General features: G+C 39.1%; 2 protein-coding genes across 6 annotated transcripts; one reads left to right on the top strand and one right to left on the bottom strand.

The window, feature by feature from the left end:
* Window positions 1-36,927: 36,927 nt before the first annotated feature.
* On the bottom strand, window positions 36,928-121,402 carry OPA1 (OPA1 mitochondrial dynamin like GTPase). 4 transcript variants are annotated; one of them, XM_010994377.3, is made up of 31 exons: window positions 121,192-121,402; window positions 112,683-113,001; window positions 111,939-112,035; window positions 110,115-110,222; window positions 109,559-109,612; window positions 108,810-108,877; window positions 100,502-100,612; window positions 95,706-95,759; window positions 92,835-92,939; window positions 91,112-91,198; window positions 90,368-90,481; window positions 87,875-87,955; window positions 87,643-87,717; window positions 87,246-87,317; window positions 87,062-87,161; window positions 86,591-86,721; window positions 83,899-83,971; window positions 83,735-83,807; window positions 82,710-82,825; window positions 81,781-81,845; window positions 80,929-81,005; window positions 74,970-75,135; window positions 72,739-72,891; window positions 71,285-71,393; window positions 70,727-70,806; window positions 67,518-67,658; window positions 65,591-65,707; window positions 63,965-64,058; window positions 63,352-63,462; window positions 43,131-43,205; window positions 36,928-40,986 (listed from the first exon to the last, which is right to left on the bottom strand). In XM_010994377.3, exons 1-30 carry the CDS (start codon window positions 121,221-121,223, stop codon window positions 43,141-43,143), a joined length of 3,048 nt encoding a protein of 1,015 aa, XP_010992679.1. In that variant the 5' UTR covers window positions 121,224-121,402; the 3' UTR covers window positions 36,928-40,986; window positions 43,131-43,140. The 4 variants fall into 4 exon arrangements, with proteins under 4 accessions (XP_010992679.1, XP_010992681.1, XP_010992680.1 ...); XM_010994379.3 differs by lacking the exon at window positions 100,502-100,612; XM_010994378.3 differs by lacking the exon at window positions 109,559-109,612.
* A 23,655-nt stretch (window positions 121,403-145,057) lies between these two features.
* Window positions 145,058-263,347, top strand: ATP13A4 (ATPase 13A4). Of its 2 annotated transcripts, XM_031453421.2 has the most exons (31): window positions 145,058-145,085; window positions 145,302-145,458; window positions 181,003-181,176; window positions 198,058-198,204; window positions 200,646-200,716; window positions 200,808-200,888; window positions 201,746-201,815; window positions 203,391-203,525; window positions 207,767-207,836; window positions 211,979-212,113; window positions 214,488-214,658; window positions 215,514-215,671; window positions 216,290-216,478; window positions 219,157-219,218; window positions 222,516-222,666; window positions 224,619-224,705; window positions 224,934-225,087; window positions 226,224-226,335; window positions 231,063-231,187; window positions 235,619-235,782; window positions 236,597-236,722; window positions 237,968-238,047; window positions 239,456-239,498; window positions 239,901-240,010; window positions 241,900-241,996; window positions 243,738-243,810; window positions 250,020-250,191; window positions 250,931-251,124; window positions 252,214-252,302; window positions 255,182-255,262; window positions 259,910-263,347. In XM_031453421.2, the coding sequence occupies exons 2-31, from the start codon at window positions 145,396-145,398 to the stop codon at window positions 260,120-260,122; spliced, it is 3,597 nt and encodes a 1,198-aa protein (XP_031309281.2). In that variant the 5' UTR covers window positions 145,058-145,085; window positions 145,302-145,395; the 3' UTR covers window positions 260,123-263,347. The 2 variants fall into 2 exon arrangements, with proteins under 2 accessions (XP_031309281.2, XP_031309285.2); XM_031453425.2 differs by lacking the exon at window positions 145,058-145,085 and having other exon boundaries at window positions 145,140-145,458; window positions 236,600-236,722.
* The last annotated feature ends 25,011 nt before the right edge of the window (window positions 263,348-288,358 follow it).

The raw sequence follows: 288,358 nt of genomic DNA, 5'->3' as shown, positions 1-288,358 counted from the left end.
GGAAGCAAATGAGGTGGCCCTACAATGGCCACAGCTTACTGACTGGAGAAAGTTTCCAAGCCAAGACACAAGGAAAGAGAACCCAGGTAGAGCCCAGTGGTCTACCTGAGTTGAGGAGATGGAGGTGGGCATCCAATGCAGCTAGAGATCTTGAGATAGAATACCAGAGAAGTAAGAGTTACATAAAAAGAGAGCTCTAGAGATTCTCAGAAGGTCCTCGTGAATCTTTAACTGAGTACTGGTCAGTTAATATGTGGAAAAACTACCTAAGGGGGAAGAATCTCCCAAAATAATGAGCGGGAACAGAACCCAGAGCACACACAAGGTTGGATCGTGTGTGTTCCCAAAAGCTAGAATGGAAAACCTCACGATTGTGAGCTTACCAGTTAGAATACAAAGAGAAGTCTGTGGTAAGGGTAAATCCGTAACTCATCCTGACCGGAAGTGAAAGACTACAGATACAAAAATGCCCAATACCCAACAAGATAAAATTCACAAGGTCTAACATTGTGAATTTCCTGCAGAGATGCAGGAAAGTACAAGCCATGATGAGCAAAAAATCCATGAATCAAAACTGGCCCAGAAATGACAGAGTATTAGTAAACAGAAACATCTCACATATATAATTAGTTGATGTTTGACAAAGGCATCAAGGCAAACCAATGGTGAAAGGGAAGTCTTTTTAACAAATAATGCTGGAATAACTGGACATCTTTATGGAAAAAATGAGCCCTGATCCCTATCTCACACTGTTCATAAAAATTACAGTTGTCCCTCAGTGTCTGCAGGGGATTGGTTCCAGGACCCCCACCCACACCCCCACGGACACTGAAATCTGAGTACCTTATATAAAATGATGCAGTGTTCGCATATAACCTACACACTTCCTCCCATATACTTTGTCATCTCTAGATTACTTATAATACCTAATACAATGTAAATGATATGTAAATAGTTGCCAGCACATGGCAAATTTGAGTTTTGCTCTTTGGAATTTTCTGTAACATTTTCTTTTCTAATATTTTTGATCCTGGTTGACTGAATCCATGGATTTGGAACCTGCATATACGGAGAGCTGAATGTAATTCAAGATGGATCCTAGTTCTAAGTCTAAAAGCTAAAACTATAAAACTTCTAGGAACTAAAGTGGGGGAATATTTTTGAGGTTTGGGGTATGCAAAGATTTCTTTAAGATGACATTAAAGCCATGAAATTTAAAAATCAATAAACTGGACTTCATCAAAATTAAATATTTCTACTCATTAAAAGAATTAAAAAAGGAAAAAGAAAAGCAAGCCATAATCTGAAACAAAATATGTATAATAAAATGCCCCACCAGGGGAGAATAGGGAACCCTGCGCACTGTTGGTGAGAATGTAAATTAGTGCAGCTTCTATGGAAAACAGTACGGAGGCTCCTCCAAAGATTAAAAATAGAACTAGCATATGATCCAGCAATCCCACTTCTATGTGTTAATCCAAAGGAAACATAAACACTAACTCGAAATGTGCACTCCTATGTTTATTGCAGCATTATTTACAATAGCCAAGATATGGGAAAAACCTAAGTGTCTCTTGATAGATGAATAGATAAAGAAAAAATGCACACATATATATGAAGATGTAAAATGGAATGTTGTTCAATCATAAAAAAGAAGGAAATCCTGCCATTTGTGACAACATGCACGGACCCTGAGAGCATTATAGTAAGTGAAATAAGTCAGGAATAGAAAGACAAATAACACGTAATCTCACTTCTGTGTGGAATCTAAAAAATAAACAAACAATAAAAACAAACTCATGTAGGCAGAGAACTGATTGGTGGTTGCAATGGGTGAAGGGGATCAGAAGATACAAATTTTACAAAAATTTTTATAAAATAAATAAGTCCTGGGGTTGTAATACACAGCATGGTGATGATAGTTAATAATAATGCATATTTCAAAGTTGCTGAAAGAGTAAATCTTACACGTCCTTATCACAAGGAAAAAATTATAACTATGTGTGGTGGTGGATGTTAACCAGACTTATTGTGGTGATTATTTCACAATATACATATATACCAAATCATTATGTTGCACACCTGAAACATAATGATTTATGTCAATTGTATCTCAATTAAAAAAAAAAGTCCCACTAAGAACTTGTATCCAGAACACATAAATAACGTCTACAAGTCAGTATTTTAAAAACCCCGAACAGTCCAATTGTTTTTTAAGATGGGCAAAAGACTTGAAAAGACGTTTCACAAAAGAAGACATCAATGGCCAACAAGCACATGAAAGGAGGCTCAACATCTTTAGTCATCAGAGAGATGCCCTCATAGTGCTTGAGGTCCTACAAGGGAGACAGACATTGAACAAGCAATTAAATGACATTTGATGGACAAAATGACATACCAAAACGACATACCAAAACAGCAGTGGCCTACCAAGGGGGTAGTTGCGGTGAGGACAGTCAATGCAGAGTACCATAAAGAGGTGGGCTGTCTGTAAAACTTTTAAAACAATAATGAAACCTACTAAAAGTTGCCTGACTTTCATTATGTGACAGCAATTCTAGACAATTATCAGTGCAAAAATATTCTTACCCCACCCACTTACCACTGATGGTACTTAAGCCGTTGTTAGATATATAATTTAGATCCCATGTCCCCTGAACATTAATCTTGACATATTTCCTCTTTAAATGTTTCCTGAATAAACAACAGGGTCCTACTGTATAGCACAGGGAACTATATTCAATGTCTTGTAATAAACTATAATGGAAAAGCATATGAAAAAGAATATATATGTATAACTAAGTCACTTTGCTGTACACCGGAAACTAACACAATGTTGTAAATTAACTATACTTTGATAAAAAGTAAATAAATAAAAAATAAAAGCTTCCTGGGGGCATAGCTAGAGTAGAGTGTGTGCTTCAAATGCATGAGGTCCTGCATTCATTCCCTGGTCCCTCCATTAAGTAAATAAATAAATAAAAATAGAAGCTTCCTGAAGTAGGAATTTTAAATGGTTGCGTGATACTCCTTTATAGTTTGTTAACCAATCCCCTCTTATTGAACACTGAAAGCGTTCCCAATTTTTCAGTCATACAAATGACATTGAGATACTACCTCTAGGCATAAATCTTTGACATTTTTTCAAGTTATTTCCTTAGGAGAGAAGCATCTCTTCTTGATGTTTGATGTGTATGAAATTCTTGGACAGTGAATTAATTAGCTGGAAATGTAGAAATGGGAGTGTATGTGCAAGGACCAGGCGGATGCCCCCTGCAGGGCTGAGAGAGGCAAAGACGGCAGGGCAGCAAGATGGGGAGCAACCCGGGAGAATGCCTGGAGGAAGAGGAACACAAGCAGGACTCTAAATGGCAGGCAGAGGCAGAAGGAGGCCACGCCTGCACCCAGCGCAGAGATGAGAAGTCCCTGGAGGCTGCCGTGCTCCTTGTGGCTGGCAGACTTTACCTGGTGTCTCAGATTCTTCATCTTTAAAAAGAACTTAGAAATAGTACCTAACTCTGTAACACTCTTCTGTGGCTTAAATTGGTTAATGCTTATAAAGCGCCTAGAACGTGATCTGGCACACTCGGAGTGCTATATACATGTTTGGTAAATAAAATAGAAGTAAGTGTGACTTCTGCGGGGAGCCTAAGACAGTGCCCAGGCAGGAAATCTGCACTGAAGAGCGCACAAAACAAAAGCCTTGCATCCCTGGTGCCTTGTGACTGGCAACCTTGCCCTGGAGTCAGCTCCCAACAGAGCAAATGCCGAGGCCCGTGGGGAGCCAGATGCGTTTTCTCTCTGACTCTGGCCTGCTCGCAAAGATAAGCTGGGAGAAAGGAAACACTGAAAGCGCAGCCTTCCCCCTCCATCAGCTCCTTGGGGGCACCAGTCACTGCTTATTAAGCAGTTTATGTCATTAAGCATCTCCCTGGGGACCTGGGGAACCACAGGACAGCGTAGATAATGAAGATCTATTGCATAAGCAGATAAAGTGCAATGGATGGAGACCTCCTCCCGCACTCCCTGGCCGCCCCCACCCCAGCAGTCCTGGCTGCTTTTCCTTAGTGGGGGTTCAACGTGGATTTAATTTTCTCACTCCTTGTGGGAAAAGGCATTGCTCCCAGCTTAAGGAGCCTCTCTGCATCTGTTCCCTGAGGCTGAGCATCTAGTTCCTCCAGGCAAAAGCTGGATTGCTCCCCTTGCCCTGGGGCGCTTCCGACCCACCTCACTTCCCTTTTTGTGCCTTGAGATCAAGTCTAGGGCCTGCTCTTAGGCCTTTCCAACTATGGGGAGCTCCCCTCAAAAATAAAAGCCTGATGCAAATTTAAAAAAATGTTTTTTTAATTTTTAAAAATTATAAGAAGTCTGTGGAGGCCGCCATGTTAAATTAAAAAAATAATTTAAAATTTTTAAATTAATTAATTAATTTAAAAAAATCTGGACGTTCTGTGAAGTGGAAGGCCGCTGAGAGGCCAGGCAGCACCTGGAGGCGGGGTGGGCTGGGTGAGGTCACGAGGGGAGGAACAGGCAGGAACATTCTGCCTGGGCCCCGGGGCCAGTGGAGCCCTGGGCACGCCTCACCAGGTGGTTTATTTTACTCCATCCATGGACCTCTCACTCTGATTGCGCTGGGTTTGTGTCATCAGGGAAGAGAAACAGGTGAAAAGACCCCTCTAATGTCTAGCACACGTTTCCCTGAGCCTTCTTGAATCAGTGTTTTGGAGTCTGTGTCCCGCTGTTCCACGTCCTTGGCCTCCTGTCTTGTCTGTCTGCTCCAGACCCTGCTTATCAGCTCATCCAAGCTAAATGAGTTTCACGTATGCCACCTGAACCTCACATGCCCTCCAGTCCAAATATGGGACTTTAAAAATCTTCCCCAACACACAGGTCCCGCCATGTCTGTGTTTATTCCATTCTTGTACCCCTCACCCCATCTCACCGCATCCCACCTCTGTGTTTACTCTTAGAACTCTTAGAACCTGACGACTACACAAGATATTGCATCATAGTCACCCTGAGTTTACTTTCACAGAAAAAGTGCCCACAAGTCTCCATGGTTTAGAATAATAGCGTTAACCTGACTATTTGCCTGAAGCAGAGCATTAGGAAAAGCATCTTTCTCTTAACCTGGTGAACCATCTAGTTCCGAGGCAGAGATGAAATCAGAAATACTACAGCTGGAAAAGAGTTCACACACCAAAACCAGCATGGTGCTAAAAATGGGATGGGGGGAAATGAACAGCACATGGATTATCTGGTTGAGAGAAGCACCCAGCGTATGGGAATCAGAGGACTTTGAAGGGTAGCGGTACAGAATTAAATTAAAACACTGGAACTGCTATTCTGAGGAATTTGTCTTTAATTCAGTATTTCTCTACCTGAGCATTTTTTGCATTTTTGAAAAATAATTCTTTGTTTTAGGGGGCTATACTGTGCCTTGTAGGATACTTAGCAGAATTCCTGGTCTGTACCCACTAGATGCTGGAAATACCTTCCCCAGTGTGACAAAAAAATTTTCAGTGTGGAAACTGGTACTTATACCCCACAAGAAAGATAAGATTAGCCACTGGGATGAGGGAAATAAAATATTAGAACTTCTATATATTTTTAGTTGATTATAAAAAATCAAAATATTATAAAAATTTAATTATAAAAAAATATAAATATAAAATATTTAACTTTTATTAACATTAATGATGTCTTCATCCAAGATATGTCAGTGAGATGCACATAACTTGGACAGGTAGACAGGAACCTCCTCATTTGTTCTGTCCCTCTGGGCTTATCACAAAGTGTTCCAGTTCATATATGTACAAATAGGTGAATTTAGTAATTATTTTAAATGGCAGATGGTAACAATAAAGGCCAAACAGGGTATCCCATGGCAAGGCACTTAAAATTGAGGCACAATTTTTCTCTTACAAAAAGAGAAATTATTCCAAATTTGCTGCCCTTCCCTGTGATAGGTGGTATGCGGGTAGTAGATATTTTCCATACATGCATAATCCATCCGTTCAAAGAAAAGGTGATGTTTTACAATGAATGGAAATGTAACTACTTTTAGAAAGAAACTTGTGCTAAGGCACTTGTGGCAAAGAGCTAGAGAACTTGAAAATCCCTCCTGAAATAGAACATATTCTGTATAAAATACAAACAGGCACACTTTTAGATTCAGGACTGACTGAGCTGAAAGTAAGGAAAACCACCAGATTTTCACGGTGGGATGCAGAGCCTAAACATACTGAGGGCGGGCCAGGGGACTTAAGCGTCTGTGGATCTGGGGAATCTGTGGTCAGTGCTGGAACCAAATACTCCTGCAAATACTGAGGGATGATTGTACTGTCAAAAAGGCCCAGGCGTTTGTGGAAAAAGACCAAATAGAATTCTAAATATGAGGAAATACAATTATTGTAATTAAAAACTAAATGGATAAGAAAAAAAAAACCAGGTGGACATTAAACATGAAATAAGGCACACTGCAGAAATAATTAGTGAGCTGGAAGATAGATCAAAAGGAATATGCAGAATATGTATTTTTTGGAGTCAACCGAAAAACAAAGTGCTAAAAGAAAATAATTGTCAACCAAGAATTGTAAACCTAACTAAAATATTATTCAACAAAAAGAACTGAAAACATTTTCAAATGAAAACTGAGAAATTTTGCGATAAACAGAACAGTTACTAATGGAACCTCTAAAAAAGAAGTGCTTCAGAGGACGAAGACAATCCTGCCGGGAAGCTCTGAGCTTCAAGAAGGAATGATTTTCCGTTTAGAACAAGGATTTCCTTATTATTAGTTGGTTGCTAATAACTACTATTAGTTCCTAATTATTAAAGGTTTATATACAAATTTGTGTTACTTTGACCATTTAACCGCAGTGCAAGAATTTAAAAATAACTGTCATATGTTAAAGACTTTTCTGCCACTTATTCATAATAAAATTTTAGACCTTTTAAAAAAAAGGAGGAAAAGAAAGAAAAAAGGCCAAAAAAACCCAAACAAGCAAACACAAGCAAATACCATTTAGAAGAAAATGTTTATTTGGAAATACAAACATACAGATTGGGAAGGAAGAAATAAAATTGTCTTTGTTCACAGATAGCGTAATTGTCTGCATAGAAAATCCAAAAGAATAGACCAGGAAAACAAAACAAAACAAAACCTCAAAGCAAAAACGACTGATTAGTAATAACAGCAAGATTAACAGATACAATACTCAAAAGGCAATAGCTTTCCTATACACCAGCAGTGAACAGTAAGGTAAAAATTTATGTTTACACAGAAACCTGCACACTAATGTTTACAGCAGCCTTATTTATAATTGCCAGAACTTGGAAGCAACCAAGGTGTCCTTCAATAGGTGAATGGATAAACAAACTGTCGTACACCCAAGCTGTTGTATACAATGGAATGTTATTCAGTGATCAAAAGAAGTGAGCTAGCAAGCTGTGAAAAGACATGATGGAACCTTGAGTGGGTATTGCTAAGTGAAAAAAAACCAGTCTGAAAATGCTACATATTGTGTGATTCTAATTATCTGACACTCTGGAAAAGGCAAAACTTTGAAGACAGTGAAAAAAAAAAGTGGTTTCCAGGGGTTTGGAGGAGGCAGGAAGGTATGAATAAATGGAGCACAGGGAATTTTTAGGGCAGTGAAACTGTTCTGTATGATACTATAATGATGGATATGTGATGTTATGCACTTTTCAAAACCTATAGCACTGAGAACACAAAGAGTGAACCCTAAACTAAGGATATTGGCTAATAGTGTATCAATATTGGTTCATTAATTGTAACAAACAGACCCCATCTCAAGTTAGACGTTAATAGGGGAGACTGTGCAAGGTGGGAGGGGTTCACCAGGGGGTGAATGGGAACGCTTTGTGCTTCCTGCCCGATTTTTCTGTAAACTTAAAACTGCTCTTTAAAAACCCTCTATTAATTCAAATAACTATTAGAACTAACGTGTTCAGCAAGATTCCAGGATACAGGATCAACATATAAAAATCAACATACAGTGTCTCAACATACAAAGTATTTCTTTAGCAGCAATGAACAATCTGAAAATTCGTCACTATAGCCGTAATTCAATCCCTCAAGAGTCACACGCGACTAGCAGCCATTCTGTGGGCCAGCACCGCATAGAACTTTGCCATCAGTGTAGAAAATTCTACTGCCCAGCACCGCCCTAGCACAAAACAAGGGCTCTGTCTCCTCACCTCACAAATGGGGATAGTTTCCATCTCTCAGGTTGCTGTGACTGTTAAATAAAATGGTGTTTGAAACAGAATAAGTGTTCGAGAAGTGGTGGTCTCGTTGTGCTTAATAAACAGGAGGTCAGCCGTGTTGGTTGTTTGAAAGCCCCGGTGATGCTCAGTGTTACCACTAACTCTGTTACCTTGGACAGATCATTTCACCTCCTTTCAACTCAGCGCCCTTGTCTGAAAAACACAAGAGTTGGACCAGATGCTGTGATCAATTCTGACATTCAAAAAGCCTATTAATCAAAGAATCTTTCAATGATAAGTGATTAAAAAATGTTTTCACTCTATCTCCTTCACAAATCATGTAAAATGTAGAGAAAAGGAACCAGGGGAAATTTTTTTTTTTCTCATTTTCACAAAAGGTCCTAGAATTCTTGGCAAAATTTAACAATTAAAAATGATTCACTTTTTCGATACATTGAGGAAGGAAGAAAGAAAGGGCAGGAGGTGGGGTTGGAGGGGTGGAGAAAGCATATAAATTTACAGGTTGACTCAACCTGTTCCAGCTGGCAGCTGGCGTGGTGGGGCTGGGGACACTTGACCTCGATTTATCTTCTGCACAAAGCGGGAGGGAAGGGCTTCCTGCCATCCTTTGTCATCAAGCAGGCCAAGCCTGGCTAATGGGAACTGTCACCTGGGCCTTTCCAGGTCGGAAACGAAGAACAGCAATTAACTTCTCTCAGAGGCCAGCAGCCCTGAGCTGGCCCTGCTAGGCCAGGTAGCTAAATCATTAAAGACACAGTTCTTTTCAGTGATAAATTGTGCAGGCGCGTGAAACCCGCTGCTGGCCATTAATCTGGGCTAATCAGGTTGAAAGCTGGGTTGTTTTATTTGGTAATTAACGGGTTATGTGAAAAACATGATCCATGGCCTGGGGTGTGTCTATAGAGCGCTGCCCGGGCAGAGAGAATGGAGGACCATGGGGATTCTCTGGAGAGCCACTCAGCCTTATGCAATTACAGCCATTGGCAAATGCTGAAAAATGACCCTGGGTTCGTATTGACACCCAGGAAAGAAACATTCCTGCCAACAGCGCAGGCGGAGTCTTGAAGGCTGATAATTGCTCTCTCCCCTCTGCCCCTACCTGCTGCCGACTAAACCAGCCCCAAGGTTTCAGAGATGCCCGGTGATGCTGCAGGCACACACCGCTCCCTGTGGCTGTGGACAGCCTGTGTTCCAAAGGGGGCAGGATGGAGGGTGGCGCCCTTTGTAGAAATGCAGGTCCCAAAAGGAAGAGGAGGAAGGTGAGGGTGGGAGAAGTGAATAGTTCTGGCTTGACACCTTGGCATCTGGTGCTCCGAGAAGGCCAAGAAGGAACGACCACTTGGCAACTGGATGGATGGATCTGGAGCTCAGGACCTGTGCTAGAGGTCTGGGCTGGAGCTGTGAGCCTAGAGGAGCACGGTCATCCAGGAGAGGGTGCATCGGGAGCAAAGAGCAGGAGGCCCAGGGCCCCGGGCATGGTCCAGCGGGAAGTCAGTGCCCACCTATAGCCCAGTCCCCCTTGCTTGATTCTGCTGCTGCTCTTCTTACTTGATTCCCTCCTCTACTCCTGCTGCTCATCGAGTCACCAGAGGCCAAGTCCTGCCTATTCCACCTGCTCAGTTGCCCTCCACTCTGTTCTCCTTCCCCACGGCCTGCCTCCTTGACAGCATCCTGGCATCTCTGTTGCAGAATCTGAAGCAGTAGCTGCTTTCAGGTCTGCCCACTTCCATTCTTCCAAACCAGATGGAGTCAGAGACTCCTCTGACTGAGTCTCCCTGTGGAGCCAGGGTGATCTTTCTAAACTGCAAGTTGGCCTAAAACCCTTGAGATGCTCGAGTCATGTCAAGATCAAATCAAATCCTTTACCTGGTGGCCAAGGTCTGGCGTGGTATCAGGGTTCCGGTATCACAGTATCGTGGTACTGTTGCCCGTCCAGCCCTGTCTCCAGCCACTTCCCCTCCCTTCACCCTCTGTGACCCAGCCACCCAGCACACACTTCTTCAGATGTGCCAGGCGCACGAATCTGCAAATCTGTGTCCTCCTCTCAGAAACCTTTTCCCCGCCCACCTCCACCTTAGCTCCTACTCAACCTCTGGGTGTCAACTGGAACATCCCGTCTTCTAGGATAACTCACCTGGCCCCTCAAGCTGGATTTGGAGACTTGTGGGTGCCATGCCCCGGGGCTTTCAGGGCACCCACCACTTCATGGTCAATGTCTGCTTCTCTGTCCCTCCAGGCCCTGGGAAAGCAAGGACACACCCATAGTGCTGTTTATTCTGTTGCACTTCCAGCTCCTAAAATGGTTCCTGACATAGTAGGCACTCGATAAAGTCTGTTGCGTGAATGGTTAAAAACATTCTTTGAATCATAAGGCCTTTTGAAGGGCATTGAGATACAACCCTCACTGTACAAATAAGGAAACTGACCCCGGAGAAGGCCAATAATGTACTGAGTCATGTGGCAAACTCATGGCAGATCAAAAAGGGATCGTGGGTGTCCTGGCCCAGCCCAGGGGGCTCTCCAGCAAACTCCACCACCTTTCAGTTCACATCTGCCACTGCTTTCTCTTTGGAAGATTTACTATTTAAATTCCTTGTGGAAGGCCCTCGACCTTTTGATCAATTTAAGCAATTTCTCCAGATGAGCAGCCTGTAAGTGGGGATAGCTGACATGGCCACATAACATTGACGACTAAGAATAATCCAAGGAGGATTCTTGAAAGTCTATGATAACCTTCTAGGATTCTCTAGGGGCAGGTCTGTTGACAAGTAAGAGAGAGTGTTTTGGAACCAGAAATTTTACACCTGGGTTTAAATTCTGGTTCTGCCATTCATTAGCTATGTAATTTAGGGCAATTTACTGGACCTCTCTGTGCCCTATTTTTTAATGAGGATAATAATAACACTGACCTAATCAATTATTGCTAATAACAAGTGAGGAGCTAATAACGGAAGATGATGTTTATTAAGGGCCAGATACTATGCTAAATGCTTAGTATGTCTTATTGCAATCTCTAGTGCATCTGTATCTTATATGTCTTACCTTACATCGTATCTCAGTATCCACCTAGAACAACATACTATGATTACCCCCATTCCATAGATGAAAAAAGCACCACACAGAGAGGTTCAGTAAACTGCCCAAGGTCACACAGTCAGTAAGTGGAGAAGCCAGGACCAGCTCACTTCTACCCACTGCCCTCAGTTTCCTGTGCAGCCCAGTGCCTGACCCACGGCTCCGCTTACGCTTCCTGCTGTGAGTAGAGGCAGCACCGGAAGCAACCATTGAAATTGCATTTTGTCCGGGGCTTGGTTCAGAGTTGCTTCTCAATAAATGGTAGCTTGTAGGTCAATAAATTGACCACGAAGAGGTTGGTTCCCCCAGAGCCCAGTGCTGTGGCATGCACAGGAAGGCTCTGAGACCACCTTGAGGGGCCAGGCAAGTTGTCCTAGGAGAGAGGACATTCCGGTTGACATTCCAAAGCTATCAACCTGAAGAGTCTGTGCCCGGGAATCTGTTTTCTATTTTTTCTACCCTTTCTTTAAAAGGGGTCGAGGAGCCCTTGGGAGGAAATCCAACCAGCAGGAATGGGTCCTCACAGAGCTGTGGAAAGATGTGCAGGCCATTAGAGCTGTGGCCCTGGCTGGTTTCCAGTCCGTTAGCTGTCAAGGCAAGATGTGCCAGGCCCCCAGGCTCATCTCCTTCCAGGCCTGAGGCTAAGTCATGTGCACACAAACCCGGTGGAGTACCAGGCCAAAATGCCACAGGGGCAGCTGACCTAGCCCCTACAGGACTGTGAAAGCCTGGGGGCTTCTGTTACACCAAGACTGGGCCCTGGATGTCAGCTGAAAGACACGCAACCTGATGGGCCCCGCCCCTCCTAGGCCAGCCGTGCAACACAGGGGACATTCCTGCTGTCTCCTTCCTCCAGGGGAAGCCTCTCATCCCTCAAAGACATGCGTCTTTTTTGGACTGATTGCCTGGCTGAGCAAGGGCAAGAATCAGCCAGTTAGGTCCAACTTCACAGGAGCACCAAGGGTGCCATTCCTTGGAAACATGGGGAGTTACTGAACCCCAGAGATGGAAGGGTGCTTGCTTGGAGATCTCCTATAAAGGTAGGTGCTATGGTATCAAGACTGAGACCCTGGGCTCTGGAGGCACACTGCCGAGGTTTGAGCCCCAGCTCTGCTACATATCAGCTCTGCAACCTTGGGCATCATTTCTTAATTTCCCAGTGCCTCATTTTCCCATCTGTACTAACAGGAATAATAAGGGTACCTACTCCATAGGGTTCTGTGAATGTTACATGAGAGAACCCACGTAGAGTCCCACTGACCCTTGAACAACTGCAGGTTTGAACTGCACGGGTCCACTTATACATGGATATTTTTCAATAGTCGACACTGCAGTACAACACAGTCCCCGGTTGGCTGACGATGCAGAGGAAGTGCATATGTGGAGGGCAGACGATAAATTATACAGATTAACACCCAAGGTTGTTCAAGGGTCATCTGTATTTAGAATGGTGCTTGGGGTATAGCAATTGTTCTTGTTCCTGCTCCCAGGGCAGAAATCCTGACTATGACTAATGTAAGGCCAGTGTCCACTTGATCACTTCTAGTGACAGGAAGCTCATTACTTTCCAAGGCTCTTCTATTGTTGCCAGACCACTCTGAGTACTGGGTGGTCCTTCCTTCCCTATGCGACAACTAAAAAGCGCACATAGGAAGCCTATAGATACTGGAATGAAAGATATCCAAGATATATTCAGTGATAAAGACCAAGCTGCAGAGTAATACATGTATAAATAGGACTTGCCTGCTTAGCCCTGAAACAGCTCAGTGACTGATGGTCGATATTGGCCCCTCTCTCTGGGTGATTAGCCTCCCATGGTTTTAGGCAGCAGGGCAGGCTGGTGGGTAATAGAGGAGGGTTCAGATGGGGAGGTGCTGCTGATTAAATCACCTAGCCACCTGCTAATCCAGTCTCAGATAGAGTCATCCCAGACCTTGACAAAAGGAAACTCACTGGCCACAGAGGTGGTTTAGGTCATTTTTAAATGAAGCTCAATATCCAGGATTAATGGGAATTCTTGGATCTGTCACTTAAAAAATTTCTTAAACTCCCAAGAGTTGGCCAAACATCTCTTACGCAAAACATAATGCATGTCCATCAGGGCAATCCCAAAGCATCTTCTCTTTCAGAGCCCTCCAAGGGTCTCACTGTTCACCTCAGGTGATGACGCAGACCCAGCCACTGCGCCTGTTCCCTACCCAGCTATGGGGGGAGTCAGATTTCCTCTCTGCAACTACTAAACCTGCCAGAGGCTTGGAATAGTATTAAGTAACCACTTCATTAGCATAAAGAGAAAGCTCACCTTGTCTGCTAGCATCACTTTGCCAGAGAAGATTCTGTGGGTAAATGGAAGTTTGCAGACCTGGGCCACATGACTATGCAAACCTTCACTGTATTCATTATTTTATTCCATCTTACAATAAACCCACATGGGAGGTCTATTTGATCCCCATTTTACAGATGAGGACACTGAGGTGAGGGCAGGGGAGAGGCACCTATGTGCAGAGGTGGGCTTACACCCAAGTCTCCCAGCTCCTCACTGCGTGTTCTTTCTGGTCCCACTGGCCTCTTAGGAACTTCCTCCTTTCCTCCTATCTTTGTTCCTAAACCAGTTCCACTGCCTTCTTCAGTCTACCATCCTTCGTTACCTTGGGGAAGAGAAGTCTTCTTTTAGGAGAAGGGAGAGAAAAGGAAAGTGTGAATGAACAGAAAACTGCTGGAAGCCCAGGGAGCAGCAGCGAATACAAACATGAGCTTGTTCGTCCTGTGAAAGCCCTAGATTATCCAGGCTGCGTCCAAGGGTGTAACTGAGAGTAAAGCCAAGGTCCTCCTGCTGGCTGTGAACTGGCCACTCTGCTCCAGGCTTAACAGAAACCTGCTAATGCGGCTCGGGGGTGTGATTGAAGAGGAGGATATAGAGACCGTCAGGCTTGCCATGGCCTGAAGTGCTCACCCGGAGGCCACACGGGAGCTTTAGAGCCCTTGAGCCATACTTTGAAGCCGGGCAGGGAAGCAGCCAGATCAAGGATGCAAAGTCACCACCATCGTGGCTGCCTCACTCAGCAGCATCAGTTATAATGAGAGGGAGAGGGTCACCCCCAGACAGACCCCGCCTACACTTGGCCGGCCTGGCCCGGGCCCTCAGCATCTAGGAAGGTGAGGCAAGGCTGATCTGGGCACCCGCTCTGTGCCGGTTGGGACTGTACTGCAGTCCCCACCCTGGGCTTGCGCTGGAGGGGGCCTGCTGCCCAAGGTGGACCTGCAGCCACGCGGGGATGTGGCCTCCGCCAGCACCAAGGGACCCTGGACAGGGAGATGCCCAGACGGTGCCATCTTACACTGTGGCTGATGCGGACCCCCAAAGGGGACCTGTGTCTCCTCTGGGGCATTCCTCAAGTGGCCGACAGCCCTGGGCCAACCTGAGAACGGGGGAAGTACCTGCCCAGCAGGCTAAACTTCCAAACTTACAATATCGGCACAATGGGCAACCCAGGGGTCTGAGCGGGGCGCTGGAGCCTCTCCAAGGTCAGCTCTTCCTGCAAGGAGAAGGTGAAGGGGGAGAGGGTTCCAATTCATCTTCCTTCTGAGTAGGGTTTCTTTCAGGGCCTTTGTTTCCACATCTGTAGAATAAGGGACTGCAGGAACTTTCCAGTCTCTCTGGCTCTGCTCTCCTGTGACTCTGTAAACCCTACGCCTTGACTTCTGAAAGCCTGTGTCTCCAGACACAGTGGCTCCAGGTGGAACCACATGAGATTTTATCCCAGAGAGAGGCCGCTGCTTACCAAGGACTCCCCACATCAAAAATAAAGAAAATATTCTGTTTTCCTGTGACAGCCTAGGGTGTGTCTTTATGGCCCCAAGTTCAGCTGCACTCAGTTACCAGGTTAACATAAGAAGTTAGGTGAGAGTTCCTACTTCCTGCCTGTAATTCAGCCAAAGAGTGGCCTGGAGGATCCCCAGAGATTCCTTTAGGTCTGAAAGCGCCCATTTTTGGTCTCAGGGCCAGATATCTTTCTGTTTCCCAGATTCCAGCAGCTGAGAAATGTCTTTTTTTTTTTTTTAAGGATCTTCATAAGCTTTTAAAAATACATGAGAAGATGCATATGTAAGGGTGCACACACATCTGTACACATCTGCTCAGCAAAATGTGTCTGGTGCCCTCGGCATAAGCCCAGTGCTGGAGGCCAGGTCCCCTCCTGGGGTACACAGATGAGACATGTCAGCAGAAAGTGACATCAGGATGTGCTCCGAGCCTCGATCCTCTGGGCATTTGGAATCACATTTGAACACGGGAGACATAGGCTGAAAGTGGAAAACTCATGTGCCCTATTCACAGGGCTTCAGGGCAGGTCACAGAGACCCCGCTGGCAGCCGGGAGAGTCTCCCCTCCCACTGACCCGCCTGGCCCCTCACTCACTGCTCTGATCACGTGCAGCTCCCTGGGGACCCCATTGTTTGCACGGATGAGCCAGGGTTCACTGGGGAAACCCATCCCTGGGAATGGAAAGGGACACTTCAACCGTGGAGTTGGACTTTTGTGTTAATACAACTGTGTTCTGTCTGGGAGTTTTGTCTTTTTCCAAGTAACACCACACAGAGAACCCTAAGAATGCCCCAGGCTGCGGCAGACAGACACATCGCTTCTTTTTATTCCCTCAGTCAGGGGGAAAGAGTGAGAAAGGGAAAAGAAAGGGAAGAGAGGAGAAAGAAGCCCCCGGGAGCCCCTTCTGGGTCCTTCCCATCAGCCACGTGGGTTTGCACAATTAAATCTCAATAGCTCCTTCCAGGGCTTTGTGGGGCCCCTGACTACTGGCACTTGGAGTGAGTCTCCACCCACCCTCCACCCGCCCGCCTGCAGCCCGCCTGCAGGTCTCTCCCCAGCGGCTCCCTCCGGTGGCACCTAGCCCAACCGGCTCCTCTGGAGGAGTGGGTGGTGTTCCCAGTGACAGGGGTGTCCACGCCAGGCACGAAGCAGCCTGGGCTCCAGCTGGGAAAAACTTCCCGTCCCTGGAGAGTGCAAAAAGCTGGCCACTGGCGTCGCTGGCCTTTTATGTGGCTGCAAAGAGAGTTCATCCTGAGTGTAGGCTGGTTTACAGCAGGAGCAGGGAAATGGTTTGTTCTGGAGTTTTTCCTATTAAGATTCCATCAGGAATTGTGTGCATTCAAAATCACCCCGTATTTTCTGTTTTTAAAAAGTACCCTACACTTTCCAGGTACCAGATAATAAAACTAAGGGTGTAGAATGCAATACAAGGTGTCTATTTTGAATCTGAAGCTATGGTATCCAACAAGCCTTACTTAGCCTTAGTTTGGGAAGAAAGAGAATTCAATTAGAAGAAGGAATGCAGATAATCAGGATGAAGAGGAGAACAAGGGGCTTCTCTGGAATGGGTTCCCCCACTTCTCCCCTCTGCTTCCATCCATCCTCTCCCCGTCCTTTCCTTTGCAACTTCTCCCCCTTCTCTGAATCTGTCGTTCCCTCCCTCAAGCTCTCTCAAGTCCCGCTGCCTTCACAGAGCATTTTGGGGTTCTGTCCCTGCCCCTCTGATGGCACCTCTGCATCACCACAGCCAATGCCATGTTTAAATCCCTTTTCTTCCAACAAAGTGGAGGTGCCAGTGTGGCTTACCCACCAAGTACCAGGACTGCTTGCTCCTTGAGGGCAGGGGTGGTGTCTCAGATACCCTTAAAATCCCTCTGGGGGTACGATGTACATCTCATTTAATGCCACTTCATCTTTACGGCAATCCTTTAAAAGGGTTACAATCCTATTTATTAAAGGTGGGAACTGGGACTCAAAAAGTTTAGTAACTTGCCCAAGGTTCTACAATGAGACACGATGGACCCAAATTACTATGCTGTGGACTCCTTCAGAGTGGGTTGCATAGTGTTTACTGTCATCACCCCCTGCCCTGCCTACGCTTTGCAGTTTTGAGTATTTGCTGAATGAATGACTGAAACAAGATTCTTCCAACTCCCAAGCTTAAATGCACCCTGAGCCTCTGTTGCCTTGTCTGGAAATAACATGAAACAGACGGGTTTGGCGGGAGGTTAAAATGGATCCCAGCAATATTTGGTAAACACAGGGGTACGTGAGCCATCTGCCTCCCAGAATCCCCCAAATCCTGGACTGCAGACAGTGCTTCAGTTTTCCTCTTATAGAGGTCTGGTCTTCAGAGCTCAGCTCACTTCCCATGAGGGCGCATTTGTGGGTCCGATCTGATTCTTAAAGCTAGCACCGTCACCTGCCACCAGGCAAATGGGCAAACCTTCCAGGAGAAGCAGAACAAATCCCCTTTATTTCTACTGCATCTGAAACCTGCTGGCTTCTCCGGGCCACCACCCCAGCCCGACCACACCTCCCAGCTCCCCCGCTGTCCTTTGTCAGGGAACTCAGAGGAAAGGAAAGGTTAACCGAAAGGGGACGTTTTTGTTGCCAGAATAAGCTAGTGGCAGGGCGGCCAGCTCAGCCTTCCTGGCTGAAGTCTCAGCTGCTGTGGCCACACAGAGCAAGCCTTGTTCTTTCATGAAAGTTCTAGTCCCAGTTTTGTTCCAGGGTTGTGGAGTCTTCAGCAGGGCCTTTGTGGCCCAAAAATCCTTCCAGATAATAGGGCCACCCTCCCCCTCCAAGAGCTTTCTCCACCCCGCAGAGGGAGAGCCCAGGCTCACAGGCCACGTGGCGGCGAAGCACCTGGCGACGTGGAAAGTCCCAGGAGGCCTGGGAGAAAAGAAGGGCTTGGGACTGCGTTTTGCCAGGCTCCTTTCAGGCTAAGTCACAGCCTGGATGGAAGGCTGGCTCCAGCTCTGCCAGGTGGGGCCCACATCAGCCACATCCTCTTGGGAACAAGCCGGGAGACCTAGACCTGGCTGAGCTGTCTCACCCGGAAGCTGGCTTTTCCTGCTAGGTGCATCTAGTGACCCCTCTTGATCCAGAGTGCCAAGACTGTTCATGACCAAACACAGAGAGTTCAATGGGGAAGGTAAGAGTGGAGAAAGGGTGAAACTTTCCTGAGCATTTACCAAATACCAGGCACTGCAAGAAGCACTTTAATAATAATTTATATTTACTAAGCACCTACGACGTCTCAGGCATTCTGCTAAGCATTTTATCTGTATTATTTCATTCCATGTTCATAATCATCTTATAAGGAAGGTAGGAATATTATCATTCTCACTTTATAGATGAGAATGTGAGGTTCAGAGATGTTAAGGGACTTGCTTAAGCTCCCGAAGTTTGTAAGTGCTGAGCTAGGATTTAAGTGTGGGATTTGAATCCACGTCTGTGCAACAGAGAAGCCTCTATTCTTTGTTTCTTTACTGAGGTTTAACTGATGTACAACATACTGCACATATTTAGTGTGTCCCAGGGATAGGTTTCAGCATATGGGAAACCATCACCACAGTCAAGATAGTGAACGTACTCATCAGCCTAAAATTTCCCTCATGCCCTTTATAGCACCTTCATCCTGTCGCCAATCAACCACAGATCTACCACTTTATAGTAGCTGGCACTTTCTAGAATGTATGGTTCTAGGAACCATACAGTATGTCCTCTTTTTTTTAAATCTGTCTTCTTTCACATAGCATAATCATTTTGAGAGTCACCCATGTAGCATTCATGTCCATTCCTTTTCACTGCAGAGTAGTATTTCATTTGTATGGATCTACCATAGTGTATTTATCTATTTCTCTTTTGATGGACATTTGGGTGATATCCAGTTTCTGGATGTTAGAAATAAAATATCTAGGAACATCTATGTACAAATTTCTGTATAGATACAGGCTTTCATTTCTTTTGGATAGACACCCATATTTTTAATCAGGTTATTTGAGTTCTTATGATTGAGTTTTGAGAGTTCTTTATATATTCTGAATACAAGTCCTTTATCAGATACATGATTTGCAAATATTTTCTCCTAGTCTGTGGCTTGTTTTTTTCATTCTCTTAACAGTGTCTTTTAAAGAGCTGAACTTTTTAATTTTAATGATGTATAATTGATCAACTTCTTTTATGGATGATTCTTTAGTTGTGGTATCTAAGAAGTGTTTGCCTAACTCAGGGTTGCAATGTTTCTTTCCTTTGTTTTCTTTTAGAAGTTTTATAGTTACAGTCTTTACACTTAGGTCTATAATTCATTTCATGATAATTTATGTATATCATGAATTGAAAGTTTTTTTTTTTGCACTTTCATTTGTTTTAGCACCATTTATTGAAAAAAATATTTATGAATTACATTGAAAACTTTGTCAAAAATCAGGTGTCCATATGTTCATGAGTTTATTTCTGTAGTTTCTATTCTGTTCCATTAATCTATTTATCTGTCTTTATGCCACTATCACACTGTCCTAATTGCTCCAACTTTACAATAAATTTTGAAATCAAGTATTGTTAATCTTGTTTGGGATTATTTTTCTTTGCAAAGCTCTTTTGGCTTTCTAGGTCCTTTGTACCACTGCCACATGAATTTTAGGATCAGTCTGTTAATTTCTACTAAGAAATCTGCTGGGATATTGATGAAATGCATATCCTTAATTACATGCTAATAATATTTAAATTTTACCAAAAAGTCTTTGAGTGTGGCATTATTTTTTACTACTTTGTAGATGAAGAAACCAAGATTCATTCTGGTTACAAAGTCTCCTCAGTGATAGAGTACAAATTTGAACCCAAGCCTGCTATAATTCTTGCTACCACTACACCACTGTGCTTGAATCAGCTGGCTGGGTCATATATGGTGTCCCAGTCTTCAGCAGGCACTCCCCATTGGAACAGTTTTGGGTTGTATTTAATACGTAAGCCATCATTTGATGTTTATTTGATTGCAAAATAGACCTTCAGAAACATACTCTTCATGTTCTCTTTGGCCCTCACTTTATCCTCATTTCTTCTGTGAATGGGAAAAATGCACACTCTCATCTATGTGCATAACACCTCCCCTCTAAGTTTCCTAGTCGGTATTATAATGAGAACTTGCCAGATTGGTTTATGAATGTTCAAATATTAATCTCCTTAAAAAGCTTGTCACTCTCGAGTTCAAAAACAATGACTCCCCGATGGTTACTAAAATCAAGTTGACTCGTGGAGGCATGGATGTTTAGAGCAGAAAGAGACCTTAGAGGTCATGTATACCAAACAGTGGAGAAGCAATGTTCAACTCTGTTGTTTCAGATGTGAGAGCTGATTATCAAGGAAAGGAAGTGACCTTGTGACGCAAGAACTCTGTAACCCCACCACTGTTAGGATTTCTGGCTTTGATTTTGTTTGGTTTTGTGCTTTATGTTAGGATTTCAACTGCAATCTGGTTTAATGTTTTGGCTGCTAAAAATGTAAAAGACTCATGCTGATATTCAGAGCTCTCCTCACTGCATTCCAGCTCACTCTCTGTCACCATATGCCAGGCAACTTGTGCCCACACCAACAGGGCCCTTCCTGATCTCTGCTGCCCTCTGCCAGTGATGGACTCTTTTTTTTCTATCTGCATCTATTTCTTCCTGATATACCTTCACTCCTCATCATCTGAGGCTGATCTCAAATGTCACCTCTTCCATGAAGCCTTCTCTGATTCCCCCAACTGCATGCTCCAGTTCTCTACCACACCCCCAAATTCCCATCACCCTGGGTCTGAGATGAAAAATACACTGGATGGGATAAACAGCAAGTAGGTGACTACAGAAGAGAAGATTTTAAAAAATAATAATAAAAAATTTTAAAATGTGTTTTAAAAAAGAAGAGACAATTGGCAAATTTGATGTCATAGCAACAGAAACAGAAAGTGAAGTCCAAAGAGATAAGAAGAGGAAAAAATGAACAGATCACCAGTGAGCTGTGGGACAGCTCCAGGGGACCTAATACACATGTAGCAGGTGTCACAGAAAAGGAGGGGGTGCCCAGCAAAATACTGAATAAATAATGGCTGCAGTTTTTCTAAACGTAATTAAAACAAACAAACAACTCACAGATCCAAGAAGACCAACAATGTCCCAGCACAAGAAACATGAAGGAAAGTACAATGTGTATCCTAATCGAATTGCTTAAAATCAGTGGTAAAAAGAAAATTTTAAAAGTAATTAGAGGAAAAAGGCACAGCATGTACAAAGGAACAAAGAGTAGAATTGTGACAGACTTTGCACTGAAAACAGCGCCACTCAGAAGACAGGGCAGCAACATCGTTAAAGTTCTGAAAGGGAAAACCAAATTAGGAATTCATTATCCAACGAAAAAAACTTTGAAAAAATGAAAATGAGATAAAGACTTCCTCAGACATAAAAGCTGAACGGGCTCAGCAGCAGCAGACCTACACGATCAGAAATATTAAGGGAAATCCATTAAAAATGACGCCAGACGGAAATCTGGATCTGGAAAGGAATGGAGAGCACCGGAAATGGCAACAACATGAGTCCATGCGTATGATCTTTCTCATTATTACCAGGCCCTTTCAAAGATCACTTTTAAAAGGACAATTGCCTGTTTAAAGCAAATATAATAACAATGTATTGGGGACTTTATAACATAGGTTGAAGCAAAATGTAAGATGGCAATCCACTATAAACTTTCTTAACCAGGATCACGGTTAAGGGCTTATCACACCGAAGGTGAAATACAGCATTTCACTTTTTGAAGGCTGTCCGTCAATGCAGCTCAAATGCCACCACCTCCACAAAGGCCACCTAGGTTGACGGGCCATCTTTGGCCGGTCTTCCTACAGCACTGTATATCCCCGTTCAGAGTGCTGGTTCTCTAAAGTTACTTCTTGCTTGTGATCTGGGACTATCACTCCCTTCCTCATGTTCAGTCCCTAACAAACTGTGTGAGACTCTTGAGCTGAGGGCACACATCTTGTTCACCTCTGTCTCCCCAAACAGGGCCTGGCCCAGGGCCAGGCCAGGAGTCAGAACCGAATGGAAGAGAATCCTGCAACTGGAGCCAGCTCCTCCCACAGAGCTGCCCAAAGATGCAAACCCATGGTTGGTTCTTCACCTCTGTGAGTGAAGAAGTTGAACCCCCAGCTCTGGCACACTTTCTGTAAGCCATTTCCCACTCCCTTCTCCCCAACTCCCCGCTCCCCACCTCCCCCACCACACACACACACAGACACACACACACACAGACACACACACACACACACACACACGAGGCTTTAGGAATATAAAAAGGAATGGGACATCTGTCACCCAGCAGAGCATATTTAGAGGGAAGTTTTTACCCTTCCTCTCTCCATGTGCCTGGGCAGTTATCAGATAGGAGAATGGACCAGATTCAGGGCTGGAGCCAACCAGGTTCATCCCGGTGGTGAGAAGAGAACCCCGAACTAACCTGTCTTCTGATGTGTCTGGAGGGCAGCACTGAAGGAGGAGGTACAGTGAGGCATCATGGGCATGCAGCCTTCTCCTTCTTAGAACATACCCCTGAGCCTGTGGACAGGGGTGGACAGGGGTCATAGATCGTCCTCCTGTGGGCAGCCCATCTGCCCCCTTAGTGGAGCCAGGGGGTCGCGTGTTGGCATTGGAAGGGCCCCAAGAGACTCAGACCAACTCGGTCCTTTAACGGCGTCAGCCCTGATGCCAGCACACTGAGAGGGGCGTGCTCAAACTGGGCAGGGCTGAGATCCCTGCACAGGCTGCACTGTAACCATGCCCTGCTGGACAAACACACGGTACTTTGGCTTCAAATGCCAAGGGAAAGTTTCAAAAGCACGAGGCTTAAAACAGGTGAAAGTACTTTATGTGAGAAGTCCGGAGAGGACAGTGGTCACCCTTGCCGGAGGGGGTCCCGGGAGGGGGCACAGATGGCATGGAATGCCGGGAGTGCTCTGGTTCCTGACTTGCTGGACACAAGGATGTGGTCGTTTTCATCAAACGGGACAGATGACATGTGTACATTTCACTTCAATAAAAACGTATTTTTAGCCAATGAACTGAAAAGAGAGCGAAGAGGAGGCATGTGCCCCGGATGCTGTGCTGGGCAGTGGGGCCCCAGCACACGGGAGAGGGTGGGTGTGTCCCACACCCCCAGCTGTGCCCCAGGAAGGGGGCTGGAGGGCCAGTCGCCTGCGCCTGTTGGCAGAGCAAACAGCCGGGCCTCTGAGCACACTGTCTCCTCTGTGTACACAGGGTGTTAGGCCGGGCTCCACAGAGCCGCACTTCATGGTGACAAAGACAACAATGCCACCATCTCGTAACTGTCAACAGCGCCGCCGCGCTCAAGTCTTTGTTCCAATATTTGCGGAGCCGGAAGGGCCAGGTCGCCTTTGCAATATTGACTTAGATTCATCACTCACCAGAAAAAGCGGAGGGCCCGGGCCTGCCGGCTCTTGGCCCCGGCCTTTAGGAAGTGTGTGGCCTTAGGCAGAACGTGTGCGGGTCTTGGAAAACCACCTCTGTGTGGCAGTTTTCACTATTCTCTTCCCCATGGACCTGGGACTCAGGAGACACGAGTTTCCAGACTGCTGATAGAGGTTGCCTGAAGTCCTCTAAATCCAACCGGCAAGACTTGCAGAGGTACCTGGATAAAATGAAGCATGAAGTCCACATCTTGAACCGAAGTTTTCAGAAAACATTGGAAAGTTTTCATGAGGACGTTTTCTTTGTTTATAGGAGAAGGAATTGTTTTTCTCCCGAACTGGGTTAAACCCTATAAATGCCAAACGTGTCAGCCTCCAATTCAGGGTTTTACTGCTCCGACTTATTTCTGAGTGAGATGCTGGGCCACTGACAAATATGAGAGACAGCTTTCCAGAAACTCCTGTTGCCAGGGGAAGCCCCTGCGCCCCTCTGTGGCCCCCAGGCCTGAGTGCCTGGCAGTGCCCTCTGACCTCGGGGCTCCCGGCCTTGCTGTCAGCCTGCGTCAGCTGGACAAATGAGAGCCTGGAAACACTGCCCTGGGGGCTCTGCTCTCCACGAGGGGCCGACCCCTCCCTGCAGGTGCCCGGTCCCCAGGGCGGCCTGCTGTCCGGTCAGGTGGCAAGAAGCTCAGACGTCTCTGCTGTCTGAGAGCATTTCTCTTTCCCCCATTTTGTCAGAAGAGCTCTGAGGAGGCTCCATGCCCTGCCCTCTCTCCGCCTGCAGGGCCCACACATCCAATGAGGCCTCCAGTAACCATTAATTTAGCCAATTTCCGGGGCCACACTGTCCCCCCGGGGGCCCCACTTTGGTGGGCAGCAGCGGAACAAGGCCCCCTGCTGTTTCCCTTCCCTTTTAATTACACAAGGACAAGCTTCCTTGGGCGGACTTTGGGAGGCCAGCCCCGGGCCAGCCTGGCTGCCCTCCACAAAACAATGCACACATGTTCCAGAGAATTCCCTCCTTGCCTAATCCGGGCTGGGAAGAAAAGGGCTTTTCTTCTTCTTGTCAAAGGGGGTCTTCGATGCTAAGATACCATTTTGTGTCTCAAGTCATGTCACGGGACTTCTGCCTCGGCCTTGCTGCCTGCTCTTTAGAAATGAAAGACACAGTCCGTGCTCCACCTCAAGACAAGTGCCCCCCTCCTGGCCCCCCTGAAAATACTGGGGGTCGGGGGCCAAGAGAAGCGCGGAAATCTCCCGACTCCCACTGTTCCTTTCTCATCCCAGCAACCTCGGCTTTCTGGACTATTTGCCCAAAGGATGAGTAGGGAGGGCTGGGCCTCACCTGCTGATCTCACGGGTCATGAATATTCTTATAATCCCCTGGAAAGAAGGGTCCTTTCATTACAGAAGCAGATTCCTCCTGGCGACCTGGGGGCTGGCCACCGCTCCCACGCACCGGCCTGCCTCCTCTCTGGGTGCTGGCTGGCTTCTCCAGATGTTCACAAGGCATGGCTGTGCTGCTCTCCTTCTCCAAGCCACATCCCTATTCTACACACGCATTAAAGGAGAAAACGACAAAGAAGTTACAGATGTGCAATCTGGTCCTCGGTACACAGAGGAGAACAAACTTCCTGCCACTGGCAGCTGCATAAGTTATATAAGTTACATAAGTTTACGTTGTACTTCATCTGGTGAAAGGATTGGAGGTAGCTTTTGGGAAAACTCTGAAAATTCAGATGAAGAAATCAAAGACAAGTTTTGGGGGGAAGGGAAATAGCAAAATGAAACCACGGCGGGCTAACACAGACATGTATGTTTCCATTTGTGAGAATTTAGCTTTGGGCTTCCTAGCAGCCAAAGGAAAGGGAGAAAAGTGGCTGCCAGAAGGTCAGGGCATACCGGGCGCTCCGGGGAAGCATGTTCTCCCTGACACAGAGACCCGAGACTCTCCGCATGAATGCTGAGTCCTCCAATAAACAAAAACACCGTGTACTGCGTTAAAAATGTCATCCCTGATGTTACAGTTTCCTTAAGTCATGTATTAAAACGGCTTAACTTGCAACTCACACACCAACAATCACTGACATTCGCTAGACCCTCTTCTAACACTTGCCATTGTATTTAAAATATACCCTGAATTCAAGCAAGGAAACTAAGCAATAATTCTCACGGGGACTGCATTGCTTCAGATATTTTGAACAAAGGCGCTGATCCTGTAGCTAAGCCTCCCAGTGCAAAGCTTTAATCTCTTAGAAATTACTGTGTACCCCAAAGTTTTTGTTTACATGGGTTTATGCCTATTGATCTTTAATGTTTGATATAATACTTGATATTATTTTAATATTGATAAATTAGAAATGGATATTTCTAATAAATTAGAAATTGAAACTGAGAAATATTCAAAATATTTACTCAATTAATTTTTTAAAATAAAATGGTTTCATGTTAACATAAGTTACATCTCTAATGAAAAACAAAAGAATCTAGCAACAAGAGTAACTTTTTAGAATGGCCATCATTAAAAAGTTCACAAACAATAAATGCTGGAGAGGGTGTGGATAAAAGGGAACCCTCCTACCCCGTGGGTGGGAATGTAATTCGGTGCAGCCACTATGGAGGATGCTATGGCGATTCCTTAAAAAACTGAAAATAGAACTATGATATAACCTAGCAATCCAACTCTTCGGCATATATCTGGAGAAAACTCTTAATTTGAAAAGATACGTGTGCACCCCAGTGTTCATAGCAGCACTATTTACAATAGCCAAGATGTGGAAGCAACCCAAGTGCTCAGCAACAGATAAAGAGGTGGTAAATACATATATACACACACAATGGAATACTACTCAGCCATTAAAAAGAATGAAATATTGCCATTTGCAGCAACATGGATGGACCTAGAGATTATCATACTAAGTGAAGTAAGTCAGACAAAGACAAATATCATCTGATATCACTTATTTGTGGAATCTTAAAAAATGATACAAATGAACTTATTTACAAAACAGAGACTCAGATATAGAAAACAAACTTATGGTTACCAAAGAGGAAAAGAGGGGGCGGGATAAATTAGGAATTTGGGATTAATAGATAAAAGCTACCATATATAAAATAGATAAATAAGATCCTACTGTATAGCATAAGGAGCTACATCCACTATCTTATAATTACCTATAATGAAAAAGAATATGAAAAATAATATATATATAACTGAATCACTATGCTGTACACCAGAAACTAACACAACGTTGTAGATTAACTATATGTCATTTTTAAAAAAGTAGCTTTTAAAAAAATTTTTTGCAATTCTCTTTAATGTCTGGCTAGACAGAAGATAAACAGATTCTTATACCTTTTTCTATATTCAATTTGTTGCAATATGTTGTTTTGGTTGAAGGAGATGAAGACAAGCTGGCCTCATGCAGTGATGGGATGAGAAAAGAAGAAAGGATGAGGCTTTCCAGGGGATAGCACATCTCCTCTGACACTAAACCAACGCCTGATGTGCCAATGAGCACATACTCTCTGACATGAAATTCCTCAATCTACCTCCTGCTTAGAGAGGACCTTTCCCCAGGCCTGATTTGTTCCCGTCATGCACTTAGCCATCCAGAAAATATTGGTTTCCTTGGGTATGCAGATCTTCCAACTGACATCTTTTTACAATATCAAAAAAATCTCATTCATAAATACCGTCCTCCACCTCATCAGAAGAATACGGAGATGTTGTCAAGCTCGTTATGTTTTTCCAAATGCTCATTCTTGCTTAAAGGTGTAAGTTTCACCATGGGCAACCAGCACTACAGAGGCGTCTTCCTGGAAGTGGCAGGGTCACTCCTACTTTGCAGAAAACGTCTGCCTCGTGAGTCAGTTTGAATGACTGTAGTTTATTAGTCATTCTGTTAAGCAAAATGGTGTTCCTTGAAAAAAAAAATTAGAGTTTAGGACAGAAATCAAATAATGGCACAAGTGCTTTCCCTCAAGATGACCATCATATTTTGGGTGATAAAGGAATTTCTGTGATCCTCCTAATTTGTCACACAGACTATTTAAAGACATGTACTTAAGGGTTGAGATTTAATAAAAATTCAAAATCAGTAAATTACATTAATAATATAGCAATACAAATTAATAAAATAAGTGAATCATTTTTATTGTTTCATCCAGCCATTCTTTGAGTAAAACTAGCTTTGTGGTTTGTTTGTCTGTCTGTTTGAAGCAGTGGTGCATGGTGGTGGAAACGGCCCAGTGCCCATTAGGACAGGTGCTGTCGCTGCCTTGATGCACACTCAGCGGTGTTACCTACTGCTGCCTTTGCAGAGCTGGTGAATGTCAACATAGTGAGACGGGGAAATAAAATATCGGTGCTGTTATAAAATCGTGTTTTATGATCGCCCTGTGACCACTGAAAGGGTCTGGGGTACACGGACCACCCTTATCAATTGCTGGTGTGAGGAAGACTTGGCATCTAAGACAGAAGTTACTCAGGAGAGACCCTCCAGGGTCCAAAAATGAAAAGCTGAGGATTTCCCCCTGAAAGTGTTTTCTGTTTTGAGTACAGCTCTGAGAGCTACAGGACTTAGAAATGCATCCTGTGCTGCAGAGATAAGTGTTTCAGAAATTTAGTGCTAGAATCAAATTATTCGATTAAGGATGGCTAGATGCTTAAGATGAACAAGTAACTGGGGGGAGGGTATAGCTCAGTGGTAGAATGTGTGCTTACCATGCACGAGGCCCTGGTGTCAATCCTCAGTACCTCCATTTAAACCAATAAATAAATAAACCTAATTACCTTCCCCCCAAAATAAAACAAAACAAATAAACCAATAACAATACTACTCATTTCATCACATTGGCTATCTTATCTACCATACTTATTATTTTAAAGTCTCAATGAGATGATAGCTCTGAAAGCAATATGCCAGTTCAGGGCAGTGTTATTTAGACAAGGCAGTTTTATGTAAAAATGGAACCAAAGCTTTTACAAGTGGCAGCATTAGAAGGACCTCTAGTGAACATCCAATCAAACCCTCTTATTTTATCAATGAGGAAACTAAAGACGCAATGGGTTTTCCAAATTATAGTAAACCCTGGTTATGGGTCCAGTTTTTTGCCAATTGGAGTGAAAAGTTAAGTACTTATATTATATAGCAAATGAAAAAAGAGATCACACTCATATACTCACGAAATCACAAACTTGAGTAAACAGAGAGTAGTAAACATTAATACTTAACTCAGTGTCTATATACTTTATGTTTTATAGACATGAACAACTCACTCATTTAAACAGTTTTTCAGTATTTGTTATGTGCCAGATGCTGTGTGAAGTGCTGGGCATAAGAACATCTAGAACACTTAGTGCCTGGCCCCTAAAGACCTCTCCGTCTCGGGAAGGCACATGTGAGTAAGTCAGCAGTCCCAGGGCTCCGTGCTGTGTCAGGACAGGCATATGCGTGGGGCACTAATGAAAACACAGCTAGCTCAGGGGGGAGTCGGGGGAGGAAGGATGGAAGGGGTCCCGGAAGTTTCCCAGAGGAGGTGATGCAGGATCAGGGTCCCCTCAGGTGGGTGAGGGTTATCAGGACAAGGAGGACATTGCAGATGGAAGGGTGTGTGTGTGGGAAGGCGGAGTGACTGAGCAGGTCTGTGGCTCTAGATACGGATGTGGGATGGGGGGATGGGGGAGTTGCTGTTGGAGAACTGGGCAGACCCCATACCCTGAGGGGCTATGGGCTAAAGGTTCTGAACTTTACCTGAAACTTATCTGGAGACAGTTTTAATCAAATGATCACATTCTTTCTGGCAAGAGGATGGAGGATGCATAAGAGAGAACTGAAAGTGAAGGCGTGTGGTGGTAACGGAGGTGAGCTGTGTGACCATCTGAGGTGTGCAGAGACAGGAGGAGGGGAAGAGATAGAAAAATAAAAATTGTAGAAAGTGGGGGCAGGAAGAAGGTAGGTCAGTAGTAGAGCACATGCTTAGCATGCACGAGGTCCTGGGTTCAATCCCCAATACCTCTATTAAAAAGTAAATAAATAAATAAACCCAATTACCTCCTCCCACAAAAAACAAAACAAAACAAAAAGAAACTTAAAAAAGGAACTGTAGAAATTGGTGATTGGTTTGTTGTTGGTGTCCGGGACTGGGAGAGTCCCAGGCGTCCGTCCGGTGTAGCTGCCGCTGTGCCTGCCACCAAGATAGTGAAATCTGGGGACGGGATGGTTTAATGGAGAAAGGGCTGCATTTTGGACAGTTTGAGTGTCAGATGTCTGGACATCTGGGGGCCATGTAAGTAGGCAGCTGGAGCTGGGGTCGGGGGCATGGGGAGAGGAACAGGATGGGGCTGGAGCGTTGAGAGTCACAAGCAGATGTGGCTGGAGGTCGACCAGCCAGGAGGAATGTAAGACTGAGAAAAGTGATGCCAAGTGACTTTTCCAGGAAAGGCCCACCCTCGGGAAGGTCAGCAGATAGTACTGAAAATCAGCAGCCACTTTGTTATTAGAAGGAAAACCAGGAGAAAGTACAGAAGTCAAAGAAGTAAGAGCTTACAGAGAGAGAGAGAGAAGCAATGTCACAAAGTATTAAACGGCCTTAATGGATCAAGCAAATTAAGTATAGAAGCATTCGGGGCCACTGGCGGCCTGGGGGTCACGGGGGCCTCAGTGAGCGGCAGTGGTGGAGACAGCGACAATGTGGAGGACGGGGGCCCAGCTGATAAAGAAAGTGCCGGCTTGGAGTGAGCTGGAGAATGGGACCCTCTCTCTTCCAAGGAGCTTGGCTGAGAATAAAGGAAAGACGGTGCGTAGTTCACAGATACATAAAGTTTACTGAAGATACCAATTTATTTTTAGATCCTGAGTTTCAAGGGCATTTTAAAAGTTCATTTGCCTTATTTCCAGATAACTATACCCAGAGTATCCAGAAGACAGTAAGTTAAACTGGTGGTATAAAATGAGAACAAAGGAAAACCCATTTAAATTAGACAACTGTAAAAATAGCTAATGCAAACAACCATACCGAATGGCCTGGTAGCAGGGCTACTGGGACAGAGGGAGCCAGCCCCCTTTGCTGCCTGCCATGGACATGACTGTACTCTGCCCTCTCAGGCAGGCAGTCTATAATCTCTTCAAAAACCGCCTTGGTTTCAGGCCTTGGCCCTCCCCTCTGCTAGTGCATATTAAGCTCTTGAGCCTCCTGCCCCCCCCGCCCCGGCAGCAGGGGCAGCTTCATGAGCCGTCTCCTTGGCAGTCAGGGGCATCCCAAGACGGGGCTGCCTGATTCCCAAGGACTTGAGTGTGGTGAGGTGCTCCAGTGAGCCCTAGAAATAGAAAAATGTTCTATTTGCAAACATTCCCCACCAAGCAGGGACTCTTATCTACAGCTCCCAAATGCCTGCCTTCTGAGCTCACAGCCTCTCCGACTTCTCCGACATCCTTTGCCAACAGCAGCTTCTTCCCCAGGCTTCCCACTGAGCAATGCGGGCGGTTTCTAGTGAAGATTTGCGGCACAGTGCACAGTGGTTAAGTGCACAGTCTAGGAGCCAGCTTGCCAGGGTGGAAATCCCGACTTGGCCACTTATGAGCTAAGCAAACTCTGACAACTAGAGCAACTCAGAAGCTCCATTTTTTCATCTGTAAAAGGGGAAAATAGCATCACCTATCGCTCAGGACTATGGAAACCAGCAGCATTCATACAGGTTACATAAACTTACAATAGTGCCTGAGACATAGTAAGCGCTCAGTAAACGTTAGTATCATTATTTAGAAGGATTTAGGAGAGGAACATCTTTTGTAGCCAGATTGGAGGCAAATATGATGCTTTTCACTTAGAAGAGAATGTAATGTGGAAAACGTCCTGACTTAGTTGAATCAGGACACGTTTTCCCTTGGTTTCAGGAGAACATTTTTAGATGCCAAGTTTAATCAGTGACAGAAGCTTTAGGCTATCTGGGCTGGCAGAGACCTTTGGGACCATCCTGGAGGAGGAAGTGGCTCTAATAAGGTCACTTACCACGTGAGCACAGAGTGTGATTACAAGCACGCTTCTTTGGCTTCACAGCCTGTGCTCTGCCTTTGCTGTTCTGCTTAATAAATGCACAGGTTCACACCCTGAATGTGTGTGCTTGTCACGACCTTCCCCTTCTCAACAGCGGCCTTCTTCCTGGTAGAATTTCTCCAAGTAAAATTCTTTTTCTGGAACCAGAGATGAACTCTTGGTTACAAATCCAGGATGAACAGGCATGCACGCATGCACAAACACGAGCACGCTTGAGTGTGGTAGACAACAGACCCTCTCTTGTGATAAAGCACCCTTTAGTGAGATGATTTTATTCCAGCTGTGCGACTAATATAAATTACCGAAACTCTGGGCTATCTCCTTCTCAGTAAACCTTAAAAATGAATGTGCTCTTAATACTCTGAATTCACTTAAACTGTGAAAAACTTGGCATGCCAAGCGTCATTTTCCTCACCTGAGGTTCACCAGTGTGAGTTTCAGAACTTGAAAAAGTTGGCTGTTTAGAACCAAAGGCTTTTATTTATAAGTATGTGCATCTTATTCAATCAGGGTTTTCCCTTAGCGCTGACTTGCCCATCGATGGTGCTGGAAGCGGTGCATCCAATTCTCCCTTTGTGAACATACACGTTTTGCGAAGCAGCTCACAGCATGAACAGGAGCCACCATCTCAGGAGAGTTGAGGAGGTGAGGGAAGGGGCTGTGAGCGCACCGTCAGCCCATTCCATACCTGCCCCTTTTCCAGGCTCTGTACTCAGACCTACCTGGGATCCTAGAAAGACTTGGCCAACGAGCCAGCCTTGGGCCTTCAGGCAGCCTCTCTGAGCCAGAGTTGACCTGCAGGTGCACAGTGATGATGCCTGCCTTCGGAAGCTATAAGAATAAGTAAGGTAATAGAAAGTGCCTGCAATACAGTTGGCATGTAATAAATGAGCTCTTCCCTTCAGTCCAGCCTCATCATAAATGACGCTCTCTCTATGCATCTAAACCAAGCTAAAAATCGATGCATCTCTAAGAATGACCAGAAATCATATTATTTTCACAAGACCTAGTAGTATTGTCACTCAAATCCACTGAGGCCAGAAGTGAACAGAAAGTTGCAGTTTAAATCAGAGGTTTCAAATGGCCTGGGTGGGCAGCACGTTGTAGATGTTTCTGTCTGACTCACACAGTCTAAGATTCTTAACATTAGCTGCCGACATTTAAAAAGAGGCAGGTTTCACGTGACTCTCCAGATCCCTTACTTCTTTTACAAAAACTCCTGGCTTTGGAGCCCTTCGGTTTATGGCCCCTGATTTAATTCTTCATGGAACAGAAACAGTACCAGCCTAGGAGTCAGGAGGCAAGGGCTCTAGTTCTGTTGAACGAATTGAGCAAATTGCTTCTTCTCTCTGGGCCTCGTTTCTTTTCTTTTTTTCTTTTTTTGCCAAACAAGAGCTCTTGTGGTTCTAAAACTGTAATTCACTTTCCAGATAAGCACAGTAAGTCCGAGGGTAAAAAAATGATGTAACTCCTCCAGGAACCACGCTGTACTCTGTGCAGTTAGCCAGGTGGTAGAAGGTTTTAAAAACATTTCAGAGTGTGTATACATCACTGGTTACACAAAAGATTATCCAAACTCGAGGCATCAGTATAAAAGCCACGGTAGCTCAGAAAGAGGAAGCTGTTTTTTAAAGGAAGGAGTGCCCCGTCTCGTCCGCGTGGGAAGATGGACGCTGCCCAGGACCAGATGCTCAACAGGCAGACAGGCCGCGTATCCATCTGCTCTGGAAGTTTCCCTATTTCCACATTCTCATCTTGTAGTTTTGAGGTTGAGCATGCCACGCCTCAGCCGTGGAGGCTTTCTGCTCGGGTGGCTTCAGACAAAGTTACCATTAACTCCCCAACCTGCAAGAAAATTATTTGACACAAAGGATTCCAAAATGTCCTCCTCTCCCCCTACAAGCCTGCAAACAAATGGTACAGGAATGAGGTCAGAAAGGAATCCGCCGCCTACCGGCCCCTGAATTCATTTACCTACCTCAGAGCCCATTCAGAGGGAGGGGTGGGCCCGGGAACAAGAGCCCCTCGGAGGCCAAGCGGAGTTTGGGGGTCGAGCGCCACATTACAAGACCTGACAGGCCTTTGCCAGCCTTCAGCTTCTTTGTGTCTCTCACATAATAGAGAAACACAAACTGAGCAGCACACGATCTGTGGTTACACCCTCGGACAGAGCACACTCTTTGCAAATGCTAATAGTATTGTAGCATCCTGTCACCCGGGAACACAAAAAAGGATGTTGATTTTCACATGAACCAGAACAGGCCCATTGTACACAAGTTTGTGACCAACTTGTAGTATCTGCACATCAAAAGCCCAGCCAATTGTAGGGTACACAGCTGGCGAACCACACCGACGGGGCGCCTGTCCCAGAGAACCAGATCCCAATACCTCATCCACCGCTGCGGTGACAAAACAGTACTTTTGACATGAATGGGCCCATGGTCTCGCGATCCTGCTTCAGCTATGACCAGAGCAATTAGTGTAATTCGCAAGAATGTAAATGTTGCAGATATTTAGAAAGAGAAATCTGAATGTATGAAAATGGGAGTGGCTAAGTGCTCCCACTGAGAGCCTCCAACACAGTAGACGCAGCAAAGGGCAGGGATGTTCAACCAGGTGCTCATACTAGAGGGGATCTGACACGTGAAAAGAGAAACTCCTGAGAATGTTGGCAGGGAAGTGCTGTCCATTTCCATTCTAACGGTCCTGGGACAGGAAAAACTCTCAGGGCAAGAAAATGGAAGAATATGATATTCCTGAAACTCAACTTCAGTCGAAATTATAAAGGCTTCTGCTAATAGCTTTCCTTTCAAGTGTTAAATTTATTAGAAACAAAAAGGCAGTCAAAATTTGGGAAAATTAAATATTCAGTCAAGGTTTTGAAAACTAGGGTAAAAATAATAATGTATCTTAACAGTTGGGGTAACTCAGAAAGAGTCAGAGAAACTTAATAGGTAAAAAGGGAAAATTAACATGATTAACATGCTGAAAAGTTGCAGAGGACTCATTTTTACTCCTAAGACTTACAGCCCGGATAGACATGAGATTAGAGCCCCCAGTCTCCGTACGGTCTTGCCCCACAGGACCCTGTAGGGAACCACACCTCTACTGGTTCCTCCACCCTGGTGATGCAACAACAGCCTTTATATATAGCGAGGGAAAACCATCCTGGGCCATTTCCGTAAAGTTAGCTCAAACTACACTTTCTAGGTGTATCAGTGCCCTAATATACTCAATCTTATAAATAGGCTCATTTTCTTCAAAGTATTTTTGAGAGAGCGTATTTTGGAAAGTGCATAGGTTTATAACCAGATTTGTTTTCAAATTTAGACGTTGCTGTTCACGCCAATGACCTTGGTTACTTCAAACTTCTCTGAGCCTATTTCCTAATCTATAAAATGGAACTGCTACTGCCTGTGATAATGAATGCATGACACAAGCCATAGTGATTCCTTTGCTCTAAATTTGAGTTCTTTTCTTCAAAATTTTAAGGGAAGTCAAAAAGTTTTCATAGGATCACTCCTTGGCAAGATAGGATACTGACCATTAAAAAGGCTTCAGGGGGGTTTCTAGATAGATTCCCCAAAAGCTCATGGCCAGTGACAGTGCACTTCTTTGCTGTGTTCTCAGTGCCGCTGAGACCTTTATACAAGCCCTCAGTTAGGGTGGTACCACCCCTGCAAGGGCCGCAGACTGCGCGTCTATGCACCTCCTCTCCCAACACACATCGGGCATCTCCTCCTGCTAGTGTCGCTCATGGCGGCGGGGAGGCAGGTGTGTGCTGCGTTCTTAAGGCATAGGTAAGGTGACTTCTGGTTTCACTACCTAGAAATTGAGTGTAGAAAAAAATTATATATATATTTAGCATACAAAGGGATTGGCTGTGTACCACTTGGAGCGTCGTTGACTGCAAGTGTGAGAATTTTTGATTTAAGCCCTCCAGCAAACACATTTCTTTACAGAGAAACAGTAAGTATTGCATTTTGTTAATGATGCATGACTACTTCTGTGTTAAGATGGATGGAAAAGATTGAAAACAAAAATAGAACACAAACTAAGGGAGCAGAGAAATGAATAGGCTCATTCCTTAAGGGATAAATTAATTTCAGCATTAATTTATCCCTGGCAGCTGATGCAAACAAACAGTTGACATCTTGAGCTCTCTGACAGAAGGGAAGCACCGGGAAACTTTGCTGGTGCTGAATTATCCAGTAATCCTTACTTTAATGAACTCAAGTGACTAGAGAGATATGTCATTAGATTTTACCTTTGCAAAAAAGATACTGTGTATTTTCTTCAAATAGGTGCATCACATCGTATTTGTCTGTGAAAGCTAAGGGCATTTTAGATAAATTAAGAAGTGGATAAAAGTAAGTAGTCCCAGCAGTACTGCTTTCTGATGATTTGGCCCAATTCCCAGAAAAACTTCAGCAAAGCAAGAAGATGGAGTTAACTTATTCCCCACATACTTTCTTACAAATGTTAGAGGCCTCACAAACTTTTGGCCAAGTGTTAGATCATGACCATATTATTTGATAAGTAGATACAATTCTAAGTTAAAACCCCATGTTGTTGCTACGATTTAGTTTCTCCAAGAGTAAGGAGCAGAACGGACAATTCTTTGAACTCTAAGCAGCGTCACTAGTCGTCTTCACACAACTGTACGCCATGCCTCGGTGGAGGCTGCTGGCAATGTCACTGCATGTTGACTGGGTGGGCTTCAGGGGGGCCTCCGGCCTACTTTTTTTGTTTTTTTTTTAAATGACTTTTTGCATTCCCTCAAATAATCGGATGGGGACCAGCCTACACCTGGGTTATTTAATTAAAGACAAAACAAAACCAATAATGAAGGGACAACTGATTTAAAACCATTTAAAAGCTGTAGTTACCCCCTCGTCAATGACTTGATCCCAAATGAACCTTAACACTGCTCTTACAGAATGTGAATAAAGCTCACAAGACTTTCAGAGGGTGATCATATACGCTCCCCCATTTTACACTCTCATTTTAAAATACACATTTAATCCAGTGCCTTACAATGCACGTTTTTCTTACCCTTATTTTATAAAATTTTCTTCTTTGGGCTGAAGATCACTCACATTTAAACTTTCCTGGCACTATCCTGCTTTTTCATCTTTGACAATTTTTGTAGAACCTGTCTTAATTTTTCTACATCTATCAACTTAGTCTGAGATGTGCAGAAATTATGACTTAGTTATCACAAATTGGGTATTTTATTGTTTAAATTTTATTTAAACAATAATTATTTTAAAACACGTTTTGTAATATAATTATACATCTGATTATTTACAAGCATATGGTAGCTACCTCACTTTGACAAAGATACTACTTCATCATTTGAAAATATTAGAAGAAAACATAAATTACCCTATTAAATCTTCAGGAAGTAAACTCTTCAAACTTTCTGGCTCCATGAATATTTTGAACTTGAATTGCACAAAGGATGAAAACAATTTAAAATGCACCTACTTTTGGGGCTTCACATGAGGATTGGTTTGTTAGTGCTGATAACAGTGAAATAACTGCTAAAATGACTGAAACATATTCTGTTACAAAACTTCTAAAGGAATTCAAAGACTGCCTCGCCATTTATTCACCAGAAATAAATCACACTCCAGACCCTGTGTACCCCTTATGGAAGCAATCGTGATTTTGAGTCTTTTCCTAGTTTTGACTCTAGCCAACCACATGAATCCTGGAGAAGGCATTCTTATGCTCTGCCGTATTTCACACATCTAATGATCACCAAATCTTTTATGTATCATTTATGAACAAAGTTCTGGGAGGAATTATAAGGAACGGGAGTTCATAATCACAGGGTAGATGGAATTAAGTGATCTTCCAGTTCTAATACTTAATGATGACTTTTTAGTAAGCCTCATATATGACTGAACATGTTACCATCATTAATGACAATGATGGTCCTGGCAGCAAATGCAATTAGAAAATTTTTTTTAATAAATTCTACCAAAGAAAATAGCAAAATGTATTGACGAGTATCAAGACATGGAAAAGAGCATTGTTAGACCACAAATTACAACTGTGAAACATGAGGCATGTGAAATTCAAGCGTTCAGAGAAGAGCCACATTAAGAGGCTTGTTAGACCATGGATTTGGTTATACCGTGGGGTCAAACTATTACCCTAGGTGCACAGGTTTCTTTCTCTCTCCCTCATTAAAATAGAGACCACTTAAAAGATGCTCTCCAATAACAGAATTATAACATGATTTAAGTATCTTTAATTACTCATCTACACAGATGACCTTAGATCAAGCACAGGCAAAATATAAACTGCAGTTACATCTACAAGTAGTGTGAAGGTTTTTAAAAATAATACACAGTTCATTCATAGTGCACAAGTAAAAACAAGAATAAGTTTTAAATATTTAAACACAAAGCCATGATTATTCAAAAGGTAAGCTTATTTGCGAGCACATTTCCATTCTGCTAAAGTACCTGAAACTATAGCAAATATCAGCTTAGAGAACTGAAATTAAAAAAAAAATTTCTCTGATCCCCTTTATCAAAAACTAAAATACCACATTTCTTTTTGCAGATAAATACATTTAAAATAAATAAAAATAAAATCGACTAGTTAAGGAATTTAACTTTTAAACCTACACTCTGTATCTTATCGTATGTAAAATTCTCAGATTATACGATTAGGAAGTACCACTTTCTGCAATATTCCCTACTCATTTTTACACTATTCATTTCCATCCAGAGGCAACTTGTGGGAAGGAGTCTGCTGTTGTAAAGCCTGGAAAGGTGGGATGATACAAATAAAAGAGAACATAAATAAGCCACTTGGGAAGGCTGGTTGCTCCACTTACAACTATAGCTCAGCTGAACTATAGTTTAACCATGAAGCTGTAAGAACTGCTTGTTTCCTATCATGCATTATCATTCATAAACTGATTTTTAAAATTGATGCCCTGATCCAGTAAATTCTAGATATAATCTATTTACAGTTACTCAGTCTTCCATACAGAGCTCTGTTCACTCTATTCTTTGCAGATTCTGACATGAAAAACAAATGATTCCTGGTCTAGTTAGAATTTAACTTCTGTAATATTGAATTTGTTTTCATTTGTTACAGTTGCATACTTCTGTATAGTGATTTGTTTACAACGGAATCATCTGTAATTTCTGAACTACAGACACAAAACACAGGGTTTACTGTTGAGAATCTGAATTTAATTTTTTTTCTTTTAATAACATCTGCATTTAATAAATACTTCACTTTCAGTGGGGCAGGGGTGGAGAGGCTTGGCATGCTTAGTCTGAGACAGCCATAAAGGGAAAAAAATATTAATCTATGAAAGAAGTCATATTACTGAGGGGGATGGGGAATATCTGGACTCTAATATGGGATTTCTAATAGTATTTTTTTATCATCTATTTATATATTTAAATTACAAATACTGATCTCAAAGAAATGGATACCCGACCACCCCTTTCTTAAATTTATACAAAGGGTTGTGATAAGTACTGACTTAACATCAGCCTTTTGCCTGGGGGGAATCTGTAGGAATACAGCTCAGGGCACTTGCCCCTGTCCATAGCTCTCAGAAAGAAATACAGTCCTATTCCTTCTTCTTTAGAAATAGATCTGTAGTTGTAAAGTGGTTGTGTTTCATAATTGCAAAATATTAATTAATAATGCATGATGTCGGCTTCAGTGAGGGTGTTTGCCCACCGGCCAGCACTGGTTAGAGGGAATTAACCAGTGATGTCATCTCCTAACCTTTGTACACAATCCTGGGGCCCTCCACCCTCTTCCTATTTCCCCCTCCCAGGTCTAAAGGACACAGGAAATGTTCTCGACCACTCAGCTACCAAACAAAGTATATTGCTACTAGCTGCTTAAAAGTGGATCTACTTTTCTGATCAAAAAAAGTATGTCCTGAACTCTCAGTTTCTGAAATATTTTGTGATATCCTTCAATGATATGACTGATATAACTTGCATATTAAGTGTCAGATATTAAGAGAGATCACAATAAATATATATTGATGGTAAATTAAAAAAAAAAAAAGGTGTGGCAAGGGAACTGTTACCAAAACATAATTCGAAGAAAACTTGAAATTAAACTGGAAAATAAAAACTGTCACACAATGGGCATTTTTATTAGAATAAAAAAGGCTTAATGAAATGGCAGCAAAGAGCAGAGTTAAATGAAAATGACATTTAAAGTCAAAAATGACTTTGCTTTAAAGTCCTTTAGCCAATAAAAAATATTTATGTAAAAAACATGAAAATGATGTGAGGATATTATTGTAATTGAACTGCAATGAATTAAACTTTATATTTCCTTTAAATCTTCAGCACAGAGGAGGATGGTCAACATTATTCTAACTGCTGAAATAATTTCTATTTAAAAATTCAGTCTTATGAAAGAAAGCTTTTTCCTGAGGGCTAGTTGAAATGTTTGACAACAGTCTAAACAAAATTAGTCAATTGATTATTCTTAATCTTTCCTATCCTGTGTCACAATCCAATAACTCTGTCAACAGGTGAAAAAACACTGTTAACAGAAAGCCTAGCTCAATTGTACAACAGCCAAATGAATGAATTTCAAATGGACAGAGAACAAAAACACCAACTGAATCAAACAGGTAAGCTGCTACTGACTTAGCCTGGGAAGGCAACTTTCTAAGCTGTCAATGAAGAACTGAAATCTCTTTTGCTGAATATACATGGAATTACTGTAGCCCAAATCGACGTATTTGAGGGTTTCTCTGTTAACTTGCTTTGTTTTACGTGATAAATAAATAAACTGAGTTATCACAGTCAAATAGTTTCTGGGCATAGAACATTATAGATACAGACAACAACTCAGCGGGCTACCATCATCTTATATACAATTTTTGATAGCCTTTAGAAAACTGCTGTTAAGTTTTATTTCAATACACCTAGCATTCTTTTTCTGGAAAAGAAAGTGACATCAAGTAACATCAGCTAGTGAGTTAGTTGAACTAGTGTCACCACAAATGAGACAACAAGCAGGAGAGCAAGTTTCTTATCTTCAAGGACTGAGCCTAATGGCCACACCGCTTAAATTATCCCAATTTGTCACTTCGGTACAATAAAACAGAATGTTAATGTCATTTCCACTGTTCTTCCATTCAAAAGGCAGCTGATGTTTCAAGCGCCTCTAACACATATAAATTATTTTTTCCCATGACTTTATTTTATGTTTAGAAAGGTGGAAGAGCAGATGAAAAAAAGGCAGGACAAAAGACTTTGGAGTTTTCTTTCTTCAGATGTATGCAGAGGTAATTATGAGTAGGAGTCTGTGAAAATAAACAGAATTTTTATTGATTAAATTTAGGTCTGGGGAGACAAGTGTAAAGTTTCAAAGTAAATTTTACTATTGCATGATCATAAAAACATTGAAGCTTAACTGTCTAAGTTTGCTAGCTTTATTAAATTCAAAATAGCCACCATAACAATATAACATAACTTTATCAAACATGTGTATGAATCAAAAAATACTAGAATTCATTTCTTATACAAAGTTAAAAACATTAAAATTGGTTGATAGAAAGATTTTACATATGGCTATGTTGGGTATAAGCATCTTCAGCAAGTATCAGAAATATCAGATAGTTACTCAAAACTGTCAGGTTGAGGAACTCCATGCATCTTAAAACTGTCATCGAGAAACTATTCCTTAAAGATATTTGGTAACTTTTTTTAAGTGGTCAGAAGGAAGCAAGGTGACCATTTGGCCAGAATGATTCTTTTCAATGGATTTGCAAGGTACAGCATAGATCACCTGTCCAGTTCATAGATATATGTAGCAGTTCAGAGCTGTAAGTCCTGAGGGCTGGGAAGAGCAGATACAGACAAGAAATCAAGGAAGTGGGGACTGTCTTCCTATACACAACCTGGCTCTGAGGACTGCCCCGCCTGCAGTTGGGACAGACACTCTGGCAGGAAAAGGTATGTTCCTGGCAGCAACGGTAACTCCCAATGTCACACTGACCAGCTTAGGGAAACAACATTATTTTGTAAAGCACTGGTTGGCTTTGGGCTTCCTTATTTCATGAAAAGACAGAAACGTATTTTATATTTTTAATAGAATTTCTGTGAATTTCCCTGCCAAAAAACCACATTTGTAAACAAAAATATCAAGTAAACTCTGGTGCTGAAGAAGAGAATCTCCAAATCAAGAAGACTCTCAAAATGTTTCTAACATTAACTACTGATAATAAATATGATGATGAGGAAGATACCATAACTTCATGGTTTTAAAAGAAAATTTTCATCACTGGAGTTGTATAAAACATTTACAAATGCAGACATTTAAAAACACTGCATTATTTTTGGCCTGTGGTAAAGATGATTGATATTCAGTTTCTAGACATATTTTTGTATATATCTCTACATCTGTCTTAACTTATGAAAGAGACAAAACAAAGTAACAAAGCATCACTCTAAATAAAGCTTTCTGGCTCATTCCTCTCATTCACTGCTGGTGTACGGTTCTGAATGATGCTGGTCTGAGCTGTGCTTCCCTTTCTGGCTTACTTTCTCCAACATACTGCCCCTACAGTAGAGGAAAGGACGTCGTCTGGTTTAAGGACTTCTGAACTGAATGCAGCAAGGGAGAGAATCTGTCACGTTTCTATTCTTTTCAGTTCTGTGTTGCAGGCTGCCTACAGGGTAAGGCTCACAGATAAAGTAATTAATTAAATATTTTAAATAAATGACAAGGTCTTAATTATAGCATTTTCCCTTTCTCAATTTCTTCAATAAAAGCAAAAGACTTACTAATTATAATTCTTCAGGAGTAATTAACAATTAACTATGCTACTAAGGGAAGTCTTTAAATATGCAGTTATTTTACTGGGAACAGCTTATAATGCCAGACTACAGAATTAGACAAGAGCCCATACATTCTGAAGAGTCCTAAAACCTACAGCTATCTAAGTTACTTTAAACAGAAAAATGGTTTATTTGAATGTTTTTAAACATAAGAGAATAAGATTAAGAGCAATTATTAAAAATTTTAGTCAAGCCAAATATAAAGCTTTGCAAGTTAACATACACATTATTATCCACTGAATACAAATAATGAGGACTAAAATAATGAAAGTTACAATTCAATTCTTCACACACAGAAAATCTATGAGCCACCTGCATATTATGAAATATCTTAGCTTTGTTCACCTTTGTTCTGTTCAACACGAGTTCTAGAAGATACTTTTAGTTTAGCCACAAGGCAATCAAGTTATTCAAAGGGACAGTATACATATGAAACTTAGAATCTAGTGTCAGAGATTTCTTCTTTTTAAACTATTTACTTACATTAAAATTATTATTAAGGAGCAAGTAGGATATGGTTAAGTAGGATGATAAACTATTAAAGTAAGTTTAAAATATAAATTTTGTGTTTAGCCAGTACCAATGTAGTAATAGGACTTTTACTCACTTATTACAATTTATTTCTCCTGATGGAGAGCTTCAATAAAAGCATCAAGTTTTTCTTGAATTTCCCTAACTTTCTCTGTGGAGATAAAAAGAGATAATAAATTAGTTAAAAACTAATTTATTTTCAAAGGCATCACTAATCACAGGAGATGAAGGGTCTGGGATACTTTACTTTGGAAAAGGGGGGAAATTACCTCAGCGCCACACACCATCTTATACCCAAATCAAGTTCAAATGGATTGTAGCAGTATCTCTTCACAATTTTTTGGAAAGGGGAGGAGGATGGAGGTTTATGACAGATCCCCTTGAGAATCTAATAAAAGTTATGGATCCTTACACAGAAAAATCAAGTAGATATATATATATATATATAAAATTATGTATAGAATTTTAAAGAGTTCTCAGATTCTCGAGCTAACCAAGGACTCATGGTTAGCAATATCTGGAGCAGAGAAAAATATAAAATAATAAAACCACTTTTTAAAATTAGAAGAGAATACATAAAAAATAATTAAAAATTAAAAAACCCCAAAAGATATAGAAAACAGACTTATGGTTACTGGGTCGGGGGGGAGGGTATGGGAAAGGATAAATTGGGAGCTCGAGATTTGCAGATACTACATACAATATATAAAATAAATAAATAAGTTTCTTCTGTACAGCACAGGGAACTATATTCAATATCTTGTAGTAACTTATAATGAAAAAGAGTATATGTAAGACTGAAATATTATGCTGTACACTAGAAACTGACACAAGATTGTAAACTGACTATACTTCAATTAAAAAAAAAAAGAATACAGGTGAGTACATAACTGGTCTTCAATTGGGAAATGACTTTCTAGGCATAAAGTAATGAGAAAAGTTACCTATGGAAAAAATAAAACCATGAAAAGGGCAAAAACACTTTAAAAAATAAAAATGTGCTTTTCTAGCTGTGAATGAAGAAAGGAAAGTTTAAAAACACCAGAGCCAATGAAGACAAATTTACATTATTTTATTTGATTTTGGGTTTTCATATTTATAGATGTTCAATTTCTCTCTGAAATACAAAAATTTTCTTCAAAATGCAAACTAATCACAAGACTTGTCAATCTCCTAGTGCTAAAAACAGAAAAAGCCACAATTTATTTACTTCATTGCTAACTTAATCATGCAACTCTCATTTTAAAACACAGGTTATATTAAGCACAGTAACTAATATTTTTGTCCTGTTAACATAATTTAACATGTTAGTGAAAATTATCAATTAAAGTGAAGTGACTAGTTCAAACCTGGTGATCTAGAGGCAAAACTGTAAAGCACTCTAGAGAAAAACCATATAAGATGCATTAATATTCAACATTTATATCTTTTACAGTCAAAAATAAATAACCTTCAATTGAAGATATAAGTATCCCTTTTTACGAGTGAGCCAGCATTTGTGGTAAGTAGCCAATAAAAAGGGAAACTGTCCTTTTTATAAATTCTTATTAGCATGCAGGAACTTAACAAAGCCTACGATGGTTGCATATAAAGACCATAATGGCATCATCTTCTTTTCCCAGTAATTTAGCACTTCTAACTCTTGGTATTAGTCTGAGACTAACACACACCGAAAAAAGCAGGGGAGGAGGGGACCCCTATTGTTTTAATCAAACTATTTACTGAGAAAATCTGATAACAGTTATCACAAAGTCAGCATTAACTCCTTCTATATAAAAATTTAAGCTAGAGAAACTAGAAAAAATAATTCCAATCCATGTCTTGGAAATTCAGTCTGCACTTTTTGGTAGTCCGTATTTTCTTTTTTTTTTTTTTTTACCAGCAGTCAAACCAGTAAACATACTTCTTTTCTCAAAGGAAAGCCAAATTATTATATTTAAAATTAATCCATCTAGTTGCTTAGAAATAGCTTCACTTATTTTCTTTACTAAATATTTAGAGAGTTCTAGATATTACAGCTCATCAGTTGAAGAGTTTTTAAAGGGGGCAGGATTAAGAGAAAAAGAATTTTTATAATTGTTTCTCGTAGAATTTTAGAAATGAATGGGGTTTTTAAAAAATCATCTAGCTTAAACAGCACAAGACATGAAAATCAAAAACAAGTGTTTAGAGCCTTAGCAGCTCTCTAAACTCTACACTGAGAACTATTTCTACTTGGGAAAATGGTACTGTATGAAGAAAGGAAATCCCGTTCTATCTGCTCCACGATCTGAGTAAAATCAGGCAGGACCAGATCTATCCAGCTTTTTGCCCTGTCAGTGACCTCCATGCTCAGCTGGACAGACTGTCTGTGAGTGGGTGGGACAGTAGCGTCACTCACAACAGACTGTTCAGAGCAAGATCTACTTGTATTGAAAGAGACCAAGGGCCACTCTGATGCAGGTGTTTGAATCTGAATCAAATTCAAATTCTTCTAAAATTTGAGACAAACAATGGTTTTCATATAGATGAAAGCTTAAAAAATGAATTTTAATATAAAAAACAAAAAATTGCCTTTCCCTTTAAAAAGCTATTTTTACACAGTATTTTATGATCAGAGTAATTGTGATAAATGTATCCTTTTAATACTAAATTTAAAAACTAATTTCTTCACTGGTTCCCTCACTTACACCATGGGCTTAATGGAGTAACATGGGGACACACGTGATACCTCACCTTTGAGAATAATTCCTTGCTTACTGTCTACTTATTGTAAGTCTGTAAGTGGCTACTACGTTTTGGGTGATTACAGATCCCACATTTTATTTGGTTCTCACACAACCCTGCAGGTATCACTGCCAAAGATGAGGGCATTAAGCCTGGAGAGTCAGCCTTGTCCACATTCCTCCAATTTAGAAACACATATTAGACCTGTTACTGTACAGATTCTACATGTAGCCAAAAAAGTGTTTATTATTTCAAGTGTGCTTGTTATATGTTTCACCTTTTATGTGAAATAAGACATTCTGATAAAAATTAGGGAATGAAATTGTTATTGAACACCTCCTAAGTAGTTATGTTTCCAGGAATGTCTAAAAAATGTGTAATATGCTACCATACTCAGAGGAACATTATTACTGTTTGAGGAGACCAGATCTCTCTACATTTGGAGAAAATCTTAAGAGAATCATGTAAGAGCATGCAACTGGACCCAAAAGGCTCAGCGTCTTCAGCGTCTACAACACCTGACTCACTATGCACGCTCAATAAATACCTGATAAATGAAGTTCCCAAAAACATGGCACAGACGAGAAGGGCTATAGGTTATCAAGAAGGAAAACAAACAAACAAACAAACAAACAAACACGTGACAGGCTTTCTGGATGTTACGCCAGGACCCCAAGAGCTAGGGCAGGCTGGGAACAGGAGGCAGGGTACACGCTGACAACAAAGACTAAGGGAAGCCGGCGGGTCACCTGAACCACGTAAGCAACATGGGACAGAGAATACGCAGGTCTCACAACACAGTACGCGGTGAGGGCGGGGGTGAGGGTAGGGGAAACAACTTTGACTTAATTTTTGCACCTTATTTAAGAAGGGTAAAACATGCTGACTACACAAGCACACAGCTTTGGAGAGTAAACTGATTCCATGCTTTACAAGGAAGTTATATTACAAATATTAAGCAGCATAATTTTCCATATTTGATTTCACTCATTTTAAGTTCTGATGTAAGTTTCCAGCACTGTCTTGTGTATTAACTATGCCATCTGGCTGCACATAAAACTGAATTATGCATAAAAATCAAGTTGGAATGTTAGCAACTAAAACTTTCTACTTTCTGATCCTTCCAAATTAATGTCTCAGTATTACAGTGTTTTCAAATCCTCAAATCTAACTGTATTTAATTTGTTCACCATTAGAAATTACTTCCCCACAGAATGTGTACAGATTAGCATGCTAATTATAAAGCAAACTCTTTTTTCTATTAAAATTCTGTATTAAATATTTATAGCTAGAGAACTCATAAATTTGTGAATTACCTGATAAACTAAACCAGCTCAGGAAGGGATTAACAAACTGCTATTTCTGTTACACCGAAATAGCCAGCTCTACATGTAGTGAATACTGAGTCTACTTTCCATTCACCCAATGTTTACTTAAAAGATGAACAATTTCAAACATCAATTCATTGTGTTTCTTGATTGAGTCATGAATATTCCCATAATCCCCGACTCATAAACCGTCAGTCTGAATGGAGTTCCTTCTCTTTTTTCTTTTCTTCAGATGACTTGACACCCATTCATGTTCTGTGTCTCTTTATCTCCACACGAAATGATACTGCTACTCTCATTTTCTTTTTGAGTCTTCTGATACTTGCTCTAAAAGTCTCAAATATAGACTAATCTGTAATTAGGTTCTGAATACACTGTGAGTACCAAAAGGCCAAAGCCGGGAGAAGGTTCACTTCAGTGGTTAATAACAGTTTAGAACAGGAATAAAGAATCACACACAAAACACTACCACATGCACTGAAATCAACCTTTTAAAACTTTTGATGTTTTTCAAGAAAGCATAAAGAAAACGAGCTGCAAACTTGCTAATGGCAGTGTGCTTTAAACAAACCACAAATCCAAAGACCCAAATGCACCTCAACAGAACTGTTTTATAACATGCTGAGCACACATTTTATACAAAGCTTGAGGACACCTTGCAGGTGAGATTTTGCTATACAAAGCTGTTCACTAAAGGACTGAACATTAAAGGAACACTTCTTACATCACACATATTGTTTCTAACAGGCCTGCTTTTCTTTAGACAATTATACTCTGCTCTTTAGAAATTCAGTATTTAAAGGAATCGTCTTAGGGAAAGAAGAAAACAAACAAAAAAGGGTGAACAAGAGACTAGGTTCAGAGTCTCAAAACTATAGTCAAGATCTTAGATTGAGCACAAGAAAAAATGTATACCTTTTACAGTTGAAAGGAAGAACCAAAGAGATTAGAGTCAAAGATACATAGCTAAATCTAACACTTAGCTTCTGAACCTTGTCCTGTAGCTTTTTTCCTACAAATAGGTATGATTACTTCTAACCAGACTTATTAATGAAGACCAACAGTATACTTCTGCTTGTTACAGAAGAAGGAGGCATCATCTCCTATGTCCTGAAAAGCTGTTTGAGACTAAGACAGTAATTTCAAAGCTGTGTGGGGTCCCAGACTTCTATGGGTCTGTGTAAAGGTGGTAATAAGAGTTCTCTGGGTTATTTCCAATTGTTTCAAAATTTCAAATGGAAATTTTTGTTTGGGCTAGAACTATATCTATTCTTGTTAACGTTTATTTAGGCTGATTAGAAGATATAATTGTAATTCCATGTTTCAAATTAAAAATGTAAGTATATTGTAGCCAGATCTTATAAAACATGGGCTTCACAGGAGTATACAATATTAAAGGAGTGCTTGATGAAAAAAATTGTTAGGAATCCCTGGTCTAATGCCCCTAATAATCAATTGGGTATGATTTTTATAAAGATGAGAACATATTAACAGCTATATGGTAACATGATCTGGAGAACTAAGTGTCTAGTCCCAGCTTTGCCTTATGACTGTAGACAAGTCACAGTCCTAGTTTATTTATAAAACGAGGAAATCTGTTCCCCAAAATTCAAAGCCCATATTACTTTAAAACTTAGGACTGAAATGTTCTATTCTAACTGATCATGTTTTAACTGCATCTTTAAAAACTTGTTAACGGTCTTTTGCTTGTTCCTTAGTATCCTTTTATGTGATGTTAAGCTCCTTGTTAAAAATGCAACCACAAATGATAAAATTATTCTCACAGGGTTACATAATTCATTTTAGAAAGATCAGTTTTACAATGTTTCTTCCAGGAATCAATGCGGGACTGCTTGTATGAATTACCTACTTACCAAAAAGTCTGTCATTTAAAGTCACTCAGGCCAGCACAGAACTTGCTATATAATCGATGTCCATGAATATTCATTCTTTGTTCATTCATTTATCGTTGAGTGATCTAACTTAACCAATACCCAACCCAAACATTCAAGATGAGCATTTAAAAATTTGCTATTACAGACCCTAAAACAATGTGATTCAGAAAGAAAGCTTCTACACGAGGGTCTGTGAAGTAAGTTATAATTTATATCTGTTGAATGTGTAAACAGCTCAAAGTGACTTGTGGATACATTTAGCTTTTATTTTTTTTTAACTCCTTTAAATGTAAGCATTTCTATTGGGCTCCCTTTGGCTAATACAGTCAAAACATCTTTAAAAAAATACTTTCTTGGTATTTTGAAGCCTATTCTCTAAAAGACTTCAGTGTGGATGATCAGAGTAGCAGCCTAATACTTAAGCATTTATATCGGTTAGGCCCTTAAACTTTCATAAATGGATGGCAACCCTCATTTCAGCTCAGTTATTAATTTTTATGTGCTTGTCAATAAAGAATAGCACCATTCCAGGTGCTTGTCAATGTTAATCAGTGTGAAACTGTGAACTTTCTGCTGCTTGATACTTCTAAAAGACTCAGCTGCAAGAAGAAATCACACTTATGGACAACAGTATAGGGGCTATGTAATTCATCTATTTCTTTAGGTATCATATAATTTGTCTTTAGATAAGCCAAACCAAACAGCCATGCATTTGGACTGCATCATTTTGACTTTGCCAGAATTGCTTATGTTATTGGCCTACACTGAGGAGCATCACAGTAAGAGCCCCATGAAATTCATGATTATGTGTAGTCATTTGATTTACTATATCATAGACTCAGTGTTTGTGAGGACGCATGACATTTCTCTCAGGTGTGTGTACTGGGAACAACTATATTTCAACTAAGCCACTGCTGTGCTGTTGTCTGACAACATGTAGCCACTATAATCATGCAATCAACTTTGTTTTCCATTCTGCATCAGCTGCTGAATCCAACTCCCTGTGAAACTGAGTCCCCCTAAAACCAAGTTCCCCTGCATAGTTTATGATTAACCTCTATCTAAAACTGTATCCCCTTTCTTGACCCATCCCTGTTCCCCTCAGGATTGAGGAATATCAAAGAAAAGGGGGAAATGAAACTGAGCAGGGCCCTGTGGGGCCCTCCCAGGTACAAGGCCCTTGTGTTCCCCACTTCTTGTTTGACCTTTCCTGAGTCCCAAAGAGTAGGGTCAAGGAGTCAGTGATTAGAACAACAGAGTCACATGACTCCTAGTTCCCCCTGAAGGGATGCAGATAACAATCTGATGCATTTCTTTGGGTTGTTCTGCAGAAATTAAGACCCCCACCTGGTGGAGGATGGTGACCATTGACTCAACACAAGCCCGTAGACCCCAGAAGGGCTGGAACCAGAAGGCTGATGACTGAAATTCCTGAAACATTATCCTGTTACCTCACCACCAACCAATCAGAAGAATGTCCACCAGCTGATCAGGCACCCTGACCCTCAACCCTAATGGCTGCCTTTAAAAACCCTTCCCTGAAAGTCATCTGGGAGTTCAGGTCTTTTGAGCATGAGCTACCTGTTCTCCTTGCTTAGGGTCCTGCAATAAATGCTGTACCTTCCTTCACCACAAACCTCTACCAGTTGATTGACTTTGCTGTACACAGGGCAAGTGGACCAGAGTTCGGTTTGGTAACACTATCAGGAAGTTCAGGGCTAAACCTGCAGCTTACTTAGAGTAAAGTACACGGAACCCTTAAGTACCAATTTTATCCCAAGTTTCATGCTGTTTCACTTGCCTGGACTTTTTCTTTTCCCTTCCATCCAGCTTTTCCACCTAAGTATTTTACCTTTTGAACAGGGTAGATCTTTGTATAAACTGCCTCAAATTGTTTTTGTGATAAGGCAGGGAATTTATAAACAAACAACCTAGTTTGTAGAAGATATACCACTAGGTAGCTGATTAATACAATACACTATAATATTCTAAAATGGTCTTTCTATACTGGTAATGTTTTTTAAATCACTAATTTAAGAACACTTTAGGGGAGACAACATTTATCACATTTAACCTTCTATGAATAATCTCTGCATGGGAGGGAAAAAATTATCTGTATTTGGGCTCAATTCTTGGAAAACTCAGTGATATAAATATCTATACTTAAACTCTATATTTTCAGCAATAGAAAAAATCATATTTTTTATGGAATTCATGATCATCTTCTTTAAAGTTAGATTCCACTGTAAGATTATAATTACCTCTGTGAATTATTTTATTCTACATCCAATACATAAAATGTTCCACATTCATTACATCTATCAACTCAAATTACAATGAAAAAACTACTTAGAAGTTATTTTATATGCTAACTCATTAATGATAGGCTGATTTTTCTAAAAAAAAAAAAAAACACAATTTCAAAATGAATACATTTTTCCCCCACAGAAAAACCTAAATATCAATAAAATTTAAAAGCTATGATATAGGTCATTAATTGGGAAAGCTAAAAAAGTATTAACCTTATCACCAGTAAAATATTCAGTCCCAAACAACTGAGAAGGCTTTAAAATAACACATCATTTTTTCTTTTCTATTTTCCTCTTATTCTTAAAAACATATTTTATTCTGAATTTTGTTAGGAGGGAAGCTGAAACATTTTAAGAAAAGGAAAACCACCCAAGCAGCTCTTAAAGAGACAGGACATCATTTATCACCTGCAAAGACAGATTTATAAGAAGAGGGCCCATTCTGTTCCTTTAAGACTGCAAAACAGATGGGAAGTGAATGGACAGTCAATGGGACAAGAAAACACATGGGAGGTGCTGCTGTATGTATGTTCCCAGCATAAGAAAGAGGTCAAGATTGTAACTGCATGACTGGGTCCTGGAAAGGGTCTTTCTTCAAGCTGTTACAAAGACAAACGCTGTTCCTCATCCTACTGTCAAACTGTTATAAATATTGGTTTGTCAAAAGACCTTCAGTGCTGAAGTTCTCAAAAGGAGGCGTAACAGACGAATGAATCATGAGAATGATTCTTAAACAGTCAGCTCATTAATGTAATTTCAAAAGTAAAAGAAAATAATACAAGAACTGAAGATGTAATTCTGATTTATGAACAAACTAAAAGTTTATGGGAAAATTATGGAATTAAAAATTGTAGGCTTTAATAAAGTTATGAATTAAGTGTGATGAAAAACAAAAATGAAATACAATTACAGCTCAAATATGATGATGTATTAGGACAAAGTATTATTAAACTTATCACCCACAGAACTAATATGCATTTGTGTTTTGTTAAAGCTGATTTCATAGATTTTCAGTTATTTCTCACAACAACCCACAATTTCTCACAATATCAACCCTGTTGATACTGATAAAGAGGTATCAATACTGATATTGGTTCCATAAGTTAGAATAAGGCTCAAAGAAATAAAATAACTTCAGAATTAATTTCATGTATTCACTAATTTAGAAAAACCCCTTTAAATTATAAGTCACAATTTCTTTTTTTATAGAAAAGGAATAATCATAAAATTGAAATAGCAATAAGAATGCATATATTTATAAGCCTATGTTATCTTTTTTGAAGAATGAAACCATTACATGTCTTCAAGAGACAAATTTATTGATGCAGATTCTAAATTAATTAATTCAGCTAAGAGAGTAGGCCCTAAAACTAACAGATTGGAAATAATATAAAAAAGGAAGCCAAATTATATGAATTTTGTTATCTATGGCTGCCCACAAGCACAAACTCAAAGACTAAAGATGAACAGAATCCCACATAAATCTAAAAAGATACTATCTCTAACACAAGTTCTTAGCCCCAGCTTTGCCATAAATATTTATGTAACTGGCTAAATCATTCTCCTCAATGAACATCAATTTCCCCATCTGAACAATGGGGATAATAACTTACAAGCCTCATAAGCCTTTACAAGGCAAACATAACAAACTCTGTAAAGTGCAAAACTCTGTATAAATTTAAGGCACATATACAGAGTTCCAAGCAGGATTTGGATTCCAAAGTACTAAATGACGCAGTTATATGAGAATACTTTCTATTCCCGAATGCTCGCCTGGCTTACTCACTGCCTTATTGATTGTCAGCAATCTCAAAACAAAACAAAACCAATTTCAGGGGAAGTGAGAATGAGAGATTACAAAGTTAAGAAGACAGTGGATGGCTTAAAGTAGAGGCAACAGCCAAACATTCAAAGGTTTTCCTGTGTAAAAGAGAAGCATGATCAAAAGTAGTTAGAGTGCATGGAAGACTCAATCCAGTAGTTTAAAATAGGAGCGACCTGAGCATTTCTGAAGAAAGGAGAGACATAATGAAGGCACAGGCACACACAAAAAGTGCCAGGGTCCTGAATAGAGGTGGGGATTAACTTTAAAAGCAGAGTGATTTTTAGTACATGTTTCGCTACAATATAGCCTGACCTATTTAAAGTAATGGATACCATAGGTTTTATTTTTACTAATGCTGCTTATTCATCTCAGTGAACCTTTTTGAAATAACTTTGTATGAAGAAAAGGAAGAGAAATTTAGCCTTCTCTGATAGATGAGAAACCAGAAATAGGAGCAATGACAACAAATTGAGGAGGAAGCCAATCCAAGATTTCTTCATGAAAAAATATGTCCCAGAAATGTGACAGAAATTACATGCCTAAGATAACATTAAAATTTTTGTTAGAATACAATGTTACACTGGTTATCTCTGGGCAGTGGCAACTGTTTAAGAAATTTTGCCACCTATATTTCCTAAATTTCCACAATGCATATGGACTAGTTCCATGATAAACAAGATTAAAACACAAACGCCTAAAGTTCTGGCAGCGCAATATGTGAAGCCAGGTACACATGACTCAGAATATGAAACAGTGACAATAAAAAGAGAGGCCAAAAAAGACTTAAACTCCTTGGCCAGAAAAAAGATCTACCTGAAGTGAATATATAAATAGCAAACTTCATTCTACAACTCAAAATACTAAAACTAAGGAACAGATGAAGAGCTCTTCTAAGAGAAATTAAAACGGACTATTTCCATACACAGTAGGTAACAATAAAGCAGAGAAAATCTATTATCTTAAACGGGCTGTACAAGCTTAAAAACTTCACTAGTTCAAGAAAGATTTCAGTTCATCCACAGATGACAGATTCATGAAGGACAGTTACTGGAAATGAGAAGAATTCAAAGTGAATTCCTACCATGAAGGATGATGCAATGATGAGCAATCACTATGTGGCCCCATGAAATGTCTCCTGGTGTCACAATCAGCAACAGGTTATTTGGGAAAATACTCAGTCACTTTTAAGAGTGTCATATCAGGAATTAGCTTTATTGTTTCTATGAACACAGTAATTAAGAATATGAAATTTTTAAGGTAATTTTTTTAGGGTTTATTTATTGCTTACTTGATTTATTGACTGAAGTACAGTCAATTATGAGGTAATTATGGATTCTGCTCATTTGGGAAAACAGTTTAGAAATATATAAAATGGCAAATAAATAAATAAATAAATAAATAAATAAATAATTCCTTTTGCCTTTATTAACCCCTCTCTCCAACTATTCTGAGAATATTACTTCACAGAAGTTACCAGTTCAATGTTCATCAATTTGTCCTTCAAGATAGTTCTGTTTTTAAAAAATTTTGTTCATATCTTGCTTAATTTTATTTTTTAATAGTTTCACAGGCCAGTGGATTTGTTCTGTGATTAGATTTAATTTTCAATGACTAGATTCCATGTTTTCCATCTTCGAATAGAGAGAATAGCTAAAACATAATTAAAAAACAAAACAAAGTTCAATCCCAAACATCAAGATATTATTTCATTCTAAACTCTCAGTGAGGGAGTGGTAAGCATTAATAAGAAGAAAAAAAACCCCTTAATTTCTAGCTTTAAATATGTGCATTGGCTTTTTTGTACATAAGAATACACATATCAAAATAACACACAAACAGAATCTACTTTAAAATGATAAAAATTCAATCCATAAATTATTGAAGAGCACTTTTTTATCTTTTTTCTCACTTTTAATCAGTTAAAATGTGAATTTTAAGAAAAAAGAATATACTTGCTAGTAAAGCCCTGAGTATCAGTAGCCTCTGTAAGATTACAGAAAAGTAAATAGCCTTTTAATCTTGAAACAATTTATCAATATCCTTCAATGTTGTCTTTAAAAAACAGTCTTAAGGCATGAAAAATGTGCTGGATTCCAAAAGCCCCATTTTGAGGCTGAATTTTCTCATCAATAACCCAGAAAGCACAGCACTCAGACTTATCATGTGGAATTCTGCGTGTAAATAACTGCTTCTCTAACAGAGGACTCTCCCTGAGGATTACTTTATTCTTTGTGTCAACCCCTACTCTCTCTCTCTCTCCCTTTTTTTTGGCTACAACACAAAGGCAGAGTCTACTTCATCTATGTAGACTCAAGGTAAAAATAATCCTTCACTCTCTTCCTTATCTGCTTTGTCAATTTCACCTTGCTATGAAAAATATTTCACAAAAACACAATTTAAAAATTCAATCACTTTTACTGTGAGATGCTTTTAAAGACCTCAAACACTGATAACATAAAACAGAAAGAAGTTATTTATTCTGTAGTGAAGGAGAGAAACATTCTAATCTTCATTTTTCAAATATATTCATTTCTACTAACCATTCCAAAAGGTACATGAATGTCAAAGAGAATAAAAATATTCCAGTCAACTTCAAAATACCTTATAAACATTAAAAAAAAAAAATAAGAGTTTCGGTGAATTGGGTGGCAGTTAGGATTAACAGTTAGGACACCACTGGTGACCGAAAAAGAAGTGGTTCTGCTAGGGATGAAAGCTAGACCATAAGGGGAGAATGCAGCAATTGCAAACTACTCTGCAGGAGAAATGAGGTGGGAGCTTCCTGGCATGACAGAGCGGAAGAATGATTCCTTAGGATGAGAAAGCCTCCTTCTCCCTTTTTTTTTTTAAGTCATGAGAAGGGGGCTAAAGAAGAGTCTGTATTAAAACGTCATAATCAAACATTCAGTGAACACATATAATACATGACACATGAAGTGTGGTGAATTTATGAAAGAATCAAATCACTCTGGCAGAACAGATCAATCACAATAGACACGAAAAACATTTTTTTTCCTGAATTGGTTATTTTGGCTGATCTGCAGTTGTCTATAGTGGGAAGCCTGCCTTCTACTCAATTAAACAACACTGGCAGTACCTGAGCAAGATTTCTAACCACTGAAGGAAGGTAAATAAGCAGGGAGTAGGAAAAACACTAGTTGAGGACCAAGAGATAATGATGCAGAAGAAGCACAGTGAGAGACATTAAAAAAAGAGACAAAGGGAAAAGACTGCTGAGAAATGTGCTGGAGGCTGGGAGAGATGAGAATGCAGTACTGAGGTTCTATAATTATTGGTCAAAGAAACAATAACAGTATTTCGCTATAAAAGATGCCACAGGGCTTACGGTTTTCACAGTTGCCTAGGTACCTAGAATTCGACAACTCATTGCTCCCCTCTCCTCCTTTTAATCTCTTTAAAATTCGCTTTCTTTGCTTACGTTTACAGAAACAAAATGAACATGCTACTATAAATATAGCTTAAAGAACACATTTTCAACAGTCACATTAGGTATCAGACTACGAAAAGAAGATTCATGTCAATTTTATTTCAACTGATAAAATGACAGGTTGTACCGCTGTAAACAAGGAAGAACTCTCTAGAGTACTGGTTCGGGGACAGGAGAGTCAGGGCACTGGTGCATGGCAAGAGTCAGCCTGGAGGTTGGTCAAAATATGCATGCCCGAGCTCTACCTCTGGAAAAAGAGTTTTCTCCCTTTTCTATAATTTTAAGTTCCAGATGCTGACTATAATAATCTTTTTAGGATAATTTTCAGTCTTGCACTACTTCATGGCCACTATTTTCATCCATAAGGCCCTCAGGGATTCTGCAGGTATGGCAGAAGGCTAGGAATATGGAGTAACCACTGAAAATTAAATTCAGGAGTATCTCGGTATCTTTCTTTTCTAAACGAAGAACAAAATTCTTGCTGAAGTTTCCATCTAGATATTTTCTGACTACTTTTTATCCCCATTTTAATGTGGCATGAAGACATTTCTTAAATATCTTTATTAGAATAATATTCTAGAGCTAATGAAAGCCTCTTCTGATAGTGAAACAGCTAAGGTGCATTTCTCTTCCACCTCAGCGTTTAAAGTGGCAGTTTTGCATCATTCTGCTGCTGCTCCCTCTTTATCACTGTAATTTCAAAAATGCACTAGGTACATTAATTATGAAAAATAAAGTTTTCATTATAAAAAGAATTTCTATTACTATCTGGCAGCTCAGAGAAAAAAGAAATTTCTATCTGTTGTCTATATTTCTTAACTTTTTTGCATCAAAACCGAATCTCCTGCACACTAAGATACAAAGCTTGTATTTTTACTCCATCGTAATTATCAAGAGAAAGTACAGGATGCAGGACAAGAGGAGACTGGGAAAGTGAGGAGACACAAAGAGGATCCCCACCAGCATTGTGTGTGCTCCCAAGAGAAACAAACTTTACGTTTCAAGAAACAATTGCTTGCTGTCTGGGAGATGCTCAGGCATCAAACAATAAAGAACAGTCAACAGAGGCAAGAGGCCGAGCACGCTGCTGCGACTCCTGCTCTAATCCCCGGAGCTCCAGTAAAAGGGCCAGCTGTTGCCACCTCGCGTAGGGAGTCAGCAGAGCAAATTAATCATGGGAGAAAAAAGCTGCGGATATTGGAAAATTCTAATTTACCAGCCTCTTTAAGCTACACTGTTTTTTTCAAAACATTCAGGACATCAAACTATATTGTTAAAATAAGCCTGTGCAATGGTAGCCCAAGTAAAGGAGTTTACCACTGTTTTCACAATCCATTAGTAAATGAGCTATAAAGATGAAACATTCAGTTTTGACTGAAGCTTGTCTTCCCTTTATGTAAAGTACAAGAAATATGAAGAAATACACTAAAGCTTATTATAAAACATTTCAACACTCTCAGACTAGCTCAACAAAAAGCCTCAACTTAGGGTAAGTCTTTATGCTCAATTAAAGATTCTGTATCTGTGATAGCTGGACCTTAAGTCTCTAAGCACAAACACACCACACTGAAAAGTTGTATCTGAATTTTGGGCAACTTGGATACTACTTATCTGCAGTGGAATTGAGCTGAGTTTAGTTTGAGACATGCTTACAAGCCGTATAAAAAAATTAACTTCCTTCAATCTGTTTAGTGCCTTCGTTTACACTTTAGTGTCCTCTTACACAGATGTTCTAATTCTATCAAAGTCTTCATATTGTTTGAAAGTTTAAGCCACGAAGCTTTTTGTAGTGTAGGAAGTACACAGGATGGTAATGATCACGACCATCATCATGACCATCACTAATATGTATGTCTTTCTGACCCACTCAGAAAGGACACTGTTAACTACAGAAGCTTCCAAATAAAAAGGACCATTTTATGTAATTATATTTTCCAATGGCTTGGAGGTTTTCCTCAAATTAGTTGTTAAAAGACCCAGGCTCAAATCTTGGCTTTACCACTTACTGTGTATGTGTTTCTTAGGCCCCCTTTTCTTTGTCTATAAAATAAGGAAAATGTCCCTATAAGAAGGCACGTTAAAAACAGAGCCTACTATCTGGCATAGGAAATGTATTCAATATTAACTCACATTCATAAATAGTTTCAAGTTCTGATACAAAAATGAAAAGGAATTTACTGCAAAATAAAGAGAGAAAAATCTAAATGATGGGTAATATCCCTTTAATTCCTGGGTATCAATGACTCTTGATTATGTACAAAGAGAATGAAAAGTGTAATTGGGCTTTAGTGAACAAGAGTTAAAAAATAAACCTAAGCTCTAAATCCTATGCATCTGATATCAAGGTTCAAAAACTCACAATAACCTAGTTAACTGTTGATACAATATTTATAGAGCAAACAAGAAAAGAATCTCATGCTGTACTGATGAAACTCAGTTTAGCAACATTACCAGCAAATGCTCCCAGTGTCCAGATACTCAGTTTCTGGGCTGGATGAAGAACAAATTCCAAAAAAAGTCTGTGAGATGTAAGCATTATTACTTGTTTTATATAATGACAATCATAAAATAGATTTTATAAATCAAAAATAGATCATAATTGAAAGAAAAACTTTGAACTGAGCTATAATGTACCAATTTTTCCCTCTCTAAAGAAAGCATTTTAAAATTGCAGTCTGTTTCAATAAATAGATTGGACACATTATTAAAAAATCATGCTGGGAATCCAAATAGATTTTTACCTAAATTAATACTATATTTAAATAGCTATAAAAATCCTTTGAAATAAAATTCACTACAAAATCAAAAGATTTCATCAAGGTTAGAGTGGACAAATGTAAACACTGGACAATTCTAAGTATGACTGGACACTGCAAAAAAGGAATTAAGATGGAGAGATTAGCTATGTATCTCATTAAACTGTCCAGGAGGCAAACCAGTCTTCCAACATCTTCAGAGACCATGTTTTCAAAAGTCTCAATTTCTCTAAATTATTTTCTCATGATCTCTGATCCATTATCAGCTATAAAAACAAAATTAAATCTTTTTTACCCTTTTCTCAGACTTAGGGAACAGCTGTAAGAATATTACAAAGAACATACTTTTTCATGAATCATTTATAGTCATTATGTCCTGTAAGCCCAAATATCCTACTGTGTAATAGCTACAAATAAGGATATTTTCCTAAATAATCCCTATCTAACAAAGCTTAAATATTCACATTGAAGTATTAATAAATACCATGTAACCCTCAGATCCCATTCAGGTTTCACCGGCTATCCCATTAATGCCCTCTAGAGCAAAAAGATCTAGTTCAAGACCACACGTTGTATTTAGTTTTCATGTTCTTTAGTCTCCCTCAGCCTGGAACAGTTCCTCAGTCTTCCTCTGTCTCTCATAATCTTGATACACTTAAGGCTTACAGGCCAATTATTTTGTAGAGTGTGCTTTAATTGGGGCTTTTCTGATATATCTATGATCAGATTTAAGTTATACATCTTTGGCAATTAAATGGTAGAAGTGATGCCAGGTTCGTCTCACTGCGTCCTCACTGCACACAGCTCTAATTTGACCATTACTGACCACTTGATTAAGATGGTTAGTGCTAGGCTTCTCCACTGTAAAGCTATTCTTTTTTCCTTTTTAATTATTTTGTGTGGAGATATTTTGTGTGATTATATAAACATCCCACTCCTCATCACTGATTTTATTCATTTATTTATATAATTATCAGTTAATAGTCTTGTTTTATTCAGTGGGCTATAATTTATAACTGTCATTATTTATCTTGATGCCCAAATTGTCCTAGTTTTGGCTAGGAGGAGCCTCTGCACACTGGCTTCTGTATTTGGTTGACATGTCTCCATCATCCTTCAACTACTTCCTTACTTTCTACATCCTAAGATGTCCCAGGTTCATCCTGACCTTTTCCTGCTCAACCTGTGGAATCCACCACATCTCCAGAGTCTTGGTTCCTTGTATGACTCCTCTCCCATGAGTCTACTAGGACAGAAACTAATTTCATGGCTTGATTTCAATAGTGAACATGGTGTATCTTCTCCAGAATATGAGAGAACACTGTACTATTTCATATCTTAAAGGACAACCAATTGATGAATCTCCAAAGTAAGGTGGTAAAATGATTTAAACTTGGGCAAGTTTAAGACTGGCAAAAAGTACGATGCATCAAACTTCTACCAATCTCTACAATACTCTACCCTGTACTAGTTTTGAAATTGTACTAAAACTCTGACTGCCTCACTTTCTCTAAACTCCATTAACCAACACAGCATACTCTAATTGAATATGCTATACTAGGAACCTTGGTCTGTGTAATACAGTAGTAGCTATTAACTTTGAAAGTTTTCTGGCTGAAAGTGTCCATGACCATATTCCCAAGTGTTAGACTGAAGATAAACAGTAAGGAAAAGGTACTCTCAAGATTCTTTTTCAACTAGTGGACAAAGTCATGGCTCATCTCCTTCAGTGTGACTGATGAAGCTGAGTCACTGGTCAAACACTTGCTTCCAAGGACATTATTTGGAACATTAACACGAACCTAATTTCACACACAAACACACACACACACACACACACACACACACACACACTGATAAATCATTTCAAGCATTTCAAGGGAGTCATATGATTACTTTCTCAGGAAAACCAACAGGAGAACATAAGACTTGGCTTGGCAGTGCACAAATCTGTGTTAGCAGTACACTTCCTTTAAATAATCAAATTGGGAGTGGAAAGTGATGAGGTCACACAATGCTCTATTATAGAACATGAGAAAAGACATATCATTCTTTAATCACTTAAAAATGTATATGCTGGTAAAACACATGAAGTATTTCACTGTCTAGTAACTATCCTATGAAGGATACAAAAGAAATATATCTGCATGCATTGTGACACTGACACATCTCTTCCTGTAACTGTATTAATTTAGCATAAAATTACGAACTAGGAACTTCCAAACGGCTTTTTGAACCAATTCTCCTCACTACCCTGTGAAATAACTATTATAGTAGTCATTTTTACAAACAAAGCAGCTAAGGCTTCTTTGGGAGATACCCTGCTTAGTACATGGTAGCCTAGATTTAAACACAGACCTCTTAGGAGTCTTATACTTCCAAAGCAGCATGAAAAAACTAAAATGATAGCAAGAGAAGATGGAAATAAAAGTTGTAGAAAAAAAGGAAAAGAGAAAGAACTAAGAAGCTGAGATAAGCACGGAGGAGGGGAGAGAAGGAGGGGACAAGCCGTGGGGGAGAACACACGGCTTGGGCACAGGGAGAAGATGGGGAAACGCTGCCTGGTCTCTCCTGGATCGTCTAGTGACGGTATTGCAGGGATAAGTATTCAGCTTACAAACTGTTTTCAGATTTGAAGAACTGCTTTCTATTGAGCACATACTATCTTTTTTGGACATCCAAAAACTCAAAGATAATAAATTTAAGCGTACATTGAAAGGAAAAAATTACTGTTTCATGAAGCTGAAATAAGGGAAATTTCTAACAAGGTAAAGTAACTAGTAAATTTTAGTATGCAGCCCAAACATCTTAAAGCTAAAAATTCACCAGCATTCAAGAAAGAACCAAACATTGCTCCTCTGTCTCCTCCACCCACTTCCCCCCCCAAAAAAAGAAAAAGCAAAAGACACAGTGACAAAGTGACTAATAAGGCCAGACAGGTTGAGGGGCAAGAGTGGGGAGCATATCAACCAGATATAGGTGTAAAGAGGGCACTCACAGGGGGTGCTGGTGGCCTGCCCGGTAGTGAAGAGAGGATCCATGTAGGAGGGCAGTCAGTGCAGGGTGTTGAAGCACAAGCAGGATGAAAATGGTGTCTCTATAAAAGCATGGTCTGGCTTGGGGTGAGGAAGAGCCCTTGTGTGGGGTGAGGAAGGATGGGAGAGATGGCTGGCACAGGGTCACAGCATGAGCTCAGTAAAAAGAATTCTGTGAAGAAGGGCAACCTGGCACGGGATGTCAGAGCCTAGCTGAGGTGGAAAGGGTGTCAACACAGGGTGAGGCAGGCACTGTGGCGGGGGCCTGGAGTTGGGTGATAAGAACACTGGGTGAGAAGGATATTTATGCAATGAAGAGGACAGTGACAAATTTGGTTACACATAAGAGGATTGATCAAAATAAGTCAATATATTAAGGACACTTAGAGCCAGATTTCTCATCAGAAAAAGAAGTTACAAATATGGAAAAGGGAAAATCAGAATGAACTCTGTATTATTAGATTAAACTGCAAAGTACTGGTGTCAACTTAGGGTTTTCAATATAGATATATACACAGGTGTAAATATGTGTAAATGCACGCAGGCAACGTACCTGTTCCCTAGCCCCACTGAGCGGGGGCACTCTAGCATCAATGAACTTATCTAGTTCCCAGCTCTTGATTTCTAAACATCATTCTTCAAAAAGGAAAGCTCGGTCAGGGAAAGTACGAGATGTGTACGAAACACCTTGTCATACGGAAGGACAATATTAGGACAACAGGTGAAACCAGGATGGAGTCTGAAAATCAGATGTAGTAATTTATCAGTGTTAACATCCTGACTTTGATGGTTGCTAGGAGAAAGTCCTTGTTTCTTAAAAACACACATTAACGTACTGTAAACTGATGGAGCTTCAAGTCAGCAACTTTCAAACAGCTCAGAGGGAAAAAGTTCTTTGTATACACTTTTCTATAAGCTTGAGATGAAATGGAGAAATAAATGGACATGGGGAAGGTGAAAAGGCAGTGAGGTGGCAGGCAGGGAGAACTACTTACTGAGGTCTTCGGCAAGCTGAACTCGTTTACCAGTTAGCAACTTAACCTTCTTCTCGCTGTCTTCAGCAAAATCTTCCAATACTTCCTTAACATTTTTCTCTAATCGCCTGACTGTTGAAAGCAGATAAAAAAACACGAGAAGCATCATGTTTATGAATGCACAAGAATGATACAATTAATGATAATCGAGAGTACGTTTTTGTTTTCTCATCACACTAAATCTGTTGTTAAGTTCAGACTTCTCATAGGGAGAAGCCTACCTGTTATGCAGTACTTCCATCAGCATGACACTAGTATGTATTCTCAGAGAAAGTCCTATTTTTAAAGGAACGCTTTAATGAAAGTACAGATTTCCCAAAAAACCTAAGTGATGCTTAGGTGTCCTTTCCTAACAGAGTTTTCATGTAATGAAGAAGGACTCTTGGTACATTTTATCTCCCACCTTTTTCAATTATGATTTATTTTCAGTCATATTTTAAGGGCAAATTAAAATTCTTGGTTTTTCTCATAAATCTACTTTTCAGGAAGTATTCTGGCATCCTTTTATTTAAAAGGAATGTTATTACTATTATTTTTGATGACAAATTAGAAAGGGGTTCCCTCTGCGGCTTACCTTCAGTGTTTGTAAGTTGCTGTCGTAAAGTGTTTGCGGTGATAGCAAGCATGCGCTGTATTCGCCAAAAGAGGACAACATCATTGCACTCCAACTGAAATATTAGGTAAGTAAGATTACCAGGTGCAAATTTAAAAATGACAACCACAATCACAATCACATACAACCACTACAGTTAGTACCTATAGCCTAAGCTTTAATTTAAAAAAAAATCAGATTTACCTAATACATATATTCCTACTAGATGTAACCTACCAATTTTTTTCTACACAGGATCTATGAAATTCTGCTTGATTTGAGTTTTATCTTCCCCACAGCTATAGAGCTCTGTTTTGGTTCCAATGACAAAGCAAGTAAACTTTGGAAGTAGAGAATTTCATTACATTGTATACAAATAGAAGTTCACAGAATATACCCTTAATTTCTATTTAGTTTCAACTACCAATCATGTTATCATAAATTTGTCCTTAGGTTAACTTTTCTTTGAGTGTGCACTCAAGCCAGTTTTGAAATTCAGTAGCATATGAAATTAAATTAATAAAATTTTTAAAAAGATGCTTTTTCTCTGGGTGAGGAGTAAAATAGGGGTAGAGGATTAACAGGTACTAACTACTATGTATAAAATAGATAAGCTAGAAGGATGTATTGTACAGCACAGGAAACAGCCAATATTTTATAATAAGTGGGGTATAATCTATGAAAATACTGAATCACTATGTTATATACCTGAAACTAATATGACATTGTAAATCAACTATACTTCAATTAAAAAAAAAACTGTCATGTTCCTTTTTGAAAGAAAGAAAGCTTATTCTATACAGAGGTCTTTCCAACAATTAAAATTATGCAAAAAATGTGTATAATATAATTTAAACACAATTTTCTTTTAAGCTGCTGAAGTCTCAAGATCACTAATTAACAAGGCTTTTTCAGAAGGATATTTTAAAAAGCATTTCTGCTTGAAAGAAAATGCTCAAAATACATTAGTCTATCGCCACCTAGAGGTTACTTTGCAAAATGTGACATTAAGCTTTGTACAATCGGCCATTCCAAGAACTGTATACATTTCTTTTAAAGAATTATTTAAAGTAAGATTCCCATGATATAAAGAAAGAATTACAATATGGGAAAAGAGCATGATAAAAATGTATTACATTCTGATTTCCACTATGCAAACAGATAGTTATTTTATATACATACACACAGCCATGTAGAGTTAAACAGATATATATAAAAATGTCAACTAAAATTACTTCTAGGTCAGGGGATTATAAGTTACTCTTTCTTTTTGCATTTTTTAAACATTTATTTATTCCATTTATTTTCCACAATGGGAATTTATTATTTTCTAACATAAAAAATTGTTTAAAAAAAATCTTAAAAGTAGTTTAGAGCCTATTAATAGCACACAGTCTCAAAGGTACTGTGATGATATGCATGTAAAATGCAGTTACTACCAGAGTGATAAACATCTTTGGAAAAAAATGAGTTAGATTACTCTATAAATCACACATACTTTTTTTTTGAAGATCAAAAGACTTAAAATTAATGCTAAACCTCAAGCTTACTTTTAAGCAATTAAACAACTATCATTAAAAAAAAATTTCCTGTTTTTGGAAACCTTACCTCTGAATCTACAAAATGCCTCTGGTAGTAATAAAAGCCTCTTCGACAAAGATTACAATGGTTTAGGGCTGTTTTTAAGAAATGTCTTCTATAAACTTGGTGCCAAGTATCCTTAATCTAAAATTGGAAAAAAAAAAAAAAAAAAAAAGGAAAGACCAAAGAGTTACTGTACAATCTCCGGGTTCATGAAACACATTCTGAAAAGTCATACAAAAAGTTTCTTTATAAAAGAGTTAATTAAAACCAATGGCAATATTGTTATTCTGCCAAACTTTTTTATCCATTAAAACTTTTTTTTTCAAGATAAAGATTAGATTTACTACTACTCTAACTCCTTACCAGTTTATGTACTTTGAAACTTGCAGTGTTTCTAACGAGCATTATTACTAATCACCTTGTAGAGTTGAGAAGGCGGGGATTCTCTTTCCCTGGTTAGAGGTAAGGTGCCCAAAGTAAAAAGAGGTTGTAATACTCATCTAAGGTCAGAGTTAGACTAGAAAGCTGGTCTCAGACCATGTCCATCAACCCAACAAATTATTAAAATTTGATTATTAAAATTCATTGTTACCACAGCAGTACAACCCCCACCACTTTACTACTATACAGTCTGTTAGTGTGTTTGAAGGTGTTTCACACCGTTGTCTTTTTTTGATCATGACAATGTTAAGAAAGTAGAACAAGTATCATCAACAGTACTTGACAGATGAGAAAAGGGGGCTGAGAGAGATTATACCAATTACTAAAGGCAGTATTACTAGCTAATGGAATGGAACTGCACTAGGACTGACACCTCCTGACATCTGATCCATCCACTATTCCTGTCACAGCACTGCACTACCTATTTTATAGCTTCATAAGCGGTGAGCATAGATTCTCTCGGAAGAAACCTGGTATCTTCCTGCTCACAGAAAGTGAGATATACAGCCAATCCACATCCTAAGATACGGGCAAACTCCCTCCTATTGTATTTACTCACAAAGTTTAAAAGCATCCAGCCGAACTTACTGTTAGTGAGAGCTAGGACCAATGTGGATAAATTAAATCTATATTCAACTAATAACTGCATCTAATCATTAGTTTTAATTTCATTTTCAATTCATAAACAATGAGATGTATTTTAACTGTTTCTTTTCACCAATTTTCTTTCCTTGTTCTGACCTCTGGTGGAATTTTAAGTAAGTATACTCATTTCTCAAGTACCAAAATATAAATGGTAAATAATTCTTAAAAGAATTTATGCATGGCTCTGAAATTTCTTATATAATTGTTCTCCCCACTAGAATTACTCTTCTAAATGGGTTTCACGTAAGCTAACGTTAGTACACTAATATCAAAATGAAGTTTTGATCCCTTATACCCTAACTAGGGAATACAGGCTCAGAAACAACTGCTTTGTTAAAATGTTCTCCAAATAAGCATCATGAAGGTAAGCAAAAAGCAGTCTAAACTATAATTACTTTTATCCTGTTTATTGTAAACATGGAAAATGAGATGGAGCCCCAAATCATTAGCCAAATTACTCATACCTAAGGTATATCTGATTGAAAAAACATATATATAAATGAGCCAAATTTATGCACAATGTTTATTTTGTAACCTGAAACAACATAGCGTGGTGCAGAGATCTGGGTCTCACCCACCCTGGCCAGAAGTAACTGCTGAACCTGCCCAGATGCTTCACTTTTCTACATCTCAAGTTCCCCATTTACAAATTAAAGCGTTACAGTTAAAAAAGCAATACTGAGAATAAAATTTCTACTCTTTCCACACTCAAAATGACAGAGTTCATATTGTTAGCAAAAGTACACATGACCACAGTCAAGTTAAGCACTTCAATATCTCAGGAACATATGAGAAGTAGTGACATTTTACTACAAGAAACAAAGATGAAGGAAGCACGTTCATGCTTCTCAGCAATGATTATTACCAAGCTTGGATCTACGTCTACTCCTCGGGACTCGAGGTTCTTCCGGACTGTAGTTATCTCATCACTGGCAAGGTAAGCTGGGTGCTCCTCATTACATTTCAACATCTTCTCCAATTCATTCTTGGTTTCATTGTGAACACACTTTAAAATGTTTAAAAGAGGACTGTGTTTAGATAGTTCATGATTTGGCACAATTATAAAAGCAGTCTCAATTTTTAATAAATATATTGCTTTTTCACAACAGGTGACAGCAGCTCTATCACAACAATCAGGAAAGGCCAGCGTACCCTGGCTGATGAATGCAGAACAACATGGACATACGAGGGGCCAAGCGGGGAGGGGGATTAGCTCTTTTGTTGTATTTTACTTTTGCTGAGATGTTTCACTGTCGAAGACATCAGGCACCTGACTACGCACTTCCTTTCTTGAACTTAGGGTGTGATTTCAATCTAGGAAAAAGTACCCTGCACACACAGGAAGAGGTTATTTTCTATAAATGCCACTTATGTAAGAACCGATGACTGTAAGGACTTATACTTGTTGACATGTTCTTTTCTTGATATATTCAATATAAAATTCATAGTTTGATTTTTTTTAGAAAGTTTTTTCATTAAAAACTATTCTTTACTTCTGTGAGGTGCCCATCATTCTTAATTCACTTCCAGTCTCTATGATTATTTACAATATCTTCACCAAATGAGGAAAACACATACACATTAGTGATAGGTTTGAAAGCAAGATTCTTGTAGTGTCAAATTAAGTTTATCTTTTAATTTTTCCATCCTTCTTTCAAGATCGCATGGTAAAGAAACTAGCTTTGAAATGACTGATTAAGATACTACCACAGCACTTTGCCCTAAACTCTACCAAGCTATGGAATCTGAGTATTTATATAAACCCTTAAAACACAAATAAATGGCTTATAAATAGAACTACTAAATAATATTCTCTGAAAACATGACATAAGAAATTTAATAAAGAGAAATGTCACTGTTTCCTTAAACATTTGCTATTTGGCCAGAGACAGGAAGGAAATCTCTAAAGCGACAGTCTCCCAATCTTCCTGTCCTGTTTCACTCCCACCTGTCCCACCGCACTCGGTGTTTAGGAGAACAACACTCTCCCATCTATCCTGACCAAGATGTCCATTACTGGCAGCTCAGACAAGGTGAGAAGGGTTCAAAGGAAGGATTTTCTTAGAAAATAAAGGAAAAAGTAACCACACAAAAGCACAAAACAGTTTTCAGAACATGGATTTCTCATCTTTAACACAGGACAATCTTAAGTTTCTTTTCCTGCTAAATCCCGCTAACTCAAAAAGTAAAGGAACTGTCAGCTATGTAAATTCGCGGTGTGAGACCTAGGGATATCCTCAGCCCCTCAGAGAATCCTCTAGATACTACCAGTGGTTTTCAACTGGGAGTAGGAGGGTTAGAGAGTTAGAGAAGGAGAACTTGATTCAGTGAGTCTGACAAGAGACTGTTTTGAAAGAGAAAACAAAATAAACATATGCAAACCCCTCCCTCAGTGATTCTCCCGCCCCTCCCTCCACACTCCAAACCACCGCCTCTGCTCTAGTCAGCCTGGCTCTAACACCTGATGCCCTGAAACCCTGGGAGGAGCAGTTCTTCTCTGAAGGGCTTCCATGTTCCTCTTCTAGGCTACAGATCGTTGCACTGACCTTAAAACAAACTCCCCTGCTTCTCTTGAAGGGATCCCCTATGGGTTCAAGTTCCTGAGAAAAGTAACTTACAACCAGGAATCATTTCTCTCTGAGAGCGTCTGGCCTAAGCATATTTACTACTAGTTGCGGAGGCAAGTTCTGCCGTCATTGATTGTTCTAGACCTAATAGGCCTAATTTCACTAAGCCTTAAGAGTCAGACACCATTTTTCTTTGGAGTTTATCTGTCCTATACCAGTTCCTTCTAATCAATGCCTCTTCTTGTCTCAAAGTCAGAAATATCTGATGGATCTCCAAAAATTTTTTTTCTGAAAGACTGGCTCCTTGCAGCCCATGTGTAGGGCAGAGATAACTGATGCACTCTGCACACAGGCAGGACCCAACCACTACCTCTGCCCACTTCTTTAGCTTCTCTTCAGTCTCTTAATGACTCATTTTTTCACAAAAATCATATCAGAAAAAGAGAGAAGAGGAAGGTTGTCCCCTCACAAATTAAGACAAACTGGGACTCACATCTGACAGAAGCTTATGAAACAAGAAATACATAAAACTAGAAAAAAATAGGGTGTTGGTTAGACAATTAACTCTCTATTTAAAATGAAAATAAAACAAAAAGAAATAAAGAAGAAAATAGGAATGATATGTAATTTGGTAATTTTTCATTCTCTTTATCTGCTCTCTCTCAATATTTCCGTATCTTGGTCTCTTTTCTCTAATGGATTCAAGGAAGGAAGAAAGGACAGTGAATTGGATGCTAACTCTTCTTATTCATTACTTCCTTCATTTAGGGATTTTGATTCTACACTCTCTTTACACTATTCTATTTGAGGAATTAATGTAAAAAACAGTTACTGGTGTAAGAATCAATGCTAGATGGGAAAAGAAGCCATAACAATAAAGAAAGAACAAAAAGCGGGTGGAATTTTAATGATTACACATTTTCCTTCTATTTACTCATTTGTAAAGTTACTAATACTTGCCTTTACCACTTTGTTTTTATAAAGTGCTCATTAAATGTTAATAAACATTAATAAATAAGTGAATGAATTCTATAATTCTACCTCTGTCTGAATTTTTATACTTACTTTGTGAACATAGGAGCAAAAAATGCAAAAGAATAAAATAATCCGAATATACTATAGAAATATCCAGAGATAATATTAATAGAATAAGATAAAAAAGTCATTGTATCTTTTATTCTAATCACATTCTTTCCACATCTTCTGAAATCCTTGTCATTTTTTTTTTTTGTTCATAACCTTAACCTTCATTTTACCTCAAATAGGACAATGAAATGAACAAAGTAATCAACCACAAAGGGGCATATTTCATCTCCCTTTTCTTTTAATAACACAGCTATCTCGTTTGTTTCGCACTTTCTTTTGTGGTTTACTGTTTATTCTAAAGATTTATTATATTTTAGAAAGGCTGACATAAAGCATCTGAAATAATTAAGTTTGGTCTAAGGCATGCAAAGGTTGTATCTTAATGCCTGAATTAAAATGATGAGGATTTGTTTGCTTTTACCTGTTCTTGGGTTCGATTCTTCCAGTACAACCATCTCTTTTTCCAATCTGGACCCACCATATTTTCAATTGCATTTTCGGCTAGAAAAATTTTTTAAAAATTAATTCATCATGAATTTTATCACTTACCAAGAACATAAATGATAACTAATGCTGTCTTGCTTTCGTAACTGTTTCAAAATGCTATATCAATACAAAGTCAGCTGAAATTTTTAAAAACTATATTATTGAAATGTAAATGTGTAAGAATCATGTATGTTTAGAATCTATGAAAAATACAATTGCTTATAAAGTTCCCATAAGTACAGTAGCAAACACTAAAATAGTCTGAATCACAGCTTTTAGAATATGAGCACATATAGCATGTGTCCAATTCAATAATATTTAAGAATAGTTTATAAGCAGTTGACTGAAAAATTCCACAAATAATATTTAACTAGAATATTTATGACCAAGACCCTGAAATGGAATTTTTTTTTTTAAACCAATGTTCACTAAGGTTAATGACTCTGTCTCCACTGGGAATACTCAAAACTCAATAACCCATGTCCCTACTTACTATCCTTGAGACGAGCCTGAAGAGCCTCTTCCATAAAATAAATAGCTGCATCCCACTGCTGCTTATCAGATATGGACCGGTCTTCCAACGCATTGTGTTGAATAACCCGCTGAAATAACAAGGAAAGAAAAACCTCTATTTTAACTTACCATTTTAGTAATTTTTATTCAAACTGACAGCTTAGCAAATATCCAAAAATAACAGATGTATCTACAACAACATAAAAGTATGTCCCTCCCACACAAATGTAGGAGGTCTTATTATCTGTCTGCTTATCACCTTTTTGTCTAAAAAATAAATAGTGGAGATTTTCTCCTAGCCCAAATTAAATGAATTCACTATCTATAAGACAGTCAGGTGTGTGTGTGTGTGTGTGTGTCTGTAGAATTTCATACTTAACTACATAAAATTATACCCTAGAACCTTGATATTCAGGAGCTAGGGATTCAGATCATGTCTACTGTTCCCTTTTGCCATTATGACCTGTGTTAGCATTTTCAAAAAAAAGAGAAGAGGAAAAAAAAAGCAATAACCATTATCTGACTGTGAACAGCAATGAAAAATGTAATGGAAGGAAGCTTAAAAGGTCTAGACAACCATAAGTAAATGTTAGTTATTTATTATAAGAAAATTGGTCTCCAAATGTTATAAATATCGAACAAATGAATGAAAATGGCACCATTCTCTCAGAAATCTTAAAGCATTTGACAAGAATGAATAATGTTTTCAAATATGAAGACAAACATTTCTTCAAAAAAATTATAATTACCATCAGCCTATAGTGAGATATGCATTTTCCTAGAAAACTACTCAATCTTATCTTTCAACAGGATCTCTCATAACTGCGCAGAGCAGGTGCTTAATAAGGTTTGATTATGGTGATGAGAACATTCTACGTAACAAAAGATTTATCAGGTAGTAGAGGTCAGGAGCCAGGTTTTGTAATTAGAGTGGGGCTCATATCCCAGCTTTGTCAATAACAGTAACAGAACTGCTTAAGAACTAAATAAAATAATGCTTACAAAATACATAGCAGAGTTTCTGGCACCTCGTAAGCACTCAATATATGGTAGTTAGCATTACGATTTTAGAATTCTAACATTTTATGACTCAACTCCGCTGAAAACCAATTCATCTAATTCCCACTGTTACCAATGAGAAGCAGCTATCCATAGTTTAGGCCCATGTAAATTTGGTGGAAGTTTATAGAAAACTGTTTACTTTGAGGTCTGACTTTTTTTTTGAAATGATAGCCAAGAAAGAAATAGCAGAGGATGATTTTAGAAGGGCAGAGAAATGTCAAAGGGCCTATTACATTTCATAAATCTATTTCTTTCCTTCATTATTTTCAATTCAGAAGATAATTTAGCCATATAAAAAGTCTATAAAGGAATATCAATTTGAGAAATTATATAAAAATATGAGGCTGACACCCTAATATACAAACGACATACTAAGCTGTCCTCTGCAAAATCATTCCACTTGTGGCGTTTAATACTTTCTTCCTTAACAGCCTCTTTAAGTTTATCAAATATGTCATCATGCTCTTTTCCTTTTGGTTCTGTCATGAAGCGGGAAAATTCTTCTTGTAGGGTCTCCCAAGCAACCTAGAATTATTAAAAAGAAAAAAACTGTATTTATACTGCATACTTTTATTTAACGTGTAACAAGAAAAATAAGCACGTGAATGTAAGTCAAATAGATGTGACAGATCAGTTTATCAGAAGTGATAAATCAGTGTATCAGAAAACACATGTGATGTATAACTGAATCACTATGCTGTACACCAGAAATTAACACAACATTGTAAACTGACTATACTTCAATTAAAAAAAAACACATATAAAATCATGTTTTTAAAAAAAAAGTAGCAAATATAAACTCTGGCCTAAAGGGCTCATATTGGTAGCTGGCGGGATAGATTTGGCCTCCTGACATGTTTTGCTACACATACACAGTGTCTTTAATTTTTAAAAATTAGTAACCAATATTTAAAACCTGAGAGACTATATAAAATCTGCGTTTCCAGCCTCTTCCGAACTATCTAGCAGCACTGGGCCCATGTTTTCCTGCACAGCACCACCCACTGGAGCCCAACAGGAGCTGCCCCTCCCGAGAAGGTCCGCACCCCATGGCGGCCGCCAGACTCAGGTCATCCAAACATCTGAGTTTGCCTGCTTCTGCCACACTGTAACAAGTTGCAAATTTCCTAATTATTTAATCTCTCACATCTCTGCCTTTATACAAATAGATGAAGTAATGTGTCAATACTTTTAAACATAGTTGAGTATTACTCAGCCTTGCATTACTGCTAACTCCCAACTATCTGATAGTGTCGAAAGCAATTAAGAACTAAACCTACTTAGGATTAAGTGGATTAGTTAATGCTGTGTTTTTTATTTGCCCCTTCTCATTTTAAACATTAAGAAATTATGGCATAAAGAAAGGTGACTGTCCAAGAACACAGGGAGGTATTAAAATTAGTTTCTTGACCCTCAGCAGGTTCATGTCTTTCTACCACACCTAGGGGAGGGAGAAAGCAGCAGGAGACAAAGTCACTTGCCATTTTTGCGATCACTTCCACTGCTCGAACCTTAGGATGTGAAAATATGATGCTATCATGGGACAGGGCCCAGAAAAATGTCAGGGCCAGTGGTGAGGAGTGCTGGTGACATGGTGGTGGCAGCTCTCTAATTACTTCAGGGGTAAATGTGTCAAGAACTGACCAGGGGTCAGCAACATGCAGCTTAGGTAGAACAGCTGTTAAGAGTTCTTAGAAAAAGAGGCTTGAGGGAATTGAGATCAGAGGTGAAGAAGCAAGGACGGGAGCAGAACAGGAAAGGGGTGAAAAACACCTGAATAATTAGACACTGACATTTTGTTTCTAAGGTAGGTATAAACAACAAAATTATTTTTAATGTGGATTCTAATTTTGTGAGCAACCTCACACAGAAGTACAGGACACACTGACTCTTATCCACAACAACCAGTCTTCAGAGTGATGTGAGAGGCAAGATCAACCTGGATGATGATCATCATCATCATAACAGCAGCTGACATTCACTGAGTGGTTACTATGGACCAGGTACTGTCAAAGTATTTTACATATGTTAACCTCTTGTAACAATCTGTGCCATAGGCAACAATTTTGTCCCTATTTTATAGATGAGGAAACAAGAAGCATATTAAGCAAATAGCCCAACGATAGCATACACTTATGAACAAGATACACGGGTAACAGAAATGCATTCTCTAAGGGACTTTCTTAAAATTCTTAGTCTAACCTGGTAGGGTCCTAACTAAGAAAATAATTATTTAAGTAAAATTGAGCCCTGAAGAAAAACCAACAAATGAATTGTTTCATCCATTAGCCATTCTCCTTATGGAATCTCTATCTGCAGAGGAAGTTCAAACAAATTTTGCTGGTTTTGTTAAATGCTACCTTTGGAAGGACAACCAATACCCTCAGACCATACCATATCAATTAGTAAATTTTGTTTTTTTAACAGTCGTAACTGGTAACAGCATTACGGTTAATCCCAGCACAGATATTAGGAAAAGAATAAAAGGAGCATAAGGACCAAAAAGAAAGATAGTGACTGCGATGGGAATAAAACCTAAAATTCACAGCTCCTACTCCCTTCAGATAATGCTTCTTACCCATTTAATTAAATTATATCCTAACCTCGACTGCTTTATTAGGAAGCTGCTTATCGGTCCACTGTTTAAGTTTGATATCCACTGTAGTATTAAAAGTCCCTGAATTCATGGTCTGTGCAGCTGGAAGATAGATGTTTTCAATCACATGAGTTGATACTCTTTCCCACAAAGACTGCTGAAGGATTTCCTCCCTGAAATTAAAAAAGAAAAGTTCCAAGAACACTACATTCAAATATAACATTGTTTTTATAAACAGCTTTATTGAAGCATCATTAACTCACAATAAATTGCACATACTTAAAATTTTGATGAAAGTACACACCTGTACATCACCACAATAAAGATAATGAACTTATGCATCATCCTCAAAAGTTGTAGCCATTGGATCTGTTTTTTGTCACTACAGATTAGCTAAAGTTTTCTAGAATTCATACAACATGTACTCTTATTTCGTCTGATTTCTTTCACTCAACGTAATTATTTTGAGATTCACCCATGCTACTGTGTATATTAATACTTCACTTCTTGTTTCGTGAGTAATAGTCCATTGCATGAATCTGTTTATTTATTCACCTGCTGATGGACATTTGGGTTGTTTATGGTTGTTGGCTATCATCAGTAAAGCTGCTATGAGCATTCATGTACAGGTCTTTGTGTGATACATGCTCTTAATCCTCTTAGGCAAATATCTAGGAGTGGAATGGCTGGATCATATGGTAATTATATATTTAACTTTTTAAGATACTGCCAAACTGTTTTCCAAATTGGCTGAACGATTTTATACTCCTACGAGTATGAGAGTTCTAGATCTTCCACATCTTGCCAACATTTGGTATGATTAGCTGTGTTCATTTTAGTCATTCTAATAGGTTTATAGTGGTATCTCGTTATGGTTTTAATTTGCATTTCCCTAATGACTAATAATTCCAAGCAAATTTTCATGTGCTATTTACCTAATATTAATACACACTTTATACACGTTGACTGTGAAGTGGAGTCCAAGACTGTAAACTTCTTGGTACGATTTTAATAATTTATCAGACCACAGCACAAAGCACAGAGATGCTAACGGATATTGCTAGGTAAAACTGTGCAACACTGCATGATAATATAAAAGATGCAAAATCAAGTTGAAAATACTACCTTAGAGGACATCTTACAAGAATACAGTTCTCTAAATAGAAAAAAGACAACTATTTCAATCAAGAAAAAAAGAAATCTCAAGAAAATATTTATTTGGCTTCTCCCAAACTAATCTCTACTGCAACATAATACTACAACACACAAAAACACCCTGTTTATCAAGTGATCAGTCTTAAGAGTAACCTCCACCTTTTGGGATGTAGCCACAAAGCTCAGGGTAGCAGAAACACCTCTTCTATCCAAAAGCCAAACTGCACTTTCCTTGGGTGAGAGGAGTCAACATTCCCTCATAGATAAGATTGCTTGTACTCACCCAATGTTTTGTGTAAAATTAAGTCTACTGAGTCAATGAGCTTAGCTGCTGGCTTTCCCTTGCTAATTTTCAGTGTCTTTTTCCCTGACAACCAGGAAGTGGAAGAGTATGGGAGGGAGGACAAAACAGGTGAAGATACAGAGGTACAAACATCCAATTATAAAATAAGTCATGGTGATGTAATACCAACATGAATAATATGGCCAATAATATTGTAATAATTTTGTATCAGGACAGATGGTATCTAGACGTCTTGCCATGATTGTTCCATAATACATGCACATGTCAAATCACTATGTAGTATACTGAAACTAACATAATACTGTATGTCAACTATGTTTCAATAAGAACAAATGGAAGGAAGAAAGGAAGGAAGGAAGGAAGGGAGGGAGGGAGGAAAGGAGAGAAGGAAGAAAGGAAGGAAGAAAGAGTATGAGAATAGGATACACCACTGAGGACAAGAAGGATCAAGTCGATGGTATTAATGACAGATAATGGGATAATTTTAAGAACAAGATGGAAGGAAAGAAGCTTATCAGGGCCATCCGTTCAGATACAATTTTCAAAAAGATGAACAAAAGATCAGGATCCAGCCTCTGACCACTATGGCCTTTTGCTGCTCCTGCCTCAGAACACACATGGTCTGTTACCTCTTCCTAGGAGTCCGTGGGACAGGAATCCACAATTCAGACTCCCCTTCAAGGAGATCATAACAAAACCCCAGACCACCAAATCCTGACAAGCCTTAAGTAACTTTCTCAAAGGAGGCTGCAGCTTCCCAATCCACCACAGGCAGCTGCTGTCACCTATCCTTACCCGGGCTCACTCACCCTTTCATCACCAAGCTGCTGTCCTCTGTCCAGGCTCCCCTGCTTCCCTACATCACAATAACTTTTCTTGTGCCCTCAGTATGTTATGAAACCCTGTTCCATAACAAACAACGATTTTACACTCTCACTCTTTCTCCGCTCCTTGCATCTTTAATCCTCTCCTGACTCTCCCTTACAGGCAGTCACTGTCCTTGAATCCTGATGCCTGAAAGCAAGAATTAGTTGAACGTGCTTCAGAGTTAGGAAGTGGAAGCTATGTTCTCCTCACCCGACAATCTCTCTTCCAGACCATTTGTCCTCAACTTACAGCAGCCGATTTCCCCAGTATGTGTTCTACGTGATTGTGGACTTCTTCCCTATCCTAACCTAAGTTTTGCCATCATCCAGGGATAAATTCCACTAATACACAAAATACAATTGCCATTATAGTTCTATTTATTACCTTCTTTTTCTCCCAAACCTTACCTACCTCCTTTTTAATTAAATTTTTTCAAAACGGAATTTTTTCTTTTAAAGTGGAAAACTTACTCCATGTAACAATTTCAACCAACACAGAAAAAGTAAAAAATCCTCCATAATTTCTCTTTCACTAGATGACATCAAGTCACAGCTTAATTTATCATTAGAAAGTTAATGCCTACATTACTATTTGTGTGTATTTACACAGGTGGATAATTACACATACTGTTTAATAAATACAATAAAAAAGTATATTGTTCATAGTTTTCCATGTCAACAACCTATTATTTTTCAATGGGTCCGCAGTAATACACTCCATGGATAAATCAACTATTATATAATTCCAAATAGAAACATAAGTGTTAATTTTTTTTAACACTTAAAAACAAAACCATGGTGAAGATTCTTATGTGTTCATCTTTTGTCAAAAATATCTTCATTTCCATAGAGTTCTAGCAGCATAATTACTGGATACAGATGTACTCAGTGCTTAACTAACTCCTCTTCTACATTACCTGCCAATCACTAAATCCTGTCAATTCTATCCTCTAGGTAACCTCTCAAATATCTCAAAACTGTCTCCCCTTCTCCATCTGCACAACCACAGTTCAAGTTCAAACCACCATTGCTTCTCATCTTGATTATTTCAACAGCCAGCTGTCTCCTTGCTCAGTTTTCCCCGCCTGTATTCCACTTTCCTTACTACAAAGATCCTTCTGAAATGCAAATGTGACTTAAAACTCTTCATTGACCCTTACTGCTCATGGGATAAATCCCAAGCTTCTGAACATGACTTGTAAAGCCCTTAATCATCTATTCCTGGTTTATATCCACTATTTCATCCCCTCCTCTTGCCTCCTTCTATGCTGAAGCCATAGGTAACTATTCAGTTACCTGTGCCACCTTTCTTGGTCTCTGCAATATTCTGGTCACTGCCTTTTACCCAGCACCTATTCACTCTTTAAATCTCAGATTATGATATAAGAAATCTGAGGGCACTTAACTGTGCATTCCTATTTTCCTTTCATTCTTCTAACTTCAACAAAATAAACTTAATACTTTATCAAAAATTGTATGCATAGCACAATATTATTTTTTTAAAGTGTATTTCTACAAGTCCAGCCAGCTATCCTTCTAAATGACATGGAAAAAAAGATCTGACTATAATGGTGGTCACATAGTGTTAATGATGTATCATTATCTCCTGCTTAGTGTCCACAATCAACTCCTAATGAGCAAGTGTATTGTGTGAAAATGTTGAGCCTATTTCTCACTATAATGAAGCATATGTCAAATCTAAACCTCCCATAACCTTCTAAAAATATAACTGAAGTATTGTAGAATGACAAAATGCCTGTAACACTGTTTTCATATCACCAACTACAGATCAAACAGTCCTGTCACTTAAATAATTATAAACATCTTAGGCATGCATCCTAAAATGTCACATAAGGCATTATGCAGCAAAAAGATACTACATAAGACATCAACTATGTCATAAAAATAAAACATTTTGGATACAATGCAGTTGAAATCAATGTGGCTCAAACAGCTAAAATTAGGACCTGCTATTTTGATCTATGTGTTAAGTGATAGAGTCTGGGAGGAAAAAAAAAAAAGTGGGGCGTTGGGGGGCGGGTAGGAAAGTGATGAAAAGATCCAGCAGCTTAAAGAATAAATCTCTGGCAGCCAGACATCCTAGTTCTCTTCCCTTGCCTTTTCAATAGCCAATCTGGTAACATAGGTTTCTTAACCCCTCACAGTTCCCTTCAGTCATCCATGTGTTAGGTAAATTAAATTTATCTTTAAGGCTCACTTGAGTGTATGCATACTTTGACTTCAGACTTGCTCTGTCCAAAGAAAACTAACCATTTCCACCTGATAATGCCAAATTCTCCCATAAAGAGCATTATTGTTACAGTTTACAAATCACTTTTTCTGTACATTATCCTTATACAACCTAGTAAGTAGTATTACATTCATTCTGTGTGTGTGTGTGTGTACATATACATACACACACACAACATATATATACATCTCTTGCAGACTTCAAATGCTGGTTGATTTTCAGAAAACCACAGAACTAGCTTAAAATACAAATAATAACAAAGATAACAAGTTGCTTTGTGTATGTGTATATATGATTAGTCAATCAACAAATACAGGTAAGACCAGAATTCCTTTTGGATAAGGAGAAGAGATTAGAACAGGAAAATTTTAACCACTTGAAGAGAGAAAAGGGTTCACCACTGAGGAAAAGTTAAGGAAACTAGTGACACTCAACAGAAATCTAAGGACAGGACACTACTGTCTCCAGTCAATTTTGATAACCTTCAACTGAGCAAACAGAAGAGTTACAGAAAATATTTATAGTGAATGGTAATAAGGATAGTTCTGCTTTAAGAAAAATAAATTCTTAAAATATTACATATTTCATTAGACATTTTATGTACAAGGAATTTGATAATTAAAATATGATTATAAAACTTGCAGTGCTATTTATATATAGCATGCTTGAGGTACATGGAACCTATTTTGGTTACTGTGCTATTCCAACAAATTAAGGAATGCCAATATTTACATAAAACAGGTGGAAGGTGATAGCTTGCCTTAAAAGCAATTTTTGCATGAGTATTTTTCAAAAGGATGCATTTACTTGCTATTTAAAAAAAATCTTAAATAGAATTCAATTTCAAATGTAATCTGTACAAAACATATCAGGCAGATCTTACCAAAAGCACCAGTGTTCTTATGCAGATATGAGAATTTGAAAACAATACGGTCTTCTCTTTAACAAATCAATTTTCACTGTAGATTTGTTCTCTATGTGTAATTCAACTAGAGCAACCACTTTTGACAGACTGATATTTATCTAAATCACAATTTGATAAAACTTTTACCTAAATGATTTTACAGAAATAAAAATTATGTATTTATTAAGTATAAAGTAAAGAAAAGCCTAAGACAAATCAAGACTTAAAAAGAGCATGGAGAATGCTATCTTTCAGAATGTCTCTTCTCAGAGATATTTAATAAGTGCAAAATTTATTACAGTTAAAATATTTGATTGGTTACTGATTAGATTTCACAGGAAGACATACTTCTCTGCTCTTGCCTGTTTACTAAGTGTTTGGGGGGATAAGTGAAGGCTACAATAAATCACTGCTTTATTGATCTAAATTTTAGTATTCCATTATAATTTATATAGTAAAGTCTTTGAGAAAAGGTCAAATACTCACCAATGTTTTGGTGTAACCTGGCTCAGACTGATAACTTCATCGAGGATTTCATTTTTAGCTTTTTCAAATAGTTCATTCTAGGCAATACAGATACATGTAAGATTCTCATAAGTTAGTCAATTTGCCGCGCCATGTTTTTCAGACATTAACTAAAAGGAAGGCCTCTGACAGGATTCTGGCTGGGCTTAGGTTTGAAGCATGCGTGACCAGCAAGTAACGCTCCTCTCTTCCAGTCTCTTTTTTAGGAATGTCAATATTCAGGTTAAGACAAAGAAACTGACACAAACATCTATCTTATTCAGCTAATTCTGAATACAGTTTTTCACGTAACATTTGTTCAGTTAAGTTTTTCACATGACAAATGTTATGTGATAAAGTTATCAATACATATTAATTTACTGTATTAGTAATAGTAAGTTGATGTTGTGTTTTACAATTGATGGCATTTTAAGATCAAGGAAAACCAATACATAAGTCCCACTAACAGAGTATATTTCTCCATAGGAAACAGAGAGAAGGTAAAAAAGATGTTGCACAATTTTTAAAAGTTTACATTAAATATGTTAATGTGATAAAACTCTTAAAGAATATTCTTCACCTTCTCAGAGAACATTTTTAAACACTTGTTTTGACAGCCTATGATTCCTAATTCTTTTATTATTATGTAACAAATAATTTAAATTATTGTAGAAGTGACAACTGCTCCTGGAAATGCAACCTTGCTGTCCTGAATCAGTAATCGTGGTCAAAACCAAAACAATTTCGATTACCAGATTTTGCTTTACATAAATTTTGTTACAGCACAATATTAAACTAGGTATATACAAAATACACAAGGTACACAAAGATTACCCGGTCAAGTTCTCGCAGGCGAGGATAGTTATTCTTCCACTCCGTTTCAAGGTTAAAACGTGTTGCTGAGGAAGAAGGAAAGATGCTCAAGTTTGGGGATTCTCTTCCATTCCAGATGCAGTAGTTAAAGACTACCTCACAAATCTTCTGTATTGACTCAATTTCTGAGTGTGACCCTGTAAGTTCCTGAGTACCCTGGGCTCTTAATATCTGAATCGCATTACTGCAACAGTTTTCCAGACTAATCTCCTTGACTTTAGTCTCTCCATTTTCAAGCCACAAAGCACATAGCTGAAGCAATTTGGACAGTTGCTAAGAACGTGGACTCTGAAGTCACATCACCAAGATTCAAATCCTGGGTCTATTATCTATTACTGTTTGATGCTGGGTATGTTACTTAGGTAAGTTATTCTGTGCCTCAGTTTGTTCTTCTGTAAAATGGGAATTATATTTACAAGGTTGGTGAGGGACTCAATGGGATAAAAGGGTAGAATTTCCTGATGAGAAAAGGGAAGGAAGGTATACTCTCATCAAATGAAACTATGGAAGCAAGCAAAGCCTTGGGACAGGAAAGTGTGGGATTCAGGAACTAGTACAATGGAGCTGAAGCACATTAGCTGCTCTGCTTCCCAACACATTTCCTCTCTTCCCTCTCAAAAGGGGGACCCTGAGTTCTCCACAGTTTACTAGGCTCTTTCTCCTAAACTCTACTGCAAACTTCGTAATGTGCTCCTAGCAATGTCTCTTCTGGAAGGGAAAATCCTGCTCCTGTACAACTGAAAATCATATTTTTCCATTTCCCACATACTGTCTTACTGTAAATAAACTAAAAAGCAACTGTTAAAGAGAGTAAAGAATCTGATGGATGCCTAAGATTATCAGCTAATAAAATATCTAAATTTGACAGCTTACTTTAAAACCCAACTTACCCTTGAAACTATCAGCCTGTTGTTCAACTGACTCTCGTACCATTTTCCAAAAGCAGTCCGACACAGCAAGGCTTAGATTTCTTGTAGTCACCTGGTGTGCCTTTAGCATGCTTGTTCTATAAAAAATAGCCAGAGCAAAAGTATATTGAAGTGGTAGAAAGCACAATACTAACATCAGGTTTGAGAATGTGCTTGTTATAATGAGAACAGCCCTACTTAATCACGTTATACTAGGGATGGCCAATAAACCTTCTGTGATGAAGAAAGTATTCTGTATCTGTGCTGTCCAATATGGTAGCCACTAGCCACATGGGGATATTGAGCCCTTGAAATGTGTGGCTAGTGTAACTGAGGAGCTGGTTTTAATTTTATTTAATGTTAACTAATTTAAAGTTAAACAACCACACAAGGCTAGTGACCACTGTATCGGACAGCACAGTTCTACACACTTGCCAGCTCCCACCCCAACAGACAATACTCAAGACTGTGTAAGAGGACTACCCTGATTTACTATACTAACACAGAGGCAAACACACTTTTCCAGTTCAAAAGACTCTCTACATGTCATAACGTTTTAAAATTCAGTTGCCCTTTAGCCTTTCCTTTTTGCTTTTCTGTCAGTATCTCATTTCCTGTTATTTTCTGTCAATACCTATTTAAGAACATCCCTTTGACATCCCCAACTCCAACTTCCCCCAATACTGTAAAAGAAATATATATGTGTATTTAAAAATATAAGCGATTAAAAAAATCACTTTATAGTGACCTTTGGGGGGGGGGGCTCTGTGCTGTCTTTCAGGGCCCACATGCTAAGGGCCAGCCTATCCTGTCAGCACGTTTTGTACTGTGACAAACTGCTCCCAATTCAGCAGCTTAAGGACTTGCTTATTAGATACAGATCACTATTTGGGAGAAATTATGGAAATTCATGTTAAGCTAACAGCTATAAAACAAACTTTTAAATGAAAACAGTTTAAGCTACTCACTCACCATAAATTCTTTAAATATCGAAACAAAATACCTACTTTAGGAGTTTTGAATTCTGAAAAAATTCTTCTTCATAGTCTCTTATAGCTTCAATGCTTTCAGAGCTGTTTCCTAGGGACAGATGATGGTAAAGTTCTCCTAAGAAAATTAATCTTTACTATTTAAAAATAACAAAAAACTATAATAATCCATCTTTGCATACCTTTTCCTGTTACAACAGCAAAATAACCTAGAGCTTTCATTGGGAAGAGTTTTCCTTCAATTATCTGCTGAATCTATTTTTAAAAGTGGGAAAAATAAATGTGAGATGTAGGTTTACATAATTTTTAAAGCATAATATACTATTTAGAAAGCAAATTTAATGGTGCTGAACATGTATATGTTTAGTTAAAGATATAAGGATGTACAAAAGTATTGAAATGTATTTCAATTGCTATTTGAGGAAAGAATTAAATACATTTAATTTTCTTATATTAAAAATGTCATATGAAAACATAAGTACCAAAATTAGAACTTGGAATGATATACAGTGTCAGGCCTTAGTTTGAACTTCTGCTCTGCTACTTACTAGGTATGTGGCCTTAAGTAAGTTACTTAACTTTTTCAAAATGGTAGTTGAAAAGATGATAAGATAATATGAGACTTAACATAGTGCCACAAGCACTCAATAAATGGTCCTTGTTATTCTTTCCCCATACTCTTCTCCAAATATCTAAATTCTAACAAAGTTGGATGTTTTAAACTCTCTCTTTAAAAAAAAAAAAAGGATCTATTGGTTCTCAACTCTTTTAGGGTTAAAAATCCTTTTCTAACTGTAATAAAAACTGCAGACTCTGTCTCCATAAAATTGCCCATGTGCACAGAGATCATTTACACACAATATAAAAGAGTTCCTACCCCCCAAAGTCCACTCAGATCAATACTGAGGTAAGAATCCCTCCTCTGAGATAAGATACATCCCTAAGCTACTGCTGAATCTTTGGTATAAAAAAAGACTGATATAAGCTTCAACTGTATTCAAAGGAAATTCAAACTTACTATCCCAGAGAAGAGGAGAAAAAAAAAAAATGAAAGGAATGACAAGAGATGAGGAGGCACAGAAACGTGCTTCTCCCTCACCTCTCCCCTTCTCTGTATCAGGACCAATGCTGCAACGGCAGGTCTTACCCTTAAAAATCAGGCAAAGCTAAGGTCACAAGGCTGTGCAGAAAAAAGCTGACATAGCAGACCTGAGACTGCTGTCCTCAGAAAGGCCTGCTTGTCCTCGGCTGGCAACTGGGAACATAACTGGTAAACAATTCCCTACATTGATATAGAACTTTCCCTAAATAACAGTGGCTCATTGTGCAATAAGTGTGGTTTATGTTGAACATCTGCTTTCCTCTGGGCGTCTGGAATTTTGGTACTTGAGGGTGCCCACGTGACCAGCCCCCAAGGAAAACCTTAGGTGCCGAGTCTCTAACGGGTAACTTGTTGCTGGAGGGATTAAACATTTCCTGCGTGGCTCTACTGGGAAAGGACTCTTGGAAACTTGGGCCTGGTTTCCTTCAGATATCATCTCTTGCGCCTTTTTCTTTTGTGATTTTGTTTTATATCCTATCATTGTAATCAAACCTTAGGTGCACGTGTAACTATGTGCTGAGTCCTATGAGTCCTATGAGTCCTTCGAGAGAATCAGTAAACCAAGGGGTAGTCTGTCTTGGAAACCAGTTACTACAGAGGCATAGTCCCACAAAGCTTCAGATGGGAAAAAGAGAAATTCTAAGCAGTAGCACAAGGGATGGGCACTTACACACCTGAAGTTGTTATTCTATGGGGGACAAAGATATCATAATAACAAGAGATGACAGCAACATTTACATAACACTGTTGTGCCAAGCACTGTTTCAACCACTTTACAACAAATATTAAGCTCAATAAACCTCCATAACCTATGAAGCACTACCATTCATATCTTCATTTCCAACAGATGAAGCCTAAAGCACTGAAAAAGTTAAATAACTTACTCAAAGTTACACAGCTAGCAAAGAGTAGAGCAGAATGGAAGCCAAGCAATCTGGCTATAGACTGCGCACTCTGGCCCACTACCCTATGCCTTTACAATTAAGTAGAGAGCATGCCCTAAGACAAGACTTTTACTCTAATAAAACTAACAATACAATGTTACCTTGAAATAGAACTCTTTCCTTGTTAAGGGAAGAGGAGAGAAAAGGACACTGAACACCATGTATAGAAGTCAGAGAATCTCACAAATGAAAATGACCCTAGAGATCAACTAGACTAATAGGTTGGGTTCTGCATCGCCTGGATGCAGAAAAGTAACACGATTTGCCCAAGGACATGTAGCCAGTTGCTAGTAGAGCATGGATAAGAATGCCGAGCCCTGATACCCACCCCAATGCCTCTCTATTATGAAAATCTGCTACACAGTCTTTGATCAGTTAGGAAAGGTAATGTTTCTCTAAAAAAACAATGAATAATTTAAAAATTTTAAGAATAAAATAAGATCCAAAAGGAATCTAAACTGTCACTAGTTTTATACTAATTTACAAACATCAACTTAAGCTTTTTAAACTAAAACAGAAAATACTGCAAATGAGGTTAATGACTCAGCATATAAAATTCCTTAGAGTAAGCAACATTGGCAGTTTTAAGTATTTGAAGCAAACTAATTATAATTGTGGAATTTCATTTATACTTCAAAATTGCACTTAAGTAATTTACTATAACTTTACAATACTTTGCTTTTAATGAGAACCAAGAAAAAAAATCCCATACAATTTGTATATCATAAGTTTTTTTTAAAAAAACAAACCGACCAACCCAACCAGTCCCTGTCATAGCTGGAGCTTGTGCAAAGAACCCATCCTGCACAATAAAGAACTTGCTCTCACCCTGCTTGGACTAGTCACATTCTTCTCTGCCAGGTCTACCTTGGTCAAAACAAATATCGTCCTTCTTCCATGAGGGTCCATTTGACTGACCAAGTCAGTAACAATGCTGCGTTCAGCATCCACAGACCCATCTGAATAAAAAAAAAAGAAAAATGACACTGTAGTAGTTACAAAATGGGTTTTAAAAAGTCAACAAGCTATAACCTTGTTATAGTAAGAAAATTTTTAATATTTTACTTCAGTTATGAAAAGAAATTCTAGCCAATAAAAATTCCTATGATGCCTACACAGTGAAATGTATCGCTATATTACCAACTTTAATTCTAGTCACTAATAAAATGAAGAAGTAAGAGGACAGGACAAAACATATTTATTTTCTATGTTTATGTAACATGCATATTTAAAGCAAAGCTTGGATTGCTAAATAAGGAAGAACATGAGTGATATTAAAAATCTTTCGATAAAATTTACCTTGAATACATAATATGATGGCATTAGGATTCTGCATATAAGCTTTGCTGATACTGAAAATAGTTTCCTTTGTGTCAGGAGCCATGCCTGATGTCACAGTCTTGAAGAAAAAAGGTTTTAAATGTCATTATAAATGCCTTCCACAATAGGAATAAGATAAAACACACGTTGTGTATATACTTACATTAATCACACCTGGTAAGTCAACAAGCACCATTCTCTGTAGTCCAGGGCCTTTTACATTTAAGGATATGGTCTATTCAGAGGGTAAAAAAAACCAAAAAAACAAAAAAATATTTTGGGAGGAAGCTTGTTAGGAATTTTTTGGTGACACAAATTCTGAAACTTCTATACCTCATCCATTCAGATATGCGACTCAGAAAAAAGTTAAAGTATTTCTGATCTTAAGAGTAATTATCCTAGAAAATTACCCACAAAATACGTTATTTGGAATAAAAAAAGAACAACTAATGTAGCTTCTTGGAATAGCTGCAGTCTAAACATCAATAGCAATGTCATTATTTCAAATGATAAACCTTGGCTTTCCATAAAACATTGTTGAAATGAATAGTAACACTTACCTCAGAACTAACAGTACAGCCTTCTTTCACATTTTTCCTCATTCGGAGTTCAATTTCATGTCTTAATGCTGCAAGCTATCAATGGAAAACAACAAAATCCTAAGAAAATCTTCAGTTAGCAAATACTCCATTTAGTTGCCTTTTATGAGCTGACATAGGTTATATTATATTATATATTTAAAGCAAATTATATTATATAGGTTATATTAAGCTGCATATGAATTCTACTTACATCTTCCTCTTTGGTAAGATCAAACTCCCGAGAACTATCTTTAAACAAGGCCACGTGGTGAGGGCCTTCACTCAGAGTCACCTGAAATTAACAGAAAATTGAGAAGACTGTATTTACAACTCCTATGAATTCTCACTGCATTTACTTTGTCTAGACTGGACCACTGCATCACACAAATCCAGAGGTCCCTTTATATTACATGTCAGGAGCACTCCAGGGGCTGTCAACATGACAATGCAGAGACTACAGAATTCTGTATCCACACTGTCCAAACATCTGTCACATGCGTTATAATCTCCCAACAAGACTGCTGGCTACTTTACATTTTTCATGACCCAAAACGCTGCTGCCTCTCTCATTTCCCAGTCAACGTGACACACAGTATCAAGCACAAAATCATTAATCTCAAACTTGAAAACTAAAAGAAAATCTTGCATTTCACTTCAAAGGTAAATTTAGGTAGGTAAAGGGCAATTCATTTATCCAACATCGATTTATTGAGGGCTAACTGTGGCAGACGTAGCAGGGGAAACGTGAAGAATTGATTGTTCCTGGTTTAGCCCTCGCCATATGCTGGGAGAAATATACACAGAGATAACACATCAGAGTAACAAAATGTAGGGTGCCACAGAAGACAGAGTACCGAGGGGAACTAAGGCAGCCTTCACCCAAGGAGGGATATTTGAGCAAGAAATTTTCTAACAACTTACATGGTCAGTGGTTTTATGCGAACTTCTAAACTTCACATTCCTTAACTTTTCAATTGTAACTTTTCAAGCTTCTCTATAATGATTCAAATTCACTTTGAAAATACAGTTCTTTCTATTGAGATTACCTAAGCATACATAAGATAACAAACAAAAGCCAGCTGTTTGAAGGCATCAGAGGAGCAACCATGGTAACCTGGACTGAGTCCAAGACCCCAAAGGACATAGGGGGATATTCTTTTTTTCCTCTATTTTCCCTCGGGGCATTTGCTGATTTGTGGCACAGGGCAGCCTGAGAGAGAAGCTCAAAACTTGTAGCAGTCTCTTTGGGTTGAGGGACAAAAGCAGGTATCAGGATTATCAAGCAGCCACAATTTAAGGTGCCAAGATCCCAGAGAAAAATGGATAGCAAAAATGAACTTCCAAAAACTGAGCCCTACATTCTACACACAATTTCCCTTTAAGGCATTTGCACATTAAGGAACAAAGCAGAAAGAAGCTGCTAAAGAGGTTAAGATGCTAAGTCAAGATTCTGGCATCTCACTCTTCAAGGAGAGTCTAGAAAATCTGGAGTTAGAGTCCTTTAAGAAATCCTGGTAAATACTAGAGGAGTAATGGCAAACTGGAAAGAGACCACCCTTGTCTTGTTTCAAGGAACTCTGTCCATGATACCTGCCTGCCGAAGTTGATTCCTTCCTAAAATATCCCATCAGCCACAGCCACTACAATAGGATGCTGGTAACAATGTAAAAGGTAGGTTTACACTATTTCTACAGTTGATTACAGAGCATCATATAAGATACAGTCGGTTCATTTTTTCCCCCCAAAATGGAAAAATTCCAAATGCCTATCGATAGTTAAATGGATCTATAAAGTATGTTACGTTCACAGAACACCAAGCGATGAAAAAAGAAACTAGCTTTACACAACATGGTTCAACTCACAGCCAAACCCCAGACAATGCACTCTATGAATCACACTGCCTGTTGCAGTTATAAACAGACTTCATTTCTGGAAGATTTTAGCATCAGCTTCATTGTCTCACTTTCTACCACTATTCTGGCCTTCATTCTTGGTGATTTCAATTTTCCAATTCTCCAAGCACTCCTACACCACTCACCCATCAGCTGAACTAAAACACACACAAACACACACACACAGATCCCCCTTAGATTTATGTCCACAGACTTTAATGGGGTGTGTGTGTGTACCTATTTTTTAAAAGACGTCTTTCTTACCTTAGCCTTCAATACCTTCTCCCTTCTTTACTTAACAGCCAATAAATCTAGTTTCCTATTTCCACTTTCCTGAGGAAGTGGAAGCAATCAGAAGAAAACATCCAGTATTCTAGCTACTTGCCTCCACTGGCAAATTCAATGATTACGACTCCTCAGTTTCTATCTCTGGCCCAAATCTCTCTCCAAACTTGTATATCCCAACTGCTCCTTTGTTTGTTAACACTCCTCAGGCAAGTTCAAAACTCCTGATCTTTGTTCTTGCCTGAGGGATGCCTCCTACTGATTTCTGTACTAGGAATAATTCCAAATGCCATGTATCAGCTCTTTCTTTTGTCAAAATTCTTCATTGCAACACAGCAGACAAACTTTGTGAAAGTGATTACTTTCCTGAGAAACTTCATTTGGCCTATTCTTTTCTTTTTTTAGTTAAGTATAGTTGACAAACAATACGTTAGTTTCAGATGTACAGAACAGTGATTTGACATGTAAACACGTTACAAAATGATCGCCAAGGTAAGCCTACTAACCCGAAGGGCCTATCTTCTCACCTTAACTGGAGAACGGGTCATCATTTCCCCAGATCCTCGCGGGAATATTCGTGCTTGAGCGATCATTTCCAATACACTAGTTTTTCCAGCACTCTGATCTCCAACCACGACAACCTTACCAAAAAATAAATACCACAAATTCATATTTTTACACCAACTTAAATTTAAATAGATTTGGAACACTGCTGAGAATTTTTAGTCTTTAAACATTATCCACAGTTAAATGATTTTAAAATATCAACCATGAAAAGAATGATGGTTGATACATGTATTAAAAATAAACAGCAAAATATAATTGGATCCACTATTAGTCAAATGTTTATTAAAAACTTATACTAATTTAAACCACTAGTTCTAAAAACAGATTAACATTAATGTTCCATAAATCTTTTCCATAGCTACTTTACTCTTTACAATGATATTTTCAACTCTATGAGGTTAATTTAATCCACCATTCAAGTATTTCAATAATATCATGGATATTAAGAATACATAATGCCAAATATCTTATAGCTTTCCTTCATTATGCATAAATATAAGTAAACCAATGGTCCAAAATAGTCAAACAACATTCAATGCTTAAGACATCACCACATGAATAATATTATGTAAAGAAAATTTTTTGTCTTTGTCTATGTGTGTATATATGTGTATGTACTCTTTGTGTGTATATATACGCATAACTTTTTTTAAAGTTTTTTTTTGCTAATGGGCAAGTCTACTGCATACCCATTTTTCACTTACCCTTGGCAGATGATCTTGTGTATTATAACTGGCATCATAATCAGACAGAACATCAAGAACTTCAGAATACATGTCAATCAAAGATTTCTATAAAATTCAAAAAATTAATATGATAAAACAGTGAGACAGTTTTAAGAAACTACAGATATCAAGAGAAAAAGCTGATAAATTAAAAATGTTTTTCCATAATTATTGTATTGCTTTTTTCTAGTTATGCAAATAAATACTCCTAGTAAATGTAAAACAGTACAGAATAAAATTCCACATCTTCTTATCCAATTTATTTTATTTAAAGGTACACTGAAAGTATATTAATTCAGGTTTTCCTAACCTTCTAATTAATTGGTAAAGGAGGACATTACTGTTTAATATTGAAGAGCTAATATTAACTGCTCAACAAAGGAAGACCATTAATCCCAAAAAGGCCCCAAAATTGGTCAAGTGACCAACTGAAAGGAATGTTTGGTGTATGTGTCAGAGAGGGAGAGAAAGAGAGACAGAAGAAAGGGTAAAGCAGAGAAAGAATACCAAGATTACTGTTAAGTCAGTAAGAATGAGTAAGTGTGCACTGGTAATGTGACAGCATCAGGGGCAGACCTCCTGTGCTGTTCTCTCAGTAAAACCGGTATCAAACATGGTGCCTGGAAAATAACAAGCTTCAAGGATTTGAGGAATGAACGAACATATAAACAGACTGGAAAAATGGCTACTATCCAGCATTTAGTAATTAAAGGTAAGTGTTAATACTGAGGTAGGAACAAAATGAAGGCCTACAGTTCCTTTCATTTCTAAACACCTAGAAATAATTAAAAGGAAAGCAACTGTTATCCTTTCACTGCATCAAAAATAAGCAAATAGCTTTTCAAATTTTCATTACCACTTCATTTTATGAGAGAAAATATAACTTCTCAGGTAAATCCTCAACATACATTAACACTTGGATATGACTTTTCTCAACTGCCGTGTGTTGACTTGTAAGTAAAGTCATGCTACTTGTTTGTTTTATGCAGTCATAATTTAGAGTCAAAACTACTAATACATGTTAGTTAAACTAGAACTATATATCTTAGGATCTTGGCTATGAAATGCATGTGCCATGATTTGGCTACACACAAATTCTGTTTACTTATATGATATTTAAGTTAAAAGAATTACTTCAATTTAATTTAGCACATACAAGTTGGTTTAGTGAGGAATAGTAAGATTTAATTTACTGATAATGGTAATTACCACTGTGCTGGTAACAACACCAGCATATTTTTTCAAAAAATTCTTTAAAATGACCAAGGAAACTTCCAGAAGAAACTGTTAACTCTTTTAAAACTAAAGAAAGTTACTGCTTCATTCAGTGGAAATACAGGTAAGGCAATGAAGATTAAGTCATATATAAATGTCTATCAACTCACAATGCTGGCTCTTTAGCTACAGAAGTTAAGTAAGTCTAAAGATAAACCGAGTATTTAAGAAAAAATAAATTGATTCACAAGATAAGACTCTTAAAAGCATGAAGAATTTATGGGCATCATATAAACAAATGTTTGGAGATTATAATTTGAGAAATGTCTTATCATGAGAAGAGAACTCTCTAGCCCCCAAAAATATCAGATTAGAAAGAAAAGGATGATAGAACGCTTTGCAGTTCCTTAAAAACTGGTATTGATGAACACACAATGTGAAGTGGCAAAGTTCTGAGAACTGACAAATCAAGACCAATTTGAAATACCTTAAGCTTTCTATGATGGATGCCTTTGTCATCTTTCTGCAACACTAATTTTCTCAATTCTTTATTCTCCTTTTCTAATCGTTCCAAGATTCGTTGGTACTTTAACTGCAACAAAATAATACATGTAACTTAAGAAAAAGATAAGTTAAAAAAACACATTAATTTAATCTAAATTAAAATCTTTTAAAACCCTGAAGCTTTATCTCCTGACTACTTAAGTTACATCATTTAAAAGGCTTCTATGAAAAATGCTGAATAAATTATGCATATTATCTCAAATAATGAACTTCATTATAGTTTTCTATTATAATTGGCATTTTATTTGAAAAATTCTTTGCTGTTTATATTGAAGAAATTACTTAAAAATACTAAAAGCGTAAGGAGTTAAAGCAGCAAGTTCCTAAGTATACTCTTGAAGCAGTATTTTCTATTACATCAAAAGTTTTCAGTCTTCATTAAACGGACACCTGACAAAAAATTCAAATACTCTCCATTCCCCATATTATTTTATGCTTTAATTAAAATGATAAAAAATACAAACAGCTAACAGTACCTGATCATGCATTATGTGACAGGCCCTTTACTGAGTGTTTCCCCTGCATTAACTCCTGTAGGCTTTCATGTGAGGCAAAGGTTAACAGATTAGGAATCTGAGGTTAGGGAGGCTTGCTAACTTACCTAAGGACACAGAGTTTGGAATATAGGTCTGAGTTGAAGGCTCAAACTCTTCCAAGTTTTAGTAAGTTTCTTGGCCAGCGAATACATACTAATTTTTAAAATACTGATTTAAAAACAATTTAAAGTAGACGAATATGTTTAGACAAGCTTTTTTTGTCAAAGTAGATGCTTGGCTACACACTGTTTTCAAATACATGTGATCCTTTTCTAATTGTTCTTCTCTGTTTTTAAATTATTTCTCCTCTAAACATTAACAATGTTCAGAAAACTATTAAGAATTACTCTTTCCTATAATCAACTGAATGTTTATGTCCAACTTATAATAATATGCCTTTTATAATGGAAAATATTTCTTAGAAAATCTTTTAGGTTGTTATAATCTTCCAAGAACAAAGGAAGTAACAAGAGATCACGGCTTTATCCTCAGATAATGTCCAACTTAAGCCAAACTAAAGAAAACAATATTAGCACTGAACTATATAGTACGAGACAGGTAGAACTACAGGCTAGATTTGATTATAAATGTATTTTTTACAGAACTTGTTCATTTACATGTAGTAATAGCCTATACAACAAATTCTGGTAGTTATCTAAGAATTAGGTCTTCACTGTCTAATACGGACGGTACCCCCATATCTAGCCACATGTAGATATTGAACACTTGAAATGTGGCTAGTCTGAATTGAGATGTGTTTAGCAGAAAATATACACCAGATTTCTATAATTCAGTAAAAATACATAAACACCTCATTACTATTTTTACTAATTAAATGTTTAAATTATATTATTTGAGATCTACTGGGTTAAATATTAACATCAAAATTCTATTTCTTTTTACCTTTTTTTAAATGTAAAAATTTTAAATTACACATGGCTTGCATTATATTTTTACCGGGCACTACTGACATAGGTAACACCGTTATTACAACATGAATTTTCCATAGAGTGTTTGCGTCAACACCTAGAGCTGACAACCACAACTGCACAAACTGAAGGGTTGGTATCAATAGGTATAAGGGTGGTAGGATTTCCACTGGCTCACTTCTTAGTAAATATGGAATCAATTATGGATCTGCATTTCCTGGAGATGGAAATATTCTTTGGTATAGGTGCCAATATGCAGCCATCCTGCAGAGATGTCCTACTGGGCTGTCCTGCAAGTCTCTAAACCAATGATTCTCAAACTTAAGAATTCATCAGAATCACTTGAGGGCTTTTAACAAGAAAGATTGCTCAGCTCTACTCCCAGTTTCCAACTCAGTGTGTTTGGGAAGGGACCAATATTTACATTTTCAACAAGTTCCCAAAGGATACTACTGATGTTAATACTCCAGAGACCACACTCTGAGGATAATCAGTCTTAATCTCTGGCTGCAGATTGTAATCACTTGGCCGAGCAGCCTTAAAATATGTACATAGTGTGCTGCCCAGAGTGATTCTAACACATAGTCAGGTATAAGAATCAATGCATAGATAATAAATAAACCTGAGACTCAAAATGTACTGGTTTTTAATTTTACCTAGATTGTCTTTGTTGTATTTTTGCCCCTAAAAAGAGAGACCCAAGGTAAGTCTTTTTAATTAAAAAAAAAATTCTTAATTATTGCATATCATTTTATCTACATAGAATAACTAACGACAGAGTGGGTAATAGGGAAATTTTTCACTAGAATGGTACCTATTCATTATATTGCACAGAATAAGTCTTTAAAATAATGATAATTGTATCATCAGCTATAAGAAAACAGCCTTCAGAGCAGTGTTAGAAATATCTTTGGAAAGGTTATTATCTTAATAGCTTTGGGCTTCAGAGAACTGTGGCAGATTCAACTCCAATGTCTTTAACTGTTACTTAAATTAATCAGCCTATCAATGTAAAAATGCAAGCATAGTTTTATATAAAGACAAGCCATTTACCCCAGTTTTTTTTCCTCCTATAGCTTTTCTTTAAAATTAGAAGCATAAGATTCACTCAAAAATAGGTTTTTACACGAGTTAACTAAATTTATCAAGTTCCTTCATTATTCCTTATTTCTCAACTAGCTTTTGTATTTTTTTCATCTATTGATAATAAGGTTCTATCATTGAACCATTCCACATTTTGCTTTGTTAAAAACAATAAATTTTTACATAACCAAATTTACATTAGAGTGTAAGAAAAACTCTCTGGTTCTTTTTACTCATCAGAATTACCTGAGTATGCAGAAGCTCTTCTTGAAGTTGGTCAATTTTCTCTTTGTCTGACACCTAAATATTTAAAATAAATTATTTCATTCAGTAGAATAAGGTTTATATAGAATATACAGTAAGTTTAATTTTTTTAAAAAGCATTTTTAAGAGTGAAAACTACTGGCTTTACATGGACATTTAATCAAAGTGAATTTTAAATCAAATGCTTATTTAAGAAAGTAAAAAAAAATCTTATTCATCAATAAAAATAGCTCATCAAAATTTTATATTAAGTGAAAAACTAAAAAAGCAATCATCCTCTTGTCACTCTAGTCAGTTCTTATGACTGGCTTGCTAGAAAAATAAGAGATCAACACATATGGTTACTATATTCTTGACAGATAATTCTATACTCAAGCACAGGGACTTGGATGCTTGCAGAAATAAGGTACTGATACCCTTACAGAAATGTTTTGGGAAATCAGACACATTACCATTTACAACTATCGAAAAAGTTCATTCGTCACAGTGTATCTTTTAAGCAAATACTATCCATTCCTATTCTGTACATAGGGAAGTATTTAATAAGTGCAAAGAACAACTTGCATATTCAGAGATAAGTGGAGCCAGATTCTTGTTTTTAAATTCAGTTCCAGTGCAAGATCTGCTAGCCATAATAAAGCAAATGCATCCAGTAGCAATGAAGTTGAGTAAAGCAACTAAAACTGACTTGAACATAAAACAAAAGTAGGAGAAAATCCACAGGTATTGTGTAAACTATTTCCAATTGTTATTAATGCTAATAGTTCTAAGATAAAATATTCAAAATAAAGAACTTTATTGTCTAGCAGGCTTTACAGTAGTCACAATTCTAAATATGACACAATAATCAATTATAATTAAAATGATGTCATTTATATAAAATCCATGTAACTGTGCTTTGACTCCTTAGTGAGATGCTGAAGTTGTCATACTCAGTCTTTCAAAATGATTATCTAATTTCTAATGCTCAAAACTTTTAAATGTGACTTTATTCCATAGGAGACAAAAATTAACTTAAAATTCATAAAATCTTTATTCATCTTCATTCATTGGCTATTTAAGCAATCAAAACATCATGGTAGCAAATATATATGAAAAAAATTTAAATGATTTGCTTATTGAGGTAGGCATTAATAATTCTTATCCATGCATAAAGTTAGAGATTTTAAGTCCTATTTCCAAACACTTTCTCAAAATTTCCTCCAAACTTCTTTCAAATAAAAATGACAATGCTTGCTAGAAATGACAGGTACATATCATTTTTCCTTAAAAGCCTATGCCTAAAAATTCCAAATTTGGTTTGGTAATTATAGAAAAGATAATACAAAACAAACTCTGTATTATTGTTTTCTCATTCCTGTATCAAGTAGAGACTTGTGGATAGTAGCTTTTTTCCATCTGACTATGGGTTTGAGTAAAATGGACAAGAATTATTAAGTCTCCTAAAATGTAAGGAAACAAGCAAGTTGGGGAGGAGCCCACAATCCAAAGAACAAAATCTTGAAGCCCAATGAAGAAATAAATAATTCCATATTTTGATCATATGGCATGCCATCATACTGTAATGATGTGGTTATAAAACTTTCGTTAAGCAGATTATATTCCCGATTCAATTTAAAAGGCACCCTGATTTACTCTGTTCCATTAAATATTCATCCAACTGCAGCTAAATTAGTATGAACTGTATAAACAACATTAGTATAAACTGTTTTAGTTTTGGATATGAATATTTAAAGATTTCATGCAATATACTCTAAATTACAGGAGAAAACCCAACATTACTCTACATCTGGGGCAATAATTAAGAAACTAATACAATTACAAAAAAAAAGTTACAATGTTTACTATAAGCCAAGGACTATAAAAGGTTAACTTGGTAATGTAGTAAAATTAAAACTATAAATAAAAAGTTAAAATGATATAAAGTTACTAGAACATTACAAATACAATCTTTATGCGGATATTAGTATTTAGTAATCACGTTTGTTAAGATTTTTATAAATTCAGATTTTTAGGAGTATTTGAATTTATCATGTGCCTGTCCGGCACAATTGTTAGGAATAACTCATGCATGGTTTTACCAATACACTTCCTATCTGCTTAGTTTAACGTTAAATTAAAAGATTAATGTTAAATTAGAAGATTATTATATTAAAAGACAGGTGGGGGTTGAGTCAAGAATTAGACCTAATATTTTCTAGGATAAAAGACTTAAACTTCTAAGTTTATAAGATAAATATTAAAGATTAATCAGATGATACTTTTACATGTTTTCTTAAGAGACTAGTACATGCTATTGTCACTTAAGGTCTTCACCAGCAATCTGGGTATATTTTATGTTGATGCATTTTACTGGTAAAATTCAGCTACTTACAGTAACTTCTTGTCCTGCTGTTTAATATATTTAGTTTTCATTATGAAATTAATTTAAAACTCACCCTGACAAAAAGGGATATCAACAATCTTGAAACCAGAGCTTTTCTACAATTCCAGGGCTGTAAAATTGATGGGGAAAGAGCAGAACCCTCCACAGAAACAAGCTAAAGCTGAAAGAGAAAAACCTTTACTAGCTCCTCACGAAACCAAGCCTAGTTTTAAAAATTTATGTATTTCTTCCTACCAAGCCATTGTGGCCATTCTGAAATGCATAAGACTCGTAAAAATTTCTATGTATGTGCACATATTCATAGGAGGCAACCCACCAATGGCAGTTTTAATCTACTGTCTCTGCATGAGCTCCTCTGTTCAGATAATACAGAGAAAATCTATTAGCTGCTACTAAGAAGATATAAAAAAATGAAGGCCTGTTTGTATTTTCAAGTAATGGGAAAAAAATGATTAAAAAGCAGCAAAAAGTAGCTGTGGTTCTGGACCTCAAGTAAACTGCAAATCCTTGGAATGAAAAAAATCTCATCAAATTAAGATTTTGATCATTCTGACAATGAAGGGCTGACAAGTCATCCGAGTACTAACCATAGGAGGAACCGAGGGGAAGACAGTAAGGAAACTACTTTAAGGACAGTACACGGAATGATGTCATGACAGAGCAGCATAAATTGTTTCTAAAGTACCACTGACTTCCACATAAGATAACTCCTAAGTGAGCAGGAAAAGCCCTGTTTGGTGCTCTACTAAGTATACTTTGATAAAGAAAACAAGTGGAGGTACAGTCCTGTCAGTAAAAAGGGTTACATGGATAATTTGATAAATATTATAAATAGGAAGGATATCTCTAAGCCTGAAAAAAGGCTAGTAAAGTAGGCCCCAAATGAACACTATGCAGTGGCACTGTCAAAAATAAACAGTATTCACTACTGATACCACTTAAATCATCAGATTCAATAGTTTATCGATAATCTAAAACCGTATCTTAGAACTTACAACAGCAAATCTATGGGGCTCATTTTTCATATTTCACCATTATGAAAAGACGAGAACTACTTGTAACTAGGACTATAACAGACCAAAACACAGTAGTTCCTTCCCCTGCTTCCTGTAACAAAGCTAAGGAGTGGATGGCTCCGCCTAAGCATCCAATTTGTTAGAGTATTTAGGTGGTGCTCTCAACAGCACACAGAACAGAGAATGCTAAAGCACCACTTAAAACAAGGACTTCCTTGGTTTAACACAAGTAGAAAAACAACTTGCTTTCTATTTATACCTATGTTATTCATTCACTGAAAGCTAAACAATACACAGGAGTTGATTCCACAGCCATGGAATTGAGAAAAGTCAGGAAGCGACACTGAACAATAAATCAAACTATGATGAGTACTCTCAAGTGTTAACTACCACCAAACGTAATGGGGTTAGCCAGCAGAATTACTGCGCTGATTATCTACCATACTGATTGATTTCAATATCAGAACCTACAGGAAGCTAATTATATGACCAATCTTCTTTCCTGAGTAAGATTTGTACCTAACTCTGAAACTTTTCTGATCTAATATATGTAATACACCTAGCCTAGTTCAAGATCTTAGAGTATAATTTTAAAATCATTACATACGTTTCATTTGACTCTAGTCACTTTAGAATATTAATCTTGGGATCTATGCTACAGGATCGACTAACAGCGAAAAGCGTATTTTTAAGGACTTCTTAATTACATCTATAGCCAAATATTTGTATAGAGTTATGCTGACTTTTATTAAAACCTGTTCTTTAAGTGACCAGAATTATATAAAATTTCCAATGTTCAATCTTTCAATGGTCCAATGCAAACATTTATTGGTTGCCTACTCTATTAATAAATGTGGAAAATCTTTATGCCACAAGTTTAAAGTATCTAGGAATAACTTTGTTCAAAAGTTAAGTTAATTTCTGTAAGAAATAAGAATGTTCTCTGTTGATTCATTTCAGCTAAAACAAATACATTTCATTCTTTAAACAATTTAACATGGTCACTGACAGTAATCTGTTTCATTTTAGAAATGAAAACTTGGAGAACAAATAAACAGGCAAGTTGGCTACAAACTTAGGGTGACTTAATAACGGGACCAAATAAACCACAATTTATAATTCTTTTCTAAGTACAAATCCACTATTCCTCACAGATAATCTAATTTTCAGAAAATAAATTCCTGTGTTTGGTATTTTGGGTTTGTTTACCTATTCTAGGAAAGTTGCATATCTGTATTATGTATCTTTCATATTTTCACTTTGTCAAAGATTATTTCTCATATTTGGAGTCCATGAATGGATTAAGGCGACATGATCTTGGTAGAAATGGCTGATTAGTGAGAACACATCAGTAGCCCCCTTAAACCATCCATCACCTTGCGCTTCGGTTGGGCATAGCTCGTGCTATATTGGCCAGCGGCTCTGCGCGCTTCCTCTTCATGCTCTTGAATTTGCTGTTGTAATAGAATGAGCTCACCAAGCAGACCCTGCCATGAGTTTATAATGAGGAGAAGAGGAAAATTGGGGAGGAGAACAATGTTAAACCAAAGGGCACAAGAAAGGTACAGATGTAAGTTAGGAAGGAATGGACAGCTTATAACAAAAATGGAAACTCAGTTATATACCTTTAGAGCCACTATATAACTGGGCTCTGTACCACATTTCCATTTTTCCCTCAGTAAAATTATGTCTCAAAATATAAAACAGAATAGTTTAAAAAGTAAAAAGGAAAATGCAGTGTCTGTTTGCTAAATAAAATGAGCCAGATATATAATATCAAAATACAGTAAAACCCAGACTAACTGGAATGCTCAAGGAAGGCGGCACTATAGTTCACTAAATTTCCTAGGAACACGAAAATCAAGAAAACAAAAATTTCAACCCTTATTTTTGAATTGCCAACATGAACTAGTGTATACTCCTGACGACACATATGGGGAAAAACCAAAACTGATTTTTTGAACAGTGTTGATCTTACAGGCCCGAATCTTTTAGTTCTCAACCATAAGTTTCATAAGACTAAACGGAGAACACATAATAGCTTATTTACTTATTACATTATTTATTCTTAATTATATTTTCCTTGACATTTAATGTCTTCAATTAATTAAAGATTACAGCCCCTCAAAACTAAGTTTTTGAGCATCAAGTTAATCAAGGTTTTACATTAATTCATATATTTTACATGCTATGCACACTATCTTATTTGACTAAACTTTAAGGGATTTTTTTGGCAATTTAAAAAATGTTTGGGATACTCTTTTAACTTTATACATCATCAAACAAGTGATTTCAATGAATTTTCATTTTGTGAGCTGTTTTGACATTAAATAAAAATAGCCTATGAGACTATAACCAATGAGATACCAATAACTAAAGCGTAGGTACTATAAAAGAACATAATTAAGATATGGAGATAATACAAGTTATTATGAAAATAAAAATGAAATAAAATCCAGTTTGGACCTATGCACAAGATAATCACCATTTCTATGTTTAAAATGAATTCCATTTAATAATTATGAAATGTTCATCTGGTGCAATGTTTTCACATGTGGCATGAAACTAAAATAGAAGTCATTTTCTATACAATGCTTTTAAATGCTGGTCTTTCAGACAATCGATCTCAAGAAACACAGAAGAAAAAAAAACTAGGAATTGACAAGGTTGGGAGCCTAATTTTTCTTAGAAACCTTAAAAAGGTAAAGTTCCAATGAATGAGGTTACTCTTTAATTTGCACAAGAATATTTTCTGGGAGAACAGGCTCAATTTTTACCAAGTTATAAAAACTAAAAGAGGAAAACTAACAGTTATCAAAATAGTCTAAATTAGGAGTTTCAAACAGCTTCACAGCTTTATAAAATAACTGCCAAAAATATTTTATTTTGCATAAGACAATTATAAATTTTCTTAAACTGAAATACTGGTTAACATTACATCCAAATTTTAACTAGTAGACTCATCCGAAGGCTTAATAACCTAGTTTATATAATCTAAAGACTTAACAAAGTCTTCCAGAAAAGAAGTAAATACAAATAGAAAAGCTTTAATATAGTAAAGCATTTTAAACTAAGGGAAAATATTAGTATACAATTTGGGGGATTTTAATTTTGTTTGCTCCTTAGTTTTATTACATTAAACTATACCAACAATAATAAAACTGGTTTACTTACTATAAATCAAAGGATGAAACTAGTTGTTATTTCTGCATGACAAGTACGAGGACATCAAAGTGGCAAGTAACATAACTGAAATTTCAACATCTGTGTCCAAATTCAATAGTACAAAATGTATAAAAAACCTGCAGTTATCTTTTAAGATGTCTCTTTTAAATAAATACTTTTATGGTCATTGATAACTCTATCAAAGAAATGCAATGCCAACTCACTACTCTCATCATCCCCATAATTTTTAATGTCCTTTTTTATTTTTTATATCACTGACTTTCATCAAGCAGAAAGAAAAGTAATCCAACTTATTTTTACTCATTTAGTCATTTATCATAAACACCTCTCCTAATCATCTAAATCTTTAGATTTCTCAAAATGACTCCTTTTTAAAGAAGGCTTCTCACGTTGGCTTCTACATTAGTGTGCCTGTGTTTAAACTAACATAATACCAGTATTATAATTTATAAAACATCAAAGCAGTGAGAAAATATTCCACATTTCTTAACTGTGCTGGTCTATCAGGCACATGATTCTTTTTACTTACAGCTTAACCACCCCTCCCTAGTCCATCGCTTATCTCTATATACAAACTGTATGATAAATACTCTAATATCTACACCATTACAAGAAAAACACCCTCTTTCTAGTGACACCTCACTTTCCTTCCAAGTCTGTTACTGAAGCACTGTTATGTGAAGATAGTTGAAATTAACTGTTACCTCCTGAAAAAAGTAGGAAGAGAACAAGAATTAGACACAGAAAAAGCTATTTACACTTTACTACATGACTAAAAAAGCTTTACCTTTATCCAGTTTTAGGCATCAACTCTCTCTGAATAATGATGGGCTATTTCTAAAGCTAACTCATGTGGAACAAGGAAGAGGAAGAATTGTGTGTGCCTTTAAGAGTGCAGGGCACACTCCTTAAATGAACAAAATACTTTTACTCAATATCTTCCCAAGTACAGAAGTTTTTCTCTCAAGAAATAGCACATAATTTTTAAAATGACATGTATTATATTAAAGCTGTAATGATTCTTGTCTATAACAATAGTTATTGTAAACAACCACAGATAAAATACTCTCTAAACATCTCCTGGTCACTGTCAGTTTGACCCTGTAGCTCTCATAGTTCTGTATTTCATGCACAGCGTTCTTGGTTTTTTAAAAAAGTATAATGTCAGACCAGAAAATCAGTGGTTACTCCAGAAGCCAAAGCATCAACTGAAAGTGCTGCAAATACCTCTAAAAGTCGATGAGGTTCACAGAAAAGATTTTTTAAAATCTTAAAGTTATGACTCATTATATTGTAAATTATAAAATTAAATTATATTCATATATAATTATGTATATATATGTGCATCCATTTAAAATATTATATTGTTAATAGCATTCTAAAAATTAATAGCAGAGCAGAGCCCATAGTCTGTTTTTACATCTAACACGTAGAATAAGGCCTGACACATTAAATGTGTCACAGCCAGCACCCAGAGTAAGGCTTGGCGCACGTTTGTTGCCTGAATGAATTGAATGAATTAAATGATAACCTACTTTTACCTAATAATACAAAGTTTATAGCATAAAATCCAAATTGAGTTTCCTAAAAAAATGCTTATTTTGTAAATAAGCTACACATCAACCGTACAATCCATTTTCCCACTCATCACAATTCTCAGACAGCCTCCCACAGAAATTAAGAAAAGGGGAGGAAATTAATCAAATAATGTTAATATGCTGTTAACTGAAGGAATAATTCAAAGTGTAAGATAGTAACGATCATCACTGTCATCAGCATATTTATTAATATTTAGTTTTATTATGTGCCAGGTCTTGCGCTAAAGAGCTTTATGTAATTCTCACAGCAACCCTATCAGGTCGAGTTCCCTCTGTTACTGAAAAGGAAACCAGAAATTCAGAGAAGCTGGAACTTATCCTAGGTCGTGCAGCTCAGAAAGCAGGAAGGGCGGGATCTGAATACAGGCAGTGTGACTCCAAAGTCTGCACCTGATACCATCCTATTAGCTCTGTAGTCTCACTACTTTCAAACTGCCTTTGACCCATCAGGTTCAATCTATATTTAAAAGAGAAAAATGGGACGACTACAAAACTTTGGAGGGCATATGTAACGTACTTTTTAGAGAAGGAGCTGGCAAACTACAGTGGGCTGGGGGAGCAATCCACAGAGACCCTGAGCCTGCCAAGCTAGAACAGTTACTATCTGCACCTCTGAGGGAAGGCTTGTCAACCCAGCTTTATCAGTCTTGTAAGTAACGTGGGGCCATGAAAAGAACTGTTTGACAATGAAGACTTCTTTCCCCTTCCTGTAAAAAATATTCCTAGGCACTAATCTACTTTTCAAAGTTTGAATAATTCTGTTATTTGACTAGCTAAAAAGAACTATTTTCCTATTTTTCTCCAACCCCAGTAATACATAATCCTGCTCAAGATATGCATAGCCAACTAAAATATGTTTATTATTAGATATCAGCAGGAAACATGTCTTTCCACTTGTATTGTTTAACCTGTTTCAATTCAGAAATACCATATTCTATTTTACTATTTGGACAGTTTCTACAAATAATAGTTTTAAGAGATGAACAAATCGGTTAATTACCAATAGTTTTTGTCAATATTACAATTTCTATCAAATCCCCTTTGCTCTAAATTACTACCTAAAAACAGTGTTATGTATACAGTATATGTTCAATGTTTTTTAAATGACATAAAAATGAAGTATGCTTATTATTAAGGAATAAAATAAGTATCTAACTAACTATACTTGCTAGTTGCCAGCTGCTCAGGAAACTTAAGTTTCCTGAATCTGTGGCTACTTGATGGTGCTGGTTGTGAAAACTTCATTTTGCCAGTTTACATTATTTGTTGCATGAGGAATCCCAGAAATGTAAATCCTACTTAAGTAACACTGCTTTGTCACAATTCAGAATTCCAAGTATACACGCTACCTTCACCTTCTTATTTTCCTGAATAGTTGCCAAATGTTGAAGGCCAAGAGAAATTCACAGGTAATGAGAGCAAAAAAAAAAGAAAAAAGAAAAAAAAAACAAACCCACATTATATAAAATCTTTGGGCCCATTCTTGTTAGCATTAATCAAATTCACTTACTTTAAGTTAGCCTCTCTTTTACTGAGTTAAATCAATCAAGGAATTTTGTTAAGAATTCAGCATTATCCTAGGTGCTCTGAGTACAGAGATTTTGTGACAGAAATAGCCCATTAAATATTAAGAATGAAAGCCAAAGTAAATGGTGTTTCATCTGTCAAATGTTTTAAACATTAAGAGTAAAATTAGTGGGACTAAAATAGTTATGGAAGGCTTCATGAAAGTGACAAATGAACTGGGCTTTGAAGATGAGTGAAAATTAGGCAAAGAAAAGGGAAAAGAGATTATTTCAGCTGGGAGGTACAAAATAAGTAAAGCCACACAAATAAGAATTAGAGTAACACACGGAATGGAAGAGAATTACTGTTAATAATATTTAAAACAGTAATACCATTTTTATGATCTGGACTTTTAAAAGATCCTCCAAATATTTTCTATTAATTATAAATGTGCTTGTAACCTTCCAAAAGACAATATTCCTTACTTCTGTGATATGTTTATGACCAATCAGAAACATCATAGAGCAAAAGTACAAATAATAAAATGTCTCAATTAGCAAGTTAATTTTCACTAAAACACAACAATCTTTCTAAATCTAAAAAGAGAAGATACACTAACTGGTCCTGTCATCTACATGTATTATGACCAATATACAGAAATTTGCTGATTTACAAACCAGATTAGTCCATTAATTCACTAAAAAAGGCTCGCCACTCCAATTCCTAATTCATCTTCAGGTAGTTCTTTAGGTCTCCTGAATATTATTATCAAGACTCAAGAACATTATTCATTTCACAGTAAGGGCTCTAATATTTTTCTACAGTGGACACAAGTTTTCAAATTTTTGATTAAAAGCAGTTATTAAAAAAATGTTTCAGTATTTTTCCATTATTTATTTTTCCTTTATTTCTCAAAAATAAAATCAGAACTTTTGATCAACATAACATAACTAGTGTCCACAAACTGAATGAATATAAATCCAGGCAAAATCAAAGAAACTGGATGTTTCATTAGCCTGGGCAGCAGTATGTGGGAATACATGCTTTTTTGACTCTTTGAAGAACTCAATTACAACGTTGCAGAAGACCCAAAGTCTAGTGACCCCAGATTGGGAACCACAGGTAATCTGTCCATCATGCTGTTCATTCTGTCTAACTCAGGTCAATCTGACATCTATGTTCCCTCAGTTCCCTGTCACTTTCACTTCAGTTGACTTTGAAAGGCTCCTAACTATCCCTTGACACGCTAACACTTCTCCAGATGTGTTCTCTTATTAGAAAGAACAAATCTTTTTTTAGTTCCAGTTGTAAAAATGTGTTTAATTTATCACTACTTTTTAAAAGAATCTGATTCACATTTACTTTTACATTTCTACCTGAAGTCTAGCCAGAAACTTTGGTACAAACCAGACAGTCTTTAAGCTGAGACATGACTGCTTCAAACTCTGAACACCATACCACCTGATTGCCTATTGAGTTTTAGAGTAATTTCAAAAAGGCTTCTGCTAAGGTCTCCCTTTCCATGCTTACATTCAACCACCAATTGATAAACAAGTCTCTTAAAATCAGTTTATTTCCATCTTATCTGAGCAGTTCAGTATTTTCAAATATCACAGGTAATAGTCAAGCTTTGAAAACATAATGCTGCATATTAACAGAATTCAAAACCACTAATTGAGGCTGAAAATACTTCTTCTGTATAGTAAATATTTATACTAACATTTAATACTATTTGATTTCGCCTATAATGAGAACAGCTTAATTAGAACTCTAGATTTAGCATTTGAACAAATAGTTGGAAATAACTGGTAAGTTTTTAATGGGTAAGATAACCACCATAAGCTATGCAAAAAGTTAAAAAGAAATAGTCTACAAGAGCATTTATCTTCAAGCAAAGTAAATTATAAAATAAAGCAATACATTTGCTTTGAAGCCTATTGCATAAAATGAAATCCATACAAATTCCCAAAGATCCAGTCTCTTGTTTCTTCTATATTGCAGAGCTCCTAATCATTTATCAATTATTACTCATTTATCACCCTGGCAGGATTTTAAGGGAATTATCCAAGTCAGCCCTAAACAGGTTTCTCCTTTACCAAAGCAATCCTAGGCCATAACAGAAAAGAACAGAGATGCAGGCCTCCCCTAACTGATCTAGGCAACAAGAAATCTTGTCACTTGAAAACCACACTTCCATTCCTTAACAGAGCCTCCTTCACCCCAGATAGATTAGCTCCTCTCTGCACAATAACTCTATCTGCATTAAGGGCCAAGGTGTAGGCTCAAAATAAGCTGTGCATCATAGGTTAATTTTTATTCAAATTTTTCTCCCCAGCAGGTATAGTCAAGGGGGTCACTTGGTTAAAATAATGCCAATGGAAAAGGTATCAAAAATGATCAAATTAAAAGTTAAAATACACATGCACACATATACACACATTTTGAAATGTTTTCTCCAAAAGATCAAGTTAAAAGACGAAAGAAAAAATCTTTTGAAAATATAATTCAAACCTGGAACATCATGTAAAAAGTTCAAAGTTGAAGGACAGGAAACAAGATGGAAACCTACACATAGGAATTATTTTCCTCCTGCTTCCCAAATGAACTATTTACTTCAATGTATTAAAATCGTAAAAACTCTCAGTATTTAATTTTAAAATGTTCATAGAATATTTTTCCCAGATATCTGTCTATCTAGGTATTAATTTTTTAAAAAATTCCAAGGAAGCAGTTATCTTACCAATTCCAAAAGAAAATGTCAGCAATTCTCCTAAAACTTTCATAAGGATTTTATTACATGTATTGAAATTAACATATCCTAAATAACCCCATACATAATTCTGTTGACTACCAATGTAACAGAAATCTATTTATCTACTATTATCCTCATCACTGTAACGAACTTGCTATTCCCTTAATATTTCCCCTGAATGTATGTCATGAAATATTAGTTCCTAGATGATATTTCACGGAAAAGGGGTTCTGTTGTTAAACAAATCTGGAAAACCCTGCATACTCTGACTTATCTTAGAGATTCACAATGCACACGGGTATATAAAGGTCTGAGAAATTCCAGGGAAAAGAAAAGAAGCCTGATTTGTTTTACTTATACCAGCTTTCCCCCACATATATTTAACAACAAAACCCTTTGTTGAGGACAATCCCTGAAACTAATGCTTCACAGACACGTTTGAGGGAAATGGGCTCCTCCCATTATATTTCCAGAACTGTTACATAATACGCTGCATTTTATACCAAGATTAATAACAATACCTTTGTAGGATGCTTGTATATTTGCTCCTCAGATGTTACCATTTTCAAATCTTCCAGGCAGATAAAAACTTTTTAAAATCTTTCCAGACTATCTATGTGAAGAATGCTCCCTTACACTTGCCTTTTTATAACGCTTGTCACTTTCAGATCCAGGATCTGTTGCTCTAAATGCCGTTTCTCCAGGTGAACCTTAAAGATAAATATGCGATCCTTTAATTCTCCAGTGATGTCGATAGGCTAAACTAAATTCCAAATTATGTTTAGTCAGTTGAAAAGTAAATGTATTTCTAGAGGAAACATCACTTTTTGGGAAACTATTCTTATTTTAAGAAATAAAGGAAACCTAAGGAAAAAAGTTCAAAAATATTATAGGATGTGTTTAACTGATTGTTTAAAATATCACTGAAAATTACAATAAAAATAAGACAATCTTTGATAAGGATTATTTTACATGAGAGTACTTACAGTTTGGCCTTACACAACTGCCATTTACAGACCACATACAGTAAAAAAGTTAAATTTAAAATGTCAACTGTGACAGGACAGATGAGACAAACTAAAATGACTTTTCGTTTCAATTGTCAGAAACAATCAGATCAGTTTCAAGAAAATATTTTGGTTAAGCAAACTTTCTTTGTAATAGCTTTACTCTTATAATATAGATACATATCTAGGAATTTTAGTTTTACCAAAAAATAATTACTTTATTATTTCCACCTAAAGGATAATGAATTTGCCCAATATAATTCTGGCATTTTAAAATTCAGCATAAGCAGCATTATATATCTGGTCTGCAATTTTATTTGCAACTAGTTTATTAGAAGCATTTAAAAGGCATGTTAAGGTCAGCAAAAATATCTGTTTACACACCTAACAAGAGAAGTAGGTCAGAAGCTTCTATGACTTCACTAACCAATTTGTGACCTGTGAAAAATCAGCAAAGGGGGAAATAGAAATGTAAAATTTAACAGGAATGAGCAAACAAAGATGTCTGAGACCTCAGATTTATAGCATGATAGGGCAGAATTGGGCAAATACACCTGGATTAACCTTAGTAAATTCTGTTCATTATGGTCTACTATAATTAAATTTGTTTTAAAATCACCAAATTGGCTCTAACCAATTAGGAAAAGTAAACACACAGGAAGTCTCACCTACTTGTCAAGAACAAATGCTATTTTTTTTCACTGACTAAAGCCAAGCATGTTTAAGTTCTTGCAAATTTTCATTTTGTTTGGCCAAACAAAAATTAAAACCAGTGAGCAACAAAATTTTGTGTGTATCTTCTTTTTCCAAAAACCTAGTCTTTATTTGTACTAAATGTTTTCATTTAAAACATGGTAATAAACAAATGAATACATCTTAAGTATTTTTCCTCTGTGTTTTCTGACATTTTAAACGAGATCAAACACAAGTCCTTCCTTACCTGTGGTGAAAAAGTCCTTCAATAAGCTGAGGCTTTCTGCAATCTTGTCAAAGTCAGGTGCCAATTTTGCAAGGTCTTCTGAATTAGGAAGGGCTTTTCTAATCTTCTCTGGAGAAAAGAAAAAAATACATACTCTCAAAATTAAGAATTTGATTATTAAAACATACAATTTAAATAACCACATATAAATTTAAATAAAAATTTTTTTTCCATTTTTCTCCATTACAACTACAACTGCTACATATATCTGAAACAATGTGTTATTCTAGTGATATTCTGCAGGCCATGAAAATTTTTAAAAAATATTCACCAAACATATGGCTTAGAGGAGTATCTTTAATTTATAAGTTAAATGCCTTGGGACAGAAGCACTGTATTAATGTTAACACTGGATTGGTGTATAGAAGTACCTTTTGGAAGTCATAGCAAAGAGGCAAAGAAAAAAAAATCATTTGTAGCACCTTGCCTGAATACAAAAAAAAAGTGATGAAATCCCAGTTCAAGTCCAAGAACAGATTTCCGTTACTTTCCTCTCTCCTTTCATATTCCCTAAGAAGATTCACACTTGTTACCATTTCAAAACATAAAAAGCTGTCTACAAGCCCAAGACAAGCCCTTACTTTTGCTAGCTTTATCTATAAAGTGACTAAGTACTTTCATTTATAAATACTCAACAATTTTGTCAAAGTTTGGTACAACTTTATGTGTCTTCTAAACTAGGAAGGGCTTTTCTAATTTTCTCTGGAAAAGACAAAACACACAAAGTTTCTCAAAATAAGAATATGTATCAGATTTTATTCTAAGTGCTTTAAAAGCATTAACTCGTTTAATCTTCAAGGCAATCCTACAAAACAGTTATCATCGAGCCCACTTTACAGATGAGGAATGGGGCACAGGGGGTGAGTAACAGGATCGGAGCACAGAACAAAGTGCAGGGTCAGGTTTAAGCCTAGGCAGGCCAGCTTCAGAATTCAGGCTCTCAGCCACTGTTCTGTGGTACTGGCGAATGTATCAAGTTAAAAAGCTCTCCTCATAAATGTTAGAAAAATAATTTCAAAGAGTGCTTTTCCTGCAAATATCTTTGTCAAGGCAGCAGTTTTATCTTTAAGAAAGTGCTGTGAATAGTGCATGCAGAGATTAAATCCACCCCCATATACACCTAAGCTAAAATCTAAAAAAGCCAACACAAAGCCTAAATAAGAGACTTGACAAAAATCATTTCATCAGGAAAAAAAAAATTTTTTTTAAAAGATCACCATGACTTACTGGCAATCACAACTATCAAATATACTTTTTTCTCTTCTGTTATTAGAAAAGGGGAACAATGGCTGACTAACAGGAGAAGTTACTCTGGACACCAGCAGTCTTGTAAGGAATCTGGTTACAAGAAGTACAGATAACTAAGATATCCAGTCAAAGAGGGTTAATTAGGTAGGGTACAGTACATCTGTTCTGCGTAACATACAACACTGAAAATGATGTTCAAGAAGGTGGCTTGGCAGTATGGAAAATGCTGACAAATGTGGAAGGTAGCAAAAGAAAAGAGAGCAAAGTGTGTGTTCACTATGACTATATACTTTTTAAAAAGGAAACGAAAATAATAACCACATACACAAAATAGGTACAATGAAAAGAAACTGTTTCTTAAGGATAATGGCAGCTGTGTTAAAGTGATGAACTAAGGGATAATTTTTTTTCTTACCAATTTTTTCTCTATTAATTTTATCATTAAAATAAAACTGCTACACCTTGAACTTATGAGTTAAGAAACTCTCTCTTTTCTAAAGATAAGACGAATAAAAGTATTTTAATGTTGATACAAACCTAAATCTATATATTCATCAATCTCCCACACAATGTCAGGCACGATCCATTTATAGTCATTAAGGTCAGGTAACATATCTTTCCACTGATCAAAAGTCTAAAAGATAAAAAAGCATGTTAATCAAATGCTCTGAATACCACACAAAATACAAAGAAAAAGTACTTAAATTTATTTAGTTAAAACACACTAATCTACTAAGAGTGATGTATTATGTTCAAAATTTTTAGAACAAAGTGGCCTCAGCTCTTCTAAAAATAAATTAGCAGACAACCACATAAAACATGTAAATGTTGCTTTACTAAATATAGACAGTGTAAAAATTCAAAATATATTCCTGTTTCAAACAGGTTTCATGATTTGGCTTTAAACACTGAGGAATAGAAGCAAGACAAACCAGGGGTCAGGACATCTTGCCTCTGGTCCCAGAGCTGCCAAGAAGTGGTTGCATGAACATGCCACTTACTTCCCTGCCTGTGCTACTAAATGGCAAAACCGAAACTCAAACCTAAGTGTGCTTACTCCCAGCTCAGAGCTCCTTCCGCTAGGCCATTTGCATCTCCTATAGTAAGTAACAGTCAGAGAGCATTTTCCTATTAGCACCAGTAAAACAATTCAGCACACGGTAGACACTCAGAAAACATCTAATTGTATTCTACTGCACTAAAGGAAAATGATATACGCTATGAAACCGTAAAATAATCATGCTGGAATAATTGGAAAAGCAATAGGAAACTTAAACTCACCTTTTTGGCAGTATAACCACCCCCAACGGCAGATCCTAGTATGAGATATCGAAGTTTTAAGAGTCTTGCAGCTACTCTCGCTGGCCAAAAATTCCTGTGGGGCTGGTAGCCATATTTAATTGGAGAAAGTTTCAATTTACGTAAAGGAAGGTTAGTTAGAGAGGAGAACTGCTGAAATGATGTCCTGAATTGGGGTCTTTGAAGCTTTAAGGTAGTATGATGCGAATGATAAATACTTCGTGAAACCAGATGCAGTTTTTGTAGTGGTAAGTTTCCTTGTATTCCAGAGCTGTGTTTCACTAAGGACTGGCAGACCTCACTGAAAGAAAAATGGGTGTGGAAGAAAGATCAGACAGGGAAATAATTCAAAGGAAATAAGCAAACTTTTGCTTTCAAGTACAAAAATTCCAACAGCTTAGAACAGCTATTCTTTGCCCTCTCATCTAAGTCTCACAATCCTGAGACAGCTGAGGGATGGAAATTATGGAAAAATCACTGATACCTCAGGTACCTGGTTCCCCAGAAAAAGGAAAAAGAAAACATTCCAAAGAGAAAAGAATCTAAATATACATGTTACTGTCTAAGCTCTTCCCTCTTGTCCTTCCTGGCAGAGAATGAAAGCCTCCTACCAACAACCATAACTTAATTATCTTATTCAACACATAGTCACAGTGCTTACTGTGGGCCAGGCCCCATTCTAAAGAGTTTTAAACTATTAATTCCTTTAATCACAGGGGAATAGAAATATCTTAAGAAAAAGGAATCAAGGAACACAGAAACAATGCTGTAAAGAAAGACAGTAGGGGAGAGGGAGTATCTAAGTGCCAGGCAATATGCTAGATGTTTACACAAATGCTACTGTTAACTCTCAAAAAGCCCCAGTAAGGTAAGTATCCTTATTTTACCCATTTGCCTTTTTAAACTGTGTCTTGCCTAAGGCAAAATGACAAGTGAACAGTGAAAGAGGGATGGAACCTCACGTTAGTCTGCCAGTAGAGCCCAGATTCTTTCCATGACAGATGCCAGTGGATAAGATCTGGGAAGCAGTAGACACAAAAACCAGGTGTGGCCCCAGGTAAAAGGATGAGGTGGCACTGTGAGCACCTGCCACCTCCTCTGGAACCCTGGGGGATGACACTGGACCTGGCTCTGATTCAAGGCTCTGTAGGAACCTTCTAACTCAGGAAACCTGAGGGAAATAGGATTTAATTGTAGGAGAAAATACACATTGCCAGTTTAGGCACACAGCTGATTTGTAACTCTACAGGTAAAGGTTACTTCTGGTCACAAATACATTTATCTTCTTTTTACAACTTGGTAAACATCCCAAACTTTTTTTTTAAGCTCTGCTTCCAAGATAAATCATAATTTCCCGCATCTTATAAAAATAAGTAGAATTTTATTAATCAAGAAATTAAATTCTCATGGCCTCAAACTCAGCCTACATAAAGAGCAAAAGTCCTCATTTTAGCTTTAAATGGGCTCCATCCCAGCAACTATACACACATAAAAATTAGTAAAACAACAAATGCCTCCATGTCAAGGGAGCAGTAGAGACAGTTAAATGGTACAAGGATTTACAGGAATAAAAGCGATCCCTGGGGGATGAGGTAGTCAGCGCAAATTTCCAAGAAAAAGTAAATCTTAAGTTAGGTGGGAACTGAAGGGTCAAAAATAGGAAAAGGCATTTCAGATAGGGAGAGGGATTTGGAACTGAAACAATGAAATGGGAAGAGGCCCAATGAGCTGCCTGAGAAGGCTCGCTATGGGAGGGGAAATCGGAGAGGAGTCTAAAAGCTCACTATGGAGACATGGAACATCAGGTTGAGCTTCAGCTTTACTTTGTAGGCAATAGGGAGCCACTGAGACTTTCTGAGTAGAATAAAATTAATTAAACAGTAATGAAAGAAAATATTAAAGGCAATGTGCTATAGACTGAGTACTTGTGACCCCCTACTCCCCCCAAATAATTAATGTGTGGAAGTCTACTCCCCAACATGACAGTATTTAGAGGTGAGGCCACCCAGAGGTAATTTAGTGGTTTGTATGTGGTCATGGGGTGGAGCCCCCGTGATGGGACTGGTGCCCTTATAAGGAGATAAAGAGCTTAGAACTCTACCACTCTCTCTGCCACGTGAGGACACAGAGAGAAGGATGGCCATCTGCAAACCATGAAGTGAGTCCTCATCAGACACCAAATCTGCCAGCACTCTGATCTTAAACTTCTTAGCCTCCAAAACTGTGAGAAATAATGTTTGTTGTTTAAGCCACCCAGTCAGTACGTGGTGATTTGTCATAGCAGCCCGAAATGACAAAGACACAATGTTAGGTAAAAGTAGATCAGAAAGGAAGACAGAAAGTGACCTTATTTCAGCTGCCCAGATATGAGACTACAGTGGGGTGGCAGCAAGGAGCAAGGAAAGAGAAAGGTGGATACCAGAGTGACAGAGCAAACACAAGAGGCACAGAAAGAGCAGTAGTAGCCATGAGGTTTTACCAGGGAAGATGAACATCACCACTTACAGATACAAAAACTCAAGGGCTGAACCAACTGGGGGAATAGCTCACGGGTCCGTAACATTTAGCTCAAACTTCTTTTAGTTCTTTCCCTATACCCACCTAGTCTTTTGAGTTAGATAACCTTTGGTTCCAGTCACAGCTTCACTGCTTACTAGCTATGTGATCAAGGGCAAATTATGAACTCATCAAAACCTCAGAATGTTAAAATGGGCTAATGGCTGTATCAGAGAGTCACTGACAATAATTGCAAATTCAAGTGTCTTTTCTTAAACCATATCTCCTTTCACTATAAGCATCTTTGATCCTACTGGGACAACCAAGTCACTGAGAGACTTCACTCTTCTCCTTATCTGTTAGTGTCCATCTTAGGTATTTACCCACTTACCCACCTTAGAATTCTCCTGTTCATATTTTAAATAACTCTTTTACAAATACTCTATAGACTCCTTTGCCCTCTGACTTGTTTCACCTGTTTGTCAAAATACAAACCCTAAATGAATTTTATCACTTTTCTCCCTGCCTGTACCAAGGGAATGAAGCACTACTGAAGAAAACGACACCCAACTGAACAGGCATCTCACCAAGGCCTTCAAGACTGCCTGACAATCTTGCTTCTCATCTTTCATCAATTCATTCTTTCACTCTCTTCTAGGACTATTGCAGGTGTTCTCCACTCTCGTCTAACCTCCCACATCCCTCCAAACTTCCTTCAGCTCTCAGGAGACAACCCTGCCCCTACTTCACAAAGAAAATGGAAGCCATCAGAAGAAGGAAACATGCTGTCCACTGACCACATCTACATCCATCCTCTACCAGCTCCCCACTAGCCCCACAATCCCTGTTAGATTACAGGAATTACTCCTTCTCCCATTAAAGGGGAAATCACTCTGTTCAGAATTTTCTTTCCTCCTTCCTTTTCAGGGATCACAATCAAGCCTTTGCCATCTTAAAGGAGAGAGAAAGAAAGAAAAAAAGGTCCACTTCTCTGTTCTATTCAAAGTCGCACCAACCTGATTTCCACTTGTCTCACTTCAGTGAAACAGCTCTTACCAAGTGCCCCGAAGCCTTCTACTGGGAATTTGTTTTTTCAGTTTTCGTTTTCTCTCCCACAGCAATGTATGACAATGCTGGCAGCTCCTCACTGCTGGAACTCCCTCTTCTTTGGGCAGACTCTAGTTTTACTCTACTTCACTGGCTACTCCTTTTCAGTCACTACCTCCCCAACTACCTTGTAAATGTTGGGAGTTCAACTGGCTTAGATCTAAATGCACTTCTCGTCTCACTGCACACACACTCTTCCCAGGCAATCTTACCCTCGCCTGTTTCCTCACTGACCATCTACATACCCATGTCTCTCAAATTTATGTCTAATACAAATAGTTACATTCCAGGTTCATGTGTCCAGTTGCTTATTCAACATCAGCACTTAAGATACCAAAAGAGTACCTCAAGTTCAAGATGTCCAAAACCATGATCTCCCTCCTTCTCCTTCCTCCTGGAGCCCTGACCCTTGGCACTCCTTAGTCAGGAAATGACATGAACATCCATCCAGTTACATAAGCAACAAAGTTAGGGATCATTCCTGATAACTCCCTCATGGTCAAGTTCTGTTATTTCTGCTTTCATTATAGATCTCAAATCTTCCACGTCTCCCATCTCCACTACCACTATTCCTTACCTGGGCTGCTACAACAGTCTGTAGCAATATGTTCTCCACAGCACAACCAGAGCATTCCTCTGAAATGAAAGTCTCATCACTGGCACTCACCTGCAGAACTGTCTCCCATGCATTTAGAATCAAATCCAAACTCCTGGTCTATAAAGCCCTATGTAGGCTGGTCCCTGCCTCACTCCAACCCATATCCAAGCTCCTTCCAGACCAGCTGTCATCTAGTTCCTCAACTGTACCATGCTCCTTCCCACCTCAGGGCGTTGATATCTACCGTACTTGGATAAACTCTTCTACCTACTTAATTCCTGCTACCCCTGTTAACTCCTGTCACAATCAGTTCCACCTCATGCATTCCCTCCTCTTCCTGAACTTTCATTCTAATTCAGGTCCACCTGCTACAGTTCTTTGCTCCCTTTACTTTTCCTTCAGTGCTTAAAAAATTTGTATTAGTATTATAATTATTGGATTAAAATTTGTCTCTACCAGTAAGCTGCCATCTTCATAAGGCCAGGATCCTGTCTGTCTGTTCTGCCTACCACCATATTTCTAAAGCCTAACCCAATGCCTCACAAACAGCAGACATTCAATAAATTTGCTGAATGAACATGTTATTGAGAGAAGAACCCAAAAAAAAAAAAAAAAAAGAAAAAAGAAAGAAAGAAAAAAGAACCTAGGAATGACCATAGAGTAAATGCTCAATAAATGTCATTTCAACATTAACACACTAACCTCCACTAATATAGCCCTTTAAGTATCAAAAGTTACATGATTTTTTTTATTTTAGAAAGGAGTTAATCTAAATAAATATCCAAGTAGATGAACTCCAGGTCTCAGTGGTCATATCTCTAAGATGTTTTGGCTTTTCATTATTTTCTCCCTCTTTTACTTCAAAGCCCCTAAAATTCCTATTTCCACAATGGCAGCAATAGCTGTCGCTGGGAGCAGGGACGGGGGTGTGTATGGCAGCCCAAGCCAGGAACTACATGAAAAATGCTCTTCCATTAGTCCCCTGGAAGAGATAATTGACTCAAAGCAAAATCCTAGTGCTTGGAAAGGCATTGTCAAGAATTACTTCTAGAGCTTCCAATTCATGATGTTGCTCTAAAAGATCAATGCTCCTTCAGGAGGGACTATTTTTCCCAACAGCATCCTCCTGAGATACAGGTAAGTGAGTGAAGAGAAGAAATTGAGATTTCTTGAAGCACCATCAGATTAAAGGCTGTCTGGGTCACCCACCACCCCATTGCAATGCAGCTGAGTGCTAACAGCAACACCTGCCCACAGGCTGAGCAGCCTGGCAGGGAAGAGCTAAGGCTCCAGAGTGTGTGTATATGTGTGCAGGGGGGCCAGGGAGCGATTCCCAGAGCGGGCCCCAACAATGCTGGCATTTGTAACACGATCAGATCGCCTGCCTACTCTTTAAAAGTTCTAAAATGAAGCCTGCTAGATGATACATCATACACCTAAAACACGGTTTGCTATGTCAGCCTTCTCATTTAGGGTAACCCACACAAGGCATCTAAGTCAATCATTAGTCCTTCATGTTTAAATATAATTAGATAACCAGACTCTTGCAGAAAACTAGCAGCTCTTAAGAGGATGTCAAAGATAAACAATACTATTAATCCTGAAAAAAGCAGAGATATGAAATTTTAATTAATATTCTTGGGAGGCTTCCAAAAGATAAAGCAGGTAAGTAATAAAAGCAGGTTGTCACTAAAAATAGCAATCAAAGAACAATACAAAGTTTACACAATTAAACATATCTTTTAGAGTTTAATAAATATTAAAAAAGAATTCATTGAAATTAAAGCTGTTTTGGAAAAAAAAAAAAAGAAGAGCAATACCAGAAAACGAACTAAGGAAATTCTCCAGAACTTAGAAGACAAAGAAAAAAGGTGGAAACCATGAAAGCGAAGTTAAGTGACTCAGAGAAGTGGTATCCGAAGTGGGGGCGGTGTGTGAAATGCATTTCATGGGCTACACAAAATGACCCACTGGGATTAAGGAAGAAAGTACCAAAGCTTCTAAATACAATACTTCTTGTATCTCATCCTTCAAAAATATGTCAGGGTAGATTTATAAGGTAAATAATTAATTAGTACAAAGGTACATGTACATAATTTAAAAATAAATATGCATACACACATTGTGGAACATGCATTCTTTTTTTTAAGGAGATGATATGCATATATATTTTGGAAATCATGGGTAACAGGATCAATCTAAGAAGACCAATATTCATCTAATATGCATTTGAAAAGAAAAAGAACAGAAAAAAAAATGAGTGGGAGAAAACAAAGAAGTAAGAAAAATTTTTCCAGAATTGACTTTTTAACAGAAAGGCACACCGAGTACCAAGCCAGATCTAGGTTGGGGGTAGTCGGATAAAGCCTTGAGAAATTTAAGATAAGGCCAAGATCCTAAAAGTGTCCATGAAGGGAAAACCTGGATACCTACACACACACAAACACACACACATTAAATTGTCCTGAGAATTTTTATTAGGAACAAAGAATGCTAGACAAGTATGTAGCAATATCGGAAAACGGTTTTGAAAATACACTTCTGTATTAGACCAAACTAAAAATCAAATGTGATGCAAAATAAGGCTCCTCCACCCCCACCCCAGAAAGCATCTATTCTCACCCATATACCATCTTCTTTTACCCTATATACCATTTCTTAGTATGTAATTAAAGTATTCAACAATTTCACACAAAATATTTATTGCACCTAAATAAATGGTGGCCATCGGTCTTCTTACATATCTATGAGCACCTGTTTATGTCAAAAAATGTTTATCTGTTAAAGAATAGGAATTTAAATATACTCCTTCATAACATGCATAGGAACTACATCAAAAGACAAACTCCGGATCTTGGGGCTTCTGACCTTCCACATCTTTACTTTGCAGGTAGCTAAACTGTGATATCAACGTAAGACATTTTAAGCCATGACTATGGAATCGAAAGTATCTTTAGAAACAATTTAGCTGACAGCATCCAATTAAATAAACAATTATCAGTTATTGAGCAGCCTTTTTTAAACTCAATTTTTAAAGTTTGTCTTGCGTATCTTAATTGCTCCAACGAAGTACTCTATTTTCTGCAAAGTCTTTTCTTACTTAAAGACATTTAGATATATTTCTCCAGTAAATATATTAGAAATTAGAAACAGTTGTAAATAACTTACTTCAGTACTGAGGGCTGTGGATTTACTCAGAAACTAAAATTCCATGAGGTTAGAAATAACTTACTCAATTATTCTAATTGACTAAAAGGATACCTATTGTATGCCATTTAGTTCTAAATTTAGACTCATACAACAAATGGATTCCATTGCTTATGAACACTATTTGTTGCACTACTTAAACATTCTGGGGGAAAAAAAAAAAAAAAAAAACCAAGACAGGTGTTTCGAGATTGAGTTCATTCAGGAAAACCAAGTTTTTCCAACCTTGCTTGATGCATGTTACTTCTAACCAAACGCCTGCAACAATGAGTTAAACCTGAAGATGTCTAAGAATACAAGAACACGTGTACTAATTAAAGTCAAATTTAAACTCATTAAAATGCACACAGTAATCCATAGAAATGTAAATACTTAAACGATTTTTCTGTTTAGGATTAAGCCAGGCCTGGGCAACAATAACACAGTGATTAGAAAGGTGGTGCCACATTCACCACCTCGCATCCAAAAATCAAGTCTCCCTCCCCAAACACTGAAAAAAGCTGCTATTAAGAGGTTATCTCTAATCACTATCTCTGACACTGTATGCGTCACTGCTCCCGATCAAACTCCAAATCATGTTCATTCAGCGGATTAAGGAATGAAGCAGAATCCCACTTACCCCGAGAGAAGAACTCGGGTACCTGCAAAAGCAATGTAAACCTGGCATGTAGGTAAAAGAAAAAGACAGAATTAAGAGACGCGGAAAAGGTGACACATGGATAGAGCCAGAGACCGGGGAAGGAGGGGTTAGAAACAAGAAGCCAGCAGAGATAGAGATAACAGCGAGGACAGAAGGGTGAAAGCGGCAGGCACAAAAGGACAACAGAGACAGGCCAAGACTGAAAAGCGCCCAGAATCTTCCAGTGGCACAGAAACAGGGACAGGGGTCAATACTGGGGCCAGCACCTCAGGTAAGCCGAGTCAGGCCTCCTGCCACTCTGGATCCTCAAAAATATTCCCGAATCCTCCAACCGCCCCCTGCCAAGCCTGAGAGTTACCTACACATTCTGAAGATAGTGAGGGGACAGCCCCATTCTCTGCAGTTCCCAGAGATAACAGGGCCAGGTCAGAGCCCGCACTTACCAGGCCACAGCGGCCCGGCGTAGCCGCCACATCTCACCGGCGACGAGGTCACACAGGCGCCGAGGCGGCCACGCGGGAGCCCCGGTGTCAGCCCCAGTCCGGCTCCTGCTCCACGAATGACCCAGGAAGAGGCCCTCAGGAACAAGGGCACACAGCAGCCTCTGCGGCCCTCCCAATGGCGAATGGACTTCCGCGAGAGCCTGCCCGGCACCCGTACTCGGTCCGTCAGGAAAACCAGCCCCTCCACCCTTCCTAGGCGGGCAGCACAAATAGGCCGGGGAGGACTCGCGCATGCGCTCAAAGCCTCTGGAAGGACCAATGTATTTTCGCTTCCCTCACCGGGCCTCGCCCTGCCTCGCCCTCTTTGTTTCCGGGTCGGAAAGGTGAATTCGAGCCTCTCAGGCTAAAGGCTTGGAGAGGGGACGGGTCGAGATGTTGGGCTGGGATTGGCGGGTTGAAGGGCATGAAGTCTGGATTGATAAATTCTCACTAGGTGGCTAACAATTTAAGAAAATTTGATATTGAGAGAGTATGGAGGAGCGTAGGGAATACAAAATGCGTACAGTGTAGGAATAGAGTAATAGAACAGAGTAATGAAAACCCACGACTTCCCCCCACCCTTCGCCCCTGAGCGCTTTTGTCGGCGTCTTTGTTTACAAAACACTTTAATATCCTCAGAACGGGAAGTTGGGGGAGGAGTCATGGACGGGTTAAGTGCTTTAGAATCTCTGAAGGTTAGATCTGAGTGGGGCTCAGATTAGATGGGCTAAGGGTTTGGAATAAGCTTGTGGAGTTTATAAAGTCATCAAAAATGATTTCGTTCATTCACTCTTTAACCGGCTCTCCTCTGGCTTTTAATCTCACTAATTTGTTGAAATTGCTGCTGTCAACTTCTGCAAAAATTGCATATTGCCGGTGATCACTGTACTTCTCTGCATTCAGCTCAGAATTTTAGGTGTTCAGCACTCTCTTTAATTGGCTTCCCTCGCCTGGCTTTCAGGACATCGCAGTCTCCTTTTTCTTCAAGTCTATCCCCCCCCCCCCCCCCGGGCTCCTTTGTTGGTTCCTCCGCCTAACCTCTCAACAGTTGGAGGGTTGGAGATCCTAGACCCTTTCTCTTCTGTCTTCATTATCTCCCTAAGTAGTTTAAAGTCAGTTCTATAACTTTAAATACCCTTTTCCCCTTCCAACTCTTAACATTTTATGTTTTATGTGGAAACTGGGGCCCTATACAAGGGACCTAACCTATGGAAGGTAGTGAAGTCAATCAGTGGCATAGCCAGGACCAAAATTATAGTTGCCTTGTGCTCCCTTCATTTTAAGGGTACCATCCCTACACATGCTACACACAAAGAAAATTTCTTTCCCTGTAATCATCAGAATCATAAGTCAGTATCATCCATTCATAGTAATACCAAGTCTAGATCTAGTTACTGGTAGTAAACTTCCCAAATGAAGGACTCTGGGAATTTTCTTTATTATATTTGTTATGGTGACTGTTTTAATGGCAGGAGCAAATAGGAATTTGCTATACTGATCTGTACAAACTGTAGCTCTTTCCAGGTTTATTGAGTTACGCAAAAATTCCTTTGTTACTGTTAATTCCCTGTTGTTCTAGGGAAAAAAAGAGAAACCTAATAACGGTAACTCCTTTCATATATGAGTTATCTTTACATTTTACAAAGTCCTTGTCTTGCAATTCTGCTTCTAAGAATTTAGCCTACTGAATCTGTTCCATAAAAAATTGGATTCGCCTCTTGGAGGTGTTGCAGGAGAATGGGGTGCTAGAGGATGGTCATGTCCCAGGTCTCCGGTGAGTCCCTGGGACATACCCTGCTAAGTGAGTGTCTCTGGCTTCACATAGGAAAGAATTCAAGAGCAATTCATAGTATACAGAAATACAACATTTTTTGTATTGACCTTGTATTCTGAGATTCTTCTTAACTCATTATGTCCAGTGGCTTATTTTTTTATTGATTTCTTAAGGTTTTCAATGTAAACAATCATGTTATTTGAAAGTGTTCTACCTTATATTTTTTTCCTGCATTATCACACTGCAGGTTATACTTTTAGTCTTAAAATACAAACATTATAAAATAATGTGGATCTAATAATTTACAAATGATTTCAATTTCAATTCTTGCACAATTTCACAAAGGTTAATGTGATTCAGTTTCACCTTTATAAAGAAAACTCTCAAATCTGTATTGTAAGCTTTACCTCCCTCTGGAATTCCAGGACTTGATTTCTAAATGCATAATAGATTTTTTCCACCTGAATAACTCAATAATATCTCAGCATTAATCACCAATCCCAAACCAGAATTATCATCTCCACTCGAAATTAGCTTCCCTATATCCACAACTGTCACTAGCACTGTTGATTCACTGTGGCTTGAAATCCCAGTCACTTCTGATTGCTCTCCCTCATTTCTGCATTTAGTTTTCTATTGATTTAAGTACTCAGAAATATGTTTTCAAATGATGTATCACCTCTACCCCCATTGCTACACTTTAGCTCAGGCCCCTCATACTTGACTTTCCCAATAGCTTCTCATCAAGCCTTCCTGAGCCTCAGTTTTTCTCTTTAGAAGTACATCCTTTTCTGTTTCTCCAGAACTATCTTTCTTAAGCCCACTTGATTATGCTAGAGTTCTGCCCTATAGCAGAACTTCCCCCCTTTTCTTGGTCCTCAGTGTGTACTCAGTCACACTGTTTACCTTATTACATGAGTGTCTGTCTCTCTAGCCAGACCACGGTACCTTGAAAGCGGAGCTGAGTTTTACTCTTTTTCAGTATCTCCAGACCAGGATTCTTAAGAAATGATTTCTAAATGTTTGTTGATGTGGATTATAACATGCTTTCCTGAGGGGTGGGGAGAGTTTAATAACAATGATGGTGCAGTTTTGTGTCACTTAGCTGCTTTCCTTCTCCAGGAAACCACAGAGGAAGAATGCAGTGTTAGGGAACTTGGGCATCTCCCAGGAAGAACTTGGCAAAAACTTCTATTGTAAAAAGTGTAACCCAAAAACTTAAGAAAACAAATGCACTGAAAACTTGTGCTATTTAGTTTTTCCCTTTGTTTTGAAGTTTCCTGTCTCTGACTGCTTATAATTCTGTCTCCTCTTTGGGGCCAATGTCATGTCCAAAGCCTGCAGAATACTCCTTTTTCCACTCGCTCAGTTCTGAGCATTCTACCCCCTACTTAGAGGTATTTTTGCTCTATGCTTTGAAACATTTCTTCTTTGATTCTGTTTTAGACGAATACCATATCGTCTACCTCTACCCTATTCCAGGCCTGTCCAGCCTTTAAGTAACCCTGCATCGTAATCTATTCCTGTAACGCCTGTACCAAATGCCTTTCCAGCTTGCAGGAGTCTTCCTCAGCAGGAGTGGGTGGAGCTGTGTGCCTTGCAGAGGGACCAGCTGTCACATCCTTGCTGCTCATCATTGTAAGCTGTTGACAGCCTCCTTGCTCCCTCATGCCTCAGGTGGTCTTAGCTTTGTGTTAGGAAGATGAACAGTTGAAGCAACAGCCCCCTTCAACTGCTAGAATCCTAATCTGGTTTGCAAACAGCACCGGAAGAGTGAGATCTACTATCTCCCAGTCTGGAGAACCACCTTAGCAGCAATGACACTTGCATTTAGAGAAGGCAAAATGGATCTACTGACAGTGATTCATTTACCAGTTTATACTGGTAGGAGAGACGCTGGAATGCACAGCCCCCGAGAAGTTCCTTCACGGGTAGGATTAGATATGCATATTTGCCTAAAACGAACTCAGATTAGAATCCCTTCTTTCTTTGCTTCCTTCACTCTACCTAGTTTGTCATTTTGTTGGGGATGGGTGAGATTTAGACGAGCAGAAAAGATGGAGGAAGAGATCCTGTAAGGATGTGTGCAGTGAATCTGGGGCTCCATGACCATTTTAGGTTTACTTCTGCATCATTCTGTTTTCCTGACATTGTAATACGGGCTGATCTGTCTCCTTACAAAATGAGCTAATACATATGAAGCGTTAAAAGTATGCCTGGTACACAGTAAACGCTTAATAATTGTATTCGTTAAGAAAGGATGGGATATGCTGCTCTAAGAAGATAAACTCCCAAATGTCAAAGACTTAATCACAGTACAGAATTATTTCTTTCTCACGTGACAGTCGGATGTGCACTGGAGGGCTCTCCTGAGGCTTCCCTGTTAAGCCTACGCCGTCTGAAATAGATGCCCTTTAGGGTTACTCTGCTGAGCTCTGAGAATTGTCTGGTCTGGTTTTGAAGGGCTATCATAGAAATGACTTGACAATGTGATTACTACATGGGTGGTCAGTACGGTCAGAGATCATTTCTGCCCACATTCTGTTGGCCAGAACCTAGTCACGTGGCCAGCTCAACCACAAGTAAAGCTGAGAACTACAGAGGAGAACTCGGCCAGTTGTTCTCACTGCCTGTCTCTGCCTTACAAGCATTAGCTATAGCAGTAACATCAGAAATAGTGTTATTTTTCTCTAAGCATGAGATGTTTCCTTCTGTTTAAGTACTGCTATCTATATTCCCATTGAACTTACAGTTTTAGATTACTTTTTAACCTATGTCCATCTGTTTCTAAAACACCATGAGACCTGCTTTTATTTTATTCTCCATAGTGAGAGAGGAAACTAATTTTATTTTACTCTCCATAAAAGGAGAACCAGCATATTGACAGTGGTTGGATTTCTTAGAAACCCACTGAACGAGGGCTCAGAATTAAAATTCAGTTGATTTAAAGAAATGCAATACTAATCACACACCTGAGTTTACGATCTGAGATTCATACCTATTCTATTAAACTGTACATTCTATGCAGAATGAAAGAGCTTGAAGTACTTTCAACTTGCAGGATTTTTCCATTGATAAGACCTGGCTATTTTAAGAGCACTGGAAAAAAGTCACTGTGAGGTGCAGGCTTCCACATGCTAAGTTGCAACTTAGAAATCTGTCTGACAAAGGCTTGGCCTTGGAAATTAATCCCACTGCATTAGCCAAAAAGACACGAAGAAGACTGCTCTCGTGCTTACCTTCCATTACCTCAGGACGCTGGGTTTAGGGCTCCCAGTGCTGCCAAGGAGCAGTGCAGACAGCAGGCCTTCCATGGTCTAGTCTACCCATGGGCAGTGCAGACTATGTGATTTCCTCTGGTCGTATCTATGAGCAGGGTGGACAATGTGACTTCCATGTTCTATTTTTATGAGTTCAGAGAAATATGTTAACTTTCTCAAGGTCACACAGTTATTCAGATATGTGTGGTATATTTAGGGCTCAATTTCCAAACTATTGCCTGAAAGAGTAATGGAAGAGAAAAGTGAAAAGTGGTTCAGAGCAGATCACAGAGTATTTTGAAGATGTCAAGTTATATTTGGATATTTGTCTTTTGGCAAAAATTCTTATGTGTAACAGCTTTGTGGGGAAGCACCATACTCCAAATGGTGCTCTATGGAGGTTACTTTACCGTGAGGGGTGAGGCGTAAGATTGGTTAAAGGTGGGAGACTAAAAGCAGAGAGCCTGGTAGGAAGACATCGTAATTATCCAAAATGTGTTCTGACTTGGATTATGATTACAAGGTCAAAGATGGCAATGAAGCTTAAGTCTAATATTGATTTTTTTTAATCGAAGTATAGTCAATTTACAATGTGTCAGTCATTTCTGGCATACAGCATACTGTTTCAGTCATGCATATACATACATTTATTCGTTTTCATATTCTTTTTCATTATAGGTTACTAAAAGATATTGAATATGGTTCCCTGTGCTATACACAAGAAACTTGTTGTTTATCTATTTTATATATAATAGTTATTATTCACAAATTTAGAACTCCCAACTTATCCCTTCCCACTCCCTTTCCCCCCAGTAACCATAAGATTGTTTACTATGTCTGTGAATCTGTTTCTGTTTTGTAAGTAAGTTCACATCTTCTTTTTTATTTTTTTAGATTCCACATATGAGTGATATTATATGTTATTTTTATTTCTCTTTCTGGATTACTTCATTTAGAATAATAATCTCCAGGTCCATCCATGTTGCTGCAAATGGCATTATTTTATTCTTTTTTATGGCTGAGTAGTATTCCATTGCACAAATATGCCACAGTTTCTTATCCAGTCCTCTACTGATGGACATTTAGATTGTTTCTATGTCTTTGCTATTGTAAATAGTGCTGCTATGAACATTGGGGTGCATATATCAATAAAGCTTAAATCTAAATGGCTGGATTTTCCTTTTTTAATGTTAAGGCTGAAAGACATTTATATGCTTTTAAAATAAACTTCTTTGATGTTATGTTTCTTTTTCCTTTCCTCTTTTGAAGCATCCATTCCATCATAGTTGCTAGCACATCCATACTTCCTTCCTTCCTTCCAGCAGTTTCTGTGCCAGTGATGGGGACACCACTGTCTCTGTGGGCCAGCTCTGCAGTGTGCCCTGATGACTGTTCTTCTCTGCATAGCCTCCAGGCCACCTTCTCCAGCCCTTGCAGAGATTCTGTGAGCTGCCCACTATTGCTTGATACAGTCCTTACCTGGCTCAGTTTTCCCAGAGTTAGTTTCTGTCACTTGCAAAAAGAACCATGACTACTTCAATTTTCTTATTTGATGCCGTAACTCAGATGCTGACTAGAACAACCTTGTCCTGATCATTTAGATAAGATTGATTCAAACTATTGTCCATGGACTGTAGAAAGTCTAACATTTTCTCCAAGAGCTCTATAAATTCCATGGAAGACTCAGGTTCTAACAGACACATCTGACTCAGAACTTTAGTGTCCTCTAAATCAGGATTTCTCAGCGTTGGGACTATTGACATTTCAGGCTGAACAATTCTTTATTGTGGGTGGCTGTCTTGTACATTGTAGGAATTCCTGGCAGCATCCCCAGTCTCTGCCCACTCAGTGCCAATCTGAATGTCATAACTGCCCTGTCCCCAGGCATGACAATCAAAAGTTTCTTCAGACATTGCTAAATGTTCCCTGGGTGGGGGGGGGGGTGCAAAATCACTCCCTGTTGGGAATCACTATCCTAAATTAATTCAGTGTAGGAATTGGCACTTGTTGTCTCTGTTCTCACCGAGTCTGTCCCAGCGTGGTACTCAGATATTTTCCTTAATTTCCACCCCCCCCCCCAAAAATTTTTAATGTAACAAAAGGTATCTAATACTGGTAGCAAAGTTGATGAAAGTTCTGGAGAAATGGAGACATTTTCATCATGAATATGCAACCAAACCAAATGTGTTAGATGCTCATGCTTTTAAAGTCTCTTGGTTGTTTCTGCAACTTGTGTTCTAGCTTCCAGCCACGTTACTTGCCCCTCCTCCACTTCTCTTACTTTATCTCTAGGTACTTCTCTATTGCTCTTCTTTGCCTCCAGAGTCTTGTCCATTTTCAGTTCCCAGTTGTTTAGTTATATCTTTTTATTTCTCTGTGCCATCTTATCCCCTTAGGGTCTCACCTTCTACTCCTAATTGGCTTATCAAGGTATTTTCCTAAATAGCCCCCTCCACCATAGAAATTCTGGAACTTGCGAAGATAATTTTCACTACAGCTCCTCGTAGATAGCTACAATAGTATTAACCCCCTTTTACTGGGGTGTTCTAATTACCCATTGCAGTATAACAACTCCCTGAAACTTGGTGTCCTAAAACAGCAACCATTTCATCATATGTCTCTCCAAATGGCATGCCACATGGTTGGCTCGGGCTCCTCACAGCAGAATGTGTATTCTCAGACTAGTTCAGCTTTCACGTGGAGGCTCAGGACTCCTAGAGAAAGGGCTCTTCCAGAAGAAGTGGAAGCTGCCAGTCTTGTAAAGCCCGACCCTTCAGTGTCATGTCTGCCACGTTGGTCAAAGTGGTCCCAGAGCCTGTCGGATTCAGGTAAATGTGCATCCATCTTATGACCATAGTACTGCCTCTGGCCACAAATTTGGACATTAACCTGTCATGCAACTCACCCTCTTTCCCTCCCAGGACCCCCGAATGTCTCATCTCATTATAGCGTCAGACACAGACTTGAGGTTCAGGTTTTTGATAGATGAGAAAACTAGGAAAAGAGCTAAGAAAGCTTGGTGCTCTGAACGCTGAGGAAAGAGAGGGCTTCAAGATGAAAGTGGGCAGTAGTGTCACGGACCACAAAACAGAGACTGAGGGGAGGAGAGCTTTGGGTGCGGCCAACGGAAAGCCTGGGTCCCCTCCTCTCTCTCCTTTACTGTGGGTGATGATGCTAGGAGTCAGAGACTTGTTCATTGATTTTTTTTTTAATATAATTTTCTTTTTTTGATGATATGAAATACGTTTCTTCTAGAAATTTAAGAAATAATGTGTGGAGGGAAGTGCATAGACAACCACTAAAACCTTTTGTTGAGTTGATTTCTCTATTCTTTTTATAAATATGAATGCTTCTGTGCATGTATGTATGTTTGTGTATGTGGACGTATATTCATTCCTTTTTTCTCCCATCCTTCCTCTGATTGTTCGATCACCAGCAAGACATTTCTAGGTGCCCTCAGTGTAAGGTTACCATAGGAAAGCAAAGAGAAAGAAATGAGACAATTACCAGCACTTAAGTTTTCAAAATAGACTTGAAATTTCCGGAAGATACTTTACTTAGAGAAAAAGGATTTCTAAGTCTTACAGTCTGACTTTTGCGTACACGAGCTAATTTTTATTTTATAAATAATAGACTTTGGAAGAATGAATAATGTAGGATTCAGTTTTCCTGTCATGGATTTCAGGAATCACTTCATGGCTGAGGAAGTAAAGACGTGGGAGGTGTGATTGCTCAGGGTTGGTGTAGGTCCCAGAGACACTTCTATACCTTGTGGGATGACAGACATCTCAGAGTGGTGGGGCTGGGACCTCAAGCAGAGAACTGGATCCTGGTTCCTGAGAAACCTGAGGGGGACAGAGAAGCCTTATGTGCTAACAGACCACAGCAGTATTGGAGAAGAAATTGGCAAGAGCCTAGCAGGGTACCACACCCCACGTTGCCTTTGGTCCAGGAGGCCTGGGAAAATGCCCTAGAGTTTCATTTGCTCCAAAGGTGTGGAGAGGGACTAAGAGAGGGCTGGGATACAACCCCTGGTGGAGCCACAGACATCTCAACAGAGTCAAGCCCAGTAAACACAAATGACCGGATAAGCAGAGACCAGCGATGGCTCAACCTATGCCAGTGAAGGCCAGAGGCTGGTGAACGACCAGCCTTTCTACCCTCTGTGTGACACCAACATCCGTGGAACATAGATGCTAGTCTAATGGAAGAAAGAGGGAAGGGGAAAATCCTTAATTAATTGTTTAAACATAAAGTGCCTGGAAATACTCTGGGGTGACTTAGCTAGATTCATTTCCTGCGATCAGTACAAATGAGGGAATAAAACAAAAATCAAGTGGAGATATGAAAAAAAAAGTTACATTTTCTGCACACTGTGACCTAAGAAATATGTATGATGTTCATGTGTTTATGTGTATATGGTCCTCTATGTTATTCCCTAAAGTTTTGATCATATTGTTTATAGAGTTTTACTAAACATTCTATCATGAACAGTTTAATCACATCATTAAGTATTCTTAGGCATGTCTCTGTTGACTGCATAATAAATCCATTATATGGGTATGGTTTTCTTTCCTTCCTTCCACAATCCCCTGACTGTTCAAAACTTAGTTTCTAATTTTTTACTGTTGTATGTAACATATCTTTTAACAGATTAAATCTTTTCCTCTAACTTGCATTATGTTCTGGGGGACAATCTACAAAAGTGAAATTACTGGGTGAAGGTATTTAAATATTTTTAACTCTTCCTGTTTACATTGTCCGCCAGCCTTCCTGTCTGGCTGTGCCCTTTTACATTCCCGTCAGCTGGTGCCTTCATCTGGCTGTGCCTTTCTTCAGAGACCATTCAGAAGGGTCAAGTTCTATGTATATGAACAAAGTGGGATTCAGTCCAGTAGATCAAAGCTCTGAGTGTATCTTGACTCTTGTCTAGCCTTTGAAACTTCAAAATTGTCTGGAGCACGAAGGCTGTCCTTTGACACAACATGTAGATTAAATATTAAGCCACTAGAGGGCAGAGTTATCCCACTAAACCAAGGCGGGGGGGGTGGGTTGTTTTTGTTTTTTGAAAACCCCAGCCAGTTTATACCGTCAATTTAGATCTAAATCCTGACATTGCCATCAAAGTGGCTCCAATTATTTTCACAAGGTGATAGAGGCTGGGATGCTATATATTTAAAATAAGCTGTTCTACTTTCTCTAAAAAACACACTGTATTCACATTACTTCCTCTTAAGAATGAACTTTTAATTTTAGAATAGTTTTAGATTTGCAGGAAAATTGTAAAAATAATATAGAGACTTCCCATATATTCCAAACCCAGTTTCTCCTATTGTTAACATCTGGCATTATATGGGACGTTTATCACAGTTAATGAACCAATATCGACACGTTATTAGCAAATAAAGTCTATAATTTATTCAAGTTTTCTTAGTTTTAAACAAATGTTCTTTATTTGTCCCACGATATCCCATTACACTGGGTTGTCTGTCTTCTTAGGCTCCTCTTGGATGTGACAGTTTCTTGAACTGTTTTTGTTTTGATGACCTAGGGAGTTTTGAGGAGTACAGGGCGGGTATTTTGTACATCATCCCTCAATGGGGATCTGTCTAATGTGTTTTCTCTTAATAGATGGGTTTATGAGTTTAAGGGGAGAGTATTACACAGGTAAAGTGCAGTTCTCATCGCATCTTATTAAGGGTACAAACGGTAGGCATGATTGGTGACTGTTGATATTGAGCTTGATCACCTCGCTGAGCTAGTGTTTGTCAGGGTTCTCTACCACAAAGTTGCTCTTTTGACCCCTTCCCATGCTGTGCTCTTTGGAAGGAAGTTGCTGTGAGCAGCCCACATGTAAGGAGTGGGGAGCCATGGAATCCTCCTTGAAGGGGCAGTATCTACACACATTATTTGGATTCTTCTGCTTAGCAGATTTGCCTCTTCTCCGCTATTTATTTATTTACCCTATCCTTTATTTATATCAGTGTGGACTCGTGGATCATTATTTTATACTTTGGGTTATAATCCAAAAGTCCGATTTAAAAATTCTGTTGCTCAGACTGTTTTGGCTGTTGGGATCTTCCAGTTGCTCTAGTGCCCTTTTGATACATCCCCATCATTGTTCTTTTTGTCTTCGTTTTGTTTGTTTTTGAGCACTGCTTGACTTTCTGGCCCTAAAAGAGGCTTCAAGCTCATCATGTATATTTGCTGCCCTAGTCCTGGCATCAGCCATTTATTGCAAGGAGCCCTGGTCCCTTTTATTGGAGAATGGTCTTAGAAAGGAAGATCAGGGTGCTAGGGTTATGCTCACTTAGGTACATATTTTGCCTAATTTTATGCTTCCAAACTGCCCTGTAAAGTTATTAGTCCTACTTTATGGATAAGCAATCTTTGCAACCATGCAAATCTCCCCTAGCTAATTGTAGAGCCTGTCCTCACGTCCGGATTCAAGGTGACTACAAATCCATGTTCCTTTCAATATGCCCAGAAATAATGCTCAGGTGGAAGAGGAGAGTACATTACTCCCTGCAACTGGGTGAAAGATGTTTACTTTTACTTTTGTTTTCCTCCAGAGAAAGAATGGAGTGAATTGCTTGCTGAAGCTCTCTGGCAGTCAGAGGAAATGGGTGGTGCTTCGGGTGTCCCCAGTTTACTGAGGGCGCCACCATGGACCCGGGACCTTGGGTGGGCTATCCTGATCTGGCTCACGAGATCAGAAGAAGGGGAGTGTCTCTGGAGGAACCAGGGCAAGCTTCAAACAGGACCAGAGCCAATGGGATTCAGAAAGGCAGGAGCTGGCGAGGAGGAAAGAAAGAACATCAGTGAGATGAAAACTCCTAGAAGAAGGAAGCGTTCTGGTGGAAAAGAGAAGGCCTAATGCATAGTAACTGAGTTTTCATTCCTCAGGGCAATTCAGGAGGATTTGGTGGCTCCTTAGTGAGGATAACTTTCCTGACACAAGTGAGGCACACGGGGTCTTTATTTGGATTTTTTCTATGTAATTGGAATAAACTTGCATTACATTTCCAACTCCTTATCTTTGGGAATAAATAATATTAAATTCTAGCATATAGATTGACATTGTAAAGCTCCCAATGGGGCAAGAGACTTGGGCTCTAGTAGAGGTTAAGTAGAACTTGAAGAAATTATGCTGTAGCAAAACATGTTTTTAATAACATTTACTTTTTCTGATTATGGCATTAAAGCATGTTTATTGTGGCAAACTAGATAATAGAGACAAGCAAATAAAGAACTCTCTCACGTACAGATACTCACTCTCAGATATTTCTTCTTTATTTTTTTTTTGTCTCTGCATCCATCTATAATATCAGGCTCATGTTGCATATAAAAATTTACATCTTGTTTTTCACTTAATTTCCTTTTTCATCTTATCAAATATTCCTGAAAATTTGATATCTAGTGGATGCATATTATTACATCATATTGGGTATGTTCAGTTTATCATAGTATGCTGTGATTAAATTTTTGTATATGTACATTTTGAATATAGCCAAGACTACTCCCTTAGGAACAATTTCTAGAAGTGGAATAAAGTGGTGATAATAAAAGCATCTGCCTCATAGAGTTGATGACAGGAAAGTGAGATCAGAGGAGTTAAACCACTCACAACGGTGTTTGGTAGATGGCAAGCATTCAATGAATGTTAGGTATGATTGCTGAAAATCCATTCTACCTGATAAAAATTCACAAGCAGTCTTCTAGAAAACTCCTTTTCATTCTTAACATAAGCATGTCATCAAATATTTGAGTAGTAATTGAAAATATCATGAACCACAATGTTAAACTTTTGTGAATGACATCTGGGGCAAGAGGGGTTGAAGAAATTAGCAATAGGCTAAATTTGTAGGGTTAAAGGGGCGAGAAATGTTATGGAAAGGAATGGTGAGACAAATGTCACCATTGCATCTGATGGAAGAGTGACCAGGGCTTACGCTGGGATAGTGCGTGTAACATTGTGGGACTAGAGGTAAAAACAGGAAAGGCTTTTGTGACTTAACGTCTTCCTGGGGCTGGGAGTCCCCAGAAGATCAGGTTTGGGGCTATGCACCCAGGAGTTACAGGTTACTGGGGAGAGAATACAGGCTAAGTGGGGTCACCAGTGCTTTGGGAGGGAGTCAGGCCAGCTGCTGTTCTGATACATGGAATGTTCAGTTGTGGAGAAGGTATAAGCTGGAGACCATTTGCTCTATCATAAGGGTTAAAAAATTAAAGCAAAGTCTGAAGATCCAAAATTAAGCAATCTTTGCAACCTGAGATATTACATTTCGATAAATGAAGCAGGAATTTAGGAGAGTTGCAAAACGAGTAGGTTAAGAGAACGATGATGGGTGTGTTGCCTCCATGGTCGAAAACTCACGTGTGTTTCCTGGAGGGGAGGGGAGCACTCTGACTTGATCCTTTCGGCAACCACATAGGTTTGTGAGTGGAGGACTCAGGCACTCCGTTCTGTGCTGCTTTTACCTCTGCTACCCCCCATGGTGCTCACTCACACAGTCTCGTGCCTTGCCCTTCACGGAGCACTTAACTCTCGTCTGAGCAGTGCTAAGTGCTTGACAAGATCTCAAGGAAGGGACAAATAGCAGTTTCGTCTAACAGGTGAGGAAAGTGAGGCTCAGAGCAGTGAAGTGACTTGTTCAAGATCAGAGTGGGAGAACAAGACACAGGACGGGAATGTGTTTCCCACCTCCTATTCCAAATACCTGACCACTTAATGCAATTTAGTATGTGGGCTCCTGGCTGCCAGATGCCAGCAGAGTGCTGACGGGGAAGGTGTCCTGTGCAGGGGCACTGGGAGCAGGGAGGAGAGGAAGGCTAGATACCTCATGTACATAATGGAACTTCTGGATTGGAATCAGACCAGCTAATCTCTAAAGTTCCCTCCCAATGCCAAGACTATCTGACTCTAAATTCCTCTCATTTAAAAGGCTGAGGCTGCCCACGTTAGACAGTGAGGCTGACAAAGGTTAGCTGGGATTCTCTGTCTTTCCAGTGCCCTCTGATGGCCTTTCAAATGTCCCTGGAAACCCAGGGTCCTAAAACCACCCTCATAGGCCTGGCACCCTTGTATTAAACTACCCCTACCAATGCTAAGAATTTCACAGAAGTCAGAACATTCAATAATAACAGCAAATGTTTGCCACATTGACTCTGTGCTCAGTGCTTTATATGCATTATCTCAGCTAGCTTCTTATCAACCACAGGAGATTTACTAGAGGTTAAGGGGTTTGTTTTGGATCACACTGGTGGTAAGGGCTTCAGTAGTAATGGAGCCCAAGCCACCAGACATAAAGGCTCCTATGCTTCCCTACTTTACTGAGGTGTGATTGGATTACAATAAACTGAGCATATTTACAGTGTAAAATCCGTCAAGGGTGTACCCGCGAAAGCATCATCACAATCAAGAGGACTGAAGCCCTTACTCTTAACCACTAGGCAGCAGCTTCCCCCGCTAATCCTAGCTCTTCCCTTGGTTTCGCTAGATCAGTGTCAATCTCGTCCTACATGACAAGCAGTCAGATGCTTGAAGATGACCAACCTGCGCTTCCTAAATCTCCTATTCCTTAAGACAAGCACCTTCGTGAGTTCCTGCAAATGCATTTCTCAGAACATAGCTGAGTTTCACTTATCAGCTTGCTAATCCTCCCACACAGATTTCGCGCAGGTAATTGGATATTTGGATGATTCTTCAATCTGCCAAAAGTCCTGCAGCTTTTGCCTTAAAGTACACAGGCTGGGACCAAGCCTGCAGGTGGCAGCCAGCGGTGCCCTCAGCAAGGCCTATGTTGGCAGGCTCAGTGGCCAGGGTTGGAATGTCTCGGGCTTAGCCTGGCCTGCTTTGAACCCTCTCGTCCTAATAGGCTGACATTCTTCAACCAAACAATTTGTGCATGTGTTTATTTTAGAAATATTAATAAAACATTTTATTATATTATTTATTTATTTTCATTGAAGTATATATAGTTGATTTATAATATTACATTAGTTTCGTATGTAAAGCATAGTGGTTTAATATTTTTATAGATTATACTCCGATTAAAGTTATTACAAATTAATGCCTATATTTTCCTGTACTGTACACTATATCCTTGTTGTTTATCTATTTTATACATAGTAGTTTGTATCTCTTAATCCAATACCACTGTCTTGCTCGTCCTCCCTAAAATAAAATGATTTAATTGTCTGTTTTCTCATTTTATGCACGTATATGGAATAAATATATAAATATTTTCAATATGTATTATATTTTATATTTATATATATACTATTCCATAAAAAATATTTTTTTAGGAAAGAAAAAATTCCCAAGTACAGTTATCTTCAACTGCCACTAATTTTTCCTTTAAAAATATAATTGGCCTAACATTAGACTGGGCATGAGCACATTATCTTATTTATCCTTACAACCATCCCATTGAATAGAATAGTATTATTCCATTTCACAGATGAAAAGCTGAAGCTTAAGATAATTAAGTAACTTGCCAAATTTTCCATTGTTATTAAATGGTGGAGTCATAATGTAAGTTGTTTGATTCCATGGCTGGACCTAATTTCAGGGCATCAAAGATTTGGGAGGTGAGTGGCAGAGGGAAATAGGAAAACAGTGGCTAAAACCCCAAGTCCAAGGATTCCTTTGATTAAATCCCTTCTTACACATCACATCACACACACATGTATTTTCTGCTTTTACAAAAACAGGATTATGTTCCACATAGCGCTCTGCAACTTGGCAGTTGATGTATCATGGGTGGCTTGCTATGATAATACATCTACCTTATTTAAACAATTTTTCTTTTTTGAACATAACCCATACTTGCCAAAAATGTAGATTCTGTGTTCCCACTTCCAGGGATCCTGATTTGGTAGGGCTGGGCTGGGAGGCCACAAAAAGTCTGGAAGAGCTCCTGGGGGCAGGACAGGGACCACTGGTAAAGAACTTCTGCTCCTCTAAGCACCTCCTGCAGGGAGAATGGAGTATAAACAAATGGAGCAACAAGAGAGCAGGCAACCAGCCAGCGATAGGGGTCCTGGTGCCAGAGAAGGACTGAGAGGAAAGGGGAGAAGGTGGCTCAGTCCCCGGTGTAGGGAGAGGTACTGGGACATTTCTGTGGCAGACATGGAAAGAATGCGGTCTTTCTCAGGGACTTGCACAGGAGGGCAGTGGCAAGATGGTGACAGCCCCCAAACGCCTCTATAAGAACAGAGGTCGGGCTGGAGGCCGAGGAACTTATTTTAAAGTTGCATATGCATGGCAGACTCAGTTTTTCCTTAGACTGTTAATTTGAGGTGCTTCTGTAGGGTTTTCGGAGGGTTTGGGAGAGCTAAAGATCTCAGCAAGCCTCCAGTGACACCAGGTTAACGGGAGGAAGGTCTGAGTACTGGGAGTGCATCAGGTCCACTCTTTTATTTTTAAATCAGGAAATAACATTTCCTATCACCCATTTGCTTAGGGCATTCGGAGACGTGCTAAACATGAACAAATAAAAGCTCCGAACTTAGTCGTTCATTTCAGCCTCTTCTCCCTCCCAAATATCATTGATCAAGCCACTCAAGAGTCTCCTCCTCTGTGCAGTGTCTTACTTGCTGATGAGTGATGACAGCGATAACTAGCATCAAGTCATCCTCAAGAGGACATTTGGAAGGATGATAAACAGGAAAATCAGCAGCCAGTCCCAGCTTTGCCTCTCTCTCTCCATCTCCAGCTGGGACCTGTTCTTGATTCTCGCCAGGAGGCTCAGCCATTGTGGGGTCATCCCAGCCCCACAGAGGGGGTACTGAACCCAGCCAGGCCTCACTCTCCAGTGCTCACACTCCCCACCAGTCTGAGCGGGGACATTGCCCTGATTCTGCTAATTCGCCTTCTGCCTTATTCCCAAGTGTCAGGTCCCCCGTGGGTACTAGTGTTCCCAGTTCTTGGCTGGCAGCCTGCACTTGTGCCCCAGATTCTTCCTAGGAGTAAGGACTGGGCTTTCTCTTGCCAGGCTCCTACCTGGACCTGGAACACTGCCCTAGGCCCAAAGCCCCTGGCTGGGCCTAGCCATTGGAGGATAGACTCCCGCAGCCATCTTCCTGTTTGGATTTCCAAGTATCACCTGCACCGTGTTCCTCATGGCTGGACTTAGCTGTTCATTGGAAATGTTTCCACTTCTGTCTTATGACCTCCCTTCCCTTGGCCAACTGCCCTCCTGAGCTGTAAGCAAAGATTGCCAAAACTTCAATTGCCTGCTGGATTGAACCTTCTTTGTCAGCATCTGCGATTTCATCAGTTCCCCAAGTGCAGATATTTACTACACTGGGTGTGTCCACATCCTTTCTACCCTGCATCAATAATTGGATACACTCTGCAATTCTGTGATATGGCCATGGCTTTACACAATTAGTATGTTCTGCAAACATCCTATTTAAATAGAACTTTCCAAATGAAATCCTCTTTTAAGTATGCTAGAGAAACTGTTTTAAAGAACCCTATTCTGATTCCTTAACAAAAAGTGGGTAACAAGGTGGTACTGTGTGAAGTACATGACGTAAGTCTTGAATCATTTATTCGAGTCCCACCTCTTATAGATGGTGACCTTGGAAATCATTATACAGTGTTTCTGAAACTTTTTCTTCACCTGAGAAACAATGAGGGTAATTTAGTCATTTCTAAGACCCAGTCTAGTTGTAACAGTCTGTGATTCTTAATAGTTACACCTTAATATGCAATGTTTTGATATTCAAAATGTCAGGTTAAAAGTTCTCAAAATTAAGCACACTGGCTTGAAGTTTCTGCCTGGGGACTCTTCTCTTTTGGCTTTTGTTTTTATAGACTGTCATTAATGACCTGGGATTGTCATAAGAATTGCCAACTCAGATACGCTTCACAGAAGGGAAGCTACCTTACCTCCAGAGAGGAGCTTGTTATGTTTTATTTTTGAAAATAACAGAAAGCAAGGGGGGGCTTTTCTGAACATGGACCAACGCGCCACCCCAAGTCACCTCAGAGAAGGTCAGGATCCAGTGCCAAGCAGGGACAGTTGAGAGCAATGCTTCCGACAAGTAGAGCCAGCATTAACCTGCTCTTTCCTTCTGTAATTAATGGGGAGGCCCTGTATCACTATATTAGACCCTTTCATCTAAGGGTTGCTAAATGTTTTACAAATGTTAATTAATCCAGTTAAACTTCACATCACCACCTTGAGGTAGTTAATTCCTCTTTGGGACATTACATCTTTGCTTGCTCCAGTGTACTCCACAGTTCATGCCTTAGTGCAGATTAGGATAATTAATAATGACACCTTTGAACTTAGATACAGTTCTGGACGTAAAGATCTCAAGCCCTTTACAAATAATCAGATTTGAGCAACAAGGACAGAAGGGGAAGCTTGAGGCAGCGCACTGTCAATGATGACAAGGCAGAAACACCTCGCCCTTTCAGATTCCACTCCATGCTGAACACACATGACCTTGAAGAGTTCTTTGTGACCCCTTTGTGACTCAGTTCCTACAGCTCCCAAGCAGGGGCAATAATATTACTCATCTCCATACTTCATAGAGATGTTGCAAGGAATAACGTTTGTAAGATGCTGTGGAGTTCTCAGATGAAAGGTGGAAATTAACACATGATGAAACATTACTACCACTTATCTTCACATCATCTAAATGGTTTAGGCAAGTGAAGTATCAGCATCCCCTTGGTCCCAGCAGAAACTGGTACTGCCATTATTTCCATTTAGCGTCTATTACAGACACCCAAAGAGGCTGCGAAGCGCTCAGGGCAGCAGACATGCTTCTGGGAGAAATGAAAGCAAGCCGAGATACCAGGTCAGCAAAGATGTAGCTAATTTTTTGTTGTCCTTTTTTTCCCTTTCCGTTCTTATTTAAGATGGAGCACTTGAGAGGAAATGAGTGCGGAGAGAGAATCAGGGAAAGGCTGAAGCAACTTTTCCCCTTGGGCATTCCTCCCAATTCTAAGTTACCAATATATGTGTATCATTTGGAATCCCCAGAATTGGCTCATGTGCAGGTCCTCCACTGGGCCTTTGCTTTCAGTCTTCTTTGTCAATAATATTTTCTCTATTCATTTCCATTTATCTAGGCCAACATAGAGCTCCCCACCTCCATGAAGCCTTCCTGGCCTAACTCCCTGCTTGAGCTCCCTCTGCCATGCCTCTGTAATTGGCACTTGTTTTGGAATTCATATTTTGGTGTTTGTCTCGCTTCCCTAATAGACTTAGCTCTTCCAGGATGTATTTTATTAATCTACATTCTTTGTCTAGTACAGGTCTTGGGACACTGAAGGTAATCCAGTAAGTGCTAAATAAATGAGTGAACGAATGAATTCTGTCCACAAAATGTGAAGATTCGAGATCGGAGCACATCAAATCCACATCTGCTTCTCTCGCTGTGCCATGCCGCACCCTGTGAGGCACACAGAGTGCGGAATAGGAATTTCAAACAGGCAAAAGTAAGGGCAAGAGAGACTGATTTAAATAATACACTTTTAACTCTTTTTGGTAAATTCCAAGGAGCACAGTTGCTGAATGTTTAATTTTATGAGAAACTCCTGAACTGTCTTCCAAAGTGACTATACCCTTTTGCACTCCCATCAGCAGGGAGAGTTCCTGTTGCTTCACATCCTTGCTGGTATTTGGTGTTGTCAGTGTTTCAGATTTTGGCAATTTTATATAGGTGGATAGTGATATCTCATTGTTGTTTTCTTTTTCTTTCTTTCGATTGGGGGAAGTAATTAGGTTTTTATTTATTTATTTATTTTTAATGGTGATGCTGGGGATTGAACCCAGGACCTCATGCCTGCTAAGCATGCACTCTACCACTGAGCTATTTACCTTCCATCTCATTGTTGTTTTAACTTGAAGTTCCCTAATGACATAATCAAATGAGTTGATTATAAATAACAAAACCAAAAGATATTTACTTAAAATGTTTTCTTGGTTAATTGCTTGAGCCTTGACTATTAAATTCTTGGTTCCTAAACATATGTCTGCACAAAATCAGGACATGCATGTTTACAGCCATCTTTTTCATAATGGCCAAAACTTGGAAGCAATCAATATGTCCTTCAGTAGGTGAATGGGTAAATAAACTGTGGTACGTTCAGGCAATGGAATATCATTGAGCTCTAAAAAGCACTGAGCTATCAAGCCAGAAAAAGACATGGAGGAAACTCAAATGCAACTTACCAAGTGAAAGAAGTCAATCTGAAAAGGCAACACATTGTGTGATTCCAACTACTTAACATTCTAAAAGGCAGAACTATGGAGATAGTAAAAGAATCAGTGGTTGTCAGGGCTCATGGGAGAGTTAAGGATGGACAGAGGAAGCAGAGAGAATTCTTAGGGCAGTGAAACTAATATCCACGATACTATAATGGAGGATACATGTCATTATACATTTGTTAAAACCCATAGGATATGTAACACCAAAAGTGAACTCTAATGTAAACCATGGACTTTGAGCAAAAATGATGTGTCAGTGATTATAACAAATGTATCATTCGGATGGGGGATGCTAACGTGGGGAAGGATGTGTATTTGCAGAGGAAAATCTCTGTACCTTTTGCTCAATTTTGGTGTGAACCAAAACTGCTCCAAAAAATAAAGTCTATTAAAATTTATTTTATATTAAAATTTATTTAATAAATAATAACTTTCAAACAATGTTCTAAAAGGAAATACGAGGTTTAACTTAGAGGGTTCAAGAAATTGTCCATTTACATATAATACTGTCTACAAAGACTGAATTACTTTAGAACCTGCTTAGGCAATGATTTCTACAATATTTAAGCATGGGCTGATCAAGAAAAATATTTATACTTATGATATCAGTTTGCCTTCACTGACATCATTACTTGTACTGAGCCCAGACTCAAGCTTCAAATTCAAGACTTCCATATAATGGCCTTGATCTCTCTTGTCTGCCATCTCTCGCTCCCTTTTTATTCCTTCACACACACCCCGGCTGCAGCAAAGAGGAAGGACTTTGGACAAGTCTGCGCGTTTCTTCTTTTGGCGGCTCTCTTGCCTCAAATGCTCTTTCCTATGGCTCCACTCTCGGTCTAGGGCCCAGCAACTCCACCTATGAAGACTTTGCTGTCTGCTTTCAAGGCCCTTCCCAAATGTTTCCTCCACAAAGAGGCTCTCCTGGTCATATACATGCAACATCCCTCGCAGAGCACTCTGGATATGCCAAATAAACCTGCAGAAGCCGTTCGCCTAACAACTAGGACTACAGATTGGGAGAGCGGCATTGCCTTGTCCAAATGCCCACTCTTCACTAAGTACTTCTGTGCCTGTGTCTGCTCAGTGGGCGTGACCATAACAGTACTGACTATAGAGACCCTGGTGAGTATTGTGAGTGGTGAGTATAAAATGCTTAGAATAGCGCCTGACGGATGGAAGTGTTTCGTAAACATCCCGTTTCCTTTTCCATGGAATCTAGTACTGTTTCTGGAGATACTCATGCTGGCGGAACAACGGTGCTAACTAAACCAGGGAGAGCGCGGCGCACAAGTCACGTGGCTGCAGAGGCGCTCGCATACTGTACCATGAGAACGTCTTGAGGGATGTGAGGAAACTCGTTCCTTCAAAGTCCTCAGTTTTCCTGGGCTATGTTGTCGAAATGGTTTTCTAGGGCCTCCTGGTTTTCACAAAAGTCTTTTAGGTTCTTAGGGACTTATTTTGCTATTCCAATTTGGCTTTAAAATTGTTAGGGCATAACCAGATCTGTTTTATGAGGTACGTTCGTGCGCAGTTTTCCTGTAAAACTCTTAGTCAGTTATGCACTCATCTTAACCCCCACAGTGGTGCATGGATTGTCAAGTGTGTTCAGGAACCCAGCCAGAAGGAAACAGTGCAAGGATTGCCAGCTGTAGACAATAGAATGAAACATTTCCTTGTCACCTGCCCACTAGCACTGGCATAGTTTTACCACTTCACATATGAATATTGCTCAACCCTCATCATTCCAGATAACATTTAAAATCTTATTTTATTATTTTCCCTCTTAAATATTTAAATGATTGCCTGCTAGAACTCTTAAAATGTTCACTTATTTTTTGATATGAGTTTTTATTGAGATATAATTCACATTCATAAGATCTACCCTTTAAAAGGTAAACAATTCAGCAAGTTTTAGTATATTCACCAAGTTGTTCTCCCCTAACCACTATCTAATTCCAGGACATTTTCATTTCCCTAAAAAGAAATCCCATATTCCTCATATTTTGATATTGTGATAAAATGTTTTATTTGGTTAAATTGTGCTCATAATTTTTAGAAATTCAGAGAACTACATGTATGTATGGATGTGTATATGTGTAAATTAATATCATAATAGCTTACCTTTTGTTTTGTTTTGTTTTGTTGTTTTGTGGGGGGAAGTAATTAGGTTTATTTTAAATTTTTTTTAACATAGGTACTGGGGATTGAACCCAGAACTTTGTGCATGCTAAGCATGTGCTCTAACACTGAGCTATACCCTCTCCCATAATAGCTTACTTTTTTATGTTTATCTCATTTATACTTTACTGTTTGCTCAATCTTTTATACATACACACACTTCAGTCTTGGTCTTGTTAGAGTTTTTCATGTGAGGTTAGTGATACCAGCACCAACAGGTATGCAAAGTTTAAAGAGAGTGAGTGGACACAGTGAAGGTGAAAATAACTCTCCTTTACAGAACAGACCCTGTTTCCCGGGGACTTACCCCTCATAACAACAGTTCTAGGAGGTAAGTTCTATTATCATCATCTTTATTTTACACGTGAGCAGATGGAACCTTCTGGAGCTTATGAAACTTGTTATCCCAAGGTAACATAATTAGGAAAGACAAATTTGAACCCAGGACCTCCAAATCCAGAGCACATGTCCTTAATCACTGCACTCTACTGCCTGCTGTTAAACTGAACCTTTAGTTTGATTACTCCAACAGCCCTTGGTTGGTGCTGCATAACACGCTTTCCCAAGTCTTCCTTCAGTTCCTCCGATTACCAAATGAGAACAACCAGCTCTTGCAGCTAAAATGACCACCCAGTGAGGCTGGCACAGATGAACGGCTGGATTTTGGGGGTTTTTTTTCCCTTTAGAGCCCACATGGATGCGTGTTCCCCTCCATCACACTGGGACTTTTAAGAGTTATCTTAGACTTCTGTTCCAGTTCTCATAGTAACTAATCGCTTTTTATCGTATTTGTTTGCATATTTAAATCCCTACAGCAGTCTGAGGGTAGCAAATATGAATTGATTTACATATGTAGTCCCTGCACTCAAATAATGTGTATTGAATATACATGTGAAAAAATTTCAGAATGAGTCTTTCCGTGTAGTCACTTGACTATTTTATTTCTAGACTTCCTTGAGAGTTTAGCCACTAACATTTTAGTGAGAGGAGACTACACAGAAGTTTGATTATACCTTTGTTCTTTTTCTGTAAGTTTCTTAACAAAGTAAACTCAATACCACATTCACATTAAGTGGAATGTTTTTTGCATACACACAAAAATGTGATTTCAAATACCTTTTGAAGAGGATTAGCCATAATTTGTACCTTTTGTAAGCAAAATGAATGAGGATCCTATTACACGCCGATGGATTAGGGTTTTCATTAATCAAGTAAAGTCTGCAGCTCTGTTAGCTTCCCTCCCACCCCAATTCTGTAGCCCCTGGGAATAAAGTGGTGACTGGGAGTCCTTGCGCCTGCTCCCCACTTCTCGGAAAGGTCCTGCCAACTCTGCATTGTCTTGCTGGATTTGCAGTCAGATGTCTTATGCTGGCAGGCACTGTGCAGGCAATGAGTTCTTTCCCTGTAAGTTGGGCACAAAAAGATCAGCATGGGAGCAGCCTCCTTTGGGACAGCTGCTCAGGGAGAATTCAGCAAGTCAGGAGCCGGCAGTAATTACTCTGAGCAGAGGGTGGCTCGTGGGAGGAGTTCGGCTTGCTAAGTATTTAAGTACTGTCATTTGCTGAGGGAAGGTGTGCACTCCAGAAGGAGTTTAACCTGGAGAATCTTGAACTCTTTCAGTCAGCTGGCGAAGGGTGGTGGCTCGGCAAGTTCAAGTTCGTCCTGGACGCATCTTCTGCTTGGGAAGGTCAGGGAGGAGTGGAATTACTTTTCCATGGGGGACCAGTTTGAGAAGGGCCAGCAAGCTTTGCTCAATGAAGGAGAAGAGAATGAGATGGTAAGATTCCAGCCACATCCCCCCTATTCCCCATCCCCACTCCCCACCTCCAACACTGTCTCTCTCTCACACACACACACACACACACACACACACACACACTCAGACACACACTCACATGCTTCTTTGCGATTTGATTCTGGTATGCCGTGAGCAAAGGTAATGTTCAAGACATCTCTTTCCCATAAATATAATCTCTGACAGCAGAAGTTTGCTAGGATGAGAATACTGTATTCATTTTATCAAGAATGTTTTCTTTTTAAGTAAAATCGAAAGGGAGAAGAGTACAATGCCACTTTATGATTTGTTTTTGAGCCTCACCAGTATAGCAAGTTCTGTTCAAAACTTCTAATAATTTCAGCAAATCCCTGATGCTGGGAGCAGTGTATTCCCTGATTAGAGGAAGAGGAACAGCTACAGCGAAGCAGGAGGGCAGCCAGGGTCCTGACCTTCTCTGCTCACATATCTGTGTTCACAAAGACTGTTGGGCAGGGGAAACATATGAAATATTAACAATTATCAGCTTACACTCATTTTCTGTTTACTTCTAGAATGTTACTTGTAATTCCCTGTGTAGATTGCTTACAGACAACTTTCTGGAGTTCATTCTTTTATTTTAGATGTGTTCCCATTTGGGAAACTACAGGAAAATCAAAGATGATTCCTATGCTCTTGCTGAAATTAAAGCTGTATTTCTCAATTACAATATAATCAAGAGAGAGTTAGAAATGTGTACTTTCTCTTAATAAGGCCGTTCTGCTAATTGTGTAAGCATAGTCTTTTATGCCAGTAATGGTGTAATTAAAATGTTAAAATGCGATGTTCTCATTCTCCAACAGCATTTTTATCTTCCTGGAATTAATATATAAATAACCAACCCAAAAGATATTTACTTAAAGTGTTTTCTTGGTTAATTGCTTTAGCCCTGACTATTAAATTCTTGGTTCCTAAACTGGTCTTTCAGGTCTAATCTGCTTACCTGTTCCTATAGCAACAACATTTTTTGGACCTTCAAGAGTAGATCCCTCCGCTATCAAAGCTGAAAAAATTATAGGGAAATAAAAGGCATCCAAGCTTACATGCTTTCTTAACTATCTCCTTACTTCTTTCCAATTTGACCACCAAATGACTTTAGCCTCTACACAGGTGTCACCAGAAATGACCTTCTGAGCCATGTTGGCGATCATCCTTATTTGGATCTCCAGAGTGTTTTCTCTATATTAAGAGAATTCTCTGTGTTAAGTTGAAAATTTGATATTCATCTTGAATATTCTTCACCAGAAGGCAAGGTCTCCTTCCTTCTAACGGTTTTTTAAATTCTCTATCAAATCCTCAGATGGAAATACATCCGTTTCCTGTCTACTTATTTCTGCTCTGCCACAATTTGTCATGAAGAATCATCTACTTGCTAGTTCCTAGCACCAGGGAAACCACTGTCCCTTCTTTAGCCTATATACTGGAGTGAAGCAATTTTGTTACTAGTTCGTCTTCATAATAGCACCACCCAATCAAGCCACCAGGGAGTCAGCTTAGCTTTGCATGCAGCTGAAATCCCAGCTAGGAGAGGGCCTTTGACACGGGGAGGGACGCTGTGTTTTCTGGAGAGGAGTCATTTGGCTGGTGGCCTCAGAGGAGGTGCAGCAATTAATATGCACTCTTGAGCTCTGCCTCCTGCTCTGCCTGGAGAACCTGGCCACCTGCCTGCTGTTGTGACTGACACTGTCCCTTTTAAACTTATTTCTCCATTCCCTTCACCCAGAGCAGTAAACTTCAAAAATTATCAACATATCTTCAATGTATGCCACTTATTTTTTTTAATGTTTATTTATTTATTTTCTTGGAGTATAGTTGCTTTACAATGTTGTGTTAATTTCTCGTGTACAGCATAGTGATTCAATTACATATATAATCCTTGTCATACTCTTTTTCATTACAGGCCATTACAAACTGTTGAGTATAGTTTATGGTGATTTTTAGTTTATGAAATAGTTTCTTGGCCACTAGCTAATTTAGTTTTTGCTACACTTTGTGGGGTAAGTGCCAGGATTCCCACTTTAAAGAGGAGGAAACTGATGCCCTGAGAATTTGCTTGTCTAAGGTTACATCAGCCAATAACCAGGAGCTGACACCCCACATAGGTTAGTTTAGGTTGGTAGACCCGAACATAGCCCATTCATACCTTTTTAGGTTCTCCCAGAAGACATTGCACTCTTCAAAGGAGAACACACCTCCTGCCTGAATAAAACAAAGCTTAGTAGCATCTGATCTTACTTTCCCCAGGATTCATTTTTATATATGATTTGTTAGTTCCTGAGTTAGTATGTTTCCTTTGACCTCAATATTAATCCCATTTAGAAAATTAAGATTATCTAGAAATGTGTCACATCAAAGTATATACAGTTTCTCATTTTCTAATATACACTGGTCATTGCTTTGATGATAGACATGACTGCAAATTTCAAGAGAAAACAGGGTCTAGTCCTCATGTCAAATAAAGAAGAATGGATTATTTCCAGACCTAATGATGCCTGTGACTGTCTTCCCTTCTAGAATTAATAAAACAGGAACTGAAGAGCAATGCTAGGTGACCTGAAAGTAATATCCTCAAGTGAAAAATGAGACAGGAGCCAATGAAAGAAAGGACTTGTTAAAAGAACAAGGCAGGAAAGGGGAGACAGTGACCTTCAGAGAAGGCTCATCCAGATGAATACCTCAGAAAGGACCCACAGAGGAAACTGACTCCCAGACAGCACCGTAACGGGACCAGAGGCATGGCTCTCACCAGCTCTGGGCTAGCCACTCTCTTGCTGTAGCCTCAGTTTTTGTATCTGTAAAATGGGAGTAGTCTTTACCTTACCTGTCTCACAGGGCTCTTATGAGGATCAACTAAGCCAGTCTATGTGGAAGTGTTTTAAGAAGTGCAAAATTCTGGAGAAGTGTAAGCTGATATTATCTATACAATGATAGGAGGAATCAGGGCTTCAGCAATTAATGAGTTAAATACAGATTACCCCCCCCAATAAGGTTACCTCTTCTCATTAAATAATAACAAGTGAGGAATCTATACTTTAAAAAAATGATACTTTTATTTGCCTATGTAATTAACTTTTTGTTTTTAATGGAGGTACTGGAAATTGAACCCAGGACCTCATGCATGCTAAGCACCCGGTCTACCACTGAGCCGTACCCCCACCCCCAGGGAATACATATGTTTGTTCACAAGCTATAGAGGCCATTTATAAGCAGAGAGGAGCTGAGTTACTTCATAACCTGCCTCATAGTGCTTACTTTGGAAAACACCTACCAATCTTGGGACTCAGTTTCCTTATTTGTGTTGGAATGAGTTGGAATCTCAAATTCCTTTGAATTCTGCTGTTACATATTTATACTTTGCAAGGCCTCAGAAACATCAAGTGCTCACTTGCTTATACCATGACCAAACAAAGATATGATTTAATTGATGCAAACCTTAGTATCACTATCTTTAGTTACACTCTAATGAAATCACCCTCCTTTTGGGGAAGTGTAGTGTTCCAGCGAGACTTGTTTTAAAAGTTGTGTTCCCTGCCTTTTTTTTTCTTTCCTAGATTTTAGCAAATAAGAAAGGGGAAAAAAAAAAAAAACACCTTGAATATTTTTCTGATTATAAAGGTAGAATATGTTTATTGTAAAAATATTGAAATGACATATAAAGGTTTAAAGAATGAAGTAAATATGATTCATGAACGTTCTACCTAGACATGATCAATATTATTATATTGGTGACTCTCCTTCTAGATTTATAAAAACTGCATACACAAAATTCACCACTTTGTAATACTTTACTACATTTTAATATTATTGATACACTGGTGATTACCTATATCTCTTGTATCCGTATCATGGAAACACTACATAATGATATGCTATTGTACATCTCTTCCTAACTCTGCATTCAGTGATGTCACATTAGTAGCTTGAAATGAGCAATATTGGGAGTATTTACGCCATAAAAGTCAGTAGATGCTACGCAGAACTTCCACCTGCCCCACCTGAAGGCCAGTTGTTAAAAATACATCAGCACACCACAGAACATATTATTCTCTTTGCCCTCCCCACCACATTTCCAAATACAATAAGGGTATTGTATTTGAATAGCACCCATTTATTTGCACTACACACCATTCCGAAACAAAATAAAATCAAATAAAATCAATCACAATCTATTCTTAAAAGAATTCACACACATACCCACAAATAAGTATTTTTTTTAAAGTAAAAAATGGAGTCATTCCATTTACACTCTTTTTTAAAGCTGGCCTTTTCATTACACTTAAAATATATTATGGATATTTTTTCCTTTTTGATATTTATAGCTACACATAACGTTTAAATGGTGTTTGGATGGACTATGCTAGATTAAGCAAATCTTTCATGTTGCACGCTTCTGTTATTTCTAAATTTTTTTGGCAGTGATGGACCCCTTTGTACATGTATTTTTACGTATTTATCAGATCATTTCTTTAGGATAAAATCCTTGAAATAGCTCTGCTACATTAAAGGGGATGGGTATAGCTCAGTGGTAGAGCGCATGTTTAGCATACATGAGGTCCTGCGTTTGATCCTCAGTACCTCCATTAAAAAATAATAATAAAAAATAAAGGGGATGTGTGTTTTAAATTTTTATTGATACTTAATGCTAAATTGCCATCCATAAGATTGTGATTGTACCAGTTAATACTCTGACTAGCAATCTTTTCTGTGAATATTTGATTTCTCCACCGTACTTGCCAATGCTGAGTGTCATCAATCTTTTTAACTTTGGCTCAACTGGAATGTGAAAATGATACTTTATGATGATAGCTGTGTTATTTTTGCATTTCCTTGATTTGAAGTTGAACACATCTCTATATGTTCATAAGCATCTTTTCTGACTCGAATATCTTAATGTCATCACCGATGTGATATCAACTAGTAGACTGGGGAGCTAAAACCCAGTGCATGTGGAAAAGCAAGAAGAACTCTTTGAAATTCCAAGTCGTTTGTGAGAACAGCAAGTAGTTAGTACAACGGGCACATAATGTGGCAGCCAGATGGTGTGGGTTCCTTGCCACATCGGCAGTCCTGCCGTGCCTTCACCACGAGCTGGGGGCATCTGTCCTCTGCGATGATCTGGCTCACTTTGATAGCTGATGTCCGCCTTTTCTTCCCCCACAGCAGGGAGCAAAAGCACCTCCCCCCACCGCTATAGCCACTTATTTATTATGCTCCGCGAGCACCTCCGAGTTGGTTGCCAATGTTAACTAGTGAACCCACAGATCTCATAGTGGAGGAATTGTGTTCGGACTGAGACATTTTGCCAGTTGAACTGTTCAGGAAGCTGGGCTACTGGCCAAGTCTGGTGTCTTTATTCTTGATTCATTGCTGCAGAACTCCCATGAAGTCAACTCATCTCTGATAGAAACTTATGAAGAGTAAGTCTTAATTACTTCTTGAGAACAGGGACTCTGCTTGGTTCACCTTCTATGGCCTCCTTCTTCCCTTTCCTCCCCATCCCCAGGATTTAGCACAGTCCTTGGCATACTCAGGACATATTTAATGGCACAATTACAAGCTCCCTTAACCTGAAATTTTGCATTCTCGGAAGAACAGGCAGGCAGCAGGACTCAAAGGGAGAAACCATTTGAGTCATTTAAAGAGAAACCTAGGATATTTTTGTGTTATTTTGGGGGGATTGTCAATCATCTTGTGAGTTTATCAGTTGACTGCTCTCTTCCTGAAGCATAAACAAAGCTTATTCATCTGAGTTAATTAGCTAAACTACAATATTTTTCTAAGAGATACCTTATTCTACCCTTTCATCCGTTCATGTATAAACTCAACAAATATTTACCAAACCCCTACTCTATGCCAGGAATCCTCTGTGCTCACCAAAGAGGATTTTGAGTGAATAGCAAACAGTTTCTGTTTTCAAGGCATTCACAGTTGAGTGGGCAGGACCAAGTACATAATTTGAGGAGCCCAGTGCAAATTGAAAATGAGATGGCCTTGGTTCAACAAGTATTAAGAACTTCAGGATAGCTCTCGCAGAGCATCCTTCCAAGAGCAGGGCCTTATATGGCTGCACAAGTCACCTGCTCATGAAGCTGGTCCTACAATTGGGGGAACCAGGGATGCCAACATAATGAAAATGTGATGAAGTGGGTGTCATTGTGGGAGTTATGCATCCAAACCCGTGGGAGCACAGAAGAAGGAGCATCTCAGTCAGAGAGTATTCCAAGAGGAAAGATGGCATTTAATTTTCCTGGAAGGGTAGGTGAGGGCCAGACTGTGAAGGAGTTTATAAGATGTTCAATGAGTGTACATTTTATCTTTTTCAATGATTCCCAAACATTCGTCCATGAAAAAAAAAACATACCAGAATCAAGTTGGGGAATAAATATATAAAAAATTAATTCCTAGGCACTCATTCCAGACCTACTGATTTAGAACCTGTGATGGTGGAGCTACACTTGGTCAGAATGATTGTGATGCCAGCCTGATGGACACAATATGGAATTAGCTAGAAGATTTAAAACAAGGAATGATATGGTAGGATTTACTTTTCCAAAGGATGCCATATTGAGGGTAAGGAAGTTTGCTTGGAGGAGGAAAGACAAGGAAGTGTTTGAAATGGTCCAGGTAGGAGATTCAGGATGAAACTACAGATTGTCATAAAGGATGCTGAGGGGAGAATGGATTTAAGAGATAGTTAGAAATCAGAATTTAAAGGACTTCATAATCCATAGACTGTGGGGTAAGAGAGGAGGGCGAACAGGATGAGTAGGAGAAGTTGGAAGAATGCTACCACCTAATCCCATAGTGGGAGGCAGTAGGGATGGCAATAATAGTAGGGGACCAATAGTAGTAGCAAATACTTACATGGTGATTGATCTGGACTAAAATCTTTATACATAGTAACTTACTGAATTCTCTCAGCAACCCGAGGAGGAATGATCATCTCTCTTCTACAAATGAGGAAACTGAGGCACAGAAAGATTAAATGACGTGCCCAATTTCATCTGGCCAAGTAAATGGAAAGATACAGCTCAAGTTCTCGCTTTAAACATGGTGGTTTACTGCCTCTTGGTTTTGCTAAATTCTGTTTGCACTACTTTGGTTGTTAACGGTGGAAAAAACAGCAGGGCATAATCGAAAGAAACACAACATTATGAGGCTGGAGAGCAGCACTATGGCATTGGCTCTGCCATTATTTATTCTCTGAATAATCTACTTTAAAGTAGATAATGGTTACTTCTCTTTGATGTTGCCTCATGTACAAGGTGGAGATAATAATACTTCACTGGTTTGAGCTAGGGACCAATGCAGATGGCTTCTTGGGATCCTCTCCAACACATACAAAAATTATGATTTAAAAAGTTTTAAAACAGGTGGATAAAATCTCTGTGAAGCATCTTAAGAAATGTAAGTGATACTCTTGATTTTTTTCAAAGCACTGTGAGATTTTTTCAGCCATGGAAAGGAGAACATGTCTGGAGACATTCCATTAAGTGGGAACTGGAGATTTCTGGCAGCGGCTGTATGAATTACTCATGAATAAAGGAATAAAGGTAAATCTGCCCACAAATAAGTAACCGGTGCTGAGCCCTATAGCTTCCTCAGGCCCACAGAAGACACAGAGCACAGGGACTTAGCCTTCAAAAGAGTTGGTGATCTGGTGATATGTCCAGAGGAAATTCACTCCTGGGCGCCAGCTTCAAGGAGGGTTTGTGGTTATTTCAAAGCCCTGTGAAGACTAGGCAGAACAGGACCACTTATCTAAATGGCCTACAGCTATTTCTACATGCCCTTCCTGGAAGCCTGGGTGATTTGCCTGAAACCACAGCTGGGTAGAGTTGAAAGGCAGCTCAGAACATCGCCTCCTCAAATCTGTCCTCAGCCTGGGGCTATTCTTATGGACGCTGAGCACAGTTATGCCCTAGATGCGCCCTCAGAGAAAGAACAGCAGGAGGCCCAAAGGTGCTGTGTGCTTTTCAGAGAAGTATTATGTCCCTCAGGCTAGGACACTTTCTGATTTTAGTGCTTGCACACACAGGGCCTTGGCTGAAACCATAATCACCTTAGCATTTCCAGAATCTCTTAGCTTCTTGGGGAAACCATGGCTGGAGGATTTTGAATCTCTGGTACTACAGCCTCAGAATCAGTACAGAGAAGATGATATTGTGAGGAAAGGTCAATTTTTGAAGCCAGTTCAAAAACAAAAGCATCCAAGAATTCAGTTTGGGTAGATAAGTGGTTCCTTCTACCTGTTTTGTTTTGTTTTGTTTTGTTTTGTTTTAATTGAAATATAGTCAGTTTACAATGTTGTGTTAATTTCTGGTGTACAGCATAGTGATTCAGTTATGTGCATATATATACTTTTTCATTATAGGCTATTACAAGGTATTGAATGTAGTTCTCTGTGCTATACAGTAGGACCTTGTTGTTTAACTATTTTATATATAGTAGTTAGTATCTGCAAATCCCTAATTCCCAATTTATCCCTCTACCTCCATCTCCTTTTCCATGCTAGTAACCATAACTATGTCTGTGAGTCTGTTTCTGTTTTGTAAATAAGTTCATTTGTGTCATTTTTTTTTTTTTTTTTGGTTCCACATATAAGTGACATCATATGGCATTTTTCTTTCTCTTTCTGGCTTACTTCATTTAGTATGACAATCTCCAGGTCCATCCATGTTGCTGCAAATGGCATTATTTCATTCTTTTAATGGCTGAATAGTATTCCATTGTATATAATGTTGATTTTTATGACACACATTTACCTTCAAGTTTGTTCTTCTTCAACTTGGAGTTAGCAAACGTGATAAGGATTTTTTAGCTTGGAGATCACACCACCCTGTCCAGGTCTTTACTTTCGTTCCAAGAGACAGTTTTTTCCTTTCTACTTTCTCTTATCACCCAAATGTGGTCTTCTGGCTCTTCCCAGAATATATTATATACTTTGTCTGTCAGAGATGTGTCTTCACCCTGATACCTAGCCATTAGAGCCTTGCCCATACATCAGAACTCATCTTAAATCTGATCCCCTTCTTTAAGACATCTGGGAGTCACACTCGGTCACTTCCTTGTCCAAAGTAGATCTGAACTGTAACAATTTTTACTAGGTTCTGTAGTAGAGTCATGTGTTTATCCTTCACCCCCAACAGATTGTTTATATCTTACATGTAACATTGACATTACTAAATAGGTGAATTGAAGATTCTGTGCAAATATTATAAGAGTTTTTCTCTTCTTTCCTGACTCAATTGACTTGTTAATCCCAATTTTACAAAAGGAAGCCCTGAGAAGTTATGCATTTTATCAAACGCTGAAAGCTAAAAAGCAGCAAAAGCAGATCTTGAACCTTGGGAAGGTTGACTCCAAAGCTCCTGCTCTAACTCCGGTGGCTTCCTGCCTTAGACCTCTGATGGGGTCTTCTGCTGCTACCACCAGTGCCATCACCATCTCTGCTGCCACCACTACTAGTACCCCTGTCTCAACTACTGCCTTCACTACCACAACGACCACTGCCACCACTGCTCTTACCAATACAACCACCGTAACCACCACCACTACTGCCAGCCCCACCGCTGCTATCACCACCACTGCCACGACTAGCATTACTACCACTGCCACCGCTTCAGCTCCTAAAGACACCAAGACCACGTGCATCAGTCTAGCAGCGATTTTATACTTTGGGCTCATCTTGAGCTTGTGGGAAACTAAACCTCCAGGTCTCTTTTTATCAAATCCATAGCTCTCTGAGCTTCGGGGCATACCAGTGAACAGGAGCATAGAGGCTGGAATCAGGTCACCCAGATTCCCCTGCAGTTTTTAGTCATCCTTGCGTGCCTGCATCAGAAGTGGTCTCTCCTCACGGTCTTGTCGCTCCACCAGTGTGGCCTCCTTGGCTTGTCGCTCAGTGCCAGGCTTCTAGTAGGGGCAGATAGGGTTATCTGTCGCCCTTGTTCAACTTGGTCTTAGCCAGTCATTTTGTATTTGGGCTTCAAGGGGCTTTCCTGGTGGTATTTTAGATATCTGTAAAGAGGTTAAAAAAAAGGGCTTTTAAAAATATTTATTTTTCCAATTTTAAAATTTCTTTTAATCATATTCAATGGTTAAATTGTGTACAATAGAGAAGTAAAAGAAGAATCTCAATGATGCCATCACCCAAGGCAAATACCACTGGTGTTTTATTTGATACATTGATCTTTTGGCCTTTTTTTGTTTATGCCTCATCTTTTTTTCAATTAAATTTGAAATCATATTGCATAATCTTATGTTGTTTCCCTTCACTTATTATTATTATGTATATATTTCCCCCGTGTTATTAAAAATACTTAAACATTATTTTAATGGCTATATGATATTTTTCAATTATTACCTGAATCCTATACATAGACTGCTTTCTCTTACTACTTCTACTAATATTGTAGTGAATACCTCTGCCTATAAATCTTACCTGCATTTTGTATAAATGAGAGGGATTTTTTTAAAAGATAGTCTTTCTTAGTTCCTAAAATCATGCCCTTTGTAGGGGTGGTCTACAAATTTGTAAGGCTAGATTGGCTAGGTTTTAAGAAAATCCCCATCTCAGGAGCAGAGATCTAAACTCATGTCTATCTGCCATGAAAGAGTATGATTTTGATGCTCAGAAATGCCATGTTTGCCATTCTCCATCCCAGAGAATTATGAAGAGCAAGTGCACAACAGAAAGTTGTGAAGCTTCTATTTATTCAAAGGCTTTTCAGGCAGAAGGCATCACGTGCATCTGAAGGACCAGCTCTGACCACAGCAGTCCCGTGTAGCGGAGGTGAGCGGGCCTCTGGCAATAGACCAGGGAGCCTTCATATTTCACTTCAGGAAGGTTTCCTGTGTAGCTTCCCCCTGCAGTTTCTACCCTACGAGGAATAAATAAAAGCTAGAATTCCTATTATCTTACTATCAAATTCCACCCCCTGTGGCCACAGCTATAGTATCTGCTCTTTAATAAAGGCCTGATTATGGGGGCTTTCAAACTATTGAGAGAAAAACCCAATCATTTTCCTTCTGAACTTTTACACAAGATCACAGAGCAGGAAAAAATTTATATTTGAGTTTTAACATCATTGAAATAATTGCCTACAAATGGCCCCGATAACAATTAATTGTCCAATTGAAAACAGCAAAAGAATACGCAAATTAAAGTAAATATTTTATTACCCGAAGGAGGATATAATTTTCTACTTAATCTTTCATGGATTACTGACCAACTATTCACTGCTGTGTCTTCAATGCTTAGAAAAATGCATGACACCTCGAAAGTTCACAATATATATTTTCAGAAAAAAATGAATGAATGATGGATGAATGTAGCTAGTTACAGATACATTCCAAAATTATATAAAATAGCACACAAATTGAGAGGTAAATAAGGATTAGAATTTAGAGAAATAGATGCCTGATTTATTACACTTCATTTTACCTGTTCCGTAGAAGCATAGAGTCTCAGGCCAGGAGCTTCTTCAAGGTTTATCTAACCTTCTCCAGCCCCTTACCTCACCCATTCAACCTCTCCTCAAATGCCCTCAGAGAAGGAAATTTACCATAAGACAAATCATTTCCTTGTAAGACAGAGCAGACTACTTAAAAATAAAAACAAAACACTTCCTTATGTTGAACTGAAATTTGGTTCTATTAACCTGAATTCATTAGTCCTACTTCTTTTGCCTTTTGGGGCCACTTGTTAAAAAATCAGCTTCCATTTCTACAATGCAGGCATTAAAAATTGTTCTTGTGTGTCCCCCAGCCCCACCCTCCAAACATCTCTTCTTCAATCTAAACACTCAGTTTCTTCAACTGCCCTTCATGTGGCAGAGTTCTTTGAAACACATCTCAGAAATTCTTGCAATGATAATTTAAAGAAGCTACCTTCTCTCCATGCAATTCTCTCTTTGATATCCACAGAGACTCTGGGATAAAGGGACATCTACCTGGAAGAAGACAGAGGTGCCACTCACTTTGTCACTAAGATTGTTGAAGATAAGGAGTTCAGACCTCTCTGTTCAGATCCAGACAAGTCTTAGATCAGTCTGATTCTGTTGCCGAACTCAGGTTTGGCTGCTCGCCACTCATAAAAATCAATACACAAGAGACAAGCGTTGGTTGCAAAGGAAAGGTGGCCTTAATCAGGAAGCTGGCAACTCAGGGAGAAGGTAAACTTGCCTCCCAAAATCAACTCTGAAGATTCTGCACAGCCATGAAAGGTTTTAAAGGGAAAAAGAGGAAATAATCTTGGCTAATCCTTAAGGGAGGGGGTCAGATTCTTTGTCAGTTTTCCACTGTGTGCAGATTAGCTGACTCCTGATCCTCCTTTAGATGCTGCCTTGCCCATGTGGTCCATGTGCACATTTGCTTAGCGAGAAGTAGAGAGTTAGTCATTCTTTAACTACTTAATTCTTCCTTCCTTCTGTTTTTAATCCAGGCGAGGAATCAACAGGTTAGGCAAGGCATTGTGTACATTCAGTAAAGCATAAATCAGGAGTTAGGTTAAATGTTACCTAGTGATCTCATTTTCAAAGTTAATGTCTGAGGGAAACAGAGGTGGACAAACAGAAAAGGGGCAAAGGAACTGCTCACAATTCCTGCTTAATTATAGTAACAGTTAACATTTATCGACAACTTGTTAGGGCCTATGTCCATTGACACACATTTTCATGTGATCCTTCATTTTAAATTCATAATAACCCCATTTGGTAGGCACTGTCACTGCAGGTGTAAACATTAAACATTTCTGTTGCTCTTCTATGGGATGGGTCTGCGTACTATGGATTGTGCTTGAAATATGGCCACTGATTGTTTTATAAATCAAGTTTTATTGGAAGCTCCCTGCACTTGTTCACAGATTGTCTCTGGCTGCTTTTGCACTACAACAGCAGAACTGAGTAGTTGTGAGAGACTGTACAGCCCACAAAGCTGAAAATATTTACTATCTGGTACTTTACAGAAAAAAATTTGACTGACCCTTACTCTTTTCCTTTCCTTTCTGGTCTCATTTCCTTTTTTTTTTTTTTTTTAACTTTTTCTTCATTGTCATAGTGAAATATTACTTGTTAGGATGGTCCAAGTCTTTTTTTTTTTTTAATGCTGATTTTGTAGAGCTCAGAAAGGACTTGGGCTGCATGGTGTTAAAGAGTTTAGACACGCTGTCAGTGAGAGTGGTAGATATTTACAAAATGTTGTGACGGGAAGGGCCTGTTTAGAAGTTTGGGTTCTTCCTAATAAGGATTCTTCCATTAACCATTTATTTTGTATAAAGAATTTCCCTTTGCCTGACCCTTGTTTCTTCCACCTCTAAATAGACGTAGATCTGTAAGATCTGTCTGATTTGGTTTCATACCTGTTCTCATTTTGAGGGTGCCCAGACCCTTACTTACCAGCACGAAGATTGGTGAACAGATCTGTAGGAAGCTTTGCTTCCTGGAAATAATGCAGCTATTTTTCACCAAGAGCCAAATGGATCCTGAAACACCCCCCGACCCAAATCATGGAATTTCAGATATAGAAAATCACTTAGAGATAATCTACTCTAAATATTCATTTTATTTATTTATTTATTTATTTATTTATTTATTTATTTATTTTGGTAAAGATAATTGTAGATTCACATGCAGTTGTGAGAAATAATACATGGAGAGTCTGTGCACCCATTAGTAACATCTTGCAGAACTATAGTACAATCTCACAATCAGGAAATTGACATTGATATGATTAAGGTACAGAACATTTCCATCACCACAAGTCCTCTTCATTTGCCTTTTTATAGCCATATCCATTTCCTTCTTATCTACACTTAAGTTCTTGCAACCACTAATCTGTTCCCTATTTCAATAGTTTTGTCATTTCAAGACTGTTATATAAATGTGACCATACAGTATATAAACTTTGACACTGACTCTGTTAATCAGTATCATTCTCTGGAGACTGATCTAGATTGTTGCGTATATCAAGAGTTCATCCTTCTTTATCGTTGAGTAGTGTTCCATAGTATTCCATGGTGCTGTGTTTTATTTAACCATTCATCCATTGAAGGTCATTTGAGTTGTTTCTAGTATCTGGCTCCTAAGAATAAAGCTGCTATAAACATTTGTGTATAGGTTTTTGTGTGAACGTAACTTTTCATTTCTCTGGGATAAATGTTCAGGGGAGCAATCACTGGGTTGTATGGAAGTTACATGTTTAGTTTTTAAAGAAACAACTAAATTGTTTTCCGGAGTGGCTGTACCATTCTACATTCCCAACAGCAATGGACAAATGACTCATGTTCTCCACGTCCTCATCAGCGTTTGCTGTTGTCACTAGTATTTATTTTAACCATTCTGATGGGTAATTAGTGATATTTTTAGTTTGTGTTTCCCTAAGGGCTATGGATTTTGAACATCTTTTTTTATGTGCTTATTAGCCATCTGTAACTTCAAGTCTTTTGTCAATAATCTAGTTGAATTTTTTTTCTATCAAGTTTTGAGAATGCTTTATATATTCTAGATACCAGTCCTTTGTCAGATATGTGGCTTGCAAATACTTTCTTCCAGTCAATAGATTTTCTTTTCCTCTCCTTAACAGGCAAACGTTTTCGCAGAGTGAAAGTTTAGTTTTAATGAATTCCAATTTATCATGTTCTCCTTTCATGGACAGTGCTTTTGAAGTAAAATCTAAGAACTCTCTGTGTAGCCACAGACCCCAATATTTTTTCCTAGTTCTATTCTTAAAGTTTTATGTTTTACATTCAAGTGTGAGATCCATTGAGAGTTAGTTTTTGTATAAGATGTGAGACTTAGGTCCATTTTTTGTCTTTAGATGTCCAGTTGCTCCTGTACCATTTGTTGAAAATGCTATTTTTCACCATCAAATCTCTTTTGCATATTTGTCAAAAGTCAATTGGGCATATTTATATGTCTGTTTCTTGGTTACTATTCTTTTCCTTTGAGTTATGTGCCAGTGCTACACAGTCCTGAGTAAGGTAGCTATACAATAAGTCTCGAAATCAGGTAGACTGGTTGCTCCCACTTTATTTCATTTTTCAAAATTATTTTAGCTATTATAGTTCATTTGCTTTCCCATGTAAATTTTAGAATAATCTTGTTTATAGCTACAAAAAATCTTACTGAGATTTTGATAGGAATTGTGTTAAATCCATGTATTAATTTGGAAAGAATTAAAATTGTTACTATGTTGAGATTTCCAACCATAAATGTGGTATTTATCTCCATTTTATTTAGATTTTCTTTGGTTTCTTTCATTAGCATTTTGTAGTCTTCAGTATACGAGTCCCGTACATGCTGTTTGATTTACATCTAAGTATTTCATTTTTTGAGTGATTGTAAATCATCTTATATTTTTATTTTCAGTATTCATGTGTTCATTACTGGGATACAGAAAGATAATTGATTTTTGTATATTTATCTTGTATTTTGTGACTGTGGTGAACTCGTTTATTAGTTCTAGGAGGGTTTTTTGGTAGATTTCTTGGGATTTTCTATATAGAAATCATATGCAAGTAGAAATAATTTATTTCTGTACACTGTTTATTTCTTTTTCTTGTCTAGTTGAAATAATTTTATGCAATTCATATGCAAGTAGAAATAATTTTATTTCTGTACACTGTTTATTTCTTCTTCTTGTCTAGTTATAACTCCTGTGCTGTTTTGAATAAATGTGGTGAGAACAGACACCTTGTCTTGTTCCTGATCTTATGGGGCAAACATTCAGTCTGTTACCATTAAATATAATGTCACTTATATATTCTTAAAGATGCTTTTTGTCAAGTTGAGGAAGCTTCCTTTCATTTCTATTACTCTGAGAGTTTTTATCAGGAATGGATGTGAAAATTGTCAAACGCTTTATCTGTATTAATTGCTATGATCATGTTTTTGTTTTATTTTTTGGTTTTTTGCTCTGTTAACATGATGGATTACATTGATTGATTTATGGATGTTAAAGTAGTCTTATGTCCTTGGAATACACCACTTGTTGCATATTTCATCTAACATATTGTTGAATTCTATTTGTTAATATTTTATCTAGGACTTCTGCTTCTGTATTCCTGAGGGATATTGGTCTACAGTTTGATTGCTTTCTTTTCCTTCCTTTGTTTCTTTTTTTTTAAACATTTTTTTATTGAGTTATAGTCATTTTACAATGTTGTGTCAACTTTGTTTCTTTTTTTATACTGTCTAGTTTTGTTATTAGTGATACTAGCTTCAAAAAATAAATTAAGGGATGTTTCATCTTCTTTTATTTTCTGGAAGAAATTTTGAAGAGTTGATATTAATTATTCTTTAAATGTTTAGTAGAGTTTTTCAGTGAAACCACCTGGGCTTAGGGATTTCTTTTTGGAAATATAAAAAGTATAAACTCAACTTTCTTGATAGTTATGGGGTTATTCAAATTATCTATTGTCCTTCTAATGACATGAATAATAAGATTGTTATAGTTTCACAGGTCCTAAGGCTCTATTCAACATTTTTTTAGGCTATTTTCTCTCTATAGTTCAGATTGGGCAATTTTTACTGTTCTATCTTTCACATCACTCATTATTTCCTGTCCTTCCCTTCTACTGTTGAGCCCATCCATTGAGAGTTTTTTTTTTTTTAATTTCAGTTCTAAAATTTCCATTTGATTCTACTTTAGATCTTCTATTTTTTGCTGAGATATTCTGTTTTTCATTTCTTTTACATGTGACTCTAATTGCACCTTAAAGCACTTTTATGATGGCTGCTTTAAAATCTTTGTCAAATAATTCTAACATCTCTTTTATATTTGTGTTGGCATCTATGGGTTATGTTTCTTCATTCAGTTTGAGATCTTTCTGTTTTTGGTATGACTTAAAGAAAATTAAAACATGGACATTTTAGATATTATGTTATGAGACTCTGGATCTTATTTAAAACTTAGTTGGTTCTGTTGACACTGCTCCACTGCTCCACTGGTGGGGGTGTGCTGGACCCCAAGCTGCCTCCTCAAAAACCGAGGGAGAAACAGATCCACTTCTTCCCTGGGGGTGGAGTTCTTGGTCACCAGCCTCATTTCTTACCCTTGATGAGGCTATCACTTCCCCGGGTGAAACCTTCCTCCTGTAGGTTCAGCATAAGATTGTCAGCAGTGAGACAGATACAACTCTGTGATGCAGTGATCATCTGGGAGATGTTCTGGGCCACCTGGATCTTGTGCGGCTTGTGCGTCTCATTCCTGCCAGTTGGTGGTGCAAGTCCCGGTTACCTACTCAACCGCCATGGACACTTGAGGAGAGGGAGGCTCCTCGTTTTTGCTGGTTGAGGGTGGGAGTTTCAGCACCACCAGCTTCCACTGAGAACTCTATGGCTTGGAGTGTGAGAAGTGCCTCATTCCTCCTCCCAACATGGCCTCCATGGATGCCATGGGATAGGGTCTTACTATTGCTGGTTGGAAGTAAAAAGTCTTGAATCTCCATTAGGCTTCCTCTGACAACACCCCAGCATGAAGGAGGAGGGGACCCTTGTTACTGCTGGTTGGGAGTGGAAGTCCAGGCTCCACATGGTTTCCACTGACACCCAAGGGGAAAAGGTGCTTGTTACTATTTGGTGGGAATGAAAATCTTGGCTCCTTATGTAGTCTTATATGACATCATTCCTGCAGGAAGGTGAGGTTCCTCTTTACAACATGTTGAGAAGAGCAGTCTAGACTCCCCACTTGGCCTTTGCTGCTGTAGGTGGAGTGAGGGCCACAGTTTTTCATGTGCATGAACTTTGGATCCTTTTCCTGGTCACGTGGGTAGAGAGATCAGGCTGTGTGTGTGTGTGTGTTTTCTCTCATTTCCAGGTTGCTACTTCATTTGATTCAAGTTATAGATGAGGCAAAAAGAAAACCCAGGGAACTCACTACCATGTCATTTGTTCCTTGGCTCCCAAGTTCCCCAGCCAATCTGCCTTCGCTCCACCATTTAGGCTTCTTATCTTTGTTTTCTATGTAATGTTCATGAATCTTAGTTGAATTCATTGGGAGGAATAGGAAAAAGCAAGTCTTCCCCATGTTTCCTCATTTACTTTTAAAAGTAACATTACTTTCTGACTTTATTTTAAAATATATTTGATTCTACTTTACATATTTTTGAAAGCACAGAAAACTATAAGGAAATAGATAAGCATCACCATGGTTCTATCATTGTTAACGTTTGGTGTATTTTCTGCTAGCTTTTTCTTCTATAATTTTCTTCTACATGATTGGACTAGAAGTATAAATGCCTTTGTTCATTTAACACATTATAAATATTCCCCTATGTCATTAAAAATTTATTGTGAATTTTATTTATTTATTAAAACATTTATTTTATATTTTGTTGGGGGGGTAGGTAATTAGGTTTATTTATTTATCTTTAGAGGAGGTTCTGGGGATTGAACCCAGGACCTTGTGCATGGTAAGCATGCACTCTACCACTTGAGCTATACCCTCCCCCTATTGTGAATTTTAATTTGATGACTGAATAATATTCCACTTTGTGGAGGTGTCATATTTACTTAACTGTTCTCCAGAAGTTTGACAATTAAATTCTCTCTAGTGTGTGTGTATGTTTTACTCTTGTGTGTAGTAATATAGAATTTTACCTTTTCATTTCAGATTATTTCCTTACAAAGAATTCCTGGAAACAATAATTGTATCACTGCAACAAAATTATGAATGCTTTTAAGACACTTGATAAGTTTGCTGAATTGCTTTTTAGAAAGTTTGTGCCACTTCATGAAGGATCCTACTGAATTTGTACAAAAATGCCCTGGTAAATCTCATTGGTCACTTTTCAGAACTTATCAAAGATCTTGGCCAACTTAAGAAAAAATGGCATCCTGTTTTAATTTTTCCATCCAACCTTACACAAGATCAAAGTTTGGTATAATTCAGTTTGTTGGGGGCCAATTATCTGTAGGTCCATATGTTGGATGCTAAAATGTCAAGGTCAATACAAGGATGAAAAAGGCATATTCTTTCACCAAGGAACTCAAAGTCTAGAAACAGTATTGGCTAGTACATAGAGAGCACTTGCCTTGTATTAGGCATCATATAAGCACTTTATAGGCAACATGTTATTTAATTGTCACATCAACCATGTGAGGTAGTTACCTTTATAAAACTCATTTGATGGAAGAACTATTACTTGTCTAAATGGAAATATCTCTTTCACTGTATCGATCTGCCATCCCTAGATACCATGTGCATAAGAATCAGCTGAGATACTGAGCTGGAGATGCCCTGGTCCTCTGGTCCTACCTTCAGAAATTTGGGGTGGTGTTTCAGGAATTTACATTTTTAAAAAGTGTACATGTGATTCTGATTCATATGGTTGGAAGTCCCACATTTAGGTACACTGGTAAGATATTTACTTATGACTTTGAAATAAGGGCTATGTGATGATGGAGCAAGGAATCATTTTCTCTCAAAAGGCAGAGAAACTAGTTGAGGGTAGAGCTGTTTCAACTGTTTCCAGTGCCTGGTTTAGATGGGAGATTCTAATTCTCTACTTTCCTATCTATTTATTTAGCAAGAAAGAGTTTTTCCCTTAAGAAAAGTGATTGCTGTAAAGGTAAATCCATGGTAGTCACATGTAGGAAGGGATAGAATCAGTTAATACCTTTGGACCATGAGTATCCAGCCCTGCAGTCCCTCTTGACATGTCCCCCAGCAAATGCCTTTATGGCACCCATCTTTTCTCAGTCTTAGACAATAGCTAATCTATATCAATTGAACATGTGATGAGTCTCTACAATGTGGATGCTATGGATATAGATAAAGCTTTGTTCCTGCCTTCAAGGGACAAACACTTTAATGGAAGAAGCAAACATTTTATTCAACTAACTCAAGTATAAGTTCTACAAGGAACTAAAGTGATCTAAAGAAATACCTTTCCTTCCTTCCTTCCTTTATACCTTCCTTCCTTCCACCCTTCTTGAGTACTAACTATATATGAGTCCCTGTGCTAGGTATTAGGGCTAGAACAAAAAGTCCTAGGGCTGAATATCCAGTGGAGGATGGAGTTCAGTGGGCTGCTGTTATGACTGCAGTATATGCAAAGTGTTGTGAGAACACCAAGGAAGCTACAGCAAATTTCTGGATGACTTCAGTGAAAAAGTACCAACTGAAAATAATCTAGATGGACAAATAGGAGTTTACCAGCAAGCCCAGATAAGGTAAAGAACATTTTAAGTCAAGGAGGCACAATGTACCGAGGTACTGAGGTGTAAAGAAACAGAGCACATTCCATTTGGAGAACTAGATGTCGCTTGGCACAGTTGGTGAGCAGGGCGTGTGTGTGTGGTGGAGTGGGACAGGAAGAACAGAGAGGGGAGGCTGAAAAGATACTGTGGGGAAGGTTGGGAAGGGCTTTGCATGTCATTCTAAAGAAGGGGATTAAAGGGTTTTAAAATAGATGACCAACCATGCTGGCTTGCCTGGACCCTCTGGGCATTAGCACTGAAAACTCACATCCGGAGAAGGCCCTCAGTCCTAGACAAATTGGGATGGTTGGTCACTGTAGGAAGGAATTGAAAGCAGCTTTAGGAAGGTAACTCTGTAGCAGGGTGGGCAACAGTGGGGGCACAAATGGAACTGGAAACAGTGGCTCTCACTATGATTCTAGTGAGCGTAGACTGAACTAACAGAGTAGTGTCAGGGATGGAACAGAAGAGACCATATTTGAGAAAAATATAGGAGACAATCCATAGCCTTTGAACCAATTAGAGGAGGGGCAGAATGATGAAGGGAATTCCGAGATTTCTGAGTCATATAACTGGCTGTGTGGTGGTGGTGGTGGTGTGGATTCAGAGAGAGAAGAGGGTGTGACTAATGAGTCTGGTTTTAAACTTGTGATTAATTGTGATTGAGGGAGCTTTGTAGAAGGATTTGACTTGAATAGTACTTTTAAAGATTACTACGATTTTCCCCCCTAAGAGAAAGAACAACGAGGTAGGGGCAGGCATTTGCAAAACAAAAACAAACAAAAATTCTGCTTGAATAAAGCATGTTAGTGGATAAGACAGGGTATTACTAGGAATGGTGCTTAGATATAGGACACACTCATTTTAAGTACAACTTTGCCTGATATGACTCTGATTAGACTGAGGGAAAAAAGAGGAGAGGTCTTGTTTTGCTATAAATATAGGATAAGGCAAGGCTATGCACCTGATACGTCATGGATGGCACTGGGGTGCTACAGGCCCATTACAGGGATTCTTATAGGAATGTTGAGATGGTGTCCCCTGCAGCTTTAAGTAGCATCATCTACTCATCAGATCTGCACTGTGCAAATATTGTCATTTTTCTATGGATACTATTATATCAAAAAGATTTGGAAGCACTGTGCTAAGGAAATCCCTTCTTTGGTTTATAGTCAAGCTTAAATTGACATAAAATTGCACCTACATTTTTATTGGAATGCAAAATAACAAAACAAAAATTCAATTCTCTTTTTTCTTTCTGGCTCACAGACTTTATTCTTTCCCTAGCTTTACTGAGATATAATTACATATAACATTGTGTGAGTTTAAGAGGTACAGTGTGATTTATATATATATTGTGAAATGGTTGAGTTCTTTATAAACAGAAGCTTTGGACTTTTTTTTTTTGACCATTTCCTTGTGAGATAAATGTTATTATTTCTTAAAAAAACCCATTAAATAAAAGCAGCCGAAGACTAGGTCATTTGTTGGTTGTCTTTGTGTAACATCTAAAATTGTGGGAAGGTAGCTATTAGCATTTGAACTCTTGCAGAGGCGCTGACCATTCCATAAGTCATTATCATGAAACAGGGTAAGAGTGAGATTAAAAGAACCAGCAAAAGCAAGATGATAATCATGTAAGAGTATGTGACATTCTGCCTTTCTTTTATTGTGAAATATGATATAATATCTATATAAAAGTGCATGAAATATTTTTGTGCAGCTTAACGGATAACTATAAAGTGAACAATCACTAACTATTATCTAGGCTAAGAAATAGAATAATGCCAAGCCAGTTTGGAAAAACCAGTCGTAGTGGATATTAGTGGGTCCATCGAAAAATCTGAATATAGTTTGGGTATAAGTTTAGATAAAAATGCACTGAACCTGGAGAAATGGAGGCCAGGGGGTGAAAAAGCAGATTATAAAAGAGCAAGCATTTACAGTATGGCTTCATTTTGATAAAAGAAACAACATACATGCAGTGAGTTGTTAACTGCGATAACCTCTGGGTTGTGGGATTATGAAGTTCTTACTTGTTTTTTTAATTTTTATCTATTTATGTACTTATTTTATAATATCATATTTTAAAAACTGAAGTATAGTTGATATACAATGTTGTATGTTACAGGTATACAATATAGTGATTTCACAATTTTTAAAGGTTAGGGTATAATTATTCTAAAATGTTGGCTATATTCCCCATGCTGTGCAGTACATCCTTGTAGCTTATTTTATACCTGATAGTTTGTCCCTCTTAATGCTCCACCCCCATCTTGCCCCTCTCCCCACTGGTAACCACTAGTTCCTTCTCTACATCTGTGAGTCTGTTTCCTTTCTATCATATTCACTAGTTTGCTGTACTATTTTAGCTTCCACATGTAAGTGATATCTTACAGTATTTGTCTTTCTCTGTCTGACTTACTTCACTTAGCGTAATGCCCTCCAAGTCCATCCATGCTGTACGCCAGAAACTAATACAACATTTTAAATCAACTGTGCTTCAATTAAAAAGCAAGCAAAAACAAAGCCCATTTAAAATATGGGCAGAAGAACTGAAGAGATGTTTTTCCAAAAGAGGAAATGCAGATGGCCAACAGGAGCATGAAAAGCTGTTCAACATCACTAATATCAGGGAAATGCAAATCAAAAGTACAATGAGACAGCATCTCACACCTGTCAGAATGGCCATCATCAAAAAGAACACTCGTAACAAATGTTGGCAAGGATGTGGGGAAAAGGGAATCCTTGTACACTGTTGGTGGGAATGCAAATTGGTACAGTCACCATGGAAAACAATATGGAGGCTTCTCAAAAACCCAAAAATAGAACCACCACATGGCCCAGCAATTCCACTCCTGGGCATATACCTGAGAAAAACAAGAACATTAACTCAAAAAGATACATACACCCCCCTATTAACAGCAGCCAAGACACAGAAGCATCCTAAGTGCACATCAATAGATGAATGGATAAAGATGTAGCATATATATGCAATGAATTAGAACTCACCCACACAAAAAAAGGATATTTTGCTATTTACTGCCCTTCATTCACTTTCTTTTTGCATGAAGTTTTTATTTGTATTTTCCTTTTTTGATCTTTAAAATTTGCATATATTTCTTCTGTAACACAAAAACAAAACAAAACACCCTGCAATTATGTTATAACTATTTAGCCCAGCACTGAATGTCACGAATTACCCTTTATCAGTTGGGGGTGGCATCCCAGGATATTTCAAAAAGGTAGATTCTCCCAAACAATTTTCCATTTTTATCGGGTCACTCATTTCCCCATCACCTGTCCTAATTTCATCATCTGCCACTTCAGTCCATTTGCTTGAGATTCCCCAGCAGAGTAAGAGGCCCCTTCTCTGTCTGTCAAAACCAGAATCATGCATCTTGGCTTGATGGTACCATCTTACAGAACTGTGAGAAACCTTCCCCAAGGCGATGCTCAAGTCTGAGTACCAGTTATGGAAGTGAATCAGGTAGTCTTGTCACCCTTGGGAAATCCGATGCTTGGCTGATGAATATGACACAGTGGTCAGGAAGTCAGACGGTGGCCTGCCAGCTCCCATTCTCCGGACCAAGCACGGGGCTTTCCACAGGTGGCATGCTCCCTCTTCCAGAGGACTATCTGATGGTCTCAAGCAGGTGGTCTGCACAGGACGATGGCAGCCATTTGCACAAGTGGTGCAATAGAGACCACTCTCTATTTTTCCTTAAAAGACTATTGAAAACTTGAGTGAAGACCACGTGGGCAGGCATCTCCATGGAAGGGATTTATGACCTTAGATGTGCACCCACGAGGGGTCACATAGATGCATGCTGGCCACATAGATGACATTTGTGAGGTTCCTGTTATTGTAAGAACTATAGGTATCAAAACTGAGAGGGACTCAGAGATCATATAATTCATCTTCCTCTGTTAGTGATGGTGAAACTGAGGCCCAGAGAAGGGAAAGGGATTTTTTAATAGACTTTAGTTCAGACTAAAGCTCAGCCTTTCCCATCTCCAAGACGATGCTTTTTCTCCCCCTACTTGCAGGACAGTGCTGCAACCTGTCTGTCGGCTACGACTCTCACTCTCAATAAGTCTTAGCATTATTACTATGGGTTCAAGGACTTGTGTGCCCACCAAGCAATGACCAAGCCTCCATAAGCAAAAGTAGAACTCAATCATTTGAGAGTATTTAATAATAAATCGAAACCCATATGGTCACTGCCTAAGTCAGAGGATAGAACAGTGCTAGCATTCCAGATGTTTTTCTGGGGTCCCTTAACTATAACCCATCTCTGTCACCTTCCCTCAGTGTAGAGGTAACCTCTTACCTGACTTCTATAATTATTATTTTCTTGCCTTAAAAATTTTTTTTCTAACCACATATGCATTCCATAGCAATGTTTTTGAAGTTTTTATAATTGAAATCAATCACGTATTCTTTTGTGTTTTGTTTCTTACACTTATTTGTGAGATGTATTCCTACTATCGCATAAAATTAGAGTTGATTCATTTTCAATTGCACCAGGATATATTATTGTAAGACTATACTAAAAAACAAAGTCAGTTTCATTGTGGATGGACTTTTGGATGGTTTCCAGTTTTGAGTTTTTCTTGTTCATATCTCCTGGGCCACACGTGCACACATTTCTGCAGAGAAGGTTTTCACGAGTGGAATTGCTGGGTCACACCGTATGCATAAATTTCACCTTGCTATATAGTGCCAAACTGCGTTCCAAAGTGGTTTTAACAATTTGCCTCTCACCAGCAATGTTAAGAAAGGGCTCCTCCTTCCAAATCAGGGTGGTAACCATTGTTCTAGGCATGCTTTTACCCCACCTCCACTATATGGTAAACATTTCAAGCCATCTCAACAAGAGAGCTTGGTAATAAACATAGTGATTGTTGAAATGATTTTTATCTACATAATCTGTTGTTTACACAACGACTTGGAATGGAAGATCAATATATTTACATGGATTTTGTGTTGTTTGGACAGATAGAAATGGAGTTGTTCTGGTTGGGAGGAAAGTGTTTGTGTGTGTGCGTGCATGAGGTGGGTGGCCGGGAGCTCAGAGTACCACCTTCCAGGCTTTAGCCCGGTGTCTGGCACAGAGCGTAATTATTAGTAAGATTGCCTGAAAATGAAACAGGCTTCCCCAGGAAGTAGAGTTTGCTTCATTGCAGGTGTGGGAGTCCCATGTTGTGAAAGAAATGCAGGATCAGATCATCTCAGATCCTGCCCTCTCTCAGAATTCTTATAGAGTATTTCCCTCTCCTTCATTTTCTAAAACTTGATGGTAAGTGACAAACAGTAATACCTGAAGCTAAAGACAAATCACACCACTTGAGAATACAATTTATTGTCGATACATTTTCCATTGATCAAAGAGTCTAACTTTGGGAGGAGATCATGGCTTTTCCGGTCCTTTCTCTCTCTGTGTGCCCTCGTTTGAGAGTTCTCCAAAGATCTCAGATCTGTTCTCTGAAAAATGGTGTTTGACTGGACATTTGCTCAGAGTCGTCAGACGCTAACAGTCTGTAATCGCCATTTTTGGCTTCTCTAGTTAGCAGTCTAGTTGTATTCTACAACATTATCAGAGCCATTTGTTCACTCAGAAAATATCAGTGGGCCTGTTATGTTCCAGGAACTGTTCTCTGTGCCAGGGATCCAGCAATGAACAAGACAGACCAAAACTCTGTGCTCGTGAAACTTAGATTCTAGAAACAGCTCACACACACACAAAATAAACAAATAAGAAAAGTATCAGACAGCGATGAGGGCTGGTAGAGATTTTAAAAGGATGCTGTGAAGAGACTGACTGGATGGCTTCTTTAGCCTGTGTGCTCAGGGAAGCCGAGATCTGAGTGATAAGGAGGGACCAGCCATGTCAGAGCGTCCCTGAGGGCTTATCAGTTAACCTTGAGTCAAACTGCCCTCTAAGAACAACTTGTATTTTGAGTGGCGCTTTCATCACTGCTGTCCCATTCCATTGTCAATAACAGTTTTCTGAAGTAGGCATTATTATTATTATTTTTTAGGTGGGATAGTGATTTCCAGTTAAAATTAGTAAGTGACAGAAACAAATCTTGAACTCAGTGTTTGGTCTTTAAATGTAGCTTTTCCCCTGTTCTGCCCGGCCTTGGCCCTTTCTTCAGTGGTGGCTGCCCAGACAGGATGGGGTCCCAGACGCTGATCTGTCCGAGCCCCACTTGTCTCACACTACTCAGACATCACCAGCAAGAGAGGTTGTAGTTCTAGCATTCCACGGGAACCTAGAAAACTCCTCTTGCCCAAGATGACCAGACCAGAAGATTAAGATGTTGCCTGCAGAAACCACTGTGTGGTTGCTGGGTGGAGTCCTTCCTGCCTATTTCCTCTCTCTCTCTGCAGTTCGAAGCTTGCGAAAACCTGTTTGAGGGGAACCTAAGAACTTGTCTGGGCGGTGCATCCATTAGCTCAAATGTGAACAATCAGCAAGAGTTCAAGCACTGTCCCTGGTGACACCTGCCAGTTGAGACTTTCAAGGAGCTGGGGTGGGAGCGTCTTTATGAGAGGCTTCTTGGTAGAATGAGTTTCCACTGTTACCTACAAGCTGGGTGACTCTGGGGACTTTCCTTAACTCCCTGGAAACTTACCTTCCTTATTCTCACCCACACGGTTGTTACCTTCTTTATCGGGTTGTGAGAGAATATGGAAAAATATATATTCAGGGTGACTAGGAAATAACGAAAGTTATTATTCACATGAACTGTGTGTTTTCATGATGTTCAGCTGAGTTTGGGTGGACAGTTAGCCATAGGGCAGGGTGTCACCACCCTGTCTGCCACTGATGGGTGGGACAGATTCCTTTTCTGCCAGCCAACAGGTGTGACAAGGAGGAGTTTCCACAGCCCACGCTGGCAGCCTTCTGGGCTGAGAAAAGGTTGCCTTGATTAGGTCAAAGGACCCCAGGCATTTCTGTTTTTCCTGTTTCCATAACCAGAATGCCGCCCAGCTGGTGACTTTGCCTGAAGACCGCAGCTTTAGGGGAGTCATGGGAAGTCCACTTGCTGGCTGTAGAGGGGGAAGGATGTAGGTGCAGCTTTGGAGGGTTCAGCAGACTTTCTGGGTCAGTGACTAGCTGGAGTAGGGTACATGTCCTGAAATCCCAAAGTCCCACCAAAGGTGCATTATATGGCCATAGAGTATGAGGTTGATTGTAACATCACAGTACATTGACCTGTAGTTACCTTTTATTTTTTTTGAGTTGGCCAAAGATCAGAGGGAAATTTTATTTATTTAAAATTTTTTTTTATTGAAGTATAGTTGATTTGTAATGTTGTGTTAGTTTCAGGTGTACAGCAAAGTGATTCAGTTATACATACACATATATACTCCTTTCCAGATTCCTTTCCTTTATAGATTATTACAAGATATTGATTATAGTTCCCTGGGCTATACAGTAGGTCCTTATTGGTTATCTGTTTTATATATAGTAGTATGTTTATGTTAATCCCAAACTCCTAATTTATCCCTCCTCACCCTCTTTCCCCTTTGGTAGCCATAATTTGTTTTTGGTTTGTAAATAAGTTCATTTGAATCATTTTTTTTTTTTTAGATTCCACATATAAGTGATATCATATATTTGTCTTTCTTTGTCTGACTTACTTCACTTAATATGATCATCTCTAAGTCCATCCACGTTGTTGCAAATGGCATTGTTTCATTCTTTTTTATGGCTGAGTAATATCTCATTGTGTGTATATATGTACATGTATATGTTACATCTTCTTTATCCATTCTTCTGTCGATGGGCATTTTGACCTGTAACACCTTAAACTGACATTTTGTCTTTGAATACACTCCATGTTTCCAGACTTTGTACCTTTGATCACTTTCCTTCACTTGGAGTGCCCTTTCTCATCTGCTTCTTTCCCGACTCCTGAAGTTCTAACAACTGTCTCCAAGTCCACCTCAAGTAACAATTATCCTGTCAAGCTTTTCCTAATTATCATCTCAGTAGGATATCACCATCATTCTAAAGTGACAGCATGTTTCCCTCTGTGCTTTTCACATGACACTTCATATTTTCTTAATCATATTTTTTCCCTTTATTAGGTTTTTTTGGGAGGGGGTTAATTAGGTTTGTTTGTTTGTTTATTTAATGGAGGTACTGGGGATTGAACCCAGGACCTCATGCATGCTAAGCACGTGCTCTACCACTGAGCTATACCCTCCCCACTTCAATCATAATTTTTAATCCATCACCTTTCCTGTCAGCCTCTTGAGGGTGGGAAATTTATCTCTGGCAGATCTACCTTACCCATGACTTTAGACACAGTGGGCAATTTGAATGGAACTGAAGCAAAGACACCTTGAAGACTTTATGCTGGGGACGCAGCACCTAGACATTTTGCTGAGGAGTTCCTCGGTCCTGGGCCTGACAGTGCCACCATGCTGTTTCCCAGAGCAGTTGTGTGGGGTAATGCTGTATGAGCAATCTAGGAATTATTGGCCAGAGAGGTGGCACTCCAAGGCTAGGAATGAGAGAGGAGTGAAATTGCAAAGCTGGGAATGAAATTAAGTGACAGTCCAAGTGTCTGTCACAGGACAGCAAAAGACAGCCAGGCCACCAGACTTCCAAGGGTCCCCCTCGAGGCTTGTGGGGGACACCACTCAGTGGATGTCAACACTGTTAATGGAAAATGGACTCAGCTGTCAAGCAGTCACTGTTGGAGAGTATTTCTAACATATTTTAAAAATAGTTTCTTTGTAAAGCAATTTCCAAGACTGAGAAATTAGCACAGTTCACCCAAAGGTAATTGTGAACACACTCTGGGTCAGAGCAGGAGCCTGTGGGGCAGATGTCCAGATCAGTTTGTCCCTTTCAGCCCAGGCCCTTGGTTTGTCTCTGTTGAAGGTGAGGAGTTTGGGAAACTCAGTCTTACCTTTAGCATCTTTTCAACTCCTGGAGAAAGACAATAAGGAGGAAGAAAAAGAAAAACACTTGTTCAAGAAACCTAGCCTTACAAACTAACTTCAGTGTAATTTAAATGATGGGACAGTTAAAATTTCCTAATCGCCCACGGGGCAGTATCTGGGGGTTGCTGATGCTTCCTCTTTTTTTATCCCCACTACCTTGATCTAATTTTTAGAGTCTCCAGAAACAGGCAAGGACTATGGGAACCAGACATCACCTGCTCATTTAAAGGGGCCACCTCTTACTAATTCCAGCTGATTCTTTCTTTCTTTTTCCCCCAGAACTTCAGGGGCTCACAATTAGATTGTCCATAATTTTTGGTTCATGACATACTCGTTATTTGCCCATGCTGGATTCCATTAATTTAGTTAGTTGCTTAATTCCTTACAATAATGCATGACCCCACCAGTCAAACAGAAGCTAGAATTTTGACCGTGACCTACATTTGACAACTTGGCCCCTCTTTCTCCACCTCAGCCCAATAGAAGTAACTGTTTGTCCTGTACCACGTGTTCATCACTCCCTTCCTTTCCATTCTATGTAGTTTTCTTTTATCTAAGTGTATCCTAAAAATAACTTTTACCTTTTAATTGTTTTTAACTTTATAAAAAGATTATCATGCCATTGCAATCCTGTACATTGGTTGTTCTCACTTACTGTTATATTACTAAGTCATCCCGGCTGTCGGGCACTGCTGGGAGTTGATTCTTTTGAAGTGCTGTACCAGAGCCTGTGGTGGGAACACACCACGCCACACCGCATCATCTTCTCTCACTGCGTGGTGTTGGGTTAGTTCCTGGGCTCCTTTTACGTGTTTCCTGGAGACCTCTAGTTGATTCTTGTGGTACAAGAGTGTGGGTTTAGTAGAGTCACAATTTTTGATTTATTCATTTATTTTTATTGAAGTATAGTCAGTCTACAATGCTGTGTCAATTTCTGATGTATAGCATAATGTTTCAGTCATATATATATATATATACATATATTCATTTTTCTTTATAGGTTACTAACAAGATACTGAATATAGTTCCCTGTGCTATACCAAATAAACTTACTGTTTATTTTATATATAGTAGTTAGTATCTGCAAATCTCAAACTCCCAATTTACCCCTGATTTATTATTTTTTTAAATGGTAGAATTTTTATGTGAAGATAACTCAGGGACCAATTTGAAGTTTTTAAGAAATACCAGGCTAACAGGAAACCTGTCTTCAGGCCATTCTTTTTGAGCCTCCAGTTTAAGATTTTTGGATTAGGTCATCCACGTTGAGAATTACTCACCTGCAATTTAGAAGTTAAATTAACTTAGAGGCCACTTAGGAAATCATTCTTTGGCATGAAAGAGTGGCAAAAAAGAAAAGGACTGAGGCAAAAATTCGAATCAAATTTGTGGTTAAGATCAGCAATGAGGTCAACTGCATTCCTTTAGCTTAATTTGTGGCGGTTGTGTGGAAATTGCAGCAAAACATTCTCTTCACGCACCAGGTTTGGAAATAAGGGGAAAGAGATTATCTTTAGGGAGGTAAACTTTTAAAAAATGAATCACTTACATTTTCAAATATTTAATGAAGCCAGTCGAGAAAAGCAAAATCGTCTTAAAGAGAATAAATGGCTCCCAGGCCAACAGGATTTGATAGTAATTGATTGAATATACTGAAAGAAGGCGTGTCAGTCAGGGAGTTAGAGAAGATTCCAGAGCCCAGTTTAAGCCTTGTGTTTACATGAGCTCCCCTGGCAGGACAATCACAGCTGTGGAGACGGTGCTATTGGGACGATTACAAACTCTTAACATCTGCACATCTGCTCAGTGTGGCCGGTGCATACATCTCCCTCTCTCATGATGTTCCAACCTCTGAGCCCTGGGTAACTTGAGTCTTCCCTGTTCTGCTGGCAGCCTCTGGGACTATAAGACTTAGAGCCGTTCTCAGGACTTGGTGGGCCCCCAGGTGATGATACCACCTGATGGAGCTTCTTGGAGTCCGCCACCGCTCCGCTCTTGCTGTCCCCCTCTGGGACCCCACCCCCCCGCCCCACATTTCCATAAGCCCCAGTCTTCATGCTTCCTCTGTTCACTAAGTACTTACCTATTGCCAGGCCCCAAGGTCACGTTCTTAGTGTAAACTCTGAAAAATAAGCCTGGATATAGCCTTATGAACCCTCTAAGACAGGGTCTTTTCTAGACTATGGGAACCCCCTGAATCTCTACGAAGAACTTTAGGTATGTGTGTTCTTGGGGAGAAAGTCTGTAGACTCTTAGGGGGTTCTTTTGGCTAAGGTGGCTTAGACCGTTGCTTCGAGGAGCAAAATTTGACTTCTTGAGCACGGAGTTTCTGCAGGGAGAAGGCCTGTACACCTGGAAGCCAGACTTTAAGCCCTTAGGGATGCAAAGGCTGTAGATGCCCAGGGACAGAGGGAGGAGGAGGATGTGTGGGTCGGCGGGGGCTAAAGAAAGGGACAGCACGCTATTCGGTAATGCACGTAGACTGCCATGAGGGTGATATTCTTTGGACATTTTCCTAACATTTTTTTTTTTTCTGATTGATTTCTTTTTATGGGAGGGAGGAGTAGGTGGAGGGCTAGGTAGCAGGGACCGTTCCCTTAAGCATTTTCAGGGACATGGAACGCGCCCCGTAATGCAGGAAGGAAATTGCTATGGGACAATACAAAACAGCACTGTACTAATTTTTGCAATTTTAAATCCAGTAGCTATTAATAGCCCCTGCAATGCAGTTAACTCCAAGTCAGTACAGTTCAACTCACTCCAACAAGCAATAACTGAATGCTCTTTGTCCACATTATTTCAGTTTTTCTATTGAAAAGTTCAATAGGTTAACGGGTCATGAGCTACTAACTGGTGGTGTCATATCCACAGATTGAAAGCAGGTAAGCTTTTAGAGTAACACTGTGGTATCATTAGGGGATCTTCCCTGGCTTGCCTGGAGTACTTCTGGTCTACCTGCACTGTTTTGGTGTTACTGCTAATAGCACCCCATTCAGATGACAATTTATTTGGTCGCTCCTCTATATAACTCTTTTATTGCTCTAACCTTATTTAATTTTTGTCTGTTTATTTGTTTCTTGAGCTTCCTATTAAACTAATGAGCTTCCTGAGGCTGGAAACATTTTCTCATTCATCTCTGTGTCTAGCACAAGGATGCGATTTGGTGGACACTTAAAAAAACATTGAACTGAATTTAAATTGAACTGAAATTAAAAACAGAATAAAGAAGAGCCTTAGAGTAGAAATGGTCAGCTCACATTGTCTTCATGTGCTGTCAAGATCTGGACTGGAGGCCCAGGTCTGAGTTACTATGAGCCTTGTGCCTTGGGAAACGTATTTAATCTTTTGCAACGAAATGCAAGTGTGTGTAAGGTGCTTAGTGAAAAGCTTTTAAGTGCTCAGTCAATGTTAGGTTCTGTCATTGTTTCCAAATCATTAGTTGCTAATAATAACTATTACTAAAATAACTTGAAATTCCAGCTTTCTTAGCTGGAAATGGAAGGTAATAATTCCTGCTTTATTTTGATAATGAACATGAAGACACTTTGGAAACTACAGAGAGCTCTAATTGCATAGCCTGTAAAAGAAGGCAGGTAACAGAGAGATTGGTGCGCATAGAACCAGCATAACTCGGGCAAATTATATGGGGACTCAGTTGAATGGCAAGATAAAGAAGCTTTTAAATATTTTTAAAAGATGATTTTTTAAAATAGGGCCAGGTGGAAAGGGCGGGTAGAAGGTGATCTGTTCCAAAGTGTAGGAACATGATAAAAGCACATGGGAATATATGGTGGGATGGACTTGGGACAGATCTGGAATTTAGGATTGGGACCATACTCCATAAGGGTCTGACAAAGCATTGCTTCCGGCATGATAAGGGGACAGAACCATTCCAGCCTTGGCATCTGGGGAGCAACAGCTTGAGTATGCATGTCAGGATTGACATGCTACTTTGCAAAATCAGTCAAGAGCTTGTATTTCTGAGGTGAGGTGAGCATTTTATCAAAGGCACGCCAGATGTGGCCGAGACCTGAGAAAAACATTCAGCACCTGCGTGCACTGCTAATAAGAGGAAGTAACCTCCTAATTACATATGAAAGCAGCTTTCAGCCCAGAAGCACAGAAACTTTTCTGATAATATATCTTCATCAAATGAGAAAGAGAAGTTGGTGGCTTTAAAGTTACATGTTCCAGATCCTTCATCCTAACAGGCAATTCTAACAAAAGTAGAACTGTTGACACTAGGAATTCTTAGATCTAAATGCCGATAAACCCAGGGGTTGAATTTCAGGTCTATGTTCAGGAAATGGTGAAATAGTGGGAGCAGCAGCAGTGGTAGTAAATGCTTATGTAGCATTTATGTATAGTAACTCATTTAAATGTCACAGCAGCCCTGTGAAGTGGGTACCATCGCCACCACCCGCATTTTATGGGTGACAAACTGAGGAATAAAGAGGTTAACTAACTTGTTCAAGGTCACACCCAGGAAGGGGTAGACTAGGCTTTGAACTCTAATAGTCTTCACCCAGAGAATGTGCTTTTCCCCCAGGCACTCTGCTTCCTGTCAGTTGCAGCCATTATAACCAATATAAAGTGCACCTGCAGCTTATTGGGGTAGAGCCTTGGAACTCTGGCCATACACTTCAGGGCCGATTTTCCATTCTGTCCCAGGCTTCACTTGGAAAGAAGAAGTTTGTCCAGATTATAAATTTGTTAGAGGTCAGACTCTTATCTTCTTCATATTTGTATCCTCCAGGGTCTCCTGACCCCTCATAGCAGCTGCTCGGTAAGCACGAGTTGAAATAAATCAAATCGTCTCTATGGTTTCCCCCCACCCCTCGACATAACATTCTTTTTGTTACTGAACAAGAGAGGAGGGTGGGAATGCATAGCTCTACCCCAAACCTCCAAAGACAAGTTAGGATTTAGTTGTTACCTTCGTGTGGTCAAATACTTTCACCAAATCCTGACTCCAAACTCAAGACCTGGTTCTTGTACCTACTGCCCACGGTGCTGCTGATCCCAGCCAAGGGACTCATTCATTGCTGCTGCTGCTGCCTCATTCTTCTGTCACATGGCTCGTGGGCACCTCTGTGAAGGCTGTGGAGCAAGCGCAAGACTTGGAGGCTGACGGATCTAGGTTTGAACGTTGGCAGCAGAACTTGCCAGCTGTGTGGCCTTGGACAAGTCATTACATTCAGACTTTCTGAGCTCAGCCTCATCATTTATGAAGTGAGGGTAACATTATCCTACTCAGGGGATGCTTGAGAGACTTAAACAAGATAAGGATGGGGAGGAATAAATTAGGGGTTGGGATTAACAGACATTCTCTCTCTCTCTCTCTATATATATAAAATAGCTAAACAACAAGGACCTATTGTATTGCTCAGGGAACTATATTCAATTTCTTGTAACAACATATAATGGAAAAGAATCTGAAAATAAAAAATATACATGCATGTATGTATATAACTGAATCACTTTGCTGTACACTTGAAACTAACATTACAAATCAACTATCCTTCAATTAAAAAAAAAAAAAAGGAAACAGTAAAAATACAAAAACAAAAAAACCCCAAACCCCAAAGATAATGTATCATGTAGTATAGGTTTGGCATCAGAGTAGCCACATGCTAAAATTGTAGAAACTGAATTTCCCAGTTAGAGTCCAACTTCTTGGAGGCCTGGGATCGTGTATTACACTTTGCCAGGAGTCTTTCTCCCCACTTTTGTAACTAAGCAGGACCATGTGGGGCCTTCCCAGGACAGACCCCTCCCCCATAACCTCTGCTGTAGCTCCTCTCTGAAGTACCCACATAGTAATATCTCATGTATATTTCCTGATATTTCAGATGCTTAAAACCACCAGCAAATGAGAGAAAATGAACTACTTAATGATCGGGAGCGCGTGGCCCCAGACCTTCTGGCGCCTAGGGGTTGACAGTGTTGACCGCCCTGTTACCTCAGCGCCCACCAATCAGAGAATTGTGCACGAGCTGATCACGTACCCTCAACCCCACCTCCTTTAAAGGCCTATGCTTTGCTGAAACTTTTTGGGGAGTTCAGGATTTTCTTGGACATAAGCCTCCTTGTCCTCCTTCCTCAGCTCTGTGATAAACCTTTCTCTGCTCCAAAATTGGACGTTTCAGTTTGTTTGGCCTCATGGTGCGGCGGGCACATGAACTTGCATTCGGTAACCCTTTTTCCACCCCTCATTCTGTCCTCCTTTCACCCTCCTCCACTTTTTCATTCTCTGCCCCCCAGTTTTATCGCCCAAATTCCAGTTTGTTCCTTTGTTGTTTATTGTGCTTATTCGGGATCATTTTGGTTCTGTCCCAGGAAATATTTGGCTACCGGACTCAAAGCTGCCGGAAAATCCTCTACCTCGCCGGCTCCATTTTCTCCTTTGGGATTCTCCCCTTGGTGTTTTACTGGAGACCCGCTTGGCACGTGTGGGCAAACTGCATCCCGTGTTCCTTGCAAGAAGCAGATGTCGTGCTGCTGAGGACAACAGTAAGTATGTCCCCGGTCTTGTACCTTGCGGCCTTTTCCCCCGGACGTCTTGTGATGGGATGGCTGTGGGGAGAGGGGCGCAGGGCAGGCGGCAGCTGGAGGTTCCAGCCTTTGGTTCTGTCACAGCCTTTCATTTATTTACCAAGAGTTCAATAATTTGTGTATGATGGGATTTCATGAAGAAGACCTATGTCACAGGGTAGTCCTTTTAAAACTGTGATTTTAGTGAATATTGGAGTAGGGAATAATCATGTTATTGGCTAAAAGTAATAGGTAGTGTGAAGGGAAGTCAGGCTCCAGGCAGTAACATTCACACTCATTTTTCCCCTGCATCCTGACATATCCATGCTTATCCCAGCCCTCCTCCAGTGGAGCATCCCTGGGGGAAGGGAGGAAGGAGAAGGGGGAGGAGATGGGAAGCAACCTCCCCCACCCGGCAGAGGATACAGTCTTCCACAGCTCCTTGAGGGAGCCACGGTTCTTGGTAAGGGTGTATTACATCCTGCAGACGTGCTAGGGTAAAAATGCAGCCATCTTGTCCCCGAGGTCATTGCCCTTTTCTGCTAATACCAGGTCCTGGTGTCAGGTGAGAGTCCCTATATTCTCTTTGACACTGACACTCATCACACTTAGGCGATGAGCACTGTTCTTGCTGGAGTGTCAGCTCCACAAGAGAGGGGACCATTTCCAACTTGCTAATTGCTGCATCCCTAGATACTGCACGGGGTACAGATTCCATAAATGCGTGGTGGTTGACAGGCTAAAGTAGATATTCCTCTTGATAAGAGTCAAAGTACAGTCTCACAGAGGACCCATTTCTGTCTGTCTTTTACTGAGTGGGTCTCTCAATGCATCAGCCCAAAAGACCCAGAACGACAACCCAATTCTAGATAAATCAAACTCTACTGGGTGTTAGCTTTTTTTATGTACAACAACCTCTCTAAACATTTTCTTTATTGCAGCAGGAGGAGAGGACAGCAACTAGTCTTATAACTGATGAAAAAACAAAAGTTCCACAATTCAATCTAATGGAGTTGGGGCTAGACCCCAGGGAAACTAGGACTGGGATGAGGTTTGTCTTTGTGAACTTGGCTTCCCTGGGGTCAGCCCCTCCCCTTATTTCTGGATCTTGGTCACTTCAAGAACCACCTATTCTATGCCTCAGCTTAGCTGACATATGAACCATGACACAGGTGACAGCTGAAGCAGTTCCTCCCAACTTCAACTATAATTTAACTCGGATTCTTGGAGAATAAAGTTCAAGACCTTAAGAAGGCTAGATTCTAGTGGAGTAAGAGCAAGTCATATTGATGATGTTAGGCTGCCTCAAGCCATAGTTCATGAAGGCTCAGGGAATCTGCATGAGAGAAGACTGCCTGGTGCTCACCAAGGAAGACTTCGTCCTTTGATGGGGAGGAAATGGGGCCTGGAGAGGGGACACACCCACACTTCTTGGTGAGAGAAGACCTAACCAGGACTAAGTTGCATTTATCCCAGCTCCTAGTTCAAGGCTGTTTCCCATGCAACTGCACCGAGACCAGTAGTTTCCAAACTTCCACAGGCATTGGAATCATCCAGAAGGTTTCTTAACGTAGATTGCTGGGCCCCGTCCCCAGAGTTTCTAATTCTTTAGATTTGGACTGGGCCTCAAGAATTTGCATTTTAAGCCAGTTCTGAAGTGATGCTAATGCTTCTGATAAGGGACCCTACCTTGTGCAACACTGCCGTAGGTAGTCCTCACTCCCATTTATGAGCTCATTTGGTCCTTGGGAGACAAATAGAGGCCTGGATATTTGCTATATGGCTCGCCAATGTATATTTATATAGTTTCAAGGAGAACGATTGATATTTAGCGAAGTGTTGTAAGTGGTCCTCTTACACACAGCCTGAGTGTCTTGCTGGAACAGGGGTAGAGAGAGATTTGTTTTCCGGGGCTCAGGGTGGAAACATAAAAACTAATGGAAAACTACATCTTTGGGATCCTTTCATAGATCAACCCCCTCCATGTGAACTTAAGGACCTATGAGAGTCTTAATTTTGGGCGTGAAAGGAGGATTTGGAAAATACTTTACTCTACCCTGCAGTTACTTCCATTTCTTCCAACTAGTTCTCAGAGGGCAATGCTTTTGCTTCAACAGAAACAACCTCAGAAACAGAAAAGCTTTCTGCCTTTCAGAATGTGCCCCCAGACTCTTCTGATGGGAGAACACCTGGTCGGCAGAGCTGTAAGCTCTGAGGTTGCTAGCAGGGTCAAGGCACAGACAGAAATAAGAGGAAATGAAGAAGGAAATGGCAAGGAAGGGAGCAAAACGAAGGCAATGGAGAAGGAAGTAGGGAAAAGGAAAATGAAGAGGAAGGAAAGAGAAAGAAAGAAAGAAGTAGTAAGATACAAGCTACTATGTGTAAAATAGATAAGGAAGTGTATATTGTACGGCACAGGGAATTATAGCCACTATTTTGTAATAACTTTCAATGGAATATGACTGTAGAAATACTAAATCACTATGCTGTACACTTGAGACTAATATAATACTGTAAATCAACTGTACTTCAATTAAAAAAAAACCTTAAAATTTATAAAGAAAAAAGAAAGATCTGGCAAGAGTGAAAGAAGTAAAAAAGTGCCATCCAACAGGGAAATGGTGCATTTTGGGTTTTGGAATCCAAAGTTTTGAACTTCTAGTCTTAGCACCTTAGATGTGTGATGTCCTTTTTTTTTTTTTTTTTTTTTGCGGGGGGAGGTAATTAAGTTTCTTTACTTAAATTTTTTTTCTACTGGAGGTACTGGGGATTGAACCCTGCACCTTGGGCATGCTAGGCACCACTCATTCTACCACTGAGCTGTATTGCCCGCCCACCCCCCCCCCCTTAGCTTTTTACTTAAACTTTCAGGACCTCAGGGTCTCTATTTATAAAACAGGTCTAGTAAAATGCACTTGTCCTTTCTTGGTTTGGTGTGAGGATGAAGCGAGATCACATATGTAACAGCCATTCACAAACTGTAAAATGCATTATCAAAGACCATTTTGATTGTGTGTGTGTGTGTGTGTGTGTTTGTGTGTGTGTGTTGTTGCTCAAGCAGCTCCACATGCTTGCTGTATAAAAGGGCTTTGCTATGGACCAGAAGCACCGATGTCTAATGGCCCTACTCATCTGGATGCTGCATCCTTCCCTCACTAGCCAGGAGCCCTGGCATTTCCTTCCAGGACAGGAGACATGGGGAAGGCGTCCTGTAGCTAGGAATCCCCAGCCGTCATCCGTGTTCAGTCAGGTCACCTCTCCTAGTTGCATGAGGTCAGCTTTGCAACTGGACCAATAGTGGAAGGATTCAAACAGGCATAAGTGCCTTAGGGGGCTGCGTTCCATTCTCCCCCCTCTTTCTTTGCCCTTCTCCCTTTCATTGCTCTCTACAAATAATCAGAGCTATTGAAATCAGCTTCCATCTTGACGTTCTTATCTTGATTTCAACTTTAATTTTTAATTACCTGCTCTTGGGCGTCAGTTTAAATGGATTTGCTATGCCAGAGACTCTCCAAATAAATGAGGTGCTAAATTAGTCTTTATGTAATTAGACAAGAACTCAATTATTTCAAACACTTTTACTCTGAGAGCCTTAGATTAAAATAAGCTTTGGGCACCAATAGTTTAAAAGTCTGCTGTTAGGTTATTTGCATTAAAATGACACCTGAAGAAAGACATTATCTGAATTATAATAGCTGGACAGTAAAGATTTCCCAGGAAGGAAGACTGGGTGACTCATACCTGAAAATGTGTTGCATCTGTTTTTCATGTTATTAAAAAATCAGTACTTGGTATTTATCATCAATCTCACACTAGTAAGATTGCAGATCATTATCACAGATACTGATTAGGTAATCATTTCTTAACACTAAAAAAAATAGTAATGTGATATACTGACTCGAAGTCTTTAGCACCCAGTTTATTTTCTGCTCCCCTTTTCTTATTAAGGACCTCTAAGAATGAGATTTTTCCAAAAGATAAGAGTAATTACATTTTTATTTTATAATGTAAAAAATGGCATTTTATTTATTATTCATCTACTTCTGAATTTTAACCAATATCTGGAGGATGCCACATTGCTATGCAAATAACATGATTTACATTCATTGGCCTCTTTGAATTCAGATGCTCTTGATGATTTCCATAGTTTTCATCTTTATCATGATTACAAATACATTTTTCCCTTCACTGTCATTGTATGTCGCGTGTTGCCAGAGGCTCCCGAAGTGCAGAGGAGAACTTGTGATGATGGGCTATTAGGCCTGCCTCCGGGCATTTCATTCCAATGCTTTAACGGGGAACGTTTTCCCTTGTTGCACCTAAAGATGTCGTGCAACGGGCTGTAGTTTGAACACTTAGAAATCTGGCAAACCGGCCATGCACATGGCATGCAGAGTCCACCAGCCCACCAGACACTCATCAGCCACCAGTGTCTGTGTTCATGTTTCCTGGATTCTTGCTTCCACCCCTCCCTTCTCCTCTGCAACCTGGTCTCTCCAAGCCCAGGCTCCCCACATCAGCATCATTTTCTAAGGGAACCAGATACTTTGTTTTGTCTATGTTTTTACTCATAAAATTTCTTCTGATATTTCCTATCTCCTTCCTTCATTCGTTCCCTTATTTATTCATTCAGTAAGTATTTATTGAGCATCAATTATGTACCAAACATTGTGATAAGCACTGGGAATACAGTTATGAACAGCCATGGAAATCCCTCTTCTCACACAGTGACATTCTGGAGAGGAGTCAACTCATACACACACACACACCCTCTACACAGTAAACGTACAAAGTAGATGTTCTATCTCTACTTACTAAAACCTACTCATTCCTCAGCCATATACCACCTTCCCTATTAAATCTTTGTTGATCCATTCTCTGCCCTAATTCCAGAGGGAATTAATCACCTGTTCATTCTCTTTTAGCTCTGTATTTTTAACTGACTGCTGTAATGCTTTCTGCAGTCTGCCTTACATTAAAATGCCATTCATTTTACATTTTATAAAACGGCATCTCATTGATTATATTATTTGATTCCCATAACAACCCTGGGAAATGGCATGCTCATTTTTATTTTACAGATGAGGATACAGAGAGGACAAGTGAATTTGCAACCTTCTAAGTGTCAGCCAGGATTTTGTCCTCCCTTCCTTTCTCCCTCTTTCCCTTCTTCCTTCCTTCATAAATTTGATGAGCACAGGTTGTATGCCAGCCACACCGCTAGCTCGTGGGTAGGAAAGTGGGGGGAATATGACAGTTAGGAAAATCTGGGTTCTTGACTTCATGCAGTTCATCAGATCTCTACACAAATAAATGCAAACCTCTGACTGTCATAAGTAGTACTTAGGAAAGGTTCATGGTTATTGTAGGATTACAGACAAGGGATTTGACTAAGTCAAGAAAACCAGGAAAGGCTTTTCTGAGCATCAGAGGATGGTAAAGAATTAGAATGTGATGGTGGCTGGTGGGGAGGAGCACATGGGGAATGGTCCAGGTAAAGGGGACAGCATGGACAAAGAACTTGAACTTGTCTCTGACTCTCTAAGTTCAGGGTTTTCCCCTAGTATGTTACATACCTTTTTATAGCCTTTTCTCTTATTAGACTATAAGCTTTTTGGAGATAGTGGCCATGGCTTTTTATTTCCCATAGCACCTAGCACATGGCCATAGCAGGTACTCAATATTTATTTAATTTAATTTAATTTAGTAAATGAATTGACTCTTTAATAAATGGTCTTGCGATTTCCACCAACACTTTATCACAAAGACACTAAAGTGAAAGCCATGGCTGAGAAAGTAAGAGAAGATGCCGCCATTATGTTTCTTTTAGGTACTCCTTTCCTCTTCTGAATGCCATTCCCCCTTCCTCCATTTTAAATCATTTTTTGTTAGGCATTCAGTTAGAAATCCCTGAAACTCTGTAGGCTGGGCTCTCAGAGATGATTTTTTATTAAGACAAATAGTTTTGAGGCCATTATCTACAATACAGGGCTATTTATATTGTGATTTATAGTTTGCAAAGGATTTGCACGTATGTTGCCTGATTTGGTCCTCACTGGTAGAGATTACTTTTTCCCCATTTTACATAGGAAGCATAAAGAAGTTAAAGAAATTACCTACAGAATGGGAGAAATATTTGCAAATGATGGGATGGATAAGGGAATAATTTCCAAAGTATACAAACACTTTAATACCCCCCCAAAAGCAACCTAAGTAAAAAAAAAATGGGCAGAAGACTGAAATAGACATCTCTCCAAAGAAGACATGCAAATGGCCAACAAGCACATGAAAAGATGCTCAACATCACTAACTGTTAGAGAACTACAAATCAAAACTACAATGAGATGTCACCTCATGCCAGTCAGACTGGCCATCATTAAAAGTCTACAAACAATAAATGCTGCAGAGGATATAGAGAAAAGGGAACCCTTCTACGCTGTTGGTGGGAATGTAAATTGGTGCAGACAATATGGGGGTTCCTTAAAAAACTAAAAATAGACTTACCTTATGATCCAGCAATCCCACTTCTGGGCTTGCACCCAGAGAAAAATATAATTCAAAAAGACACATACACCCCAATGTTCACAGCAGCACTATTTACAATGGCCAAGACATGGAAACAACCTAAATGTCCATCAACAGATGACTGGATAAAGAAGATGTGGTATATACAATGGAATAGTATGCAGCCATAAAAAAGAATAAAATAATGCCATTTGCAGCAACATGGATGGTCCTGGAGATCATCATTCTAAGTGAAGTAAGCCAGAAAGAAAAAGAAAAATGCCAGATGATATCACTTATATGTGGAATCTAAAAAAAAAGAGGGGCACAAACGAATTTACCTGCAAAATATAGATAGTCTCACAGACATAGAGAACAAACTTATGATTACCAGAGGGTAAAGGCGGTGGGAAGAGATAAATTGGGAATTCGAAAATTGCACCTCTTGGGGAGTGATGGAAACGTTGTCTATCTTGATTGTGGTGGTGGTTTCATGGATGTATACATCTATCAAAGTTCATCAAATTGTACATCTGAAATATGTGTAGTTTACTGTATCACAATAAAAATGTTTAAAAAAAATGCTCATGAATCCAGAGCTGTAAGCAGTGAAAACAAAATTTATGCTGAGTTGTTCAGGATTTCTTCTTTTTACATAAAAATATGGATATTGTGTTTGCTTTGTCATATAACTTTCCTGCTTTGGTCACCTCCCCCCCACCCCACTTCCTTTTTGGAGGATGTGGTTCAACATACCCTGTGTCAACCAAAAATAATGCAAAAGGCTACAGATAAGAGTTTATTTGGGGTCTTAAGAACAGCAATTTGGGAGACATATAAGGTAACCCTGAAAGAGTGTTCTGGGGACTAGAAAGTGTCAGGGGCTTATAAAGACAAAAAACCACAAGGTTGTTAAAAGTTGCCTGGAGAGAATTGTGATTGGCTCTAACACAGATCAGAAAATATTTGTCCTTAAAAATCAGTCATTTTAGGGTAGGGGCCCAATAAATAGATAGATTGACATGATTTGTCTTAGGGTAAGGGTCTGAGAAATACCTTGAGTCTCTGGCAGGTGTTGTGGATGATTTCATCAAGTCAAAAGTTCAGATTCTATCTAGGCTAAGAGGTGCATGTCACACTTCCTTAATGGCCTCCTGGCTCCATTTAAGAGAGCTCTCTTAGCAATATTGAGTCCAGTTTGATTTTTCTTTCAAATTTATCCTTTAGAAAGCATTGATGATCAACCATTTAGTTATTCGGCATTGGTCTCAACTCCCTCGGCACTAGGAAGGCTTATTCCCAGAAAGCCATGTCTCATAGAGGAGAGAGAGAGACGTGGTCATGTGGGAGGTGTATGCTTTTAGAGAGTTTATGACCACCTTTGAGCAATAAAGAGATATCTAGGAAGTGTGTCTTAGGCAGCATTCAAAACAGGAGAAATTCACAGCTCTTCAATCATCTCCAGATGTTGAGCTGTCATTTTTCCTGTGAGGGGTGTCATAATATAGCAGTGAGAGACACAAAGTATAAACAGCTTAACAACAAAAAAGAGAGAACAAACTAGAAAAATAAGTAGCATAGCTAGTTGCAATCTGGATTGCAATAAACCACCAAGTCCAGAGGGGAGCCAGCTGAAGGTTTCTAGATGTCGGAGCTGAAGCCTGTTCTGCAGTTTGAAATGCCTCTATGACGTCATTGGGTGTTTAGGTAAATGGCAATTTTAGTTCTCAATGATTCCAAGTTAAAAGAATGGAAGAAAAACCAGAAACATTAGTTTGGAGAGTCATACCAGATATTGGAGAAATCTGGATGAATTCAGGATCTAGTCTAGTTTACAGGTAATTGCCCAAACCTCAAAGACAATTAACAGCACTAGAACTGAATATACCAAAGATGTATTATTGAAACCTAATTTTTCTCTCTAAAATCATTCTCATTTATATAGCCAAATTAAGACTAATTTGTTTGCAACATAAGTCTGTTTTCAATATATATGGCCTGATTATTTACATGAGTGAAAAAAAATAGCAACTGATCATATAGGCTCTTTTAAATCTGCTTTGCTGGAACTTTTCATAAGGAATCTCAGATTGAACTTTAAAAAGGCCTCTCCAGGCCAGGAACTTCAACACCTACAAATTTGGGTAAATTCTTCTCTGCTTGAGATCCTCAAAATATCTTGAGGTTCCTGCACCTGCCAGGAACTGACCTTCTTTACTTAACTGGTAATGTTTCTGTGGAACTCTGTAAGCATGATACTAGGCAGCTATTTCCAAGAGTCATTATTGGCTCCATAAAGTCAATCTTAGTGCCTTACAGCTGTCTGGTCATATCTGAGTTAATCTATGTCTCTGTCAAACAGGACATTCCCGTCAAAGCCTTGGTTATATAACCAATGTTTTCAATTGTGTCCTGTTATAAGGAGAACAGATTCTTATTGAATTTATGCAAATAACCATATTGCCATGAAAATAAGAATACTCACTAAGAGTTTCCAAATTCTAGAGGGATAAGGTAGGGAGAAAAAGATAAAAGTTTTATCTTTGTTTGTAAAGTATGCATTATCAAACTGCTACAAGTCACAGCTTGAGAGAAAAAGTTTCATTAAATCTAGAAAAGCAAAATATAAAATAACTGTCAATATTTTAAATAAAAAACATAAAAGTTATAATCATCCTCATCAGTTCACTCATTCCTATGGAACTGTTCTTTTTTTGCAGGGGGAGGTGAGTAGGTTTATTTATTTATTTGGTTTTTCAATGGAGATACTAGGGATCGAACCCAGGACCTCATGCATGCTAAGCATGTGTTCTACCACTGGAGCTATAGTCTGCCCCTAGAATTGATTCTTGAGCTTGGTTTTTTGCTAGCAGTTTTATGAAGCCATTGTTTCTTCTTTAGAGTGCTATAAATTCTTACCCAGTTCAATAGTAAGATCTGAAAGTTTGTCAGAAACCTGTCCTCTAGAGAAAGTGTCAGAGTCCTTTATGTGAATGTCTCTAAAGATGAAACGTATTTATAAAAGCATCAGAGTAAAACAATAACTATATGTACTTGATAAAAGAGTTAAATGGTATGGTTACAATGCAATTGACAAGGGAATTAGGTTTCTTCTGTGGCATACAACACTTTAATTTAATAACTAGGATTATGCCTGATAACATTATGCCAGGACATACTAGATTTCCAGAAATTTCAGTTTCTGAAACACTTACAGTATATACCTATCCAGACACAACATAAAGAAGACAGTATTACTTCTTATTTGATAACACTTCCCATGTAATTTAACAGATCAAACAAGCCTGATTTGTTTAACATCTCCCTTTTTATAAGGACAAAGAACAAATCTGTGGGCTATCTCAGGGGTCTTCTGGAACATCTCATACCTCAAAGTTAGTTCTGAGTTAAAAAGACTTCATTTAGAATTTGATTTGGGGAAGTTTGTCAAAAATATCAAATGCCTTTTTTTTTTTTTAAACACTTGGACAAGTAGGCTCATAAATCACTGTGAAACAATGTTTAGTTGTTCATTTAACCAAAATGACAATTAAAGACTTCATAGGCAAATGTAAAAGGTTATATAGTTATAAATAACCTTAGCTACACATTGTAGAAACTTTGTTTTCTAGACAGATAACATTAAAGGTAAAGAGAATCCTTGTTTACATTTTCTCATTAAGACCAGACCAATAATCTCGAAAAACCTTGTCCTTTTAACAGAGAAAAACCAAATTTTGCACCAGCTTACTTTTGATATTAAAATTTATTCATTTAATTAAATTCATCCCAATCTTAGCCAGTCTTGACTGCACATAAAATTCTTTCCAAATTTTTTTTTCCCTACAAACATTCTATGGCTTTCTATATGTGTTTAAGTTTGCCCTTTGTTTTCTTTCCCATGTAGAAATAATCAACTTTTGGACAAAATTATTTTCTTTTCCCTTAAAAAAATGCTTTTCTAATCTTTATACCTTTAAAAACATATCATTGAATATGAAAATATTGTCCTTATTAATATTGGTAGTTTTAATTACATATATTAATTAGAATATTTAAGCCTTAGAAACCTTCATTTTTAGTAAAAAATCAAGAAGTAAGCAATTATGAACTTTTGCATTAGCAATCTAGATTGGCAAATTTATAATTACTTTTTATAATTTTTAAAAACTTGTGCTTTCTTATAGAAGAGAACCAAACATATTTACTAATAGTCCCCAAATACCTTTAGTTTCTCTGTAAAAGGAGGCCTATCTTCAGTAATTAGTGTTTCAGTATCTTATTTGGGAATTATCTAGATATTTAATAAATTTCCATCATTTAACTTAATTTAGCAAGACCCTAAAGTTTCAAGTTCCAAAAAGGTTTGGGGTAACTATTTTGAGGTAGACACATCATACAACACAATTATTCTTAAAAGAGTTTACTTAAAAACTCTTATCCCATCTACATTTATTTAATTTACTTATGAAAATATCATACCAAGTTATTTTTCTTGCTGACAAATTTTGTAACAGAGATAACTTATTTGACTTTTAGTAAACTTAGGTACAATAAAAATATTATACATAATGCTGATGACTCTAAAGGCATGTCTGTATTAATTAAAACAAACTTTACCTTTACTACTGAATATTAATTTAATACAGAATATTTCCCAGATCACACAAACCTGAAATTCATTTGGGTTAGTTTTTACTATATTTCTGAGAATTAATTTGAGTATTTAATTTTCTTTAAGCCAATTAAATAGAACTCTTTTACAGATTAATTTGGCAATTCTGCCCAAAGGTAGAAACACACGATGTCTTTAAGGCGCATACAGAGACATAAAGATGTCCAGGCAGACACAGACAGAGTTCTCCTAGTTTTCATTTTAAAACTTTAGTCATGAATTGGGTACAACAAAAAAGTCACTAGTTTATAAATAACAATTGGAATAAATGATGTCTGCCTCCTTCCTCATAGGACCAAATTCTTATATTATGTGTGGGAAAGACTATAAGATTTGTATCTGCCTTTGACAGACAATTTCAAGGAGGCTGTTTGAGCAAGACAGTCCTTTTAGCAGTTTGAGTTAAAAAGCCTCTTTTCCTTTGTTTTTTGGTCTTAGGAATTAGAGATGGCCTAGATAAGAGTTTCCTGAGAAGACCAGGTAGAACATTTATGTCCTAAAGGTACAGCGAGAGAGATGCAAGCTCCTCCTAGAAGCACTTCTGTTCCCTTAGGATCAGAATTTGTTTTTTAATATTTTTTCAAAGTGGCCATAATAACCATAGACATTTTCATCAGGCCCTTAGAATTATTGTTGCCTTCTGCAGGGTCTTAATCTCAGTGTTATAAGAAGAAAATTCAGGAAAAAAATGGTGAACAAAATCCCAAAAGCAGAAGTCAGCCACCCAAACAAAATGGGAAGCAAATCCCAGAGGCCACCTGAACAATACAGACAAAATGGGAAGCGAGCCTGGAGGACAGCAGCCAGCAACGGAGGACCCCCAGATATATGAGAACCTCCACCAAGGTGGGAGGTTTCAGTCCAGGAGGACTTCCCACCAAGTTCCAGGGCCCCAGAGGAGACGACAGACCACAGTGGGCTCTTGTCAGGATCCTGCTCAGATCCAAGGCAGTGTATCCATCTCCAAGTGAAAAATACTGATTTCCTAATATGTCCAGAACTGTGCAATGGGTTACTGTTTTCCTCTGAAGGCAAGCTCAGAAATACTGCATTTTGTGGAGTGACCATTACACTCCTTTTGAATTCCAAGAGATGAGGAGGTTATAGCAAAAAGTTGAAGGAAAATAAGCAAGGTCACTCATTTTATTCAGTATAAAAGTTAGCATTCCCAGGTTCAGAAAGTTCAAGTTCACAGGGAACTAAAAAAAAGCCCAAGTTTGCTTCTCTATTCTCTTTCGGTCCAGGTCAAACATAAGTCTTCTGTGTACATTCAGTTCTTTGAAATCCACTCTTAAATTATTTGAAGTCCTCCTCTTTAAGAGTTCAAAGGCAGATCTGGTTAATTCTCTTGGTAAAGAGGAGGTAAAGTCTATTCAATGAGACTTGAGGTGTTAAAAAGTCAAGATTTATCAGGCAAACAATTTGGACTATTTGCATTACAAAGCAATTACTGTAAGTGGTGGTTCTTCTGGTGCATTTAAGGGCTTTTAAAGATCATTAACTGCTTGAGAGAGCTGGGAAACAGATAGAAATGGAAATAGCCTTTTCCAGGTAAATAGACTTCTCCAGAAAAGAGAAATAGACTCTTAGAAACTCTAAAGTTTCCTTAAAGGGAAAATACGTTTCTATTTACAGATAGATCCCAAGAGCAACACACTATGGACGTGGGGTACAGCTCTGTCACCAGCAGTTGTCACACCCAGCTATGGGCCACACCCCGGGCCAGGTCATTAAGTGCTACTGCATGTAATCCTTCAAACATTCAAACATCCATGACACGTCTTTTATCCCCCCACTTCCTGGATAAAAAAATCAGGTTCAGAGAATTGCAGTGATTTTTTTCAACATGGTGTGGAGCTGAGATTTGAACTCACAAAGGAGCCTGTGCTCTTTCTATCCTGGACAACACCAAGCTGAACAGAGAAGTTGATGATGTCACCCGAGTGACCACTTCTTAGGGACACACTGTCCCTTCACTTCTTTGCCTCGCCCCCCAAAAAAGGTGGGTGAGTTTTTTTAAAAACTATGGATGATTTTACAGTCTTTAACAGGGTAGTGAATAAGAGAAAAGTCAAGAATACTGCCTTATTCTAGGAAAAATGTTTCACTGTGGCATCTTTATTTAACTTCAAGAATTCTACTTTGCATTATGCAGAATTATGAGTTAAAAGACCCTGGTGGTAAAAGAGAATGACAGGAAATGAGTTTAGAGGCAAATATATCCAAGCACCTTCTTCAATTTAGTGATGCTACCAACTGTAACAAGACGAATTTCATCTTTTAATACTCACCTAGACTAAGGCATGCAGTTGGTACATTGGATTAACACTGGCCCGTGAGAACTTGGGAGTGCCAATGCTCCACTTTGCCTTTCCTGTTTTAGAGACAGTCCAGAGGTCTGTTTGTGGTTGTAACAGAGCCAGAGAGTGACAGCTGGATTTTAGGAATCAGATTCTCTGTTGCCAGGAGATCAGAGATTCTGAGAAACTGGATGCTGTTTGTTACACAGAGCAGAATTCAAGGTGATTTTTATACATGAGCCACAAACCATGGGATGACTTGTTGAAACAGAGAGGAAGGAGCCGAGATTCAGGGTGGGAAGACCTGGTCTCAGGTCTCTGTTCTCTCTTACTCCCCGTAACAGACTGGCTTGGGTAATTCGTAGCCTTGTGGGTGGGCAGTTTGCTCATCTGCAAAATGGAGACGATAATACTGACTTTGGAGAATTGTGATCCTAAAAGAAGACAACTGACACAGAAGGTTTTTTATAAACTGCTAAGTAATCATTGGAAATTTAGTAGTTAGTATCATGTGCTTCGTTTAAGAGGACCAAGAGTAGGTTATCTCCGTCATCGTCCTTACTTGGTGACGCGAGGTCTCTGGTGCTGATGCTCCTTTTGTCATTTGTGTTCTTATTTACCTACAAATGATGTGCTTTTCTTTTTTTTTTTTTTTACCATTTTTTTTTATTGATTTATAATCATTTTACAATGTTGTGTCAAATTCCAGTGTTCAGCACAATTTTTCAGTCATTCATGGACATATACACACTCATTGTCACATTTTTTTCTCTGTGAGTTATCATAACATTTTTTGTATATTTCCCTGTGCTATACAGTATAATCTTGTTTATCTATTCTACAATTTTGAAATCCCAGTCTATCCCTTCCCACCCTCTGCCCCCCTGGCAACCACAAGTCTGTATTCTCTGTTTATGAGTCTATTTCTGTCCTGTATTTACGCTTTGTTTTTGTTTTTTAGATTCCACATATGAGCGATCTCATATGGTATTTTTCTTCCTCTTTCTGGCTTACTTCACTTAAAATGACATTCTCCAGGAGCATCCATGTTGCTGCAAATGGCATTATGTTGTCGATTTTTATGGCTGAGTAGTATGATGTGCTTTTCATACCAAGTTTTTCACTGAAACTTTGTCCTTTGGCAATCTTAGTTCAGGCTGGATATAATAATGGCAATCCAATCAAGTTGTATTTTTAAACAAAATGTAGACTAGAGCAGAGGGTAAGATGGGACCCTGGAGGGGCTACAGGATGAGAATGTCAAATCCCTGCCCTGATAGTTACCAACTGTGCCTTAGTTTCCTCCCCTGTACAATGGGGAGGAGAATGAACAGCAACTACCTCATAGGGTTTTTGAGCTTTAAATGAGATCATACACATGTAGCATTATGTGCCTAGAACATAGTAAGTGCTAAATAAATATTAACTATTTTATTACTGTTAGTATTAGAAACTCAAAGTTCTTCTCATAACATGAGCCACCGATGTGCTCAAAAGCAAAGCTAGGTATTTCTGAGCTACGTCATGGTGTGCTCTGGGGTGATGGTCACATAGTCCACAGTATACAAAACACGGCCACCAGTTCAGTGGCTTGATCATTGGAAACGTAGCCATCTTTGGTCATTCTTAGTCTCTGAAGGTAACTCCATGCACATTTGATTTGATTCAATTTAGTAATTTGTTTTAAAATGAGGTAAGAGCCAATTTTACCGACTTTAAAAATTAACTCATTAACTTTCAACTTTCTACTAAGGTTTCTTCCCTCCCCTCCTCTCCTTCCCCCTTTTTCTCTCCTTTTCCTTCCTTTCTCTTCCCTTGCTTCCCTCCCTTCCTCTTCATTCCACTCTCCTCCCTACTTCCTTGGCTGTGCTTTACCTCCTCCTCTCCCTCCCTGAGCTTCTCTCTTCACTCTCCTTCTCTTCTTTTCTCAGAATCTGTGCTGAGCCTGGCAGGAGCACAAGACATGCACCAGACATGATTCCCTACCCACAGTCCAAGAGAAGTCATAAGGTGAAGGGGCAAAGGGGGATGCAGTGTGGTAGGATGTGGTAAGCATCTCAAGTACCCTGATGATATAGAGGAAAGATCACCCAGAGAAATTAGAGAGGTTCCCATGATGTGAACTTTGAGCCAGACCCTGATGGATAGTTAGGATCTGGCCCCATGAAGACATAAAGAGAAGAGAGAAGGATGTGCATTCCAGGCTAAGGAGGCAGCAAGAGCAAAGGTATAGAGGTGGGCTTCTCTGCAGGAGAATCAACACCTGCTGTACCTTCCCTCTGCTTTCTGCAGAGTCAGCTCAGACACTCTTCATGGCAGAAGTGGGTGTGGTGGAGACAGTCTTCACCTCTGACCTCTATTCCCCAGGCACCACATTGTTTCCCAGGCTTGACTTCCTTGGCCATTTTTCCTAGCTCCTGAAGTTTACCAGGCCTCTCTTGTGCTCCCAATTACCTTCTGCCTTGGATTATTCACTTAGTTCTCCTAGCTTATCTTGAAGGTAAGGACCGTGTTTTACTGTCCCTCATATCTCATCCATGTGGAGAAATGCAACCGCTCAGTGAGAATCTGATGAATGAATGGGGAAAAGACTGAACTCATGAACTGAACATGCCCATGTGTAATTGTCAAGAAGTTAACACAGGTATCATTTAGGAAGCTACCTTCATGCATGACCCTAATTGAAGCCACGTCCCTTTTCCATTCACTGATGACTCCATCACTGAATAGAACTAGAGGGAGCAGCAGAGTAACAGGGACCGGAATGGTCCCTTACAAACTGATGTGATATTAACAATGGTTATTATCTGAATGGGTAAATGCTACACATAAAATCCACTCGGATGTCTTAGAATCTTTTGGAGTTAGTATAGTGACAGGACCCCCACCCCCACTGCTTCCACCCCCATGAAAGAGTGTTAAAGGGTTGTTCTGGAAGAGGTGGAATTGAAGTCAAGTCTCAAAACATGGGCATGGTTCAGCTGACCTGGTTTCTTAACCTTTGAGACCTACAGAAACACTTTGGAATGCTTGCTTGGTTTTTGGGTTTTTTATTTTTTTAATTTTTTTCAGTATGAAATTTGCATCTGGCCATAGTCCCATGGTTGGAAGGTAATAGGAAAAACTAGCTCTTGCCGAAGACTCTGCCTCATGACTCAGGCCAGTGCCTCATATTTACATCCCAGTTCCTCAGTAAGAGATGACAAGGTTTTTTCTCTCAAGGCTCTGGGTCTACCAGCTTTCAAAGGCATATCATTCTATCTAGAATGTTTATTAACTCCATAAACTTACAGAATTATGTTAAAATGATGCTTTTCAGGTTGAATTTTAACCTGATGACTTCTCTGAATTTCCCGGGGGTTTTGGTGTTTATTTTCTCAGGATGAATTCCAGACTTACTCTTGGAAAAAGGTAGTGTGGATCTACCTGTCTGCGTTAAACAGCACATTTCCTCTCACTCCCAACCACCCCCTCATCTCCGATGAGGAGTATATCATCAACAGAGCCATAAGGAAGCCAGACCTAAAGGTAAGCCCATTCATGGCTACTGCAGGGGCTAGAGAAATTGAACCTTTTTTCTCTCCAAATTTAAGATTAAATTCAGATCCTCCACTGTGCCAATCTTTCATTGACAATGTAGAACATTATAAAGAACACAGATTTTGGAGCCAGACAAAGCTCAATTCAAATCTCAGCTTCATCCTTCTAAAATGTGCAACCTTGGATCAACCGCTCAACTCGGCCGAGCCTCAGTTTTCTCATGTATAAAAAGATGGTAATACCTACCTCTAATATTAATTGATGAAATTCAATAAAAACTAAGAGATACAAAGATCAATGTGGTGGGAGGTACCTAGTAGATGCTCAGTGCATACTAGCTCTTAGTAGCATCATACATTGTGTTGTAATCTATGTAACAGGGTTTATCACCCAGGAGTATCTAGGGAGTTTGCTATGTCTGCCAAATGACCTTATTTTGTATTCTGTCATTCAGATGTATTTGGGTTACTCCCTTCTCATCATATTAAATGAATACAACTTGGGTTATGACTAGCTAACATTCATATTTAAAACATTTTATAACACAGACTGCTTTCTCTTAAATTTATATATGTGTAGACAGTTGTTTAAGCTGGTTTTATGAGCTCAAGGTCAGTTTTTTTTAAATAACCAAAGTCAATTTCTCAGCAGCTTCTCTACTGTCAATTGTTATTACCTAGTTGTCTTAACTTGCAAAGGAAACAAACAAAACGTGGTCAAGAGCCTCCAACTAACAGATTGCTTAATCTGTTAGGTGGCCGTTCACCTGGAGAAGCAGGCATCCCAAATCAGCCTTATGGGCCTGGCCTCAGAGTATTGCTGACCTCCAGCATCTTTAACTGCATAAACAAACAGGTGGACAAACAAAAGAAGAATATTAAAACAAACGAAATATGAGGAAGGGGCAGAGGTTGTGAAATGGAAAGTCCTGGCCCACAGGCTTGAAAGCTTCGTTTACCAGCATATAGCACAGGGAGCTTGGTTGGTTACTGCCTCCCCGAGCCTTGAGTTTCTTATTGATAAAATAAGAGTAGTAACACTTTCTCTGCCTGCTTCTCAGGACTGTTGTGAACCTAAAATGAGAAGATCGACACTCAGGTGATTGGTGAGCGGTCATGAGATGTATTCATATAAAGGACTGAAACTTTTATTAAAATTGGAAGATGTGTCACAGGCTCAGCTGTGGCAACAATGATGACAATAACAGTAATAACACAAAACCAAAATGGTAACCGTTCAGGGCCACGTAGGGGGAGTTTGGAGACTGTAGCAAACATAGACTAAGAGGAGACTCCAAGGGCCATTTTGTAGGATCACATACAAAACCAAAACCCAGTGCTTAACTTGTTAAACAGGATTCTCTTACAACTTGTTCCAACAAGCAGTGGAGAGTGGGAAGCCTGGGGATGGAAATAATTCCTGGTTCTGAGCAGAAAGATGGAAATCGTCCCACAGCTGATCCCTGATTTCTTAATTGCTGTTTCCTGGTCTGAAGTTCCAGAAAATGGACAAATAAACTCCACCCCTTGCAAATATGATGCTTAACAGCCTCTTACCAGCTTCCAGAGCCTAGGAAGTTGATGAAGGGAGCAGAGATAGTCCAGGCAGAGATGTTTCCTGCTAGGGGAATCGCAAAGGTATTTAAGAGGTCTATGATGGAGTCACTCTTCTCACTCTGTGACGAATAGCCTCAGGAATTGTCAGGAGATAATGAGATTTTCCATTTTGTGGTCTGAGGTGAAACTTATAAGTCACCTCTTTATTCTTTACCATCACTGCCTCCATCTGCCATTTTGTGTCTATTATGTCATAAATTTGCCAATCACAGCTCATGGTTCCATGGCCTATTGTTAGGTTCTCTAATTGAGCAGCGGTCTCACAATCACCTACCGTCTTTGGCCTTCACATTGTTTCTAACTTAGAGTTTTGAACTTAGAGAATTAATGAACTAGGCAACTCTCACTCAGTACAACTTAAATAGTGGAAGTTATGGGAATCTCAGACCTTCCTCTGAGACCAGTTTAACTATTAGATCCTTGAGACACTAGACTTTGGGGCCAGATGGCCTTGAATTCAATTTCCAGCCCTTTTTCTTAATAGGTGTCCTTTTGGGCAAGTTACTTAATCAAAATGAACTTAAGGGGAAAGGAAAGATGAAGATAATATCTTTCCTACCATGGAGTAATGAAAAAGTCAACCCCACAAATATTCAATAAACAGTAGCTGTGATTACAGTCCAGCTCTATTTGCAAAATTGCAGAGAATGTTGGAAAGGGGAGGAAGGTATAAGGCAAGAAACTCGAGGCTCCAGGATGAGCCAAGACAACAAACACACCCCAGGCTTCTTCCACAAGTGCTTCTTTGGCCATGAACTCCTGTGTAGCCACTGATCCTCAGACTAGAGACTTTTTGGTACTTTTCTTTTGTAGGTGAGATGTATAAAAGTGCAGAAAATAAGATATGTTTGGAACAACTTAGAAGGACAGTTCCAGAAAATTGGGTAAGTTGTTTGAGCAATCGCATTCAAAAAGAAAAACGTTATCTCAAAAATATTATTGCTAATTATGTCTTTTTCATTGTTATTATTTTAGCTCTTTGGAAGACTGGCTCAGTTCTGCCAAGATACATCTAAAATTTGGATCAGGTTTAACAACCGAAGAACAAGAGATTAGGTACCTTGTTTCTTGTTATCTACACCAGATCCAAAGGGCCAATACCAGTTAGCCAGGTAGACAGACCAGTAAACAGTTATCTTAACTGGTCAATACCAGAATACATTGGAATGCTCTGTTTAGTATTATCCAATTATTTCACTTCATCAAAGCAACCTTGGTGGGTAGTTAGAATAGACATGCTCATCTCAACGTAACAGATGAGAAGTCTGAGACTCAGAGAGGTTTAATGGCCTAAACAAGGTCTCACAGATGAAGTGACAGAGGAAGGATTGCGTCTCACACTCTGACTCTAGGTTTGGTTCCCTTTCTACTCTGTGTCTCTGAGTTTTCAATTAAAGGACCGTAGAACTCCATGTGGAGCTATTTTTGAGAGCCCAACACCTTTTCGTTCACAGTAAAACCAATTCTGCAGCTTCCCAGAACTGAATAGGAGTAGGGAAGTAGGTACAGTATCCCTTGTCAGTGAAACTGTTCTTTTGTAATGAATCTTCCATTCCACATCCATGGAGCCAGAGTTGGGGAGAGACAGAGTGGAGAGAGTGCCAATCCTGAAACCACTTGAATGGAACCATGGCTAAAATTAAACACCCAAACTACCATCAGGGAAATAGTTAGACCTCAGAAAGAGTCTAATTCAACAAATGCAGTACGATCATGCTTATTGTTTTTATACCTGGAAACTAACCCTCTTCCAAGTTATTTTGAGAGAGGAAGGGATGGAATATAACAAAGGAGGCTTATGTTGGCCCCACAAGTGAGGAAGTGAACATGGAATAGATCTTTTTTTGAATGGGTGAGAAATATATTTCATTTTTATTATTAGTAACGAAGTGATGTGTGATCTCTTTCCACAGGAGGTTAATATGTGGACCAAACACCATCGATGTTGAAATCACACCAATTTGGAAACTGCTCATCAAAGAGGTAATCAGTATTTTGGTGCTGGTTAGAAGATAAAGAAGTTTGGTTCTAGTCAAGCGACCAAGAATGATACTTGTTAATAGTAACTGTAATTTAGGATATTTAAAAAGAATGTAAAGTGTATTCATATCTCTACTCTTTTTTGGAGTCCATTTTGTACACACATTGCCTGTTAACAGTGTAAGATTTGATGCTTATGTGTCTGCCCATCCTTTAAAGACTGGATGAGCACAAAGTTTCTTTTCTTTATTTCCTTTTTTAATCCTATACTTTTAATCCCCTGTCTCAACTTTGTGAAACTAAAGTAATAAAACTTAAACACCTCAATCCCTTTCTCATGGGCAACAGATACAATTTCCTCAGCATCCAGAATTGTAAGAAGAAAACACCTGTTCAGCCTTAGTTCTATTGATCTCAATGTGTGGGGATGGAAAGAAAGATTTGGCCCTTATTTACCAAGCTGAATTTTTTTTCTCTTTGACTCTAACACTGGGCTTATTTTTCATTTTATGGCGGTTGTTATGACACTATAACCAGACAGCTGTACTCTGGGTCCTCTCCTACACTTTAATTCCACTCCTCCTTGCCTTCAAAAATGCTTACTAAACTCAAGTTACTTTCTTAAAATTTTTTAGCAAGCTTAAAGGCATGAAAGAAAGCAGAATAAACTGATAAGGAAAGTCTCTGTGTGCTTGTTCCCTAACCAGCGGCAAGGATTACTGTTCCTGGTTTAGACAGATGGAAATCAACTAGAGGGAATTTGAGTAAGGGCACAAAATGTTTTTAACCAAAGCAAGATTACAACTGTTGGAGTTAATCTCTGCTTTCTCCATAGTGTTCCAGGTGCTTATACAGATTACCACCTTCAGCTTGGCTCTCTACTGATGAGAAAATTTAGTCTTCAATGCATACATTAACCTAAAATGCCTTAATGGCTTCAGATGTGGTGTCATGGAGAAGAACAACAGACTAGAAAGCGTTTTAACTTTGTAAACTTGACCTATGACTTCTCCCATCTAAAGGCCAGTAAATGTAAATTGGACATGATAATAACTACTCCTTACCCAACTGTGGTGATGGTCAACATGAGGATACACAAGATAGTACTTTGTAAATTATAAGGTGCAGCGATGATTAAAAGTAATTGCCTGGGTTCAAGTCCTGGTCTGTGACAATTGCTGCTGTGTGATCTTGGGCAAGATTCTCAAGATCTAAGGCTCAGTTTCCTCATCTTTACATCTTTACATCTTTCTAGTTAATAAGATAATTATGGGAATCAAAGGAGTAAATTCAGGTAAAGTTGCTTAGTGCAGTGTCTGACACATGGCAATTGCATAAATATAATAAGAATAAGAATATTGTGTGGGGGCAGGTGGGTATAGCTCAGTGGTGGAGTGTGTACCTAGCATGCATGAGGTCCTAGGTTCAATCCCCAGTCCCTCCATTAAAAAAAAAAAAGAATTTTGTGTGGGATGATTTGTGTCATGGAGATGATTACGACAACAAGCAACTCAATGAATAGCTAAGTGTGAAGCCTAAATATCTCCCTTGTCTTCCTGTTTTTATGTCTGCCAACAGGTTTTAAATCCATTTTACATATTTCAACTCTTCAGTGTCTGTTTGTGGTTTAGTGAAGACTATAAGGAGTATGCTTTTGCCATCATAATCATGTCCATCATTTCCATAGCTTTGACAGTGTATGATCTCAGAGAGGTGAGTTTTTCCACCAATCCTGTGGTCTCAGAAAGGAAGAGTTATGACTTGGCTGAAATTTTGTTAGAGAGGAGTATAATCAGGAAATAGTGATTGCCCACTCCCTAACAAATGAGACTGAGTTTGTAAATGTCTAGCGTAATAGCCAATGCTCAAGTGTTAGTTCTTTCCCTTCCCTCACATCCCAATCCCTAACCTTTCAAGTTATTTTTTCCCCTCTCTTTAGATTATTCAGGCTGATTATCAAGAAGAATATGCAAATATTTATGAAATGTGAATAAATGAAAAAATTATATATAGAGAATCCTGATGGATCTTGAAGATGATAGAAGGGTGGAGGTGGATGAATCTTTAATAAATAAGGAGTGTTTATTATCTTTGCCCTTTTGGTTTGGTTGGTATTCATTTGTCAAAATCCTAATCCAACTCTTGGCTTTCTTTATGCCTACATCAGGGGATCTAGGTGCTGTAGAGGGAAAATCACACAAAACAGGTTGGTTGAGTACACTGTAAATCCATGAATACCAACCTCACCTGGGCAAACTTTCTATACATCTCTGGTCAACATACTCTCTCTTTCTCTGAAATTAAGATTTCAAACCAAATCTTCCTTCAGTTTTCTGAGATGCCTAACTACCCATATGCCACTTTTGGTCTAATTCAACTGATAATCTCACTTTTTCACTAAGATAGAAGCCATAAGACAGGAATTTGCTCAACTGCTCACTCTCCAACTGCCAGGGACTCTTGTCTCCACCTCCCTCCTGCCTGGATCTCTCATTACGGAGGAGGAAATGCCCTCTGCTTGTGCTTTCCATAGCCTCCTCTCCCACCTTCTCAGCATGCTAATGTGGTCAGTGAATGACCCCTTCTCCACCCTTCTCCCAAGAGCCTTCCCATTAGCAATTAAACATGCTCAAGCTTCTCCCCACTTAAAAAAAAAAAAACCCACGAACAAATGAAAAAAAAATCCCTTCTCTCTTTTTTTTAACGTTATATTATTGAGTTATAGTCATTTTACAATGTTGTGTCAAATTCCAGTGTAGAGCACAATTTTTCAGTTATACATGAACATACACATTTTTTTTTTTGCTGTAAGCTACCACAAGATCTTGTATATATTTCCCTGTGCTATACAGTATAGTCTTGTTTATCTATTCTGCATATGCCTGTCAGTATCTACAAATTTTGAAATCCCAGTCTGTCCCTGCCCACCCCCTGCCCCCTTGGCAACCACAAGTTTGTATTCTATGTCTATGAGTCTGTTTCTGTTTTGTATTTATGTTTATTTTATTTTTTTGGATTCCACATATGAGCGGTCTCATATGGTATTCTTCTTTCTCTTTCTGGCTTACTTCACTTAGAATGACATTCTGCAGGGACATCCATGTTGCTGCAAATGGCATTATGTTGTTGTTTTTATGGATGAATAGTATTCCATTGTATAAACATACCACATCTTCTTTATCCAGTCATCTGCTGATGGACATTTAGGCTATTTCCATGTCTTGGCTATTGTAAATAGTGCTGCTATGAACATTGGGGTGCAGGTGTCTTTTTGAAGTAGGGTTCCTTCTGGATATATGCCCAGGAGCGGGAAAAAAATCCCTTCTCTTGACCATGCTTCTAACTTCAGGTACTGAAGGTACTTCTAACAGGTACTACTCTACCTGTTTTCTCCCTTTTACAGCAAAATTTCTTGAGCTAGCTCTTTACGCACTCTCTCTTCATTTACTCATCTCTCCATTTCTCATCTGTACTAAGATGGCTTCCTCTCCCATGACTCCGTTCAAACAACTCTTGCTAAGGTGACCACTATAATCCTAAGGCCCATAGATGGTTTCAAAATTTTTTTTTAAAAATTCTCTTTTTAACTAGCTAGTTTTCTTCCTTAATAGAAGGTGTACTATATGGACATAGTTTTTTTTAAAAAGTTCAAACAGAACAAAACAGTGTAACTGAAAAGTAAATATTCTTCTCACCCTAGTTCTCTCAGTGTCCAGGTCCCCTCTTAAGAGATATCCACTGGACCAGATGTTCTATATACTTTCAGCACTATTAAACACACATGCATTAAATTGTTTTACACAAATGGAAGTACGCTATATACACTATTACGCATTTGCATTTTTCACCGAATACATCTTAAATCTCTTTCCATATCTGCACAAATATATTTTCTCTAGATGTACCATAATCTTTAAACCAGTCTTATACTGATGGATATTTAAGTTGTTTCTAGTCTTTTCTATTAAAACAATGCTGCAGTGAGGAGTTTTGCATATGTATCTTTTCACACATCACAAGTATATATAATTTACATTACATGTAAATGCGTACATAACAAATACATATACACATATATATATCTGTATTGATAAAAAGATATAAATTATCTCTACTTGAAATTACTTAATCATAAGTTAGATGTATTATTTTAGTAGGCATTGTCAAAATGCCTCTTAAACAAGTAATACCAATATACACTTCTCCCAAGAGTAGATGAGTGTTTGCTTTCCTTATTTTTGCCAATATAAGTGAAAATAGAATTTCATAACCTTGACAGCATGTTTCCCACTATAAGTTGAGCTCTTGCTCGTGTGTTAAGCTATCTGTATTTCTTTTACTGTGAACTGTATTCGTGTCCTTCATTAATTTTTATTAGGCTATTGGCCTTTTGCTTACTGATTTTATGATTCCCTTCCTACAAAGGATACTTTTTTTCACAGTGTAGATTTCACTAAACATCCCCGTTGCAGTTGCGACCATTAACTGCTATGGAAGCACTCTTTCCCTTTGACTTCAGTAACAACACCTCTCCAGTTCTCTAATTCCTCTTTTTATAGCTCATCCTCCTCTACCTGGCCTTTTTTTTTTTTTTTAAGCTAGTGTCTCAAAATCAAAACAATATGAAAATGTATATCACGTAAAGTCTCCCTCTTCCCTGGCCCCTCCATTTCTGTAAACATTTTTATTAGTTTCTAGAGCATTCTTCAAAAAAAATTTTTAGGCAAATCAAGCAAATACAAATACATATATTTAGTTTTTCTTTCTTATGTAAGAGGTAGCACAGTTACATTACTTTCTGCATAGCTTTGTTATTATTATTATAATTAATATCTTGATTGGTCTTTTCATATGAGTACCTTGAATCTTCATTATTCTTGTACTGTATATGCTAGTGAATTCTAACGGCACATGCTAATGACTTTCAGATTTATATATCTCAAGTCCAAATACCTCTTTTGAGTTTAAGACTCATAGATCCAACAATCTAAATTTGATTCAGGTCACTTCTTCAGTGAAGATTTCTATTGGTTCCGTTAGCTATATATGCTCCAAAATCACCTTATTTTTTCTTTTTATTGCAATTGTAATGATGCATTCATGAATGTGATTATTTGATTAAATGTATTTCTCCCAGTAAGTTGTAAATTCCTTGATGGTAAGAACCATATCGGTTTGGTTGACCATTCTACCCCTTTATGGGTCCCTGGCCCATAAAGTTTGTTCAATAAATGTTGAGTGAATGCCTAAATGAATAAAAGAGTTAAGTTATAGCAAAACACCCTTTCACCTTGTATTATTCTACTAATCATTCTTAGAACATATTAATCAGATTTGTAAATGATTTGAAGCTAGGAAATTTGGGGAGTGTCTTATGGGAAAATCATAATAAATAAATGAAAACACTAAATGATTGAGACTTTTAATCCCCAGCACCATATGAAAGGTCTTTCACACAATAGTTTCTTAATAATGTGAAATAAAGTATAATTTTATTATTATTTTTGTTTCTTCTTATTAATTCACTCTTAATGTCCCATGTATTTCATATATTAAAACAACAAATACTACACAGAAATAACAGGAACCACTGAACCCTTTATTAAGTTATAGGTTAGGAACTCTGATGTGGGGTAACCTGAAGCTGAAATAATGTTTAGCTCTTGAAGCTATTTAGGTATAAATATATATCTTGAATGATCAAAGTTCTTTTGAGTGGGCAGAGCATGCTGGGAAGTTCCTTTCTACTAAAGAACACATACCTCTTATCACTGGGTGAAGAGCATCATGCACTAGATGCTTTTTCAGTTGAGTAGCAGGCTACTCAATCTTATCTTTAGACAGTACATTCAGTTGGCTCCATCTTTAAAGAAGGCTAGCACTTCACTGAATAGTATCTGGGACCTATCCTCAAATAGAAAAGCCTTTTTCTATTCTCTGTTCTTCTTTTCCAGCAATCCGTAAAGCTCCACCGTTTAGTTGAATCACATAATAGCATTACAGTCTCTGTATTTGGGAGAAAAGGTAAGTCACATTATTTTAGATGTACATAAGAAGTCAGAAAAGGACTTGATTTGTATTTCTGGTTGTTCTACTACTCTCATCCTCATACGCATTTTTTTTCTGCGTATTTACTTAAAGGGATGAGAAACTTGAGTTTTTTTCATGACCTAGATTTATTATTTCTTTAGGAGTTTAAAATATATGTCATCTTCATATATTACATGGAATATTTCTGTAAAGAGAGATACTCTTCTTGAACTATTTCATTACCCTGAGATCCAGTTTGTTTAAGAAAGGCAGGATAAATATATGACTATTTCTCTTTATTTATCAGCTTTCAAAATACTAGGTTGATCTTCTAACATTTTCCAAAGGCTTTAAAAAAATTTTAAGTGTCATTATGGATGAATAATGTCAACATGGTTAATATATTATCATCCATTGAAGTTTTTATTCTTATTATCATTGAAATTGCCCATCTTTGGTCATTTAGAGTCTTTTCAGGTTGACTCCTGAATTCATTTGACATGATCCCAGTAGTCTGAAACTTTTATTGCTTTCTGATATGATAAGATTTAAATTTATCTTGGATAATTCCTGCTCCAAACCTGGACACATCCATTTTCCCAAAGACCTCTTAGGTATGGTATTTAGAAACCTCAATCAGAGTGTTAGGAGTGCTCATTTCTATGGAGTTAGTCATTGTTTCCAGGCCTTTTCAGAAAACATACCTTGGAAATAATATTTTAAAGATAACATAAATTAAGAGTTTATACTGATATTTCCAGTTTAAGTTTGGAACTATAGGTTTTTTTTTTTTCACTTAACTTTGTTGATTATACTTCTGTTTCTCCTTTCTCTACACCCAAAGACCTGATTTTCAATGACAGCAACAAATTACTCATCTGCTTTATCCCATTATACACAATAATCTCTGAGTAACAAACCAACACACCTGCAACAATATGATTCCTAAAAACAGTTTAAGACTTTTTTAGAGTTCCTTTTTTCTCCTTTTTGTGAAACAACATTAGGAAGATACAAATTACACTTTAAAAATGTATGTTTTAGAGTGACTCAAAAAAACTTTTCTCTGTATGGTTATTCCAATGACTTGATAGGTTCACCTCGTTCATTTTGCTTTAGATTTTTAGTGCCAGCTTTTCAAATTTATTTTTATATTAGCTTGAATAGATATTATATAAAATATCTACATGATTTGAAAGTTAAATCCATAAAAGACATTCAGAATCTACTTCCTATTTCTCCTCTCAGTACCTATGTACTCATACTGTCAATAGTAATCATTTTTGTCTTTTAATTTTTTTTGCATTCAAAAATACAATGATATGTAACATTCATAGTGATAATATAGAGAATAAGATATATATTTATACAGCTGCTTTTTAAATACCAGGGGTATGTTACATACATTTAACTTATATTTCCTGGAGTGTATTCTTTACATACTTAATGATGTCTCCCAGGGGCCCTTTCAGAGCAGTATATATAGTCTTCATTGATTATTTCAGCTGCATAATACTCTCTTGTGTGGAGGAACCATAATTTTTTTCAATCAACTCTCTATTGAAAGATTTTTTTCCAGCCTTTTACTGTTATAAATAATGCTGTAATAAAAAACCTTGTGCATATGTCTTTTCATATTTTTGCCCAATCTATCTTTGGTATAGATTTTGAGAAGTAAAATTGCCGAGTTAAATAATAAATGTATATGCAATTTTGATAGATGTTGCCAAATTTTTTTCCATAGACATTGTACCAGTTTTCATTTGGACCAGAAAAGTGTGAAAGTGGATGTTTCCTCACAGTATTGCCAACAGAATATGCTGACAGACTTACAGATTTTTCTAATTAGATAGATGAGTGATGCTATCTCATGTATATTTCACTTTTTTTTCCTTCTTTTTTTAAGGAAATAATTCACAACTTATAGAAAAGTCACAAGAATAAATCAAATAACTTTTTCCTTGAACCATTTGAGAATAAGTTTTTGACATGAGGCTCAATGACCCCCACATGCTTTAGTGTATATTTCTTAAAGACAAGGGCGTTCTTCTAAATAAACAACAGTGAAAACATTAATATCAGGAAGTTAATATTGGTATTAGTACCAACAAATGCTCAGACCTATTCCAATTTTTCTGATTGTCTCAGTGATGGTCTTAATAAGAAAGGATCCAAGATTATACAATACTGTTGTTTGCCATGTCTCCTTAATCTTCTTTAATCTTTCCTCGACTTTCATGACCTTGACTCTTTCAACTCTTAATTATTTTGTAGAATGTCCCTCAGTTTGGATTTGTCTGATATTCCCTTATAGTTAAATTTGGTTTATGCATTTTGGGCTGGAATATTACAAAAGTGATGTCATGTTCTCACTGTTTCCTCTCAGGTATCATATAATTTAAATTTGTCCTATTACTGGTGATAATAACTTGGATTACTTAGTTAAATGGTGTCTGCCAGGTTTCTCTATTGTAAATTTACTTTTTTTTCTTTCTAATTAATTTTTATTTTGCTGAGAGATACCTTGAGACTATATAAATAAACCATGCTCATCAAATTTTCATCCACTAGTTTTTAGTATCTATTGATGTTTCTTAGCTAGATTAGTTATTGCTTTGATAATTGCCAAATGGTGATTTTCTAATTTTCTTTTCTTCTACACTAATTAATGGCCAATTTACTGTAAGGAAAAGCTATCTTTTCTCCTCATTTACTTATTCATTTACTCATGTCATTATGGACTAATGAATGCCTATTTTATTTGATGGGTTATCATTCATTATTATCATTATTAACTTTGATGTTCAAATTGTTACAGACTGAGGCAGTGAGAGTCCTTTAGGCTGGCTTTGATATCTTTCTGATCTGTCCCCGTCACTCTTTGAGCACTGCCCTATTTAGTGGCATAGCAGGATGCTTTAGTTTATACTGTACTTTTCTTGGCCCCGTGTTGTAATCAGCCTTTTTTTTTTTTTTTTTAAGAGCCCTGGTTTTTTTTGGAGGGAAATGAAATTTAGAAACCAAAATTTGGGCACTGGATGTGCACAGTATTATTGGGTTTTCACTGTTCCAAGGCCCTCTCAGGAACCGAATTAGAGAATATGCATATTAAAAAAGACAAGCAAATATGTTATATTTGCGTATATTCTTGTATACATACACAGTCACATTTATATTAATTCCCTGTCTATTGAAAACAACTAGTTTACGTTGTTGTCTCCAATTCTAGTCCAACACCACAGAGTTCATTCTGGTTTTATATCTGCTTGTATATGTAACTTCCCCTCTTCAGTGAGAAACCTGGTCTTCATTAGCCTCGTTATATCCACTTACTGTGTCAGCCTACCAGCATGTAACCCATCACCCATCACTGCTGCTGCTTTCCCATGCAGACACCTTCTTCATCCTGTTTGGACTCCAGCATCTCACACCAGGCCACTGACACTGTGGGGGCCCTTGTCTCCCTCCTCAGACTCTGACACTCCGTACTAGGCCATGTAAACACCCGTCCATTGTTCTTAGTCTCCAACACGTGGAGGGGGCTGCCACCCTCCCCTCCCCACTTAGCCCCCTGCATAGATGTCTATTTGGGTTAACCCCTTATAGCTTTGGGGCTTTGGGACTGGATAAGGATGGTAAGAAGTAAAGAAAGGCCAGAAAGAAGGAAGGAAGGCAGGAAAGACAGATTTTTCAATTTTCTTACTATGAGTAAGAATGAACATCTTTTCAAATGTTTAGCAACATGCTATTTGTAATGTGTGCGCGCATGTGAACTGTATGTTGACATTCCAGCAATTTTGCTATACTGTCATTTGCTATATGCCTTTTTTCAGAACACTTTGTTAGGAATATTAATCTTTTGTTTATAATGTAGGTTTCAAATGTGTTTTCTGAATCTGTTATTAGTTTTATCCTTTGGTTTTTTTTTGCCACCCAAAGGTTTTTATTTTATGTAGTAATATAATATATTATCTTTTTTATTCTTATTGTTTGCAGATTTTGAATCAATGTTGAGGAATACCCTCCTTTTTCTATATACCCTGGTTGCTTTTTCATTGATTTCCAATTTAGGTAGACATTGGACTGTGTTTGTGTGGAGAAAAACCTGACTTGACTCTGTTTCCTCATACTTTCAGCTGGAGTCCAGGAACTGGAATCACGCTTCCTGGTACCTGGAGATCTATTAATTTTGACAGGGAACAAAGTACAAATGCCATGTGATGCCGTTTTGATTGATGGCAGCTGTGTGGTAGATGAAGGCATGCTGACAGGTATGGTCCTATCTCCTGGCTTACAGCCTCTGCTAGCTCTCCCAGGTTTTCCTTAATGATAATAGCAAAGCATGGGGTTGCCTGGGGGCCTTCCTATCCCCACAAATCTTACTAACAGCTCTGCACCGGATGGATCCAAGAGTTCAAATTAAAGCTGTTTTCTGTGTGCCAGGCTTGATACTGTCATACTTTTTGATTGTTTAGCATTTCTTTCTTGAACAAAGGGTTATTACGATTCTGTCATTTTACCTTTAAAGATTTTAGAGGTCATTAGATGTTTCAGAATCATCTGTGACTTTTATGTTTAGTATTTTTACATGAAATACATCTTCAGATAAACTCAGAGGGTTTGACAACCATTAAGGACATCCTGAAATCCCCTCGGTCAAGTCCAAGCTCTTCTTAGCTTGGTTTGAAAATGTTGAAAAGTTCATGATGCAGGATTTGGCAAATCTGCTACTTTCAAAATACACACTGGCTATTTTGGACTGACTGTATTTCATTTTTAAATAGCAGGCTGGAGCTGGGAGGGACGTCATATCTCATAGATATAGAAACTGAGGTTCAGAAAAAAGTGACTTCTCAAGGTCACGGAGCTTTGAGTTCTCACTTACAGATGCATTTATGAAAAGATGTTGTGCCAACCATTCTGTAAGATAAAGAATCATAAAGCCTCTTTCAGAGATGGAATTGGAGGCTGTAAATACATACTGATGTACTCTGGTTCCCATTAAAGTCCAAATCAAATCCACTTCTCCTGGCAGACCAAGAAGGCACGAAATGGAGACAAGAACACATAGCTCTCTCCTATGTGAACTTTCAAGAAAAAAGGTATGACAGGTCAGGTTCCTTTCTCTAAGGAATCCATAGATTTCATAAAAATCTCTTAGTTCTGGGACTTTTACAGTGCCAACTACCATTTTCCTAATGAATGTGGCCCTAGTATACTGGAATATATCCCTGACTTTTTTTCTGTCCATTCTGCAAAGACCGGTGGAGGGCTTTAATGAGTTTTTTTCTCAGAAGAGGCCATGGTTACTTTCACAACTCATTCACCACCTTGTATTAGCAATTCAACCCACTGAAATCTGACCCTCCCAGTGCGCAGGCAAAAGTCGCTAATACCCCAATTTGCAAATACTATGGAGTCTTTAAATTTCTCATCCTATTGGCCTATCTGCTGCATTTGACCATTCTGACCATCTCTTCCTTCTGAAAATGCTCTTCTCTCTAACTTTCCAAGACAGTGCTGTCTCTCCAAATTCTTCAACCACTGACAATACTGTTCAGCTTTCTGCACTGCTCCTCTTCCTCCATCTTTTTGATTTTCGTTGCTGTTCAGAGGTCCTGGACCTTTCCTTTCTCACCCTTCACTTGATGCCTAAGTAATCCTGTCTCTTCCCTTTGGCTTTAATTATCATCTCTAAGGTGATGAACTGTAACTAAATATTTCTGGTCAAGGCCTCTCCCCTGAGCTACAGACCCAAATAAATATCTAACTGCCTACAAAGCATCTCAACATAATCATTCCGCAAGGCATCTCCAGCTCATGGCGACCAAAAGGCAATTCTTCCTTCCTCCTATAATCCCTGTGTTGAAGATTAATGCCATCTTCTGCTCATTCTCCCAAGTCAGAGACCAGGGAGCCATTTAAAATTCCTCTGGACCCATGATCTGCCAATATAAAAATATCCCCGTTTTGTAGCTACTCATTTCCTTATTTCTCAAAACCAGGAGTATTTTCTACTCCTGCTGCCAGCTGCCACAGTTCAGAACTCATCCTCTTCAACTGGGACTCCTGTGATCATTTCTCAACTGGATGTCCAGCCTCCAACCTCATCAGACTTCAATTCATTCCCTGGACTGCAGACAGAGTACACCCTCTTGTACATAGATATGATGGCACTCTCCTGAGTCATACAGTTAAATAGCTCCCTGTTTCCCTCCTACCATCGGTGCCGAGAGAAAAACATGTCAGCGCTTAAGTATGTGCACACAGGGCCCTCCACGCTTGGGCTCCTACATAGTTCTCATGGCCTCTTATTCCCCAGACCCCACATTCTAGACTGCACATTGCTACTCCCTAAATGTAGGTTTTTCCCAGCCTGTTTCAGCATCCACATTTGATTTTACAATACACATAGTATTTATAATATGACAGTATACTTATTTGTTTTCCATGTCCATCTCTCCCTCTGGACTACAGACTTCTTAAAAACAAGTTGTGTTTCTCCTTGTATCCCCAGTACCCAGGGTTGTTCCCGCCACCTGGCAGGCTCACAAAAAATGTCCGCCGAATGATGACTTAGTGTTCGCATGATTTAAGTGAGTGAAGGCATCCCATCTCACAAAATGTGTTGCTTGTTTTCTGTAGGAGAAAGTATTCCGGTCACTAAAACTCCGTTACCTAAGATGGATGGCTCTGTGCCCTGGAAAACACAGAGTGAAGCGGATTACAAACGGCATGTCCTCTTCTGCGGAACAGAGGTTATTCAGGCCAAGGTGGCTTGCTCTGGGACCGTGAAAGCGGTGGTACTGCAGACGGGTTAGTTAGCATCTCCTTTGTTTTATTATTTAAATGAAATATTTTTGCTCAGTTTGTCTAGTGCCTTAAATTAATTAGGTAAGGAGCAGTCTTTACAGAACAAACTTAATAAATGTAAATATAGATATTTTAAATGGGAATTGAACTATGGCTTATGCCTTTTAGTAAAAATAATAACCCTGATGACAGCAATGACGATGTGCTTTGCAGTTTATACACTATTTCCACATATCAAATTAGTAGAATAAAGACGCCTGTCTCCACTTTGTACACAAATAGACTGGGACCCACACTATTCAAGTGAAGTTTTAAAAAAAATCACATAGCCAGTCTTTGACAGAGCTGGACCTAGAACTTCAAACTTCTAACCCAAAAAGCTAACCCAAGTTCTTTCTAGGCAGGACTGAAAACTGAAAACTCGATGATGAAAAGTATTAGAAATTGAATCCATATGTATTCACTGGGCCATTTAATTTAAATTCAAGTGTCATGTGTGTGTGTGTATGTGTGTGCATGCATGTGCACGTGTGGGCACACGTGTGTTTACAAGTCCTTTCCTTATAATGAAGCTGTATTTGGAAAAGCTGTGCTCTGCCCCCGTATGGTGCTCTCTTCCTATGACTGGGATGCGTTGAACTTGGAAGTGGAAGGAGGGAAGGCCAGAGAAGAACAGGCACTGAAAGAGCTAAGATATAGCCATTCTAGCTATTTTGCCAATTAGCCTTTAACTGAGTTTGGGCTTCAGCACTGTTTAAATTATCTCTGGAGAAAACAAAGGCGATGTTGAAGTTTAGAAGAACTCTAGCAGTAGGATTTGTCATCCTGAGAGTGTGGGGGGTGTGTTTGCTGTTTCAGGATTCAACACTGCGAAGGGGGACCTCGTGAGATCCATTCTCTACCCAAAGCCGATGAATTTTAAGCTCTACAGGGACGCCATCAGATTCCTCCTGTGCCTTGTAGGGACAGCCACCATTGGGATGATCTATACTTTGTGCGTCTTTGTGCTCAGTGGGGTGAGCTGCTTTTGTTCTTATTCTGCCTGCCTATGTACACTCATCTATATTTTATACTCTGCATGTAGACCTTCATATAAGGCATGGTTTTCAAACCTGGGAAAACAAAGCCAAACCTTGAAACCTGCTTGTGTACCCCCAGGTCCCCAATATAAGCAGTTGATCACCAAGTTCCCTGGCAACCATCAGATCTAGTGGGATAAAACACTTTGTTTATTGAGTTACCAACATGCCTCTGCTCTTGTACTTTTCTTTATGCTATTTTTCATTTTCAATCTAAGAATACATTTATCCCAACAATGTATTATTTCGTAGCTGTTAGATGAGGACTTTTAAATAAAATCCACATACCCAAGGTTGGTGAGGTCATGGCAAACTGGTACATTCTCCTCTGCTGGTAGCAGTATGAATTGTTACAAGCTTTTTCGTTCCACTTTAGCAAAATGTCCTGAGAGCCATAGACACATTCATACCCTCTGAACCATCTTTGACCCGCTTATGTCATTTCTAGGAATTTGATCTAAAGAAATAAACAAAAAGAAGGGAAAAAGTCATATGCACTAAAGAGTTCATGACTGATTGATCTGTAATAGCTGAAGAGGGACTTTATCTTCGCAGGAACCCCCTGAGGAGGTGGTGAAGAAAGCCCTGGATGTCATCACCATTGCAGTTCCTCCTGCTCTACCTGCTGCTCTGACCACGGGCATTATCTATGCCCAGCGGAGGCTGAAGAAGAGAGGCATCTTTTGCATTAGCCCCCAGAGGATCAATGTATGTGGACAATTAAACCTTGTCTGCTTTGACAAGGTATGTGTGTTTCATACTCCTTCTCATTGCCATTTTTAACATCATTGTTGTCACACACAGGTGCATTACATGCTTGTGAGGCAGGAAACATGGGATGTGGGCAACTGACTTCATTTTATCTCTGGTTGGATGTGTGATCTAGGACAGATACATCCTTGAGCTCTCAAATTCTAGGGTTTAGGGAAAGGAGAGTAGGTACTGAATCTTTTAGGGTCCTTCCAACTCTAATATTCTATGAAACACAATTAATTAAAATAGCATTCTGTCCCTCTAGGGTCAAAACCTTCATACAAAGAAGCAAATTTAAACTTTTTTACTGTGGTGACTGCTGTATCTCTAATGCTAAGGCTATTACATGGCATATAGTCAGTGCTCAATAAATATGTTTTGAATTAATGAATGAATAGAAAAGGAAGAGTTCCTATTTAACTGTGGCTTACTAAAAGACTTGGTTAAAATAAACCCCTAGTCAACCCCTTACTATATTTTCCCATCTGCTAAATGTATTGCTTAAAATAATCCTTGATCACATGCCAATTATTCCCAACCAGCCTCTTCCTCTACCTTCTCTTGAGTACATTCTTTTCATCTGTAAACACATATTGGGAGCTGTGAGGATAAGATGGGAATGAATGGCTGTTTTGTGCCTGGGTCTTAATTTATACAGGTGACTAAGTGGCTGCAGGCAGAGGTCAAAGCCATTGAAAGGAAAGTTCAGTGTTACTCTCAGTTCCCCTACAGAGAAGAGGCGTGTCTCACCATGCAGGACAGCAGGAGGAATGCTGGATTGTGACCAGGAAACAACACAAGGGTGAGGGGAGCGCTTAGTCTATGGTCTTTCTTGGAATTTCTGCAGGGAAGGCAAGACAAGGCAAGGTAAACAGCCAGCAATCAGTTAGTTGGAGTGATTTCGGCGGGCTTCGGGCTGGAGGAGTGGTCTCTAGCTGTGTGGCACCTGACCCTGGGATGATTAAGGCAGAGGGATCTTGTCTCCTGGGGAATGTGGCTGCTAGAGGAGGTGTGACTCCTGACTGGTTGGTTAGCATGTCACAGGCAGGCTCATGGTTGAGTCCCTCGCTGTCTCTTAAGAACTGACTAGGTCCCAGGAGGCTGTCTCTCTCCAGACTCAGAACCTCTCAGAAAGCTTTCTTAAGTTAAGTTTTGGGTGGTGGGCATGCTGTAGGATATATGAAAGTAGAAATATAATGTTGTACATGTGAAACTTATATAATGTTTTTTGTAGCTTATAAAATATCAACCTCTGTTGACTCAATAAAATATAAATTTAAAAAAGAGAAGGACTTCTTAAGCTATCAAACATCGTAATATACAGGAAATTAAAAAATGTATACAATCCAAGGGCACTGTAGGCAGGTGAATATGGGCAAAGGCACGGCGTCAGGAGTGTGTTTTTGATCAGAGCAGGATATTCGTAATGGGAGAGGGGTTTTGTAGACCTCCAATGTCTGACTAAGAAATCTTTACATACTTTTTAGGCAGTGAGGAGTCATTGAAGGTGTTTTTTTCTTCTTTTTTATTTCTGCCTTCCTTTTTCTTAATTTATTTTTTATTGTGGTAAAATATGCATAACATAAAATTTACCGCTTTAACCATTCTTATGTGGCTTTAAGTGCATTCACGTAGCTGTGCAACCATCACCGCCGTCCATCTCCAGGACTTCCCATTTTCCCAAACTGAAGCTCTGGGTCTGTTAAACAGTACATTGAAGGATTTTGATAGTCAAGAGTTAATGGGATTAGAGTTGTGTTTTATAATTACCGGAATATCAGAAAGCTCACCAAGAACAGAAGGTTAACATGGCTTTTGCCACCACTTCAGTATTATTTTATGATCAAACTAGCATCATGAGGAAAGACATTCTGTTTCTTGGGTCATGTTATCCTCAGACTTGGAAAAAGAAACAGGGGTGGGGGAAATAATTGTGACCTGAATTTGAATGAAAAATAAGTAATAATTATGAGTAATTATCATTGTTATCAGCTCTTACTCTATGCCAGATATTCAATTAGGCACTTTGTATTATCTCATTTAATTGTCCCACACCCCTATATAATTATGACCATATTATAGATAAGGGCTCCGATGATTAGAGGGATTAAATAATTTAACCTGGTCCCACTGCTGGTGTTTTAACCCGCGCTAAGCTTTTCATCATTACACCGCACTGAGAGAAATGCCAACAAGCACCTTTTTACCAAATAGGTGTCAAATAGCAAGCTATTTCTTTAGAATAGTGAAAAATTCTACTCCCATCACTTATTTCTGAAGATACACTTTTAACTTGTGCTAGAAACGCTTTTAAAGCTCACCCCTTTTATAGCTTCTAGCAGGCTTACGAAGGACTCTCCCATCCATTCAGTCTTCCATTAAATCCTCGAAACAAGCCTCTGAAATATGGAAAGCAGGTACCCTTTTCTTCCTTTATCGCTGAGAAGGCTAACGTTCAAAGAGATTAAGTGCCAGCTTGTCATACAACTGGTATGAGTTCCTCAAAGCTTCCACCCAGGACTCCTGATACCCACCTTACTGTCCTTTCTTAAAGTGCTGGTGTTGATAATCTGATTGTGACATTTATTTTCCTGTTAAAATATAATTTATCATTGTCACTAGGGGGCTACTGGATCTTCAGAGTAAACCGAGTGCTTGTTTCTGTTTAGACAGGCACCTTGACAAGGGATGGCTTGGATCTCTGGGGAGTCGTGCCCTGTGATGGGAATGGGTGAGTATTTGGGACTGAATGCACTATAGTTTCTTTTTTCCCAGAACTCTACATTTTTTTCCCCACAGAATGTTAGTGATGGGGAGATTTTAGCATTGGCTTTGGTGAGCAATTGTTGCTAGAGTAGCTTCCTTTAATTTCTCTTCTTGATTACTTCCAAAGCTCACTAAAACATGCGTATTTCCCGCACCCCAGCCCCAGGACACTCACAAAACCCAGGAGATGAAGGGCAAGTTTCAACACTGCATTCAAATCCTCACTGTAATGTGATTTGCTTTCAGCATGTTAGTCAGGGGCCAGAGTGCGTCCTTTGGACAATAAGAGGACACTGTCCTTCAAGAAGGTAACGTGCTCGCACAAACGGAAGCCTTCGCATGTGCTAGGAGGGAGAACACTGCCCTGACTTAGAGACACTGAATTTCAGGAAGAGAAACACCTGGGAACCACACCTGGTACACTTCATTTTCCTTCATATTCTAGTTCTGGGAGCTCCACCTTCTGGCTGCCAGAAACTCCTCTTTTCCATCCAGAAAAGACTCAGTTTGGGCAGCTTTCAGCCAGGGTGGTAAACTGTTGCATGTAACCTCTCCCGGGGCCCTCTTGTCTGAGTTTACTTTTCAGCCTGCTTTTTCTCCCCACTACAACTTCCTGCCTGATCAGAACACGAAGCATTTGACATTCAGGTTCTGTTTTGCTTTTTAATTAAGTACAGTTCATTTCAGGTTTTGTTCTTTTAATGAATGCATTTCCTTCTCACACTCGCAACCAAAATCACAAAGCCTCTTCTACGTAAAAGGTACCTTTCCTGCGTTATGCTGCTGACATACAATTTATCCATGAAATGTGTTAATTATATACGTTTAATACGTTTTCATATTAAAATGCTATTTCTAAACAAGTCTACTTCCTGGATTAAAAAAAATTAATCCTGGTGCTTCTAACCATTTTCATCTACAGAAGAAGCCTGTTGCAAGTGTTAAACTTTCTAAAGTGCTTTTCATTTTCTCTCGAAGATAGATTTGGATATATACCTGGTCTCCTTGTTCATTTTTTCTTCTGTTCCAGCTTCTACAAAAAAAGTATGCATTTATTCAAATTTGTGAGCAGCTTGAGAGCAGTTTTTTCTTATTTATATTTGCATCTCTCATGTCATAGCACTATAACAAACACACACAGTAGACGCACAATAAGTGTTTGTTTATCTAAAACGAGCAAAATGTGTTCCATCTTGCAAATATTCATCTACTGAATGACAGTAGAATTGACATCATATTATCCACAAAACTTTTAAAACTTTCTATTTCTAAAAGTGACTTGTCAAATTTAAATAAAAACAATTGATATTATGTTTCGATTATTGATAGACTAATTCAGCCTTCACTGTCTTTCCCTCTCTCTCTCCCCTCCTTCCTTCAAAAATGAAGTTGGCTTCAAATGACTAAAAGTTCAATTAAAAATATTTTTTAATTGACAAATTGAATTAATAGAATTAGAGAAAACAGATTCAATTCTATATAAGAAGTCAGTACCTGACTTAGAGGCTATTAATTTCTTCTGGTAAAAGATGGGCTCATCTCTGATAATTTTCATCTTTTCCAAAGAGGGTCTGCCCAATGTACCAGGTACTTTAAGACCCATTGGAAGGCTACCTGAGCGACTTGGTCTTGATAAGTCACAAACATTCAAATAAAAGTACAAAGACAGGGCTGTCAGAGAGTTCTGTTTGTTGTGGAAACCGGAGTTTCGCCCAGTCCGCAGGAACTCAGAACTATGTAGTCAGAATTACATACTGAAGACAGTTTGTGGGCCATCTTAAAAATAAGATTCTTTTTTTCTGATCTGTGTTTGCTTCACAGAGTGAGCCTGAGGATCTGTGTTAATCACTGACGGTGATTGCTTCCTTTTAGATGTTTATGAAAATGCCAGGTACTCATCGTAAACCACTGAGATAACTTGACCTTTCAATATATAATTATAGGTACGATCAACAGGGTCAGAAATCAGTCAAGAGGTTTTTGAACTCTTAAGGAAGCTTGAGTGAGGAAGGCAGCAAGAAGTATGCCTAGGTTAACACTCTGATGTGTTTGTTTCAGGAACGAAGGGCCAGAGTAACCTAAGGAAATGATTATATCCATGTCATGAGATATGATAGTCTGACCCTGGGGACCATGTTTTAAGAAAAACTAGGACAAAAAGTAAAAAATAAAAACTTTTCCAAGAAAGAATATCTAGGAAGATCAGAAGTCCAGAATCTGCATGTTGGAGGCGTAGCTAGAGGTTCCTGTGTAAACTCAGAGGAAGGGAGTATAAAAGGGGAAGTTGGTCAGGCTGGTCCACGAATCTGAAAGGAGTTGACATGTGGAGGATGAGGCACAAGTAGATTCTGACTGGCTCCAAGAAGCAGACTCTGCCCCAATCCAGGAAGCACCTTCTGCCACTGAGGGTCCCCCAAACAGGATGGACTGTTCGGTGAACCACTTACTGCGCTACATCTTAAAGAAGGTACTGAGCAATAAGGTGCAGAGGGCATCCTTTAGTAGGCTCAGGCCAAACTGGATGACTTCAACTCTGAATTAGTGAAAGAACCCTGTATATGACATCTGAGTTGTGTCTCAGCAGGTTTTAGATGAGGTCACTCTGTAGGAAGCGGTGGTGATGATGGCTGCAATACAGACACCAGATGCTGGGGTGGAAGAGGGGAATGCGGTGCCTTTTCAAAAATGTTTTTTAAAAATTTCATTTCTTTGCCATTAGGATCTTTCTGACTTACAATAACCACTCATTCATTTATTCAGTCACATAGTTGTTGATTGTTTACTGTGGACCAAACATCGGATATGTTGGAGAGAGGGATATGGAGGAGACGGCCTTGCCCTGAAGGATGCACTGAGGGAGATACACAGACACGCCAGTAGCTGTAGTATGAGCTCGCCTGTTCTGTCTCACAGCACAGGGAGTGAAGTGGTCCGGAAGTGCGGGTGGGAGTGGATGCCCTTAGAACTGAGGGTGATACTTCTAGCTCTTTCTATATCCCTGGATTTAAATTGGTGCCAGAGAGAAAGTAAGGAGAAGAGGGAAGAAAGAGCTTGAAAGAACCTCAGGATATTTCTCATACTCATTGAACTTACGTGAGGATGATGGCTGCAGGAAGCACTATCATTCACTGCGGGGGATTAAACAGTGGGGTTGCAATGCAGCAAAGCACATTAACTTACTTTTTAAAAAGATAGTCCCCTCCAGAAGCTCCATTTTGGCCTGGAGGGGTGGGACTAAAGCCCTTTCCCTCTGCTCCTTTAGCTTCCAGGAAGTCCACAGCTTTGCCTCGGGCAGGGCTTTGCCGTGGGGCCCTCTGTGTGCAGCCATGGCCAGCTGCCACTCCCTGATCCTCCTGGACGGGACCATCCAGGGAGACCCACTGGACCTCAAGATGTTTGAAGCCACCTCCTGGGTAAGCCTGTGCTCTGCAGAGAATCTAAGTAGTTTCTTCAATGCCAGACCAACATGGGTTGTATCATAGCTATCCAGTACTTATAAAAAGGTGAGGTCTCCAATATGGAGTGCAAGTGGCAGTGAGAGGAGAACTCACCTAAGCCTGGTTTTCTCCTCAGTACAAGTACTTCCATATTTGGGTTCCTGTGAGGAAAGGGGAATAATGCATTTTAAAAATCCCTGGTACTGAGCTTGGCACATATTACAGGCTGGATAGTATTAGTATAATTATTGTATAATTAATTCTAAATCTTTCTAATTGTAGTATGAGCAATGTCTGGTTTCAAAGTTTTCTAGAACATGAATATTAGGAAACAGCACTGTCCCCGGTGCTTAGGATAACTCATTGGTACCAGGAGTTTTATTACTATTACTTTAGTATTGATTTTTGTCTCAAAGACTAGAAACAATAAAAAGGAAAACCATGAGAGCTTTTGTTGAGACTCTGAAGTAGATTTCAGAATAAATGGTCTCGTTCATGATAAGGAATCTGGCCCTCCTGGTTCTAGTCTTGGCTCTGCTCTGACTCCTTGACTCGGTGATGTCATCTCTGCTGTCGGGGCTTTGGCTTCCGTGGCCTTAAAATGAGAGGACTGAATTAGACTAGCACTGTTCACAGAAAACAAAATGAAACAAAAAACCTGGAATCTTTTTTTAAAAGGAAACCTTATTTAAAAGCACCCTACAGAAAAAAAAAAAAAAAGACACAAAAGAACTTATTTACAAAACAGAAACAGACTCACAGACATAGAAAACAAACTTATGGTTACCAGGGGAGAAAAGAGGTGGGAAGGGATAAATTGGGAGATGGAGATTTGCAGATACTAACTACTATATATAAATTAGATAAACAACAAGTTTCTCCTGGATAGCCCAGGGAACCATATTCAATATCTTAGTGTAACCTACAGTGAAAAAGAACATGAAAACAAATGTATGTATGTATATGATGAGCTGAAACATGCCTTACACCAGAAATTGACATAACATTGTAAAATGACTGTACTTCAATAAGAAAATAAAAGATAAAAAAACACCCTAACAAACAAATAATTGGAGTTGCTCTGACTAAGATAAAAGATGGGGAGTAAAAGCACAGCTTAGGGAACACACACCCCCACCTGCTTATTACAAGCCCACCTCCTGTGGCCCCGTAGCCTGGTGCAGCTCTAGGTCCCTGCGATACATGTGTATCCAGTCCACCGAAGGAGACATCTTCCGGGTCCCCTCCAACTGTTGTAGGGCATGGTTCTGCAGCAGTCTGATTGAATTTTCTCCACCCTTTCTGGGTTACCTTTTCTGTATCTTTAAGTAGGGATCATAATTTCCTCTCTGAGATTTTTTTTTTCCAGTCAATGAGATGATTATAAAACATTTTGGGATCTTTGGGTAAAAGGTTCCTTTGACTATAATTTAGGGTCGTTATTATAGCAATTACCGCGTGTTTACTGAACATTAACCACGTACATCACAGTCCCTGTCCTACTGTACCCTGAGGACCGTCAATTCAAATTAGACAGAGAAGGAAGAGCAGAAGCAGCCTTGAACATCAGGAGAAGAAAGACAGTAAGGTGCTTGCCTCACACACAGTAAGTCTGGCTATTCATGCTCACTGTTTTCAAGTTAAGCCCTTCAAAAATGGAGAATGAGCCTCTGTTCAGCACATTCTAGCAGAGAAAGCAGGATAAATTGTACAAATAATTCAGAAGTATCTGCCCTTCAAGTTCCACAGCATTTCCGATGCATTATTTGTGTGTGTGTGGTGAACTAAGTCTGATTCACCTCCATGTAGCAGAGGGAGGGGAGTACACTGTGCCGGTCTGAGGATTTTCTCCAGGGGAGGGGTTGAGCACTGTATTAGTGGAGGAACAAGAAATAAATCTCTACAGTGACCTATCCTGTTTGAAATAGGAAATGGCGATTTCCGGGGACAATTTCCACATCAAGGGATTGCCGGCATATGCCATGGTCGTTAAGCCCTGCAAGACAGTCAGCCAGGTAAGCCCTGCCTGCACTCTACCCCAAAACGTCCGACTCAAAAGGAGAGTCCCGACAGGCCCACAATTTTGAAAGCTTGGACGTATGTTTTCTTTGACTTCCTCATGTGAAAATTAGTGAGATCTTGTTTCCCTTATTTGTAAAATAAGGATTGGGGGAGGAGTAATTAATTCCTCAAAGCTAGAGGCTATGTAGTGTGTCCCTCTCCATTCCCCATCCCTCCACCAGGTCCCAGTGGAAGGAATTGCAATCCTGCATCAGTTCCCATTCTCATCAGCCCTGCAGAGGATGACGGTCATTGTCCAAGAGATGGGGGGTGACCGGCTGGCATTCATGAAAGGTGCACCAGAGAGGGTGGCCAGCTTTTGCCAACCAGAGACAAGTAAGTGAACAGACTTACATTACAACTGGAAAAATCTGTATTTCCACCCCAAATATGTCCCCTCAGCACCTGATCGATGAATCCAAATGCTCACTGACCATCACCAATGGGATGACTCATTGACATCCCAAACTCAACAGCAAAATCAAGCTTATCTTTCTCACTTTCTATATTTCCCATCTAAGTGAATGATAGTACCACTCCCCAACCCCAATATAGGATTCTTCCCAGATTCCTCCCCATCCCTGTCTTGTCAATTGCTCATCCATGGCCCTGTGACTCCATCAGCTCAGGACCCCATCTCATCCCTCCACTGGATCCCTTCAATAGTTGGTGAATTGGCTGTCTGCCCACAGTGTCCCCTATTCTGATTCACCCTTCATACTGTGACCAGATTGGTTTTCCCATCACATAGTATAACTCTATTGTCACTTTCCTGCTTTCATTTTCTGGTTGTTTCCCATAGGCTCCAGGTAATCTCAAACTCCTTTAGTATTATACATAAGGCACTCATGATATGAATCCTATTAAACTTTCCAAATTTTCTTTACCACTCCTATCTACCACTCCTGTGTTCCCTGTGAGCTGAACTAACTACTCAAGGCTTGCTGTTTCATGTCCCCGTGCCTGAGCACGGGATGCTCCCTCAGCCAGAATGCCCTTTCCCTTCTCCACCTAACCACCTCCTCCCAGTCTGGTAGATGCACCAAGGGCTTCTATAGCATGCTGCAAATTGCCTGAATCATAGCAGTCATCTCATTCCATTGTGTTGTTAGTCTACTGGCTGTCACCCTACTAGACAGAGATGCTCTGAGCGGAGCCTACAGTTCAATCTCTGCATAGCTAATTCCTGACACATGGTAGACTCTAAATCAATGTTTGTTGGTAAAACTCTTTGGATTATACACTTTTTTTATTTTTATTTTTTGAATGCTTCCTTTTTGTTTCCACTTCACTGGCTCCCAAGAGGTCAACTGTGACAATATAGTTCTACTGAGGGTTCCCACTGACTTGTTTGTGTACCTTCCTAGAGGTGTGTATTCTTGGGCAAGAGTTGGATCTGTTTATAAAGAATTTCACCACCAGTGCCAGCTGAGCTCATATTGCATATTAATCTTGTGTTATTTTCTGAACAGTACCAACTAGTTTTGTTAGTGAACTTCAGATTTACACGACACAGGGCTTCCGGGTCATAGGACTCGCCTACAAAAAGCTGGAAATGGACCACCATACCACTGCCTTGATGAGGTAAATGGGATGGGGAGAATTTTGATGAAGCAGAATGGTTTCATGGGAAGATGTACCAGACTGGGCAGTAGACTTAGTAACATAGCCTGTGGAATTTGAGTGCGTGAAATGTTTCTGAACTTAGTAAATGGGGATATAGTACCCCTGCTTTGCCTAAATCACAAAGCTGATGTGAACACTGACTGGGAGAATTGATGATAAATAGCTGTGTACATTGTAAAACATGATGTGATTGTATAGCTTTGTGAAAACATATAGGAATATAACCCATGTTTCAGAGAGCTTGAAATTGTGGTTGTGTCTTTCTTTTGAACCAAATGTAAATATTTGACTTTTAATTATTTGGGATATTTTATTTAATTTTTTGCTATATTGGTATTTTATTATCTTGATTTTTTATTATAGTTGGTGAATTAGTTGAAAATCAGAAAACATAATGCTTATCTGGAAAAAAAATCTTGAGAAATACAAAACTAAATGAAACAAATAAATATAGCTTGGACTCAACACATAATCTAGATAAATTTGTAGAGAAACAAGAAAAGCTTCGGAGCAGCCGTTCTAAAGATAGTTTCAATATGTATAGATTAAAATAGGAATGCTCAAAAGCTAAAAGGGACTGGATTAATTTATTAGTTGAAATTTATTGTTGTTTTATTTTCCACGGTTTTCAGGCCATGGTGTTTATTTCATTTTCAGTGTCATGTCCAATACTCTATGTATGTCAGCCACTATTTATCACACTGCGACTTATTTTGTTATTTAGGAATTTAAATTTGGGAGATCTACTATATTTGTGTTCAACACTGTCAGATTCAACATTCTCTTATTGTAACTGTGTTTTGTACCACTTCCTTTAATACACTAAAATTCATATGTAACATGATCTGTACATATTCTCTGTGAAAAAGAAATATAATGCCCTCCTATATGGTGAAAATTGAAGCAAAAACTACAATGCATTACAAAAAGTAATAGATAGTTCAATAAATACTCAGCTGACTCCACTAAAACAAAGTGAAGCAGTACGTTGGTTGCACCTGCGTGTAGAATTATTGGGGCTGCTAGGAATGCAGACTGATACAGGTATGTTATACATCTGAGTCTCAAATACCATCAGCCATCTTACTGTCAGTGAGGTGACTCTGTGAAGTGGCTAAAAACTGTTGGTAATACTGAATAAAGCAATATAACTTGCTCTCAATTTACATGGTAGTTACATTCTTGGAAAACTCAATAGAATATTAAAAATGGGCAAAAATACTTTGTGTTTATATGTAAAACTGATCAAGAGGAAGTATAAACAGTTTTATTTATGCTTAATATAATACTACTATATATATATATATGTATATATATATACACACACACACTATAATAATACAGTATACTGTATAGTAAAATCATAGTGTAAAATAAACAGTGTAAGCCTGTACTGGCTCAGGAAAGTATAAATGATTTGTTAGTGTCCATGAATGTCCTGGAAAATATTTAAAAGGCATATAGGAGCTAGGGTAACTCTTCATTGGGCACTGGTCATTTCTGAAAATCTTGCATAGATGTCTAACATTGTTTCTAAAATGTCCTCTAGAGGCAGTATTGCCCCTGCTAAAATCACTGATGTGTCCCAACCCTGTCACTTTGTGAACAGTTTGAAGCTCAAAGGTGGAAGTGGCTCTTCCAAAGTCATTGACTACGGGATCCCTGTCCACATTAATGTGACCCTTAAAACTTTGGCTATTATAGTTCTGGATATTTGTCGTAATTTAATCAACCCAGGTCACTCAAGTCAGAGAGCTACAAGTGAGCTTTGAGATTGGATCTCCCATTTTAAAGAAGAGGAAACTTGGGTCCAGGATGTAGCAGAATTGGGAATGGAATTCTGTTTCCTGAGAGCCTGTTGACACGTATGTCAGGATTCTGGCTACTATGCTGCTGCTTCTAATTATTATAGTAAAATATTTCCATATCTGTAAGTTTCAAACCTATGACTTTGGGGCTGGCATATGTAACAAAGCCTATGAGCACATGGAGGCCCATGAGCAATGGGGCATGGTGAGGGCTGTGGCACACAGAAGAGACATGCCCTGGCCCACAGCATTGAAATTCCAACTTTTCAAAATCTGGTAAGTTTTGTACACAAGTTGACTAGCAGGATCTGATCTTAGGTCATCAATCTGCCCCTCCTGTGTTAAAGCCACAGTACCAACACACCTACTCCTAGCTAAGTTAATTTACCTAAACTTTGTTAATCCCTGATTAGAGCAGAACATTCTTTCTGACGTGTGTGTGTGTGTGTGTGTGTCTGTTTACTCAAAGTGCTTCCAGCGCTGATATTATAATACTCATGAAAAGAAGAACCATGTAATGTTAGAGCTAGAACAGACTTTGCAGATTCGTTAGTTTCACCACTTTCTTTTACAAAACAAGAAAGAGATTACCAGATAAAGAAAGTGATTTACTCATGGTCACACTGCAAGGTAGTTGCAGAGCTGGGATTAGAATGCTGATCTCCTAATTACAGTGTGTTCAACCCTATGACAGCTTTGTGCCCGAGGAACAGAAATACGAGTGTCAAAAGGGGCTGCACACATTGTCAGATGCTTGACTCTGGAGCCATTTTCTTGGCCTGATCTGGTGCCTTGAGGTTGCACCATTCTTATCTCCAAAAATGTCTAAAACCTGAGGCCTGTGTATGAGGGCCACCAGAAAGACTGGAGGACCTTCATCAGGCATCAGCTAGGATATCCTTTAAAGACCAGCTCAAATACCACCTCCTCCAGGAAGGCTTCTCCAATTACTCCACCTAAAAATGATTACACCTTCCTCTCCGACTCTGTAGGACTCTTGTGTGTACATGATCACGATACTCCTCCCAGCCTTCTATATAGCCAAGGTGGTCATGCGTCATCTTGCCATCCCCATTGCATGTGAAATCTCTGGAGTCAGGAGTTACTATAGTCCTTGCCTATTCTCTTCCCCACTTCCCAAGCCCTGTTCCTTGCACTTACTTAGGTTTTCAGTAAATGGTCATTGATTTAACAGACTGGCTGACTTCAGTTCCCATGAGGAACCTCTGGCAGTAGAATTTCTGAAAGAGGAAATGAATTTCCCTAGGTAGTTTGGCAAAAAAAAAAAAAAAAAAAAAAAAGGTCACACCAGGCAGCAGAGCACCTCAAAAGACAGATATTTGCCGAGTACCTCCTCTGTGTTGGCACCATGTGGGTGTTGTTGAACTTGTCATTGAACCAGGCAAACTGGCCCTTAAGGAGCTGAGACAGAGACAGATCAGACAGCAAAAAATGATAATATGTGGACAAATAATATACAAGATAAACTGAGGTAGAAGTAATGCGCTGAGGGAGCAAGTATTTCTCTCTGGGGAAGTCTTTATGAGGAGGTGCATGTGAGTTGGGCCTCAAGATATAGGAAGGATTTCAATGGAAGATCCTGGGAAACTTACGACCTTTCCCATGGAATAAGAAGAAATGTCTTATGGCAGTTTAGAGCAAATGTTTAGAGATAGCTGTGTGCAGGCAAACCCATGGTAAGTGGTCTAACTTGGCTAGGGGTTGTAGTAGATGAAGAATTTAGTGACAGATGAAGCTGGAAAGATCATTTGGAATCAGATTATGGAGAGACTTAAATGCCAGGTTCAGAAGGACAGGAGATGCTATCCTTCTGAGTCAGCTCTGAGGTGAGCAATTCAATCTGTGTACACTTCCTGCCACTCTGGGGGAGGTTTTAGCAGTGACCTGGGGAGCGTCCCTAACTCTCCACCAGGCTCCTGGCTGATGTGAGGACCAGCATTGAGACACACATGCCAAGAAAGGCAGGTTGGCTTTTCTGGGTACTGCTTTCCTCTGCATTTTGTCCAGAATTAGGCAGTGCTGGTGTCTTGCTCTTGTGTCTGCTAGAAGTTTCTGGGTCTCAGATAAATGAATCATGGAAGAATCTTTGAACTCCCAACCCAGAAGTACTCCCCTGCTACTGGTCCTGCAGAATATCTTGGAAATGTTCTTGTGGTGGACAGGAGCATAAGAGAATTATTTGTTTGCAGAAACATGCACACTTTATGTAAAAGAGCAGTGCTACCAACTGAGAGAGAGAGAAGCTTGATCTTAGAAGGACTCTCTTTTTTCCTTTCTTTCCTTTTCTTTTCTTTTCTTTCCTTTTCTTTTTTTCTTTTCTTTTCTTTCTTTTCCTTTCTTTTCTTTTCTTTTCTTTTCTTTCCTTTTCTTTTCTTTCCTTTTCTTTTCTTTTGAGATTATAGCCTCATACCTCCTGGACTAAAACAGTATTGATGATAGCTTTGGTTTCTAGAGAAACTGGTATTTTCTTTTATTTTTCATGATGTTTTGTACCAGAGCTAGAACACCTCTCTGGTGGTTGCTAAAGGTGAGGTGATGAAAATCACTACAGCGTATGGAAAGCACCTTCGTGGTCATTTAAGTTCATTGTCTATAAAAGTTAAAGCAAATGTTTTGTTTAATAAGTATTCTCTCTTCCTCTCGATTCAGTCAGAGCAAACGTCTTTGTATCCTTTGTGCCCTCTCCTGTCTTCTTTCTGGATGGTTCCTGCACATATTCAGTGCCTCAGGAATGGTGCTTGAATGACTGAGTGGGGACCACTCTGACAGAGAGAGAGCTATCTTGGTCTTTGTTTTGCTTCCTATAAGAAGAACTATTAATGTGTGATTTCTGTTCAATCATCCATATACTTCTAGGGACCAGGTAGAATCAGATCTGATATTTTTAGGACTGTTGATCTTGGAGAATCGATTAAAGGAAGAAACAAAACCTGTCCTGGAAGAGCTCATCTCTGCCCGGATAAGGACCGTCATGATCACAGGTATAGAACGAGTGTGTGTGAAAGCAGGAAAAAATTGATGGGGAAATAGACAGAAATGCACTCATTCAGCAAATATTGTTGACTCCTTACTATGGACCAAATACTATTCTAGATACAGGAGATGGGCAACAAAAAAGGCAAAGTTACTGCTCTCACTGAGTTTCATTCACATGGGTTGAGATAGAAAATCAGTCAATCAATCAATCAAATAAACAGCTGGCAATAATATTATGAGATACATAAAACAAAACAGAGTGATGTGGTAAAGTGTGTCTGACCAGCTACTTTAGATGAGATGTCCTTTCTGAGAGGGAACATTTGAGCTAACACCTGAATAAGAAAACATGAGCTGGGCAAACATGTTGGTTTTATTCTTTTTGGGGGGGGAGGGATAGTGGGAGGATGAAGGTAATTAGGTTTATTTATTTATTATTATTAATTTTTTCTTTTAATGGAGGTTCTGGGGATTGAACCCAGGACCTCGGCATGCTAAGCATACGTTCTACCACTGAGCTCTACCCTCCCAGCTAAGATGTTGATTTTTATTGTTAAATGTTAGAAGAAGAATGCTCGGTCAGCATGGTCTGTAAATTACACTGAAGGCCCATCAATGAGATCTACAGTTCTGGAGATTAAAAAATGCTGTCCCCTCTAGTCTTACTCCCAAACCCCAAACTGCAAACAAGGGAGCGGTGAGCAAGGATCACACAAGAGAAAGTAGTGAAATTTCTTTTTTTTTTTTTTCTGTCATGAACTTTTATTTTATTTTTTGTTTTATTTAACATTTTTTTTATTGAGTGATACTCATTTTACAATGTGTCAAATTCCAGTGTGGAGCACAATTTTTCAGTGATACATGAACATACATATATTCATTGTCACATTTTTTTTCACTGTGAGCTACCACAAGATCTTGTATATATTTCCCTGTGCTATACCGTATAATCTTGTTTATCTAGTCTACATATTCTACATAATTTTGAAATCCCATTCTGTCCCTTCCCACCCCCTGCCAAATACAAAACAGAAGCAGAGTCATAGATATAGAATACAAATTTGTGAAATTTCTTAATGAAAGCTCTTGAGTGAAGAGTAAATGATTTCCTAATGCAGTCATGTTTTTTGAGCATGTGTTCCCTTCTCCTCCTCTGCTCTCATAATTCAGATGCATTCGACTTGGTTCGTTGTAGCACCAGGATACAATCTTTCCCCACCAAGGCACTTTCTCCCCACTCTGCTTCCTTTGAACCCAGTTCTGTGTTGGGAGCGCTAGAATATGTTCACCTCCCCTTTGGTACATCTCCACCCCCTAAAAAGCCCCGCACAATCCAAGAAACTTTTGGATCACTTTTACCGTCTCCCTTTCTAGCCCCTTGATCCAATTTCTAGGTGTTGCTGAATTAATTTACCACTTATTAGAATTCCCCTTACGTATGGCCCTCCCATTTAAAAATCTTGATTTAGCACTTATTTTACACATTCTCAGAATCTATCCTTAACCATTTAGATTTACGTAGAAATAAGAACTCATCACTCTCCACCGCCCTCTTCACCTCTTCCTTCACATTGAAATTTCTGCTTTGTTTCTTTCCTTGCTTGGTTGTAATTTTTCTGAAGAACTGTCCTTGGATGGGATAGAAGGATGATATGCTCTCTGATTTCTTATATATCCTGGGATATCTTTCTCTGCTCTGACAGGTGAGTGATAGCTTGCCTGGGTATAGAATGTTTAGGTTCTAGTCCTTTTTTATTAATGGTCTGTAGGTATTAGTCTTTCGTCTTCTGGTTTGGGGTATTGCATATACAGGTCCGATGCCAGTTCACTGTAGGTAACTTGTTATTTTTATATATAATCTTTTTTCTTTAACTTTGGAGTTTAGAGATGTTACCAGGATGTGCCTGTATATTTATCTTTTTCCATTAATTTAGTCTCAAGCATGGTGAGCACTTTAAATCTGTCTTCTTCCTCTCAGGAAAATTTGTTCCCTTGTTCATTTAACTAATGCCTTTTGTTTTCTCTCTTTCTTTTTTCCCTTCTGGAATTTCTGTTATTCTGCATCTATCCTCTCAGTCTCTTATCTTTTCTCCTGTAACATTCATTTTTTTTTAATTTTTATACAATTTTTAAAGGTTACACTCCATTTACAGTTATTACAGAATATTGGCTATATCCTGGTGTTGTACAGTACATCCTTGTAGCCGATCTTATGTAGCTCTCATATTTTTATAGTTTTGCTTTGTGTTCTAAGATTTTTTTTCTTGCACTCAATTTTTCCGAACCGCAAACTCCAGTATCAAAAATGACGATTATCTCCTTCAAATCACCTTTTGAATTGTGATGTTCTTAAATTGTGTTTTGGGGTAGGAGTGGATCTAAAAAACTCTCATTATTTTTAATGCAGCTTTCATCGGTCTCCAGCAGCGATCCTACTTCCCTAGTGACGTGTTCTGGTTGTTCTGCCTGATCTTTCCTTCCCTAGCTTCCGGGACTTCTTAAGTAGGTTGTTGTATTTTTTTTTTGCCAGATGATTAAGGCTCAGGCCTGGGCTGCACATCCTAAACAAGATGCCTCTCACAGGCTTTGTGGCAAAGCGGACGGGCTGTTGTTACCCTGCTGAGATTTGTGGAAGAAACCTCTCCATCTCAAGGCTCCCTGTCCTCTTCTGATCTCAGGCTGGAGCATCCTCTTCCCACCAGTTAGCTCTTTTAAGGATCTTCAAAGTATTATGGTAGAAATCTAGGAGAAGCCATGCCTGTTACTATATTATTTATTTTTTCAGTGGTTGCTCTAGGAATCACAACATCTTTACCAACCCTTTCACATAGCTGTATAATCATAAATGTCCCTGACTTTCTCCCCTTTACATTATAGATGTCCTGTGTATGACATACAGTGAGACCCCACCAGACAATGTTAGAGTTTTTAATTTCAACAGTCAAGAGTTAAAGAATGTAAGAGCAGAAAAAATCGACTTTTATGTTTATCCAGATCTTTATTATTTTTGTTACTGTTTTCATTCCTTATATTGCAAGTTTCACTCTGATATCATTTCCTTTTAGCCCAAAGAACTTCAAGCATTTCTTTTTGAGTATATCTTCTGGCAACAAATTACCTTAGTTATATGTAATATATTGTTTTTCTCTGCTTTTTCTTTATCTTTGGTTTTTAGCAACTTGATTATGTGTATAGGTGTGGTTTTCATTGAGTTTATCTTGATTGGGATTCAATGAGCTTCTTGAATCTGTAAATTTAAATCTTTTACCGTATTTGGGAAGTTTTGTGCTATTATTTCTCCAAAAAATTTTTTGTCCTGTTTCAGTCTCTTTCCCCTCTCCTTCTTGGACTCTAATGACATGAATATGAATTCTTTTGCTATTCTTCAGTCTTGATTCTTCTGTTTTTAAGATTGTTTCTCTGTTCCTCAGATTGTATAATTTCTATTGATCTATCTTCAGGTTCACTGACTCTCCTGTCATATCCTTTGTGCTATTGAGTTCATCCAATGAATTTTTAAAATTTCAGCTATTATATTATTCAGTTCTAAAGTAGATATTTTAGCAAGTAAAACTGGGGCATGGGAAGTGATTAATATCATAGTTCAATTCTTGAAGCTTTTGCTATCCTTCTTTGGGTTTGTTCTGCCCATGCACAGCTCTGGATTGAGATCAGAACTTACATAGTTCATACACTGAATTAGCCTTCTTGTCTAGCTCTCTTCTTTCCAGGATTTCCCTCATAACTCTTCCGCCCTCCAGTGCCCCTTTCCTGGTTCCTCTGGCCAGAAAGACTAGATTTTTCTTGGAGTTTTAGCTATCTGCAGAGCTCTGGAACTGGGGCTTACATTTAGGCCAAATTATGTGAGAGGAAAGAGGAAAAAGAGCTGAGAATCTCTTGATCTTATAGGTTATTTCTCCAAATTTGATTCCCTTCCATATACTGCCATTTATATTTACTTTTCAAAGTCCTTGGGTAGGTTTTGGAGTTTTATTTATTTATGGTTTGTTTGTTTGTTTGTATTTTTTCCTCAGAGTTTTCCACTGTGATCAGTGGGAGAAATAGATTCTAGTGGGTTTACTCCCTTTTAGCTAGAAGTGGAACCACGAGATATGAGATTAAACCAGTGAGGTTTTGCTAAACATTTACCAAGCTGTTAACAAATGATAGAAACAGATTTGAATTTTGCCTTTTTAATTTTACTTCCCACTCTCTGGCAAAAATATACTGTAGGTCATGAGGTAACCAGATGAAAAGCAGCAAAAATAAGAAAAAGGATCATGAAATCATGGAAGATTAGGGCTGAGAAAGACCTTAGAGATTCTTTCTCCTCACACCCAAAATAAGGCCTAAACTCCTGACCCTAGTTTTCCAGGCTCTACATGAATTGGTTCTAGCTCGTCAACCTCATCTTGGGATACTCTCTTTTTTTCTAGGTGACAATCTTCAGACTGCAATAACAGTGGCCAGAAAGTCTGGGATGGTTTCTGAAAACCAGAAAGTCATTCTCATTGAAGCAAATGAAACTCCTGGGTCCTCATCAGCATCTGTATCTTGGAAATTAGTAGAAGAGAAGAAGCACATGGCATACAGGAATCAGGTACACCTGAAAACAGACCTTCTGCCGTGGTATCTAACTTGTCACCCAGTGTTGACTACGGAGCAGCTTTGACTGGCAGAGGTGTACAGGTGACCTAGGGTCAACATACTTCTCCAAATGTCTAACATGTATGCAGTTCATAGAACTCAATTATATCAGTTTCCCATACCGTTTCTACTGAGCTTTAAGTTATGGTGCTTTCCTGGCTGCTAGAAATAATTTATTCTTTTAAACTTAAAAAAAGTCTTTAGAAAGAATATAGTGAGCATGGCTGCAAGTCTAACTTTTCATTGTTTTCTTATTTGCCAGCCATCCCATTGAGTTCAAAGAGGACTCAGTCCCTAGGAGAGACATTGCTGTGTGCACTGGAAAATCAGACTCTGTCTTCAGGGTGGAAAAAAAAAAAAGTTTATTCATTTGTCTCTAGTCTTGTTAGTATCCTGTCTCTGTTGTGTGTCCTTGTGGGACAATATTAATTCTGTAAGAAAAAAAAAACAAGTTTTCATTTCAGAGAGATATTTGTTAAGCTGCAAAGCGTTTGTATTTTACACTTGAAATGTGTGAAATGTGCTTTTCTCAGGGACTCACCGAGATCAAATCAGGATGAGGACAGGACATGAGTGTTATTCTCCTGGTCACTAGAGGCTGTTGATGTGCAAAGGTTGATCCAGCAAAGAGAAAATGCTTCTCTGAGGAATCAGGGCTGGAGTGTGACTTTTAAAGAGAGAACCTAGACTGCCATAGTTGCCTTCTCTCAGGTGTGCCTGTGGTCCTAACCACTATACCAAGTCTGAAATAACTGTGTCTTGCTCAGCAGGACAATTACATTAACATCAGGGAAGACATCTCTGATAATAGCAGAGAAGGAAGTTACCATTTTGCCCTAAGTGGAAAATCCTTTCAGGTTATAAGTCAACATTTCAGCAGCCTACTGCCAAAGGTAAGTTCTAAGAGGGTACCAATCTCCCAGTAAAGATGCTAACAATGTCACCTTCAGAGCATGATCCTAAGTAATTTCAAATCTCTAAATAAGTTAGATATACCTACTGAATGTATCGTAAGAGAGGCAGATATGTTTGCCGAGGTCACTGCTGTCTCATTTGCTACTAGATTTAAACTGGGTAAACTTGATTAACCAAGTATCCATTGTCTATAGGATTTAAGTATTAGTGACTTCTCAAGTGATCAGATTACTCTGGGGCAGCTGTCACCGTATTCCCATGGTTAGAGGTTTCACAGTATAGTGAAAATTCAGCAATTATGCAGGACAGCAGGCCAAGAATAGAAGAATTCCATGAAATTTTTGGTAGAGGACCTCTATATAGAAGAGGTCTTAAACTTAAAACTTTTCTAATGAAGAACAAACCCACAGTGGGAGCAGGTAAGTTATAGATATGGAACATGTGAACAAACTAGAGAAAGTCTGTGTCCAATGTAAACTAAAGATTATTTATTTGTATTTAATTGCTCATTATCTTAGGTACTGATTAAGAAAAAATAAAGAAGACTTTAAAGCTGAGTTCACACTAAGCTGAATTCACTGCCAAGAAAAGCAAGGAGCACACAGCTGTAATATAGAAGAATTTAGAGTCTGTAGGATGGGGCTCAGGTGGATGGAGCTGGTGTAGGTTTTTATATGACAGCCCATTAGTGTCTCATAGCCCAAGTTAGATTTGGGATAGCAGCTGAGTTTCACAACTGGTCAAGTCCAGATGGTACAGTTAAGTCAAAGACCACAGACAGTCACTGTCTCATCATTAGGCCGGTTTTCTGCTAGAGCTGAACAATTTTCTGAGAAGCAGTTGCTCCTTTCCCCCTCCTGGGATCCTGGCTTCTTGTTATTTTGCAATTTCTCGTACTCTGTTGGTGTAAGATGCCATTAAACTCAGGATTTTTCAGGACCACAATCTCTACGGCAGCTGAGCTAAATACCTGTAGGTTGTCATTTTCATCAACTCTGTTTATTAACTAACTGATTATTATTATTTACTGATTCGGTCTCCCCAGTCACTTATCTGATGACCGAAGTCTCAATGTCAGTCTTAAAATCCTAAGGAGGACTTCCTGGAAACATTTTTTCTCATTCACGCATATCATTACCCAGTCAGTGTTGTGACTGTTATCAGTTATTTTATGTATGACCAGCTGACATGATAAAAACATTTCTCTCTTGCATTCTTTACAGATACTGATCAACGGGACCATCTTTGCCAGAATGTCTCCTGGGCAGAAATCCAGTCTGGTGGAAGAATTTCAGAAGCTGGAGTAGGTTCTTTACCAGTTCAGGTGGTGTGAGGTGCATGGAGGCATGACAGTTAAGGGGAGTGTAAGAGGTCCAAGAAGTCACTCAGTTTGGTTAGGACACTGGTTCTCAACGTGGCTGCATGTGACAGTCACCTTGGGAGCTTTGAAAGAAATCGCAATACCAGGACACCACCATCCAGAGATTCTGTTTCAATTGCTCATGTGGGGCTTGGACATCAGTATTTTTTAAAAGTTCCTTTCATCCAGAGCTAAGAACACTACTGAGCTAGAACATAAGGGGCACAAGAAATAATTCTGGAAAGGTAATTTGAACTCAGCTCCTGAAGATGCAATGCAAATTTAGACTTCATTTTTACAAAGTATCATCACAGTTATGATGCAGGGAGGTCCATATGACGAGTGGCTCACATAGCCCTAAAAATACTAAAGTGTTCTTGTGCCGAAGCATCCTCTCCATCCTAAATCAGAAGAATGCTCCTAACACAAAGGGTCTCCATTGATGCACTCCCATCATTTGACATCCTTTATTTCCTGTTAATGGAACCCTACAGAGTCTGGGGGCATCCCTTACTTCTGGTGCTGGACCAGACCGACATGACTCCAACTCCTATTTGCTCCCAGTCTACCCTCCAACTCACTTGATTCAGTCACTAGGCAAGCTTCTATATTTAAAAAGTCCTCTTTTATCAAGTAGGATTAAAAACCTACACAGTAAACTCGTTGCCTTACATAGGAGCGTGGAAGAGAAGTACAGCAAATTCTGCAAATGCTGTCAGGGTCCTCCTACCTTTAAAAGCAGACTGTCGATAATGTTCATCAATAATTCAAAAGAACAGCCTCAAAAAGCAATCCTGAAATGGGGATATATTTTCTTTTCTCAACTCCTGGGCTTGGCACTGCATTTTTGAGTTGAGTGACGACTGGCACAGTGGATTTCTTCTCCAGTTACTGTTAACAGCACCAACAACTAATTTTTAGTTTATCATTTTAGAATATAGCACCTCACCGAATACTCATAGCAAAATGAGTAAAATGATAGTCAAGATGGTAACGTGATCAGATCAAAGGTCTAGATCTTCTGGTTTCAATTCCTGTGCCCTCCTCGCCTTGCAGTGTTGTCATGTAATCATCCACATTCTGTTTTACAGCCGACAGAGCTGTTTTCTAGACAGTGAGGTGGCCTTGAAACCCCTGGGGTCAGGAACGGTGTGTTGGATTCCTTAATCCATAGTAGGAACTGCCGAGTCATACTTTACTTTTAGTCAAACCAGACTGTTAGGAAAACTCCCTTAAAATAGATAATAAGTTTGAGCCCTAAGTAATGAAGCTCATTTTATCTTTTTAATTAGAGAAATTAGCAGTCAAGATTGCTTTGATCTCCTCTACAATTGACACGGTTCCCTTTTAGTTACTTTGTAGGTATGTGTGGTGACGGAGCCAATGACTGTGGGGTAAGTAGCTGCCGGGGAGTGGGGCCATCGTCGCACTCTTAGTTGTACTTGCTCAGAGCCCTTTAAGAGATAATGTCCCCTGGGATACACATCATCTCCATTCCTCCTGGTGGAGAAACTGATGCAGAGGGTTTGGGATGGTTTTGACCAAAGCTACATAATGATTAATTCGTCAGTACTAAATGAAATAGAATTTGGTTCTTGGATTCCCCACGTCTTTGAGTAGGTGACCCAGTGCCAGCTCTTTCTTATGTGGCAGGCAGAACCAAATTTAATCATCTCCTGGCTAGTGCTTGGCCCACAAGCCACCTTGTGGCCAGCTTAACTGGCCTCTCCTTGCATGCCCTCAGGAGAGTGTGTACGTGAGTGCGCATCCACAGTAAGTTGACTCTTTGCTTTCAGGCTTTGAAAATGGCTCATGTGGGCATCTCTTTATCAGAGCAAGAGGCATCCGTGGCCTCGCCTTTCACTTCCAAAACTCCAAACATTGAGTGTGTACCGCACCTTATCAAGTAAGTAGGCACTTTTCCCCAGCATTGTTTCAACCTCTCTTGACTTTTAGCTCCAGATCCCATTGTTCTGCCAGGCAAAGACCAGGCAACCACATGTCCCTGGGCAGGGAAGGGGCTTTGTGGGAGAACGCCGTCAAACATTCTACTCCTGAGTACATTTAGCAGGAGGCAAAAATAACCCTGGGAAAGCAGTGGCATTTCTAACGAAAATCACTGAATAGGTTATTTTTAGAAGATTGGAATCTGGAATGTGTTTCTGCTTTGAAAATGTCAATTGTACTCTTATTATTATTATTTTAAATATGTCTCCTTAGATGCTGTATTAACGGGGGGATGGACAGAAACACGTTCTTCGCCAGCTGCCTTCCTTTTCTCTTGCCTCTTTGTGCTTCCTTGAAATATCCTTCCCATCCCCCGTTTTCAGAATATTTATTCATCTTTGCTGCTTCTACTAAAATTTTCCTTGGTGTTTTGTACCCCTCAGCCAGCCCTGGAGTATACCTTTATTTCAATGATGGAAATGGTGGACATTGTGGCTGATTTTGGTTATTATAACTAGTATATGTTTACAGTTTATAAAATGCTTTAATGCCTATTATACACCAAACAGCCTGGAAATGTAGGAATGGTCACTATTTCTTTTAGAAACAAAAATATTGAGGCTCAGAGAACTTAATTGATGTATCCAAGCTCACAGACATATAGGACTGAAGATTGTATTAGAATTAATTTTGTTCCAATGTGTATTATCTACAAATACCATACTCTTCCCACCACATTAAAATAATGATTTGGCGAGCTCCTCCCTGTTTAAAAATGTATTCCTGTATTCAATAAATATTTATAAAGTAGGGACTTAGTGCCAGGAACTGGGGGAGGCACTGGGGACCCAGAAGCAAATCGATTAAATATGCTTTGATGTCACAAAGCTTTCTGCCGGTAAAGAAGACAGGCGATAAACACATGTACAGAAAAGCAAGGGTAACATAAAAAAGGGGAAGATGGCTTGGGTGGTGGAACTGGCTGCTTCAGACACGTGGTGTGGAGAAGCCTTGCGAAGAGGGTGAGGGAGGAGGAGAAACTACCTTCTAGGCAGAGTAAATGGCAGCAGCAGAGCCCTGATAAGAAGAAGAAGCCTGCTTTGAGGACTGGGATCCGGAATCCCAGGAAATCATTCTGACCAGAAGTAAATTGAAACTCTATTCTTTTCCCAAATGGAAGAGGTGAACGTAGTATTTCATGAGTAATCTGTTTTATGCTTTAAATATATACTATTTACTCAATCAACAGAAACACAAATGAAGATGCTCATTGATTCCAGTCTCTTTAAATTTGATGTATGCCTGATTTGAGTATGCAGATTGTTTTAGTTCGGTTTTAGAAGAAGGTAGGACTGCCAAATGCGATTTGAATGAGATGTTTGCCAAATTCCCGGAGCACCTGGAGCATGAAAATGGCCCCCAAACCTGCAATCTTATTAAAATTCTTCAGTTCACAGATGAAGAAACAGTGACTGAGAGATGGAAAATGACCTTCTAAATCACATTAGTGAGTAGATATGAGCTCTGGGACCAGTTCACAGGTCTCCAGACCTGGAGCTGAAATAGCGCCCACAGAGAGGACAAGAGTGACTCTGACTCTGGGCTCCACTGCTCATCAAAGGCCTGTGGACTTTGGCCTGGAGTTGGTCTTTCTTGAAAATCTGGTGATTTAGCATACTGACCGCTGCCTCCCACTGGCTCAAGGTTTTCTGGTCTGTCAGACAAATGATCGAATAATCAGGCTTTCAACTTTTTTCTCCTGAGCTCAGCTGAACAGCACAGAATAACTGACCTCATTTCTTCCCAGTGCTTTCATTTCATTACTTTCTCATTTCTTTTCTCACACAGGGAAGGACGTGCAGCTCTCGTTACATCATTTTGCATGTTTAAGTACATGGCTCTGTACAGCATGATTCAGTATATCGGTGTTCTGCTGCTCTACTGGGTATGACTTGGGACCTAGCCTCTTGGTTAGTGAAGCCTAAAACAAGTAGCGGTCACTCTCAATTTGCAATGCATCTTAAACAAAGTGCGCAAAGGAGATATTTCGAGCACCAACAGCCCCTCTAAAATGCCCTTTAAAGTTTTTTGAAAGTAAATCAGAAATAGACTGAAGTACTCAGGAAAACTTGTTGGTGTCAACTCTCTGAGTCCCTGACAGAAGCTTTTTATATAGTTGTAGCCTAGGATCAGAACTGAACACAACCTTTCTCTCTCGTTGTTACTTTTGCTTGCCTGGGCTAGGACTCCAGCTTCCCAACCCCAGTGTGGCTCTGCCTTAGCACATCATTCATTAAGGAGATGCTTCTCTGACGGGGGTGCTGCTAACTGTTACATAACTGGCTCTTCCTGGAAAAACAAACCCTGATTCTTAATACTTGCCAATTTCAATGGTATAAATATGCCCACCATGGCTGGTTTCCAGGTATCTCCCTGGTGCCACTGAACATGGAGTTGGGAAGACACGTCCAGTAGTATGCCTTCTATAGTGGTTGCATCATATAGATACAAAAGTTGTAGGTAACCTCAAGACCATAGATAACGGCAAAACAAAATGTAGGAAAATGATGGGGAAATGTGAAGTTTTGAGTATTTATTAACTTTATTTTTTATCACAATTTATATAATGGTAAATTTGTATAATTTAATTTTTTATATTGACTGTGTTTCACAGCCAATTCACAAAACCCCTGAAAATTTAGCAATTGACTCTCATGAACTAGTATAAAGCAGCATATCACTGATTTCCTGAATGTAAGGATTTGAAAATTGGCATATCATACCCCGCAAAGTACACAGATCTTTTGATGGCTTTTTCTATTTAACAAAACAGAAAAGGAAGAAAGATACATGTAGTGTCTGTGAACTTAATCTATGGGCGTCTTCCATTAACTTACACTGAGAAAGGAGATTCCATTTGTGCTGAAGATATCCAGGCTCTTCTCCATGTCTTGCCCTCTTGAAGGTTGAAGGTTTTACTTCTGTTATTTCCAGATTATATAAGTCTTTTACTACTCACTGATGAATAAGCTGGAAAAGAGGAGGCTTTTTATAGAAATATGGCCCTATTTTGGAATCCCAATAACTCATGCTCAAAAGTAGAGTTAAACATGGGTCATCATTAGCTCTTTTACACTAAGGAGTGGTGGAGGAGGGCAAGGAAGCACGTTGCTTAAAATCAGTAAGACCTGAACGTTTTTTCTTTCAAGAATATCAAGGAGCTTTGTTAGGACTTTATAACAACACCAAATAATGCAAATAGTGAGTTCAGTTATTTTCATTTTCCACTGGTGAGATTTAGGTAAGATCACCACACATTTGTCACTTACACTTGGAAACACACCCTTTTTTTTATGCCAGACCAAACCCTAACTTTTCTGCAAACAAGTAGAAAAGAGAGCAGAGATGAATCTGGTAGAATGAGATAGTCCCCTCAATAAGGGATGATATCTATGCTCAAAGGACCAGCCCCAAAAGCACATGGCAGTGGCCCTCCTGGTTAGAGAGGGGTTTGCAGGCTTGTCTTTGATACCCCTGCCAACATGACCAGACCCCTGACCACACCGTCTCCTTGGTAATTTGCTCGGAAATCCTATGTTGCTGTGAGAAAATGAGTGCAATTGATGTCAAAGTTCATCCAGAAGGTCGTAACATTTTTTTTGAACCATTTTCCTTTTTAATTTCAGGAGACAAACAGCCTTTCAAATTACCAGTTTCTGTTCCAGGATCTGGCCATTACAACTCTAATTGGTGTAACAAGTAAGACATTTTTTTAAGCCTTCTTCTCAGAGGTGCTTCCTTCCGCATGCCTCCCTCTGCCCGCCTAGGGTTGTCCATCAGGAGGGGCAGAGCCTGCCACAGTAGTGACTTATTCCCCAAAGTGGTAGAGCGTACAGAGAAAGAGGAAATGGAATCTTCATTTTCATGTGTTGAAAGAGTTAGCAAAGGAGAAGCTGGCTAGCTGTTCTGCTGTTCTCCATAAAATATAGAGCTTCCATAAATGGTCATGAAACATTTAAAATGAAAAAAAAAAGCACCTTGAAAATCAGGAATGCTGACTTCAGTGTGCTTTTAGGTATAGTTATGGTCCAAATGTGCCCAATTTATAGAAGCTAAATGGCTTTTATGTTTCCATGTCCAACCCTAGCCTCTCAGGATTTAGAATAGAGATTAAAGGTAATCTTGCCAATGCGCCACTCCCACTTCCCACCTCTTAACTAATATATGAATTGTCTCTCCAGTTTCCCTGCTATGGGATTTTTTTCCCCAACCCATCCACTAACCGTCATCTTTACCATATTCTTTGCTTTTCTCTCTGTTACATATAAATGCCCGCAGGTCCACTTGTACTTTTAACCCTACCCGATCCTGCTTTCTCAAGGATTGTATTGCTGTAGTAATCTCTTTCTTCACCATCAGCATACAAATATATTTTTGCATTTTCTTTCTTTAAAAGCTTTTCCTCGACCTCAAACCCACCACTAGCTCAAACTTCCCAAATAGTTGTGTATCTCTTCTTTGCCCACTTGCCATCTGTAACTCTATTGTCATTTCATGTCACTCAGCCAGATTCTAACATTCGAGGGCATGAATTTGGATACTGACACTGTGCTGTATTTGGTGGAAGGCAGTGGTATGCCAGAAAATATTTAACAATTGGCTTCCCTCTGTCCCAAATGTTTGTATATGTATGCACATGAGTGTATTATAAGCTTTACTGAAAAGAAAAATATGTAGAGGGCAATTTTCAAATAATAATAAAATAATTGCTTTCTTGCAAATTCCATTCAGCCAACTGATTCTTACAGAACGTTTTCACTGAGTTTTGCCAAACCCCTCTATCCATTGTCAACATATGGTTGCGACTGATGACTGAATCAGTTCTAACGTGAATGTTGGTTGACGTCTTTCTTTACCTGAATGAGCAAAATAACAAAGACTCATGTTGAAACTTTAATCAGTCATCAGTCATATGAGCAACTTATATGCTTATTTGGAAGCTTGGTTCTTGAAAGCTGGAAAAATAGTTCCTCAGTTAAAAATTGTTCTTGATATGATGGCTACGTTACATACATAACATACACTTAAGTTGAATTGTCATTATTAACTGTAAGAACACAGATAATGCTAAAATGTGGTAAAATGGTTAGGATGCTGTCAATTTTGAGTATTTATTACCTTTACTTTTAAGATATTTAATTGCAACTTTATATAATTTTCTTTTAATAACGGCTGTGTTTAATAACTGGCTCACAAACTTAGCAGCGATTGGCCTTTGTGAACCCATATGAGCCAGCTCCAACCACCACTGGCTGGGAGGGTACACAGTACTGACACATTCAGAAGTACCAGTCTTAAGCTGCCTTTTCCACATGCCTCGTGGTCTTGCTTTCACACTATCTCATCTTGTACCTTCTCATCATAATCTTAACCGCTCTCACACCAACTTATCATTTAAAAAAACATGTTCAAAAGCTCTGTTTTCTAAGAACATATTCAAAGAGAACAACTCCTGTCTCTGCTGCCACCTCCCTGACACTGTTGTCTGGTCAAGGCCACCAGGGACTTCCCTGCTGTCAACAGTAATGATCATGTCTCCTTCCTCATTGTGCTGGAATCTCTCAACAGCATTCTCCTTCCTCAAAAGGCTTCTTCTCTTGGCTTTTGTGATGCCAAACACTCCTGAATTATCTAGCCCTTTAATGAATACACCTTCCCCATCTCTGTTGTTGGCCTCTGCTCCTTTGCCTGTGCTCTGACTTTTAGAATGTTCCAGAGCTTGTTCTTTGGTTCTCTTGTCCTTTCCATCTGCACCATCTCCCTAAGTGATTTCAACCAATTCTGTGGCTTTAATGTCATTTATATGCTGATGAATCCCAAATTTATATCTCTAGCCTTAATGTCTATCCTGAGTTCTGGAAATGCAACTACTCAGCATCTAATCTTGGATATTTAACAGGGCAGACATTTAACATGCCCAAGCAATGCTTTACTCTACCGGATTTGATATTCCACAAAATTGTTACGCATTTAATGAGTGTCTAGTTTGTACTATTTACTCTAACAGGCACTTGAAATACATAAATGGGAAAAAATAATTCCTTTCCTGTAGATTTATGTTTATTGCTGGACACTCAATTCTGTTCCTATGTCAGTATCACACTGTTTTGTTTATTATTTTGGAGTGAGTTTGAAATCAAAAAATGTAAGTCCTCCAACATCGTTCCTTTTTATGATTGTTTTGACTATTCAGGGCCCTTTACAATTCTACGTGAATTTGAGAATCAACTTTTCCATTCTGCAAAAAAATGTCATTTGAATTTTGACAAACGTTGCATTGAATCTGAGGATCACTTTGGGTAGTATTGATATCTTAAAATACTGCCTTCCAATCCATGAGCTTTGGATGTATTTCCATTTACTTATGTCTTATTTTAATTTCTTTCAACAAAGTTCTATAATTTTCAGATTTTTCTCCTTTTTGGTTAAATTTACTCCTAGGTATTTTATTCTTTTAGATGCCATTGAAAATAGAATTTTCTTAATTTCCTTTTTAAAATATTCATTGCTAGTGTATAGAAACACAACTGATTTTTATGTGTTGACCTTGTATCCTGCAACATAACTGAAGTCATTTATTACTCCTAGCAGCTGTCTTGTGAATTCCTTGAAATTTCCAATATAAAGGATTTTGTCACTTGTGAATAGAGATCGTTTTCTTTCTTCTACTTGAATGAATGACTTATTTCTTTACCTTCTCTAATTGTGCTAGGCAAAACCTTCAAGGCAGTGTTGAATAACAGTGGTGAAAGTGGGCGTTCTTGTTTTGTTCCTTATCTCAGGAGGAAAGCTTTCAGTCTCTTACCCTTGAGTGTGATGTTAGCTGTAACTTTTTTTAATTATTACATAATATAATCATGGGAATTACATATAACATGCTAAATTTATAACAATCTAGTTCGAATTGGTACCTTAACTTCAGTAGGAGGCAAAAACTCTACCGCTTTATAGCCCTGTCTCCCTTTTTTATGTTGTCACAGGTTACGTCTTTATCTCTTGTGTGCCCAATAACATAAATATAATTATTTTTTATGCATCTGTCTTTTAAATCATGTAGAAATAAAAAGTGGAGTTAAGAAACAAAAATGTAATAATATTTGCTTTTATATTCACCCCAGTAGTTACCTTTACTGGGCAAAATGAGTATGCCAATAAAGAGATAGAAATTATAAAAAAGGATTCTTTTATTTCAGACTTTTTAAATTGAAGTATAGTCAGTTTAAAATGTTGTGTTAATTTCTGGTGTACAGAATAGTGATTCAGTTATACATATATACATATATATTCCTTTTCACATTATTTTTCATTATAGGTTATTACAAGATATTGAATATAGTTCCCTGTGATGTACAGTGAAACCTTGTTGTTTAACTTTTTTTATTCTTATTTTTATTGAACTGTAGTCAGTTTACAATGTTAGTTTCAAGTGCACAGCAAAGTAATTATTTATACATATACATAAATACATACATATATATATGTTTTCAGTTTCTTTTCCATTATGGCTCATTACAAGAAATTGAATATAGTTCCCTGGGTTATACAGTAGTTCCTTAATATTTATCTATTTTATATATAGTAATGTATATCAGTTAATCCCAGACTCCTAATCTGTCCCTTCCCCCTGCCTTTCCCCCCTTGTAACCAGAGCTTGTTTTCCATGTTGGTGAGTCTATTTTGGGCTTGTAAATAAAATTTGTATAATTTTTTCTTTTAGATTCCACATATAAGTGACATCTTATGATATTTGTCTTTCTCTGGCTGATTTACTACATTTAGTGATAATCTCTGTGTCCATCCATGTTACTGCAAATGGCATTATTTCATTCTTTTTTATGGCTGAGTAATATTCCAGTGTGTATATATATATATATATATATATCTTCTTTATCCATTCATCTGTTGATGGACATTTAGGTTGTTTCCATATCTTGGCTATTATTGTAAATAGTGCTGCTGTGAACACCGGGGTGCATGTGTCTTAAAAAAAGATTCTTTAAAAAGAATGTCTTTTGGCTTCTTTTTAAAATTCCTCTCTCTTTGCTGTTATTCTCCTTTTGTTCACACATTATTTTCCTAGTTTCCTTTAGTTCTTTGTCCATGATTTCCTTTAGTTCTTTGAGCATATTTAAGACAGTTTTTTTTTTTTAGAGTCTTCACCCAGTAAGTCCAATGTCTGTGTTTCCTCAGAATTTATTTCTGTCAATTTATTTTATTCCATTCAATGTTATAATGCTGTAACTCTGGAAATCAGATTCTCTCCCTTCCCCAGGGCTTGATATTTGGCTGCTTTTTGAAGACTGTAGTAATCCATTTATTTAGTAACTTTTCTAAACTATTTTTGCAAAGGTCGTATCAGTTGTCATGTGTGGTCACTAAAATCTCTGTTACTTTAGCTTTTGTTCAGCCAATGTTTTGACAGGGATTCCACTGAATTCCAAGAATTTAAAAACAGGAATATAGAAATACCTGTCCCAGTCTTTGCAGATTGGCTCTGTGCCAGGCTCTTCAGCACTTAGCCACGCTTGTGCTGAGTCTAGCGATCATCCAGGGCTGAAAACTTAGGGTCTTTTCTGGTCTTTTCTGAGCCTACATCTTGCCCTGGGCATGCACATGACTTTCTATGTTCCCCAACATACACAGGTACTTTTGAATACAATGATTTTTTAAACAAATGTTCCTTAACTTTTCTACCTAGTCTTCAGATGGTTATTTTATGTCTCAACTGTAGTCTTTAGCTCTAGGCGACTGTGGGTAGTTTGTTAGCCTTACAGTGTTTTCAAGGAATGTATGCTGCTCTTCCACCCGGAGCGAGTTTTGTATTAGGTGACACAGAGGTGAGCACCTTGCACCAGTCCTTCAGGTAGCCCCTAGACAGGATAGGACAGACATACACAATCATTTGTGGATAAAGTCTACTTTTTCCCTTTTGTAACCAGGTACCAGGGTCCCCAACTGGGAATGCAGACACCCATCTTCAAGATTGCCACTGAGCTAAGGAGAGAGAGGGGCTGGGGCAAGTAAAAATGCCACACAGCTTTCCTCTCATTTTTTAAAAGTTTTTAGTTTCATTTTGGGGGGGGGTAATTAAGTTCATTTATTTAATTATGTATTTAATGGAGGTCTTGGGGATTGAACCCAGGACCTCATGCAAGCCAAGCATGTACTCTACCACTTGAGCTACACTCTCCACCCCTATCCTTCCATTTTTAAGTTGTCTTTTTCTTGACTCTGCATTTTGCTTGGTTGCTGTAAATCTGTGTCTGTTTTTCAGAGTTCTGACAAAGTTGATTCTGATTGTTTCTGCATGTTCTTCAGTGTTTCTATAGAAGTATGGGATCTTGGAACTGCCTAATCTACCATTTTGTTGATGTCAATCCTTACTTTGTAATTTTGTATTTGAAAGCATTACTTCTTAGTGACTGCACGTTGTTTCATTGTAGAGGTGTACCATAATTTATTGTAAATGATGCTGTGATGAACATCTTTCTAAATCTGATTTTTTAGCTTAGGAGAAATTTCTGAAAGTGGAATAAATGTGTCAAAAGTTATGAACATTTTTTAGTCTCTTCCTATTTATTGCTTAATTGCCCTGCGGAAGGTATTTTTGTGTCAATTTATGTTTCCACAGGCAATGTATGAGAGTGTTCATTTCATCTGTAATTTAATAGTCTTTCTCTATTTAATAGGGGGAAAGGCATCTTCTGGTTGTTCTATGTCTGCTCTCTTAAGAGTTCCTCATATGGCTTGAGTTTGAATTCATTCATTGCTGTGTTCCCTCGCTTTGTGATGTATTTCAATTTACCAATTTTCTAATATATGTGGGTCCAAGAAGTTACACCATTCTTCTGGTGAAGAATACAACATTTTCCTATTCTCATGTATAAAAGTTTGAATTTATTTTCTAGTGAATTTGAATGGTGCCTATCCCAAGCTGGTGCCTTTCAGACCTGCAGGACGGCTGATCTCCCCACCTCTGCTTCTCTCTGTGATTTTCAACATTCTTCTCAGCCTGGCCATGCACATTGTGGGCTTCATTCTGGTACAGAGGCAGCCTTGGTATTCCATGGAGATGCACAGGTATGATCACAGCCTCGTTTCCAGCTTCTCACATTCTAATTTCTGTCGAACATTGTGCGGCCCATATGATGAGAGGCAAATGGATCTTCATTCTGCCAAAAGCTTTGGCTTCCTTAAGGCCCTTGGCAATTTTCCAGTCATCTTCTCTTCTCTGTAGCACAGTTTGGTGGTGTCATTCATTGACACGTGTCTTTGCTCATCTTGTATGATAATAAACCATGTCCATCTTTTATATCTAGGGTGACCATGCATTATAGTCCGGCTAGGCAGCCCTAGTCTAAGTCTGATATCCCAATGAAATGATTAATTTTTCCCTTTCACATTCACATCTGTGCCTGTTGGATGATAAAATTATACGGTCATTCTGCTTGTAAATGTTCAGAGATCTTAAGCAAACAGAAGGAATAATCATGACTTACTTACGTCTTTTTCTCGCAAATAGCCTTAACACATGATCGGTGCCCAATTTATTGAATATATAACTTGCTGAATTTGTTATCTATCTATCTGTCTATCAATCTATCTATCTATCTTCTATCTTCTGTCTTCTATCATCATCATCATCTGTCTATCTACCCAAAATATAGCTCTATACATGCTGGTTTCTTTCTTCAGTATATTCTTTCTCAAAGTATAGGCAATTATAAAAGCATTGAGGACATGCAGTTGTGTGGATACAAATGCTTCATAAGGACTTGCCATCTCCCTTCTTCATCAGTTTCTTTGGTTTCCTTTTTAGTGCCTGCACGATGCGAAATGAAACCATCTCAAAGTTAACCGTTTCTCCAACTGCTCCAGAAAAGAATGGAAGTAACAGTGACTTCCCAAGTTTTGAGAATACTACTATATGGTTCTTGGGAACAATCAATTGCATCATTGTGGCTCTTGTCTTCTCTAAAGGAAAACCATTCAGGCAGCCCACCTACAGAAACTGTGAGTAGGACTGTACCAGATCAGAGGTGAGAGGTCATCAGAGAGGAGGACAAGCCTGGGTCACTCAAGGAGCACTTTCAGACTTGGTGCATCTAGGGTCTCCTGACTTCCACTCCAGGGCTCTGTAAAAAAAAAAATATATGCAGTCTCATTTCTGGTCCCTTTCTACCTCCTTCAAAGCTGCATTAATACTAGGGCTTCTTAATCCACCTTTTTCCTTCACTCGAAATTTAGGTGTCTTCTCATGGGATCACTCCAGATGAGGAAGACACATTTCTCCACTTTGTCAGTACTTGTCAGAATTCATCTTGGAGGAAGTTGGGAGAAGGGTCACAGTACTCAGTTGGAAGTGTCTCCTGCCGTGTATAAGATGGTCAGGATGGCATTGTGTGGTTGGCAGTTCTGGGAGTGATTCCAGCCTGGAGGAACCTGACTATAGAAGATTATTGAGGCTCTTGGCCAAAGTACCTGTCACCTCGTTACACTCTGGGCTGGGGGTGGAGGTGTGTGTTAGGAGAAGTGGGTGACCTGGTTAGCCTTTGAGACTTTTATTTATATAGCATCGCCATTCCTCTAATTGGGAAAATTTAGAAGAAAAACTTGAAGAATTAATATCATCATAAAAATCTGTTTGGAGAAAGTTATTTTACTCTTCTTCAGATGACGAAGCAGTCGAATGTGACCTTCACACAATTGCAATTTAAACATTTGTTTAATTTCAGCCCTTCTTTTTTCCAGAGAAGGATTTGAGGCAGATGATTTGCATGAAGGAGACCCAGATATTTGGCTATCTCCAAGGCATTTATTGAAAATGTATTTTGCCAATGTTACCCTATATATAGTTCCCATTTTTATTAATTGAAACATATAACATGCATGTCAAAATTTCCACTTACCTCAAGGACAGGCATAGACATTGCAGAGGTGAGACCCATTGCATAGAAATGAGTACTCTTCATCCTTTATGCTGTGTTAGGTGTAGAAATCAAGTAAATTTAATCAGTGTTAATCTAAAATATGTCTATCAATAAGTGTAACACTCTGTACTCAGATTTATCTAAATGATAGTTTGTGTTCTTATTTCCTCAGATATATTTGTCCTTGTACTGGCCATACAGCTGGGTGTGTGTCTATTCATTCTATTTGCTGATTTTCCAGACTTATATAGGCGTTTGGATGTAAGTTTTATTTCTGGGATATGATGAGATTTTGTAGTTATATAACATCCTGACTTCAAAAAGCAAGTCACAATTACAGTTGACATGAATTCTTGACACCAATTACTCTTTTGAGATGATAAGGTTAAAAAGAATGCTGAGTTTATTCATACTTTTTTATTTAAGCTGATCAGGAAATAAAATTCTGTCCAATCTTGACTAAGTATTTCAAATACATTGAACATTTTTCTTTTCAAAGATCCCTGTAAGATTGGAAATTCTATTTATACATCTTCTCTTCCAAATGTGAGAGAATTTTCCTCTAAATGGTTTTGTTTTGAAGCTGTTTAAAACAGTTTTGCCTATAACACTTTTGGGGTTAGTTCTCAAATCTGTATTTACTTTTTTTTTTAACTCTTTAAAAACATGCTTTTCTGTATGTACATAATGTCTATGGAACTTACTTTAAAAGATTCATATTTTGAAACTCATAAACTCCCTTAAATTTTCTAATTTTAAGACAACTTTGAAACTCTGTAAGAGACAGAAATTTTACATATTCAAGCAAGGGGAAATATACATATTTTAATTCCTCTAATCTGTTCTTTTAAATTTGATTTAATCATTGCTAACTACCCTTTAGACCAATAAATGAAGTACAGAAGGGATGATAGGAAAACTGAGCTCTTAGTTCTTTGTGAAGTTGCCTGTCTGCTTCTCCATCTCAAAGACAAGTTTCACATGAAGGCCAAGATCCTGTCTTATTCCTTCTTGTATTACCAGTGCCTGTCATAGTGAACGGCACATAAAGACAGTGACTGACTCATCATTGCACATCAGCTTCCTAAATGTAGACAAGCATTTGGACTACATAGTGCATTCCAAACCAGCAGCACCTTCACAAACCCATGGTGAAGTTTGACATCCAAACTGATATCTACATTCAGTTTTTCATTTTTGTAATTGTATTGCTGTGATTAACAGTGTAGTTGTATTCGTGAATTAGATTAAGTACTCATGGAGATAAAAAGAATCTTTGCCCACTAGTCTTCTAAATGAATTAAAACTTCTTAGTCCTGCCAAAGTTAAGGTTAAGACATGTTGGATTTAGTTACACTCTTTAATAGAGAAGACTCCTACAGGAGAGCTGGGTCCTCTGTTATAACAAAATAAGGAACATATTTGGTGTGGAGGGAACTGATGTGTGGAGTCATTGTCAGCATGACTTCAAAAGATTCTGCAAAGACTTATTGCTTACCTTAAAAATAGTTACTTTTCTTATTATTACATAAAATTATGAGTGCATTTAGAACATGTAAATATGCAGGCAAGGAAAATGATAACATTATTGACTATAACCTTTGATGTTTGAAAATTCATGTATTATAAATGTTCCTTTGATTTATGACGTCTAGTTATTTTAAATGGGATCATGCTACTTTGCAGCCTAGTTATTGCTCACTTAAAAAGTGCATGAATTTTTTCAAATAGAGAAAACGTTCACATGATTTTAAATTCTAAAGTTAGAGAAGTTATGTTGTGAGAACCTCCCTCCCATCCTTGTTCCCCAACTCCAAGTTCCCCTCTCTAGAGACAACTGATAACCCCAATTTATTTTACACACTTTTAGAGATACGTTATACTTATGTGTGAATATATTCCTTATATGTATTTTCTGCCACATTTTTACCCAAATAGTAGGAAACTATTACATTTGTCCAAGTCTTTTGAGATGGAGATGTTGTTGTGAGGTGTAAGACAGGTATTGGAGGAATTATCTATGGGGGGAAAAGGTTAGGAGGCCAGAGGAGGTGGGGAGGGCACCACATTAGGAAGTGGGTCTGACCCTTGTGAAGGACAGAGGGCAAGAAGGAGGACTGCGTGAGCAGCTTCGGACTGCCACGCAAGTCCAAGGAAGTCAAGGCCAAAGTTGCCCATCAGAGGTGTCTAGTGTTCCACAAGAATGTGTGTGATTAGAAGCCCTGCTTTCCTCGGTTATTAGCTATGAGGGGCCCAGGGGAAGTGTGGCCTTAAGGTGAATGTGGTGGTAGAGTCTGAGCATAGCCTTTGGAGTTTCAGCCCTTTGGTTGATCCTCTCAGCATAGAGTTGTAACAGTTTTTACTCCCACTGATGTATAAGGCAATACATGAGGCAGTGCCAGGTACAAAAAAAGTGCTCCTGGCTTCGTTTCACTCATTCATCCATTCAATTATACATGTATATCATATATATCACATGCCTGGGGAGGGATCAGGGAAGATACAGAGAAAGTGGGGAAAGAGACAGGTCGTGACAGCTGAATTCAGCCCTGATTGCTCCACTGGCAAGTGCCCTTACGATGGCACAGCTTGGGCAGCTGTATGCACAGCCCTGGGGGTTAAGCCCTGACCCAGGGCTCAAAAGCAGGGTTCAGCTGAAGGGAGATGTGGCACCAGAGGGAAGAGGGCAATGCTGCCCAGTGTGGAGGTTTGACACATGTACCCTCAGAGCTTCCTGGGGAGAGAGCCACAGTCCTGTATTCCCTCATAAGAAAACAAGGCAAGCAAACAAAAAGCCACTTTTACTTTTTTTTTTATTGCAAAGTGACCAAATTATTTTAGAAAATTTTGAAGTTACGAAGGAAAAAGAAAGAAAGGAAGATAAAAGAAAGCTACAGTGTCCCCAAATCATCGCAACCATTGAATGTAATCCTTCCACATTTTCTGTGCAGTCATGCATAGAAAACTTACATGTATGAAGTATGTATCTGTGTCTCAAGGTAACACATACCTACACATACATGATGTGTCTATTACACCAGTAATTTATAACCTATGAAAATGCACATCGTGAATGCATGAACATTTTTGCAGCATCATCTGTGTCTTCAGACTGACTGTGCTTCTCCGTTTCCCACCAGCTGCTCTGCACGCCTGCCCTGTGGAGGGTCTACATCATCATTATGCTCAGCTCCAATTTCATTGTGTCCCTTATTGTGGAGGTAAGTGTCCTCAGTTTGCTGAACACACTGGTTGGGGCGGTGGAGCCGTTCTTTGGGAGTCTGGAGAAGGAAGAGGTTTAGCTGAGGAGGATCAACAGTGCAAGGTGCTCCCTTCCTTGGCAACATGAGCAACGATGTTTCTCTCTGATGAATTCCAAGCAAGGCATTAGTTTTCTTATCTGAGAAGTGGAGCTGGGGAGAATGGAACAAGGTCCTATTTTTTTTCTGTAATTCACAAATAAAGACTCAACTCAATTTATTTTTTTGAAATTGAGGTGTGATTTGCATACTATAACATTCACCTTTTGAAAGTATCCAATTCAGTCATTTTTAGTATGTTTGCTGAGTGTGCAACCACCACCACTAATTCCAGAACATTCTCATCTCCCTGAAAGAAACCCTGTACCCATTAGCAGTTGCTCCTTATTTCCCTTTCTTCCTCCTTCATCCCATAGCAACCATTAATCTATTTTCTGTCCCTATGGATTTGCCTATTCTGGGCATTCCATATAAAGGGGATCATACAGTAGATGGCCTTTTGTGTGTGGCTTCTTGCACTTAACAACTTGTATCATTTTCACTTTACAGATGGGAAATGAGATTCATAGTGTGCTTTTCCCAACGTTTATTCTTTATGCTCCATTTCCTCAGTAAAACGAACTTGTATTTCTCCTTTCCCTCGTTGCGTGGTTCACTCTCTCCTCCTTCAGTGCTGTTAGATACAATCTCCATTTCTTTAAGCCCACTCTTGGGGGCGGGGTGTCCCAGAAAAGGCATCCGTTTCGTGGGAGAGATGAACTAGAAGACTGCACCTGTCCCTGTTCCTGCTCTCAGCTACAAGCCTAGGCTTGTTCCAGTGAGGGGCGACTCATGGGGAGCTGAGAGCTCCTGGAGGCTGACTTCCCTGCGGTATTTTATAGGCAGAAGCTCAAGGAACCTTCCTTACTAAGCAGGGTAAAGGTTGCACAGGAGCTGGTGGCAGAACAGGACAGAATTAGGATAAGGAGCATCTCACTTCTAAGGGCTTCTCAAACCACAGTGGGTATCAGAACCCCTGGAGGGCTTGTTAAAACACAGATTGTCCAGCCCTGCCCCAGCATTTCTGATTCAGTAGGTCTGTAGTTGACACAAGCTTTTGTTTCTAATATGTTACCTGGTGATTCTGAAGCAGCTGACTCCGGGACCACACTGAGAAGTTCTATGCTAAACCATATGCTCTCCAAAGAAACCAAATTAATAATAGAGCATCACCATGGGAGTCCTTTATGGAGTTGCAGGAAGATGATCCTCGTCCTTTATGGGATAACCTTATGTACATATCTTGTCGCTGTCCATAGTCACATCATTTCCTGTCTAGACCATCTTTCTCCATTTCTGCATACTGAAATGCCATTCCACCCTCTATGGCACAGCTGTGGCATTATCCTGTTCATGAATTTTTCCTGATGCCTGAATCAGTTAGGCAAGTAACTAAGTTCAGTTAACAGTGGCTTAAACAATAAAGATATTTATTGACTCACTTAACAAGAAGATTGGAGGTGAGTGGCTTCAGGTCTAGTTTAGTGACTCTGTGGCATCCTTGGGGATCCACGTTCTTCCACCATTCTTCTGTGTCACCATCCTTAGAGGCTGACCTTTTGTGTTGGTGGTTGTTGCTTATGGTACCCAGCTAGCTCCCATTCTGTTTTCCCATTCTGGGCATTCTGTTTTCAGTGCAGGAAAAAATATGGAAGATGAGGCACCAGCAAGCTTTTTCCCCTCAAGTATAAACTTTTTATCAGACAGCAGAAAAAATGTCTCACAGCCCACCAACAGGTTTCCTCTTATGTCTCATTGCTGAGGACTTTATCTCATCTTCATCTTTAGAAGAAAAGTATTCTGGGGAAGTGGATCTATGCCAAAAAGTTAGACAGATTGGCTCAGACTGTTTATGATTTTTTTGTTTTCTTTTTAGGTGGGCAGGGAAAAGCTGAGAGGAATGGGCTGTAGGGTAATCAAGCAGCAAAGTCTGCCGTAATCCCCCAGCAGGAAGCCATTCTACTGTCAGTATATTTGCAGTTAAGAGTATACACTGGGGAGTAGTCTACCTGGGTGTGAGTCCTGGCTCCACCCTTTCCTGCTATCTGACTTTGGTTAAAGTTACTACACTTCTCTGCATCTCTGTTTCCTCATCTGTAAAATGATGATAATAATGGTACCTTATCTCATAGGGTTACTGCGACCATGAAATGTGAACAGTGAAAAGCACAGTGCTTAGTAAATATCAGCTATCATTTTTATATTATCTCTTGTGGTACTTACCATTCCTTACTTTGTATCTCTCAATCATTTTCTCATTCACTTTTTCCACAAGCACTTGTCGAACACGTGCTATGTCCTAGGGCATGATGTGAAAGGGAGAATGGCAGAGGGGTAGAGCTCACAATCACAATCTACAGGGAGAAAGAGGACAAACATTATCATTATTTGGGTATAAATTTCTTCACTTGCCATTAAACTATGGTGGCAAAAAGTCATCTCGGTAGCCATAGCACCTGAAACCCTGCTTTATTCTCATAGGAGCTGGGTAAAGGCTTATTCAATTGTTAAATGTAAGAAGTGAGCCTGCCCACCCCCAGCAGATGGAGAGGGTAGTTTGATACTCATGAAACAGGTTTGAGTGAGACCTTATCCTTACTTTGCTGAGTCTCATAATCTAACCTCCTGCTAACAGGCAGGGGAGCTAACGTGGATAGCTTTAACCCCTCTCTTTTTATTACTTATGTGTTTATTCATATACGTAAGAATTACTTGAACAGCCAATCAGAAGAGCTTGTATAATGAAGTTTTCGTTTGTTTATTTTAAGAAGTGGTATCTCATCAAGGCATTCCTTTTTGTTTCTAGTTCTGCATTTAATGTACAATGTAGAGTGACAGGGCAGATCATCGCTCAGTGGTTTCCTTGTAGGGCAACAAAGCAATACAGATCATCCTACTTCTAGAACTGTAGAAAAGCTCAGGACATGGTATAGAGCACTCAAATCTTTCTCTGTGTGTATGTTCATCTGTTTTGTCTAAATCCTGCTAAGATTTCCTGGAGGTGAGTTAGATTTTAAAACCTTTCATTGGATACCTATGATCCTCCTTATGCCAGCTCTAAGGAGAACTATTGTTCTTCTGTTAATTAAGGACAAATAATCTTGCTGTGGGAAAGTGGAGTAACAGGTCTGGCAAGGTGATCCCTGAGGTTGGCAAGATGCAGATGAGATGGCTGTGTGGACGTTTAACAGCCTGTCAGCAGATGATCAGTTTTTAGAGGAATATTCAGGTTAGTTGTTCTCTGTCATTTCCATGGGCAGCAGATTCAGATGTCAAAGAGGGGTGGATTTTAGGAAACTATTATCTCTAGCAAAGTTCCCTGTAGAATCCTACAGAATTAACTCAGTTTAGCAAAGACACCACTGATAGACACCAGAACCAGTTCCAATCCTGCGGGACGCTCGGTTCCCCATGTTTTCCTCTTCATTTCTTTCCTGATCACTTCTAAGATGGTCAACCTCTCTGACCACATATGATTTTTAAAAAAATGAAATTAACATGATAACCTCTCATGCACTCTGTTTTACAAGTTATAACTTGGGCTCTATTCGAGGCTCAGTCTAACTCATGACATAAATGGCAGTCCAAAATGTTTCCAAAGAGACTTAACTTTTGTAATCTTAAAAAAACACATTGCAGTGAAATATTTGTAAGTGAAGATTGAAGGCTTATGTGAATAAGGCCAGAACGCACAGCCATTTGTTAAAGGAATAGTTCAGAAGAATGGTAAAGGGAGGCAGCTATGCCAAGCCATGCCCTGCATTGTGAGGGAAGGTGTTTAACCTTTAGGACAAATGTAAGAGGAAGGAATTATTATTTCTAATCACTAAGGCTCAGATGGGGTAATTAATTTACCCATAGTAGGTGTCAGAGCTGGGACTCAAACCCAGATCTGCCCAATTCCAAGACTGAGGCCCACATTCCAATTTTATCCACCTGTGTTCATGACTGTGCAGCTCGAGTACACCCAAGCCACATCATATAAGTGGCACATCTTTCTATAGGGATAGTACCATTTGGTAGTAAGTAATTTTAAATGTCATTTACATTAATAATTTTTTTTCCTTTTTTCTAGTTTGTTTCTTTTCTTTTGCGGGGGGTAATTAGGTTTATTTATTTATTTATTCATTAGTTTTTAATGGAGGTACTGGGGATCGAACCCAGGACCTCATGCATGTTAGGCATGTACACTACCACTGAGCTATACCCTTTCCCCCACCAAATGTGGAGGTAGTAAGGAGTGGACTGCAGAATTTGGATGCTTTTAAGTTTAATTTACATATGAGATTCAGAAGAAATTTCATCCTGGAGGCAGACTACTTCAAGCTATGTTTCTGGATTCTTGAAAATATGTACCTCTCTCTTCTCCCCAAAGAGTTTCTTAAGTGAAAAAGTTTGAGAGGCCATGATCTATTGCTTGGAACCACCTTGGATCTGTCGGAGGCTCAAGTTCTTTGTCAAGCTGGCTTGAAGCAGCCAGTGCAGTGGTGCCTCATGAGGGTCTACGGAAGGCTGTACTCTGGAAAGACTTAGTTTCTGACTGTAAAGAGTAACTCTTTTCTTTTTCAGGAGGCCATTATTGAAAATAGAGCCCTGTGGATGATAATCAAAAGATGTTTTGGCTATCAATCAAAAAGCCAGTATCGGGTATGGCAGAGAGCCCTGGCAGATGACCCCAGTTGGCCCCCGATAAACCAGACCTCCTACTCTGACATGCCCAGATGTGGCAGGGGTGTGTCTTACAGCAACCCGGTGTTTGAGAGCAACGAGGAACAGCTGTGAAGGCAATGTGATATCCAAGGTTATATAGCATAGAAACGATGACTAAAGGGACCGTTTTCAGTGATTTTTAAGCAATGAGACTCTTAGAACATTCAGCTGGAGTTTTGGGAATTAAAAACTTCCCCAAGCATGGTGACAAATTAAAATCTTTTTGGTAAAATACTTTCTACGGAGCAGAACACTGCCCTCGGAGAGTGTTTTCTCTTGGCTTCTGAAAGTACTAGAGGTGTTCAGTGAATCAAGAATGTCCCAGGGATGGCAATGAGCCAAGAGATTGGGAGGCTGAAGGAGGAGCGTAGGTAATCTTTCTTCTTAGATAACGTATTTGTTAAATGAGTTGAGGGTATATAGCATAGAACTGTAACATGTTAAAGATCATTTTTTGAATTCTTATTTCATTGATGGAAAAACAAACACACAAGAACCATTATACCGATCTTCACTGCCTGGTTTCCTTCTCTTTGTGGTGCTTTTCAGATCTGAGATGTTTCCTTCTATTTCTGGACTTCTGCGTATTGGTCAGGATAGGCTAAGTGGATGCTGCAATAATAGGCAACTCCGGGATCTCAGTGCCTTAACATTCGAGAGTTTCTTTCTTGGTCCAGGTGACTCTTTAGAATAGCTCTCCTTGAAGTGGTGACGGCTCCAGCCTGATGGCTCCACCAACTCAATACAAGGACTCCTCGTGTGCCGTGAGAGGGGGAGGAAGATGGGGGTTCTTCACTGCCTCAGCCCAAAGTAGCCCATATCGCTTCCATCACTCACACCCCATTAACCAGGGATTTGGCAAAGGAGCTGGGAAGTACTGTCTTTACTAGGGCTGGCTTCATGGGCATGTGATCTGGCAGTCATACAGGGCCTCCTGCTCAAAAGGGCCCCATACTTGGTTTAATACTCTGCTGTTGCCATCTTTAAACTCTTGATTTTTGAGTAAGGGTCCCCGCACTTTTGCTTTGCATCGGGCCCCACCAGTTGTGTAGTTGGTCTGGTTTGTATTCCTGGGAAAGAAAGGAAAGCAGCACATATCAAAGAGCACGAATACCACCCACTAAACTCTGTCTCCTGACCCTGTGAACTTCTGTGTCCTAGGACCCCTCGTCTCACATGCACAACTCCCAGAATTTCCACCCCTCTGCTCTGTTATTTTTGAGAAAAGTTAATCTCATGCATCAACATTCCACATTACCATTAACATATGTCCTCCTGCAATCTACACATTTCTCAAGTTTGAGGCTTTAGTTTTCAGAAAACAAAAATCTCCCTTATCTTCTCACGACTACAATTTGGTTATATTGGATTCATTCAACATGGACAGCACCCAGGTTTCTGGAAGCTCAGCAGGCAACACTGAATTCTAGAAAACCAGCCACAAATAGTATTTGAAAGCTAAAGCAAACTTTTCATGTTCTGGGCAGGGAGTGAGTCCCTGACTGGCTTTGCTACTTACCAAGAGCATCTGGAAGCTTCCCCTTCCCCGGCTGAACTCCTGAGCATGGCCGGTAATTCTGGGGACATGGTGTTTCTCAGCCGCAAAGTTACCTGGTTGCTTCTGGTTTTAAAATAGGGTGTGAAGAATCATTAAAACAGAATGCAGACTCTGTCTTCCTTGGTACAGAAAGAAATGTTTCCTTCTACAAAGTCAGCCTGAGTGGTGAGATGGCAGTTCTATATGTCTCTTCCTAAAACTGATAGTTTTTTTCCTTTTTCAAATATTGTGGGCGGGGACAAGCTACAGTCTACTGATGAGCAAGAGTAGGGTGCTCCGGTCATACTTTGAGGAGCCCCTCACCTAATGCTGTCACCTCTAGCCATCTGAATTGTGATATTCTTCCAGGACTCAGACAAGGAAGGGCTTACCATCCCCACCTTGCAGGTGAGAAAGCTGGGATGCACGGAGAAGAGAGCACACCCAGAGTACAGACACAGCTCTTCTGAGTGAACCTTCTGTTACTTCCAAATACCTCCTAATTACTGAGCTCCAGCAGGGCAGGGTGCATGGCATGACCTCGCCGTCAAACAAAGAGTGAATTTCTTATTTGCCAGGTGCAAGGAGGCGAGCCTTTGCACATACCAGGGCCTTCTGTTTAAATGAATGCCAGGAAGCCTGCCAGGCTGGGGCTGGAGGTGTGTTCAGAACAAAACAAAACCCTGAACCACAGGGCTTTGTCTGTTTGTTTTTCTGAAACTCGGTGTTGCTTTTGTCTTGACCCAAAGTGATTCCACCCTCAGAGAGTCAGACACAGCTGGTGAGGAATAGGGATGGAGGACTCTGGTTCCTCACTGGCCAACCAGCCCTAGAATCTTTGCAAAAGGGACTCCTTCTAAAGATGGTTCTTGAGACTAACTACATCTCAGATGCAGTAAGGGAAAGAGCAGGAAGTGTTCAGCTTGGGAAAATGGGCGTTCACGGCACGGGAGAATTGTATTCAAATACTTGAAGAGATTACCTTGAGGACAAAAGCACTGACCTGGACTGAGTGTCACCACCTGTGGGTGAAGAGCAGGCTGGGAAGCACTTCAGGTCAGCACGGCCAGAGGAGGAAGCCTGCGACCTCACGAGGTGTGAGCTCCGTGACGTTGGTGGTTCCAGTGGATATTCAAAGACTAATTAGCAAAGGAGGTCAAGTATCGGATGAAACTCAGTTACCTGCGGGGCTCCCTTCAGGCTTGATATGCCCAGTGTGTCATTCTCAGGCTGCTGTGGGAACCCTTGGCTACTGCTGCCCACACGGAACATGAGGCTGAGCCTGTGGGAAGCGGGGCTGGGGAGGTCCCATGGTGTGACCTGACCGCTCTGTACCTTGGAGGGTGGCTTCTGATGGGAACAGGAACCTGGAAAAGAGGTGCACAGTGAGGGGTCCTGACTGCCAAATTAACAGCAGGGAGATACTTCTGATGTGTGTATTTTCTTAGAAAATGATGTTTGAAATTTTTGAGGACAAGAAGCACTCTCCCACAAGAGTGCTCCAAACTCAAAGGCTGAACTACCTGTGCCCAGTATCTTTCCTGACCAGGACTTGGAGGAGAAAAGGACACAGCCACCTGGTCCAAATCATTTGAGAGAGTCCCCTGTATGTTCACTCCAAGGCATGCAGCTCTTACCTGCAGAGAAGAACCGGGACTCCCGGCTCGCCTCACTAAATATGTGATGATGGAAATAGAGACTGGAAATACGCCTGTTCCATCTGTGTCCTTATGTGCTCGCAGAAGTGTGCATTACACACACACACAGATGTGACACCTGGAAAAAGTGATTATTTATTCAGAGCCTTGTATGTAGTGTATGCTATAATAAATTATTCTGTACAAAAGAGACAAGTAAAATCTATCATTCTGTTGTTCTAAAATCAGTCTCTCTCTCTCTCTCTCCAGTGAAGTCTTTCACTCTGGCTAAAAAAATGACATGATCTCCACCAATAATGTCGAGATAAAGCAACAGCTTTACGAAGTCCCAGGGACTCCTAACCCTGCGGGGCTGTGACCCCCAGCTTTGTACACAGGGTGCCATGGTCTGAGGAATACTTTCATCTTCATTCTTCCATTTAAGCCTCGTAACAATCTTAGGAGGAAGTCAGGGCAAGGATTACTATCCTCCTTTTCACAAGGTATCAGATCCTCCAAAGGCTGAGTGACTTGTCCGAGGGCACACAGCTCATAAGAAGAGGAGCTAGAGCTGGATTCAGACCCAGGACCTCTGCCTGTGAATTCCCTGCTGTGTCCGTTTTCCACATTGTTTTCTGCAGGATGAAATGTTTGTGGCACCACCACATGGGAAGGCAGGTGAGGCAGCTTTCCGGTGGGTTGCCATCACGATCACGCTTTCCTCCAAAAAGACCTTTTATCTTTCCTAGAATTTCTCTTGAACCCAACCATCAATCACAGGAAAAGTCACCTCCCGCAGCTGAGAGAGTAAAATCATAAAACTAGAGCCCTGTGAGCTTATTTCACGAGATCACATAAAGGTCTGGTTTTTGCCTTCAGCCTCCAGAAGCAGAAACCTGTATCTCCGCTTGAACTTTGCTCACCTCCTGTTTTGTACAGCATTTTAGGGTCATACAGATTTTCTCTTGGCTTTGTACCATACTCACTTTTTAAAAATATATGTTATTTGTATCACTTTATTTTTTATTGAAGTGTAGTTGATTTACAATGTTAGTTTCAGGTGTACAACAAAGGGATTCAGTTATACATATACATAGATATATATTTTCTTTTCAGATTCTTTTCCATTATATGTTATTACATAAAATTGAATGTAGTTCTCTGTGCTATACAGTAGGTCCTTGCTGTTTATTTATTTTATATACAGTAATGTGTGTCTGTTAATCCCCACCCCCTAATTTATCCCTCCCTGCCATTTCCCCTTTGGTAACCATAGTTCGTTTTCTATGTCTGTCCATGCCATGATTACTTCTTCATGCTTAAAAAAAAAAAAAAAACACAAAAACTTGAAAATTGCTGCTGCACAACATTGTCTGCCCTTTGGTTTCCATTAGGCTTCTTAAAATGACCCTTTAAACTTTATCAACAAAATTACCTCTCCTTGGAGGCATTGAGAAAATCTTAGGATGAGTCACACTGGCTTTCCCAAACACACCAAGCTTGTTCCTTCCTCAGGAGGACTGCTGTGGCCATCCTTTCTGCCCTGAATGCTTCCCCACCCCCACCGGCTCCCACCCTCCTGGCTGACTCCTCCTTCAGGTTTCAACTCATTCATCACGTCCTCAAAGAAGCCTGCCCTGCCCTAACCACTTCATCTAAGGGTGTCCTCACCCCACTAGCTTGGCTTGTTTTTTACGTAATACTTATGCAAACCCTTCAGGAGACCGAGGTGGAAACAATGCCATTTGTTCAAGATCATCCACCTGCAAAATGGGAGACCTGGGTAGAAAATCCAGGTCTACTGATTTCCAAACCCAAGTCTTTTATGTTCTTCGCCCCCAGCCAGATCCTGCTAATCCCATCAGCCCATCCACTGAGGAAAAGAATGTAACATGTTGCACAGCAATGCCCGTGGTTGAATGAAGAGACTTCTAGGGGTTATCCAGACCCTTCCAGCTCTGTTTCCTTTGCTGTCTCCTCCAGACTGTCTCTCCTTAGTGTTTCAACTCCATGAAAAATCTGATAAAGCCCTAGTCTGTGATAAAGGCTGCACACATATTGACTAAGGAAACTGTTGCGTTTCAAGTCGTGGGTGAGGGTGACTAGGCTGCTGGAAGGTCTCATATACGTTGCATGTATTATGCACTGCACAACTCAGCGGGGCACCATTCGTTTCACACTGTGTTGCAGGTCAAAAATGGTGGCTGTATGTGGTATCAAGAAAGCTTTGTGGCTAAGTGAGATAGTTTTCTTTTGGAATCACAAACATGGGTATGCAATGAAGAGTCCCACCCATTCCCCTCTCCAATCAGTTCTTAAATCCTTGCACACTCTTGGCAATATCTCTCATGTAGGACCTTGGCCACCACCTACCTAAATATGAATGTCTTAGCTTGTCTCCCCGACTGAGCTCTCTCTTCTATTTTTGCTTCTCAAGGTCTCCATTAATTTTATCGCCCACCTCTGATCTTGTCACATCCATGGTCAGAAATCTTTTGTAGTCTAAATTATCTACCAGATAAAATATACATTGTTTAGTAGGGAATTCAAGACCCTTTGTACTGGCCCCATCTCAGACGTTTCTCTATCTTGTGCTCTGTGTTGCCACAAACTGTCATCCCCAGCATTCAGTAACTAGCTTATTCCCAACATACAGTAACCACTTTCCCACTCAATACCTCTGCTCATGCTGATTTCTCTTTGAAATTTTACCCTTATCTTCATACATCCAAATCCCACCTATTTCTCAAGATCTAATTAGAATGTGACTGAACCTGCCAAGCCAAAAAGGAGATCTCTTTTATCTGCACACACATCACACTCTACATATCGATCCTTTGAATAACAGGCAGTTCTTTTTACTTTGTATTATGGTTCTGGACTGTTTCAAATTCCTCCAAATCCTATACAACCCCACTTTAACTAAAGAGCACCTTTCTCTGGAGGTAGGGACCAAGCCTGATTCATTTCATCTTCCCACACTGCACCTAGCACAGGGCCATGGTTGGAGTGCTGCAAGCAGCTGTGGCTTATGAGTCAATAAAAGAGTATAATCACTGGGACACTTTGTTGATTAATTTCTCCTCCTTTGTCTGTGAACATCTGTTTTCCACTCGGTACAAAGAAGCTTAACTAAAACAATAGGACTGTGAATAAATACAACCAAAAGTACAAAGTATACTGATTCCAATGTGCTTGATGAGTTTGGCTCTCCATTTATACTGTGTGTGTGGGGAGGCGTGCTGTGGGATTAGAAGAGCTGGGTATATGCTACAAAGACCGTCTCAATATGTAGAGGATGCTAGAGGTTTATCTGTGAGGGTAGACTCTCCTAGAAGGGTACTCAACTCAAGGAAAGAGAGAATTGAGGCAAGCAACCATGTTTGAAAACCAAACATTGGGTATTAGGGTACAGAAGCGAAGTTTCAGTGCAACTGGGTGTGTATTTTTCAGTCTGTTCTCTGGTTTCACCCCACCTTTATGAACTTTTGCAAGAGCCCAAAGAAGAGAAAGCTATGATGAAATGAGAGATGAGACAGAGCTAGAGATGGAGACAGAGATAGGGATAGAGGTGGAGACAGCGATAGGGATAGGGGTGGAGACAGACATAGGGATAGGGGTGGAGACAGACATAGGGATAGGGGTGGAGACAGAGATAGAGGCCCACTCTGTGATCGGTGTGTCAGAGTGTAATAAAGGCAGGGTGGAAGGAATCTACCTGTGACTTCTGTCACTTGGCAGTGATGTGACTGTGGGAGCATCAGTGGGAGATGCATCTTGCCAGTGGCTAGTGGTGTCACACATAGACATATAGGTGACATAAACAGTCTGAGCCTGTCCCCAAATGGCTAAGGAAGGTAGAAAGTGGCTAAAGGAGATGGAGAATGGCGAGGTGTGATAGAGTGGTGTGCCACCTGGGGTCCCCTGCAACTGATCTCAGGGTCAGATCAGACCCACAGAAACCTCATGGAAGCTGCAGAGGTCATCTCAGAGCAGTGGTCTGTGGTCTGAGTGGGAGGGAAGAGCATGCTGTCACCAGGAGCCCTCCATGCAACATTCTGTGGACCTTCTCAATAACTCAGGAGGGGCTTCAGCGTGGCAGTGCTTCTGTGACCCTGTTTTTGACTGCTGCCCCAGGTTTATGTGACCAGGGAAACATAGCTTGTAAAGATTGGAGAGATACCTCCCCAGGAAGTGAAGTGCACTTGGCGAAAGAGCAGGTAGGAACACTTAGGGGTAAAAGCACTCCGGGAAAGCAGCTCAGAGCCCCAGGGCCACTCCATGCTCCTGATCTGCGCAGGAACTGAGCAAAGTACAAGATGAGGTGACTTGACAGCTGGGTGGGCGCTCTTTCTTGAAAGCCAACTCAGTTCTCTTGACCCAGCCCAAGGTTAGCCTTGAGGATATAAAGGCTTAAATAACCTCAAGAATTCAGCTGCAATCCATGACTAACTGGAAACTGGTTTGGTCTGGGGATAATGTTATAGGTTCAGATCCTCCCTAGATGAATGCTAGTTTGATCTGGATGCCAAGACTCCTACTTGGGAAAGACCAAATATTTGTGTCTGCCCACACCTTACACAGCAAGTGTCCCAGGGCAGAGCGGGTGGCTCAGGACTGGAGCCTATGTGGGGGCAGAGGTGACCTGTGGAGGCATAGGAACAGCCATGCTAGCTGAAGTCATAGGCTCTCGACAAGTACCCCCGTCTGACCTCATCTCCGGGACCACACAGTATTCAGATAAAGTCAATCTCAAAAGTGCCTCTTTTGGGCAATGGCATGTGGCAGCTCAGAGTATAAGCGTAGCAGTCAGACAGGTATGAGCTCTAACCCAGACTTCTCTGATTTCTGCTTTTGAGCAAATTAGTTACTATGTCTACATCTTAGTTTCCTTGGCTATTGGCATGAGAATATTATTTATTATCTCATTCATAGCTGCAAAAATCCATGGAGATTAAATGTGGCACATAATTTCTTTTCCCACACTTCTCATGCTTTAAGGAGGATTTTAAAGTTTTGGCTTTGTATATAGTAGTTATTTAATGTGTTGTGTGAATCAGGGAAGGAGTAAGTGAAAGAACGCATAGGTGGAGAATAAATGAAATAATGGACACACTATAAACTTTCAGGGAATCGAATGAATATAATTCTTTTTTAATTAAAAGGTAATTATCAATGATTTACTAATTGTTTAAAATTATTTTTCAGTTAATCTGCCTATTCTTATTTATTTAAAATGAGATACACAGTGACCCACCACCAGCCTTTGTTTACAAAATCAATTATTTGTGTTTCCAGAGTCAACTTTCTTTTTAGAATTTATTTTACAGCCTGACTATCCTGAAGGACTGCTTTTTAAAATTAACCCTTCCTGGATGATTTCCAAGACTCCAGAATCTCCTATAAGATGCAAAGACTTGTACAAAGCAGTCCCGATTCGGACATATTTGTAGGTAGTATTGAGTTGATTTTTTGCTGTCACATCATATGTTAGCCCACTCTCCCCAGGGGAATAGTCCACAGCACTTCATAGGTTTCTTTTTGGAACACAGTTCTCAAATTTGACCCACCATGAAACCCCCCAAGGAGCTTATTAGAAGTGAAGTCCTGGGCCTGGACTCAGACAAACTCAGTCAGTATCTCTGGACTAGGTCCTGGGGAGCCCAAACTTTATCAAGCTCTCCAGGTGATTCTGATGATGAATCAGATTTAGGAACTGTAATCTTAAAAAAATAACTTAGATGATTTCCCCCTAAATGTACTATCTTGCATTTATCCCCACAGAGACTCATCTACAATTTTCACCACCAGCTCCTGCTGTGCTGAGAGAATACTTTATGGTGTATTTCCTTTGGAAATGCTACGTTCCACTGTGCATTCTCGACTCTGTGTTATAAAAGCAGTCCCTGGTGGGAAGAAAGTCTGTTGACAGACTTCTCTCCCTTCGAGGTGAGCACGTCCATCCCTGCTCTTTGTTAGAGCTCTAAGTACTCCATTCTTGACAACACAATCACCTGCCGGCTAAGTTCAGTGAGAAAGCACTGCCCCTAGCCCAAGGCAAAAACATACAATGGTGTTTAATACCTTGTACTCTTAAAGCTAGTCGACAATTTATGTAAAGCCTCCACTCTTTAAGTCATTCAATCTAATCCATCCTTCAGATAAGGGAGAAAAAGCACAACCAATCCTGGTCTGAGGATCTCAGAGAATATTCATCTCTCCAACCAGGTTAGATCATCTGGAATCAATTAGCAAGAAATTAATTTGCTTCAGGACATCAATTCAGAGGGTGATATTCTGCTTAGGATAGATGATGGGCCCAGCTCACTCTGGAAAGCCTAAGTCCATTCCCCGTTTTTATAACCATCCCACCCCACCCCAGCTGTTTTCTTTCTGGGGAAGCCTCTCCGATCGACAAATGTTATTGAACCTCTGTTCTTCGAGTGGAGACCACACCGATTGCAGAAATGCCATTGTTCTTCTGGCCAGCATCCTGCATTGTCTCAATGGTCGACAGTGAGGGGAGCAGAGGTGTGAGTGTGGTGTTCACCAAGATACTGCTCTGACAGCACTGGGGCATCTTTTTGGCCACTGGTCAGACTCTGATAGGTGACTTCCCTGACAAACACAGTTAACTCTTGACAGTCATTCTCACTGGCATTTCTCGTACTCAGCTGACAAGCCATGCAACTGGCAGTCTGTGTAGATTTGTTCTTGTGGCCAATTGTCTGGAAACCTCTCCAGAAGATTAAATTAAACAGACATTCTGTTCCTGTCCTGCTACTAAAATACAGAGTGCCAGGTCAATGCGGTATAAGCTTTGGCAAGCCTGAATTTCTTGACAAGAGTCAATACATTTCCAGGAGCATAAAATGAGCTATTGAATTCACCTGGAATAATCATAATAGCTTAGGCAGAAAGAATGGTTAGACCTAACCACTGGAGGCTTCGGCGTGAGGGAGCTGGTAAGAGCCAAGCGGGACAAAGGCAAGAGGAAACCTGCTTATACAGCAGGTAGTTCCCCTCCCTGGCCCTCCCCTACAAAAGAAATGAGTTGATGGTGCCTCCATAGATCCGGGATGGGGGTTACAAATATTAGGAACCGTTAGTTCTTTTCTGAAGTTGGATTCCCCGGAAGCAGACACTAAGCCATGGATTTAGGGGCAAATATTTTATTAAGGAAGTATTCCTAAGAGAAACTGGTAAGGGAGTGGAAGAAAACACAAGGGAAAATGTGACTTTGGGCAAAGTCTTAACCTCAACCCGATGATGTCAGGGAGCCTTGGAATGTAAACTTACCCCTGCGTCTCGACTCTTCGCAAGGGAGCAGAGCTTCAGACTTCAGCCTTAGCCATTGGCTCAGGGCTGCTTGGGCCAGATAGGGGTGGGGAGTAAACTCCAGAGGCTTTTGGGTCTTTGCTAGGACAGGCAAAGGGGCTCACAGACAATCCTCTACAGGGAGTCGCAGGTACATTAGAAGAAAATGCATAAATGCCTGCGGAGGCATTGAGGCATTCAAGCAGATGTGAACAGACCACAAACAGTGTTGATCCCAGTTCTGTTTTCCACTCTGCCACTGACCATTCTAAAGCAAAAATTCTGTAAATATTTACTTAATATGAAGAATGACATAGTGTAAAGCAGATTCCCCAGGCAGGGAAAGAGTGACTTACTCATTTCCACATTACTTATTGAACGCCTGCCACATCTGCCACTCCCTGCGCTAAGTCCTTGGATCTGAAGATGAATAGTTCTTTCCCTGGAAAGTGCAAAGTGCCACTATAGACTTACATGTAAAATTCCACGGGAATGGTCCCCAAATCAAAGTCGGAGGACCCAAAGGCAACGAGGCCCCCAAGCCTGGGACATATAAAGCATTAACAAAATAGAACTGACTCCATAGTAGAGTAAGTAAGTTAATACTTTTTTTTAATGACTGAAGACACAACATTTTAAAAATCCTAAACAGGAGCAAATGAAATATAAAAACAGTAACTGCTTCAATGGTCTGCACCAAATCACAGTGTCTGCACTGCATAAGGTAACTTCTACAATAAAGATCAAGTAGAGCCTAGGGCTTGATCCAAGCTCTGGTACTTGACTCCCGTGAGGGCCAAGGAAGCTCGGCTGCCTAACTTGTGTCTCTGCCCCTAAGGAGGGCAGATGCACAGCCACGCCTAGAACAGGAGCAGACAGGAGCGCCCCAGAGAAAAGCCATCAGCAGAAGAGGAGGAGCCGTCTCCTTATCGACCAGGACACAGCAGTTAAGTGAGCCGGGTGGAATATTTCTCTCCCCTTGGATTCACTTCACATACTCTAATCAGAAGTCCCTGGGCTGCTTAGTTTTCTGTTACAAGCTCAGATACTCCAAAAATCAATCACTTTCAAATGTCCTAACTTCCACCAACAAATTCTGAACACCTAGTTTCTGTAGGAGGAAGGTACCTCAAAGGCTCCAACTAAGCAATGAACGATTTACACATCGGTGACGAGCTGAATTTGAGCCTGTCCATGACAGATGAGCTTGTGAAGCCCTTCTGTGGTAGAGGTCCTAAGAGCAGCTGCAGGAAGGTAGAGGATGCAGAAGATTTCTATTCCAGAGCATGGCAGCAGTAGACTGAGCTCAAGGGCAGGGTTCCAGCCTCATTCATTGTTAGATCCTCATCTCAGGGCCTGGAGCAGTGCTTTACATATGGCGGCTTTTCACACGTGTCGGTAGAATTGAATTCAGAAGAGCCAAAGATGTTGGCAAGCTACTATTACTACTCCAAGGGGCACTTTTTGCCAACCATATAAAATCTAATTTCTCAGCTAGAGAGCTCAGATTTCCATCCCCTGGCTTTAACTTAGGTATCTAGTGCTGTCTTCCTAGGCTCTTCTTCAAAAAGAGTAAAACAGAGTGCACATTGCAAATTTAAACATTTGTGTATGGTGAGTGCAAATCTTAGTTCATACTTGAAATATTTTACTGAATTTGAATAATGTCTTTAAAATTGAAATTTATTTTTCTTTTCAAATTTTAAGTTGTTTGTTTTAAAACTAAAGAGTGGGTCAAGAAAATAAAACTTTACATCACGTTGAACAATTTGATAAGTGCCCAAATTTTACCCTTTGTAGGTGTTTTGATTTTATTAAAATTCATGTCTTAGTTACCACAATGTTACTGTTAATTACAATGTATGCATTTTTCTTCTTTCGTAAAAATACATTAATAATATTTCAAAGTATTATTTCATTTCTTCTTTCTTCATGTACAGTAATATTTGTTTTTTTATTTTTTTAATTAAAGTTTATTTTATTTTTAAAAATTATTTTTACTGGTACAATTGTACATGCAAAATCCAATAAAAGATCATTTTAATATCTATGTTTATTAGTCGTTCTCATTTCATTTCACAAATAAAAAATCATTGGTCACGACTTTCTGAGCTCCAAGGCTAAGCTGCTCTAGGAAGCCCCGCCCACCAGTACTGAGTCTGCATCCCGGCTGTTCCCACAATTGCCCCACCCCACCACACACATCAACACACATCAACACAGTAGGTGGCTCTTCAACCCGTGGGCTTTCTAGGGGCTGGCTGAGCCACTGAGCTGTGATCGACTCTCTTGCTTACAGCAATCAGACAGTAGATCTTTTAAGCTTTTATATCCATTGCAGATCCTCCAGGAGGTAGGGTTTAAAGCAGATGTGATTATTTCCCCTGCAGAACCTGTCCTCTGATGGCAGAAGCAAGTGCTCAATACTTAGAGAGCTTCCGGATTATCTAACACAAATTTTAATCTGATGATTTCATTCTGTGTGGTGAATAGGCTGAACGTCAGCATGAATACTCCGGGGGCCAGGAAGCTCATTACCTCCAAGGCTCATTTGTGAGCAGTTGTGATTATTAGAAGACTTGATGTGGAACAGAAAGAATGTTTATTCATCAGTTGAAAGGAGCTAAAGTCTTGGGTCTTGTCTGGAAGACGAAGTTTTGTCTTGTTTTTTTCCTCCCATACAAAAACAATAAATACATATACATATATATACCACCCAAAGATGGAGCAGCCAGTTTGACTCCGTTTATGAGCAAGCACACCACTGCTTACATTCCATGCTCAGTGCTTAACACAATCCCCCACTTCACTCCCTCGATCCTTAAGTCTTACTGCGATATCCCTGGATATCCCAAATAAGCTATGTTTTCTCACCTCTCTTGAACCTTTTCATACATTCTCTTCTCCTATTCTCTGGCCTAGAATGTGTCCACCATCTGCCACTATCCCCTGTTCCTCCCGCCTGGTTAACTTGTGCTTGTCTTTGAGATGTCAGCATAGATGTCCTTCCTTCGGGAAGCTGTTCTTATCCCATCAAGTCTGAGTTCGATGTCCTTCCTACTGAAGAGGCTGCTCACTTGGCCTTCTCTCCCAGGCACCTGTACACTCTCTCAGGGTAGTGACTCTCCTTTTCACCACTGAGTCCCAAGGGCCCAGCACAATGTCCGGAATATCTGTTGTTCAACACATAATTGCAGAGTAAAGTTGAACAGAGTTGCAATGAGTGTTGTATTTTGTATCTTTGGGCTGCAACAGAAACCACAAACAACAGTGGCTTTATGAAGAACATTTAATTGTATGTTTAACGAGGCCTCTAGAGCTAGGTAGTCCCTAGCTTAGTTCTGTGGCTTCAGGGAATCATGAGGATCTGAGCCTTTTTATTCTTTTCTCCACCTTCATCAACATGATGATTTTCATCTTTCTCATGATCTAAAGATGGTTGTCATGCTCCAAGCATTGCATCCTCACATATCATTTTTTCAAGGGAAGAAGAAAGTGAAGGAAACAAAAGAGTTCTCTCTCTTTGTCAATAAGACATTCTTTCCCAGGAGACTTCTGCCCCAGGCTGTCTCTCCCTCATATTGCACTGCTGAGAACGGGGTCACATGCCCCCTCTAAGACACGTGGTGACTCATCCTTGGTGCTGTCATCTGAAGTCATGCTGCTAAGTCAAAGCAGGTGCTAGAGTTGGGCTTTTTTCAAACATCACCTTAGAGCCTTATATCAACTCTCTCCTTATTGTTGACATGTGGCATGTTAGAAACCTGAAATTCAGATTTTAAGTGATTTGTCCAGGGTCATCAGTAGATCAGGGATTAGAATTCAGATTTTCTTGATTCTAAAATGATCCCTCCATTCCCTGTCACGAACCAAACACCCTTCCTTCTATTTTCCTTGTCACCCCCCAATATGCCCATTACTTTTCCAAAGTCTGTGTGGTTTTTACTCATCTCTCACTGGTTGGCCTTTTTGTCTCAGATGTTTGGCAAAGTGTCCATTCCCATTCTTTGGCTGAGACATTTATGGACAGCACATGAAATTATTTATCTTCCTAGTTCAACAACTTAAGTCTGCAGGTACTCACATCTAGCTCAGCACATAAATACTAAGAATTTAAAAAAAAAAAAAAGAGGTTAGATTAACAGACCAATCCCACGACTAAGGAAAGTATTTCCTCTCTCTCCTTTGTTAGACTAATAGGTAAGGCGTGTGCTAAGAGATTTTTAAAAGCACCTGGGGACAGCAATGACAAGTAGTGATTGTTCCGAGTTCACCTGATCCCTGGTGGTTTTGACATTTCCCCAAGGAATTAGCCAACAGGACCGGTTTAGATGGAGGAGAAAAGCTGGAAGGACCATCGGGCTGTGCTCAACCCAGGAGAAGAGAATGAACTGGTGAGTCTTCCTTTCTTTTCATTATAGTCTCCTCACAGTGCCAGCGGCTGTGGGCAGGGGTTCCTTGGGATGGGACTGGCTTTAGGACCTGGAGAGGTTTAGGTCTGCTACAGCTCCTTGAAAAGCACAAGGCACAATTTTCTGCTGGGGGAAGCTACAGGGGTGAGAAAGTTGTGTCTTCTAGATGATGGTGTTCTTGTCTCCTGAATTATTGGACCCGTGATGCTCCCTCCTCAAACATTTTGCAGAGTAGTCGGGGTACACGTCTACAGGGTACTCACTGAGGTGTGCCCCCTTATCATCTGGCACTCCATGCAATTCCACAAGTTCAGGCAAAAACTGAAGCTCTTTTTTTTTTAAATTAAAAAAAGGTTCTTAGTGTATCTGCATAACTTAGAGTCAAGGTGCTTTGGGCTGAAATCATGCCTTATAAAAACATGGAGAGATTATAAGCAACAAGTCCTAGAGAAGGAATAGAGCATGGCCTGGGGTTTAGGACTTAGTAAAAACAAACAAAGAAAAGTTCTCACTTCTCCGATTCTTTTCCTACTGCCCCTTCCACCAAACATGTAAATCTTGAAAAAATAATCATTAAAAGCTTGAAAACTCCTACAGTGTCTATTTGGTGCCAAAGAGTTTACATTTATTATTTGATTCTTAGGACTCCAGGAAGGAATTAATACTAGTCCATAGAAAAGAAACCTGAGACTTGGGAGGTTAAGTAACTTGCCCAAGGTTCTCAGCCTGCCAGGGAGGGGCTGGGAAGCCATTGCACCCTTTCCCCCTCCACACCCAGCGCAGTTTACACTGCAGGGGTGTCTCCAGTTGGGCAATGAGAAAGGGAGACAAAGAGAGAGGGGGGCACCGGAGGGCACAAAGGAACCCAGAGGACGTGGTTCCTACATCAGGAGGGAGTCAGTTTCCTGCCTGATGTTCCCAGTTCCCAGCGAGATCTGCGGGAAATCCAGACCCACTCTCTCCCCACCTGCCCGCATTTGCTAACCGATGGAAAATAAGTGATTTCACTTAGACCTGTCTGTCCAATAAGGCAGCCACTGGCTTCATGTGGTTTTAGAAAAGGAGTTGATCCCAGTTGAAATGTGCTATAGTGCAAAATACACACAGGAGTTTGAAGACTTAGTTTAAAAATGTGTAAAATCTCTCATTAATACTTTTTATTGAAATGACAATGTTTGGGATACGTTGGGTTAAATAAAATATTAGGAAAGTTAATTTCATCTGCTGCCTTTTACTTCTTTAATGTGGCTTCTGGGAAATTTAAATTCCAAAAGGGGCTTTTGGGGGACTTGCCTTACCGAACCCCACTGACCTTGACAGTGATATGGTGCTCTGAAATCCTCGGACTGAAGGGAGGCAAAGAGTTAAGACCCACTCACCTGTGTTCTCCACCCAACGCCTCTGTGCCAGTTCTGATGGTTTTTTTCAAACGTGCGGATGAGCGTGCGGAAAACCCTGGCTGCTTTTTATTTTTTCTCCATGCAAGTGCTGTGTTTGTAAAGCTTAGAGCTTGGTGTTTCCATCCTCTCCATTACAGAGGGGGCGTGGGTATCAAAGGATTAAATAACAGGTCAGGTGCCACAGTTTTCTTCATTTTTGTTGATGACCAAGTAATTCTAGAGCGATCCACCAAGAAGCTCTGTGAGGACTCCCACGAGGCTTGCCTCACCGTCGTGGCATGGGCATGCGGGGGACGGGGAGTGGCTTTAGACCTCTCTCTCCTTCCCAGTAAATCTTACTCGGGAGCCTGGGCAGAGATCGCAGATGCAAATCTTACTCTGGCCGGATCAGGAAATTGCATGAGGTAGGTAGGCCTTGGGGCACAGGGGTGACCTAGATAGACGGGCTGAGAGGAAGCTGCCCCTACCTCTGGGCAACTGCCATCCTGTAAGTCACAGGCTCACTGCTGACAGACCTTCCAGTTTGAAAGGGAAGCTGGAAATCTGTATGCTTATGTGAAATAGCCTTCTTACAAATTTTGGCATTTTTTTTTAAGATAATCAGTAGGCCAAACTCCACTGGGGTCTGGTCTAGTCCCAGGCTTTGGGGGCTGTCGGTCTGTGACATTACGACCTCTCTCCACTTGCTCTTCTTTTCCAGAAGGTTCCCCACGGCCCAATCTGACTTCTATTTACGGTCATCACTTCATGTGAACTAGCACAGTGACTGTGTGAGAGGATTTGAGGACAAATGACCTCCATGGATGGAGAGGGCCTGTGAGATTATCCACTGCAGTCTTGGGTCATTTTGCTGAGCCAACCGCAGATATCAGGCAAGATTTAAGGCCTGGCAGGAGCCTCCAGAGTTGAACCTTGCTGTCATGTCTCCTGTATTCTGGTCCCTACTCCTCCAGGAGGGGAGCAGCTAATATTTCCTGTGCCCGCTCGATGCTGGGTGCTTGACAAGCAATATTTCACATCACCCTCTCAGCAGCCCACGTGATCGATACCCTCACTGTACTGGCCCTCACTGTCCTCCCCCACATCCTCCCTCCACTCCCCACCCTCCTCACTCCTACCTGGCTCCAGTCGTCTCTTTTTCCTCCACTTGTCTTTTTCCTCAAAGAATTTCCTTTTTTTCTACTCCAGTGTTTCACCAGCCGCTCCATTCATGGTCAGCTTTTCTTATATTCTCTTGAGAACCCACAGTTTCACAAACAGCCCAGAGCATCCTTCACAACACCAGACCCTCAGTGAGCCTGGAGCCTTTGGGCTGTACAGCGCAGTGCCTAACGGGAATGGGAGCTGTTCTCTGGCAGACCTGGGTTTGAATTCTGGTCCTGTCGGGTGACATATTTCACGTCGCTGAGTCCTTTGTAAAGTGGGGATAGTGATACTTACCATTCAGAATCCGGGTGAGGATTCAATGAGGAAAGACAGCCTTTCCAAAAATATCTTCTGTAATACAACATTGTTAATGCGTTTTATTACATTAAAGTCTCACTTTTCTCCTCAGCAATTCGGTTTGAGAAATACTAGATGAAACAGGTAGGCGGATAACAGCAGGGCCTGTCAGAGCCTTTGGTCTACCTTGCACTCTCTAACAGGGGCATTGCAGTGTGCTCTGTTTCACGTGTATCCATGCAAGCCTTCCTCGTGTGTGTGTGTGTGCGCATGTGTGCGTGCAGATTCCTTCGTGACTACTGCTCCATGGAACCACCATAGGAAAGGCTGGGATGTTCTCAATGAATGTTTGGTATCATTTTAGCCTTATTATTACTCCTCTAGGAGAAAAAAAGTCATTATATCTCACCTCTGCCAGGCACACTATGTGCACCGTGGCCTCTGTTTCAGGATCCTCTCTGGACACACTTGCATTTACTTTCTGGAGATGGTCTTGATTCTGCCCCTGAGACAGGAGAGCTGCTTTGTTCACATCAGTTGCCAAGTCCAATCATTCCGTCCGTGCACCGCCTCTGCACAGATACCCACCACGCTAGTGTAAAATTACAAGTGGGAGCAGCCCCAGAAGGCACTGTGGCTGCTGGGTGTGCAGGACTCGGGTCCGATGGGAGGGCACTTCCCTTCGTGGTAACTTTTTCCTGGGAAACAGTGCAGGAGCTCTGGACTTCAGACAGCAGATCCTAGTCAAGGCTGCCCTGCTGACCGTGTGGCTATGGACAAATTTTTGGACCTGGCTAGTTGCCTGAGAATGACATCACTGGCCCCTCTGACTCACAAAGTTCACGAGGGTCACATAAGAAATGGGGAAAGTGCTATGAAAACGTAAAGGGTCAATTTACATGGAGTCAGGAGTTGTGCCCTTTAAAAATGAATATTAATATCGATGTGCAGTGAGATTGATGTTGACGCTATTGCCATTGTCTCTGAGGAAACCTGGGGAGGGGTAACTTTTTGAGGTCTACCATTCCAAAAGCAGGGTCTGAAGAGCTGGTAAGAAAAATCAGGAATTTTGAACATCTGAATTCTTTTAAACACTGTCATGTACTCCTCATTTTCCATGAAAGGACAAACAAAACAAACCAAAACTCAAGGGACTAAAACTGAAAATTTAAAAGTGAGCCTTATTGTCTCTTTCCTGTGTTTAGTCACTATTTAAATTAACGGCTTGGATGAAGGCAAGTTTATCTAATCCTCAACTGATACCTCACCATGAGGGAGAGAGAACAATATAAGTGACAGGATCCAGATTCAAAAAGTTTTCTAGGCTGGATTGTAGAGGAGAAATTGGCAAAATGGAGTGTAACAGGCCTCAGTATTGAGTTTTTAAGTTATTATCAAAAGACAAAATGAGGTTTTCAAAGACTTGGTCTTAGTAGCTATGCATGAAAAAGTGCTTTATTTTGTAACTGGATTTTAGTTGCCATATATATGATATAACCATAAAAAATTAGTCCTTAGATATCTTGTTAAAGTCTGTTCTGCAGAAGAGAAGAAATAAGTTATAATTTATATAAGAACTGTTTAAACTATAATTTATATAAAAACTGTTTAAACTATATAAGAATCATTTAAAAGACATTGGGAATAGTCCCCCAAAGATCAGTTATGGTAGTTACATTCCAGTAGTTGAGAGGCTGATGTGGAGAGCAGAGTAGAAGTTGGCAGAGCTCAGCCTGATTTATTTTCCTTATGAAAGCCCTTCCAAACATCTGTGGTGGTAGAATCGTAACATAACGCCTCTCCGATGAGCTTTGCCTTTGTACAGTCCCCTCCGGTCGAGTGTGGGCAGCACTCAGAAATATAATGAGCTTTATAATTCCTGTAATTGGGTTATGTTGCATGGCAAAAAGGGATTTACAAATAATAGATGCTGGAGAGGGTGTGGAGGAAAGGGAACCCTCCTACTCTGTTGGTGTGGATGTAAATTGGTGCAGCTGCTGTGGAAAACAGTATAGAGGTTCCTTAAAAAACAAAAAGTAGAGCTACCATATGATCCAGCAATCCCTTTCCTGGGTATATATCCCTAAAAGATGAAAACTCTAATTCAAAAATATATATGCACCCCAATGTTCATAGCAGCAATATTTACAACCCAAGTGCCCATCAACAGATGACCGGCTTAAGAAGATGTGGTGTGTGTATATATATAATATATGAATATATAATAATAGTAATATATTATATATTATAGTAATATATTACTATAATAATATTAATAATACATATAATATATATATTACTCAGCCGTGGAAAAGAATGAAACATTGTCATTTGCAGCAACATGATTGGACCTAGAGAATATTATACTAAATGAAATAAGCCAGACTGAGAAAGACAAATATTATATGATATCACTTATATGTGGAATCCAAAAAAATAATACAAATGAATCTGTATACAAAACAGCAACAGACTCACAGACAGAAAACAAACTTACAGTTACCAAAGGGGGAGAAGGAGGGAGGGACAAATTAAGAGTATAGGATTAACAGATCTAACTACTATACATAAAATAGATAAGCAACAAGGATTTACTGTATAGCACAGGGAATTATATTCAAGATCTTGCAATAACGTATAATAAAATATAATCTGAAAAAAATAACTGAATCACTTTTCTGTACATCTGAAACTAACACAGTATTGTAAATCAACTATACTTCAATTTAAAAAAAAAAAAGGGAGAGTATCTGGATGGTCCTGACCTAATCAGGTGAGCCCAGGAAAGAAACTGGGCCCTTCCTGAAGTCATAGAGATTCAAAGCATGAGAGGGATTTGATGCCAGGGAGGTTTTCTATTGCATCTTTGAAGACAGATGTTTCAGTGTGGCAAGGAGCTCTAAATGTTCTCTAAGACCTGAGAACTGAGAGTAGCTTCTGGCTGACACCCAGCAAGATAATGGGGACTTCTGTTTTAAAATTACAAGCAACTGAATCCTGCCAACAACAACGTGATCTTGAAAGAGATCTTTGATCTCCAGAAGGAGCACAGCCCAAACAACACCTCATTTTTTTCTTGCAAGGCATTGAGCAGAGGACCCAGCTAACCAGACCTAACCCACGGGAACTGTGAGACAGTAAATCTGGGTTATTTCAAGCCACCTATTATGCAGCAATAGAAAACGAATACACCATCACAGCTGTCCAGCAAGCAAAGGTGCAGCCCTGGCAGGTAGTAAGCAGCCTATCTTAAGCAGACAATAGATGCTCATCTGTGAAGGATGGTATACAGCTATTTTTCCCAAGAGAGAAATTTGAACCAAATTATTCCTGAGACACCCCTGCTGTTTAGCAATGCTCTTATTCTACAGATAACTTTTAACAGAACATGCCATGTTGTCCCATGCCTTTGATGTAGGGCAAATTTTGGTTCCAGAAATGGTCCTGCTAATCAGCCCACGCCTCTCATTACCTTTAGATGTACACTTAATGCTCTCTTGCCATTAGCCTCATCAAACAAAGTTCCTTAGTTGCACTTTTACTTCCAGGAAGACCACGTGGTAGCACTTTTGCTGCAGTGATGCTAGCTGACTTTATGGGCATGCGTACAGGTGAGAGTAACAAGATGTTCATCTCTTTGGTACTGGGCTCTGATTCACACTTCTAAAGAGTGGATGGCCAACAAAATCCTACTGCATAGCACAGGGAACTATATAAAGTGTCTTGTAATAATCTATAATAAAAAATATGAAAAAGAATATGTGTATATGTGAACCACTATGCTGTATACCAGAAACTAACACAACAGAGTAAATTGACTATAGGTTAATAACAAAGAGTGAATGGCCTTTCTTACTCCAGAAAGAAAGCATTAGAGGAACATTTAATAGGTTAAACTATTTCCATAATTATTTTGAACTTCTTCAAGATTCAGTTTCTTTGATCTACAAATAATGATAACATAAAAATTATTAATAATAATACTTATTTCAAAAAGTAATCATGTCTATTTCATAGGCTTGTTGTGAGGATTAAATGGCAGCTAAGTAAACGTCCGGAAAGGATCATTCTTATTGTCAAATGTAGACAAAAGTGAAAGGGCTCAAGACATTTTATCCTTACTCAAAAGGCACTGCATGACATGAATGTGGGGCAAAATATGGGGAACTATAATTAACAGTGCTTGGCAGCTAGTGATAACTAACACAAATCACTGCATGTGGCCAAACCAAACTAGCAATAGACAACTGAGGGACAATAACCAATAACATGATTCATTACCTAGAGACAATATTATCCTAGCATTAAAGAAAAGAACCTTGAAACATGGCTGAGTTCAAGATAAGAGAGCTGAGCTTTAAGAATGTCCTCCCATTTAACACATAAAAGAACACAATTTGGCATGTCCAGATAAAGACAACAAAGGGGAGATTGTGAATAATGAATAGAAACTCGGTGCAGGAATTGTTGTTAAAAAAAAAAAGAAGATAAAACATGATGAATTCTAGCTTCATAAAAGAACATAGAGATATTATCTCCTTGGCCATGATTCAATGGACTAAAAGTCTGAGGCCTACACAGAAAAAGCTAACTTACTCTAAGTCTGTTGGAACATTCTCACTAGAAGAAGAGCCTGACAGGTCACAGCAAAAAACTGGTGTTGCCACCCACAGAAGAGAACTGCAGTCCTGAGAGTTATTTAGGTTGTGTCCTGGTTGAGTAAAGAAGTTTGTTAACTTTGTGCTGTAAGAATCTCGTTTGAATAAGTGAAAGCGTTATGAACTGCAACCCACAAGCCCTGTTCCAAAACATTTGAATCAGCACTTTGCATGGTATGCAAAGTAGTGGGTATGCAACAAATATTTCAGATGGAGAAACACACGTATAGTGAACGTAAGAATGAGAGAATTTACAAAGACTCAAAAATACCTGGTCACAAGACCTGTGGTTCATAAATGCTAGTGCTCCAGACATGATAAAAATTCTGGAAAAAGACAAGGAGACCCCAAGGGATGGTTCCATAAGACTAAGAGAATCCCACCAAAAGCAATTTGGAGAAGAAAAACCATGTTTAGGTGAAGCTGCACCCTGTATTTCTCCTTTCCTGAGGAATATGGCCATTCTTAGTTCTGTCTCTGATGGCAGCTGTCAGAACTACCTCTAAAGAAAAGAAAAAAAATGATTTTAAAAGGGTCCTTTAAGTGCTAGTACTTCATGTATATTTTCATTTAATCCCTATGAGTTAGTCACTCAGATACCCATTTACAGCTGAGGAAATTGAGGCTCGGTTAAGTAACATACAAAAGGTCACATTATAAGCAACAGAAGGAGGATGCTCTATCACAGTTTACCTCCTATAGAAGTGAAGGATGATTGTACTGGCTCGTGTGTGTGTGCACTGGTGTGTGTAGTTGCTACATCTAGTTAATTTTGTAATCAATTTGGTGTTTATCTTAAAGCCTTTCTCCCTTCCACAAAAGACTAGGAATAGACTTACCATATGACCCAATAAGCCCACTCCTGGGCATATATCCAGAAGGAATCCTAATCCAAAAAGACACCAGCACCCCAATGTTCACAGCAGCACTATTTACAACAGCCAAGTCATGGAAACAGCCTAAATGTCCACTGACAGATGACTGGATAAAGAAGCTGTAGTATATTTACACATTGGAATACTATTCAGCCATAAAAATGACAACATAATGCCATTTGCAGCAACATGGATGTCCCTGGGGAACGTTATTCTGAGTGAAGTAAGCCAGAAGGAGAAAGAAAAATACCCTATTATATCACTCATACGTGGAATCTAGAAAGAAGAAGAAGAAGAAGAAGAAGAAGAAGAAGAAGAAGAAGAAGAAGAAGAAGAAGAAGAAGAAGAAGAAGAAGAAGAAGAAGAAGAAGAAGAAGAAGAAGAAGAAGAAGAAGAGGAAGAGGAGGAAGAGGAGGAAGAGGAAGGAGAAGAAGAACAAGAAGGAGAAGAAAGAGAAGAAGGAGAAGAAGACAAATGAACTTAAATATAAAACAGAAACAAACTCATAGACATAGAATACTAACTTGTGGTTGCCAGGGGGGAGGAGGGGTGGGAAGGGACAGACTGGGAGTCCGAAATTTATAGATACTGACATATATATAGATAAACAAGTTTATATTGTATAGCACAGGGAATATATACAAGATCTTGTGGTAGCTCATAGTGAAAAAGAATGTGGAATGAATACATGTGTATTCACGTATGACTGAAAAATTGTGCTCTACACCGGAAATTGACACAGCATTGTAAACTGACTATAACTCAATAAAATAAAAATAAAAAACTTAAATAAATAAGTAAATATATAAATAAATAGATAAATATTAAAAAAAAAAAAAGGCTTTCTCCTAGTTTCATGTATTATTACAAAGTGAGCAGTTTCTTTTTGGCCTGCATTTGACTTCAATTTTGACAATTTGTGCTCTATGGGAAAAGCAAAAATTCCATTTAAGCCACTGGATCAATCACTTTTAGAAACACAACTTATGATTTTGGCAAATAACATTTAGTTCTGAATATTGCCTGTGGTCAAAACATTTCACAGTGAGTACAATGGAACTAGTCACTTTTAATCTACTGAAATTTTGTTGATCTGTAAATTACCCAAGCTAATATTTACTCTCAACAGAGATGGAATGTTCAGAATGTTTCAGGAACAGTGTTAAATGCTTTGCATGCATTAACTCTTCAGCTTTTCACAATCCTAGAAATAGTTAATGTTATTATTCCCATTTATGAAGGAGGAAATTGAGTCATCAGAAGTAAAGTGGATCACCCAAGGTCATGTATCTGGTCAAGTTGTAAAGGCACAATTTGAACTTGGTTTTCTCATGCCATATCCCCAGCTTTTATCTGTGACATCAGACTACTTTCATTGCATTTTACAACCAGCCACATTTTTCACATGAGGAATCTAAATTTCAGTGAATGAAATCCTTTACCCAGATCACATTAACTTGTAAGTGATGGAGCAAGAAACAGAAGTGGGAGCTTCTAGGAGGCAACGGGGTGGTGTATAAAGAACAGAGGCTCTGCAGACAATCCTGGATAGGCTTCTAAATTGTGACCTTAGGCAATGACCTCTGTCAAAAGATACGCACATATTTCAATTACTCCTAATCCAAGCTACTTCTGTAATCTGCGCCTAGGAAAAAGACCATTAAGAATGTGCTACTGCTCCTGGTATCTGGAATACAGAATTCTAGTGGGGAACAAAAAAGTGAGGGAATATCACTGCTTTGAGACTCAGGTCCATGTGAAGATGGACACAACCTCTGTGCTATTCAACTCCACTAATAGGTGGCAGATCTGGGGTCCTCACCCCATGGAACACTGCCCGTTTCCCTGGCCAACCATGATTCAGTAAATTGCAACTCCAAACTGAAATAATCACCGCTTTCCTCCTCTGACTGAATTTGTTACCAAACCACCCGCTAACACTGACTGGGGGCTTCCTTTGTGCTCAACACCTTACACTTCTTGTTCAGTATTCACAACTATTCTTCCCGGGGTGTGCTGTTAATATCCCCTAAGTACAGAGATGGAAACTGAGACTTACAGAAGCTAAACCCTAAATAGGTGGCAAAACTTACTTTACTGCAAGGAGTCACATATAATGGGTTCAAGATTCTGAACCCATTATCTTTACAAGACCTCTGGATTCTATTCATCTTCCTCTTAGGGCACACATATTGTTCCAGGCTCCCTCCACTACCCTGCATTTCTTAGTGGATTTTACCGGAAGTGAATCAATATTTAGAAGAAATCTGAGTGACTTTTACGGCATCAGAAGAATAATCATTTAGAACAATTAAACTATACTTGAGGTTAATTGTTCAAAATGGAAACGTGACAAACTCAAAATCACATAAACATTGGCAAGCAGATTGGGAGTAGATTGAAAGGATGCCAGATAAAGTAGAGATTTGATTCTTTTAGCTGAAACCTCAAATCCCATATCTAGCTGCATAAACTCTGGGAAAACTAAGAAATGATAGAAAGGAATTTTATCAAGTTTTATGAGGCCAGTTTATCAAGTAAGCAAACACATTGCTTCTACTCATCTCTGCTCTTGGAGCTACACATTTCTGAAAGTTACTCTGACATTTACAAGCTCTTTAATATCTATCCATCATCTATCTCTCTATCTGTCTGTCATTTATCCATCTACTATCTATCTACTTACCTATTTTTTAACAGATAAGGAAGAAAACTGTTGATATTTTGATTGAGCTGTCCCCAGCCACAAACGGCATCTTTCACAGAAATTTATCTTGGTTATTAGGAATGTGGTTTCATCTCTGCTCCAGTGTATGTCAGCACTTCCCAATCATCCACACTAGGAGGCAGCTACTGTTTTCCCATTTCACCAAACTGCCTATTTCCCATATAAATCCCTTCTTTTTTTCTCATAGAAATCCCTTTCTTTTTTCATTCCTTTCTCAAATTTTGCTGCCATCATCTCTTTCTCAATGCAATCCTATTAAAGTAATTAAGGTAACTTCCACCTGCTTGGAACAGTGTCTAATAAAAACAATTCACATATATAAATACAGTGGTCTCAGTAAAAGTGCACTGTTCTTAAGTGTACTTCAATGACTTCTATCACCAGTTAGTTAAATGGGATTGCTAATGACTAATCCTCAAACTGAATATACTTCTCCATTTATTTAGATCTTTGCTCTCAGCAATAATATGTAGTTTTTAACTTAGAGGTCTTTCACAATTTTGTTAGAACTATTACAAGGTAATTGATTTTTTTTCCCTTGATGGTACTTATTACAAATAATATTTAACTTTATTCTCTAATTGTTCATTACCAGTACATACAAATACAGCTCATTTTTCTATATTGACTGTATATGTAGAAATCCATATATTTTCTATATTGATCCAGCAGCCTTGATAAATTCACTTATTAATTCTAATAATTTGTACATTCTTTTGACTTTATGTACATAATCACATTGTCTGCTCATAAAGAGAGTTTTACTTCTTTTCCCCCCAACTTTATTGAGATATAATTGACATAACATTTTGTAAGTTTAAGATATACAACATGTTGACTAGATATACTTGAATATTGTAAAATGATTACCACCATAGTGTTAGCTAAATCCTCCAACACCTCATGTAATTACTTTTTTTGTATGTGTGGTGAGAATATTTAAGACCTACTCACTTATCAACTTGCAAGTATATAATATAGTATTGTTACTTTTCATTTTCCAATTATTTTAAACTTTATTTCTTGTTCTTGCCTTATTACACTGGTTAAGACTTCTGGTACTACAGTGGATATTAGTGGTGATTGTTGATAATCTTATTTTGCTTGTGATCTCAAGAGGGGAGTTGTTCAATATTTCATCATTAAGCATGATGCTAGCTGAATGATGTTCCTATCTATCACTAGTTTGCTGAAAGGTTTCTTTCTTTTTTTAAAAAAAAATGTATTGGTGTTCTGTTTTATGAAAGTTTCTCTGTATCTACTGAGATCACCTTATGATTTGCCTCCTGAATGTTAACATACCAAAATGCAATGATTTACACTGATTGATTTTCAAATCTTTGTAATCCTAGAATAAACTCCATTTAGTAATAATGCATTGCCTTTTTCATACATCACTGATTTGGTTAAATAGTGTATTTCAAGATTATTCCATCCATGTTTCTGACAGATCTTAGCCTATAATTTTCCTTTCCTGTAACATACCTATCAGACTTTGGTATCTGAATGTGCTGGCCTCGTAAAGCTCATTGGGAGCATTCCCACCTCCTCTATTTTTAAAAGAGTTTGTGAAAGATTGATATCACTTCTACCTTAAATATTTGAAAAGATTCACAAGCCATTTGAGCTTGAAGTTTTGTTTTATTTTTGTTTTTGTTTTTTTGTAGAAAGGCTTTTAGTTACACATTAATTTTCTTTAATAACCATAAAAACATTCAGATTTATTTGAGCTTATCAATTTTATTAACCTTTCAGAGTAAAAATTTGGCATTATTGAGTTTCTCTATGGTACGTCTGCTTTCTATTTCATTCATTTGTTTTCTTTATTATTTCCTTCCTTATGTGTTAAAATCTCTAATGAGAGTGAATTTAAGTTCTATCAATTTTTCTTTATAAATTTTGAAATCATGTTTATAGGTGCACAAAAATTTAAGATTGTTACATCTCTCTGTTGAGTGGATCTTTTAGCTTATGAAATGTCTTTCTTTTTCTCATAATACTTCTTTCCTTAAAGTCTGTTTTGTCTGATATTAATATAGCTATGCTGATTTTCTTTCATTAGTCTTCGCATGCTGTATTTCCCCCTTCTTTATCCTTTTAATCTCTCTGCTTCTTTATATTTATATAAGGTGTGTCTCTTGTATAGAGCATATAGTGGACCTTCTTTTATTATCGAGTCTGACAATCTTTGCTTTGAATCATAGAATTAGGGCTATTTACATTTAAAATAATTACTGATATTGAGTGAAAGTTTATAATGTTATTTGTTTTCCATCTATTCTGTCTATTCTTTGTTCTTTT

Source organism: Camelus dromedarius, chromosome 2 (assembly GCF_036321535.1).
Source record: "Camelus dromedarius isolate mCamDro1 chromosome 2, mCamDro1.pat, whole genome shotgun sequence".
Lineage (NCBI taxonomy): Eukaryota > Metazoa > Chordata > Mammalia > Artiodactyla > Camelidae > Camelus > Camelus dromedarius.
This window is presented reverse-complemented; position numbering and strand designations above follow the sequence as displayed.

What these genes read in the sequence shown, in the direction of transcription:
- OPA1 (XM_010994377.3), bottom strand. Translation starts at nt 121,223, where the DNA reads ATGTGGCGGCTACGCCGGGCCGCTGTGGCCTG. An exon ending in TGCTGTTGTAACAGGAAAAG is followed by an intron (nt 83,808 to 83,898) that starts GTATGCAAAGAT and finishes ATCTGTCCCTAG; the next exon opens with GAAACAGCTCTGAAAGCATT. An exon ending in AGAATCGAACCCAAGAACAG is followed by an intron (nt 67,659 to 70,726) that starts GTAAAAGCAAAC and finishes AACATTTTAAAG; the next exon opens with TGTGTTCACAATGAAACCAA.
- ATP13A4 (XM_031453421.2), top strand. Translation starts at nt 145,396, where the DNA reads ATGGGGGACCAGTTTGAGAAGGGCCAGCAAGCTTTGCTCAATGAAGGA. An exon ending in CTCTGTATTTGGGAGAAAAG is followed by an intron (nt 207,837 to 211,978) that starts GTAAGTCACATT and finishes TCATACTTTCAG; the next exon opens with CTGGAGTCCAGGAACTGGAA. An exon ending in TATTCCATGGAGATGCACAG is followed by an intron (nt 250,192 to 250,930) that starts GTATGATCACAG and finishes TTTCCTTTTTAG; the next exon opens with TGCCTGCACGATGCGAAATG.